General features: G+C 40.8%; 4 protein-coding genes and 1 long non-coding RNA gene across 8 annotated transcripts in view; 1 reads left to right on the top strand and 4 right to left on the bottom strand.

The window, feature by feature from the left end:
• LOC311616763 (uncharacterized protein) overlaps positions 1-12,574 on the bottom strand; it is a 59,035-nt gene extending 46,461 nt beyond the window's left edge. For 2 of the 3 annotated variants that reach the window (XR_014793988.1, XM_084872572.1), the window contains exon 1: positions 7,355-7,569. Coding sequence is in view for 1 of the 3 variants with exons in the window: in XM_084872572.1 (XP_084728698.1) it covers positions 7,355-7,510 (156 nt within the window). In the remaining 2 variants the exon portion in view is untranslated. Of the gene's footprint in view, positions 1-7,354; positions 7,570-12,468 lie in introns of those variants that run through there. The other variant, XR_014793987.1, reaches the window with a different exon arrangement.
• Positions 12,575-19,768: 7,194 nt separating this feature from the next.
• On the bottom strand, positions 19,769-96,575 carry PLPP3 (phospholipid phosphatase 3). Its single transcript, XM_084872571.1, has 6 exons — positions 95,815-96,575; positions 54,293-54,450; positions 39,807-40,087; positions 39,135-39,192; positions 31,798-31,974; positions 19,769-21,694 (listed from the first exon to the last, which is right to left on the bottom strand). Exons 1-6 carry the CDS (start codon positions 95,951-95,953, stop codon positions 21,572-21,574), a joined length of 936 nt encoding a protein of 311 aa, XP_084728697.1. The 5' UTR covers positions 95,954-96,575; the 3' UTR covers positions 19,769-21,571.
• Positions 96,576-126,177: 29,602 nt separating this feature from the next.
• Positions 126,178-142,438, bottom strand: LOC311618301. Its single transcript, XR_014794293.1, has 3 exons — positions 142,335-142,438; positions 138,332-138,426; positions 126,178-126,502 (listed from the first exon to the last, which is right to left on the bottom strand). It is a non-coding gene; the product is annotated as an uncharacterized lncRNA (long non-coding RNA).
• Positions 142,439-142,648: 210 nt separating this feature from the next.
• Positions 142,649-195,590, top strand: PRKAA2 (protein kinase AMP-activated catalytic subunit alpha 2). 2 transcript variants are annotated; one of them, XR_014793986.1, is made up of 10 exons: positions 142,649-142,880; positions 167,610-167,751; positions 172,258-172,351; positions 172,955-173,099; positions 174,679-174,766; positions 176,403-176,627; positions 180,231-180,735; positions 183,027-183,153; positions 187,453-191,060; positions 191,094-195,590. XR_014793986.1 is itself a non-coding variant. In XM_084872570.1 (9 exons), exons 1-9 carry the CDS (start codon positions 142,787-142,789, stop codon positions 187,689-187,691), a joined length of 1,659 nt encoding a protein of 552 aa, XP_084728696.1. In that variant the 5' UTR covers positions 142,649-142,786; the 3' UTR covers positions 187,692-195,590. The 2 variants fall into 2 exon arrangements, 1 of the variants encoding a protein (XP_084728696.1); XM_084872570.1 differs by having other exon boundaries at positions 187,453-195,590.
• Positions 195,591-196,628: 1,038 nt separating this feature from the next.
• On the bottom strand, positions 196,629-285,814 carry FYB2 (FYN binding protein 2; the record flags this gene model as incomplete). Its single annotated transcript, XM_084873815.1, has 20 exons — positions 196,629-198,019; positions 199,552-199,585; positions 199,682-199,838; positions 202,305-202,425; positions 205,495-205,581; positions 212,882-212,942; positions 214,180-214,208; positions 216,310-216,405; positions 217,318-217,381; positions 220,933-220,973; positions 221,064-221,178; positions 227,624-227,783; positions 230,667-230,769; positions 233,346-233,377; positions 236,012-236,046; positions 238,629-238,729; positions 249,718-249,751; positions 251,704-251,916; positions 254,991-255,735; positions 285,587-285,814. 20 exons carry the CDS (start codon positions 285,812-285,814, stop codon positions 197,998-198,000), a joined length of 2,478 nt encoding a protein of 825 aa, XP_084729941.1. The 3' UTR covers positions 196,629-197,997.
• Positions 285,815-288,358: the final 2,544 nt, after the last annotated feature.

Here is a 288,358-nt window from a genome sequence, read left to right as displayed (position 1 = left end):
GCAAACAAAAACAAACATGGATATTTTCCCTGCCTTTAGCATACAGCACTGATTGCTTTACTATTGTTAGTTTCTCTTGTTCTCTCCTCACCCAGCAAACCAGGTGCCCTGGAGGGCATGGTTGAGTGAGTGTAATAAAAAGTGCCTGGCCTTTGAAGACAGATAGAGACCAAACCCGAATTCTGTCACTGCTAACTAGATGATGTTGGGTAAGACTTCCATAAGTCTCAATTGCCTTATCTTTTTTTTTTTTTTTTTTTTTTTTTAAGGGGGAGGGGGATGTACATTACAGGGTTTGAGGATTCAATGCAGAAACCACCAAGTGCTGGACAGGAGAATCAGAAGCAGCCACTGGAATTGGCTGGAAGTTGACTTTCAGGAAACATTTCCAGGGTGTGGCACAAAGGAAGCAAGAAATAAAGTGACGGTGGGACAAACGCTGTGCATAGAGTTGCTTGGAATTCGAAATCCTGCAGCCACCAGGCCTCCCAGGGACTAAACTACCGCCAAAAGGGTTAATGTTCAACAACCCTTCTAGCATGAGTGGTGGTGGTGGTGGTGGGGAATAATGGGGGAATAAGGACACATATGTAACACTTTAATCAATAAAGAAATAAAAAATAGAAAGATAACCACATAACCAGACGTCCTGAAAAGAGAGACCATGGGCAGACAAAGAAATAGCCCGCACATGAAAGAAAAGCAGGCATCACCAGAAAAGGAAGTAAACGAGTTAGAGGCAAGCAACCTACCAGAGCAGGAATTCAGAGTAATGATTATAAATGGCTAAAAAGAATGGAAGAGAAATTTGACAATAACCAAGAAGAAATGAAGAAGAACCATGAGGAATTGAAGAAGAACCAAGAGAAATTGAAGAAGAACCAAGAGGAAATGAAGATGAAACAAGAAGAAATGAAAAATGACATCGCTACCATGAAGAACTCAATAGAAAGCATCAAGAGTAGACTAGATGAAGTGGAGGACCACATCAGTGAGCTAGAAGACAAGCTGGAAAAAAATACCCAATTAGAGCAGCTTCTAGGAAAAAAAAAAATTAAAAAACAGGAGGAGAGCCTACGGGAGCTTTGGGACAATACAAAACGAAACAATATTCGAATAATAGGGGTTCCAGAAGTAAAGGAAACTGAGGTAGACATGGAAAAAGTATTTCAAGAAATAATGACAGAAAACTTTCCTGAGATAGAGAAGGAAAAACCCACACAAATCCAAGATGCTCGCAGAGTCCCAAGCAAAATAAATCCCAGAAGACAGATGGCAAGGCACATTATAATTAAATTGGCAAACAACAACAACAAAGTAAGAATCTTAAAAGCAGCCAGAGAGAGACAGAAAGTTACATACAAAGGAACCCCCATCAGACTAGCAACTGATTTCTTAACAGAAACTTATCAGGCCAGAAGGGAATGGGATGAAATATACAAAGTCATGCAAAGAAAGGGTCTGAATCCAAGAATACTGTACCCAGCAAGGCTATCAATCAAAATTGAAGGGGAAATCAGGAGCTTCACAGACAAAAAAAGACTAAAGGAATTTATCTCCACCAAACCAGCAATGCAAGAAATGCTAACGGGTCTACTGTAAAAATAAAGAAATAGGAAGCGAAGAAGGAACACAGGGGTATAGAGTAAAAATGGTGTCAAATGAGTACCTATCAATAACTTTAAATGTAAATGGATTAAATGCTCCAATCAAAAGACATAGGGTAACAGATTGGATAAGAAAACAAAACCCATACATCTATTGTCTACAAGAAACCCACCTCAGAAAAAAAGACGCACACAGACTGTGGGTGAAGGGATGGAAAAAGGTTTTCCAGGCGAATGGAAATGAAAAAAAAAAGCTGGGGTGGCAATACTTATATCTGACAAATTAGATCTCAGAGTGAAGGACATAACAAGAGATAAGGAAGGCCACTTCATAATACTAAAGGGAGCAATCCAACAAGAAGAAATAACCCTGGTAAATATATATGCACCCAATACGGGAGCACCCAAATACCTAAAAAAACTGCTGGAGGACATGAAGGGAGAAAATAATAGCAATACAATCATAACAGGAGATTTTAATACCCCACTGTCACCCTTCTACAAATCATCTAAACAAAAAATCAGCAAAGAGACGGGACCGGTTTGGCTCAATGGATAGAGAGTCGGCTTGGGGACTGAAGGACCCCGGGTTCGATTCTGGTCAAGGGCATGTACCTTGGTTGCTGGCATATCCCCAGTAGGGGGTGTGCAAGAGGCAGCTGATCAATGACTCTCTATCATTGATGTTTCGAACTCTCTATCTCTCTCCCTTTCACTCTGTACAAAAATCAATAAAATATATTTTTTTTAAAATCATCAAAGAAATATCAATCCTAAATGACTCACTAGAACAGATGGAATTAATTGACATCTTCAGAACATTCCACCCCAAAGCCACAGAATATACATTCTTCTCAAGTGCACATGGGTCATTCTTAAAGATAGACCACATTTTGGGACATAGGCAAAGTCTCTTTAAATTCAAGAAGATAGAAATCATATCAAGCATCTTCTCAGATCATAGTGGCATAAAACTGAAAATTAATTACAATAAAAATAATCCAAAGAAATCAAACACATGGAGACTAAACAGCATGCTATTAAACAAGGACTGGGTTACCAGAGAAATCAAGGAAGAAATTAAAAACATCCTGGAAACAAATGACAATGAAAACACAACAATCCAAAATCTATGGGACACAGCAAAAGCAGTTTTGAAAGGGAAGTTCATATCCCTACAAGCCTATTGCAAAAAACAAGAAAAAATGGTAACAAATTATCTAACTCTACAACTCAAAGAGTTATAAAAACAGCAACAAGAAAAGTTCAGTGTAAGCAGAAGGAAGGAAATAACAAAAATCAGAGCAGAGATAAACAACATAGAGACCAAAGAAACAATACATAAGATCAACAAAATTAAGAGCTGGTTCTTTGAAAGGATAAACAAGATAGATGAACCTCTAGTCAGGCTAATGAAGAAACAAAGAGAGAGGACTCAAATAAACAAAATCAGAAATGAAAGAGGTGAAATAACAACAGACCCCGCCGAAATACAAAGGATTGTTACAAAATACTACAAACAACTCTATTCCAACAAACTGATCAACCTGGAGGAAATGGACATATTCCTAGAAAAATACAACCTTCCAAAACTCAATCAGGAAGAATCTAAAAATCTCAATAGAAAAATAACTTGGGAAGAAATTGAAACAGTCATCAAAAAGCTTCCAGCAAACAAAAGCACAGGGCCAGATGGCTTCACAGGAGAGTTTTACCAAACATTCAAGGAAGAACTAAAACCTATCCTCCTCAGACTATTCCAAAAAATCCAAGAGGAAGGAACACTTCCAAACTCCTTCTATGAAGCCAGCACCACCCTAATACCAAAACCATATAAAGACAACTCAATGCAAGAGAATTACAGGCCAATATCCCTCATGAACATAGATGCCAAAATCCTCAACAAAATTCTAGCAAATCGACTCCAGAAGAACATCACAAAGATCATACACCATGACCAAGTAGGATTTATTCTGGGAATTCAAGGATGGTATAATATCCGCAAATCAAAAAACATGATACATCACATAAACAAATTGAAAGATAAAAATCATATAGTCATATCAATTGATGCAGAAAAAGCATTTGATAAAATCCAACACCCTTTCCTCATAAAGACTTTCAACAAGGTGGGAGTACAAGGATTATACCTCAACATAATAAAAGCTATATATGATAAACTCACAGCCAACATCATACTCAATGGGCAAAAACTAAAACCATTCCCTCTAAGAACAGGAACAAGACAGGGATGCCCACTATCGCCACTCCTCTTTGACATAGTACTGGAAGTACTAGCCATTGCAATTAGACAAGAAGAGGAAATAAAAGGCATCCAAATTGGAAAAGAAGAAGTAAAATTATCCTTATTTGCAGATGACATGATATTGTACATAAAAAACCCAAAAGACTCCATTAAAAAACTAATTGACTTAATAAATGAATTTGGCAATATAGCAGGATACAAAATTAACGCCAAGAAATCCATGGCATTTCTATACACCAAGAGTGAGCTTATAGAAACAGAGACTAAAAAAGTAATTCCATTTACCATCACACCAAAAAAATTAAGATACCTAGGAATAAACTTAACTAAGGAAGTAAAGGACCTATATGTGGAAAACTACACGACACTGAAAAAAGAGATAGAGGAAGATGTAAACAGATGGAAGAGCATACCATGTTCATGGATTGGTAGAATTAACATCATCAAAATGTCCATACTTCCTAAAGCAATCTATAGGTTCAATGCACTCGCCATTAAAATACCAACAGCATATTTCACCGACCTAGAAAGAACTCTCCAAAAGTTCATTTGGAACAATAAAAGACCCTGAATAGCCACAGCAATCCTGAGAAAGAAGAGTAAAGTAGGAGGGATCTCAATATCAGACTTCAAGCTGTATTACAAAGCCACTGTTCTCAAAACAGCCTGGTACTGGCACAAGAACAGAAATATAGATCAATGGAATAGAATCGAGAACCCAGATATCAACCCAAATCACTATGCTCAGTTAATATTTGACAAAGGGGGCACAAATATACAATGGAGTCAAGACAGTCTCTTCAATAAATGGTGTTGGGAAAATTGGACAGATACATGCAAAAGAATGAAACTAGATCACCAACTTACACCATACACAAAAATAAACTCAAAATGGATACAGGACTTAAACATCAGACGGGAAACCATAAAAATACTAGAAGCATCCACAGGCAGCAAAATCTCAGACATATGCCAAAAGAACTTCTTCACTGATACTGCCCCTAGGGCAATAGAAGCTAAAGAGAAAATAAACAAATGGGACTACATCAAAATAAAAAGCTTTTTTACAGCAAAAGAAACCATCAACAAAACAACAAAAAAGCCCACTGTATGGGAGAACATATTTGCAAATGTTATCACTGATAAAGGTTTAATCTCCAACATCTATAGACAGCTTATACAACTAAGTAAAAGGAAAATGAACGATCCAATTAAAAAATGGGCAATGGACCTTAATAGAATATTTTCAAAAGAAGACAGAAGGAAGGCCAAGAGGCACATGAAAACATGCTCAAATTCACTAATTATCCAAGAGATGCAAATCAAAACAACAATGCGGTACCACCTCACACCTCTCAGAATAGCCAACATCAACAAATCAACAAACAACAAGTGTTGGCGAGGTTGCAGAGAAAAAGGAACCCTCATGCACTGCTGGTGGGAATGCAGACTGGTGCAACCACTGTGGAGGACAGTATGGAGTTTCCTCAAAAAACTGAAAATGGAACCCCCATTTGACCCAGTAATCCCACTCCTAGGAATATATCCCAAGAAACTAGAAACACCAGTCAGAAATGATATATGCACCCCTATGTTCATAGCAGCACAATCTACAATAGCTAGAATTTGGAAACAGCTAGGTGCCCGTCAGCAGAGGATTGGATCAAAAAACAATGGTACATCTACACAATGGAATACTATGCTGCCATAAAAAGGAAGGAATTCTCATCATTTGCAGCAACCTGGATAGAATTAGAGAACATCATGCTGAGTGAAATAAGCCAGTCAATGAAAGAGAAATACCACATGACCTTACTCATTTATGGATATTAAAGAACATTATAAACTGATGATCCAAAAGACAGATATAAAGACAGTAAAGCAACAAGCAGACTGTCAAATTACAGCAGGGAGGGTAGGGATATATGGGGGAGAGAAGAGATCAACCGAAGGACTTGTATACATGCATATAAGTAAAACCAATGGACACAAAACTCTGGGGAGGGAAGATATGTATGGGGGGGGGGGGCAATGTTAAAATATGTACACAGATAATAATTTAATAAAAATATTTTTTAAAATTTTGTATGAATGACAGAAGCAAAAATAAAGAAATAAAAATAAAGAAATAAAAAATAAACAAAAAACAACCCTTTTAACCTCTAACTTTTTTTTTTCCCCCCTAACTTTTAATAAAAGGACTGGCTGCAAGCCCTGGGTTGCTTCTTCTGGGCCAGAGCCTGCCCACCCTTCCATCCCATTTGGTTTGTCTCTGGTTGTGGGGGAAGGGGTGGGAGCGGGAGGTTGAAACCTGACAAAATCCTTTTGCTGTGATCTCACCGTGCTCTTCCAGACAAACCAAAGCATGCAGCACTCTCACACTAAAACATCCTGGCTGGAAATGAACACAGGGGATTTGGTGCCAGGCGTCCTGAGGAGCTCTGAATCTCCCCGCCCCCTTCCCTCAGTCCCAGGACCCCCATCTCACAGCCCCTCACACTCAGGAAGGCACTGAGTGACAGGAGGAGTCCTAGCCACCAAGAAGGGACCTAGCCTCCTCTGAGCCCTCCTCCCATGGTCCGTGATAGGCCCCGCCCACAAGCACGGGACTTCCAATCAGCGCTTCCTCCTCTCCTGCAACCGGATTGGACAACCGAGGCAGCAGAGGTGGGAGGAAAGCCAGGGACCAAAACAAATAGAACCTCCACTTCCCAGGAAACCTACCAAGCAGGCCCTGTGGTCCCCAAAAATATCCCTGGAAGAAACCGCAACTAACTTTCTCCAAAAAGTGAGACGGCAGTCCACCCGTGGAAACGACTGCAGAGGCTATTAAGACAGGGGAGAGCTGAAGAGCCAGAAAGTGTGTGTGTGTGTGAGTGTGTGTGTGTGTGTTTGTGTGTATATATATTTCCACCCACAGATATTTAATAACCCATCAAAACCCATCACCTAACCTCATGCCATCCCTTCTCTACTTCTGCAGCTTCAAGTCCAGGCTCCATTATATTTTTACTAGATCTCAACTTCCTAAACAGTGTCGCCTATTGGTGTTCACACCTGTCAAACCCCAAGCTGGTTGAATCCAGCTCTGCTGTCCGCCCTCACCTGCGCCCACCCGGAGCAGCACACTGCCTTGCTGACTAGTCACCCTGACACCAGTTAAATTTCCCGAGTTGACTCTCTCCCACTTTTATAAACATCTATTTTACATCCTCTTCTCTCTTGTTAGCCTCAACACCTCCTCCCCCATCCTTACTCACAGCTGCGAATCTTTGCTTTGGTTTTATTGAGGAAATAGAAGCAATCAGACCAGAACTTTTTGTGCCCTGGACCTCTGCATCTACATCCGCGTCTGCCCAGGGCCCACCCTCTCTGCCCTCCCTCCTGGGGATTGCAGAGTGCTCTGACCCTTCTTAGGTCTCAGCTCTGCTAGTACTCCATGCCCATGCCCCCCACCGCTCCAGCAACCCTCACTCCTCACCTGCACCATCACCTTCTTTCTCCTCTTGACTAAATCATTGTCTTCAGCACACAAGTATCTGTAATTTCTCTCTTTTTTAAGCAGCAGCAAACTAAAACCAAACCTAAACCAAAAATCAGTTAATTCCATATCTTCCTCCAACTCATTTCTCAGCATCTCTTTACAGCACAAGCCAGTGGTTTTCAAATGTGTTTGGTTAACCTACTTCCAAAGAATTTTGAAAAATATGTTCTCTAACACACATGTTTAAGCCGATATCTAAATTTGCTCATTAAATAATTGCAAGGAAGGTAATTTATGGCAATTTCTAAATATTACTACATTTTTAAAATAAAATTACTAAGTCACTCCTTTAAATGTATCTAGTTGAATTTAAGTATCATAGCATTCTTAATACTTAAAAATATATGAAAGAGCTCTTAATAATCAGAAATTTTACATAGTTACTTTTGTCCTCATATTTTCATTCCATTTACCTCATCTCCAGAATCTTAACCCAATGCAGATTATATTATTTAAATTATTTTATTGAGCCCTAGCTGGTTAGGCTCAGAGTTCCTCCTGCCTTCAGATTCCATAGGCCTGCAGACTGATTCCCATCAGTACAGGAGGCAGGCAATCAATGATTCTCTCTCATCATTGATGTTTCTATCTTTCTCTCCCTCTCCCTTCCTCTCTGAAATAAACAGAAATGTAAAATGTTTCCTGCAACCATATAGTTCTAAGTATTATAAAATTCCATCTGAGCTGACTTATTATTATTATTATCAATACTACACAATTGATCAAAATAAATATATTATAAATTTTAAAAATAAGTCTTAAACTTATAAAGTAAAATTTTATAGGAAATTAATTTCATAATGAGATATATGAAGATTTTAAAATAAGTTCATGCATCTATTGGCATATAATATTTATTGCTAGAATGACACAGGGATAAACATCAGATTTATTCCCTCTTTCAGATTTAACAGATGCCAACACTGAGAAATCTTACTCTCAAAAATAAGTATGTAAGGAAAGAGTTTTGTTATAGGGATGTGACTCATTCTTTGAACCCCATCTAAGCTGTATTCCAAAAACCACATAGTGAACTAACATCAAAAATTATTTTGAAGAGCATAGCATCTTATAGCTAATAAAGAAGGAGCTCGGTATAGGACATGCTAATTGTGAGGTGCCTCTCAGACATTCAAGCGGAGATACAAGGGACTTCTTCTTTTGTCTCTTATGGCAGGTGGTTCCTGGCAGGAGCAGGATGTGAGAGGTGGCTACAGAGGCTGACCCTGACCCGACTGCCAGTGGAACAGGAAGAATGACACTGGAGTCAAAAGACTTGAGTTCTAGTTACAAGACAACCCTGCTGGCAGTGTGACCTTGAAGCTCTCTGATTCTCACGTTTCCTCTTCTGCCTTCATGCAGACCTACAGAATCTGAAGGCAGGAGGAACTCTGACTGACTTTGAGTTCTTTAACTTCTCGGATAACAAAATTTCACAGGTCCAGATGTGGATGAATCACCAGTCATGCACTCTGGTTTTTATTATAATACACTAGTAGCTCTGTGCATGAATCCATGCGCCAGTAGCTTGCTGCTGCCCTCGTGTAGCTCCCCCGCCTCCTTCCCGCTGCAGGCCCTCCTCCCCTTCCCCCAGCTTGCTGCCCTGCCCCCTCCTGTAGCTCTCTGCCTGCTTGTAGCTCGCTGCCCCACCCTCCTGCTGATCCAAGATCAGGTCCTTTCCCAGTCCATCATTATCTTTCACAGTGTAACGACCATTTGCATATTATAACTTTATTATATAGGATTTATGCAGTAAAATACTATACTTATGTGGTAAAATATTACATAAGATGGTAACATAAGAATACCATTTTAACCATTTTTTAATGTACAATTCAGTACATAAGTATATTCACATTGTTGTACAACCAAGTGTCAGAACTTTGTCATCTTACAAAACTGAAACCTATACCCATTTATAACTTTCCATTCCCTCTTCCCCTCGGCCCTCAATCCCTGGCAACCACCATTCCACTTTCTGTTGATATTACTTTGACTACTCTAGATATCACATACAAGTGAAATTATACAGCATTTGTCTTTTTGTGACTAGCTTATTTCATTTAGCATAATGAAATAAGGTTCATCCATGTTGTAGCATGTGTCAGAATTTCTTTCATTTTCAGGCTGAGTGATGTTCCATTGTAAGTATATACCAACTCTATATTTTATCCCACTCAGATGAGGTTTTTGTTATTCAAAAACTGTTGATTGAGCATTTACTATGCTTGTGTATATCTTATGTATGATATACAACGTGTGCCAAACAGATATAAAGTTTAGAGTCTAGTATAGATTTAAAGTGGACTCATTCTCTTTCCTCATCTTTTCATCTATCAACCAAGGGTCTAGGTCATAATATCAAATTAGCACCACAATCTCAATATTCCAATTTGGAACCTGAGACTACCTAGTTACATTCTCCACAAAGCCAGTACATCTCCAGATTCTTCTTCACACCCACCTGAACCTCTGCCCCACCTGTATTCACTCTCCTTTAATAGCTGCCTGGGTGTCTGTATCTCTCAGGAGATTGTTCACCTATTGGCAAATAAGAAGAAAATAATATTTAATTCTGTATTCCTAGCATTTTGACAAGATATTGGGCTCATAGAAATCTTCAATAATTGTTTTCTTTAAATATATTTTTTATTGATTTTTTTTTACAGAGAGGAAGAGAGAAGGATAGAGAGTTAGAAACATCGATGAGAGAGAAACATCGATCGGCTGCCTCTTGCACACCCCCTACTGGAGATGTGCCTGCCATCAAGGTACATGCCCTTGAACGGAATCGAACCTGGGACCTTTCAGTCCGCAGACCGACGCTCTACCACTGAGCCAAACCGGTTTCGGCTGTTTTCTAATATTTACTCCTAAATCTGAAAAATCCTTTCTCTATTTACTCAAAATTATTCAAAATAATTTAAAAAATTATTGCCTGCCTACTTGTGCCAAGCTCTGATCTGGGACTATTATAAAGAACAAGACAGACTGACCCATACTCACATGACAAATTCTGGTTGGGAGGTAGGAGAATCAATGAGTAAAACACCAGACAGTGAGTAGATAAGGGAGCTAGAGTAGCAAAGGCCTGGCTTTATGCTGATTTCTCCTGGAGGGTTAGGGAAGTCCTCTCTGCAGAAGTGTTAGTTGAGCAGAGATCTGAAAGACAAGGAGCCAAGTGGGGGAAAGTTATAGAAAAGGACATTTGCGGAAGTAGGAACAGGGGGAGTGCAGAGGTCCTGAAGTAGGAAAGTTATACTGATGCAAGTTAAAACCATACTGTGCCTATTTTTAGAAATATAATAGGACAACCAACTCTAAGAGAGAGACAGTGATTTGCCTACTTCTCACAGAAGTGGTAACTACAATAGATTAGGAGTTGCATATAGTTAGAAAGTAATAATACTTGAGGGATTTGCAAACATTTGTCAAAGCAGTTCAATCCTCTAAGCTAGAGAAAAAAACTAGCCTGGCTGAACTTGATCCATTATACTCCCCCACTGGCCATCTATCTCATCCACTGCTCATGGCTTTCTTCACCTTCTCCATGTCCAGGTGGTTGATTCCTAAAAGTATATCTACGGCCCAGATGCCTATTCTGAGATTAGAGATCCTAGCCTGAATGAAAATACAAGTCCTACTTTATTTCTGTGTGTTCAAACCAAAGCATTGGCTCAAATAGTAGATACTCAATAAATATTTGTTAATGAATGAACTATTGGCCTATTTATCCAAGTACTTATCCAATTGGATCTGTTTATCTCAATATCCCACAAGCACCTGAAGTTCAACATATCCAAATTAGAACTCCTGGTCTCCACATCTCTCTCCTCCTAACTGTCCTTTCCCTGTTTTCTCTCTCTGGGATCAGTATGCACTCCACCTAATTGCCCAAGTCAGAAACCTGGGCATCACATCTGATTTCTTTCCTCTATTTTTATCTATATATAATAGATCATGAACTCTTCCCAATTCTCTTTATACTTCTAGAATCATCTCTGCATCTACATTCTTCTGGGTATGCCTTGTCTACAAATCTTATCATTTCTCTCCTAGATTATTACAATAATCCAATAATTGTCTCATTTCTTTCTGTATGCCTTAGTTAACCTCTATTCTGTACAATGTCTGTAAGAGTGATAATTATAAAACATTTTTTAAATGATAAAATCTACATATTCATTTTAAAGATATGGAAAGTGCAGAGAAGCTTAAAAAAGAGACAGAAATCATAATCCTACTATGCAGAAATAACTATAGTGTTTTGTTTTGTTTTGTTTGGGGTACAATTCATTTCAATAGTTTTGTTGCACTTTATTTATTTAATTACAGCCAAAATCAGAATCATTGTATTTTAGGTTTGAACTTAAAAAATGCAAATCTTATCACATTAGTCACAGTTCATTAATCCACAAGATCTTTGGATATGGTCATGTTCTTTGCCTAAAATACCCTTTTTTCCATCTAGCCAACTATTAGCTATTGCTTCAAAATATAGCATTAAATGCCATCTACATAAGATTAAGTAAAATATCTTCCATTTAAATGCTTGCAGTGAGTCAGACTCTATAATAAAAACTCATTTAATTTAATTATTGCAACCATTTTGCATAGGTATGTTATCTCCAATGCCCAACTGAAGAAATAGAGGCTCAATTAGTGAGTGGCTAATGTAGGTGAGTAGCAGAGTGGAGATTTAAACCCAGTCTGTCTGATTATAAGCCCATGTTCTTTATCAGTGTGTCTTTAACTTTCTTTCCCTCCAATCTCCCTATCATTTAGATTCCTCTGGGTTTCTGTAATATTCAGGGCTCACCTTCCTCTTTCTGTGTGTCCAAATATCAGTCTTCCTTGTTAGACTGTAAATTCCTTGAGGGCAGGAACTATGTCTGATTCAGTGTCAGAGCTCAGGGAATATTCATTGAATAGATGAGGAATGGATATACAAACAATGGTTGTAGTATTATAACTCTGACCTCGGTTTTCCTTAATTTCCTTTGCTTTCACCCATGATGACTTTATGAGCTTGTTGCCTGGGGAGGGCTCACCACTCATTTCCTCTGTCTTGATTCATGCTGGGGTCCTCCAACTGAGCTGTGGTGACATCATGGTCGGAGAACTCCTCTGCCAGTAAAGGTGGATCCCAGACAGCAGCCCCTGAATCAAGCAGAGGAAAAAGATGTCAAGAGGGAAAACCAGTAAAAAGTTTCTGTTTGCCCACAAGTGCCAGAGTAATGAGGGGAAAGGAAACAGAAATAGAAGGCAGAAGTTTAATGGGATGGAAAGAAGACCCTATATAAAGCAGGAACTGGTTTCAACAGATTAAAATGAAAAAAGTAAAAACTTGGCACATAAGCTTCAATTTAAATCAGAGAGATGGAGTCCATAGGAACCATTGTTGTCCATCAAACCTGTGCTGTTAATGTCAAAACTTTCTCACAACACCTTGAACCCAAGAGCAGTGTGCTGTTAACTTAGGTACAATGGATTCCACACCCTATGATAGGCACCTTCCAGAGGGACAGTTTCTGGGAGCTGCTTGGACCACATATTCCACAATTTGGTAACCAAAGTGGCAATTATCCTTTACTTCTCCTCTCCACTGTCACCGCAAACATCATAGCATCTCCACAAATGCTACCTAAGAGTTTGTGTCACCCACTCAGAAGAAGCAGTGTAAATATGCATATAACATGCCTATTACATGAACACACACACACACACTCACACACACACACACACACACACACAAACTTGTATGCATATCCAGAGATAAACAATTGTGCATTTGCAAATATATATATATATATATATATATATATATATATATATATATGTATGTGTATATATATATATATATATATATATATATATATATACTTGTACACACACACACACACACACACACACACTTCTACATATGTAAGCTAAAGAATGGACTGTCTAGGCATCTATTCAATAAAAAAAGTACCAAGTAATGCCATAGCTGGTTTGGTTCAGTGGATAGAGTGTCAGCCTGTGGACTGAAAGGTCCCAGGTTCTATTCCAGTCAAGAGCACATGCCCGGGTTGTGGGCTCAATCCCCAGTGTGGGGCGTGCAGGATGCAGTCAATCAATGATTCTCTCTCATCATTAATGTTTCTCTCTCTCTCTCCCTCTCCCTTCCTCTATGAAATAAACAAAAATATTTATTTTTTTTTAAAAAAAGAATCAATGTTATTTGCTATGCTCACAACTGTAAACCCACTTTTGCCTCACCCTGTGTGTTTATTTTCATTTGTATGTCCCTGATTTTTTTTAAAATGGTTTGTTTCTCTTTTTCTTATTCATTATTATTTACAACCTGTTGGGTATTTTTTTAAAAATTACCAAATCCTAGCAGATACTCTGAAATCTCGGGCCATTCATTCCATATCTTCCTTTAGAAGGAGTGGAGAATCAATCATGATTGGTGTACACAAGTTTTTCAAAATGGAAAATGGAAAGGGCTATTAAAGGCTAATTGTCAACATGGGAAGGATTCATGCACAATTGGCTTTTTTTTCTTCTTCCAGAATTGTATGTTCTAGAAGGTTGCACAAAGAATATAAAAGTTTTCTGGACTCATTCTATTTTTTTTTAAATATATTTTTTATTGATTTTTCACAGAGAGGAAGAGAGAGGGATAGAGAGTTAGAAACATCGATGAGAGAGAATCATCGATCAGCTGCCTCTTGCACAGCCCCCACTGGGGATGTGCCCGCAACCAAGGTACATGCCCTTGCCCAGAATCGAACCCAGGACCTTTCAGTCCACAGGCTGACGCTCTACCCACTGAGCCAAACCGGTCCATGCAGGACTCATTCTATTTTCATTCCCACAGCAGTTCATCTAGCCCCTCCTCCCCTTATTACACTTCCATAATTATTTACTTACTCATGTTTCTCTCCTTCAGCAGGGCTCTTTCCATTCATTCTGTTGGTTTAGAAGCCTGGTGTAAACAGACTTTGGGCTCTAGGTAGAACTCAGGGAAACCACCCTCAGATAGGGCAGGTCTTCCTGCTGAACTCTCTCATAGCTTCCTGTACTATCTATACTAATAATAGACTAGGGCCATCACGACCAGAGGATGACTGGTCCAGGCGGGAGCTCAATCCAGGTGCAAGTGTCTGTGGCCAGGCGGCCTACAGGGTTATGCAGATGGACAGACAACTTTGGACAGACCACCCTGTATGGCACCAGCAAGCTTCGCAAAGGGCCGCAGAGGTATGGAGCTGTTAGGGCAGTGGCCCACAAGGTCAGCGAGGCTGGGGTGCCAGGTAGGCCCCAAGTCCTCAGGTGCTGCCGAGGGGAGCTTGGCCATCCAGATTGGGAGAAAAAGCCCTTCTTTCTGGAAGAACATGGATGGTTTAAAAGTGCATAGAGAAACTGCGACGGTACCGACATGGCTATGTCAGTTCCCCGAGCTGCCTCTCGGTGCCGACCACAGGCTTCACTGTGGGGCATAGGCCCAGACCTGGACCAGGATTCAGCTTTGGCAGCCGGACTCACCCCTGGCATCGCCTCAGCATCATGACTTCACAACATCACCCACAAGTGGCCATCGCTGCTGGTCTGTGGGCCTGGGGAGCCAGCACCGTGCATGCTCAGGGCAGTGCTCTCTGTGTTTCTGTTGAAAGGACACCGTATGTGATGGGTGCTGTTGATTCCTTAAGGTTGAAATGGGGCAGCCTGAACTTGCTTACAATGCAATCTTTTCTCCATATTTTACAGCTCAGTATTCTCTTACACAGGGCCACTAGTTTCTTCATAACACTCATCTTAGTTCTTAATTACATATTTGTGTGCTCATTTAAATTTTTGCATTCTCTCCTAGCCTACATAAATAAGCCCCTGGAGTCAATATCCCATCTGTGCTATCCATTATCCTATCTCATGTGTCTACCAGTGCATGGTACATAGTAGCTAATAAATACTAGTTAACAAGTAATTCAAATGCTTTGGATCTGAATCCCAGAGCTAACCCATTGTCTGGCATGGTTTCATTGTTACTGAAGTCCCCATAAAATGGGGTTATTTCTTTTTAGACTAGTTTAGACGAAAAAGACAGAAAGAGCCCTAGCCAGTTTGGCTCAGCAGATAGAGCCCCGGCCTGTCGACTGAAGGGTCCTGGGTTTAATTCCTGTCAAGGGCATGTACCTTGGTTTCAGGCTCCTCCCTAGTCTGGGCCCTGGTGGGGGCTCATGCAGGAGGCAACTAACTAATCCATGTGTTTTCTCAAATTTTTATTTCTCTCTGTCTTTTCCTCTCTCTTCCACTGTCTCTAAAAATCAATGGAAACAAATATCCTAAGGTGAGGATTAAAAAAGACAAAAAGACTGGAAGACCAGTAGTAAGGAGAGTCTTGGGGTTGGTCTCACCAGTTTCTTCACTAACTTGCTGTGTTCCCCTCTTCTTGCACCAAAAAGTTATTTTGTCTATAGGGACCTAATTCTCCCCCTAGATTTCATGGAGGAATTTTGGACTCTAGCCTTCAGTGTCTCCCTAGCTGCTATCTTGAGGCCCAAAGTTCCATATCTACTTCCAGCAGAATGCTGAGCAAGTGTTGAGCTAGTGCAGGGGCCTACATGGGGCTGGTCTAGCAGCAGAAAGTAGGCTGAGCTTGGTGCCTGTAAGCAGGGGTCCTCAAACTTTTTTAAGTGGGGGCCAGATCACGGTCCCTCAGAGAGCTGGAGGGCCGGACTATATGAACTACTAATTCCTACTGTAACACCTTGGCTGCGCTCACTGCCCAAAAAACCTGGCGGGCAGGATCAGATTCCCCTGGGGGCTGCATGTGGCCCGTGGGCCGTAGTTTGAAGACCCCTGCTAAAGGAAGCCACAAGCCACATAGGTTTACAAGCCACAAGCCTGTAAAGGAAGCCACAAGCCCCAGGCCCTGAAACCAAACGGACTTTGCCTATGGATTTTGAAATTGCCTGAGACCAATGACTCTTTCTTTTCTTTCATTTTCTCTTTTGAACAAGAATATCTGTAACTTGTTATTCTATGCCTGACCCATCATTAAACTTTGAGAGCAGGTAACTTGTTCGTTGAGTTTCACAGGTTCATTGATGGATAACAATTGTGCCTCAGGGTGAATTAAATTCAGAACCTTATATTTACCTGATTTAGATAATGTAGTGTGGATGGTGAGATCTGGGACTTTGGAGTAGAATGAACATTTTGGATTTAGAGTTGATGCTGTAATGTGTTGAGATTTGGGGGAATGTTGCCATATTTTGAATGTGGGTCAGAAGCTGTACAATGGTAGGCAGAATAATGGCCCCCTCAAACAAGTTCATGTCCTCATCCCTGGCACCTGTTAATATATTATGTGACATGGCAAAGGAGAATTAAGACAGCAGATGGAATTCAGGCTGCTAATCAGTTTACTTTTCCATAGGTGGGTTATCCTGGATTATCTGAATGAGCTCCATGTAATCACCAGGGCCCTGAATGTGTAAGGGTGGCAGAAGGGGAACCAGAGAGAGGGTAGAGTGAGTACAGTCCCAGTGTTGCCTGGCTTTGAGAAGGAGGGAGAGGGCCAGAAACCAAGGGGTGCAGATGGCTTCTAGAAACTGGAAAATGCCAGGAAACAGCCTCTTCCCAGAGCCTTTAGATCAGCAAGATAATAAATTCGTGTCCGTTTAACCCACCAATCTTGTGGTAATTTGTTAGCACAGAAGAAGAAAATGAGTACAAGTCCTGGCTTGCAGTTTACTCTTCTATTATAGTATCTTAGACAAATTGTTTCACCTTTGCACTTTTTAGTATTCTTTATTTCTAAAAACAACAACAATAATACCTGCTATAATGATCTAAAGTGTCAAAGTGCCAGGCACATAGGTGGCTCCCGCTCCCCCAAATCCCTCACTCCTTCCATGTTGAGGAAAGAAATGAGGGGCCACAGACCATTCTCACCAATGCACCTCCTTTCTTTGATGTTGTCTGTGTGAAAGATGCCTGCCCTAGTGAGCTCCCAAATACACCTTATCCAGCAATGTTCCTTAGCTGCCTTTGGGCACCCACAGCTCCTCCTTTCCTGGTGAAACCCCGCTTAGAACACAACAGCCCTTTAGAGGATCCTGAGGTCTGACCTTTTCAGAGTGCAGTCAAGATGCGGAGTAGGTGGAAGCTGCTCTCACCTGCTCCCATGACCACATAACAATTACAACTGAATTATAGAATGATCAACCTCGATAACCATCTGAAGACTAGCTGAGCAAGACCTATAACTAAACATATAAAGAAACCACACAGACTGGTGAGAGGGGCATAGATGTGCACAGGCTGACCCTGCACCCATGTGTGGTGATTGAGAATTGGAAGGGATCTGAGCTTCAGCGGTCCCAAAGGAGCAAGGGGTCTCAGCTCCACACCAGAACACCCATGCTAGAAAAAGGGGCCCACATAACATCTGGCTATGAAAAAGCATGGATTCTGTCTGTCTGCATGAGAGGGAAGGCTGCTGGAAACTCAGGTACCCTCTTAAAGGGCCAACACACAAGCTCTCATCCCTAGCAATCACCTTGGGTTCCATATGAGGGTTAGAGGTTTGAGGGGCACCACAGACATACAGGGAGAAACTGAGTTGTTGGCTTTGAGGCTAGGTCCCGCAGGGCAGCCACAATTGTCCCTTGGTAAGCCCTCCCCACCACAGAATGGAACATTAACCTGCGTTAGTCTAGTGAACTTCACTAGCTACACCTAATGGCTCAGAGGCCCCGCTTTACCCAGCTCAACTTCTGATGCCCTACCAAGCTCAGGTGATCAGGGAGACTGGGCTTCTGGGCTCCACAGGCTACCTACCACAGAGGGCTACCCTCACAAGACTAGGAGTCATAGCAGATCTACCTAAAACATAGAAACAAACACAGAGAGGCAAAGAAACATGCCCCAAATTAGAGAACAGGAGAAATCTCAAAAAAAAAAAAAAAAAAAAATGAGCTAAATGTAATGGAGGCAAGCAATCTACCAGATACAGAGGTCAAAATAATGGTTTTAAGAATGCTCAGGGAACTTAGGGGAAGAATAGATCAACTCAGTGAGAAGTTCAACAAAGATAGTAAGCATAAAGTAGACATAAAACCATAAAAATAACCAGTCAGAAATGAAGAGAAGAGTAACTGAAATGAATGAATCAACAGCACATTAGATGAAACAGTGGATGGAATCAGTGATTTGGGAAACAGGGTTGCAGAAGATATCCAATCAGAAAAGCAAAAAGAAAAAATATTATCCCAAGGATCTCTGGGATAATAGCAAGCATAATATTGCATCATAGGGGTACCAGAAGGAGAAAAGAGCAAGGGTTATTTATAATAGCCAAGATATGGAAGCAACCCAAGTGCCTATCAATAGATGAGTGGATAAAGATGTAGTACATATATACAATGGAATATTACTTGGCCATAAAAAAGAATGAGATTTTTCCATTTGCAACAACATGGTTGGACTTAGAGGGTAGTATGCTGAGCTAAGTCAGACATAGAAAGACAAAAACTATATGATTTCATTTATGTGGGATCTAAAGAAAATAAAAAACAAACAAAACAGAAAGACTCACAGATATGGAGAACAGCTTGAGGTTGCCAGTTGGGGCACTGATGAAAAGGTGAGGTACTAAGTACAAATTGGTAGTTACAAAACAGTCATGGGGATGTAAAGTACAGCATAGGGAATATATTCAACAATATTTAATAACTACACACGGTGCCAGGTTGTACTTGAATTATTGCAGGGATCACTTTGTAAATTGTGTAATTGTCTATTTACTGTGCTGTACTCCTGAAACTAATCCTATATAATAAAAGCCTATGATGAATACTGACCACCAGGGGGCAGATGCTCAATGCAGGAGCTGCCCCCAGCCCTCAACCAGTGTGGGGGGGAAGGGGCATGCAAGGGGCGGGGCCATCAAGTGGACAGAGCCAGGCCTGCCAAGGCTGGTGCTGGGTGGGTGGGGAGGTGCCCCAGTTGCCCTGCTGGTGACCCCACAGATTGGCCCTGATCACAGGCCAGGCCAAGGGACCCCACCTTTGGACAAATTTCATGCACCAGGCCTCTAGTATAAAATACTGCATGACAACTGTAATTGGGGGAGGGGGAAAAAAAGAGTCTGAGATGAGAGCTTGGCAAACAGGCTTTCAGAGATAAAGAACAGCTTAAACATCTGTACCCATATGATGGCCACCATATTCCCCACTGAAAGAATCAGGAGGTGGTGCCTTGAGTTAAGGCAAGCCCATTCACAGAGGGGCCTGCTATTCCCCCTCCTCTTACCCACATACCCAAGGCAAACATCCCTCAAACATTCCAACTCCTTAATTAGTTGTGTTATGAGCTTTTATTTAAAAAGCACATTTAATACAAGTATAGTTTTGCAGATACAAGTTTTCACTTTGTATTCTACAAAAGTCTTTGAATATTATTCTCTTTACAAAATGGAACCTTACAAAAATACTGACAATTTAATGTTTTTATACAGTTTTTTCTAGTTGCAGTTATTTCTTTTATTGTAAAACAATGTCTACCACAGAACTACAATATTTTAGTTGATATTAAAAAATTAACTCAATGCTTTTTTAAGCAGCTAATGAAATAACACAGGTCGAGACACAGTTTATAATCATAGTGGATATATCTAAAATTGTTTCAGAAATAATATTTTACATAGTTAACTTTTAATGTTTTATACATTATTTATATAATATTTATATATAAAAATCATAGCTTGCTATATGTTGAAATGACAGGACGGCTTCTGTGATAAAGATGTGCTTGTGGTTGATCCGTGTAGTTACATTTAGCCCGGTGTGCATCCGAGATCTGAAAGCATTTCTTCCTTCCTCCTTTCCTCAAAGGTTCAGTAGAAGGGGTCCTGCCTACTGCCTAGAGTGGACCTCGCCTGGGAGGACGGATACAGGATGAAAACTCTCTATGGAGATTTAACCCTTATGTTCTGCCCAGCAGAACCTACCAAGATCTGCCCTAGAGATCAACCCCAAGACAATAGTGCTTTACACAACTTAGCAAGAGCGACTCCCTCAGAAACCCTCATCAGCTCCGTTATCTGGAAGGGCAACCTCTCAGGCATGAGACTGCCTGCTACTCTGGCTCATCATGACTTTGAGTAGCCAAAAGATTGATTCATTTTTCATTCTTGCCCCTTCACTCCCCCATCTTGTGTACAGAAGGCTGCTTTCCATCAGCCGGTGGCAGACCACGCCTTGGCTCATCTCCGGACCCTCACAGGAAATCCCGATGAGCACCGAGCAAGGATTTCAAGGGGGAAAGCGGTAACCAAAGCTAACCATGACTAAGAGCGTGCAAGTGCCCAGGTGGTTGATACACATCAGCATCCTGCAATCCATGTTTCAACATCACAGGATGATGTGTCCAAAGGAGACAAATAAGGGCCTGGACCCTCTATCTCTTCTGAAATTGTGCTATTTGTGAAATTCACTCATCCACAAAGAGTCTCCTAATCACTAACGTGAGGGATTGTGGTATTGGCCGATGGGCCAGGAAGTGAATGATAAGGCTTTAGGTGTAGGAATCTGAATTCAGGATCTGACCATTGGATGAAACATCTGCTCTTTCTCTGTATTAAACCACAACAAAACTTAAAAACAAGAACTTCCTGAACCCAAGTCACAGTAGAAGATAGAGTGGTGTGGACAGAGAGACGCAAGAGGGGAGCCTCCCCCTTCCTCCCCCGCATGGCTATTTTCTTTCTTCAGTGCTATTTCTGGCATCACGTGCTACAATGTGAATTTGAGCTTTTCTCACAAGCCTAGGACACATCTCAGGTCACAAAGGTGACCGGCAGACTCTACTCAAAACCTTTTAGTGTTTGTTCCAGAACAAGCCCGTGTTCACTAGAACATGAACACTTCAACCAATTGCACATCCAGGATTCTGGCACTTGGTGTTAGTTTGCTGTTGTCTCCACATAGGTGAACACTACCTATTTTGGAAGGCCACAAAATAAGACTTTTTTTTTTCCTTTTTAAAATCAGTCGGGTAAAAAGTTTTTCCCTACATTCTACTGTCTGATGAGATTGGAGAGCAGCAAGATCTTGCTGTCAGCAGTCATTTAGTAAGAACAGCTCAGGAGGCGGGCGGCGCCTACACCATGTTGTGGTGATTGTTCCTGTCGATAATGTCCACAGGTGAGAGGATCTCCTTCCTGATGGGGGGAGACAGGGAGAGTGCCGTCTTGGTCTTGAAGAGGTCAGACACGAAGAAAACCTGGAAGGACACATCAGAGATCCAAGTCAGAAAATGACATCCAAGTCAGAAAAGGACAACAAAGGGAAGGTGGTAAGAGCATGGACTTCATGAAAAAGGGGGTCACAACCCATAGATCTTTGGGTAGGGAAGGACCCTAAAGGGCATGCAGTCCAACTCTTACTGCACAGACAGGGAAACCGAGGCCCAGGGAAGGGCCATGGCGTGCCCCCAGGTTGCACAGCCACGGCAGGAATAGCACTCAGTTCTGTGGACTCCCAGCCCACTGCTGTGAGTCTTCAATCCCCACTCCCTTATTTCTCAAGGCAAATGAACAGCAATGAAAGATAAGTTCCTAAACAAAGGAAGCAGGTCCAAATGGGTCTGTCATTAATCCATGATCATTTCCCTTGCCTCACAAAGGACTCGAGGGTGTAACCAAAGAGATCGGCCCCTATGAATGCCTATCAGCAGGAGCTGGAGTAAGGAAGTCCTGTGACCACTTTTCCTGGAAGCCCAGTGATATCAGTCTAATGGGGGTCAAGGAGCTGGGGTTTGTTGCTGAGGGAGACAGCATCTAACCCAGAGGAAAGGTCAATGAAAACCCACCTATCGCCCTGCTCAGGTCCTTCCTCCCTCTGAGCACCAACCTCCCCGGGTCTCTGTGAATCGCTGAGAGACATTTACTGAACACCCACCAGCAAGGGGGTCAGGATGGTGCAGGTGTAGTTCCTGTCTCAATTAGCTTCCGATGAAAGATTCAAGAATTTGGTGAGTTACTGGGGTAAGAAAAATTTATGTTTTGTATTAGATGGCAAAGTAAACACAGACATCCATTTGAGCCATTTAGCAACAGGCGTTTGTATTAAGTCACCATAAGCCGCACCTATCGGTCATGCCATGTAATAGGAAACACATGGCTGGGCTTCAAAACGGGGAATGAAACACTTTCACAGTTCCTCTGTCTAATGGCTTTCTGGATGGAAAAGTCTTTGTCCTGCAGAGGGTAATGTTCTCACTATTAATGATGGCACTGTGACTCATTCCGGACACATTCTGGGCAAGAAAATAAAGTTCTTCATAAAACCTCACCAACGTCACGGCTCTCACAGCCAGCAACTGGCCACACGAAGGACTTGGGTCATTTGTGGATCCAATTGCCACAATGTCCCTTCTGTAGTAATGCGACAATTAGCAAAGTGCTACAAAAATCACAGCAAGAAACTGGTGACGCTGACTACTCCAGGAGGACTGGGTGACTAGAAGACAGACTTACCGGTTACCACAAAACCCTTTACCTCCTTTGAATTTTGGACCCATTACATGAGTTTTCCCCATATATTTGTGAAAAGAAAAAAGTCTGGGCTATTTCTATGCTACTAGAAGAAGGTAAAATAGCCTAAAAATGTAAGGTTTGAATAGATTCACAGCCTCAGTGCTCCTGAATGTACCACTGTGCAAAATAAAAAATTCAGCTTTGTGTCCCTGTCCTTTCTAAGGGACATGGAGAACTGTGGCCCAGAAAAGTTTGTCCCCCAGCCAGAGCCACACCTGGGAAGCAAGAATGAAAAGGTCAGCCCAGCCAGGAGGCTCTAGACTCCTGTTCAGGAACCTGCACAAGTGCTCAGACAGAGGAGCTTCACCTGCTCACATAAGGAAATACCAGTGAAAGTGATTTAAGTTAAATGTGGAAATACACTCTCTAGCTCTCCTCTGACAGGTACAAAGCCCATGTCCTCACCTCTGCCTGGAAACCACCTTCCCCTCCCTCCTTCATGGTGTCCCAGAGGAAGGTTTCCATCAATCTCTCCATTGCTAGCTTCCAACTCCACTTCTTCCAGCCTAGCAGCTAGGTCTACCAAATAAGGATCTGTCCACGCCCATTTCTGAGTGGTCTCTCCCCAGCCTCCATCCAGTCTGCTGAGGGCAAATACAGCAGGGGACAGTATCTCCACCCCCAAATATAACAGCCCTTCCCCCTTCAAGATCCTGACACCACTTTAAGCCACTGGCTTATTTCCCAATTTAATTTTCTGAGCACATATCCACCGCCTACTGGGGCTTCCGTTTCCTAACTGCAAGATAGGAATAATATGAAGGTTAAGGGCAACATTGTGCTGAGAAGGCCTAGACCTAGGCCTGGTACAGAGTTCAATCCAAGGTGCTCATTTCTGTAATTCCCAAAGTAACGACTGAGCCCAAACTTTGCTGCTCAGCCTTTCTTCCTAGATAGGAGGCTTCTTGAGGATCGAGCCTTGGGCCTACTCATTTTGTATCACCTACAGAGCTCAGCATTATGCCTAGCACACAGCAGGGGCTCAACAAATGTTTGTTGTTAAATTTCTAAACTCCTCTCCACTGGAGCAAACACTCTGGCCTTGGATCCTATCAGCACACAAAACGCCTACGGACTTGAGGGGAATCACAATCTCACACCACATGCACACAGCCAAGCGGCAAGATGAAGAGTGGAGTCTGGTCCAGCAGAATCCCTACCCCCCACCTCTCACTCCCCTGAAGCAGTATTTCACGTTCAGCCTGGCTTGAGGTTACACAAACACTTTTTTTGGGATCCTGAAACATGATCCTGTCAAGACTCAAATAGGGCTCAGTCTTCCTAATGCTTGGACAGCAGAACACAAAAAGGACCTGTAAGAGCGAAAGTGTCTCGGCTTGGAGCCGTTCCATTTCCTGCAGAAGACCATCTCCACCCAGAAAGAAAACCCAGAGGCCCAGGCTGGGGAGGGTCTATATAAAGTAGGTAGCTCTCTTAGGCTCCCAGCCCCAGTCCCACTCCACAGATCTCCCCTGGAAGAAAGAACACATCACACAATACACAGTCTCAGCAAACATAAAATCTATATCCGAAGCACCAAGAATAGTTCTACGTTAAACTGTTCCAATAGATGCTTTCAATTCTATCCCCCGCTTTGTTTGCATTTTATAAATTGCTTTCTTGCAAAATGCAATCGGTACTGGTAAACACTTATTGAACATTCACTCTGTGCCAAGTCCTGAGATTATAAGATTAAATATACATAACACAGTGTCCTTTGCCCTCCGAGAGCTCACAGGGCAATGAGGGAGAGATCTAGGTAAACAGACCCCTATGATTGTGCTGTTGTAAGGATTACGATAAGGGGAAGCCAGAGTGTTAGAGAAGCACAGAGAATGTGGCATCTAACCCGGGCTGAAGGGGAGGCAAGGGCCTTAGGAGGCTTTCCCCGGAGGAGGTATAGTTGAGCTTAGCTTTGAAGGATAAGTAGGAGTTAGCCAGGTGGTGACTGACAGGAATGTTGTTCTAGGCACAGGGAGCCGTGTGCGCAGAGGCTCGGCAGCAAGTACAGCACGTTCGGGAGCTGCGGGAAGCTCAGCATGGCCAGCGTCAAGCAGTCGATGAGGCTGGAGAGGAGACGGCCAAGTCTTCAGCAGACTTCTAGGACAGAGAGGGAACTCTGGCCTTACCCTCTTGGCCTTTGGAGCCATTGTCAAGGCTGAATCAGGAGAGCAGTGTGTTGGGACGACTTGCACTAATATTATGATGGTGAAATCTAAGATGGAGAAGGAGTTAGAAAGAGAGTGTGAAGGCAAGGGCACCAGTCTAGACATTATTGCAGAACCTAGGAGAGAATGAGTCCTGAACTACAACCATGCAGTGCAGACAAAGAGGAAGAGATGAGTGTGTGTGTGTGTGTTTAATATATTTTTAGTGATTTCAGAGAGGAAGGGAGAGAGAGATAGAAACATCAATGATAAGAATCATTGATCAGCTGCCTCCTGCACATCCCCCACATCAAGCCCACAACCCAGACATGTGTCCTGAACAGGAATCAAGCCATGACCTTTGGATTCAGTTTGATGCTCTATCCACTGAGCCTTACCGACTGGGCAAAAATGGTTTTTGAAATGCTGAGACACAGCTGCAGTGGGTGGAGGGGTGTGCTTGTGTGCAGGGGGAGCTAATTCTTTTCTCTCCATTTCTATTTCCACCTCTAGAAATCTTTGCACTTGCTCCTATCAAACTCTTAAAGGTTGGGTAACTATGCTAGTGAAAAAGATTCCAGCTCTGCTTCCCTCTGCATTTTAATATTTGGGCTCCTTTTGATACTGGCTTGGGGAAGTGGTTCCACCCTCCTTGTGGGTTGGAACAGCAGGCTGTTCTGAGATCAGATTTACTCAGGCAGCACAGGTAGTCTTTCCACCAAGAGCAAGACCACACAGACAAAGAGGGGTCCCGTTCACTGTGATGAGGAACTGGGAAATGGAGTGTCCTTGCCAATGATGCCTATCAGTATGATACCATCGGTCACTGCCTCCCACTTCCTACCCAACACGCACCGCCCTACTCAAAGCTTTGCCCTATGGAGTGGGACAGACTTGCCTTCCAATCTAGGTTCTGCCATATTCAGCAAAACGCCTAAATGAGGGATACATTCCCTACCTTAGAGGTTTACTCTAAGCATTACATGACATAAAAGGCACAAGTGTGGTACAGTGCCCGGTGCCTAGTAAAAAATTAATAAAAGGGAGCCATTTCATGAGGCCTTGTGTGTTCAGTACCTACCTGCACAAAGTCACTTCTCTTCACTTCTCCTAAGTGTGGAAAGAAGAGAAAGGACTAGAAAGGAGAAAATAGGAATGATTGAGAATATGAATGAACACATGAAAGCCTGTACAGATTCAAACTGGCCATGAAGATCACCTGCAGATGGGCATTTTCCATGGGACAGAAAGGACTCTCTCTCAAAGTCCTATCATTTCTGGGCCTATTCTGGAGAATGAGTCAGTACAGTCAAAAAGGAAGAAGCTCCGATGTCTTGTTGCCGCATTCACCCACTGTGGTGATGCCAGCCTTCCAGGTCCCTCACAGCCCAGCCCTGCCAGGGTGTTGCTGGCTGGGGCTCCCAAGGACCAAGCTGCCAGAAACAAGAAGTCCATAGTAACCAGGTTTCCATGCCCATTGCTGTGAATGGCCAGGTCAGCAATTTATGAGGGTCATTTTAAGGCCAGATTATGACAGCGAAATTGTCCTTGAGTTGTCTCTGGAGTCCCTGAGTGTCTCAATTCCTGAAAGTGTGTACATGAACCCCCCAAAGAAATCATGTCTTTATTCCTCAGGATGTTCACACACTCCTGTGTGGCTTAGGTGTCAGCACAGAGCAGAGAAGTAAAAAGCAGAAGTTTGGAATCTTAGAACCAGGAGAAAACGAAGAGTTGTCTATTCCAATGTTTCTCAAAGTGTCCTCAGACCATCTATTTCAGAACCAGCTGGTTGCTTCCTGGAAAGCCAGATTCCTAGGCCCACCCGGACCTACTGGAAGGTTGCCTGGAACCAGAATTTAATAAACACTACTGGTGTTCATTATACACACCAAAGTCAGGCAAACCGTTAGTGGACAGTTTACAAATTAGATTGGCTCAACTCCTAGATTTGCCATTTCATGGACGCATGTCTTAGATATATATCTTGTTATCTTTTTGAGAGCAGCTCCTTTATCTGTAGACTGAGCTTCATTAAACCTTCCCGGAGCCACCCCTATTTTCTCTCTTTGGCACCCATATGAACTGGTATTTCCATTGGGTTATAATGTAAAATGTATTTGTTGTGGATTGTGGTCAAGTCTTGGAAAGCTACTTTATTATAACTAAGCTCTTCAAGAAACAACTATTTTTAGTGAAAATCTTTAACCTAGTACTTAACATATGATACACATACTATCAATGTGTTGCCTGTGCCAAGCACGGTACAACTTTCATTCACTGAATTCTCAATCCAAAGATCATGTAAGGTTATTACCATCCGTATTTCATAGAATGGGAAAAGGTAGATGAGAGGAATTGACTTGCCCAACCAGCAAGTGGCAGGAATAACAGCACTCTCCTTTCTGAGTCTCTGCCTCATCACCCATCTCATCCATCTTGGCAGGGGAATGCAAAGGAGATTTTAAAAGGATGCTACCAACCATGGAATACTTCAAAGACACTTCATCCTCTACTGGGGGTCAAAGCTTATTTATGTCTTTGCTTCCTTCTCTCTCCCACATCCACATTCCTGGCAACCCTTCCCACCAGTGGGGCCTGGGGTGGCAAAGAACTGGGCTTTTGCAGGGCCAGAAAAGTTTTGGGAAGTCATTTCATCCACTCCCCTGTGCCGAGGCAGAATAGAATAAATCCAAGGGGAATAGGTGGTAACCTCTCCTGTTGGAGAAGAAAGAGATCTCACAAATTCATGGCATAGACCAAGCATGTTTTTGGAGCTTACTATTCTAGTCCTTTGAGATAGAAGCAAGACTCCTGGGATCTGGTTCCACTCTGCCACTGTGCAGCCCCGGGCATGCCACACACTCTCCTCCTGTACCCCAGCTTCCGCTTGAACTCTTCTTCACATTCACATCTCTACTTCACAGGGGCAAAGACAAAGAATGCCCTCGCCCTTCCCTACATCCTGGAGGAAGACAGCAGCACACAAAAGAGCGACCAGAGCAGAGCCCCACCCCCAGGGAGAGGAAAACCAGGAAAGACTCTGCTGGGTGTTTATGAAACTCACCAGCAGCTGCTTCCTCTGTTGAACCTGCAGCGACTATGGCCTAGCCCTTCCCCGACCCCTCCCAGGGCCCTATAATTTGCCATCTGTTAGGGGGTCAAAAGAGGGGGTGACCAGAAAGGAAATGAACTGATGTCTGTCCTCTCATCCCAGCCTCTTGAGTGGATATGGGTGAGTCCAGCTAAAGAGCTCACACCTTGACAGGAAGACTGTGTATGTGTGTGGGGGTGGGAGGGCGGGGGGAGAAGGGAGGACTGAGAATGTCAGCATGTGCCTATGTTTACATGGACCTGTCTGTGTGTGTCTGTGGTTCTAAGCGCAGGTGAGACATGGAGAGGATGGATGTCTGTGGGTCTAGGTATGACTGGATCTGCCCTCTGGGTCTCTCTGGGCACTGGCTAACATCATCCTGTGTACCTCTGCCCACACGTGTGAATGTGTACATAGTGTGTGGGCCCATCTGCCTCTATGTGCCCATGTCTTTGTATTGAGTCCATGACGCGGGGTAGGATTTCTGTCTGTGTTGGGTACCATTGTCTCCTCTCTCTGAAAAGGGTTCAACTAGTGATCACAGGGGAGGAAGCTGAACCCATTCCTGTCTGGCATGTGATTGCTGTCTAGACAAGACTGCTTGCTGTGACAGGACTTACTCCCCAGACCCGTGTAAAAGTGCTTGGCTGTCACTGCTTATTGCTGAGGCTCCACAGTGACTAAGCCAACATTCTAGGGTGATGCACTGCACTCTTGGGGGCTCAGAGACATGTCATGATCCCTGGTAGAGTCCATCTTCCTGGGCATTTCAGGGATTTGGTTACATCTGAGAGAGCAAGTCCAGCTTAGTTAGTAACAGAGTCAGGGGTGCCACAGACTGAGGGAGAAGGTCACAGAGGTACAGGGCCTCTAGGATCCATTCACAGTTGAGGAAACTTGGCTCAGAAAGGAAGTGTCTTGTTTGAGGTCACAAGCTAATTCATCACTCATTCTTTAACCAATGCTTACCAAGCACCTATTGTGTGTCAACAACTGTGCTAGATGCTGAAAATGAATAATCAGAAAGTTAAGCCATGGAGTCTGCTATTAAGGCATCTGCAATTATACTGGAGAGACAGACACTTGAGCAGACAATTATGATAGAACCAGGCTGAATACCACAGCAGGAAAAAACATGCAAAGGTCCATGGGGGCACAAGAGGTGGCAGACTAAACAATGGCCCCCAAAGATGCCCTGTCCTAATCCCCAGAACCTATGACTGTGCTATCTGAGGTGGCAAAGTAGACTTTGCAGATGTAATTAAGATAAAGATCTTGAGATGGGAGAGATTACCCTGGATTATCCAGGTCAGTTCAATAAAGTCCTCACAAGAGGGAGGCAGGAGTCCTCATAAGAGGGAGCAGGAAAGTCAGAATCACAGGAGATGTGCCGATAGGATGGAAGCAGAAGTTAGAGAGACTTGACGATGCTAGCTGCTAATTTTGAGGATGGAGGAAGAAACCACAGTCAAAGCATGCAGGCAGGCTCTAGATGCTGGAAAGGTCAAGAAAACGGATTCTCCCCAGTGCCTCCAAAAGGAACGCAGTCCTACCAACACCTTGATTTTAGCCCAGGGAGACCCGTTTTGCAATATCAAACTCGAGAACTCTAAGACAATGGATTTGTGTTGCTTTTTAGCACTATGTTGGTAGCAATTTGTTGAAGCAGTAACATGGGAAACTAACACAGAAGGTTTCATCAGAGATGAGGGAAAACTGGAACTGTGTGACACCAGTGGGGATCACTGTGTAAGAGCTCAGAAAGTTGGAGAGTATTGACAAGTTCCATGTGCCTGGAGAGGAGTAGGAGATGGGGCCCTAAGAAGAAGCCTGGATCTGACAGCACTGGCTCTGTGCGGATCCACCTTTTGGCTTCTCTACTTAGTGCACACACCCATCCCCCACTGTCACTTCACATGGAAGGACCGAGCACTGAGCACTGAGCACCGAGCACCAAGCATTGAGAACAAGCTGGTAGTGACAGCCATTCCCATCAACAGCTGCTCTCCCAATTTCCCTCTCTCCGGCCTTGACTAAAAAAAGGGAAGTAATGAATAAAACCACCGAAACAGCCAGTTCTGAGGTTAGGATTCCTGTGCCAGGCTGGCACACAGCTCAGAGGATACTTTTGTTGTGGTGTCCACTTGGATTGCCCCAACTCCCCGCCCCTGTTCTTGCACACTGCACTGAGTCTACCCCTCACCTTGCCCATTGAAGTGACCTGGTCCTATCTTTATTGCAGCTCCACACGGTACTGTAATTCCTATGCTTGGCCTAACTGTGGGAGTGACTAGACTGGGATTTCCTTGGGAACAAGGCCTGTGTCCTATCCATCTTCTGTCTTCAAGAGCATGTCCTTAGAGTATTCTCAGGAAAGGAAACATCCACTCATTGAGTCTAGCTTCTTGCTGTAAGGCATATATTTATTTACTCTGAGCTAGGATCCCTGAGAGGCCTTGGAAAGACAGAGGGAATGAGATATATATTATACATGGGCCTGCCCCGAGAAACACACATTCTAAAAGGAGGTACATTAACAATTTCAACACAAATAAATGCTCTCACAGGAGGGTGAGAGGTTATTGTAAGGGGACATGGGGCTACAGCCAGGCTTAGAAATTAGGAAAGGACAGGGGCTGGCCTATATCGCTCCACTGTTCATGATTGCTACTGTGAATGAGCAAGGGTTATACCAACAACAGCACAACCTACACACACACGGTGCTTAAACATCCAGCCATTACTGGATTCCTGGATTCCTGCTGGGCTAGGGGGAGCCCCCCTGAGAAGGGCCCAGAAGACACAATATCAGAATAGGTGCTCATTCATGTTTGCTGAATACACCACTCAAAACCTTTAGCAGGCAGGAAAAGCAGATCCCCAAAGAGAGCGAATCTCAGAGAGGAGGAATACCTTAACCCACCCTCACTAGGATCAGTATGTGGAAAGGGCAACACCCACTCATTTGGGGCAAATCAGAATGTGACCCATCCCAAGGCCATTCTCTAGGGAGCTCTGTGACAGGCTGGGTAAGGCCCTCAGGCTGCGGGAGGCCTTAGCCTTCACCAAACCCCCTCTTCTCCAGCCAACACTGAGGCTAAGGTCTGACCAAAGGTCACAGTGGGGCGGACAGAAGTTTCCCAAGAAGCTGAGTTCTCCTAAACAGTAAGTGTCCACCAAAGTAGCATTTGAATACCCTGAATCAGGACTTAGAGTTGGCATGTGACCTGGGGCAAGAGTCTTCCCCTCTCACCCCTAAATGTCCTCAGAGACAAAGTGAGTTGGACATATTCTGCAATCTCTTCTAGTTGCGACATTCTGCGAACCCCAAACCTGCCATTGTTTACGGAGCAGAGGATGTCAGACCCTGTTGGATGAAAGAGGCGGCCATGATTCTCATTTTGCTGGAGGGGTCCTGGGGCGGGTGACTCCTCAGATACCAAGCAGAGAAGAGGACTGAGAGCTCCCTGGCTGTGGGCCCTGAGCCGGAAACACTTACAAAGCAGCAGCCCAGGGCTTGCTTGCATACTGAGGAAGAGATGCTACTTACTATGCAGCAGGCGACCAGAGCTCCTTGAGCAAATCCTGCCAGGACGTCGCTGGGATGGTGCTTGTGGTCAGACACGCGGGACAGTCCTGTGTAAAAGGCCATCATGATCAGGGTGAATTGCAGGAGGGGCCGGAGCAGACGAGCCCCTCGCCAAGTGAAGCGGGCCTGAAGGTACAGCTGGAGGCGGGAAAGAAAAGGAACAGACAGTAAGTCACTCACTGTTCAGGGCATTATAGTGCCTGGCTGACACACACTGCATCTGGACCTTGGGGTTGGCATCTTGTAGAAAAAGCATTCAACTTGGAAATGATCTCAAGCCAGTTTTTAAACCTCAAGCCTTAGCTCTAATACTAAAAAGAAAGAAAGAAAGAAAGAAAGAAAGAAAGAAAGAAAGAAAGAAAGAAAGAAAGAAAGAAAGAAAGAAAGAAAGAAAGAAAATGGGAGTTTTCAGAGGGAGATCAGCTAGAGCGAGCTGAAGAAGATAATACATGACAGTGGCCTTAGCACATGACTGGCACAAAGTAGACCCCTAATAAACGTTTTGTTTCCTTTTCTTTACTTCTTGATTAAAACTAATTTAAAAATAGTAACCAGGGTTACCAGAGGTTACTTTTCAACAAATGACAACTTCTTGAGCACATCTGTGCCTTTTCCTGGAGCCTGTGGCTATGCAATCCCTGCAGGGCCTGCCTCTGGGAAACAGAAATGCATGGTGATAAGCAGGTTATCCTCATAGTCATAGATGCCTGAGCTTCAGGAGAAGCAACTTATGAGAGGACAGGTTCCTAAGTCATGGCTTGTGCCTATGGATGTTGAATTAGAATATGAGGAAACATAAATCATCCAGACAATACCAGAGGACTTTCAGGCAGAGGCTGACAGACACTGGGCTGGGTGGGGCAGGAAAATAACCTGAAGAAAATTTAAAGAAAAAAAAACCACCTCTGGCTGAAGCAAAAAAGCTGAAATGACGTCAACTGGGCATTGTCCCCCCTAGTTATCTTGCTGCAGTTTCCGTTCTAACCTCTGGGCACAACCCACTTTCCAGGTTCCTGTGGGAACTTGGGAAACGTCGGGGGGAAGAAGCAAGGGGACAAGGGGAACTTCCGTCGACAAATCAAAGCAAAGCCCTGGGAGAGGCCAGGAGAAAAGGGAAGAGGGCTGAGGGGAGGGGGCTGGCAGACTAAAGATAGGCCTCTGCCCTTCCTGAGACAAATGGATACTTTCCTCTTGGTGATCAGGAAAGACCACGCCAGCAGCCAGGCCTGAGAAGGCAGAGGGTGGGAGATTCTGGAGTCACTCTTGCCTGTGCAGGAAGAGGGCCTAGCACTGAATCCTCAACTACTTGGAAGACTATCTGTTTCAACAGCCCAGGCCTGGAAAACAGCAGGCAACTTTATGACCCTTATGAAATTATATGAACATAGTATTGGAAATCTAAGAATAACACATGAAAACATAATAAAGAGAATGCATTGATATTGTTGGTTGCTATACAAGGGATGAAAATCAATGTGTGTTTTTTCACATGTAAAAAATAAAAGAGATAAAATAATAATAGCAAATATAATTAAATAATTAGTACTTATTTTACAAAAACCTACATAGCTTTTGTGAAATAAGGAACATAAAGGACAATTTAAATGGAGAGCTAGAATTTTATTTCTAAGAACACTTGAACTTGCAAAATTGAGTAAGTTGGCATGTAAATTCAATCAGATTCCCATGGATATCCTGTAAAAATTTGGAGGGGAAAAAACTGGAAAAAATATTCTAAAACTAACCTACAGGGCCTAATCTATGGAACTAGGGAGAAATAAAATAAAAATTAAATTAAAAAAAAAACAAGCATTATGATACACGTGTTAAGGATACAAAATGAGAAGTTATAATTCCTGCCCTATGGATCATACAGCTAGGGACAGGGAAATCTACATGAAAACAAAAATAAGTATACTTAGGGATTTTATAGAAACTATGAAAAAAGTTGGGGTGAGTTACCAAGTGAAAGGGATATTTGACTTGAATCCTCAGGGTGAATAGGTGTTTGTTAGGAGTTAAGGGGACAGTAGTGAGGGGCATGTATTTCAGGCAGCTCAATCACTTAGAAGCCAACAATCAGAGCTTCATGGCACTATGAATTAAAGGCTCCCATCCTTTGGGAACTTGGAGTGGGGATGATGTTGGGTAACTACAGTTCAACCCAAGTCTTAAGGACAATGACAAGTTCAGGGAACAAGGAATCTGTATTGAGCCCATGATGAGCTGATCTCCCACCAGCAAGTCTTACCAGTGGATGGGGTGAGGTGGATAACAGAAAGAGAACAGGTTTTCATGAGAAAAACCTCACTGAGCCCGGCTGGTGTGGTTCAGTGGTTGAGCGTCAACCTATGAACTAAGGAGGCCATTATTCGACTCCCGGTCAGGCCACATGCCAGGTTGTGGGCTCCATCCCCAGTAGGGGGCATGTAGGAGGCAGCCAATCAATAATTCTCTCTCATCATTGATGTTTCTATCTCTCCCTCTCTCTTCCTTTCTGAAATCAATAAATAATAAATAATAATAATAAACACATTTTTTTTAATGTAAGAAAACCCTCCTGAACCTCAGTTTTCTCACATGTATGATAAGTGTAATAACCACTTTCTTACTGATTGCAGTCCAGATCGGTGGTAACACAGATCCAGCACCTGGCACCATATGCTGCTCAATCAACAGATGATCTTACTCTCTAACCATGTTCTTAACTTGGACCTAAGATTTTTCTAATTTCCCTCAACTGAAAAGTCAGCAGGTCTTCGGAAAAGGCTAATTCAAAATTCTCCAAAACCTCCTCCTGCCCCCTCCATGTAGACTTAAGGTCACAGGCCTTGGAAATCAGGGTGGGGCAGAGGAAGGGTGGGTTTCCTAACCGGACAAGGCACACATCTCCCCTTCCACTGACTCACATACTTAAGGCTGAAGCTTAATGAAAGAAAAAAATGACAGGAACTTGAGAGGGAGAGAGACCAGTCATCAGCAGCATAGCTTCAGGAAAAGAATGCTTAATGAATGAGCAAGGAGCAGGGGTCACGGGGAAAGACTCATCTTGGAACGCATTAAGACATGGAATTACAGCTGGGGGCGGGGGAAGGGTGGACACAGGGAAGCTTGTCCCCACCCCACACATTTATGGAGAAATGTCTTGAGATCTCAAAACTGATCCTGGTGTCTGCAGCTTGGAGCTTCAGGGGAAAGCGAGGTGGTGGTAAAGTGAGTTTTGGGGTGAACAGCCTTGATTCTAGTCCTGGCTCTACCATTCCCTGTATCACCACTTCTCTAAGCCTCCTCATCTTGGCAGAACAGCAAACATCTCCCTCTCAGGGTTGGCTGGACTCAATGAGACAACACGGGACCCTGCCTGGCATAGATGGGTAGGTGAAGCACTGTCCCAGAAATCCATACCGCCCTTTTGCCTTGGTAAATGAGATTTACTCAATGCCTGCGCTTGATTTCAGCAAAACAAGTCAATTGCTAAACAAAGATTACACAATGACCTTCTACCCAGTGGCTACTTCTGATTTGAGAACTAAGTAGGCAGCAACAGGCTGTGAGGTTGATCGAAGGACCTGACGACTCCTTCCATCCCACAGCAATCAAATTGCTAAATGAACTGAATTTTGCTGGTTCATAGCCCAGTTCGCAGGAACCATTCCAGGCCAGAGGCGTAGGCCTCAAGGCAACCAGTAAGAACTTTCTGGAGCGCCCTGCTTCCTTGGAAACTTGAGCCTGGGAAACTATGTGGGTCAGCAGGCTCCATTCACTCCCACTCCACAAGGGCAGGTACCCCTAAGACAGGAGAGGAAGTCAAACCTCCTGACCACGAGTATGTAAATGGACTGAACAGCAAGGAGACGTTCCCAGAATCAGAATTCCTGCAGGAGCTTCATCATAGTCTTAGGCACCCTGAACTGGGGAGAGCAGAGCTAGAGAAAACCAGAAAGCCTAAATCACCCTGACCTCTCATACTGCTCAGCAGCTCCCAGGGCCTGTCTGATCCACCTTCACATCTCCGTGTGTGGGAAGGTGTCTGGGCTGGAAGAATCCATTCCCAAACCATCAGTGTGATGTTGAAAAAGTAAAGTGTTCGACTTGCAATCAGAGCAGCTAGGTTTGAATCTTTGTTTCGTATTAGCTGTCTGACCATGGACAAGTCACAGGGCTTCTCTGAATTTCTGCTTTCTCATATGTAACATACAGAGATTTGTTCACTAAAAAGGAAACGCACCCACATGTTGTGAGCATCTGTTCTATTCAAAACTCTGCAAGAGACACAGGCATGAATAAAATAAGTTCCTTTATGAGAAAAGAATATAATTTTAAAGTCCTTTTCTTGTACCAACATTTTTCTGCTAATTGCTCACACTGCTATTGTAGATATGATGAAAATGGCATCATATTTACAATATGTGTCAGGTCGCCCCTCTCCCCCATCATGTGTGTGGAAGTCCCTGGCACAGAGATCTCACCCCGTGAATGGAGTTCTCTTCTTCCTGGCCCTAGCTTCAAAATCGGGGTCCTGTGGAATTCTAACAAAACCTCCTTAGAAAGCTCTGGCTGGACTCGATCTGGTTCCCCTGGTCTTTACCAGCAGAGTTAGATGTGGGGTTTTTGCTAAGTCATTTGTGTTTCATTATGTGATTTGCATACTGGTGAAACAGGTCTGCACTGTCTTCTCCCTTCATTTCCATCACTCCAGGGACAGCTCTGCTGAGAGTTGAAAAGGAGGCTTTTGTCCTTCCTTCTGTCCCTGCCTGCTCTCTTCCTGGAAGTTGGTCCAGATTGCTGACACCTGCAGGGTAAAACTTTCTCCCTTCTCTCATCTCCTCAAGTAGTTCACACTTGGCTCTAGCTAACGTGCCTGGTGACTCGTCTACATGGTACAGAACTGGGATTTCTCTTTAGGAAGTTACTCAACTACTTTCAGGACAAAAAATAAATTTTTAGTTGACTTTTCTTTTTCTTCAGAAGGGAGTCAGCCCTGCTAATGTGGCTCAGTGGTTGAGTGTCGACCTATGAACTAGGAGGTCAGGGTTTGATTCCAGGTCAGGGCACATGCCCAGGTTTCAGGATCAATCCCCAGTAGGGGATGTGCAGGAGGCAGCCGATCAATGATTCTTTCTCATCATTGATATTTCTATCTTTCTCTCCCTGTGTCTTTCTCTCTGAAATCAATGAAAATACATTTTAAAAAACTTCAAGAAAGGAGAGAATCAGATCTTTTTTTCTGTCATTATCAGGGGTAGAAAAAGAAACTACCATTTTGCTGAGCACTGTTTTAGATACTGTGCTAGGTGCTTTAAATGACATAACCAACATTGTTATAGCATTCTCTTAGGTTTGATAACATTGTGCCCATTTTGCAGATAAAGAGAACAAGTCCAAAAAAGGTCATTCCACTTGTTCAAGGTAACAAAGAGCCATGCTTTACATGGAGTAAGATTTGCTTCTTTCTAAGTCCATACTCCTAATCACAGAATCACCTGGCTTCCTTAGGTAATTAGTATTTCGCACACAAAGTATTGGGAGTTTATGTATTGGACTTCTGCCTTTGGAGAAAAGAGGGGACTACAAAGGTGCCCTGGAACTAAAGGACAATCTGCATGGGACATTTGGAACTTCAGGCTCCTCCCATTTCCCACTTTTGTAACACCCAGGTTGGAAGCACAAGTGCACAGCCTTTGTAAATGTTATATAGAATCTCTGACCCACTCATAAGCTAAAGGCATCTCACAGCAGTTAATGGCCCTTTCCACGGTGCTCTAACCCTTCCATCTACCCTAGATCAGAGAACTTAGCCAGTTGTTTTGTAGCCATGTAGTTTTCAGGCTTCCTGCACAAAATGGCGCTCTTTCAATGTCCCCAGGTGCTCACAAGGCCTAATTACAGGTCACTAACACTGGGAGGATGGAAGGATGGATGGAAGGAGGAAGGGAAAAAGGAAGGGAGGCGGTGAGGAAGGGAGAGAGCATGGGATGAAAGGATGGATGGATGGATGGATGGATGGACAGATGGATGATGTAGAGAATAAACATCTGGCATAGTGGTGGATTCAACTTGCAAACAGCAATCTTGTTCCTGCAAAGTTTCAGCAGACACCCTCAGGATCTGTGGGTATGCCTTGTGGGTACACCAGACCTCACTGCTCCAGGATTCTAAACATGTTGAACAAAACCTCAATGACTAACAACCACAGGCCGGAGAACACGACTGTCTAGCCACTTCCCTGTTTCCTTAGTACCCGGCATCCCCTCTGACACATAAACAGCTCTCACGAGTACCACAGGAAAGAGTCATTCATTTGGTAAACAGTTCAGTGAAGACACAGCAAAGGTCTCCTTTACACCACATAGGCCCCTTGTGATCTACTAAGTCAGCGATGAGGAGACAAAGCTCTGATTGCAACAGGAAGAAGCTTATAGTTTTTCTGGTGGATATACACAAAGAAGTGAATGGTGAGAAACTGGGACGAGAAACTTCTTTACACTCCCCAACTGGGGATCAAACCTGCAACCCAGGTATGTGCCCTGACTTGGAATAGAACCTGTAACAGTTTAGTGTACAGGAAAATGCTTAACCAACTGAGCCACTCTGGCTGGGCTGGTTTCTGTAAATTTTGAAAATTACTTGAATTTTCGGAGTCTGACTTGGTAATCCTTCCCCACAACAGAAATAATGTTTCTTATGAAATAAAGTTCCTGTAACGATCAACTGAGTTAATGGATTTTCGGAAAACAGTGCTTATTAATAAATGTTATACAAGTGTTTTCATCACTTTGTAATTTCCAAATGGGTATAAAATGCTTATCAAGCAGATATGCTAAATATTATTTTTATTTTAAAAATAAGAAAATCGCCGAGACCGGTTTGGCTCAATGGATAGAGCGTTGGCTTAGGGGCTGAACCCCGGGTTCCATTCCGGTCAAGGGCATGTACCTTGCTTGCGGGCATATCCCCAGTAGGGGGTGTGCAAGAGGCAGCCGATCGATGACTGTCTCATCGATGTTTCTAACTCTCTATCTCTCTCCCTTCCTCTCTGTACAAAATCAATAAAATATATTAAAAAAAAAAAAGAAGAAGAAGAAGCTTAAAAAAAAAAAAAAGAAAATTCTGGAAAGTAAAATAACTTCTGCCAAGGCAATGGCTGAGCTCAGAATAGAAGTTAATTTTTCTAGCTAATCTCTTTTTCAAGGATTTCACAGTAAATCTGTCCCTAATCAACCTGGGGGTTTTATGTACAGAAGGGATTTAAGCTGGGGCTGGATGCTAGACATTGGAATCAGAGGGCAGGTACTTACCACCAAATACAGCATAGTGTACATGGAGAAGGAGGCGTGGCCAGAGAAGAAGGACTTCCTGCAAGAGCAAGAGAGGGCCATGAGAGAGCCTTATTCACAGTTCCAGGCACATTTCACTCATGTCTTCTCTCCTAGATTGCCACCTTGAGAGCAGCACTATTTATTTTTGCAGCCCTGATGGTGCTTTGGATGAGTTGTCTGGAACCTTGCAGGTACCCATGAATGAATGAATAAACAAATGAATGAATGAGTAAATGAATGAATGTACCAATACTATATTATCCTTGTTTATTTGCATATCTATCTCAATTATTTGTGAGTTCCTCAAGAACAGGGGTCTTCAAACTACGGCCCGCGGGCCACATGCGGCCCGCAGAGGAGTCTGATCCTGCCCGCCAGGTTTTTTGGGCAGTGAGCGCAGCCGAGGTGTTACAGTAGGAATTAGTAGTTCATATAGTCCGGCCCTCCAGCTCTCTGAGGGACCGTGATCTGGCCCCCACTTTAAAAAGTTTGAGGACCCCTGCTCAAGAACAAGGACTCTATCGTACTCGCCCATCAAACCCAGAGCCTAGCACTGGGCCTGGCACCTAGGAGATGCTTTGTATTATATATGCTCACTGAACTGCCTGCATCAAACAGGTGCACATAGTGGTCATGGGAGCGGTGCCTCACCTGGCTTCCTGGACTCTGCTGTCATCGCCTCTGCATTTATAGTTTTGAATGTAGCCCTCGGAACAGTTGATGAGGCTGAAATCAGGGTTGCAGACGCTCAAGAAATGAGGACGCAGACGTCCTATGGAGACTTTGGCAATGTCTGTGAAGGACTGGCTGATGGCACAGCCAAAGAGGAAGCAACCCACTTGCTTGTAGAGGGCTGCTACGTAGGGATTTCGAATTGTGGACCGGGACTTCTCCTTCAGGTAATAGATCCGGTAGAATTCCCCTGTGATGATCTAAAAGGAAAAAAGCAAGAGGGGAATTAGGATCAAGACCCATCATCAAAACTAATGTTGCAAAGGATATTTAGCAATAGAAGAGAATGTTCAGTACATGACTGCAAGTTATAATCTAGGAAAATCCAAGTTCTATTTAGAGACCTAAAGATACAAATATGCATGGGAGGAAACATGGATGTTATTTCCCCTGTTCAAATAAGTCCTGCATAGCCATATAGTACCTTCATAATAAAAATGTACACCCAAATATTGTCATGTAAATATATATGTTAACGTAAGAAAGAGATAAATAAGAACTTAGCTATATAAAATACATTCAGATGAAGAAGCAAGAACAGTTAAGAGTGGTCAGGATATCAGAGGATTGAAGCAAATATGAGGACTCTGTGGTTGGGGTAAAGGATCACCAACAAAAATCTAACTCTACAAAGGGCCTCAGCCTTGTGCCAACACTGAGCCACAGGGGGGGGGGGGGGGGGGGGGGTTTCTGTAGTAAAGGGTGAATGCCCCAAGGCCAAGTCCTGAGTTTGAGTCTGAACTCTGCCACGTACCTGGTGTCCTTAACTTCTCCAAGCTTCAGTCCCCTCCTTCCAAAGAGGCTACACACCTTTGCAAAGTTTGGGGCTTACATGTGATAAATAAACTGGGTCATGGGAAGTGATTATTCCATCTTCCTTTTTATAGTACAGTAGGATGCAAGGAACACTCGTTTACAAGCCAAGAACTTTTCATATACTGCCCTTCAGCATTTGTGAATTTTCTCAAGTCCAGGTCTGCATTGTCCCTTTGATCCTGAAGGACAGCGAGTTTTGGTTTTCATACCCTTCCTTTATCCCTCAATGTCTACTTGACACTCAGGGGATATTTATCACTATTAAAAAAAAAAAAAAAAAAAAAAAAAAAAAAGGAAGAAGAAAAAGAAAGAAAAAAAGAACCACCAATCACTGAATCCCTACTTCATATCATGCATTGCTTTTATATACTTGATTTTGTGAGATCTTCACAACAACCATGATAGATACAATTGAAGCTCAGAGGGGGATGCACTTCAACGGGAGCTGCCTGGTTTTACAGTAAGAATGTGGGGTCATCGGATTCCCTGTACGATAAATGCCTATATTGCCTACACAGCAGAGGACCGCTTCTGCTCTCGTGATGAACCAAACCACACAGCCTGCTGCCCTTCTCTTAACTCCGCAGCACAGCCCTGGCCACTTCCTGGTTACAGCCAGTCCTGGGGTTGCGATATTCTACTCATCACTCACCACAAAGGCCCTTTTACTCTTCCACACAGGGCAGGAAGATGAGCCACACTTGCCCTTTCAGGGAGCAGAGAGCATGTTCACAACCACAAGGGAAGCAATAGGCTGACATGTCGGGCATTCCTTCCCAAAGTCTCCTGTTATTCTTCCACAGCGGGGGCAGGCGTCAAGGCCTGGGGTCTGATCCAAGTCCTCCAGGGCAGCGTTTTTCAACCGCTGTTCCGCGGCACACTAGTGTGCCGCGAGATGTTGCCTGGTGTGCCGTAGGTGCAGACAAGACAAGAATTTTATAATTTTTCACTATTTTGTTTACTTAATATTTCATAATAAAGTAATTATAAAATACTTTCTTTGTGTTTATTTGATTCCTATTCAAGAGAATTACTTTATATATAGTCAATATAGGCACAGAGTTAAATTTTTTAACATTTTCTAATGGTGGTGTGCCTCGTGATTTTTTTCATGAAACAAGTGTGCCTTTGCCCAAAAAAGGTTGAAAAACACTGCTCCAGGGCTCGGGAGGCTGGGAATAGGATGTCCATGAAAAAAGGGGCATGCTAGCTGGGCCAAGGGGCCAACAGGTACAATAGTGAGAAGATCTACTTCCACAGGTAGTGTTCAGACAGTGATTCTGTGTTTAAAAGTGCCTGCTATTTGTTTTTAATTGAATTCAGAGAGAGAAAGGGAGAGAGAGAAACATCGATGAGAGAAAAACATAGATTGATTGATTGGCAGCCTCCTTGCAAGTCCCCTACTGGGAATTTAGCCCACAACCTGGGCATGTGACCTGACTGGGAATTGAACCAGTGACCTCCTGGTGCATGGGATAATGCTCAACCAACTGAGCCACAGTGGCTGGGCACTACTTATATTTTTAAGTACTACCTTTTGGTTTCCCAGATGAGATTGAATGTAATCCTATATTAGAAGGAGACAGTCAAAGGCCAGGCCAGCCAGTGTCCTAGCTTAGCCAACCCCTGAGTGAGCAGGATAGTACTCTTCACAATTGCCTTATTGCAAAATTGGAAATATCCTCTAAACATTACCAAGAGTCCTTTGATAACACATTGCAAAGATTAAAATCTGAGAAACATAGCAAGTCAGAAATGAAAGGGTCCATTATATACAGAAGAAACGGAGGTCCAAGCTAACTCACATTTTAAAGATTAGACCCAGGTGTTCCAAATCCCCACCCAGCATTCTTTCCTACTATTCATGGTCTAATTCCCCTTTTGAACCTGTTTACACTTTTACCCTATGTAACCTTACAGGCTAACAAGTTCCAGATGTTTATAATGGCCATCATGTACTCGAACTCTTATTCTTCTGTATTTATAAGTCCTGCTCACGTGACTTTAGACGCAGGGGGAAGAACACCAAAGTAGGAATCAAGGAGCCAAGGTTCGAAAGTCCCTACTCATTGAGTGAATTTGGAATAAGTTAGGCTTTCCATTTGCAAAATGAGGGCACTGGGCTCCATGATTTATTACCTCCTAATTGCAATGACATGTATTCTCAACTCTCCTGTGCCACCTCAACCACTACCTACCTCCCAACCCAGCAAAGGTAATGAGCAGTAGGAAAACAAAGTACTTCCTAGGAGATGACCGCAGGCAAGGAGCAGATGCAAGGCCCTGTGCACGATCCCTGCCCTCGGATTGCTCCTGAGGTACCTGAACCATATCACTGTCACAGATTATGAAACTGTTTCTAATTGACTCAGCTTGAGTGTGATTTCCTGTTTGATGTTAAGAAAGAACATGTGGATTTCCACTGCAAATTAGTATCTTTTACGTGAATTTACTAATGCATCTCAGGTGGGTCACCTCTCTGCATCAGTCAGCTTGGAGAGAAAGGGCTTGATTACAACTCAAAGATTCCTTTCAGGTCTGGCATGCCTTCATTATAAAACTTCAGTTTTCCGTGCCCCAGTCTTGCAAACAGTAAATCGCTAAATTAGAATGCTTCCTCCAATCATTGGGAGATAAAGAGAACATTTTATGGTACCTCAAATTCCTAATAACAATGTTAATCATAGCAGCAATCATCCTCATTTCTTTTGCACTTTATAGTTTCATTTAATCTGCACTCGATGGAGAAGATATACTCATTTTACAGATGGTAATATTGAGACTCTGAGAACTATTGCTTTATCTGCAGGATTAAAAGGAGAGCTTGGGTATTCTGACTCTCAAGTTCTAAGACTCACGACTGACTACATTAAGAAAATTTTATTATTTCCATTGTTATGAAAAACAGTTCCCACTGTACTATAGCAATTGTATATTTCCAAGGATTGGGCCAGGCTGAAGCCATTTAGCAGACACATGACTCCAGGACCACATGGCTTCTGGGCCAGCCCTGACAGATCTTGGAGTTAATGAGCAACAAATTATGTATTTTCTCTCTCTCCTTGTACAGAAGGGTCGGGGAGTCGACAACACAGCCATAAATCATCATTATGAACCAGCCGGACTTGGCTTCTTGTAATCCTAACCCTTAAAAAACCATTTAATGAAATTCGGGCTGTGAATGACGGCCCCGCATACCTCACCTCTGCACAAGAGGCGAAGGCTTAAATTGTTCCCTGACACATTACACACCTAACTCCGGAGTCCCAGATTTACTGCTTTCGGACTTTATTCATTACTCACAATGTTTTTATTCCTGGTTAATAAAATAAGCTCTTCTCTTCCCCTCCCTCTCCCCCTACAAAGACTGTGTCTCCACCCCCAGACTCAGCCCCTGGAGCCCCCAATTCTGCTTTGGTCAGCAAGGTTGTGATAATGTAAATTTCACTGCTGAGACAAATGCCTTCAATGTTGATCCCTTTCTGAAGCAGCAAGCAACAGATTCTGGGAGGATGGCAGGCTGCCAGAGGAGCAGAGAACTCTCCCCTACCTGCCTCTTAAAGCCCTTGGCACAGAATCTGGAAACTAATAAACTGGAAAGCACTGCAATTAAGCTACGAGGGACAGAAAAGGATCAGTCCTTGCCTGAGAACGGCTGCAGTTTGCGGGGGAGGTTGTCTCCAGCTCTAAGAGGGCCACTCTTCCTGTCTTTCCTGGTGAAAAAGAGCTCAACTGCCCACCTAGTCACAAATATTGAACTGTTCTGGGGAGGAAATACATTGGGATAGACTTTATGGATAGGAGAGAGCCTAGGGTGGTGAGATAGCACTGACTCTGGAGCCACAGAACCTTGTTCTGAATCTCATCTCTTAACCTTAGGCAAGTGACTTCATTGCTCAGGGTTTGATAGTATCTACCTGGCAGGATGGCAAAGGGGACTCAAGTGGGAGATATGTCACATGGCCAGCATGTAGCTGAGGAGCCCTCTGAAAGCTAATTTTCTTCTTCCACTGAAGAAGGGGAAACAGAAAACTAACAAATACTCGCAGAGAATATCTTTTCCCAGATACTTCTAAGGGATTCTTGGAAGAGAATATTCCAGGAGGTAGTTTAGAAGTACCACCTCTCCAGACACATGTGTATAGATGACGTGGGTTTTGACCATTTGATCTAAGATGACTTTTTCAAGGGAACAAACTGGAAGGCAAGTCTAAACCCAAAGCAGAAAGGGCATACTGTGTCATCTGTTTTTTTTTTTTTAAACATTCCACTCTATTTTAAATTATATCAAGAAAAGATCTTTTCAGTGTCTCAAGGATCCCTCTTTTTAGAGATGCAGAACTCATCTGCTTTCCCTATTGAGTTTGAAGGACCAACTTCCATTTGTTCTGATCTGCTTGAATAATATTTGCATAGCACTTTACAGCTTACAAAACATTTTCACATCTACTGTGTTATTTGCTTTTCACAACAGCCTGTGGATTACTAAGTTATTACTGACCCTTTATAAGTGAGTATGGTGAAGGGCAGAGGGGCCAGTAAGTAAGGCCAGTGAATCATCTGGGTCAGAAATAAGGAGGTATGGACCTCCTTGTTCTAGTTTTTATGCTCTGTCTGATGGCATCAAGCTGGCTTTCTCTTAGATGTTCTAGCAGGCAACAGCATCTATGTCTCCAGTGAGACAGATATTACACCTGGTGAGGACACGTAATCACAGAGCAATGAGTTGTTCTTTCACATCTCAGCTGTGTGCATCAATGAACCTCTTTTAGTTCAGGAGAGATTCACTCAACAAGCATTTGATGATGGAGAATACTAAAGGGAGAATCACTTTTCTCAGGCCCAAAGGAAAGGAAACATAATGTATCCAAGTCCTGCTTTTAAGGATGGAGAGACAAGTGTAGCTGTATTTTCTCTGAAGCTGAAAGCTCAATCCACTGTAAGGAATCACAGTATCTTTCTGATTACAAACACTTAATGAAAATTTCCACTTTTTTATTTGTGCAGGAGATCAGCACTACACAGACTCTGAAAGACGATGAAGACAGATCTATCCAAGGCCAACAGTGGATTCTAAGGGTAAGTTAAAACTCCCAATATCTAGAACACGGACAGCAAAGAGGCCAGATAGAGGCCACAGAAGCAACTCATAGTTGAAATCAGCACTGGCCACCCTATACTCACTAGCCATATGAAGAAGGCAGTATGAAGCATAAAGAAAGCCTCATTCTTTTCCCAAAAGTCAAAGACTCGACGAAGCCATGGGTCTCCAAGATGCCTAGCTCTGCCTGTCGATGCAAGAGTCTCCTGGCTGCTCTTTCCCAGTATTGCCTACTGCCCATCTCATACCCTTTGTGACATTGACTTTTATAAGCTTCCTTGAGATACCAAAACTGTTCTTTTCTTCTTATTTCTCAAACACCTTTTTCCTTTTTTCAGTGGCTCCACTTCTGGGTTCTCCCAGATAAATGTGGATCTTCCCTAAGGTTGTCTTCTTACCAGTCTGCTGTGATCTCAGCTGTTTCAATTACACTTTTGTGAAGAAGACCTCCATTAGGGTAGTCTCCCTCTCTCTCTCTCTCTCTCTCTCTCTCTCTCTCTCTCTCTCTCCACCCACCTCTAGTTTCAGATTACACCTTATCCCTATCTGCCATAAAACATACAACTTCAAAGACATGAAGCCCTAAACCCTAGATGGAGATCTTCCTTATCCACTGTCACCCAATTCTGTTCATCCTGCTTTTGCAAGGCAACTCACACACTGTGTGTTTTTTTTTGTTTTGTTTTTTTCTTTCTCTCTTCTCCTTGCATTGCCTCTGGTTCAAGTTTCATGTTTATCTGGGTTGAAAAATAGACCAAACTAGCTTAAAATACTTTTCATCAATCTCTAGCCAATTAATTGCAGAAAAAAACTCCTCAGCATTCAAGGAATTTCACAATCTTGCAGTCATCTTTTCCTATCTTATCTTTGTCTACTCCCTTATAGGTTATTTCTCCAGCCAAGCAAGTCTATTGTTTAGTCTCTACCATCCTTGACGCAATCCTCTGCCTGGAATGTCAGGATCTCTGATGAAAGTTCTGACCATCTTTCAAAGTAGCTCAAGTGCCAACTGGTATACAAGGTTATAGTTCTGGCTCTTTTAGGTAAGGGTCTTGCACAACTGAGCTGAGAAGTCTCACTTTCCTTAAGTGTAAAAGCAGGCACGTTTCGGTACCAACAGCTCAAGGCTGTTGTGATAATTAAATGGGTGAAGTTACTCAATGAATCATGATGCTGATGAAGTCTTCGCCAATGAAAATAACCTTCAGCGATCTTCCTCTGAATCTTGTAGCGCCTCAGACCATTTATAGCATTTGGCCTATTTTGTCCTTGAAGCTGTCAATCCTCTGAGGCCTAGCACCCTGCACTGTCCTGAATCTCTTCTGATTCTCTGAACAATTCTTTATCTCCTTGGGAGTCTAACAATATAGTCAGTCTTGTACTTGCCCTGCTTCTCTTTTAGACCATAAGTTTTGAGGACAATATTGTTTTATACATCAGCTACTAGGCAAAACTGCCTATCACATGCCTGCTTATTCCAGGGGAGGTCTCGCCAAGTATGTACCTATCACCTCCTACACACACCACTTCCCACAGAACACTATCACACACTGTCAATCTTAGACAGCCACCTGCCTGGTGGTCTCAATGTTTTGTCTTCCTCTATACACTGGGCTCTCCAAGCCCCAGATCTAAAAGCTTCGGCAGCTCACTAAAGAAAGGGCACTCTGCAGAGCACTAAGCTGGCCTTCCATAAATGTCAGTGCAAGTGCTGGGCTTTGGAGTCAGACAGATCTGGGTTTTAATTCCCCCACTCACTAAGCAGAGAAACCTTACACTGGTCACGTCACCCTCGTAAGCGTCAGCACACTCCCTCCCTCATTGTAAGTAGGGTAAATAATACCTATCTCGGGCAGCTGTTGAAGAGGATTTAAGATAAGGCATCTTAGTTTCTGGCCCATTATATAGCTGGCCAATGTTATCCAACTCTCTACCCCACCCCCTAATACGCTCTGACTCACAGGAACAGACTTTTCAGCCTCTTTTCGGCATTATCACTTAGAATGAAGAAAACTGTCACCTTCATAGTAGATACCTTTTCAAACGGTCATTAACCCCTCAGACCTCTGCATAACCAAGGAAGAACTAACTGCACAGCTCTCCCTTCTTCCAATGCAGGAGTGGGGCGGTGGGGGAAGGGAACAAATTACAGTAAATCCTAATCTCCATGCCTGTGTTTTGTTAAATTGCAAATAGATGCCCCAACCCACCACCCTTCCAGGGATAAGAAGGCCTCAGAAGAACCCATAGCCATCCGATCAGGGGATGACACAGTTGAAGGATTAATGTGGCTGCTCTCTGTTGGTGGTCTTGGTAATTGTACTGATGAAGTGAATTGTAAACTGGGGGGTGGGGTCTCCCACTAAGGCAGCTCTGGGCCAGCACGACTTCACTTTTTTTTTTTTTTTTTTTTTTTTTTTCAGAGTTGAAAACACGACTAACCTTTAATGGGGAGGCAATCTTGGGGAACCTTGTTTTCTTGGCAGTGCTTTCTCAGATAAAGGGAGATGGGGGTGGGGAGGAAGTAATGAAGTCCAGATGTAGGCACACTGAAGCCTGATCCTGAATAAACAAGTCTTGGAGGAATTAAGCTCTTCTTCATGTCTCTCCAGCAAGAAATGCTCATGTGGCACAGAGCATGTTCTATGTGCATCGTGGACCATACAGGGAAGCAAATAGGCCACTTCTCCCTGCTCCAGACATCTTCTGACATCTCTTGACCCAATGGTTTTTTATTTTTCTGCCCCAAATGCATAGCCTCCTGTGATTTTTACATACATCTACTGATCATCAAAGTCCATGCCTGGTGCTAGCAATATACAATCCAACCAGACTGGTCCATATCCTGATGCAGATACCAGGGTACACAAGAAACAGATGTCAATAGATGTGACACTTAAACACCGTAACTGTAAAGATAGAGGTGGGCCCAAGGGTCTGGGGGACCTTTGGAAGGTGGGGGAAAACAGTCAAGGAATAGTTGCTGAAGAAGGAAATGTCTGCGTGGTGTTTGTTTAGTACCGACCATGTGCAAGAGGAAAAGGCCTGGTCTCCGCCTCCCAGGAACCTATTATCTAGCTGGGAGACAAGACATGGACACAAATCACATTACAAGGCAATGTGTATTGGAGAGGCTATTTATCGCTTGAGGTGGGGCAGCGTGTAGCAGTTTAGTGATGAGAGAAACCACCCAGCTGGTTGAGATAAGGTTCACCACTGTGTCCCTAGCACCTGCTACACCATGGGTGTTTGATAAGTAAGGTGGGCAGGTTTTAGGAGGCAGCCATGGTGCCGTTATTTCTACAAAAAGCCTTGGCCTTAGCATCAGAGGACTCCTGTTCTGACCCTCCCACTAACCAGTTATGGGAAAGCCACCTCCTATCCTTAGGCCTCAGTTGCCTAAGCCATAAGAATCAACCTCTGAAAAGGACTGCCAGATACACATGAGAGAATGTGCACATAAAGGCCACTTTGTACACTCCATGACAGACATGAAAAGAATGATTCTCAGTGAGGACACACATACTGCCACTTGTCTTGACCCCAAAAACAAGCCATGGAGTTGGTGAACTTCTGTCAATAACTTCCAGAAAAGGAAGGCATAGCTCTTTTCCAAGGAAGTCCATGGCTTTGCCTGAGGTTGAAGGATAAGTAAGCACAGAGGTTGGGACGTGGACCTAAGAGAGGTGATGACCAAGTCTGAGGTTTTTCTCCAGTTAGGAAGATTATCACAGAGGATTAGTGTCACTGGGATGTAAGAGGAAAGTAGCCGTTTTATGGCTGGGGAGACAAGGGAATTCACCCATGCATCAACTCCTAGCTATTAAGGATCTACATAAACCCCTTGACCAAGGCAATCTCTGACCCCATGTTTATTTTAAAAGAATACTGAGCATTTTTTCCATGTTAAAATCTTTGCCCATAATACTCTTCACAGCATAGGGCCAGCCAATAGGACAGGAGGCTGATAGGAGATGATGTTTTACTCTTTGCTCCTAATCTTACTGCTCTTAGAGCCATTAAGTCTTTATATGGCCAGGGATGGAATCCACTGCTTTGTGGATTTGGAAGGAATTCCCATCATGCTAATTCCAGAACCTGAGGTACATCTGAAAAAGAGGTTGATGTGACTCGATTTTTCCCGCTCTCCTGCCACAGAAGGGTATCTGCTTTCTCCATAACTTCTGCCGATTTCCACCACCACCAGTCCGTTGTTATGGGCACATTCAAACTGAAGCAAGGGAACCCCATTGGCCTAGGCTTCCCTTGTTATTTGACACAAACCTGACATTTGGCAGAGCAGGAGGATTAGGTTTTCAGCTCTGAGTGCCGCCCCTGACTGTCACCCGTGCCCTCTGACCAGAAGCAGATTCTGGATGGAGCCAGCTGGCCCGTTTAGGCCAGATCTAGGACTGGCCATAAAGGGAAAGTGGGAAACAGGTTATTGTTGTTGTTTAATTTAAGCTGTATAGCTTTTCCAGAAATGAGTCTATTAAAATGAATGATTCACTTTTCTTTATTTGTATTTATTTTTTCCCATCACCATTTATCCTCCATACCCTCTTCCACCTCCACCCACTCCCCCCTCCACCGCAAACACCACACTGTGGAATGTGTTGATTCACTTTTCCTCTGTGGTCTTTGCTTTGACTTTTTTCCATGAGGACTCTGGCACTTCATGGTAGGTAAACAGCCCCACTTAGGAGCTCACATCTCACACACCCCTCTCTCCCCACCCCCAGCTGACATGCAAGGGCAACTGGTTAGGAAGGACAGGTCCTTTTGCAAAGAGCAGAGGAGCAACAGTCATGAGACTTGAGTTCTAGTTCATTAACTACAAGGAAAGAGCAGGAAATCAGAATCTAGTATTTGGATTGGTATTTCTTTCCTGATTCTATTTCCACCAGATACAGGGTCTTGGCTAAGTTATTTCACCATTCTTTGAATCTATTTACTCATTCTATATAATAAAGATATAATATACAAATTGGCCATCACTCCAACACACAAGATGGCTTCCCCCATGTGGTCAAAGATGGCTGCCCCCAAATGGACACAAGATGGCCACCACAAGCTGGCCAGCAGATGAGGGCAGTTGTGGGTGATCAGGCCCATAGGAAAGGGCAGTTGGGGGCAACCAGGCTGGTAAGGGAGGCAGGGGTGACTGGACCAGTAAGGGAGGACAGTTAGGGGCAATCGGGCCAACAAGGGAGCAGGTAGGCGTTGATAAGACTGGCAGGGAGTGGTTAGGGGGTGATTAGGCTGGCAGGCAGAAACAGTTAGGGGCAATCAGGAAGGCAGGCAGGAGAGCGGTTTGGAGCCAGCAGTCCTGGATTGTGAAAGGAATGTCTGACTGCCCGTTTAGGCCAGATCTTGGTGGAATCGGGCCTAAACGGGCTATTGGACATCCCTCGAGGGGTCCCAGATTGGAGAGGGTGCTGGCTGGGCTGAGGGACACAACCCCCAACCCCTCTAGTTTATAATAAAAATAATTGACATTTATTGAATATATGGTAGGTGCTGGGCACTGAGTTACTTTACATACATTAACTCCTTTAATTCTGAAAACCTTAATAAGTAGGCATATAATCTCCATTTAAGAGATGAGCCTGCTGAGACTCAATGAGGCTCAACTTGCTACTGTTCCACAGCAGGGGATCTCAGATGTGCACCAGAGCTTATGCCTTTAACCACATCCTAAACTAAGAACCATAAGAATACCTAGCTCTTGGGGACCCTGAGGAGGATGAAATGCTTGAACATGGGTTACATGTTTTTATGGCAGACAGCAGGACCTGATGAAAGATCGTTTATTCCAGTACTAGTGTTTGCTTGCGTGGTCTTTCTCAGAACTACAGGAAAGCACTATCCAAACCTATTTTGCTCATGTTGCATGGGATGGGGCAGCAATGATATTGCTTATCCTACAACCAAGACCACAGCACATGACTATTTTAAGAAAACCGGGGAGGCCAGGGAACATTTATAATTTAAACATTGACATGACATGAAGAAACAGGCCAGTCACAATGAAGCTCTTAAAAACAGAATGTTCATGGAAATGCTAGGATCTGTAAGGTGGAAGGGACGGTCTTGGCAAACAGCAGGAAAGAGCTGCTGCCCAGGAGATTCACTGAAAGAAGCATGGAACTTGCTAAAGCTGCTTTAGCACCCTGGGTTCATCTAGCCTGCTGTTACAAAGCGCATTCCCACAAATGACAGCATTTGATTCTTAGGGAAATCCCCACCAGGGCATTCAAACACTACTCTCATTTTACAGATGAAGAAAAAGGAGGCTAGAGAAACCGGAGATTTGCCCCATTCACATAGTCAGTGGGTGCCAGGGCCTCTGAAAAGTGTCTCTTTCCACAGCGCTGTGTCCAGGAGCATCTCACTAGGCAAGCCAGTCATAATCACATGTGCTATTCTTATCATCACTTCCTGGTTATAGTCAGCCTCCCAAAAGCATTCAATTAACTGATCCTCCAACAGTCAAAAACACCTGTTCAAACCTTGATTCAATTATTTGCCTTCTATAACAAACATCTTTTCCAGGAAAAGCCATCCTTCCTTGAGAATTCAACCCCACACTGTCAATTATGAACAAATAGTAAAATCAGATTTTAAACTCTTCATTTTCTGAACACAAAGATCCTTAAGTCCACCTTTTGAGAAACTACTGCAGTTGCCAAATGGACTGTTTTTCTTTTAAAGGTTGGAAAGAATTCTACTAGCCTCCCTTCCCCCTCCCCAATTTCAAACTGTTGATTGTGTGCCTGGTTTATGATGTTATTAAAAAACAAAGAGGGGTCTCAAAGTTTACAACCAACCCCCAGAGTGGGGAAGTCAAAAGAAAAACTTTATGAAATGTGGTTCATATACCATCAGCAGCTTACATTGGATCCAAAATAGGCAAGATTAGCCAACTGCCTATCCCCTTGAGCAGTTCATTTGGAATAGAAAACCTCCATTCCAAAATCAAGTCTGCAAGATGGAAAGAGGGTTTTGAAATAAGCCAGGGATAGGAACGAACCCCAACTTGTATGAGCTGCAGACTTTGAGCTCATCATTTAACCCTTTAGACCTTCTGATTTTCCATTTGTATAATGGGGATAATGGCACTTATTTCACATGTAGTATTTTTAATATTAACTTCCTTTTTCTTGGCTTGCTCCAACAGGCCAAAGATAAGCTCCCAGGCTATGGCTAAGACACAGATGACTCAAGAATCTGTGAGAAAGAATTTATGATCTTGGCGGACATGTTTATTAATGGGTTTCATCCACATGGCTAAGGTTCAGGAGCAAAGAACAAACTTAGAGGAATACTGGAGATGTGGAATGGACAGCTGTGAAAAATGTATGACTCACAAATTATGAGACTTAATCACAATCAATTACTCTTTCCCTCCCATGCCCCAACTGGAGAGATCTAAAACTCAATGGTCATCTTCCAAGTAGAGCCTAGATAGGCCATACCCCAATTTGCATGAAGCTACCATTGCTCAAGATAATTGTTAAATCTTGTTCAAGAATGCACACCTCTGCATCCTCAATGAGGAATTTGTCCTCCATGGGACGATCCACATGTAAGTCTGAACTTTACACCTGCATACGAGTAACCTGTTCAGCAGTTAAGAGTTTGCAAAGTATTTCAATATTCCAAATTTCTTTTACCACTCCATGCTATGCTATAAAGCAAGATGATCATCCTTGGTTTTAAAGGTGTAGCTCGTTGGTAGAGGGCCATGTCTAACACTGAGGTCTCTAGATTCCAAGTCTCATCTTATTTTCACTCTGATACCACAGCCACTGGCTGAGAGAATTGAACAATATGTCAGAGAATGCCAGCAGCATTGTCCCTGTTACAGCAGCACAGCGATGACACAGAAGGAAATGCCTGTGGTATCTGACAAGGCATTCCCTCCTCCTCTGAGAATCAGAGCTCAGACTCTGGGTTAAGGGACAATTACATTAAAATCCCAACCCTACCACTTATTAACCAAGTGGTCTTGGGCAAATTATTTTTACTCTGTGGACCTCAGTTTCTTATTATGTAGGAGAAAGATAAGAACAATATTGAGACTTCATTGGATTGTTGTGAGGATGCTGTATTTTAGCAGGGTGTTTAGCATACTTTTATAATACGTTTAGTATACAGTAAGTTCTCACCATAGGCTCCGTGATTTTAAGCAAAATGACATAAATAAATTTTACCACAGGCTCATTGATGTAAACAAGAATTCATTCCTATGACATCGCACCAATGCTATAATGAAAAGACGCTGAATGAAATTGTTATTGGAAGAGCTGCTGCGTATGTATGTGTGTATGTATTTAGTATTTTAAAATACCTTTAATAATGGTATTAACTACATTAAAGAAATAGTGCTAATCAAATGAAATTGTGATTGATCTGCCAAGTCTCTGCTAACACAGGTATTCTATGGCGGAAGTGAGACAGTGAGCACAGTGGTCTGGACACTTACCGCAAGGATGGCGATGACGATCCCCACGGCGCAGAGCACAGCATCATTTATTGTCTCACCAGTTTTCAGAGGATACTTGATGCTGTCATCATTGCAGTAGAACCCTCGGTGGTAAGGCTTGATGGTGCTGGTCTCAATGATCAGGAAGGGCAGGCCCGCTGGTTAGGATGGAACCATCGCACATACCAGGAAAAACAAAACAAAGCGAGGGGAAAACATCAGTGCAATGTGGTTAAAGAATGACTACAGCAAAGACCACCCCAAATGACAACACTGACAGTGATATTAACTCCTTAAGAACTTTCTCTCCACACATCCTCTCTCCTCTTTCCCTCATCCCTCGTGTCTAAGGGCACAGGGGAAGGCAGTGGGAGAGCCAGAGCGGCGTGTCCCCACTGCTCTACAGCATCCTGCTAAAAGTTGACCCCAAATTTGTACTAATGACTAACAGAGCCCACATCTAATGATGTCTCATTATGCCTTCAAGTTCATTCTTAACCATTTCCCCTTTGAGAAAAGTGCATCCTAAGGCTGTGGAGCATGGAGCCGTGAAGGCCTGGGGTCAGATACCTTGAATTTGAACTGCAGATCCACCACTTCCCAGTAGTAGGACTTCTGGTTCTCATGCTACTTTCCTGGGCCTCCATTTGCCCATACTTCAAAGGCCTGTGGTGATGACTAAGGGAGGAAAAGGCACAGGGAATTGCTAGCACAGTGCCTGGAACACAGTAGCTGTTCAATGAATACCACTTTCTGTCCTTTTCTTTCACTGCTCAAAGAGTCATTGAGAACATGGAGCAGAGCTGAGCTGGCCCCACTGCACGCAGACCTGGAGCAGCGCCCAAGGGCACCTGAGAGCGCCAAGCTGCTAGTGCAGCTGCTGCCGGTTTAATCAGTGGCCAGCTCAGATGCCGTTCTCTTAAAGGTCATGGCAAATGGATGCCATCACCTGCCAGGAAAAAGTTCCTCATAGCCCTAAAGAAAAGGGTGAAAGGTCACAATATTTCTTGCCTCAACACAGCAACAGCCTCTAAATCAGTCCCCTGGCCTTCACTGCCTCGTACACATTGCCTCACTAAAGCCTCTTCAGACGTTCCTCGTTGCACAGGACGAGATAAAGGATGGCCTGCAGTTACCCATGACCTGAGCCTCCCCTCTTCATACTCAGGGTCTCCTGCCCCACTCCCAGAGACTTTTATCCTGCGGCAGACTCTTTTCTGAGACCAGAAGACCTATTTCTCCCCTAGCACCCAAGTTCCACACCAAGCCCCAATGCCACTCCACAATGCAATGTAAAAGGCGAGTCACTGAATGTCAGGACTAGGGAAGACCATGAAAAACAGTGGATTAATGGCCACAGACACTGCTGATGGGCACCTACAATGTGTAAGCTACTTTACATCCATTTTTTGCATCGAATCTTTCAGCAATCCTGAGAGGTCATTTTAAAGCATCATATAAGCATGACTATCGCTCATTTTCAAGTGGGAAAAAAGAAATTCAGAGAGACTGCTTAGCTCACTCAGAGCCTCTTAGTCCACCCCCAAATGCCTAAATCCCGAATTTTACTTGGCAAATTGGATTTATCCCAATGTGAATTTCATTAGCTAAAAAAAATCCCCAGATAAGCTGTTGTTGAAAAGATAAAATCCCATTGCATATTTTTCAAAAAGAAGAAAATTTGTATCACGTTGCTCAAGGGCCTGGACCACCTCTTTAAAAAAAAGAAAAAAGAAGAAAAAAAAAAATGTACCATGAACTCCACAATTTTTCAATTACTTCGGTCCAGACCGGCAGCGATAAAAATGTTCACTTTCTAAAAAGTGTATTTATGTATCACCGGGCATACACGCATGGATTTATTTGGTTTGATTCTTTGGATTTATTTGAATTCTACGGCTATTTATTTTGTGACCCCTAACTGCTTCCTGCTAGAACAACAATTTACTTTATCAAATTCATACTAGTGCTTTGAAAAGAAAGAACAGGGACACACCACAAGCATTGTGCCTGACCTTCTCAAAGTCAACACAGAGGGGCCCTGAAGGCAATAACCATCAGCCCTTGAAACTCTGTCTGCTCAAAGGAGTAAATGGGGTGAGGGAGGTGGCAGATAAACGTGCTGGCTTAGAAATGGCAACAGCAATTAGCTGATCTTTTGGGGCTGCAGAGCTGGGAGGGAAAGCTATCACCTGGGCGTGAGCCATCTGCATTCCACTGCCTAAACATTTTGAAACGTGACCAACTTGGCTGCGAAAAGTCGCTGAGAAGCTAGGAGTATGATATTAATAGTCCACTTTTAAGTTCCACCCATCGTGATAAAATCATTCAGCTCGGTGTCCGTGCATAGCCGCAGCCTCTGTGGTGCCTGGGAACCAAAACATGGCTAGTAAACTCAGGTAGGGAACAGACCTTGAGTTCCTTAAATGTGTGCTGCCCTCTCAGGCCCCCAACTTCTATTTTTAATGGCGTTCACATGATAGGCCTGTAAAACATATATTTCTAAGGACAATAAAACACATATAAAAGGGCTGTGGAGTGAGACAGAATTGGGTTAATGGTCTCAACTCTGCTCCCTTCTACTTCTATTTCACATCAACAAACTATTTCACATCTCCAAAAGCCTTGCTCATCTGTTCAATGGGAAGGATGAAATCAATCTAGCTTTGAGATAGCTGGGATGATGACTGAGGTAATGTAGTCATTCATTCATTCATTCATTTATACAAATATATACTGAGTCCTTACTATATATACTAACTACAGGGAATACAAAGATGACACAAGCCCTGCCCTCAGGAAGCTTATGATCCAGAAGGGGAAGGCACATCTGCTCAATTAAAATCGGAACGGGATGTTGCTATAGTTGGAAGGCACCAGGCCACAGCATGGGTAATGTGAGCACAGTCTGGCACATGCTATGGACCCTCAGTAAATGTTAAAAGGAAGAAGGGGAAATGTCCCACAGAGAAGGTTAGGAAAGAAAATGTCCGGTCAGTGCCTTTGCCCTCCAAACCGGGGAGAAATCCAAACCTTTTCTTCCTCCCTTGTTCAAGGCTTGGGGAGGGTTTCCGGTTCTGATTATGTAGAGGATGACCACAAACAGACAAGAAGTTGGATCTGAATATGTTCTGTTTGTATTCCTCAAAGGCATTGAAATAGCAGCTGAGGAAACCCAATGGCTTTTTTTTTTTTTTTTTGTCTCCCCAACCAACTGTGGTCTGAGTGGGGTGTGATGCCAGTCCAATCTTTGTTTCAGGAAGAGAATGCCCTCAGATTTCTTCAGTGGATGGAAAAGCATAAACACTTTCCCCAATGGGGCAGCTAGTTCTCAAGAAATATATCACCTGGCTTCCCTCTCCAGGACACAGAGAAGAGGCTAGTTTTTTTTTCTTTCTTTTTTTCCCCCCAAAGCAGGATCTCCATTTCCAACCCCCTTTACTACCAACCACTACAGTGCCTATTCATTTCATTTCAAGAAAATTCCCATTACTGGCCACTGGGAATCTAAAGGTGAATACATCACAGGACTTGTCCTCAAGAGATTCGTGGAATTGTGAGAAAGACACAAAAACAAGTGCACTAAAATATTCCTAACGTGTGACTGACATGTAGGCTATAGCGGGGACACAAAAGATTACCATGCTATGAGTACTAACGATGGCCCACGGCTGACACGGGAGGTTTGAGTTGACCTTATATGAGCAAGAGATTTCTGGGGTCCAGAGGCTAATAAGTACACTCATGAGAACTCAGTGTAATTTAGGGATTCCAACAAGGCAATCAACAGAACTGATGGCCATTATGAAAATATAATTTTAAATTTAGCTACAGAGCTGGAAAAGATACATAAATAAACACTGAAAGGAAGAAAGGGAAAATAGCATGAAGAACAGTAAAAATAACAGTTAATAAACAACAATTGTGTGCCCTCACTGTGCTGAGGACCGTCACATAAGCACTGCAGTCTGACAACCCTGGCTGCCTATAATGTTTTGGTACCAATGGGGCTGCTGAGATGAAGGAATTCACATCCCAGCTATTGGGAAGACCATGAGCTAATGGAAAAAACAGTTATGAAAACTAACACATTGGGGCCTTGACTGGGTAGTTCAGTTGGTTAGAGCATTGTCCCGATACACCAAGGTTGTGGGTTTGATCCCCAGTCAGGGCACATACAAGAATCAACCAATGAATGCATAAATAAGTGGTACAATAAATCTCTTTCTCTTTCTCTCTCTCTCAAAACAAATAAAAAACAAACAAACAAAAAACTAATATATTAGTGGTCATCTCTAAATGGTAAGTTAGATACTTTTGCTTTTTGTTGCTCCTATTGGATGTATTTTCTAAATGTTTTACAATAAATACACATTTACTTTAAAGTAAAAAAGTTATTTCTAAAGAAAAAAAACAACAAACTTACATGTTAAGTCACCGTAAGGTTCAAAGGGATTAAAGTGACTTACCAGCCACTGTGCAAATACATAGTGGAGTTGAACGGGGCTCAAATGATCTGACTCCTAAGTGCTTTCGAAAGCAAGTGAGTCACTTAAAAAAGTGAGAAGGAAGCACCTATGAGTTAAATAAAACTCAGCAAACCTCCTGACCTTTGAAGAAAAATAATGGTTTATTTGGAACAGTCAAGACAACAGCACTGGACACTGTCCACTGAACATTCACCATGTAACCCCAAATGCTTAAGATCTAATTTAATTGAAACTCTGGAGCCAATATCCCAGAACTTAGATTTATCTATAATGAAAGGTAGATTACAAGCGTTTTGCAAAACAGAACCAAAAGGGCGTACATACACACACACACACACACACACACACACACACACACACATCTGGTGACTCCAGACCCAGACTCAAGTATTTCTCCTTCTTTTAATCAAGGATCAATTAACTTCCTATACCTCCAGGGACCTCTTGGGATGTGTAAGTTGCAGAGGAGGCGAAATACGAACTCACTGACAAACACTTAATGGGCAGAAAATCAAAGCATGAAGAAAGGCCCCTGTGTTGGGTTCGGGCCTTTGAAACTTCTTGGGCTTTGAAAAACTAACACTCGGAAAGGTTGGGTGGTTGGGAGTGGAGTGTAAAAAAAACAGAGGGTAAGTTTTCGTGGCCCACCCATTGATAAAGTCATGTGGGAAGTGTTACCAAAGTGACCCAGCCCGTGAGCCCTGCTCCCCTCAGCCACAGCTTCGCATTTGCACAAAATTAAACACAGCCTACTGCTCCCAGTGCTTGTTAGAAAACCCTGGGTGTGGGTAGGGAAAGAGTGGGGGTCGGAGACAGAATGAGAAATCTTTGCACTTTAGCGTGACCCAAATCAAAGCACTAGGAAGGGGCTTCCCATGTCTCCGATATTTCCAGTCCTTCGAGTGCCTTTTCCAGAGTTGTCTAACTTTCCACTTCTCCCGATCTGATCTGTATTTACCTTAAAATAAGCAAAGGCCAGGATCTGTGATAGTAATAATTAAACTCACATCTGCAGAAAGCCCACACACTTACCCATAAAATACCTAATGCAGAATATGTGCATACTGGTAAGTATCAAGCAGAGTAAGTTGCTCTAATCAGGCAGCTATTAGGACTCTGTGACAGGAATTTACCCATCTTACTTACTCTATAGAGTTATGCTCATTTTACAAATGAAAAATTGAAGTTTAGAAAAGTTAAGCAGCTAATCAGTGCAAAGCTAGCAAATGGCATCAATTTGGACCAGATGTTAGAAATAGAGATGGAAGATGTTGGGCTTCTGATTTTAAGGAGTTTAGATTCTAGTTAAGAATTAATGTATGTATTCTAATCTTTACTGTCACTGAAGTTATAGGTCATTATTTTCATTTGTACCCAACAGAAAACTAAGGCCAGAAGTTTTATAACTTGTCCAAGAGTCCCAAGGAAGTCAATTGGTCATGGGATTGGAACCCAGGTCCCTCTTTCTTTTGGGTCATGTTTTCTTACTCCATGGTCTGACCCTCCCCTTCTTTATAAATGTATTCGCTGTTAAAATATGACCAACTGATTTTCTTTTTCAATCACTTAGGGCCAGAATGGTCAACCCAACTACTACTTAGAGGTTCAAAATACAAATATTTATGTTGCTTGTAGGTGACAGGGTTTCTATTTAAAGTAATTAATTGCTACTTGTCTTAGAAGTGTGCAAACTTTCTCTGGTTTACAATATTTGTCCAGATTTTCAGACTGGATACAATCCAGATGAGACAAAATTAATGTAGTATGAAGGTGTTTCCCACCTTTGAAAGGGGCTGCCATGAAAAACACTTGCTGTTGGCTGGGGTGAGCATGCAGTCCTCTGGGTCTAGAGGTTCTCTTTGATACATGCTCAGTTCTTCAGTACTGGAAAGTTTGGGGCCTTTCTTCACACAAAGAAGATTGGCAGAAAAGTACCTACATCAAGCATGTCAAACTGGCCCACAGGCCACATGCAGCCCACAACAAATATTTTTGTGGCCCAGGCAATGTAACAGTTGTAAGAAACGTTTTAATAAAAATTCTGAAACTAAATTTTTACAATATCCTGTCATACGTAATTATTAATCACAAACTACAGTGTTCGCTAATGACTGATTACTATAACGGTGTTGCATTCATTTCCTTATGTACCTTATGCACAGGCACACCATTTCTCTCCACTAACACTAGCAGCAAATGACTTGTTTGGTGTGTGCAACAGGAAATATTTCACTTTTGGAGAACAAGAAAGATAGGTTTACTTGTGTTACGCTTATTAATTTGTGAAGTTATTCAGGTAAGTTAATGTTCAAGAAAAATATTAATTTTAATTAAAATGTCCTATTATTTTATGTTAACGATTATTCATTCATCTCAGCCCTTTGTATTCAGCATGTCTATATTGAAATAAACCTACGTTTCCTTGCAAGTTGAAGCTTTTGGTTTTTTTGTGGCCCACATAAACATAAACCTTGCTTATTTGGCCCGTGTGAGCCTTTGAGTTTGACATATTTGACCTACATGGTAGACGTGAAGAAACTAACAGCAGGTCTAGTCCTGGTGCCTAGGTTTCCTGACCCCAGGTCCAAGGTGTTTAGACTAAACTTAGTACTGGGAACTGTGTTAGGTGCTGGGGCCATAATGATTAGCAAGAAACTGCACTATTTTTGTCTTTTTTATTTTCTTTCTTTCTTCATCACCCTCTGCACTATTTTTGAGTTCCTCAACTTAGGAAAGTTTCAGGTTCCATGACAAAGAAACAGCTGTCTTTAGTCTAATAGTGACTATGAGAAAGAACTGTGGATGGCCTTTCTTCTTTGAAAATACTTAAAGTAAAAAAAACTTTATTCCTTAAAATAAGTAATATCAGTTGCCTAAACACCCCAAGCTCTGGCTGTTTTGGCCTTTTTTAAAGGGCTGCCATATCCACCAGGAACTGAAAACAAACTAATCAACAACCATCGCTCATGCCTTTCACTGGGACAGATCCAGACAGCCTTTGTGGCTATTCCATATTTCCCAAATGGAATATTTTCTTTCTAGTGCAAATACACTGCTCCCAGAGCCAACAGGACTTGTGATTCCTGTATCCCAGGTAAACCTGGGTCATCTCCCAGACTTCCTTCCTTTCTGTTGATCCCGCTTTTAAATAAGGATGAAAATAAATTTACATTCATTGAGCACCTATTATGTGCCAGGAGTTTTGGATACATCAGCTGGCTTAACTCTCAAAATATCGATAATCCCCGAAATTAAGTAGCACACAGCCCAAAACCTGAGCATCAGAGAGTTTATAACTTGCCTCAGTGTCCACTCTGCTAAGGGCCATAACCAGAATATGTAATAGATACTCTAACTCTAAAGTTCACTCAGAGATGTGGCCAAATAATCTTTCTTGCTAGTACACATGAACTGTGTCCATGAAGATATTAGCAAAGCTACAAAGCTTGGGAAAGTATATGTTGACCTTGAACAAGGATAAAAAAAAAAAGTTCCTCCTAAGATGTAGAGATGGATTTATGCAGACCTAGCCATCTCCGCCTCAGTTTCCTTTATGACCCAATTGAGTTCATTTACAATAGGGTTGTGCATAGTGAAGGCACCACAAGAATCACGTGTGCACAGGGCTTTATAGCTCTTACATAAAGAATCACATTTGATCTTCCTACCAACCCTGTGAAGTAATGTTTTAACATCTGTTCTATAGTACCACTGACAAACTCCTATCCATCCTTCAAGACTAAATATCTTTGCTCAGAGTTACTGATTTCCAATTTACCCATGAACTTTGGAGTCAAACAGACAGGATTTCACTCCCCACTTCTATCAGCTGTCATACTTACTGTGTGACCATAGGCAAGTCCTTTTACCTCCTGATCTTCATTTTCATCACCCCACAATCAGACTTAGTACTAAGAATTTCCAACATACAGAATCCATTATGAAGACTAGCTGAGACACAGTTAGCATATCCAGTAATCACCTGGCTCCCTATATGGTTGTTCTTGCTCCCATCAATGACAGAAAGCTACTGAAAACTTTTAGAGCAGAAATAAGATGCAATCAAAGTTCTGTCAAAATCTCACTGAAGTGGCCACAGGCCTGCTAGTCACTCCCCCAAAGTAATGTGATCCCCAGGGAAAAGCATGCTCATAAAATCCTATAATTCCAGGGACTATGGGGGATTGTATAAACAGAAGGAGCTTCAACAGTGGTTAGCAAGACCTGGCACCCTGGCTCAGAGAAGAAATGTCACGGCAGGAACTCTGCCATCATTCTCAAAGATCACACGAGGCCGAAGGGGAGGTAAAGCTCTAATAAGGGTGGAAAGAAAAATTTCTTTTTATTTTTCCAACAGTTAAACATACGTTCGTCAGTATGCATGGCCCCATCCAAGCCAGGCTGCCCAGGTGTACACAAAGCACCAAGTTCACATGGCGGTAAAATAAACATCATGTGGACTGGCAGGACATCAGACATTGCCGGGGAAGGTCAAAGTTTGAGATAGTCAAAGGCAGAACTGAAGCCAGATGCAACGCCAAAAATGAAGAGTAGAAGCATTATTGGAGGCGCTGTGAGAACATCGGGCTGGTCTGCACTTCAAGGCTATTGGGGCCCTCCAAGTTCTACATCAAAGGTCACAAACTGGCAGCCCATGGACAAATCTGGCCTGCAGAGATGTTCTGATTGGCCCACCCAGGGTTTTAAATTCTTCAAATTAGTTGTTAATGTTTAATAACGGGAGGTCTCATATAACATCCAGCTTCTTCAACCAGTTCTCATGCCATGAGGCAATGCAGGCAGTGGTAATCCTGGCTGCACGCACTCCCCACCCCAGGGTGCCAACATTCCCTGTTGTCTTCATGATAGTAAAAGTATGGCGAGCTGACACAGCCATGGCATACTCAATCCCAGGACGCCTTATGTGCCACACCAGCTCAGCCAGGTTCGGTGAGCCTGAGTGGGGGTTGTGAAGGATTGAGAAAAGACAGATAAGAGAATGAAGAAAGCTGGGTTCTCAGAGAGATGCTGCCCTTCCTTATGGAGAATTAGCAACAGCACCATGGACTACAAGCCATGTCTTTATTTTATAGCCATATTTCATGAGGCAAAGGGCATGGTCAAGATGTTTACAACATTCTCATGTGTTTCGATCCTACTCAATTACATGCATCTGAACTCTATCAAGCCCACAGCACTCAGGCATATGGGACTACATGCTCAGACCATGGGTTCAAGCTTACAATTATAGCTATTGGCTATAATTGTGCTGGGAGGGCTCTGCCCTCCAAGCTGGGACTTGCACATGGCCATGAGAAGACTGGGACCTCTCATTAGTCCGAGGCTTGAACCTGTCCAAACATTACAGCCGCTCTCCACAAGTAAGGCTGCATGTGAGTTGCCATTCTTACTGAGTTTTCTGTACCTGGTCTACACCAATCGTTTGTTAAACTGCCTGGCCCCTGTAGACATTTGGCTTTTCCATCCCTGCTCTAAAGAATATGGAAATCCTTGCATAAACCCATAAAAATAGAAATAACATCCGGCCTGTGTGGCTCAGTGGTTGAGCGTCATCCTGTGAACCAGAATATCACAGTTCGATTACTGGTGAGGGCACATGCCCCAATTGCGGGCTCAATCCCCAATGAGGGGTATGGAGGAGGCTGCCAATCAATGATTCTCATCATTGATGTTTCTATCTCTCCCTCTCTCTCTCCCTTCCTCTCTGAAATCAATAAAAAATATATTTAAAATAAAATAAAAATAGAAATAATTAACTCTTGATTCAATGAGATCCTCCGTGGTAGATAATAGGCACATTGGAGATGTGTGTATATGTGAATAGATATGTGCATGTGTTTATGTATATGTCTTTTTTGGGGGGGTGCAGCCCCCCCAAAAAATACTTTTTTTATTTTTTAATTACAGTTGACATATAATATTATATTAGTCACAACATAGTGATTAGACATTTATATAACTTATAAAGTGATAAGTCTACTACCCAATATGTATATGTCTTAAATTTATCCTAAGACTGAGTTCCTCTATATTTTGCATTATAAATCTAAGGACTGTGTCAAGTCACCACTGTAAAGCAGTTAAGAATATTTGCATTTTAGATATGGGCAAACCTAATTCAGAAGTGAAGTGACTTGCCAAAGGTCTAAGTTAGTAAAAAGGATGAGGGTTAGAAGCCACAGCTTAACTACAAAGCCCATACCTTAGCAAGTTTACTCCATGTGGCTGGCGGTGGGTGGAGTTATCAGAGAGTTCTATTTTTAAGTCAACAGCTATTTAAAATAAAAACAAAACAGCCTTCTTCTGATAGAAGCTCATGAATTCTAAAGAGGAAAAGCCAAGCCCATCAGATATTTATTGGTATTACACTCTAAACAGAGGGAGGCAGTAATATGTATGCTGATCAAGTTTGGGAACTACAAGAGATCTTAGATGCCATTTACTCAATATAATAGATGGGAAAACTGAGATCCACCACACTCTGGCATTCTAATTATTCCTTCCCTGTATGTCTCCTTCACTAGCTGAGTGTCTTTTCAAAAAAGGGTCCATATATTTTATTTGTCTGTATCCCCAGCACAGAGAGTAATTCCTGGCACTTAGTGGAAGTTCAGCAAATGTGTTTTGAATAAAGGTATAGAAAATAAACTAAAATTTAGAATATCTGACTCCACCCATAATACACTCTATGACCTGTGGATTCTTTTTCTCCCTGCTAAATTCTGAACTCCTCCTTCACACCTCAAATCCTGTTTTTTAAGACAATCCCCCAAAGCAACACTGTGTCACATATTCTCATGAAGGAATAATTTATGGGGAACTTCATCAGCTTCAAATTCTCAAAAGGGTGGTGGAGTTGGATGATCTTAATTGTCAGCTTCCAGGACTTTTTCACAGAGTGAAACTACCAGACAATAGTTGGTAGGGCAGCTCCAGGTAAGCTGAGGAGGCTACTGGTCGGTGACTCAGCAATCACACTGGACCCTGCCCAGCTGCCCCAGGGTCAGATGGGATCCTTATCAGCCCACCCTCTAACCCATTTGTTGGGATCCCAGAGAATCTCTGCCCCTGAAGAAAGCGCTAAATCAAAGAGCACCAATCTCAACAAAGCAACTCAGAGCTGGGTTTGAAAACCAGTTTTGCCACTTGTGATCTATGCAATCTTCAGCAGTCTGCTTAACTTCTCTGTAGCCCAGTTGTAAAGAGGATGCCAATAGCCATTCACGTGGTAGGTATTAAGGCTAAGACATCTCTGCCCTCCCAATCCAGAAAATCTACCACGCAGCTGTTTACAGGATGCCAATCAACCGGCTTGACTGGTTTGCTAAAGAGGCTAAACCAACCTGGATAGGGCTGTGTCAGCTCAGCGGAGAAGACTGTCACTCAAGTGGAGCGAGACTGGAGCCGGTCCAGTGGGCTGCGAAGTAGACAACCCTCACCCCAGGAGCATGCCCCCCATTCCCAGCCCTATCAATGTTCCTTTTGTAAAAACACTGGAACCTTCTTCAACTATGACAGCTGCCACCTGCACAAATAATTCAGGGATGTAATTTTGTAACTGAATACAAGCCCTGAAAGCCGAAAAGTTTGAAGTCCAAAATAATCCCTTTGACCTTCTGCTTAAACACTCACTAATCACTTTTTAATTTGTAGTTTATTTCCTCTCTCTGTGCTGTCCTCATAGGCTCCATTTTCACTTTAGAAGTATCCAGGGAGTGAACGGTATTACAAAACACCTGATTAAAGTACAAGTCAAACTTCTTTCCCAGACATCTGAGGCTCCGTCTGTGCCCAGCAGAGTTTTACACATTACACTGGGTGGCAAGAAAGTGAAGGAGAAGAAGGCTGCTTTGAACCAGGGAACTCCTCCCTGAGAGAATTATGGGCTACAGAAACTAATAAGATGAGGTCCCCGCCCTGGAGGAATGCATACTCGGGGGACAACAATCCATGATGCAACATGACAGGAACTCCCATAGAGGCCTGTCTGAGACGTTCAGGGAATCAGAGGACGTGCTCGGCACATGACCTGCAGGCGGCAGGGATGCAATACCAGTTTATCAACTAGCCCGGTGAATGCATTTCAAGCATTCCATGTTATCTTTAAATGGCAATAATGCATTTAAAGCTACACTAAAAGAAAAAAAAAATCCAGAATGGGAAAGCACCCCCCCAAAAAAATTTTTTTTTAAATTGTTGTGTTCTACCCTCATGCCCTACTCAACTTAAAAAAAAAAATTTAATTGATTTCAAAAAAGGGAGAGTGAGAGAGAGATAGACACTTCAATGATGTGAGAAAATCATTGATCGGCTGCCTCCTGCACGCCCCACACTGGAGATCAAACCTGCATGTGCCCTCACAGGGAATCAAACCCTGACCTCTAGGTTCATAAGTTGATGCTCAACCACTGAGCCATGATGGCTGACCCCTTACCCAACTTTTAACCCTGAGGACAAAGGATAAAAGTAGTTTGAAGGATTCTGACAACATAGATACTGAAAGCATGCAAAAAAGAAAAACAAACAAACTGGTAGTTAAAAATATTGTTCAATCCAGAAGACAGTTCTTAATTGGGGGAAAAGGTTTCCGGTTTAATCATTACTAGGATTATTATAAATTGAAGTAAACTGATGCCAAATGAAGATATTGGGGTCATTCTACTCTGTGAGGCTGTCTAGCAAATTAGCCAGCCTCTCACCTCTGGAGTGGTAGCCTCATGTAGTCTGAGCTGGGTCAGCTTAGCCAGTATACTGGAGAGGAAAATCATTTCAACCTCAGTTTTTGGTTCAGGGAACACATGCCTGATATGGATAAGATAGCCCAGGTGACTTTTGGAATATTAGTTAAGTTTCTTTTGCCAAGGCAACCTTAAAAAACAAATACTAGGCAACAATGATTGATAACTTGAATTCCTCTGTGCTCATCCTGCTGTTAACTATAATCACACTGCGGCTCTCTCAGACTCCATGTCTTCATGTACAAGCGATAAGGGTGGTGTTACCGGTGTCTTGTGGACCTTCCTAAGTTCAGGAATTTTCCCCTTTATCCAAGAAGTGCTGGGCATTTTATAAACACACTGAAGGCTTCATTTCCACAGCATCGCTACAGAGCAGATGGGCATCATTCTGCCCACTATCCTGGCTGGGTAACTGAGAAGCACGCTATTTTACATTTGTAAAGGTCGACTGGCCAAGCAGAGTCCCCCAGAGTTCAAACATGCTCCCTTATAACGAACAATTCCAGAAAACATTCCCAAATCTGCAAACCTTCAGATACAAAGGAAATTAATGACAGGCAGCTCTTGGCTCTGTCAAAGGAGTGGCTATCAGCAAAAATGTGGCATGGGTTGGAAGCAGGTGGGAATCAGCATTAGCTATAGCTGCAAACAGGACACTACTATTCTAGGTGCTTTATATCCTGGCCTCATTTATTCATCCCCAGGAACCCTTTCCAGGTAAGCAGTTCCAGCTCAATTTGGGACACCTCAGAACTGAAGATCAGAAACAGGGTCTCAGAGCAGCATGGTGGGCATGGCACAACGGGCGTGGCGCTGGGTCAGGGGGGCTCTCCACAGCTCTGCGTAGCCATCCCTTTCCTGTGCTTAGGTGCTGTGATTGGACCCGAGAAGGGGTGCATCTCAAACTGACTGGCCCCCTGTAGACAGAAACCCATGACTTGGGCCACCCTCAGTTGCTTAGGCAGCCCTGTCCCTTCCCCTACCGGGGTTTGGACAACAAAGTGTGGGGGTATCCAGATCCTCGTGGGAGAACCAGCTGCAGTAAAAACTCCTAGGTGGTTGGCTACAGGAACCCTATTGTTCCAGAGGGAAGTTCTTTTGCCAAAACTCTCCAGGAAGCCACTGCTCTGTGATGCATTTTTCAGCTGTTAAGAGAAAAGAGTAGCTCCTGGGATGTTTCTTCAATGGATCTGAAAGCCAGGCCCTTAATCCCTGCAAGGCAGCGAGGAGCCAGCTTCTCGCAGAGGGACAGAATGTCTAGTGTCCTTCCTCCAAATAAAATTACAAAAACTGACCAACTCCCCCTTTACAAAGGCCCCAAATGTGTGCATCAGGCTGAGAGGGAGAGGAGGGTCTGGAAGCCCAAGTGGGGTATAGGCCTTCTCTGCACCCTGCCTCCCTCCCATCATGACCTTGCCCACCTGACCTCTCTATTACAGTAGATTACAAAGCCCCCACTGTTCTCTCTGCCCGTCCTGTCCCCCACCCACCTACCCCCTACCATCACCACATACACTTTTTTATAGAGCAAAATGCCAAATAACAGTATTCCACTTCAACATGGGATTGCCATAGTCTGTTTGCCTGAAAAACGGAAGGTTTTCATGAAAATCTTGGCCTCCCCTCTAGCTCCCTCTTTGTGTGAAATAGACTTGGAAAGAAATGGAAGGATCCCCAACTTGAACCTAATGAGTGGGGAAGAGCAGAGAGCAGGGCCCCTGGAATTGCTCAAAAACCCGAGGAATAGTGCTGCCTCCTGGAACAGACCTCTGTGCATCCTCACAAAGCCACTGTCTCCAGCCCCTCTCTCATGCCTCTGTGCTTCTGTAAGAGGTGGCTCTCTGGAATGGGTGGCCTCCCCCGGCATAGGGGACCCTACAATATAGATTGGGGAGGGAGGGGAGCATTGACAGTCCCTAGATTACACACAATGCAAACAGTATTCCTGTGTGCCATGTAAATTGCAGGAAAGTGTTTCACCGCCTGTATGAATCAACTGAGCAGCCAGAAAAATCAAGAAGGGTTTTCTGAGTTTGGTTTGGTGTGGTGACAGTTTGTAATTAGCAGACCTAGGAGAGACACTCCCTCTCTGCCAGGTTGTGGCAGCCTGACCCTGGATTAGTGAATTCTCAGGACCTCTGCGTCCTCCTTGGCGAAACAGGTCACGCAGTCTGGAAGGGCTACTGGGAGGATTTCCTGAGATGGGGTGTTCAACCGTCGGGCACGGAGCAGAATCATGCTAACGCTCTAATGCCTCTTTCTCCCCACCAAAGGCACAGAGGGAAGGGGGCCGGATCCAGGAAAATCCAACAAGATCGTGAGAAATAATCTCTCCTATCATGCTCCAAGTACCGCAGAGAGCAGAACCGCCGTGCGGGCTCCGCATGTCCATCAAGCTGACAGAATGGGTTTGGGGGAATTAATTATTCAACAAGCTAGCCCTTCACAAATCCCATCCAAAGGAATGGTTCGGTGCCTTTCAGCACGCCGGCTATAGAAAATACTGAAAGACCAGTGCACTTCAAAAGCCTCACAAAAACCCAGGCCTGGGTTTGGCAGGCGTTCCTCAGCCACTGGGTTTTTCTGTGTGTGGTTTGTAATAACATGCAAACCCCATGCCAAGTCCTAATCTATTAAGGGACTGCCAATTAGCAGGAGGCTTAGAGCTGCAGGTTTGAGAACCAGGCGCAGGTCTAATTAAGCTTGCAAATCATTTCTCTCTCTCTCGCCCTCCTCATCCTGACCCTGGTACACTGGCCGCTTGTTCCGCATATACCCTGTCTGTATTCCTATGCACACGTTGGTTTGTTTGTTGTTGGTTTGAAGCCTAGAGCCTATTTTCACATCCGTCTTTAAGGGTAAAATTGGGGATTGAACCAATCAGAACAATTGAATAATCTGAAGAGGAATTCTCAGATTTGGCCAATCGTCAAAATCATTAGGGTCACTTATGACAAAACACATTCTAGGCTCTAGCCAGCCCTACTCAATTATTAATCGGAATTTCTGGGGCAAGGGCCTGAGAATTCTCGTTTTTAACAAGACTTTTTGAGATGATTCTGTCCCAAGGTGATTTGGTAGTCACTGCTCAAAAAGGAAAAAGAATTTCATTTCTCACTTTCAGGGTTTAAAAAATATTGATGCAATTTTATGTATGCATATACCAAATGTGAAACACTGATTGAATGTCAGTGTTTACTCAGCCTATTGTGTGCTAGGGATGAAAACACTGAGATGGTAAGGCAGGGTTTCTGCCCTCAAAGAACTCCCTGCCTAGGAGCCCAGTAACATCCCAACTGAAAAACCTTTCTTGCCTTCGTAGGCATCCTGTAAGAATTCAAATCTGCAATCCTCCTCCCACCTCTTTTCTGACTCCTGTGAATCTAGCCTTTCCAATATCTTTGCCAGGCTGACTTCAAAAAAGAAACAGAATGATTTCAGACACCAAACAGCAGAGGCCAATTTTAGAAGGGGAGAAAGGGCCTGAGAAGCATATGGTTTAAAGATATGGGAGGGGGGAAAAATGTGCCTTCGTCTGAAGACAGAAACAGAGTGAGGAGTAAAATGACGAGGCCCTGGGCAGCTGGAAAAGCCCTGGGCTGGGTCTTGGAGCCCAGGTTGGAGTCTTTTGAGATTTAAGTCCCTTTTCCTCACTGAGCCTCCTTATCTACTAGAGAGGTTGGATCCCTTGGTCATATCCCAAAGTATATCTGACATGAACCTTTCTTCCTGGATCCTTCATCCAATTTCACTGTGAGCTTCAACAGTAGATATCCCACCTAGAAGAGCTAGGTTTCCAGAATACTCCCTGAGAAAATGTGGCCTAAACAGTAGCCTTTGGACATCTAGCCAGCTCTGAAAGTATGTTTTGTGTGCATGGCTTTCAAACAGGACTGATTTTCTAGCCATCAGGGACAACATTTTTATGTATCCTCTACACTGTGGAGTATACAGTGATATATACACAGCAGAAGCTCAAAGCAAGCACTACGCCTGGGGTCAACAGTGGTGTGGCCAGGCTGTGACAGAAAACTCACTCTGGTGGCATGTGGAAGATGGACGGGAGCAGGGAACCTTTGTAACTAAAGCTCCCTGCTCAGTGAGGTGTGACCAACCACCTTCCCAAGAAAAGCCTTCTGCACTCTTCAGACACATCCCCACCAACTCTGAATAAGCCTTCTCCCCATCGTGTTGAAAGCCAGGCCCTAGACAGCACAGCTCAAACGCCGACATCCCTCCAGGGGCACTGGGGCTGCTTCCCTCTTTGATTCCAACACCTCCCTGAACAGATGGCTAATCTCCCTCTTCAGACTTGCCCAGAGTATCTTCACACAGCACTCTTTAGGAGCACACTTGGGTGCAGATTAGAACTAAACAGGTAAAAAGGGCAATCCACCTGTGGGAAACTGAAGAGCAATGGCAAAGAGTAACATGGTGTAGCCCTAAGCATATGGATTTTGGTAATAAATACTCCTGGGTCTTATCTCCACCTTAAATAAGTCAGTGAACCTCTCAAAGTGATAAGATAGGAAAAATATATTTAAATTTTTTTTACTGATTGATTGACTTTAGAGAGAGAGAGGAAAGGGGGGAGAGAGACAGAGACAGAGACTCAGAGAGACAAAGACAAAGATAGAGACAGAAAGAAGCATCAATTTGTTGTGCCACCTATTTATGCACTCATTGGTTGCTTCTTTTATTTTTATTTATTATTTTTTAATATGTTTTATTGATTTTCTACAGAGAGGAAGAAAGAGAGATAGAGTTAGAAAGATCGATGAGTGCCCTGGCTGGTTTGGCTCAGTGGATAGAGCATCAGCCTGTGGACTCAAGAAACATCGATGAGAGAGATTCATTGATCAGCTGCCTCCTGCACACCCCCCACTGGGGATGTGCCCGAAACCAAGGTACATGCCCTTGACCAGAATCGAACCCGAGACCCCTCAGTCCACAGGCTGATGCTCTATCCACTGAGCCAAACTGGTTTTGGCCATTGGTTGCTTCTTGTGTGTGCCCTGACCAAGATCAAACCTGGAACCTTGGCATATCAAGATGATTCTAACCAACTTAACTACCCAGCCATGGGAGAGGAATAACATATTGTGTGCAAAAATGCTTCATGTAATGCCTGGCACAAAAAATGCTAAAAAAAAAAAAAAAAAAAAAAAAAATGTTAGCATATGAATATGGGATGTTGTGTCTCCTGTAAGGAGAGGCCAGTGTTATTTTGGCCCATTAAAAAAATCCATTATTCACTTCACACAGAGTGACAAAATATGTACTCCAAAAGCTACAGTGTTTGTCTTTGGGTGAGTGACAATACAAATGTTCAGAAAAAGCACAGGTTTGGGGTCAAAAAGATTTGCATCTGGAGCTTGGGATCTGCTCATTTTACTCCTGTGACATTGGGCAAGCTGTAAGCACTATAGGCCATCTGTAGAATAGGGCTAATATAGCTGGCCTTGAGGGCTAATGTGAAGTGTCGAGGTAAAGTACCACATGTGCTGCACTCAGTTCATGGAAGTTATTGTTACTGTTCATGGTCCTTCCTCCAAAGACATTGGAATGAAGAAAGACGCCTCTGGAGTCCTTTGTCTCCTCATGGGAGCTTCTCCTTTCCTTTAAAGGAAGCAAGGGCATCGGGGTATGTAGAGTGTGTAAAATATAAATGTCTTTTCGATGTCTGGTTATTCCCAGCTAAAGGAAATAACTAGGGATTTTCTTAGTACTTCATGCTGGTTTGAATGGTATGTCTCTGTCTTCCTTCAAACTTTCAAATAAGAATGGAACAATCTATGCAATAGGCTTAACAAATGCTTTAGAACAGTGCAAAGGTTTTAACTTAAGCACAGTGTGTTGTACTTAAACATGTTTGCAAATAGCATGACTACAAGGTTTTGATTGGCCAAACTCAGTTAAATTTAGGAGTTAATAACCATCAAACATAGTCTCACCCTAATCAAATTCAGATCAAGGAAGACTTTTTCTTTGTTCAAGGTATTTTTTTTTTTACTTCGTGTGTAGAAAACAGGATGTGATGAAAGCATACCATTTCAGCCACATAGGCCTAAATTCAACTCTCAGACTACTTGGCTCGGGCCTCAATTTCCTCACATACACTCGGGGGGGGGGGGGGGGGGGCAGGCAGTTATAGGTCTAACCATGTTCCCCTCTCTAAAACAATTTCTTATGTTGAAGTTCTAACCAGAGGACCTCAGAGTGTGACCTTATTTGGAGACAGGACCTTTACAGAGGCAATCAAGCTACAATGATGTCATTAGGGTGGGTCCTTATCCAAAAGGATGGATGACCTGATAAAAAGGAGATATTTGGACAGAGATGTGCATATGGGAAGAGTGACATGAAGACAGACACCTGCAAGCCAAGAAGAGAGGCCTGGAACAGATCCTTCTCTCATTTCCCTCAGAAGGAATCACCTTCATTTCGGACTTCTAGGCTCCAGAGAATACTTCTCTGAGGTTTAAGCCATCCAGTTTGTGGCATTTGCTACAGCAGCCCTAGAAAATAGGGAGCAACTATACCTACCCCAGAGAGTTATGGTCTGGGGGAGTGAGGCAAAGCAAAGCAAAAAAGAATAAACGATGCTTAATTCTGAATGATATAGTCAGGGGTCATTTGGTCAAATAAAAATAAAGTAACTATTAGCAACACAGAAAATCATAAGAAGATGTACATAAATAACCAACAGGAAATCAAATAAAAATTACTAAAAGGAAATATGCCTGAATGGTGTTTGCATCAGGCAGTGGATTATGGGTGATTTTCCCCTTTTCTCAAATTTGTGTTGATGTAGTTTGAGACAGCAATAATAGAAAGCAAATTTGCCTTTTAGAAAAAAGGCTAAAAGTCTTATGCTAGTGTCAAAAATGACCTGGATCTTTCTATTTTGTTCAATTTTCACTAAACAACTTAGATACACTGGGCCCCAAGTAAGGCACTAGGAATATAGAAGAAAAAAGATGAGGTCCTTGTTTCAGATTTCACTGCCAGCGTTTTCATAAACTTATACTTATTATCTATACCTCTCCATATATGCATAGAAATACAGTATTTTCACTGGATTTTAATCTACCACACAAACACACTAAAGAGAAAAGTTGTGTATCTTATCAGGAAAGTCCGTCTCCTTCACTTCAAATCTTCAAGTTTTGGTCAACTAGATTTTGAGTTCCTTGAACTGTTTTTTTTTTTTGTTTGTTTGTTTGTTTGTTTTTTACTTCATAGCCCATCAACATAGCCTAGCATACAGGGGTGATGAATAAATATTGTGTGATTAAGTGGGCAAATGAATGAATTCATGAAGGTAGTTGCTTTAGGTCTTGAAAGAAAAGCATTGGTCTTCCAGTCCGACATCCTTACTGGAATGGTAAACATCTACACGTACCTTTGCAGATAATTTTCCTTTTGTGCTCAAAGACAAAATGTGGTTAAGTCCACCTTTTATAGGCACGCTGATTAAGCTGACAGGGGAAAGATAACGCAACTGAAACCAACTTTCGAGGGTTTAGAAATAAACTCTCAGTGTATGGAGAAACTTTATACTTCCTCCATCCATCGATCTCCTAGTCCCTCTTCAACTCAGCAAGTCCCAGGGCACATTTCCAACCCCACATTGCTCTGTGCTGAAGCCAAAGCCCTGTTTCCTGCCTCAAAGGCCCTTTGTTTGGGGCTCTCTTTCCAAATCAGCGTATCCTGAGCTTGAACCCTCTTGCTTTTGAGAACTCTGATGCCTTGGCAGCAGAAGATTTTGCCAGAAGGTTTGTGGTCCTAACAGCTTTCAAAAACCTCAATGTGAGGGCATGTCTCTAGCTAAGAAACTCTTTTCACTTGGGGGGCGAGGGGGGGAAGGAGTATTATTTTAAGAGTTGCAAAAACAACTTCAAATTGACTCTTTAGTCGTTAATTGCTACCAGAAGACTGAGAACTTCTTGTTCACTTGTATTTAATTAAGATGATAGTTTTAATCAACTTTAAATGATATTGGTTAATATGCTCTGCTCAATCTCTGGCAAGTTTTGCCTCAGAACACTGGAATGCATTAAAGACAAATATTCAACGTGTTCTTTCCCAATTGGAAAACACCTTCCTAAAGCAAGTGCAGATGGGAAGGCGGCTATCGTGCAGGTGCCATATGGTGCTCTGGAAAGATTCCAAAGCTACTTTTCAAAGATAAGATAAACTGCACCTAATCCACACTGTATATTACAGATGCTATAAATGCAGGCAGCACTCTTTTATAGACTTGTTTGTTCTGAAGCTTGCTAATTATCTATGACAGATAACAGTTCCCAAACAAAAAGTTTTTAGGATGCAGGAGAGATTAACGTGGAAGAACCTGCTCCCTGCCACACATCTTCTAATCTTGGGATGGACCAGTAAGACAGGAATCATTGTCCCCATTTCACAGATGAGGAAACTGAAGGTCAGGGAAGTAAGCTAGCCAACAGAGGGGCCAAGATCTGAGCCCGGAACTGCCTAACCCCAAGACGAAAATCCTCTTTCCATTGAGCACACTGCCTCTTAAATAAGTTTAACACTTTACAACTCCCAGTTTAAAATTGTGAAGCCCTGTGGTGGTGAATTTCTTCCAATCGCCTCTCAAGTCATAACCCTGCGACAGGACTCAACAAAAAATTCAACGTGGGTAAGACCTCCCACTATGCTGTCTTTTTCATTTGATGACCTCAGCAGACCGTAAAGACCATCTAATTCTGCCCCATTCTTGATGACCTCAGCAGACCGTAAAGACCATCTAATTCTGCCCCATTCTTTAAAGAAAAGTTGGGCCAGCAGAGTGTAAGTGATTTGTTTAAGGTCACTAACTAGTGCCAGAACTGGCAATGACTTTGAAATGAGGGGGAAGTACCCCAAAGGTGGAGTAGTGAGGAAGTGGGGTCAGCAGAAACCAGCCTTAAGCATGAACACCCTTTCCCATACATAGGCTGAGAAGAAGGGGAGGGTGCTTTGAAGGAAGTAGACATGATCAAAGGCCAGAAGGCAGACACCTGTGGGGTGGGTCTAGGAAACAATGAGGCCAGCAAGGATGAAGGTGGATGTCAATGAGAACACCTGTGTGCTCAAAATAAGGCTGGCAGGAACTTGGAGGGATGCTGAGAGGGTTGTTCCCTTCTAAAGTAATCCTATTTCTGGAATATTGTCACAAAATGAATATATAGGGGTGAGGAAAAGTAGGTTTACAGTTGCAAGAACGTGAGATACAGTTTATGCTGGTATTATTATTATTGTATTATGTTCCATATGCCCAACTATAAGCCTACTTTTGCCCACCCATGAATTGCTGTGCTTTGGGATGTTATGTTAAGGTTTAAGATGCTTGTAGATTACTGACACGTGGGGCCAACATCTGATTTGCAGAATAACCAAATCCAGAGTTTAAAGGGATACTTTAAAATATGGTATTTAGTGGATTTAAACTTTAATCTGTACAAGGTAAGAATTTTGTTTCCTCTGGATTTTACCCATTTCCAAAGCAGTTAACTTCTCTGAGTCTAGTTTTCCCATCTATAAAATGGGAGTGGGTAGGTGCCACATCTCATCATCATTAGGTACCAGCTACACTCAAGGTGCTCATGAATGTTTGTGAAAATGACGCATCATTACCATTTATTTAGGGGCCTTTAATTATAAGACTGATTAATATTATTAGTGCTAGTAATTACTTATCAACATGAAGCCAAACATAGTTGATGCTGGGCTAAAATTATAGGAAGGTAGATTGTATATTAAGATAACCTTTTGAACAATTAGAACTGCCTCCAAGGAATAAACTCGCCATCACTGGAAGTATTAAGCAGAGGCTTCATACTAACCAAGAAAAGATGATTTAGAGAGGTTGTGTGCCCTGGATGGGAGGTGAGAGTAGGAGGATGGATTATAGTCTTTAAGCCTGAATTTTGAAATAAGATACACAGTTCTGGGGTTAATCCCTAATACCTAACCTCTCTGTGCCCCACTTTTATCATCTGTAAAACTGGAGTAATATACCCATTCCACAAGGATACTGAAGGGACTGAATAAAACACATGAAGTATGAGGAACACATTAGGTGCGCTATACTGTTAGGTCCTTTCTCTTCTGAATCAGACACTTTGGTATTTCAATGTCAGCCCTCTCAGAATGGAGAAGCAAAAGAAACCCAAATAAATATCTAGCAAGGCAAACATACAAACATGCAGTGTGCTGGTACATTAGAGGATTGTTTTAAAGTTTTTCCATAGATAAAAGCAATGATCCAAATACTTTTAAAGTGATAGAATTAAGAACAACTATGGAAATATGATCAAACAGAAAAATAGTTAAAGGAGAAAATCGTTACCTTCCTCCCTTGAAGTGAAAACTTCACCATATTTTAAGAAATAGAGCAGAAACCGGTTTGACTCAGTGGATAGAGTGTCGGCCTATGTACGGACTGAAGGGTCCCAGGTTCGGTTCCAGCCAAGGGCATGTACCTTGGTTGGGGGCACATCCCAGTGGGGGGTGTGCGGGAGGCAGCTGATCAATGTTTCTCTCTCATGGATGTTTCTGACTCTCTATCCCTCCCCCTTTCTCTCCGTGAAAAAATCAATAAAGTATATTTTAAAAAGAAAGAAAGAAAGAAATAGGGATTTCAGCAGAAGTACCCAGTTGGGCAAAAGAATTAGGAAATTCTTCAAGCTGGAAGATTTCATTGTCCTATGTCACAGATGAGGCAACAGAGCTACAGAGAGGGAAAGTTAGTTGGCCAAGGTGACCCAGGAAGTTAGCAACAAAGCCAGGATGTAAACCCAGATTTCTTTGACTCCCAGCTTGGGCATCTTGTCTCCATAGGAGGAGGTCTCTACTCTCCCATTCAGAGGCCCTCCTTAAGGCAAGGCAAGGATGAGAAGAATCATCCATTCTAAATACAGTCCTTTTAAGGTAAGTTAAACTTTTTTTTTTTTTAATAGAAGCAATCATGGTTAGTACAAATTCAGTCTGTTGACCAAGTTCAAAACACTGTATGAATACAAAACTGAACTTAAAATACCTAGGTGCTCTTAGGTTACATACTCCCAATCCTCCCATGTTAGCTAATACTTCATTATGGGCTGTTACAAACTCTAGCAAGCAAAGGTTTTTTTTCCATTTCATCACACTGACTTGCAGGAGGTACGAATTAAGCACCCAGTGTTTAGCTTTATAATTATACTTAATAATAATTCAGCTATTTATAGAAAGAGATACGGTGCCTGTGGCTACTTTAGGGTTTCGGTAGTATAGGTAACAAAAATTTTCTTTTTGCTTCTTGTCTGCATTTTCTAAAATAACTTTTTATTGACATTTTCATCATATACAAGGAAGTTATAATCTACTAAGATGGAACCCCACAAAATTGTGAAACAAGTAAAAAATTTACATCAGAAAGGTCAACACAAAGTGCTATAGAAGCCCAAAGAAGGCTTAAATCTGGCCCTGGCAAGTGTGACTCACTTGGTTGAGCATCATCCCATGCACTGAAAGGTCACCAGCAGATTCTCTCTTTCTCTCTCTCCCTCCCGATCAATCTCTCTCTCTCTCTCTCTCTCTCTCTCTCTCTCTCTCTCTCTCTCTCTCTTTTTCTCTCTCCCTCTCTCTCCCTACCTTCCTCCCTCCCTCCTTCCCTCCTTTCTCTCTCAAGGAAGAAAGGAAAGAAGAAAGAAAGGAAGGGAGGAAGGAAGGAAGGATAGAAGGAAGGAAGGAAGGAAGGAAGGAAGGAAAGAAGGAAGGACGGACTTAATAAAGACATATTTTAAATAAAGACTTAATTCTACTCAGAGAAAATCAGGAAATCAGGAAAGGCAGGGGTGGACTTGAATTGAGTAACAGAGTAGCACATACCAAGCAAAAAGAATGACATGGCAGGAAAGTGCCTGGGCTAGCCACAGACTGGAGCTGTCTGGAACAAGGTATGGAGAGGGGCGTAGAGGGGATGGGAAACAGTGAATAAATAGGGAGTAGAATGGGTTGGTGATAGCCAGATTCTCAAGGATCTCAAACATGCTAAGACATTTATTCTGTAGTAAACAAGGGCATCATAAAAGTCCTGTTTTGGAGGGAAGAACCTATATGACCAGAACTGTCATTTTGATAAATGACTCCTGAAAACTCACTGCATAAAGGATATACAGAGAATCCCCAGCCTGTGTGGCCCAGTGGTTGAGCATCAACCTATGAACCCGGAGGTCATGGTTCAATTCCCAGTCAGGGCACATGCCCCGGTTTTGGTCTCGATTCCACATGGGGGATTTGCAAGAGGCAGCCGATCAAGGATTCTCTCTCATCATTGATATTTCTCTCTCTCTCTCCCTCTCCCTTCATCTCTGAAATCAATAAAATAAAATTAAAAAATTTTTTAAAGGATATACACAGGAGAAACCTTCACCCTATGGAAAAACCTGTAAAGAAATGTTTTCAGCTCTTGATGTATACAGGCAGCCCTTGGCTTATGTTGGAAATCCGTTCCTATTGGCGCTACAAAACTCAATTTTTTTAAGTCGGAACCCACCTACATAGCACCTACATCACTCACATGGAGCACATATACAGCAGTAATGAAGTGAAAGAGAAAAAAAAAAACAAAAACAGATAACAATTCCTGACCTTTACTTGTGGTAAATAAATAATAAAAAACATAAAGCACATATGTATATACGTCAAAATGATGGAACTTTTTAAAAAATATAAATACTGTAAATCGGAGATGGCGAAGTAACAACGAAACGACATGAGTCCAGCATAACCAAGGACTGCCTGTAATAGCATGTGCCTAAAATAGGTTAGAAATAGACTGGAAAAAGAGACGATTCAGAAGACAAAATAAAATTATTGATATATTCATTGCACAAATAGGACTTCACAGTCATATGCTTCAGAACATGTTCCTGTATATTCCTGATGGGATACCCTTTGGTCTCCACAGCTCTATGAGGCAGGCAGGAAGTGAATCATCGACCTCATTTTATCATGCCTACAGTGGCAGTGATTTGCCAAGGGTCACCCAGCAAACGTAACAAAGCTGGAAACAGAGCCCAGCTCAGCAATTAGCTAATTTTTTTTAAATTTAAAAAAAATATCACTCAATGACCAGGTCAAGACATTCGGCCAAGTTTTCTCCATGTGCTGGTGGTGTGTCTATTTTCTCATCCTCTCACCTACTCCTTGAATACAGGAGCCACCTCATGTGTTTCTTGTGTCTCCCTCAGGGCTTTGTATTTCTCTCAATAAATACTAAGGGATAGGTAATTTAGACAACTGAGTCCCAGGAATATTCTCATCTGTAGTTTCTGACAACAGAGAATAGTCAAGAGCCCAGGGTACACTTCCCCATTGGTCTTGTATTTCTCATTCATCACCGGTCCACAGTGGAGGAACAGCCCCCGCTATGACTCCTGTGATCTGAGGTGTCTCTTGCCAGCTGCTCTGCTGCTCTGCATTCTAAGTGGGAAGGCTCTGTACAAACGGGCCTTCTCGGGATCCTGTTTAAGTTTTCCATTGGTCTGTGTTTGTCAAAGCATCATGCCAACTCTGTCAGAAAAAGAAATGCCACAAAACTTCTTTTAGAAAAGGGGAAAAAAGACCCACATTATACACTTGCTCTCATGCTAATCACACCACCACCATTCAAATCCCAGCTGAATAGCAGCCCTACAATAGCCTGGGAAGTACACAGAGCCTTTAACCAAAGTGTGGGCTACTCTGCTCCAAATGCTGCATTTCCCTGGCTTTTACACTCTCCTTCGGAGAAGCCTGATAAGAAGAAGAATTAACAATAAATCTGCAGTTCTATCCCTCGGCAGAAAAGTCATTCCATTTCCGTATGAAATTGGCAGAGCGTTTTCCTGCCTTGGCGTCTGCCCTTTGCTTCTTTCTGAAGTTCCCCAGAATTGGAGCTGAGCTTGTCACTGATACACTTACAATAAAAGTGGATGCATGGACTGAGTGACCAGCACAAAGCAGATTCTAGCAAAGCACTTCCCCTGGAATCTTAACAAGCCATCTCTGCCAGTGACTAACTAGTTGAATTATTAATACAGCGTGTCAACATCCAACTACTCAGAAGAGGAGAGATGGGCATTGCTGACCAGGTTGTGGAAAACTGAAATGAACTCCAACCTCCTCCTCCTTAGAGTTGTTGTAAAATCCAAGCAAGTGAAAAAGCCCCCTACACTATTGCCTACCAGGAAATTATTCAGTCAAGTTCACACACCCATCCCCCTTCCTACCCAGAGGTTTTAAGCCAAATGTCTATCCTCTAGGAATCTATAATGAAATAGGCAACACTAGCAAATGGCTTTAAAACCCAAATCACAGTTGAACACTTAACAAGACTGGATAATTTCATTTGAAAACTTCCTGCAGAAACCGGTTTGGTTCAGTGGATAGAGCGTAGGCCTGTGGACTGAAGGGTCCCAGGTTCGATTCCAGTCAAGGGCATGTACCTTGGTTGCGGGCATGTTCCCAGTGGGGGGTGTGCAAGAGGCAGCTGATCGATGTTTCTAACTCTCTATCCCTCTCTCTTCCTCTCTGTAAAAAAATCAATAAAATATATTTTTTTAAAAACTTCCTGGTTTGCCTGCTTTCTTCATATGCTTATTATGGAAAATAGTTGTCAGTGCAAATTCCAATGCCAGTCTTCCTTGTTGGAAGAAAGCCCATAGATGTTGGTTGGTTCTTATCACAGATGTTCTTCCATTTTCCAGTTGCAGGTCCCAGCAAGTCCCTCAAACTCTGCAAATGCCTCATCTGCAGAATCAATCAGAGCAGTATCTCCCCTTCAGGATTGTCCAATTTGATGAGATATGTGAATATGGCTAACTATAAAGGTTCAAAAATGTTTATTTTCCAGTTGACATTTGGAAATAATGATACCCTGGGTGTGATGGTTTTGATGTTTTGTTTGTGTTAGCTTTTCAGGGCTGGAGAGCTGGAGATCTAGAATGAGAAACATCAATGGAGGCAGGAAAAGGATATTTCCATTCAAATCTCAGGTGCATCCATCATCATTTGGTAGAACTGTTCCAGTGAAAGAGATTATTCATTAATAATAAATGTTTTAATTTCTCAGCTGAGGCCAGCACAACCTTAAATAACCCATTGAAGGAAAAATTATAATTATAGGTTTTCAACCCCATCAATGACTTTAGGGGAATGTTTTAAAGCCCCTGGGAATTCTGCATCTACACGATGCCTGAGATATAGAACCTCCAAAGCAATGATTCACAAGGGTGAGAGCAGCCGATAGCATTGGTACCTGGCTTTCCAAACAGATTTAAATGAGAAGCCCACTAAACCAAAGACTCAAGAAAACTAGTAACACCTTGGAAATATGTTTAAAACCTCAAGCTGCCAGAAGTTCCTCCCTATGATCATGGCATATGCAGTTGCATCAAAAGGAGACACTATGCATTGAATAAAAATATCTACAAGATGACAGCAAGACAAGTGCAATGATGAGAAATAGTATATTAGGCCACACAAGCTGAATTGACTGAAGCAGCTCTATGGGCAAGTGTCTAATGCAATGCACTGTGTGGATGAGAAGCATTCCTGTACTTCCTGCTGTGGTTGCTAACTTGACAACAATGTGGGTCATTTGTGGCAAAGAGGCTACTGGTGGAAGGTCTATTTACTGCATTTAATGAAGGTGCAGCATCCGCAGCCGCTAACCAGAGAAGCTCAAAATTTCTCAATGTGACCCAAAGGTTACACCAAACCACAAGGACAACAGATCGGTCCCACGGTGGCGACCCATTGCTGCTGCCTGCAAAGAGGGACAAAGGCCTAGTTCAAACCCGTCCTCCCTTCTGGGAACCTTCCCATGCTCTTTCTCTCTTCTACATTCACAGAGCTGCTTATCCATTCTGGGATGTTCCACCTTTTCACTTCCAAAGACCCCTCACAGATCCTTTTGAGCCTCTGTCATGTCTGGAAGATGTCTTTATCTACCAAGTAAACTGTTTAAAACCATTTCTCCACTTAGGTTAATCAAAGTATACAAAGTGCCAGTCCCATCTCTGGGTTCATGAAAACGACCAGCAAACCCAGAGAGAACTGGAATGTGTCATTCCAAATTCAACTGCCAAGCAGAATGCAGATGCTCTGAGTTAGTCAGAGCAAGCCAATCGTTGAGACCCCTACAATCCCCATCAGATATCATTAAAGCACTGAAAAGAGCCTAAGATGCCTCATGATTGCCCTAATTGGTCTTTATTAGTTCCACAGTGAAGATCACAGGTCTCACTCATTTTGGACAATGCATCTTGTGTTGCTAGCACGGGGTTGGGAAAAAATTGGGGCTTTAGAGACAGCTGGAAAACATACACAAAAGCGGAGTGGTTAAGATTGGTCTCACAAGACGGACTTCTCAGGCCCCACTCTCCAGCCTTTTGTAGGTTATTTATAACCACTCTGAACCTCAGTTCTGTAAAATGAAGATAGCAGTATTAAGGACTCATAGGAGGATTAAATAAGAGAATGCACACACATTGCTTAAGCCAGTGGGAGGTACAAAGCTAGCACTAGATAAATGTTAGCAACTGTCATTATTTAGTCAGGCTTGAGTCCAAACACCAGCCCCAACACAATATTAGCAGTGAACCTGGGCAAATCATTTACCTCTCTGAGTTGCAAAACCAGGTTATTGACATCTTCCTTCTTCTGTTATTGAAAAGATTAAGAAAGATGTTATCTAAAGCTCCTAGTAATAAAGGTGAATGCCCTTTCCTCACCTCTTGTGATATCTGTGGTTTAATTTTATGTACTTGTAAGTGCAATTTTTAACCTGATGCTCCAATGTATCCCTAAAAGTTTGTATTTGTGCCTTATATTCTTTAACATCTCCAAGTTTCCAATGCATGAGTCTAAAAGATGTGTTGTGATTTAATTTCTGAGATGATAATTATGTATCCAGATGGGAAAGTGTGAATTACCATCCTTATCAGAAACTACAGTTCTAGTACATGGTCTTAAAAACCTTGTAAAGTTGCCCTGGCTGGGTGGCGCAGTTGGTTGGAGTCTTCTCCCTACACCAAAAGGTGGAGGGTTTGATTCTGGTCAGGGCACATATCTCGGTTGTGGGTTAGATCCCCAGACAAGGGGTGTAAGGAGGCAAGTGATCAATGTTTCCCTCTCTTTCCCTCCATCCTTCCCTTCCCTCCTTTCCTTTCTTTCTAAATTTAATGGAACATATCAGATGAGGGGGGAGGGAGGGGAAACTCTTGTAAAGCAGATCCTAAGAATATGTGGGTTTACCAATATTTGTACTTTTAACTGTTTTCAAGGAACTCTGAAGTTCCAACGCTTTTTTCATTTGCTGAGGCAGGAATCTGCTTGTCACAGCCTGGTTTGTGGAAGCATTTTGCTCAGTGGGTGAGCAGGTCTGGCTGACCACCCAGCTCTCATTTCCCAGTCATCTTTATTGTCCTCTGCTCACGCATCTTAAATTAGTAACATTATTAAGTTGATTAAAAACTTTGTTTCTTTGTGAAAAATGCCCTTAAGAACAAAGCAACACTATGGTGGTTTCATGAATATGTTAATTCCAGTCTTTGGTAAAACTTTTGTATTTTTTCCTTACATATTTTAATTAATCCTAATATGTTTCTGAGATGGTACAGCCACTATGGAAAATAATTTGGCAGTTTCACAGAAAGTTAAACATCAAGTTACCATATGATCCAGCAATTCTACTCCTGAGTATATACACCCAAGAGAATTGAAAACACATGTCCACACAAACATCTGTACGTGAATATTCCTAGCAGCACGATGCATAATAGTAAAAAAAAAAAAAAATGGAGATAACCCAGATGTCCACTGACTGATAAGTGTATAAATTAAATGTGGTATGTCCGTCCAATGGAATATTATTTGGCAATAAAAGTAAATGTAGTACTGAGACATGCTAAATGCACACAATACAAGATGGAAAAACCTTAACACATAATGCTAAGTGCAAGAAGCCAATCATATAAAGCCAAAACATATGATTCCACTGATACAAGAAATGTTCAGAATAGGCAAATCTATAGAAAAGAAGGTTGATTAGTGGTTGCCACGAGATGGAGGGATGAAGAGGGTAGTTAAGCAGTGATTAACATGAGTATAGGTTTCTTATTGGAATGATGAAAATGTTCTAAAATTGATAGTGGTAATGATGGCCCAACTCTGAATATACTAAAATCTGGCAAACTGTAAACTTTAAATGGATGAATTGTACAGTATGATGAAAAAAAAAAAAAAAAATATATATATATATATATATATATATACATATATACACACACACACACACACACACACACACACACACACACATATATATATATATATATATATATATATATATATATATATATATATATAAAACTAATATGCAAATTTTCCCCTCAGGAGTTCAACCAGGACCAGAAGTTCAATCATTTGCTATGACTATGATGTGCACTGACCACCAGGTGGTGGTGCGGAATGAAGGAAGGCCCTGACTGGTAGCTGGAAGGCCTTGATTGGTCCTGATTGGTCCTGATCGCCAGCCAGGCCTAGGAGCCCTACCCATGCACGAATTTCATGCAAAGGGCCTCTAGTATCTCAATAAAACCTTCTAATATGCCATTTCTACCCAAGAAAAACCATCTCCATCTCTGTAAATCAAGAGCATTTCTAACAGTCCATTTATTTTAAGGGGCATGTGAGACATTTAAAAAGATAACTACAGCCTCCCTTTTCTAACTAGACTATGATTGTAAAGATGCACTGACTAATCCTAGCACATGGGCTTTGAAAGTCTTCCATAAACACTGCATTGGAGGTGTCTATGGAAGGAGCGGCAAGGCCACAGTTCAGGAGTTCCCAGCCAGGAGTCAGGAACCACCTGTAATCTCTCTCTTGCCCATCCCCATCCCCTCTCTCTCCAATGCCTAGGGTCAGCTCTCACCTGCTTCCCAGCTGGTCTCCCCTCTTAAATTTTTTTTTCACAAATATGTTCATCTAAACGTTGTCTGTAAAACCTTTATACTTTGCTCTACATATTTTAACTAACTTTGTTATTTCTAAAATGGTGCAGCCACTATGGAAAAACAGTTTGGCAGTTCCTCAAAATTTAAACATGGAGTTAACCCTGTGACCCAGCAATTCCACTCTCCGCTTTATATTGTGTTTCATTTCTATATGAAATTTTCCATAATAAAAGAAAAACGAAAACAAAAATAAAACTTTATTTGCTCTGCTGGTGCTCCTAAATAAAGTTCAAGTTCCTTTGCTGCCTGCCATTTGCAGCCTGCCTTTCTAATAAGTTTGCTTCAACCTCTTCCTTCAGCCCCACTCAATGCAAATACACCACCCTTACCTGCCCAGTACTCACCCTTCCCAAGTGTATCACCTCATCTCAGCATCTGCTGTTCCTTGGCTACAATACCCTCTCCCCCTTCATGGCTTATGAGCTATTTTCTCTCTTGCAGGACCCAGGTCCATGCCCTTAAGCAAACTTCATCCTTCTTCACCAAACTGTTATACTCCTTCCTTACCACAACAAAGTCAGCATCTCTGTGAGTGTGTGTGTGTGTGTGTGTGTGTGTGTGTGTGTGTGTGAAAATCATGCAAATGTTTCCCATTCACCTGCCTTGTATTCTTAAAGGGCAAGGAACCCCCTGGATCTAGCATACAGTAGGTGCTCAAGAAATATTTGCAAAGGATGTACACTTGAAAAGACAGACACAAACATAGACTTCATTAAATAGACTCTAGAAATTATATGAGTGATACAGCAAACTAATTTGGGAGCCAGATATAAAGAAAGCATCAATGAGAAGGCTTCCTTCTTGTCAATGTAATCATGTATATTATGTTTTAGGGATACATAAACAGGAACCAAACCATACTGCTTATTATGACAAGGTGCCTATACTGATTTGCATTTCTCTACAGAACTCTCTAGGCATATAATTTTGTTAATTTGTAACAAACCTCAAAAACACACTTCCCACCAATACTCTGATTGCAATATATACTTTCAAAGCGCACAGAAATCACCAAGTTCCTTTCAAAAGCTTCCAACTGGGTCTTATGTGTGTTATTTAGCTTGGTTTGTTTTAAATTTGGGAATTTTAATGCAGATCATAATTTATAATTTAATCGGGACCTGAGGGAAAAATAGTTTCACAAGGATGTTCAAGAACCTGACATGGACTTCTTTTGAATGACCACCAATTAATGCATGACCTTGAGAAAATTATTTAATCTGAGACTCAGTTTCCCCCTCAGTCAAATTAAGAATAATTTCTTCCTCAAGAAGTCGTGAAGCTTTTAAAAAAGCAAAAACTTCAAAAACATGGGTTCTCTTTCTCCTTGGATACATCACTTGAAAAAGATGGTGCCTGTTTGAGCTCAGATCAGTCAGCAGCTATCTTTGGTAACAAGCACTTTCTAGAACATGCACCAGTTTGAAGAAAAGTAACATATCAAAAACAGCCTAGTTCTTCAAATGTGTCCCATGCATCTCTGGCCTCACTCAACTATCACCCACTGATTAAATCAAAAGTTAAACCTGTTTGTCTTGTTCCTCCTTTAATTGACCCAGGCAAGAGAAAGAAGAGACTATAGCTCTCAGGACAGTGCTGCCTCCTAAATGGTATCAAATTTCAAACTGACAGAGTAAACACCAGAAAAGCAACACCTTGGAAAGCCAACACCTTGATTCTAGGCCTTGCTCTTCCAGGATCACTGGATGATTGATTACTCACCAACCATTCCAGGCCTCAGGTTCACTATACCTGAACGCACTGAGTAGGACTCCAGGGCAGATGACAGCAGCTGCCACCTGGTGAGTATGTGTGCATCGTGCCCTATACCAGGCACATCCTCACACCCACATATGCACACATTACCCCATCTTACAGATGAGGAAACTGAGACCTCAGAGAAATTCAGTAACTTGCCTACATTTATGTAGCTAATAATACTAAGTAAACTCGCATCTATCTGGCTCTATATAGCCTGTGCTTTACCCCTCAGACCTCCCATCCCAACCTTCCCGTGTTCAAAGACTGAGATTTAAAAAATGACTTTGGAATTGTTGATAATGAGATTGATAGCTCCAAGGTGCTTTCAAATTCCATGAATCTGGGCAATGAAGAACTGCTCTGATGATACTTTCTTTATTATGTCCAGAGAGACTCATTCAGCACACTCTAAGCTATTTTGTAATTATTTATGAGAATCGTCTCCTCCACTACTCAAAATGATCCTCAAGGTAAGACTCATATCTGTGTCCTCTATTGAGCCTCATAGAACATAGTGTACATATTCGGACTCAATAACATTGAAATAAATTAAATGGATTGAAATAGAAAAGAGTCTTCCTTGCATTATTTAAATCAAGAAGTGGGAAACAAACTAAGCTGACAAGTGCTGTGGTGAGTACCTAGTAGCTGGGTGCCCTTGTGCAAGTTACTTAACCTCTCTGAGCTGCAGCTGCCTCATCTGTACTATAAAGGATCCAATATCTGTACTATATGGTTAGCAGGAATAATAAATATGAACAGTTACTTCTTCCTTCAACAAATGTGTGAAGTACCCTGGATAACAAAAATTTGATCATTTTCAGTCACAGCTGTTTTATTTAGTTGGGTTTTTCCCTGGGCTGCCAAAAGATACAGGGAAGAGTTGATGCTAAAACAGACCATTTGTCCAAATCCCCTCCCACTCTTCTAAGATGTATTTGTCTTTCTCTAAAGATGATATGGCCCTCTTCTTTTCAAGGGTGAGGAGGCAGCCACCGAAGGCCATTAAGGTTTCTACACTGGAACTTTCCTAGATCAGAAAGCCTGCTCCTGCATTTCTTCAGCTAATGGGAAACATTTGTGTTCCCCTGCCTCTTTGCTTTGCTTAGGAATCTCCTCACAATTTTTTCTCCTCATATATTTCAGGCTACTCTGTTGCCAAAAAAATGAAAGAGGACTTCACAGAACCATGGAGGAAGGAAAGGAAATCACTACTATTACTATGAATAATATCAGCAACACAATACCTGATAATGATATCAACTCTTCAAAGTGCTTTCAGATCCATGATCTCATCTGAGAGTCCTCACCCAAGGGTGTCACTAGGTTTGCTTGTTTCTTTCACAGATCAGGAAACTGAAGCATGGGAAGGTTAAATAATTTTTGCCCACATCACATCTATCTTAGCTTTAAGTCAAGATGCTAAAATTCATCTGTGTGTGAATCCAAAGCTTGCATTGTTTCCACAATATTTGCCAAGCTAACTGCAATCTTTTAAAGGCTCTACTGGGAGATCTAATGTATTCCATTCACGTTTTACTCATACACAAACTTCAGTATCTCAAAAGAAAATATTTATAGAGTTAACACCTCATTCATCCAAAGTGGTCAGTTAGCTGGCAACTTCAACTACCTAGAACTCAGTGCAGAACCCGGAAATAAAAACAAATCTCAGCCTCTCAGCAATTAGGAGACACCACCAAGTCCTTGCACTAAAATCACAGGAGACCTCAGGGTGGCACACACAGGTAGTTTTTTTGTTTTGTTTTGTTTTGTTTTGTTTTGTTTTGTTTTGTTTTGAAAGAACTGTAACAAGCTCAATTGTCTTTACTGAGAAATGGGGGGGAAAGTACAGTATGGACAATCTAACAATGTGGAAAGTGCCAGAACATTCAGTGCAGGGACAAAATGCCTTCTACCTAAGTCCACTGCCCTTAAGAGATCAGCTGTTAAACAGCATAGTGATCCTCAAAGTGGCTTTAAAAGAATCACCAGAAGCTTTGATAAAATACAGAATCCCAGTCACTGGCCCAAGGCCTACTGAATCTGACTCTCCCAGGAAGGGGTCTGTGAATCTATATTTCACACCAGATGGGTCGCTCATCTATAAAAGGGAACCAATATCTATACTAGCAGGTATTCCCAAATAGATTATTACTCCTCAAATAATGTGTACTGAATGGAGTTGACACACAGGGTAGGGTTTCTCCATAAATATAACTGCCTACACAGGGAAGGACTCTGACTACGGTCTTGTTAGCATCATCCTCTGACCAACGGGGCTTGCTCAAAGAACTGCACAGGACGGGGAAAGAAAGAATCCGAAATGGACAGGAAGTCCAAAGGGCTAAAAGTGGAAAAGGCCACCAACTCTGACTTTAGCAGTCTCTCTTAAAGGCAGCTACACCCCCATGGTATATCTCTTAAGTATGTGAGAAAGTTAGGGAAGAAGCAGCAAAGAAAAATACTAGCCATTCTGGACAATGAGGAAATGGGAAGTCAGCTGGAGTTACCTACTAAATGGAGGTTCCTTTGTGATTTCAATCCATGCAGGGTGCTCAGCTAGGTGGTTCACCAGTTGACTAATGAAAATCTGTTTCTATATTCTGTGGTTCTATATTAAGTTATCAAAACCAAACTGAGTTATTAAAAACCCATAGTGAATATCATAACTGAGCAACAGAAAGAAGGAAAGTCACATTGACTTACTTGTTTGCTGTGATTACTATAAACTTCAGGGGGCAGGTGAAAGGGCACATCCAGCCAAGGAAAAATCTGGCCTGTTTCTCAGCATGTTGGTTAACCAAGAAAAGTGCTTACTCTCTCTCCAGAATGAACACCAATGTAAGCACATTGTAGGCATTAGTTCTTTGGTTAAAAAAAAAAATAATAAGAGAAGCAATTACCGGGTTTCTACATCACAATATCTACCAGCACAGACCCATACTTGTAACCACTAACGTGGATCTGAGAGATTATCTAGTACCTCCACTTTGTTGCAACGGTAAAGAACTTTTGTTTTCTGGTAGGGAATGAACAGGAGTCAAGACCTTCAGACCAAGCTGACTATCACCTGCTTCCTTAAACATCTCCCATCCCTACCATAAGCTCAGCTAACCTACCTCCTGATATCAAAAGCCAAATGAAGAACAGTTTTTCTGAACAAAAGAACTTTTTCTAAAGTGGATTAGATGGTGCCCTAGCTGGGTAGCTAAGTTGGTTAAAGCTTCTTCTCTACTAGTAAACACTGAAGTTGAGGATTTGATCCCTTATCAGGGCACATTCAAGAGTCAACCAATGATTGCATAAAGAAGTGGAAAAAATTTCTCTCTCTCTCTCTCTCTCTCTCTCTCTCTCTCTCTCTCTCTCTCTCTCATTTCCAATAAATAATTACATACATATATACATATTTCAAGAAGCTACCTTAAAATCTAGGGCTTTAAGAATTCTGCTACCATTTAGATCAACAATGAATGGAAAGCATCTGTCCTCAACTTACTGGGCATATGTGCCATTCTGCTATTTCAAGAGAATAGTTTATGGTCTTCACTATAATATCATTACTGAGAATTTACTTCATGGTCTCATTTACCAATAAGACACAATATATGAAGACAATCACAAAACCTTCATCTAGGGCTCCAGATTATAAATCTCTTGCAACTGTCCAAGTCTCTAGATACCACAAAATACATTTCACATCCAGCATTTCTTCTGATCCTCACAGTAACGTCGTTAATGGCCATTCTGATCCCGTTTTGCAGATGAGCTAAGTGGACTCAGACAACGAAGGGCCTTGAACAAGGTCTGCAGGACAAAAAGCTGAAACTGTCTACAATTGCCTACCCAGCAAAGTGCATGGGTTAGAAGGAGGAACTCAATACATAACTAGGAAGGGAGACAGAAGAGGGAAGGCATGACACAGAAACAGAAGCTCAACATCGATTTACCAAATCTCTGCATTGCACTACAGCCATGTACTTCTTTGTGTTCTTTCTTTGGAACCATTGTCTCATGGGGGTAAAAGGTGGCCTCAAAATCTGGGAATCACTTAGTACTAGACCTAGCTCTGAATCACAATAATGCCATGAAGCAACAAGGCCACACCACTGACCAGAAGAGTTGAACTGCCTTTATCCATCTGCTTAGGTACAGATGGGTAACTAGAAAATGTGGAGAGGCAGGATTTTCTGCAAACTGAGCTTCAGGATTTTCTGATGATAATCTGAGTTTGGGGATTTTTCAGATAGGACAGGAGAGGGGGATGGCCCCCAGTCATGCTCCTGAGAATTAGGGATCAACCCATATCAACTTCAGTATGAGTCTCAGTCTTTCTCTTCTCCGACATTTGGTTTACTCATCTATGAAATGGAAATAATCTCTTCAGTGAAGAGTATATAAAGTTATTTATATAAAAGTTATTTATATAAAAAAGAGGTAAACAATAGTAAATGTACCTCCCTTCTTGCCTGAGAATATTCTCTGCTGTTCTCATGTAACTTCATACACCAGAACCAAGGCACAGAAAACAGGAGGCATATATATTACTTAGTAGCAGGGATAACAAAATCAATTTCAGGACAACTTCCATGCAAAGATTCATAAGTGTATTTAGAAAAGCAATTAGTCAGTGAAGGTGAAAATAGCTGTTCGATGGGAAGTAAATTCCCTTTGGTGTTCACTGACACCAGACCATTTGGGCCTTCAAATAAGAGAGGACTTTTGTGGGTTTTTCTTCACCAAGAATTTTATGTGGAACAAGTTAAACTGCTTGTGTATTTCCACTTGCATAACACTTTTAGAGCACATGAGCTTTTATGTTTTTTCCAGATACAAGAAGATGAAGCTTGGTATATATTCCTGTGAGAAAATAAACAGAAAACTATGTCTCTTTTTAATATATTAGTGCTCTATAATCCAGACCATATGATCAAAACCATATTAAAAATTAAATCATACTGACAGTCTAGGGCAAAAAGTGAAGCAAGTAGAAACAATTTTTTTTTAGGACTGTGTTATGTAGAATATTAAAATCACATGTTGTGTTATTAATTTTCTTTTGGAAGCCAAATAGAGTTCTCTCACATAAATTTCTCAAGTCAATATTTACCTTACAGTTTCCCCCATGAAAGTTGTTAGAAGCATTTAATTAGTGGTATTGTCATTAGGCCAATCTATAGGTTTGATATTGATAACAAGCCACTTTGAAATGACTTAATTGACATGGCTTTAATGGCAATGTACATATATTAAGCGGATAGCTACGTGTGTCTTACAATAAAATACAAGGTCCTGTCATCATTCCTTTTTTTAAGGTAAACAAAAATCACTTATTCAAACAGGCCAACAGTGAGTAAACATAATAAGCAACGAGGCTTAGGATATCAGCTTTTGGGAGTGACACAGGGAGCCCAGGCAGATGAAACATACCCCTTCCTCATACCTTCCATGCACAACAGAGCAGCGTGGGGTTTCTGTGCCCTTGCCTACAAGAGAGCTGATAGGTGTGTCTTTTCACAAATTCCTTCACACTCTTGCTCTTTTAATAATAATACACCATCTCTTGGGACTGGAGGAGGAGAGCAACCAGGCTGCACAAAGGCTGTCCAGCGTGTTCTTGCTGGGCTTTCATAATCACAAAGTAAGAGGTAGGGAAGGACATGGCACCAGCTGGCAAGAAAGAGTTCACTCCACCACCAACCAAACTTGCCAGTAAACACTGGAAGCTCCAGGCAAGTTTACAGCAAACAGCTTCAATGTGTTTAGTGCTTCCTGAGTCTCCCCCAGGCCCAGGGAGGGTCTTTTAAAAATTCAATAGCTTGGCAAAGAAAGTTCTAGCCTTCCCACTGTGCATGATAATAAGCCAGCCGCCTCAGGAAGGTGGGCCCCCCAGTGACAGTTCCTTTACATAGCATCTTAATGTTGAGTTTCCATGAAGAGGTGGGAATGGGATTTGCAGTCAGCTTCCTAGCTCTGCACAGAGCACCGTTTTAACCCTAAACCCTCCCTCCACGTAGCTACAGGGGGCCAATCTTATGTTTAAACTCTCTTTTAAGAGTCGTCTCTTTCTTTGACTCTCAAAATCTACCATGGACTGGCAAGCCAAGGAGGGATGGACTTCAGGAAGGGCTGTGCTACAGAAAGTCCTAAGAGAGGGAATGTGCACAATCTGCCCGGACAAATGCATTTCAAAGGGGACTGAAGCCTCGGTGCAGGAGTTCTATTTGGAAGGGACTGAATCGGGAACACAGATGTTACTCAGTTAGCAGAGTTGGCAGAACAGCTCCTGGACCAAATCCGAGTTCTTAATGCAGGAAGAGGCCTTGGAAAGCAGCAAGTTGAACCCACTCACTGACATGAGGAGGAAACTGAGGCCCATGAGGCTGCTAGGTGGCACACCCAACAAGTGGCAGAGAGGCAGCGCTCTGATGGCAAGTCCTAGGCGCTTTCCATTACACCATGATTCGCTTTTTTTTTTTTAATTAAAAAATAAATAAAAATTCTACACTGACTTCAACCTTGGAACTCCTGTAGATTCGTGTCAATAGCTTTTCCCCTCCCCTCACGGAGTTCATAAATCCTTCCCCTCCCACTCCCATTCCTTTCACTCCCACAGTCCTTCCAACTATTTGGATAAACAGACGTGGACTATCGCCCGACTGTTTTGGGGGTGCGTTCAATTTATGGTCCCAAAACTTGAACGTGACTTGCTTTCTCCCCCAGTGCCTCAGTTTCCTCGTCGGTGAAATGGGGCTTCTCCCCCGAACTGCAGAGTCAGGGAAGAGAGCTGGTTAAAATGACCACCTTGCACACAGTAGGCGCTTAAGAAGTGATGGCAGCATAGGGACCCCCCACCAAGACCCTAGAGACCGCCTTCCAAACCCCTGGGGGGCGTTGAGGAGAGGAGCAAATGGAAAGGCCAGCTTGCAGGTCTGGCGGGGCCAGGGCAGCGGCGGCGGAAGGGGCTGGATGTTTACATCCAGTCAAGGGAAGGCAGCTCGCGGCTCCAGGCGGGAGCCCAGAGCTCGGGCAAATCTATTTTACTTGGGCGGAGGGCTACCACCTAGGCGCTGATTCTAGATCATGGTTCAACCCACTGCCCCTATTCTGAAAGGCGGAATCCACATCTTCCGTGGGAACTCCAAGTGGGACGGTTTTTAAGGAGCGGGTTTACAGGAGCCCGCGAAACCCTAAGCACGCCCAAGCATTCATGTGCAGGCCGGAAAGTCGGTGGGATCGGGGAGGGAGCGGGCCAGGGGGCCAGAAGGGGAGCGAAGGATTCCCCCAGAGACGCAGCGCGGGCCTCCCGGGGCTGACAGCCCGGCGGCGGTGCCCGGAGACGCGGCTCCACGCCAGCGAGGAAGCGCCGAGCCCCGCGCGCAGGCACCCCGCCGGGCTGGGATCCGCGCCGAAGGGGCCGCGGGGCAAAGGGGCCAAGGGAACAGCGGGGCTGCGCTCACCCATAAAGAGGCAAAAGAGGTCGAGGCAGATGAGCAGCGCCCGCTTACTGCCGCCCTTCCTCGGGTTGTTGTTGAGCGCCGGGCTGCCGCCGTTCTTGCTCTCCGGGACGATCGCCTTGTCGTACTTGTAGTTTTGCATGGCGCTGGCTGCGGCGCGATCCTCCCGCCCCGCGAAAGACGCTCCGCAACAGCGGCCACACACACACCCGGACGCGGGGATCGCTTCCCGGCCGAGGCTGCTCCGGAGAGTCGGCGGGTCGGCCCGGGTGTGGGGAGCGGAGGGAGGCGAGAGGGCGGCTTCGCTGCCTGCTTCCAACGCAGACTGTGGTGTGTTCTGCTCCCCGTTGGGTGCCTCTGCTTTCTTCCTCTCTCAACCCCAAATCGCTGGAAAGTCCAAGGGGAAGAGAGCCAGATCCCGAGCAGAAAGTTTTGCAGAGCTGCGCTGCTCGGGGCGCGCGGGGCTGGCGTGTGCCCGGGGGAGTGCGCGAGCGAGTGGGCAGCGCGGGCGCGCGGCCACTGTCCTCCGCAGCTGGCGACTTAATGAATGGGAGCTGCAAGGAGCCCGGCCACTCCGGAGCGCCAGCCCCAGCTCCAACTTTTCCTCCTCCTGCTGCTGTCGCCGCCGCCGCGGCTGCTGTTGTGATCGCCTTAGGTTTGTTTTCTGCACTTTTATTTCACGAGGTCCTTTAAAAAAAAGAGAGAGAGGGAACGAGAGGGACCTCCTCACTTGGCTCTGAAGGGACTCAGAAAGCACAGCCCCTTCCTTAAGCTGCCTAAGACGTAAGATAATTAAGGCCACATTTTCCCCCACCCCCTTCAAAAAAAAAAAAAAAAAATCCTAAAAGGAAAAGTTACTCTCAAAGTAGAGAATCAGGGAGCCCCTAGCGTTCAGAAACATCAGGTTGTCACACACACAAAATAAAAATAAAAATAAAATAATAATAATATATATGTATAAAGAAACATTTTCTTGCTGGGCTTGGATCAGGCAAAAGTTAAGGCTGTACAGCTAAAATGTACTTCTCACAAGTTTGGGGCTTTCAAATCTTTTTTTTTTTTATAATCTCCAAGTCTTTATTTTTATTTAAATCGCATTTTCCTGAAAATATTCAAGGAAAACTGTGTGGTTGGTTTGTTTTGTGTATTTTTGTTTGTTTGTTTGTTTTCAGAAGCTCTTAACACCCAGCACGAATTCCCACTCCATTCTGAGGATAGTAACATGAAAAAGATTACAGGACTCTGGAGCTAGACTCAGTGAATTTGAATCCTGGCTGTGGCTCTGTGCCTCAGTTTCCCCACATGTAACTGCAGATGGTAACTCTCATATATAGTGTAATTGTGGAGATTTAATTAGTAATCTACCTAGAAAACTGCCAGGGGTATAGGAAGTGGTCTAATATGGATTCCATGAGTTTGACTCCTGTTGCTGGGGTGAGGGAGGCTCAAGCCTCCAGCCCCTGTGCCAGGGGTGCCTGTAGCACAGTGGGGTGGGGAGAAGCCAGGCCAGCAGGAGTACTCCCTGGAGATACTATCTTTAACTTGCATTTGGGGGCAATCTAAGCTTTGCCTTAGGTTGTTATATTGCTTTTAAATTATTTTATGTGACTTAATCACTTCCAGATAAACATTCACAAGGCAAGGGCCTTCCCTTATATTTTCTGTAGTGCCTAGCAGAGAGTTAAGTACACAGTAGACAATAAATGAATATTTCTTCCAGATTTCTCTTTTTATACATCCTGTAGCTTTTTAATACTTGATATGGGGTTCCATAACCCTATCAGCCACTTGCCCTTTCCTTCTCTCTCTCTCTCTCTCTCTCTCTCTCTCTCTCTCTCTCTCTCTCAATTGCTTTTTTAGAAAGTGAGGAAGGGAGGGAGAAAAACAGAAACATTAATGTGAGAGTGAAACATTGATCAGCTGCTTCCTGCCTGCCCCCTACTGGGGACTGAGCCTACAACCAGGGCATGTGCCCTGACCAGGAATTGAACCAGTAACCTCTCAGTGGATGGGAGTACACCCAACCAACTGAGCCACACACCTGCCAGGGCCACTTGCCCTTTCTCAAACAGGCTTTTCACAGTGCAGCCCTTGCCCCTGTACTCCCTTGTCCTATAATGCACATCTGTTGCTTCTCTAGCTCCCACAATGCTCTCTTGCTTTAAGGTCCTCTGAAATGTTACCTTCTCTGGGACCCTTTCTTGACCCCTGGACAGAATTAACTTCACCTTCCACACTTTGTCCTAACACTCTGGTAGCACTTGTCTGATTCGGGTTTACAGGAATCAATTCGGTGTCATAAGACTAGTCCACTCTATAAATTACCCGCTTCACGGCATCTCCTCAGTACCTGGCACACGGCTTAGTGGCTGCTGAATTAAGCTCAAGTCCAGACTGGATAACAATACGACAAAGAAAGGCCAACTCGCTGTTTTTCTGGAATCTGAGAGTAAATGAATCTTCAAGACAATGCTGAAGCAAGGACACAGTACCAAAGAGGGGAAAAAAAATATATATATATATATAGCAGCGAGTAAAAGCCAGGGTAACTAACAGAATAGATTCCTTAGGTAGCTTTTCAGTGAGAAATGTCTTCTTTTGAACTGTCAAAGTAGCAGAAACAATACAAGGTTGATTTCACCATTATTGACAATGTAAAAGGAATGCAAGGATCCCAGTGTCTCACCCTTGCCCATCCAGCCTTCTTTGCAAAAAAAAAAACAATCTAAGTCGCCAAACCATATATATGAAATTTCAACTTAAAAGTGCTTACCTTCCTAAAACTACACCTTACTGTGATCTTTTCTTTCTTGGAATTCGAAAAGTCCTTGGGCATGTGTGCTGTCAAGAAGGCCACTTATGCCCTGGCAGTTTGGCTCAATGGACAGAGAATCAGCCTGTGGACTAAAGGGTCCCAGGTTTGATCCTGGGCACATACCCAGGTTGTGGGCTCCAGTCCCAATAGGGGGCATGCAGGAGGCAGCCAGTCAGTGATTCTCTCCCATCATTGATGTTTCTATCTCTCTCTCCCTCTCCCTTTCTCTCTGAAATCAATAAAAGTACATTAAAAAAAAGAAAAGAAAAGAAAAATGAAGGCCACTTATATACCACTGTATACTACTCTGTTCTGTTATTGGAATTGTATAGTTATGTCTCTTCACCTTATCTGTGAAATGACTTTTATTAATTTAAGAACAAACATTTTTAAAAGCCAGGTTTTTACTGTAGTTGAATAATATCATAACTCACCAATCATTGTTGTTATAGTGTAAGATTGTTAACTTTATAGGCACTAGATTGAATACTAGTTTTTGCTTTAATTAAATACTATCATTTTGCAATGGATGCTCAAATGATAGTTTTACATTTCCATTTACAAGAGTCTGTGGGCTATTTTTTTTTTTTTCATAACAAAACGACCCTAGTGTTAATTGATGCATGAAGTTGTATGCAAACAAGTATACTTGGATAACTCTTCAAGGGAACAGAAACTATAGAGGTTCATTAAAATTGACTTGAGCAAGTCATAAATATTGTGTCAGTATCATTCTTCAGATAATAGAAAATAAAATAGCCTTCCAAATACATAAATCTGATGGCCTTTTTGATTTAAACCCCAAATTGAACAATCTACCTAGCAAGTAATGCCACAGAACAGACTTGATAGTTTAGAATGGTGTTATTTAAAAGTAATTAAAATTCCTGGTAAATGTAGCTTACCAAAATTCACACCTAAAATGACAGCCAGATCACTAAACTAGTCTGTATAAAAACTATAACATCAGGCAGGATAGATGCCTTTTTAAGATTAACTTATTATGTGTGGCAATGACAGCACATCATTCTTAATAACTGGCACCTCCCAAGAGACAGAAATAGCCTTCATTCCTAAAATCTCTTGTTACCTCATAATTTTATTTCTCTCTTTTTAACCCCTAATGTTCAATCATTCTATAATTAATCATTTAAATTTTTTTTTTTCAAAGAGGCATGAATTGGCTCTGGAAATGTTTAAGGGAGAGATAACTGAGTTCCCTTCACATAAAGGTATATATAGTCCAAAGGTCAGAGCCCAAATTTCCAAAGCCATTGAAATTCAATTAAGAAGACAGATTAGTCCAAGCCAGTTTGCCTTGTGGATAAAGCATTGACTGGCAGACTGAAGAATCCCAGAGTTTGATTCCTGTCACCAGCACGTACCTCGGTTGCAGGCTCCATCACCCACCGTGGTCTAAGTGCTTGTGGGAGGAAACCAATCAATTTGTCTCTCTCACATCAACGACTCTCTCTCTCTCTCTCTCTCTCTCTCAAAATCAATGGAGAAAAGTGTGTGGGGGGTTGTTAATTAATCCTCACAAAAAAAAAAAAGAGAGAGAGAGAGAGAGAGAGAGAGAGAGAGAGAAGGAGAAGGGGGAGGAAGAGAAGGAAGAGGAGGAGGAGGAGGAGGAGGGGGAGGAGGAGGAGGAGGAGAAAACAACAGATGAGTTTGGGCTAACTAGTACCCATTTATCCAGCTTCAGGTTTTCAATTTACATTCCACCTTACATTTTTACTAAATGAAAGTTGCTACTTGGTGCTGGTTGGGTGAGGGGAGCCCACACAGGACTGAATAGAGGCCTCCAAAGAAACAGTCCTGATAAATACAGGAGAAGCAGAGGATTTGAGGTCTGACTATTTTGTCTTAGATCTGCTGTTTGACCCAAGGCAAAATGAGCAGCTCCTCAGTTTCAGCTTCCTTGTCTTTGAAATGGGGCTGACGTTTTTCTCTGATTCTGGGGAATAAATATTAAAAATGAAATAATGAGTTTGAAAATAGCTGGTATGCAACAAGCAGTTGACAAATGTTAGTTGATGGTTAATATTTTAAATGAACACATTGTTCCTCAATACACCTAAGTTAGTATATGTACTGCAGAAGCACACAATACACCTGACCATTTGATTTTATTCATCCTTCCCTAAATGTCATAATACCTTCAGCGGCTCTCTCTAAAACACCTTCAGCGTCTCTTTCCCTATCTTCCTTTAAATGCACAATTTCTAGCAATTTCTGAAGGTAGTAAATTAAATATGTTCTTTTTTTTGCAACTTAGTTACATACTGTTTTTTTCAGGATTGTTTGTGAAACTTAAGAAAAGCCATTTGCTTAAGCTAGTAATCTTGGGCCAGTGAGAGCACTTTCATTTTAAAGACACTTTCATTCCTATTATCTCATTTTATCCTTACAACTCATTGAAGTAGGTGGGGTTGCTATCATTAGCCTATTTTATAGATGAGAAAACTGAGGCAAGCCCATGTAACTGGCTAGAACTGGGTTTTCCCATAGGCAAAGTGGAAATGATTCTAACCCTAGTTCACTCAATATAATAAACACCTTTACATTTTATAAAGGATTTGCTTTCAGTAAACTGATTTCAAGTAGGTAAGGCAGAGATTATAATTTAGAAATATAGGTACTGAATATTGAAAAGAGAGGAGACGTGTTTAAAGCGGGGGTCAGGAGATTCCTGAAGCAACACCAGGATTCCTGGTCTCTCAATTTCCAAACCAAGATTCTTCATACCACAAGGTCTCACCCTGGAAGGTTCTCAGTAATTTCTGCTTCTCCGCAGAGGTTTCCCAGGGTAATCCAGAGGGATTGCAGAATCAGCCTCACGTCTATTTAAAAGATGAAGGAAAAGGAGTTTTATTTTGTTTTGTCTTTTCTTACAGACTTGGAAAAGAACAACTTTGTTGCATCTTGTGTCACTGAAAGGGGAGATTTGGGTTTATTATTTGCCAAGCAGTTATTTGTTATCAAAACGGAGCTTTGAGAACACAAAACAGTGGTGTTAGTGTAAAGCAGCCTTGATTCGTGTGAATATTTTTACTTTTCTATAAGTGGTAATCTTTTCATTAGCTAAAAGTTGGGGTAATTAAGAGATAACCTTATGATAATTAAAACAGTTAACATTGTTCATTTAAATAAAAAACAGGATCTAGAAAGGATGAATCTGCACATAGAGAAGTTGCAAAGTTTGTCTCTAGAACAGGTCGAACTAGAGCGATGCTGGTAACTCAAAAGGAGACTGATGCTGCCACCTTGTGTCATTGTAGAAAGATGCCAGGACTCCCAAAGTGAAAACTTGTAGTTGTGGCATGGGGAATGGTTGGAATAAGAATTCAGAATCTAGAGGTGTGTGGTGTGTGTGTGTGTGTGTGTGTGGGGGGGGGGGGGGGTAGCAGGGGGGGAGGAGACATATGTAAAACTTTCAACAATAAAAATTTTTTAAAAAGAATTCAAAACTTTAAAAAAGTATATTTTATTGATTTTTTACAGAGAGGAAGGGAGAGGGATAGAGAGCTAGAAACATCAATGAGAGAGAAACTATCATCAGCTACCTTCTGCACACTCCCCACTGAGGATGTGCCTGCAACCAAGGTACATGCCCTTGACTGAAATCGAACCTGGAACCCTTCAGTCCACAGGCTGAAGCTCTATACACTGAGCCAAACCAGCTAAGGCAGAATTCAGAACTTTTGTATCATACATAAAAAATAATAGCCAAATGCCATTGCTATTTTCCTGATCCAGGTATCTGTCCTTTATGCAACAGATATTTACTGAGCACCTACTATGTACCAAGTGCTCTTCTAGGGACTAGTGAGACAGGATAGCAAGAATTTGGGAAAATTCCTTGGCAACTGGAACGGGGAAACTGGCCCAGCAATTTACAGCCAGCAAAACTGACATAGGACCTTGCCCCCAGGTTGGACTTTTTTCCCCTGGCATATCCCTGACCATGCAATTTAGACTCCCATTACCTTTCCTCCTAGAGATAACATCTAGGCCTCAGTTGTACTATTTCAGTTCCAGGCCCAGAAAAGCAGCAAAACCAGGTGGGTGATGCCAGGACCAGCTGCAATGCTAATGACTGCCTACCCTGGTGCTGACCAGTCAACGGAGACCAAGACACTGAAATGGCACACCTGAAAAACCTAATGAATATTTCACTGAAATATCCCCTGTGACCTCCCCTAAACTCCTAGCTTTAAAAAACCTCAAAACAAAGGTCCCAGCCTGTGCTCCCTCTCCCAGGAGCAGGCCCACACCTCTCCCTTCCTCTCTTCTTCACCCACAGGCATGCATCTCTTAACTTCTAAGGGTCCCCACGAGACTAGCAACCAGCAGAGCAACAAGCAGTGACAGCTTGTCCCAGACCAACCCCCTAGGCTTGTCTCCAAGGCACCCTTTTCTCTGATTCTCCAGTGAGCTGACAATAGCCCTATCTCGGCTCACTTAATTTCCCATAATGTTTTTGGAGAGCCAAAGCAGCCCCACCTAGTCTCTCTCCTATTGCTTCTTTTCTCCTAGGCCTTTCCTGTTTCACTGTCCCCAGATTTAATAAACATACTCTCAAAATCACCTGAACTCCTGTTGTGAAATCTACAAAGTCCAGAACTTACATCATACAGACTGGTCAGAAGCAGATCTGCTCCAGGCCATATCCCTGGCTGGTAACACTAGGAATATGGCAATGAACAAAGCAGACAAAAACTCTTGTCCTCACTGAGCCTTTAGAACTCTATTTTATTTGTATGAATCCATGTAATAGTCTAAACAACTCTATAAGGAAGGCTTTGCATTTTATACTAGTAAATTAGGTTACTGGGACACGGGGAGGTTACGTAACTGGTCTAAGATTATGCGGTTACTGAGTGATAGAGTCTTTATTTGAATATGACATAAGAGCAGCCAAGACTTTAATCATCTATCTAGAAAAGCGATTTTCAACCGGTGTGCCACAAGAATTTTTAAACATGCAATAGCTGACTATTTAATCAGAGGTACTGACCTCTTTTCCCTTAGGTTGTCAAATTAAAAAATGACAACAGCCAACACAGCAATAGCTGTCTGATGCCCATGAATCAAAATTATACCTATTTTTATGTCGGATAGGCAAAAAATAGAATATTTTTTTATGTACCAAAGAAATTTAGTAATTAGCTTGTGTTTGCTATGAGATGAAAAAGGTTGAAAATCACTGATCTAGACTGAATAAACTTTGTCCTCTGTCTAAGGTACACAGAGAAAGATTAGTGGTTTCCCCAGGTGAAACTAGCTGTGTGTGTCTGGGAGGAAGGGTAGAAGTTGCATGTGTATTATTCACTGAATTCATATGTAAACATATTCTGTTTACATATCCACTGTATATGAATGTGTTTATTCACTGAATGTGTATGGGTATTTATCATCAAATTTCCATGAGCTCCTATTCCATGCCAGAATTCATGCTAGGTGCTTGAGATAATCTAATTAGAGCTTATTATCGCTCTTTCTCCAAATGACTCATTTTTAATAGGAGAAAAACTTAACAAATTACTTGCCACATTACCATGGCACGTATCACATCTATAATAATAAACGCATAATATGCAAATGGACCGAACGATCGAAAAGCAAAATGACCATCTGATGACCACACTATGACTCACGACTCACACTGGGGCCAGGCCAGCCAAGGCAGGTGCGATGTAATTGGTCGGGGTGGGGGGGTGGGGGGGTGGGGGGGGTTTGGAAGGGGAGGTGGGAAGAGTGCCATCGCGCATCACTATCACCCCACAGAGGGAGGTCCAGGCCACCCTCTGCGGGGTGATCAATTGGGTTGGGGGCGGAGGGAGGGGGAGCTCTGTGGAGCCGAGGAATCGAAGGGGGTGTGGCTGTGGACATGGGCAGCACCAGACCAATGTGGGTGCAGGTGAGGGAGGGGGGTTGGGAGGGGGACCAGGACTGTGAAGCTGAAGCGGGCAGCAGGGGGAAGGAAGGCCTACCCTTGCACAAATTTCATACAGCGGGTCTCTTGTTTTACTATAAAGACTTAATTGTTTTCCTCAGAAGACTCTAACCCCCTCCAGACAACAGGCAAACCTTAGTGCCTAGCATGGTACATAATAAGCCTTCCCAAAGTCATTGTTGAATGAATGACTAGCAGACAGTTATGCTGTCAGGGAAAGTTTTACAGAGCACAGAAGTCATAGCTGCATCATACATTTGCAACAGGTATATAATAACTGGCCTATCTACATACAAACAAAAGTGTAAGACCTCTACTTCACACCGTACACTAAACTTAATACCAGAAGAGCAGTCATGCACACACTTAAGAGAAGACCATGTGGGGATGGAGGCAGAGGTTGCAGGGAGGAAGCCAGCAGTGCTGGGGCCGCCACCAGGAGGGGGCAGAGGCAAGGAAAGGATTCTCTCCCAAAGGGACAGAGGGAGTATGCTCTCTGGATTTTGGACCCCTGGCCTCTAGAACTGTGAGAGAACCTATTTTTGTTGTTTTAAGCCATCCAGTTTGTACTAATTTGTTAAAGCAGCCCTCAGAAACATGGAGTTACTGAGTGCATTATCTTCTTCAATTCAGACACTTTTTCTTTCTTTAAATGTTAGGGGATGGGGAAATGGGATATAGAAGGGCAGGGACAGGAAGATGCAGGTCTTTGCACTAATGTTCCCTCCATCTGGAATGTTCTTTAGGCCTTTGCTTTATTCACCATGCCTACATCTCTCCTGTCACCCTGGCTTTATTTTTCTTCATAGAATATATATTTTTAACTTGTGTTTCTTTCCTGTCTTCCTCAACAGACTTCAGACTCCATTAGGATAAGAACTTTTGTCTTTTTACCCTTTAGTTTACTATGTGTCTGGCACTTAGCAAATATCCTATATAATAAAGAGGTAATATTCAAATTAACCCTCACAAGATGGCTGCCTACGACCAGGCTGGCAAGGGGGTTAGTGAGGGATGACCAAAGGACTGAATAGCAGGCTACATGGGGTCACCAGACTGGCGGGGGGGAAGGGTGTTGTGAGGGATGACCAGGCGAGCAGGAGTGGGGGGCAGTTAGGGGTGACCAGGCCAGCAGAGAAAGGTAGTTAGGGGTAACCGAGTTGGTGGGGGGCAGGAGGAGGGCAGTGAGGGGCAGATAGGCTGGTGGGGAGGGCAGTTGGGGCAACCGGGCTAGTAGGGGAGAGAAGTTGGAGGCAATCAGGCTAGCAGGGGAGGGCAGTTGAGGGCAATTGGGCCTGCAGGGGAGGGGGTAAGGACAATCAGGCTGGCAGGTAGAAGTGGTTAGTGGCAATCAGGCAGGCAGGCAGGTGAGTATTTAGGAGATAGCAGTCCTGGATGAGGCCTAAACTGGCAGTTGGACATCCCCTGAGGGGTCCCAAATTGGAGAGGGTGCAGACTGGGCTGAGGGATACCCCCCTTCCCCTAGTACACAAATTGCATGCATTGGATCTCTAGTAACATAATAAAATACATCCATTTAAAGTGTTTTTATTATATCCACCAAAATGAACAACCAGAAGCAAAATCAATTTTAGAATACTTTTGTCATTCCCAAAATGAACCTGTACCCATTAGCAATCACTACGATTTCCTCCAATCCCTCCAGCCCTAGGTAGTCACTAATCTATTATCTGCCTCTGTGGACTTTCTTATTCTTGACCTTTCATATAAATGCAGTCATATAATATGCTGTCTTTTGTGTCTGGTTTCTTTCACTTAGGATAATGTTTTCAAGGTTAATCCAAGTTGTAGCATATATAAGTACTTAACTTTTTTTTTTTTCTCTTACCAAGTATTACTCCATTGCAAGGCTATACTACCTTTTTCTCTATACATCCATTTGGTGATATTTGGTTTGTTTCTACCTCTTGATTATCTATAATAATAAAAGGGTAATATGCTAGTTATATTGCACATCTTCCGGATGTCATTCTGGATGTCCTTCCTGATGAAGCCAGGCTGGAGGGAAGCCAGCCGGGTTCCTGGGTCTCTAGTCCATACTATGAAAAGCCTAATTATGCTAATTAGGCCAGACAGCCAAACGACCTTCTGGATGTCATTCCAAAAGTCCTTCCAGATAAAGCCATGGTGGCATTGGCTGAGGCCGAGACAGTTAGGGGCAATCAGGCCAGCAGGGGAGAATTTAGGGTGATCAGGCTGGCAGGGGAGCAGTTAGGGCAATCAAGCTGGCAAGGAAGCAGTTAGCGGCAATGAGGCTGGCAGGCGAACAGTTAGAGGAGATCAGGATGGCAGGGAGAGGCTAAAGGGTTAGGTTTAGGTTTAGGGTTTAGGATAAGGTTTAGGGTTAGAGTTGGGGTTAGGGTTAATATTTAGGGTTTAGGATTAGGGTTAGGGTTACGTTAGGGTTTGGGTTAGGTTTAGGGTTTGGGTTAGGGGTTAGGGTTAGGGTTAGGGTTAGGGTTAGAGTTAGAGTTAGAGTTAGAGTTAGGGTTAGGGTTGAGGTTTAGGGTTAGGGTTTAGGGTTAGGATTTAGGGTTAAGGTTAAAGTCATATTGTTAGAGATAGGGTCAAAAGTAGGGTTAGTATTGGGTTAGGGATTTTGGTTAGGGTTAGGGTTGATGGTTAGGGTTAGCATTATGTTTCAGGGTTTAGTGTTAGGGTTAAGGTTAGGGTTTAAGGTTAGGATTAGGGTTAGGGTTAGAGTTATGTTAGGGTTTTGTCTAGAGTTACGTTTAGGGTTAAGGTTGAGGGTTATTGTTAGGGTTTAGGATTAGGGTTAGTGTATTAGGGTTAGGGTTATGGTTTGGGTTAAATTAGGGTTTGACTTAGGGTTACATTTAGGTTTGAGAGTTTGGGTTAGGGTTGAGTCTTAGGGTTTAATATTAGGGTTAGTATTTAGGGTTAGGGTTAGGTTAGGTTTGGGTTAAGGTTAAGGGTTAAGGTTAGGGTTAGGTTTAGTGTTTAGGTAAAGGTTAGGGTTATGGTTAAGGTTAGGATTTATTGTGCCAAAACCAATTTGGTTCAGTGGATAGAGTGTCAGCCTGCAGACTGAAAGGTTCGATTCTGGTCCAGGGCATGTACTTTGGTTGTGGGCACATCCCCAGTAGTGGGTGTGCAAGAGGCAGCTGATTGATGATTCTCTCTCATCAATGTTTCCAACTCTCTATCCCTCTCTCTTCCTCTCTGTAAAAAAAAATCAATAAAATATATTTTTAAAAAAGTTAGGATTTATTCTTAGGGTTGTAGTTAGAGTTAAGGATTAGGGTAAGGGTTAGGGTTAGTTTTGAGGGTTAAGGCTAGGGATAAGATTTAGGATTTATTAAAAGTTTAATGTTAAGGTTTGGGTTAGGACTGATGGTTTGGGTTAGGGTTTAGTGTTAATTTTAGGGTTGTAGTTAAGATTTAGGTTTAGAGTTAGAGTTAGGGTTGAGGTTTAGGTTTAAATTCTTACCCTAACCTTAACCCTAACCTAAAACTTACCCAAACCCTAACTCTAACTCTCAACCCTAAGCCTAACACTAAACATAACCATAAACCCTAACCCTAAACCCCAAGTCTAATCCTAACCTAACCCTAAATCTAACCCTAACCCAAACCCAAACCTAACCTTCAACCATAACCCTAACCCTCAACACTCACCCTAACCCTCAAGCCTAAATCTTACCCTAACCCTGAACCCTAACCTAACCCTAAACCCTAACCATAACCCAAACATTAAATGCTAATCCTAACGCTAATTCTAAACCCTATCCCTAACCCTCAACCCTAACCCTCACCCTAATCCTAAACCCATGATCAGTTCATTGTTGGACCTGTAAAATTTGAAATATCTATTCGTTATTTTCATGGTCCAGTAGACAGATATATAGTACTAGATGCCTGGTGCATGAATTTCATACATGGGGGGTTAGGAAGGAGGTCAGCCCAGCCTCCAACCTCTCCAATCCAGGACCCCTCAGATTTAGGCCTGATCCTGGGGATTGGACCTAAACCAGCAGTTGGACATCTCTTTCACAATCCAGTACCACTGGCTCCTAACTGCTTACCTGACTGCCTGCCTGATCACCCCTAACTGCCGCCCCACCAGCCTGATCACCTCCAACTGGCGCCCCTGCCTACCCAGTCACCTCCAATTGCTCCCCCCGCCCCGCTTGTTCAGTTATTTGGTTGTCCCTCACTGCCCCCCTCTGCTGGCCTGGTTGCCCCACATAGCCTGATGTTCAGTTGTTTGGTTGTCCCTCACTACCCCCCTGCCAGTCTGGTCACCCCACAAAGCCTGTTCAGTCATCCATTTGGTTGTTTTGGATGTGGTGGCCCCTGGCGCGCTCGCTCTCTCTCGCTCTCTCTCTCTCTCTCTCTCTCTCTCTCTATATATATATATATATATATATATATATATATATATATAATTTTCATTATAATATCAAATAACTTGTATACCAATTTAATTCTTTAATCACTCAGTAAAGAATTAGTGTATGCTCATTATGTATAAGGCATAACTGTACCTGATAAAGATAATTTAATTCTGATTATCCCTCAGACAGTATTCTACATCTTGCCAGTAATCGGTGAATACAGTGTGTGGTCAGGAGACATAAATATTAGTTATATCTCTGTTTTAACTGCTTTTGTGATCTTGGGCAAGTATTTTCACTTATATGTGCCTCAGTTTCTTCTACTTTAAAATGGGATTGCTGTGCATGATGACAGCAATGATCCCTGTTCTCCCTCCCCACCCCACCCCCCACAAAAAACAACAACAACAAAAACACAGCCTTAAAAATTCTTCTACTTGTTTATCTTTATTGAAAACTAGTTTTCCCCAGGTAACATCATTTCCTTGAAACTTTGCTGGAGAAGGCAGCTACTTTTCCTTCTCCAGCCCATTCACTGGTCAAAGAAAAAGAAGTTGGACTATGTATTCCTGACTCTCCAAACAAACTCTGCCTTTGTTTCTCTTCCATGAACTTAGCAATCTCTATTCTTTAAAAAAAATAAACAATTTTTGTATTATTACTATTACAAGAGTAATTACCATTTCTATGTAGATAAGCATAAAAAGTTATGTTGCCTCCCCATTTTATATGCCAATTTTCGTAACACAGTACTCACACATCTGGTATGACATTTATAACATTCTACCTGCTATTGTAGTTATCTGTGTGCTTGGAGATTATATCTTTCATGAGATCAGGGACTATGTCATACTCATTTTTATAGTTCCCCGAGTGTTCAGCTTAGTGCCTTGTCAATCACAGACACCCCAAAAATGTACTGAATTTATAAGTGAGTCAATAAACTATCTATAATAAAATATATATTAAAAATATAATATATAATAAAATAAAATTTTTCAGAAGAACGCTTCTAGTGTCTGTGGGTGGTTTCTTGGCCCTTTTGAGCTTTTCTGTAATATCATTGTACCTCCTTTGATTTTATATCCACCTATGAGGTCATGGAATTCTCTCTGGCACATGCAAGGTATTTCTGATTTTTATAAAAGTAGCACAGTGAAAATATTATTGCAAATAAAATCAGTAATTTGAACCCCAAGTCTATCACTAAGTAGCTGTGTGACTTTGGGTAAGTTGATGTCTCTCCCTAAACCCAAGTTCCCAGTTTGATAGTGAGAAACAGACCTTATACAATGTTGATATAGGAATACAATGAGGTCATGAATCTGGAAATTCTTGGTAGACTGAAATGATACTGTTAAAAATTATCCTTTAAATTTTTTTTCTGAACAGATATAATATTACATTAATTTTACTGTTTGAATGATCAAAATTCTTCAGTGGAATATTTTAGTAGGCTCCTAGCTTAATGCTAAGATTTGGCAGGCATCTGCCTTGAGAGATATGGTCTATAATTTTCAAGTAATCATATGATCATATATATTAGTAATATGATCATATACATTATATATAATTATTTATCATTTATGGGCAGAATTATATTCATAAAAATTTTGAAATTTATGTAATCTAGGGCCACCACATGTGGCTACACAATTCTAGGATTTTCATTCACAGATGTAACCCCCTTGAAGCCTCCAGCCTGTGCAGTAGAGTGGTCCTGGTAGTCAGCCATGCAGTTACAAAAAGAACGGAGAGATTCAGTACAAGTATCTAATACATTCTGTGAGTATTTTAGGAGACTCTTAGTACTAAAAGCATAAAGAAAAAGTATTGAGACAAATATTAAAAGAGATTAAGGTGAAAGAATATCACTAACTAGAGATATAGGTATAGATATAAATTCATCTTTGGCCTAAGTGCCATTTTATTAACGTAAGCCAGGATATCGTTCTCCAATAGGAAGTGTTTCCATACAAAGGTACAGTTGTACTTTGTTAAAACTTACATATCTTAGTAAATAAATCATAAGGACTAAAAAATATATGAAATTACATAGTACATTTAAATACATACATATTATGCTATATGTTTCTTATCCTATCTAAAAAAGAGCGATATGCAAATTAACCATCACCCCATCACAAATATGGCAGCACCAATAGCCACAAGATGGCGGCGCCCAGTCCTGTCAGCCCCTCTGGAGTCCCCCAGTCCCAGGGGGGTGGTCACTGAGAGTGGGCAGAGTGAGCCGCCTGGCAGAAAGCTTGGTTTGTTGCTGTGGTGATGAGGCAAGTGTTGCACCCTGGTGGCGGAGGGCCTCTGGGCAGGGAGCACAGAGCAGCTGGGGGAAGGAGGAACACTTGCGTTGTTGCCCTGGCAATGAGGCAAGCATTCTGACCCAGCCACAGATGGGCCTCTGGCCAGGCCAGGGTGTGGATGGGCCTCTGGGCTTTGGAGAGCCTCTGGGCAGTGGCTGCAGAGCAGCCAGGTCCCACAGAGAGTTATTGGTGCACAGATTCATGTGCAGGGCTACTAGTATAATGATATAACTGTTATGCTTACTTAACTATGTTTCATCAACTTATCCATTTATTCAATAAATATAATTGGACATTGACTTTGTAAAGTCCTAGGAATAAAAAATTGTCCTCAAGATGCTCACAGATACTCATTGTAGTTCCTAGTAATCCTGAAAAACCATAAAATAAATGATTTGTGTGGAATCCAGCAGGGGGTTAAGCCTAAAAAAACAAAAGAGAGAGAGAGAGAGAGAGAGAGAGAGAGAGAGAGAGAGAGAGAGAGAGAGAGAGAGAGGGCATTGGGAGTTGGGGAGAATAAAGATCATCCCTAATTACCATGAGGTAAAATCATCTTGATAGAAAACAATTGAGACATGTGAGTCAGCTCGGAGCCCAAATTGATCTTTTTGACAAAGAACTGTATTAAGCAGAACATTGATTCACTATCAAATGTGTCATTGCAGCCAACAGGGAAAAATTTATAAAGCTCTTGTGAACCAAGTGCAAATGCTGAAAGGGGAAGACCTTCTTCCATTCCCAGGCATGACGAGTGATATCAGTGAGGGCAGAAGAGCAGTGTTGGAATGAGCCCAGCAAGTGCCAAAACAGCAGTAGACCCCAGAGAAAAGGGAGACACTTGCGGGCTTGGGATCCTAGTGACTTTACTGGGAAAGTTTCATAATATTAAAGGTAGTCCCATGGTAACAAGAAGAAAGAGTCTCACAAAGGGACATTTTTGTCCCTCAGCATCTTACAAGAATGATAAGCCTATTTAGCCTTAAAAATATAAAAGACAGGTCCTCTTTTTCCACAATATTATTGAAACTAATTTTCCTCATTTTTTAACCTATTTTGTGTTATGTGATAAAGAAGACATTTTACAGATGAATCTGTGCAAAGTATTTTGTCTAACTGTGGATTAGAGTAGAAATCAAAGAAACTATCCCAAGGCAATCAATCTTATGTATGTCCTTGAGCATTCTTTCTAGGTCATTCTCCTGAGATAATCAGGAGTTACTCAGGTTCCAGGATTTGATACAGGTACTCTCTTTTGGAACAGAAAACACAGGAGAAAATATTAGGACTAATGTTTAAGGAAGTTTCTCCATGTTCGATTTCGTTGAAAAATGATGTCTTTTTAAAATTACCTAAATGGCCGAAACCGGTTTGGCTCAGTTGTAGAGTGTCAGTCGGCGGACTGAAAGGTCCCAGGTTCGATTCCGGTCAAGGGCATGTACATTGGTTGTGGGTACATCCCCAGTAGGGGGTGTGCAAGAGGCAGCTGGTCGATGTTTCTCTCTCATCGACGTTTCTAGCTCTCTATCTCTCTCCCTTCCTCCTCTCTGTAAAATATCAATAATATATATATATATATTTTTAAAAAAGTAAAATTATCTAAATGATTCAGTTGATTAATCTTGATATTATGATAGTGTGGCATCAGATAGGCTGTACTACTTACAAGCATGTGTGGCCATGAACAAGCTCCTTCCTGAAGTTTTCTGATCTGTAAAATGAGCTATATCTGCATTATAGTGCTCCCATGCAGGTAAAGTAAAGAATGTACATAAAGTGTTTAATAAATGCTCAACTCATGGTAATTTTGTATAATTAAGCAACATAATGAGACTACTCCTTAGAAATGACAATCTTTTACAACTGGAGGATTAGCATTTCAGGTCTGGTAACTAATTGAAATGCACAATTTTCTGAAGTGTACAGACAAATGAGGAAACAAGTTTAATAATCTATTAAACTTGAAGGCAAAGAGGTGCATCCAAACAGAAATAGTTAAAGACAAAAACACAAGACTGAGAGCTCACACTCAGGTAGGCCAATAAAAAGCTTGATCTGAAAAAGTTTGGGAGGTTGTGTACATTCTTCCTAGGCTGTGTTACCTGACCTCTAGATTACTTGATTGCATCTAAATTGAATTTAAACCCATGCCCTCTGTAATTTACAAAGTTGCAAAACTGGTCTAGGTGTTCAATCTTTTCTACAGAGAGAAAGCACCTCAGCAGAATTATTTTTTGAACATGTTAAAATCTTTAAACCTTAGACCCCAAAAAAAAACTCTGAATTATAGCTTTGTAACTAGACAACCAAGGGTTCCCAGCTGCCTGTCACTACAATTAAAGAGAGATAGAGTTAAAACATATATGAGCAGCCTAAACTGGTTTGGCTTAGTGGATAGAGCGTTGGCCTGCGGACTAAAAGATCCCGGGTTCGATTCCGGTCAAGGGCATGTACCTTGGTTGCGGGCACATCCCCTGTAGGGGGTGTGCAGGAGGCGGCTGGTTGATGGCTCTCTCTCATCAATGTTTCTAGCTCTCTATCTCTCTCCCTTCCTCTCTGTAAAAAAACAATAAAATGTATTTAAAAAAAAAAAAAAAGAACAACAGTTACTCTGAATATTAAAAAAACAACAAACAAAAAACATATATGAGCATTTATTCCAATAATGCTGGCAGCATGGGAGAGCAGCAGGTCATTCACAAAAATCTGCTCTGCAACTCCCCCGTAGCCAGCACTCCCCCGTAGCCAGCTGCTTACATTGGGTAGGACAAAGATTACATGGAGAAGTAGGAATTACAGGCATGGTGAAGTAGGCTATGTGGATTGGGGCAGGACTCCACTGTTTAGGCATCAAGGTTGTTCATCTTTCCATATAATAGGCAGTTCTAGAATGAGAATGGACCGAATTCCAAGGTTGACTCCAAGATCCAAGGATGACTGCCAGATCCAAGATTGACTTTCAGGTCCCAGGAGCATACAACTCCCAGCCAGGTTAGAAAGTCCTTTCTTTAATCAGAACAAGGCAATCACAGTTAACAAAGCATGATTAATATTTCTTATAACTATAGCTAGTTCCCAATATTCTATTTTTGCCCCTAACGGCTTGGACCTCATTTTATACTAAAAATTATCTAGAGAGACTAAAGGGCTTGCTTAAAACAGGAAAACAAGACAAAACAAGATTCCAGATCTTTTCAGCCCTCATCCTGTGTACTACTGCACCACATTGCTTCTATTTTTGTTTTGTGCTTTTTATTTTCAAGTGAAGGATTACATTTCAGCAAAGAATTAGAGGAAAGAAAGAGCCATTATGCTCATATAATAGTTGGCAGTTAGACAGGCATGAGCAGAGCAAGAACAATAGGCCAGGTGTAGAAGGTCACCAGTACTAAAAGCAAGTAACAATCATAGGGTGGGACCTCACCCCCATGGGGACCTCTCCTCCCCTATCATGTTGCTGGTCAAGCGGTTTAGACCCCTGACCTTTCATAATGCTAGTTATGTGGTAGGCCCCCTTAGAGGGGGAAAAAGGGGGAAGGGGGCAAAGAATATAACCCTTGTACATCTACTCCTTTAAGCATTAAGCCTTAGGGCTAACATCTAGGCCTCACCTGTGTTTCAGCTCCAGCCCAGAAAAGCAGCAAGCAAGGCCTGGTGACGTGATGCGATGGCTGAGGAACAGCTTCCATGACCAATGAACCCCTGCCCTCATGTAAACCAATCAGTAGAGATCAAGACCGTGAAAGCACACGCCTGGAAACCTAATGAATATTCTATTCAGATCCTCCCCTGAGACCTCCAGATAAAACCCTTATAACAAAGGACCCAGTACACTCTCTTTCTAGCTCTGGAGCATGCCTGCCCTTTACCCCTCTCCATCCCCCAACTACATTCTCTCCGTCTTTCTTTTTCCTAAGCTCCAAGAGACTTTCTTTTGCCTCTGTATCTTATTTTTTTTTTGAGCCCATGCAGAGCAGCTGGCTCATCTTTTCTACCTCTGTGACTTTCTAAATAAACTTTATCTTATAATTTGAGTTCTTTGGTTCTGAATTCTATTTGCCAAACTCAAGTACTAAGGTTGCTGAGCCAAGGTACAGTAACAATTTGGTGTATTTTCACCGTTAATATGTCTATTCTTGTGCCTCCTTATCCATAATTCATAAGCATGATATTCAACCAGATATATTTGGAAACATGGGATGATTTTTTTTAGTAGTCGTTAATGACTTGGTTGCAACACACACATATGTATAGTGTGTGGGACTCAAAAGTGCTATAGAATTCAACATAATAAATGGCATGCACAAATGCAATAGAGGTCCTGTTGGGGGGAATGATGCATTGACCATGTTCCAGGCATTGTGCTGTTAAATGCTTAAATATATTATATCCCATTTAATTTAAACAATAAATCAGTAAGATAAGTACTATCAAAATTTTCATTTTAAGGAGTAGAAAACCAAGGCACTGAGGGTAAGACCTGTCTGTCTGTATGTAATGTGTGTATATACATATATGTATGAATATACATATATATACATATATGTATGAATATATATATTATGAATATATATATAAAATTTACTAGAAGCCTGCTGCATGAAGATTCATTCAATAGGCCTTCCTTCCCCTGGCTGCTGGCACCAGTTTTTCTTTGGCACCTGGGACCCAAGCCAAGCCTTCAGCCTCCACGCTTGACTCTAGCCACAGCAAAGCCTTCAGTCTTCAATCTTCAGTCTTCAATCTTCACTCCATACCTGCATATACAAATTAACCCAGATTTTGTTAATTTGAATACTCACTCCTGATTGGCTGGTGGGTGTCTTGGAGGTACAGTCAATTTGCATATTTCTCTTTTATTAATGTGTGTGTGTATGTATGTATTTGTATATATAGATATGGATATATGGGCAGACTTATTATTCAGGAAAGAAATAATTTTTAAATTATTATTTTAACATAGCAGAAGAGTGTCATGAATTTTGAATGCTCACTTTTTTGGTCTTCATTATGAATCACACATGTCCTGACATCTAGCATTCACTAGCTTATAAGAGGGCAGTGTGTAAGAAGTTGATTTATCTGTTTCTCAATGGTGGCACCACCAACATTTTGTGAAAGGGCAATTTCTAGTTATGAGGGACTGCCTCAGGCATTTTAGGATATTTATGTCCCACCCTACCTCATTACATAGCAATAGCTACTTCCAGTCATTGTGAGGATGGAAAATACTGCCACACATTTTCAAATGTGCCCCAGCACCCCAACCATTGAGAACCACTGCAGGAGGGGTTGATGATGAGCCCCACCTTTGCAGATGAGGAAACTAGGGCTTATAGAAGATAAGGAACAAGGTCACATTAGAGATATGCAGTGAGTAGGTACTCAGTAAACAAGTCATTTTCTAATTTCTGTTTCTCTACAGACGGCTTTTTTTTTTTTTTTTTTTTTTTTTTTACTAACTTCAGCACTCTATATTTGTCATATGACCCAATTTATTTTTAAAATTCTGTTTTTACATAACTGTATTTCATAATGTTAGGTTCAAAGATAGACTCGATGATAAATCAGAGAAAAGGCATAAAATACAGTCTAGCTGGTGTGGCTTAGTGGTTGAGTGTTGACCTATGAACCATGAAGTCCTGGTCAGGGTTCATGCTTGGATTGCAGGCTTGATCCCCAGTAGAGGGTGTGCAGGAAGCAGCCAACCAATAATTATTTTTCATCAGTGATGTTTTTATCTCTCCCTCACCCTCCATCTCTGAAATTAATAAAAAATATATTAATATAAACTAAAATTTTTAAAAGTCACAAAAATACAAAGATCATTAAGAGTTTGAGAAAGATTACAGGAGGAAATTTTAAACAAAGTAGACTATTTAGCCTAGAAATTAGAATGGGAATTTGATGTTAGTCTTCTAGCATGTGAAGGGTTTTCAAAGAGAATGATATGTATAGATGACATGTGGTATAGTCTGAGATGATGTGAGTTCATGGTGATTGCATTGTGATGTCTGTACAGTGTTTGAAAGCTTACCAAGCACTTTCATATACATTATCTAATTTTAATAATTTTATGTAAAAGACTAGGAAAAATACAGACATTACTAATAAAAATGAGAAAAATGTCTATCCTTTCTAATAAAAGAATAATATGCAAATTAACCATCACTCTAATACACCCACAAGAAATGCTCACCAGCCAATCAGGAGAGAGTATGCAAATTAACCTAACAAGATGGCTGTGGCTGCGTAGCAAGCATGAGCCTTAGGTTTCCCTGGCAATGGAGGAAGCCAAGCTTCCACACACCCTGGTAGGCCCAGGCCTCCGCTCAAGGCTATAAAATTTCATTTATAGAAGATAAATAAATCCCAACAAAAATGGCAGCAGCCACAGAGCTGGAGAGAGCAGAAGGCTTGAGCTTCCCCTAGCGATGGAGGAAGCCAAGCTTCCAAAGTCCTGGCCTTCCTTGGCCTTTGCTTAAGGCTACAAAGTTGCAATTATAGAAGATAAATAAATCCCAGATCCCAGTGTCTCCACTTGGGTTGCAGGGGGGCATGGCCAGCCTGCAAACCACCACAGGCCCCTCACCCAGGCTTCCCCATGCCCCAAGGGAACACCCACCCTGATCCAGAACACCCTTCAGGGCAAACCAGCCGGCACCCACCTGTGTACCAGGCCTCTATCCTATCTAATAAAAGAGTAATATGCAAATTGACCATCACTCCAACACACAAGATGGCTGCCCCTATGTGGTCAAAGATTCTTCCGTATGTGGACACAAGATGACCGCCACAAGATGGCCAGAAAGGGAGGGCAGTTGGGAGGTACCAGGCCTGCAAAGGAGGGAAGTTGGGGGTGACCAAACCTGCAGGAAAGGGCAGTTGGGGGGACCCAGGCCTGCAGGGGAGGGCAGTTGGGGGGGCATCCAGGCTTGCAGGGAGGGCAGTTGGGGGAGACCAGGCCTGTAGGGGAGGGCATTTAGGGGCAATCAGGCTGGCAAGGTAGTAGTTAGGCATCAATCAGGCTGGCATGGGAGCAGTTAGTCATCAATCAGGCTGGCAGGGGAGTGGTTAGGGGGTGATCAGGCTGGCAGGCAGAAGCAGTTAGGGGCAATCAGGCAGGCAGGCAGGTGAGCAGTTGGGAGCCAGCAGTCCTGGATTGTGAGAGGGATGTCTGACTGCCCATTTAAGCCTGATCATGGTAGGATTGAACCTAAACGGGCAGTCGGATATCCCTTGATGGGTCCCAGATTGGAGAGGGTGCAGGCTGGGCTAAGGGACACCGCCCCTCCCCCCCATGCACGAATTTCATGCACTGGGTCTCTAGTTGAATATAAACATATCCAATGATCCAGGTTTTAATTAGATAGGAAGGTGGCAGTTTTTGCCTGACCATATAACATCTGGGTAATATAGAAAGCTGATTAATTGAAGATACTGGTTTGTATTAAAAGACATGACTGACTGAACAAACCAACAAAACATCAATCAAAGTGAAATCAAGTTCAAAGAAAGAGCACATATGCATGACAAATTGCAGACTTTCAATGAAAACAAGACCCAAATTTTATAAAACAGTGAAGTTAGGAACTCAGAATCATAGCAAATGCTTGAGACACAATGAAAAGACAAGACAAAGATGATATAAGAGGAAAGCCTGGAGAGAAGAGAGTTGGGGGAGAAGTCCTTACTAGAACAAAACTGCATGCAGCCCTAACTGGTTTGGCTCAGTGGATAGAGCTTCGGCCAGTGGACTCAAGGGTCCCAGGTTCTATTCCAGTCAAGGGCATATACCTTGGTTGCAGGCATATCCCCAGTGAGGGGTGTGCAGGAGGCAGCTGATCAATGTTTCTAACTATTCCTCTCTCTTCCTTTCTGTAAAAGATCAATAAAAAAAATTTTTTTTTTAATTAAAAAAAATTGTATGCAAATTTCAACCATGTAAATAATTATTCATGGGACTCATTCATTCCTTTGTTTATATGTGTTAGCCCAAATAAGTAGAAATGAGTGCCTGGTATAAAGGGTACGAATGATTAACCAAGTAATGTGTGAGGATATGTGTTTTGGGCAGTATATTATTTATCAACTTTTAAGTCAAAAAACTATTTCCAGGGATGGTGCTTTATATCTTCCTCTTTGACATTATTCATTCAACAAATAGAGTACCCACTAGGTGCCAGAAACTCTAGTAGGCACTGGGGTTACAATAGAAAACAGAATAAATATATGTATTTTTGCCTCCATAAAGATTATTGTGTGTGTGTGTGTGTGTGTGTGTGTGTAGGGGGTATAAGAAATAGAAAAAAAATACAGTATGTAAATGGTGATAAGCGGTACAAAGATAATAAAGCAGGGAAGGAGAATGGGGACTGTTGGGACATCAGTGAAAAAAATAATATTTGTTACTAAGATAAAGTATTAAGTGGAAAGAGCAAGACTGAAAACTGTATAATTACATTGCTATTATTACATTGTAATAGATTTAATGCAATATACATAGGATATAGGATCAAAAGAAATACTGCTAGAGTTTTTTTTTTTTTTTGGTTGATGAAATCAGGAATGATTTTAAAGGTGTTTTTCTTAAAATTTGCTGTTTTTTTAGTGTTTCTATGATTAGAATGCATAACTTTTACAAATTAGAAACAACAAAAATTTAAATTATATTTATAAATATCTGTTTTCCATCTTCACTAAATAGAATGGTTTATATTCCAGCTTAGTATACTTGTATTTGATGTAAAGATAAATCACTTTCTACAGAGATAAAATGAAACCTTTCTGAAATGCCCTATATCTCTCTTCATCATCTTTCACATTTCTAGTCAAACTAGAGGCCTGGTGCAGAAAATTCATGCACTGGGGGATGGGGAGGGGAAATCCCTCAGCCCTGCCTGCATCCTCTTGCAGTCTGGGACCCCTCAGGGGATGTCTGCTTATTGGTTTAGGCCTGACTCCCCCAGAGGGATTGGGTCTAAGTCAGCAGTAAGACATTCCTCTCACAGTCCAGGGCTCTTGCAGTCTGGGACCCCTTGCTCCTTATGGCTCATCTGCACTCACCAGCCATGAGCCAGGCTTCTGACTGAGCATCGCTCCCCCTGTGGGAGTGCACTGACCACCAGGAGGCAGCTCTTGCATTGAGCGTCTGCCCTCCTGGTGATCAGTGCACATCATAGAGACCAGTCGTTCTGGTTCCACCGTAATGATTGCTTGGGCTTTTATTATATAGATGCTATGAAATTTTAAAATTTCACATCAAAAGCCCCTGAGTTCTCTCCTCTCATTTATCTAACTGCTTAAGCCACTCAAACAATAGTTATGATCAATTTTCTTGCATTATTTGCCTCCCCTGAGAGGCAATGCAGGATAGTGGTTAAGAACCTGGACTCCAGAGATAGTCTGGGTTTGAATGCTACCTTGTTGCTCACTACCCTGTTTCCCCTGAAAATAAGACAGTGTCTTGTATTAATTTTTTCTCCCAAAGTTGCGATAGGTCTTATTTTCAGGGGATGTCTTATCTTTTCATGCGCTAGGTCTTATTTTCGGAGGATGTCTTATTTTCGGAGAAACACGGTAGCTATGTGACTGGCCAAGTTACCTAATTTTTCTGTGCCTCGGTTTTCTTACTCAGAAAACAGGATGCATGTAATTTCTATCTCAGATTATTGTGAGGAAAAGTAAATTCCTTCATGTAGATTGTTTAGAATAAAGCTTATAAGTTGCATATGTTAAATGCTATTCATCAGTATTCTAAATTTAATCTGTCAGACGGAAGGGCCACATTGAATGTTTCTCTGTATTCTCAGCTATAATTAAACACAGTACTAGGAAAATCATCCATCCATCCATTATATACACCTGGGACCTAATATTTGGGGAACAGGTGAGATTTGATGTGGATGAGAGGAGAATAAAATATCAAGCCTTCTTCTTGGTTATGTTTGTAATCTACCCTATCATTGTTTGAGGTAGAAACAGATATGAAAGCTGAGACTCTGAGAACTTACACAACTGGGCCAAGATCACACAGCTGTTAAGTGCAAATGAAACCCATGTTTGACTCTTTTCATTGCACTATGCATTGGAGGCGAACGTGAATCAATGGATGAGTGAATTTGAGAAGGATCTGGAACTGTCTTCTGAGCTCCTCCTGTTTATTTATTTACCATTGTATTCCCAGACCTTGGCACAGGGCTGGCTTCACAGGAAGAGTTCAATAAATATTTATTGTTGAACGAATAAATAAATGAGTGAAGTAAAGGCCAAAGGAACAAAGCAAGAAATGAGTGGGCAAAATGACTTTTCAGCCTTAATATCTAGTCTCCTGCATTCAGTGTATGGCAGATTCATGATAAATGCTTCTATTCAATACCAATACATGCAGGAAGTAGTTCACCTCCTATTTGCTGCATGTACACATTCAGTCCCACTGGTACACAACCACCTACAGTTTTATTTTTATAAAATGAAGCGTTAGTAAGTCTCCAACTATACAATGATAAGCTTCATTTGCTTGGCAGTAAGCTCATAGGAATAGGAAAGGGAATTCAAAGAAATCCGTCTGGTAGAGCCCAAACATATTATTTCTTTCTTTCTGATTTAAGGAATTTTAGGGAAACACTTTTGTTTATATTTTAGGTGATTGTATCACTCACCCTACCGCCCAAACAATAGCCTCAAGCTGGCAAAGGGCTACAGGAACTGTTGGAAGGAAGACTGCACATACTTATTTTGAGTCCCCATTTCCTCTTAATGTAAATATGAAAGTAATACCATAAGTTTAACAAAAAATGGAATTGTTTATAATCAGATGTCACCATGATAAAAACACATTAATGCATCTGCAGGGCAGTGTGAAAAACTGCTGCAAAAATCAGCTGTAAAAATAATTTTCATTTAGATGAAAAATACCAGAGTTCAGGAATGAGCCCATATGCGTCTTTGTGAAGGAAGTTTATGTCCCATGGGTGCTTATGAAACATTTTTCAATTTCCAAAAATATGCTTTCTTGCATGATTTGGTGTATATAAAAGTACTCATATTGGAAATAGCATAATATCATTATGTTTTATATGGCTCCAATCTTTGTACTCACACATTATAATTACTTTTTTAACATGGTCGTTGCTTTGTAATAGCCAGTTAGCTATAATATGCAAATACTGTGTAGTGCAAATAGACATATAAACAAGATGAGTATTAGTCATAGATGATTTAAAAAGTTTGTGATGTAATGCACAATATTGAGCAAGAAATCTTTTTTAGTGTTAGAACTAGAACCTTGCTATAAATAAGAAATTACTCTTTGGTATTATTATCTATCTATATATATATATATATAAAGCCAGCAACCATAACGCTGTAATGACTGTAATGACCAGTCGCTATGATGCCCACTGTGGCCAGTGAACTGGCCCAATCAGGGAATGGGGCTGGCCATCCAAACTCCTCCAGCCCCTCTGCCTGGCCAGCCCATCCCTGATCAGATTCTCCCACCCCGATCAAGGGTAAGTCCAGCTAGCAAAACACCCCTCTTCTTCCCCCCAGCCAGCCCTGCCCCCAATCAGCCAGCCCTCCCACGATAGCCCCACAGCTCTGCAGCCCCTCCCCCTCACCTGCCCTGCCTCTGATCACACCACCCACCCAATAGGGGGCAGGGCTGGATGGCTAATCTCCTGCAGCTTCTTCCTCCACCTGTCCCCACCCCAAATTGCCCCCACCCCACCCCAATCAGGGGCAAGGATAGCCAGCCAACCACCTATGGTCCCTCCCTCAGGCTGCTGGCCCCTGATTGGCATCCCCCACCCTATTCAAGGGTGGGGCCAACCAGCCCACTGCCTACAGCCCGTACCCATGGCAGGTCCCATCCCCAATAAGCCCCTTAACCCCAATTGGGGGCAGGCCTGCCAGCCAATTGCTCACAGCCCCTTCCCCCAGCAGGCTCAGCCTGACTAGCCCTGATTGGGGGCTGGGAGGTCAGCTGGCCAACCTCTTGCCATCTCTTCCTTCCAACAGGCCCAGCCCCAATCTACTCCAATTGGGACTGGGCTGGCATGAATTTGTGTACTGGGCCTCTACTTATCTTATATTAATTTATATAATTATATACATACTAGAGGCCCAATGCATGAAAATTGTGCAAGAGTAAGACCTCGTAGCCCTGACTGCCTCAGCCTTTGTGGCCCCAGCAGCTGCTTTGTGGCCCCACCTCTCACCCACTGCTCATTCTGGAAGGTCATCCTGGAAGGTCATTCTGCCATCTGATCTAATTAGCATATTAACTCTTTATTATATAGAATAATTAAATGCATTAGTTCTATATCTAGGTGTGTAGCTATATATCATTGTAGTCATAGAACATGGTTTTCTTTATTTTGTTTCCTGTGATCATGGGTGGATAGTAAAAATTGAAATCGTTAATAAGCCTGAAGTTCTAATTTATTAGGATGAATTTTCTTCATGTAGCTTTCTGCATTGAGTTAGATTAATGGCAATAAATTTTATTGTAAAAAAGTCCCTCTAACTTGTGTAATATAAAGGGAATCAGAACATATACATAACTATTAATTATTAATATAAACATACAGATACATAGGCATACTGTAGGTTATTGCCTGGCTTCTAGATACTTGTGTTCCATACATATACTTGGTACTACAAGGCAGATCGTGTTAAGGCTGATACAAACTGAGCATATTTCACACTCTGCATATAACATTTCATCTTTTTCATTTTTAAAGTCATTTTGAATATCTTGCCTTTCACTGCATTGCTTATGGTTTTCACACAAATGTGCTTCTAAGGTTGACTCTTGTATTAATCATTTTTTTTTTTTGCTGTAATAACAACCTCCAAATTTCAGTGACTTATACTAAAAAAGATCTATTTCATGCTGTGAATTGCCTACAGTTTTGATGAGCTTTGTGAGTTTTTTGTTTTTTTCCTCCTATGGGACTATTTGAGAAAAGCTCTTCTTTTGGCAGAGATCAGAAATTCAAGAGGCTAAACCCATGTAAGCTTATTTAACAGCTCTGTCAGGATGGGTGTATGTCACATCTGCTCACATTCCATTGGCCAGAGCAAGTCACATGGCCACTTCCCTTATCCAAGCAGTGGGAAAATATATTCCTCCCACTGAAAGGAGGGAAAAATAGGACAGTAAAAAATAGTTGAAAAAAAATGTAGTTTATCATGGCTTTACAGATTTAAAGCCCAAGTCATTTCCCTGAGTTGCAAAAAGAGTTAAATACTAAAATACCATTGCAAATTTATTAAAATTTTAATACATCTTTGGACAACTACTTACAAAGGACTTGATTGTAGGGGAGCCAGAGTGAAAGTTTAGAGAAGGAAATCTGATACAGTAACTAATCTAAGAAAATGCAAAAGAAAACATAGTCATCCCTCTTTGGGGCTTCTGTAGCACCATACTTAACTGAGCATGCTTCTTATTACTGTGCTTTCTGATTGCTTATTTCCGGAGACAGGACCAGCATTGGTTATCTTTGTATAATCGAGGCCTAATAAATCCCCTAGCCTAGCACATATTGATAACTCAGTGAGTGTGTGTTGAAATGTTGAAGGAATCCATGAATACATAACTCAGAATACAATAGTTCCTTTTATCTGCGGTTTTACTTTCCATGGTTACAGTTACCTGGTCAACCTCATTCCAAAAATATTAAATGGAACATTTCAGAAATAATTAATTTTTAAGTTTTAAATTATGTGCTGTTGTGAGTAGCATGATGAAATCTCCCACTGTCCCATGCGATCCTGCCTGGATGTGAATCATCTCTTTCCCCAGAGAATTCACACAGTATATGGCAGTCATTTAGCAGCCATCAGGATTATCAGATTGACTGACTCAATTTCCCAGTGCTGGCCAAAGTAACCCTTATTTTATAGTTAGTGACCTGGTGCATGGATTCCTGCACATTGAAAGGAAATTAATTAGAAGGTGGCCAGCAGGGTGGGCCTGGGTGAGATTGGCCAGACACGCCCTGGAGCCAACCTCCCACAGTACCTCCCTGGCATCTGCAGAGTGAGCAGGGTCCCTCTGGCAGGTGGCGTCCCTTGGCCTGACCTGCAGGGATTGGGCTGAAACCAGCTCTTTGACACCTCCCAAGGGGGTCCCAGAGTGTGAGAGGGCACCCTGCAGAGTTGCTATCATACAGGGTACAGAATGCAAATACAAGTGTGCAGTAAACCAGATTCAGTGCCAACAGTGCCCAGCAACAACATAACCCAGAGCCAAGGGTGGAATCGCATGGCCCTGTGAGGAATTCAGCTCCCTCCTCTCTGGTTTTGGGGAGCATCACCTGAGAACTGCTGCTGCGAAGTCACTGCAGCTCAGCAGCCGTGTTGAGTGTCTGCCCCCTGGTGGTCAGTGTGCATCATAGCGACCAGTCGGACAGGCGGAGGGACACTTAGCATATCAGTCTTTTATATATTAAATAGTCCAAGACCACTTGCATGACTTTTATTACAGTATATTTCTATAATTGTTCTGTTTTATTATTGTTGTCATTAATCTCTTCCTGTGCCAAATTTATAAATTAAACCTTATCATTGTTCTGAATGTATAGGAAAAAACCTAATATATGTAAGGTTCAATGCTATTTGTGGTTTCAGGTGTCCCTGGGGAGTGTTGGAATGGATTCTCTGCAGATAAACAGGGAACACTGTATGTTGTTCTTACTGTTTCTTCTTTTATGAAGTTATTTATAGTTTTTAACATGGGTAAACTGACATTTTCTTTTCTACTTTACTGTGTTGTTGTTGTTTTTTTCCTATCTGGGCCTTTTCACTTTTCCTTTCCCTGATGAGTTTATTTTTTTTTTAATTTTATTATTTATTTATTTATTTATTTATTTATTTATTTATTTTAATAAATCTTTATTGTTCATATTATTACAAATGTTCCTCTTTTTTTCCTCCCCTCCATTGCGAGTCTCCATACTTTAGGCTTTTACAGCTCCTCTGATTTTCCTTCTGGTCTTCTCTTTCCTTCTTGTTGTAGAATTCCCAGTCAGTCAACTTTCCTGTAGTTCTGGATGATGTCCACTTTATATTTTAGTTGTATTTTTTGAAATTGTTGTGTGCGGCTGCAGTTAGGTGTTTACCTGTGCAGCCATCTTGGATCCTCTTCCACTCTCGAGTTTATTTTATTTTAAATAAAATAAGATGAACATGCTTGATTTGATATACCTAGCTGAGAGAAAGAGAGATCTGAGCAAAGTTTTTATGCATTTTGGAAATAGCTATATAGGGTTTTCATTATACAATACTACTGATGAAAATCAGTTCTTAAATCGATTTTTTTTTTTGGTTTTTTTTTTTTTTATTTGCTTACTAGGGACACCTTCTGAGATTCAAATTATGTAGTTACGAGCCTGTCAAGAGGACTATTACCATACCAGCACAGCCACAAAAATTTCAAATAGATTGTACAATACAGTGCATTCATAGTAAATAGTAGATAAAAAGGAATGAGAAAGTTGATGATAATATTTTAAAAATGGAAATAAGTATAATGCAAACTGGTTTCTATTAACATTCCACATATAATAAACCTTTTGATTTCTATAAAATTATAGTTAAACTCACTTGGCTCAACTGCATATTTTTCATGATTCAAACTTCACACTGAAGTAATGAAATATTTTTTAAAAAGTTCACATAAAATTGCATTCAGAAATAATATAGAGATATCATCTGTACAATCCCCCCCCACCTTGTGTTTCCAAACCACACTTTCCAATTCTGTAGCTGGTTTTAGATAGTCTAAGTATGTAACAAGAGTAGAAAATGTAATTTTAATGTAGCTACACAAAAGGAAATAACATTTGGTTATGATTTTTGCATACGCATATTTTCCTGCTATGGGAACTTAATCATTCATGACAAAACTTTTGAGGACTCAAATGAATATGATATCTTACTTAAAGTGAACTTATTTTTTTAATATAGATTAAATGTTTAAGCAGTTAAGAGACTAGACGAATTATCCAAATCACACAGCAAACCCATCCAGCTTCATAAAGTATTAGATTTGTAATAAATATTTACAAGATTTTAATTGATGAAGTTAGGCATATAATCCTATATAATAACAGGCTAATAAGCAAATCGAGCAAATGGCAAAATGACCGGTTGCTGTAACATGCACTGACCACCAGGGGGCAGACACTCAACATAGGAGCTGCCTCCTGGTGGTCAGTACACTCCCACAGGGGGAGCACTGCTCAGCCAGAAGCTGGGCTTACAGCTGGCTAGCATAGCAGTGGTGGTGGGAGCCTTTCCTGCCTCCATGGCAGCACTAAGGATATTGGACTGATGGCAAAGCCATGAGTCTGACACCCCCTGAGGGTTTCCAGACTATGAGAGGCACATGCTGGGCTGAGGGACACCCCTGAGTGTATGAATTTTGTGCACTGGGCCTCTAGTGGCAGAAATAATAAAAATTGATAATGTTTGAAATCTCAAAATTATTTGCTTAAATGCTGAGAAATATTTTCCAGACAATGAGATAAAAACATTTTATCACTCCCAAGGAGTGAGGATACTTTTCCCATTGATTTCTAGAAAGAATGGAAGGGAGTAGGGAGGAGAAGAGAAAGAGAAACATGGATGTAAGAGAGACACTTAGACTGGTTGCCTCCTGCACACTCTGGGACCAAATCTACAACCCAGGGAGGTGACCTTGGCTTGGAGTCGAACCTACAACCCTCCAGGGTACACGCTGGTTCTGTAACCACTGAGAATACCAGCCATGGCAAGATCAAGTTGTTTTTATCTGGTGTTTGACTCCATTCTAGGGATTCTATCAGATGCAAACTCACTAAGACTCATTACATAAAGCTGTGATGTAGAGCTCCAAAGAGCAAAGGAGTGAGAACATACAAATTCTTGTAGGAATTTATTTTTTTATTTATATTTTTAAAAAAAGTGTTCCTAACTCATGGGAAAAAAAGTAAGAAGCTATTCATAAAACTTTTGGCTTATTGCCATGAAAACACTCCATTTATTGAACTGGAAATAGGTGTAGAATGTGCTTTTAACTCAACTTTGAATTAATTTCTCCAAATTATAAAAGCTGCTTATTCCTTCTACCAATCCAAAGATTTCCTCACTTGATACTTCTCAAAAGTCTAGACTCCTTAAAGAAAGCTCAATACAGAGTGTTTACGGCACCCTTTTTAGTGAAGAAGAGGAAAAAAGCAATACCTTTTCAAAGTTGATAAATTCCAGTGAGGTACAAGGTTAGGCATTACATGATGTGATAAGAAACTTGCCAGATTGGCATACTCCTGGTTTAATTGATACTATGGAAACCTTTTTTCTATTGAAATCTTGGATTTTGTTAGGGTATGTCCAGATTTTGTAGAATTAACTTTTGGACTGGTATCAAAACCTTTAGTCTTTGGAGAAGGAATAGAAAACAGTGGTAAATATCAATAATGTAGAACAGACTTAATCAGCAAACTAAGCAGTAAAGTAAGAAACAGGTGAGAGTTCACAAGAGAAATCTGTACAACCAATGCAGAAAGCACTTCTAGCAGTGATTCTGAGTTGAAGCTGAATTTTGGATTCAAGGAACATAGTCAATGTTGGGACTTAGAAACTTGGGATTTATTTAAAATAAGTATGATTAATTCTGTCTCAAAAAATTTTTTTTCTCCTTTCTTTGCAGATTGTTTTTGTTTGTTTGTTTGTTTGTTTGTTTTTTAATTCTCACCTGAGGATATTTTTCTATTGATTTTTAGAGAGCAGAAGAGAGAGGGAAAGACAGAGAGAAATATCTACGAGAAAGAAACACATTGATTGGTTGCCTCCTGCATGCTTCCTGATCAGGGCCTCGGCTGGGGAGAAGCCTGTAACTAAGGTATGTGTCCTTGACCAGAATCAAACTCAGGACCCTTCAGTTCATAGGCTGATGCTCTATCCACTGAGCAAAACTGGCTAGAGCACAGTTTGTTTTTTATTAAACAGCTAGAGGCCCAGTGCACGAATTCATGGGGTCCCTCTAGGTGGCCCACAGCAATCAGGCTGAAACCTGCAGTTCAATGCTGTCTGCAGCTCCTACCTGCCACTCCCACTCATCCTGACCCCTCTGTACCTGCTGCGGGCTCAAGCCCAATCAGTCTCAATTGCCGCAGCAGTGCTCACCAGCCATGAGCCCTGCATCTGGTGCCCTCCCAAAGTTAATAGCCAGTGGGATCATGCTGAAACCAGCTCTCTGACATCCCACAAGGGGACCTTGATTTCGAGAGGGCACAGGCCAACCTGAGGGACCTCACTGGTGCACGATCAGTTTGGGGAGGGACTGCTGGAAGGCTCCAGGGTGTGTCTGGCCCATCTCACTCAGTCCTGATCAGCCAGACCTCAGCAGCAAGCTAACCTACCAGTTGGAGCATTTACCTCCTGGTGGTCAGTGCATGTCATAGTGAGAGGTTGAGCAGCCTTAGCATATTACACTTTGGTTGGTTGTTCAGTTCTGCCTTTTGGTCTATTTGCATTTTACCCTTTTATTATATAGAACTAAAGGTCCAGTGCATGCAATTCATCCACAGGTAAGGTCCCTAGGTCTGGCCAGCTATCAGGGCTGATCAGGACCTTCCTTCCCCTGACTGCTGGCTGCCAGCCAGAGCCTTCCTTCATTCTGCGCTACCCCCTGGTGGTCAAGCTCCTGAGGGGACAATTTGCATATTTGTCTTTTATTATATAGGATCACCACACAAGTTAGCTTTTGCCCTATAGGCATCATAAAGATTCTACTAGATTTTAGAATGGGGGAAATAAAAAGAAGTGTAGAAAAGATATGTAACCACACTCCTTTTTTTTCACAAGCCTATGTTTCTGAGGGTATCCTACATAATAAGAGTAATATGCAAATTAACCATCACTCAGCTACACCCACAAGCTATGTCCACCAGCCACCACGTCCACCATCCAATCAGTGTGAGTATGAAAATAAACCCAACCAAGATGGCTACAGCCACAGAGAGCAGGAGGGAGGCTTGGGTTTCCCAGGCAATGGAGGAACCCAAGTTTTCCACCTGCCCTTGCTGGCCTAAGACTTCACTCAAGGCTACAAAGTTTCAATTATACAAGGTAACAAATCCAAACAGAAATTGCGGCAGCCAAGGAGCTGGAAAGAGCAAGAGGCTAGGGTTGCCCCTGGCAATGGAGAAAACAAAGCTTTCCACACACCCTGGCTGGCCCAGGCCTCTGTTTAAGGCTACAAAGTTTCAATTATAGAAGATACATAAATTCCAACAGAAATGGCTGTCAGCCATGAGCGAGCAGAAGGCTTGGCTCTGCTCCAGGCTATAAAGTTTCAACTGTAGAAGATAAATAAATTCCAGATACCAGGGCCTCTGCATGGGTTGCTGGGGGGCATAGCTGGCTTGAAAACCACCACAGGCTCCTTGCTCAGGCTGCCCCAAGCCCCAAGGGAACCCCCATACTGATCCAGGACACCCTTCAGGGCAAACCAGCTGGCCCCCACCCGTGCACTAGGCCTCTATCCTATCTAATAAAAGAGTAATATGCAGATTGACCATCACTCAAACACACAAGATGGCTGCCCCCATGTGGTCAAAAATCCTGCCCCTATGTGGACATAAAATGGCCACCACAAGATGGCCAGCAGGGGAGGTCAGTTGGGAGGCACCAGGCCTGCAAGGAAGGGCAGTTGAGAAAAACCAGGCTTGCAAGGGAAGGCAATTGGAGGCAATCAACCCTCCAGGGGAGGGCAATTAGTGGTGACTAGGCTGGCAGAGGAGGGAAGTTGTGGGCAAACAGGCTGGTAGGGGAGCAGTTAGACATCAATCAGGCTGGCATGGGAATGGTTAGGGGTTGATCAGGCTGGCAGGCAGAAGCAGTTAGGGGCAATCAGGAAGGCAAGCAGGTGAGCAGTTGGGAGCCAGCAGTCCTGGATTGTGAGAGGGATGTCTGACTGCCCATTTAGGCCCGATTGCAGTGGGACATCCCTCGAAGGGTCCCAGATTGGAGAGGGTGCAGGCTGGGCTGAGGGACCTCCCCCTCGCTCCCCCCCCCCCCCCCGGTGCATGAATTTCGTGCACTGGGCCTCTAGTCCTATATAATAAAGAAATAATATGCTAATTAGACTGAACAGCAGATTGACCATCCAGATGACTGTCTGGACAACCTTCTGGATGAAACTGGGTCTGTGAGGACCAGCCAAGGCTCGAGGGGCTGCAAGAGCCAGCTGAGTCTGCGAGGGCTGGCTGAGGCTATGAGGGTTGTGACCCTTGCACAAATTTTGTGCATCGGGCCTCTAGTTTATATCATAAGCAATGAATATTAGAAACTAAAAATTAAGTAACTTCTTTCTTGAGAGTATGGTAACAGAAATATATAATGAGGTGCCATTTTAATCCGTGAGTTAAAGAGTAATTTGTTTTTAAATTGTTTCATAGCTACAAGTCTTCTCCTTAAGGAGTCCACAGCCTTAAGGGCATTATTCACGAGATATTTGTATCTTTGTATCTCATATGGTAGGCATTAAAAATACTTGAAACTTGGATTGCATTCTGAAAAATTAGCATTTAACTCACCAAAACAATTTCTCTAAATGATGAACTTTATAATAAACCAAACAATAATTACCTGAAAAAAAAACTATATTAAAAGTAGTTGTAAATTTTATAAAAAGTGAATTAGAATCAGTTAATAAAAAAAGGAATGCCTTTACATTTATTTTTCTTTATTGTCCTGAAAACATTTGAAATAGATTTTAAAAGGCTTGGAATATACATTTTAAAAAAATAAAGGAAGAAACTTAAAGTGACTTCTTTTTATTTCTCATGAGGAACATTATAAAGCCCCATTTCTGAGAACACTAGTACAGTTGAAGATAGTTTTGACCTATTTTTTTTCCTGGAAAAAAACTCATGGGAGATGTTGTGATAAATTTTTCATTATACATTATAATTTTGAGCATTTCCCTAGTCTATGACTGGAGCCAAGTAAGCCTGAAATTCTACACAACTTATGACATAACCTATGTGAGATAGCAGGTGGATCAAATAATGAAAGAGTATAAGAGCAGGCTCATAGTGGGGATGCCAACCACATGCTCACTTTCCAAATTCTGGCAAGGGCCCCAAAGTGTCAAATTTGCATGGAGACTTCCTTCCAACATTCTTTGTTCTCCTTTCTCCCCTTCCCTCCAGTAATAGGAGAAGCTTTCTGTGGCACTAGGATGATGACACAAGGAAGAAAAACAAACTGGGGGAAATAAGAGCTGCCTTCAATCTTTGGGAAAGTGGAAGATGTGCCCAGAGAAGGTAAGAATTGCCCAAAATGTAGAAGAAAGAAGCAAGACAGGTGCTCTCGAGTTAAGCTACCCAGTGATGGTTTGCAGGGATAACTGATTTTGGATAATATCCTTTGCATGTCGCTCAGTCCTTTTCCTAAGAATTTGATTTCAAGTTCTACTTTGTAAGGGGGCTGTAAACTAAAAGAACACAATCACCTTTTTTATTATTAAAGAGTAGTTGTCACTAGGAGATGAAAATAAGCCAACAATCCCTCCTCCTCAATTTTGAGGGTCATGATGGCTATAGAGCAGTGTTTCCCAACCTTCTCTCATGATGAGAATCACCTGGTGGAGTTGTTAAAACACAGATTCCTGAATCCCAACTAAGAAGTGCTAAACTAGAATTTTTGAGAACATATAGGTAAAATTGCATACCTAACTTAGTGCTCTGTATATAACATCTGTCTTAGAGCACTAGTTAAGTATACAATTTTACCTATATGTTCCCAAAAATTCTAGTTTAGCACTTCTTAGTTGGGATTCAGGAATCTGTGTTTTAACAACTCCACCAGGTGATTCTCATCATGAGAGAAGGTTGGGAAACACTGCTATAGAGGGTGTCACATAGATAAGCAGTGCTGGGGAACCCTGGGAAATGGAAATGAGTATGGGTCACTTTGGTTCCACAGAGAGCAGAGAAGTCAGAACTTAGTAAAACCTCAGGGAAAACTCAGTTCCTGTAACATTTATATTTGTTTCCAAGGTTAGGATGGCTTGAGAAAAGAAGCCTACTATATATATATGTTGACTTCAGAGAGGAAGGGAGAGGGAGAGAGAGATAAAAACATCAAATGATGAGAATCATCCTGTATGCCCCACATGCAGGAGTCTGGAACCCTGGCATATATCCTTATCAGGAATGAAATCATGACCTCCTGGTTGATGCTCAACTGCTGAGCCATGCTGGTTGGGCTAGAAGCCTAATTATTAAAAAAAAATAATAATAATAACACTATTATTTTATTTAGAATTAAGTTTGTGAAGGACATTTATTTTCCTCTAGCTCATCCAAATAAACTAATTCTGGCTCTAAAGAGTAATCGATGAAATGAGTGGATTAATTTTGTACAAAAGGCAAAGCCTGAATTTCCTGTGAACTTGGTAGTGGAAATAGTATTCCTTCCTTTTTTAAGTCATTCATCAAGTATTTAAAGAATGCCTACAATGTATAAGGCTCAATGGAGCAAAAGATTACTAGAAAAAGTTACTATCAGACCAGCTGGTAGTTATGGCGTGCACTGACCACCAGGGGGAAGACACTCAACAAAGGAGAGGAAACCACAGGCATGGAAACATGGAACAGACTGATGAATCTCAGAGGGAAGGGGGGTTAGGGGAGGGTGGAAAGAGATTAACCAAAGATCATATATGCATCCTAGAGCAAGGTGCATGGATTTGTGCATTGGTGAAGTCTGTCGATCTGGCCTGTGGGGATCGGGATGAAACCAGCTCTCCAACATCCCCCCAGGAGTCCTGGATTACAAAACAGTGCAGGCCAGGCCTACAGACCCCACCAGTGCACAACTCTGTGCACTAGACCTCTGGTAACAATATATTGTAAATGCAGTAGTTTTTGACAAAATAAGTCATATGCGATTCTAGAGTGTTGCTTTTATGGCTCTCTCTAATAGAAAAGGGTAGAATTATGCCAAGTGCTCTAGGAATTGGTAGAGATATGCACTACTCAAGTATAGCAGTACACACAAAAAGAAGAGTTGAAAATCATACAGCAAGGGAATATAATGAAGAATAAAAGTTTTTTTTTCTTCTTAGGCTTTTATAGTCACTCTATATCAATAACTGTCTTAGACAGTGGTAATTGCACAATAGCTCCAGCTTAATAGAATATCAGAACGAAAGAGGAATTCGAGCCATGGTGATTAGGGAATACTTTGTGAAGGTGGAAAAAGATGGGCATGATTACATGATCTAAGACTTTAAAAGGTAAGATAGCAGCTTAATTATTAAACAATACATTCTTTAAACATTTATCAGGAATGTAAGCACTTGGGATGCAAAGATAAACAGGATAAAATCCATGCCCTTGAATATTTCAGGTAGGGGGCATATACACCAAAAAAAGGAGACAAAACAATGTCATAGAACAAATGCAATGTTATGGTACAATATGGTGCTAGAACAGAAAAGATATAGATAGGTAAATTAAGATAAAATTATGTTTGAACTGAGATTTCATTCACTTGTTACTCATTCATTCAACTAACATGTATTGAGTGCCTACTATGTTCACAGTACTTGCTCTGAAAGGATTAATAGTCAAATGGGAGGCCAGACATGCAAATAGAAAAGTATAATGATGAATTTAATTAAGTATAATGTTCACAGCATTATTAAAGACAGGATGAAAGGTTGAGGAAAGACTGCATAGAGGAGGTGAATTTTGAAACATGTGTGGGTACTTGTTTGGCACCCTGATTGAAAGTACCAAGGAATAAAGTAGTTCCAGACAGTTAGAACAATGGGAGAAAAGACACAGTCACTTAGTATCTGTCTGGGATATCAGATATTTTGAGAGAGAGTGACCACATTCACATAACTTTTATTACAGTATATTGTTATCATTGTTCTATTTTGTTATTGTTGTTAATCTCTTACTGTGCATAAATTATAGATTAAACTTTGTCAAAGGTATGTGTGTATAGAGGAAAACATAGTATATGTAGGGTTTGGTACTATCTATGATTTCAGACATCTACTGGGGGTTTTGAAATGTACCCCCCATAGATAAAGGGGGACTACTGTATATTCATCTGATTGTTTACTGTCTGGCTCATCCACTAAAACGTGACAAAGACCCTCTGCTTGACCTACTCCTGTCAGTCTCCTCTAATCTAGCCCCATCTTTGTGCATGTCCTCAAGATCCCAGTCTTAACAAGGATCCTGCTAAGTTGGTGTAGCCAGAATAATCATCCTCAATATCCTGCAGAATTCTTTATTGTGAACACTTCAGCCTGTCTTCAACCTGGATCCTATTAGGTCAGTTTAGCAAAGAATTGCCCTATCCCCTTAGTCATTTTCTATCCACGGACTACCCCCACACTCCCCACTCCTTGTCTATAAATCTCCACTTCTCTTTGTTGATTCAGAGTTAAAACCAATCTCTTACCCCTACTGCAAAACTTGATTGCAGTAGTTCCTATACCTATTGCAAATCTTTCATAAATATGTCTTACCTTCTTTAACAAGTGTCATGATTAATTTTTTTAAATTAATGTTAACATCAGTGGTAAACAAAACCCATGACTACCTTAATCATGCTGTATCTCAGAGCCTAGACTAGTGCCTAGCACTCAGCAGGCAGTCCATACTTTGTTCAAGGGGTGAATATATTTAGAAGAAATAATGTACTAAAAACATAATCTGTGAACCTTTAATTAGTGGAATAGCTATTTTTATATACCATTTTTAGAAAACATGTCAATATTTTTAAATTCAAGGGTGAAAAGTTTATTAACCAATATTTAAAAAAATATTAACACATTTAATTTCATAGAATCAGAACCTCAGAGTTATGAACCCTTAAAGGGCATATAGTGTAAGCCAACATTCTAACTTATTTTGAAATTAGCTAATTGATTCATAAGTTTGCACTAATTAATTACATCAAAACTTTGTTGTTAATGTTAACGGGATTGAGCCAACAGCCAAAATATTAACACCCACTTGAGGTCATTCAAAGTGTATCAGAGAAGACTTCAAGTAACATGTATACTGTATAGTTTTGTCAAGGGTTGTTTTAACTCCAAAGCACAACCGTAACAAAGCACAATCAATTCAAGGTGACATTAGTATCTCCTCAGTCAAACCTCCCCAGTTTACAATGCTCAGTATAGATAGGCACTGAATCCATGCCAGGGGAAAGGATTGATTTAACTGATCTAAAAGTGTGTTTGAGCTTTTTTCAGACAAGCTGTCAACACACACATAAAAGCCAGATTTTAAAAAATGCTGTCGATCCATAATGTTTATACAGGAAAGCAAACAACCATTGTTATTCCAGTTAATGTATCTGCTCAAGGAGGAAATATGATCCAAAATGTTGTATTTTTTTCTCAGCTACACTGAAAATTACAATGTTGACTCATATTGAAGCAATTTTAGAAATGTACTCAGCCACAAAATGAAAATGGGTTACATTAAGTTTAATATTTGTTACTAAGAAACCTGCTAAAAATAATATTTCAAAATTATATATTCCATTTTTTAAAGGGTTTTAGTATTGCATCTATTTATCTATTTTAAGGGTTTAGGCCAAGTAATATTAATCTCTCAAACTTACAAACTATTAATAATAAATGTGTGTAAGTTTGCACTAATTAAACTTACATACTGTAGGTAGTTGAGCATCGAGCTATGAACCAGGAGGTCATGGTTTGATTCCTGGTCAGGGCACATGCCTGGGTTGTGGGCTCGATCCCCAAAGTGGGACGTGCAAGAGGCAACCAATCAATGATTCTCTCTTACATTGATGTTTCTATATCTCTCTCCCTCTCCCTTCCTGTCTGAAATCAATAAAAAAAATATATTTTTAAAATGTAATATTGCACCTGTAAAAGTAAAAAAGTAAAAATATAAAAATGTGTGTAGTGAAAATACTGTACCAAGATCAGTTTGTGAGATACCTTGGACTATAGGTTACAGCACTTGATAGTAAGTACCCTGTCTTTTTCCTCTGATAGTTTCATTCTAAAATGGGGAGTTGGATTTGGAGGTTGAATTTCCTAACAAAGTAAAATAACTTTAGATATAATCCAGGTCAACACTCCTAGTTTTACCAGTAAGATGTGAAATGACCTGTTAAGGACACTGATCAGGTGGGATATGAATGAACTCAGGAGTTTTGTGTTTAAATAGTGTGCTTTGTCTACAATATCATACTACCTCTTGTAATCAAGAACAATTTTGAGCTAAATCCAACAGAGTTTGGGATATTCAGCAGATGAAATAATGCAATTTTTCAACAAATAAATGAGATTTTTCAAAAAGAGGGGGAGGAGAAACCATTATAGATTAAAAGAGACATCAGAGCTATATTAACAAAATGATAACTATAGACTTTTTTTTTAATCTTGTTGAGAATAAACCAAAAATAAAATTGCATTTTTAAGATAATCAGGGGAAACTGAACATAGTGGGTATTCCATAATAGTAAGGAATTATTGTTAAGTTTGGTAGCTGTGATGGTGGTAGTACAGTTATGTTAAAAAGAAGTTCTTATCTGTTGGAGCTATATACCAGTACTTACCAATGAAATAATATATTTGGTTATTTGCTTTAAAACATCACAGGAAACAAACTAATTTTTAAAATACAAAGGTAGATTGGTAAATGTTGACAATTATTGAGGGTGTAGGTTATTTATACTACTTTAGTGTTATGTTTAAAAATTTTCATAATAAAAATGAAAAAAGTAATTATTTAGTTTGTATTGCTTATGCTATTATCAACACACTTCATTAATTACTGAGTATCCAACTTACTTTATATTTTATGTTGGAGAACAATACAGGAACACCTCATCATAAATTTCAGTATGTTCTGGCTCATGCCTATAAATCCATAAGGTCCAGTATGTTCTGGCCTATGTCTAGCTCCAATCTCACTTCTACAGCAAAATGTAAAATTATGCTTTGTATTTAATATGGATATAAGTAAAATGAATCTGCTATTACCTTTGACGTCTTTCTAGAGCGTTCCTTCGTATATTCTTGCTCTTTGATTCCATAGTTTAGTAACCATCTTCTTTATTTTAATTCAACACATATTTCTGGAGAGATGAACCAAGTTGCATTAGGCCCTCAGAATAGCATATGGGGTATGTTGTTTTCATACATAAATATATGAAATATTCATTGATAGATATGAAATATATATAAGTGTATGATATATAAAGTATATGTATATGTAATAACAGAATTGATAGATGCTAAATTAGCTATATGAAAAAAGTGCTTTGGGAATTCTGAAGAGAAACATGTGATAAAATACTTGTTCAATCAAGATAGAGGAGGAGCATGGCTAGTGTGGCTCAGTGATTGAGCATTGACCTATGAACCAGGAGATGAACATTTGGGAATGTTTCTGTTGTCATATATTTCTAGATAGTTCTTTTTATTTCAAATATATATTCACTTTCATACCCAATTTTGCAATCTCCCCCCCGCCCCACATCAAGAAGTCCCCCACATTGTATAAACTTCAAAGGTCACACAACCTGAATCTACTTCGGTGTTTGTAAATTCATAAGGCACTGCTCTGGGAACTAAGGGTACATCAATGAACCAAATTAAAAAACACACACACACACAAAAAAAAAAAAAACCAAAAAAACTCTCTTCTGAAGCTTACACTCTAGTTGGGAGAGACAGGCAAACAAAAAACATAATAAACAAATTAGTATGTTAGCAGTAAATTGAGGGAGTTAAAGAGGACAGGTGAGATAAAACTGCAGTTAAAAAGGGTTGGTAAGAGGAAGCAGGCCTCGTGGGATAACTTTGAGCAAAAACTTGAAGGAACTGGTTACCAATGATCCCAGTGGAATCTAGTGTAGTGTGTCATTATTTGCCTATTCAGGCCCTACTATAGAATATTTTAAGTGAAATAATCCTGAAGACACAGTAAGGGAGGGTAAGGCAGTAACAGTTGGACCAGGATTAAGAACTGAAACATCATTGGGAATAATAAAGTGGGGGATATTGCATTTACCAGAATGTGTTTGGGGAGTGAAACCCCCAAAGAACATGGCTGTTAAAAGAGATTTGGTCTGATTAACTGAGAGGTTTGTATTGCTGGGTAGAGAGAGGCAGAGTTGGAACCACATCTAAAATGTTCAGGGGAACAGAAAGGCTGAGGCTGCTGCCAGAGTTTCCCTTTCCCACCCTTCTCATCCTGTTAACATTCAACCTTCTCTCTAAATCAATGTCAAGAAAAGAGCTAAAAATATAAGCTTAAACGGTTATTATTGTTCTGTCCTAGAAATAATAAAAATATGAGAGTAGAACTGTAAGTGTGAGAATGTTAAGCTTTCATAGAGCACCTTATGTTTTTATTAGGCAGCCGTGTTATAGTAGAAAGATAAAGGACACATCAGAACTAGATATGGGTTCTGACTCTACCATTTAGCTGATTAGCCTTGCGCAATTCAGAAAAGGAAAAACTTTTATCATCTATAGAATGGAAATGATAATGTTTCCTTTATGACAATTAAATGAGATAACTGTGTTTAAGTTAACTTTTTAATCAACAAGTTATCATACACTTGTTTGACATAAAAATAAAGCTACAAGGTAGTTTATAGTAGCTAGGTAAGAGTCACAGTTATGAAATATATAATAACTTAAGTTGTAATTATCAACAAACTAGAGGCCAAGTGCATGAAATTCGTGCACTGGTAAGGTCCCTAGCAGCTGATAGCTGCTGGCTGGGTACTCCCTCCCTTCCCCTGGCTGCCTGCTCCCCTGCTGCTGCTACTGATGGTGGCTGCCTGTAGAGCCCAAATCATCCCGCCAATAGCCCCACCACCACTTGGCTCTCAGGTGTTGAATTAATTGATGACTATCATATATATAGAGGTGGATGATTGAAGAGAGCTCTGTGATCAGATGGGCCGGGCATCTGGCCCCCGCCTGGCTCCCTCAGTGCCTAGGAGCTGGATGGCAGTGGGTGATGGGATCAGCAGGGTGATCAGATCAGTAGGGTGATTTGCCCCCTCCCCACAATTGCAAATCAGTGGGTTGCACGGGCCTTGGCCTGGCACTGCCCACACCTGCTCTACTACCCTACCCCGATCCTGTTCTCATCAGAGTTCATCAAAGCCTGTAGTGCCTCCACTGCCTCCCACTGCCAGGACCCCATCACCAACACCCGCCATGTTTCACGTAGCCCAGGTTGTCAGAGCATATCACAGCAAGCAGTGGAACTCCCACCAGAACTCCTGATAGAGGGGGTAATTTGCATATTAGGCTTTTATTATATAAGGATAGTTAAGACAGTGAAGAATGTATTAAAATATTTATTTATAGTCTCTCTTTGCATAGTATCAAGAAAGCAATCTAACAGACTTTTTAACATCTTTTAATGGGATCTTAGAACAAGACATAGACACACATCTTATATCTCAAAAGCTGAATAGGTATTTTGTTTTCTCACTCACTTAGATGAATACTGAAGGAGTGACCTTTAACCAAATGAAGGTTCAGTATCAAAAATAACTGGCTATTTTCTCCTAAATTGCCAGCTAGGTAGAGTGATTCTTAAATGATACTTGTCAGCAAGTAAGATGATCTCAAGAATGAACAAAAATAGCCTCTGTTCAACAGCTGTGATATCTATAATTTATAAGCTGTGATCAGCTCTCAGATTGTTTTGGTGTCTAAATGAGAATGGATGTATGTTTGCCATTTTATCATTTATCACTTCTCAGAAAATAAACTTTTGTTACATCTTATCCTTTTTTTATCAATATATTTCTATCTTCACATATAAACAGTGTGATAAAAGACCTTTTTAAAAATATTTTTTATTGATTTTTTTTACAGAGAGGAAGAGAGAGGGATAGAGAGTTAGAAACATTGATGAGAATCATCGATCAGCTGCCTCTTGCACACCCCCTACCAACTGGGGATGTGCCCGCAGCCAAGGTACATGCCCTTGACTGGAATCTAACCTGGGACCTTTATGTCCACAGGCCAATGCTCTATCCAATGAGCCAAACCGGTTTCAGTGTGATAAAAGATCTTTTGCTGGAGGAATGTGACCTTGAAATTCTGTCATACATTAATATTAAAAATTTTCAACTAATCCTTAAACATTTATTACCAAACAGCCAATAACTTTTAAGCACTGAAAGGCAACAAACTAGGACAATATGGAAGGAAGGATGGAAGGAAAGGAGAGAGGAAGAAAGAAGGGGTACCAAATTACTAAATTAGTGTCAGTCTTTAATGCTGTGGCTGGGCATCATGCTTCTAGTAGCCAAGCCCCCCCTTTTTTTTAACCCCACTTCTATCTTTGTCACATTTATTCTTTAATTTGTGCTCTTATATTGATTTGCTCTTGCTCTTCACAATTTCTTTGTCCATATATATTTGACCATGTTCTCTACACTCAGTTTCCCTTTTCCTTTGTCACTGTCTCTGCACAGTTCTATCCCAAAGTATGTCTACACACTGTGTATTTATATAAGCATGTGTTCCAATGCCATTAGCAAATATGGTGGCTGTGAGTCATTGGAGAACTTCCTGTAAATGAGAACTGAGAGCTCGAGAGGACAAGGTTCTTACATCTTTAGGACAAAGTGATTGATGACTATAATATACGTGGAGGCGGAGGACTGAAGAGAGCAAAGAATTTCCCCACAGACCATGGTCTGTTTCAAACACACTCAGCCTGAGGTCCCAGAAGCTTCCTGGCATTCCACTCGACTGCCCTTGGACAGAGACTCCCCACCGCTTCCCTTAGACCAGTGGTAGGCAAACTCATTAGTCAACAGAGCCAAATACCAACAGCACAACGATTTAAATTTCTTTTGCGAGCCAATTTTTTTAAAACTTAAACTTCTCATGCCACTTCTTCAACATAGACTCGCCCAGGTATTTTGTGGAAGAGCCACACTCAAAGGGCCAAAGAGCTGCAGTTTGCCGACCACAGCCTTAGACTCACACCCGCTCTCCTCACTTGGGGCCTGCTTCTCTTCTTCCAGCTCGACTTCCACCGCTTTCCATTCCCTGGGATCCGGTCCAGATCTCACCCTCACATTCCCAGTCCCTTTGGGGTTCCTCAAAATAGGTCCCTACAGCCTGCGCTCCCCGGCCCCTCCCCCAGGGAAAGGGGCGCCGTTCCCCGCACCCCGCCCCCCGCCCTGCACACCTGTCCGCGCAGACCCACCCCGCCCCTCGCTCGGGCCCCGCCCCCGCCCCGCCCCCGCCCCGCCCTCACTCCCCCACCCGCGACTGGTGGCCTTTGCCACCTGGCCCCGCCCCGCCCTCTCCGGCGCTGCAGGCGGCCTCCGAGTCTCCGCGGCCCACCTCGCTCTCCCCCGCTGCCCCGCCCGCTGCACTGTGGGTAGTGGCGCCGCTCGGGGAGCCCTCGGTGGCGGCGGCGGTGGAGCGAGGCTGCGCGCGCCGAAGATGGCTGAGAAGCAGAAGCACGACGGGCGGGTGAAAATCGGCCACTACGTGCTGGGCGACACGCTGGGCGTCGGCACCTTCGGCAAAGTGAAGAGTTGAGTACTATTCCGAGGCCGCGCCGAGGGGCGCTTCCTCGCGGGGCGTTCTCCTGGCGGGAGCCGGGGAGCGTGGAGCCGGGCGGCGCGGGCCTGGCGGCAGGTGGAGCGTCCGGAGGGCTGCGGCTGCGGCCGGGCCGGGGCGCGGGGACGAGGGCGCGGGAGGGGTCGGCGTCGTGGGGTCCGGGACGGCGCCCCGCCGCCTGTCGGGGTTCGGGAGCCGCCTTCTCCCCGGACCTGTATCTGGTCTCCGAAGCCGAAACCGGGCGGGAGCTGCCCTGTTCGGGCTGTGCCCGCCGGCTCTGCGGCCATGGGGTCGGGCTGGCCAGTAACAACCCTGAGGCAGGATTTCGAGTTCCATTTCGTGCCCGGCGCCCTGCTAGGTGCTTCACATGTGATTTCATTGAATCCCCACGGTAGCTTGCTGCAGGTGCTATCCGTGCCTCGAAGGTGACCAAACGCCGGGGACCCCTGGTGGTTTAGGAACACGCCCAAGGTCACACTGAAAGGGGCAGAACCAGGATGAAGTGCAAAATGTCTTCCAATTCTGGCCAGGCTGGAGGTCCCTGCCACCCCTTTCTTTCTTGCTGCGTGACTCTGGCTGGTGGGCTGACTGTGGAGGGGCTGGGAGGTGGGGAGGGCTGGCTGGTGGCTGACTGTGGAGGGGATTTGGAGGTGCTGATTGGGGCTGCCTGAGGAAGGGATGGGAAATGGGGAGGTCTGGTTGGTGGGCTGACTGTGGAGGGGATGTGGAGGGGCTGGGAGGTGGGGAGGGCATGTTGGTGGCCTGACTGTGGAGGGGGTGTGGAGGGGCTGGGCGTGGGAGAGGCTGGGATGCTGCTGCCTTGGGTCAGGGGGGGCGTTGATTAGAACTGCGGAGTCTGAAGGTTGGTTGGCGTGTGTGAAATGGTCTGGGATGTGTGTGTGTGTGGTGGTGGTGGGGGAGGTACGGGGATGGAGGGAGAAAAAAGGTTCCTTGGTGTTCTGTCTCAGAGGATGTGGGGCCTTGGAGGCCAGAGCTGCTAAAGCAGATTCTACTGAGGTCTATTTTTGTTGGTGATGGAATCCCATTTTGAGTGGAGGAAAACAGGCCGCCTTAGAAATATTTTACTTCTTACTGGTTAAGTATTAAACTTCCCTTTTTGTGTTGTTAACAAAAGTCACATAAGATTTAATTAATTTGCCTTCTCCCCAGAACTCGAGCCAGCTTATTAAAAGTACTCTCCATATGATTGTTGCAAATCCAGAATTACAAGTAAAACGTTGTTCTCTCCCCCTACACCCCCCCCCTCCTTCCTTCTTTTTGTTTTTTGCTATAGAAATGTTGGCTAGGCAGTCTGGAGACTATTCCGAGGCTTCTATTTTATTTAAAATTCATATTTTAATCTTAAGTTTGTCAAATAGAATGAACTCATTGCATATTTCTGTGGCAAGGATCAGCTTTTATTTCATATTCAGTGTTTCCCAAACTTCTCTCATGATAAGAATCACCTGGTGGAGTTGTTAAACTACAGATTTCTGAATCCCAACTAAGAAGTGCTAAACTAGAATTTTTGGGAACATATAGGTAAAATTTACAATTTGTTCCCCAAAATTCTAGTTTAGCACTTCTTAGTTGGGATTCAGAAATCTGTAGTTTAACAACTCCACCAGGTGATTTTCATCATGAGAGAAGTTTGGGAAACACTGATATATTTGATACCCTTTCATTTGTTCAGAAAACACTTACTGAACACCTATAATATGTTAGGCACTGTTGTAGGCAATGGAGATACAGCAAGGAACAAAACCAGATTTAAAACAACACCACCAACAACAAAACCCTTTTACCCTAACTAGTTTGGCTCAATGGATAGAGCGTTGGCCTGCAGAGTGAGGGTCCCAGGTTCCTTTCCAGTCAATGGCAAGTTCTTGGTTGTGGGCATATCCCCAATAGGGGGTGTGGTGTGCAGGAGGCAGCTGATCGATGTTTCTCTCTCATCGATGTTTCTAACTCTCTATCACTCTCTCTTCCTCTCTGTAAAAAATCAATAAAATATATTTAAAAAAACAAAACACAAACAAACTAAAAACCCTTTTGGGGAATTTATACTCCCAGTAAGGGAAGAGAAACAGTTCTCACTATATGTATCAGAGGAAAATGCACCAGGGAAGGGAGGCTAGGGAGTTTTGTGAGACTGGCAGTTTTCAATAAGGTGTCAGGCAAGGCCTCACAGACAAGGCTGTATTTGTGTAAAGACCTAAAAAGTTTGTAAAATTCTTTGAAGTCCCATGAGGGCTATGAAGTTCTGAGTTATTTTTGAAAGACCTCATAAATAGGGTGGATAGTGAAGAGAATATATTTAGAATGAATGCAGGAAGATCTGTGGGATTGCATTAATGCTTGAAATGTCATTAAAGTTCATTGAGGACTATTGTGTTTCAACATTATGAAGTTGTTACTCAAGCAAGTGGTGCCTTTGATATCTGGACATGTACAGGGTATATAACTTACCCTAAGTTCTTCCAAGTCGTGTTAAAATTTTTGTTTATTTTAAAACATTCCTTAACTAATCTGAATATAGACTAAAATACCCATCTAATCAATTGGCCCATTGCCAAAGCACAACTTAAATCCCTTGTATATAATACTTGAGCTGCTTCCAGGCACTGGCTTCTTAAAATGTAAACCAACATAAGGTACTTTGATTTATGAAAAATCCTCTTCCTGGAGGGCCTGTGGCCAATGAGCAACCATTCGGAATGATGTTCCTAATAATGTGTTAGAGCCTCTGTATCGGGTTTTCCCAGCCGAGGTTAGAATTAGTACAGTTTAATAAAAATTATAGAAGTTGCTACAATTTAAAGTCATTTATTTAATTCAAGGGTCAAGAAACAATAGCACATACATTTTTAAAAACAACTTTATTGAGGTATATTTTACATATTATAAAATTCACTCATTCCAAGTGTACAGTTCAGTAATTTTTAGTAACTTTACCAAGTGGTTTAACTTTCATAGATTAATTTTAGAAGATTTTCATCACCACAGTAAGATCCCTCATGCCCATTTATAGTTAAGTAGAGGCAGGAAGCATGAAATTTGTGCAAGAGTAGGCCTTCCTTCCCTCTGGCATCCGGAATCTGGGCTTCCCTGGAAGCCCTGGTTTGGTCCGGAAGGACATCTGGGAGGATGTTCAGTTTAATTAGTATATTATACTTTTATTATTATAGATTATTATAGGCTAGTAGCCCTGTACACGAATCTGTGTGTGAGTAGCTTGCTGCCACTTGCCTCAGCTGGCCACCCGCTCACTGTAGCTGGTAGCTCTCTACTGCTCCTAGCTTGCTGCCCTGCCCCCCTGGAGCTTCTCTTCACTCCCCCTGCCTCCCCCGCCGCCCCCGTGCCCCAATAGCTTGCTACCCTGCCCCCTCCTGCAGCTCTCCTGCCCCTGCTTGTAGTTCAGGGTGTAACGAATAATTAGCATATTCTTCTCTTATTAATAGGATTCTCATTCCTATTCTCAGCCCTAGAAAACCAATAATATATTTTCTGTCTGTATAAACTTTCTTTCTCTGGACACTTACAGAATCTCTCATGTCTGGCTTCTTTAATATTTTTGAGACTCATGCCTGGCATAGCATGTGTCAATAGTTTGTTACTTTTTATTGCTGAACAATATCCCAATGTAGGTATGTCAGTGTATCTATACCTTCACCAGATGATGGACATTGTTTTCAGTTTCAGGTTATTACAAATAATGCCACTATAACATGCAAGTCTTTGGACATATGTTTTTATGTTATCTTTGGTAGATAACTAGGAATAGAATTGTTGGGTCATATCATAGTTTTTTGTTGAGCTTTTTGAGATACTGCAAACTGTTTTTCCAAAGTAGTCATACTATTTTACAGTCCCTTCAACAATGTATGAGGGTTCTCATTTTGCCACATCCATATTTGTTATTTTCTGTCTTACAGCCATTCCAACTGGTGTGAAACGGTATCTCATCGTGGCTTTAATTTACATTTCCCCAGTGATGATTAATGTTGAACACTTTTCATGCCCTTGACCGGAATCGAACCTGGGACCTTTTAGTCCACAGGCCAAAGCTCTTTCCACTGAGCCAAGCCAATTTCGGCTCATGCATTTTTTTTATTGTCATAGATTTAGACTTTGTATGGTTAATTTCTACTAAAAAATAATAGGTTATTTAGTTTTATATGGCTATAGAAACATGGAAATTGAGGAGTGAGGATTATCTTATGTGCCTTCTCTTCTTTATTGTCATGCTAATTATAGATTTTGGAAATGGCAAAGTTTTTATTTAATAGCGCTAGTTTCAAGTTATTTTTTAAAAGTATATGGATTTTTTTTCTATTTGTTGATAAATAATTAAAGCCTTATTTAAAATATTCTTAGTTGAATTTTCTACTTCATTATTCTGTTGTAAGATTACTTATGGAAACATTATATGGGCTGACAGAGTTAAAAAGTAATACTTTTTAAATTAAATTTGTTTTCTATATTGATCATTTCAGTTCTTGATTCTTCCCGGTATAGGGTAGAACTGATGTTTGAGAGCTCTTGCATTTAGTCTTGTTCAGTTTTTTTTTTTTTTTTTTTTTTAAATATATTTTATTGATTTTTTACAGAGAGGATGGGAGAGGGATAGAGAGCCAGAAACATCAATAAGAGAGAAATATCAATCAACTGCCTCCTGCTCACCCCCTACTGGGGGTGTGCCTGCAACCAAGGTACATGCTCTTGACCAGAATTGAACATGGGACCCCTCAGTCCACAGGTTGAAACTCCATCCACTGAGCCAAGTCGGCTAGGGCGACTTATTCAGTTCTTATCTTAATTACTAGTAAAGGTGATAGAAATTTTAAATCTGTTATTTTTGTTATACAAAGAGTACTTGAAGAAAAAAATATGTTTGCAATGTAAAAATACTGTTTATTTAAAAAGAAGCCTGCGTTTTCAAAGTGAGGATTTATTTAGTTTTTGAAATAATTACTCTTTAATTAGACACCAAGGGATACTTTGCAAGCACACTAAGATTCTTTCTAGCCAGCAAAGTCACATCCAGGATTACTTTCTCATTACTTGAATGGCCCACAAAATTGGCTTTCAAGAATTTAAGTAAATGTTTTACTAATTCCCCACCTATTTTTGAGGTAACTGGAAAGATGAGCAAATGGAACTTTTATTGAAATTTTTTAAACAAGCAATGCTACTTAAAAAAAAAAAAAAAGAATAGTTTATTGATGTGTAGAGAAAGAGGGAAAGGGAGGGAGGTAGAGAAAAATCAATGTGAGAGCTCAACATTGATCTGCTGCTTCATGCATCCAGGCATGTACCCTGACCAGGAATCGAACCAGCAGCTTCCGACACCCAACCCACAAAGCCACACCAGCCAGGGTGCAATGTTACCTTTTAAAAAATGTGAATACATATATCAAATGTAAATTGAATTCCAGACAGCTACATGGTCAGTTGTTGGACCTGAATGTTGTGCCTGTGATATTTTGGGCCCTTGATGGGATTGTTTTTGACTCCCATGTAGTGTCAAGGCCTGCACAATACATTTAACTTCTTTGGACCTTGATTTCTTTTCCTAAAAGAGAATACTATAACATGCAGCCAATCTGTCAGGGCCTTTACAACTTTATCATTAAACTGATTTTTTTAAAAAAATATATTTTATTGATTTTTCTTACAGAGAGGAAGGGAGACAGATAGAGAGCTAGAAACATCGTTGAGAGAGAAACATCGACCAGCTGCCTCTTGCACACCCCCTACCGGGGATGTGCCCGCATCCAATGTACATGCCCTTGACCGAAATCGAACCTGGGACCTTTCAGTCCGCAGACCGACGCTCTACCACTGAGCCAAACCGGTTTTGGCTAAACTGAGTTTTTTAAAGATTTAATTTAAAAAATGGTTGTGTTTAATTTTTTCCTTTCTGGTTTAATGGAAATTTGAATTATTGAAGTCCAGAGCTGAAATATACATGTAATGTAGAACAAAAGAAAAAGACACTTTAGCGATAAAAGTTACAACTTAATTTAGTTTTTACTATATTCTAAGTACTATATATGGACTTGATTTTATTTATTCCCCAAAGTAATTCTGAGTTTGGTATTATCTCCATTTTACACATGAAGAATTGAGGGTCAGATACTTAAGTAAGTTGTCCAAGGTTACATTGCTAGTAGGTGGCAGAATGGGCATTAAATTCAGGGCTCTTTGACTCCAGAGTCTGTGCTATATGGAATGCACAGTAAAAATTCATACATAATATGTTATCTCGTGAGTTTCAAACCTACAAGGCTATAATTTTACATGTTCTTACATATTTATCAAAGATCGAGAAAATAAGATTTAAATGACTATTTTAGTCCATACTTAGGGAGAATGAAAGATCTTTTGAAACTTCATATGTCTACTTAAAATGTATATTTTTATATTCTCAACTTTTCTTTTATACCTCAATTCATTTTATTTCTTATATGATGAATATGCTGAATTCTATCCTAAATTTGTTAGAAAGACTAGGTATTTCAGGTTTTTTACTTATAAAAGTAACCTTGACTAAGATTACTAATAACCTTTAATAATCATACTAAAGAGAACTTGTAAAAATGATTAGATATCCTAGGAAGAACATTGATTTTGGAAAACATTAATTAGCCCTGGATTTTAATTCATTGCATTACTACCGTAGTGTAGTTGCATGGCTTTGGGAAAACCACTCAATTACTTTGAGCCTGTTTCCTCCTTTGTAAAATGGCCATAACAACACTTGGCCTACCTACTTTCTTAAGTTTTTATGAGGATTAAATTAGTTGAGGTACATAAAATGGCTTTTAAAAAAGATAAATTGCCATACAAATGGCTCTTGTGAATAAATTTCACACTCTCTGTGAAGTGTTAAGTGTTCGCTGTGTTTAGAAATGCTGCTTTCATTTCTGATTTTAACTTTGAGATAGAGCTGTAATAACCTGCCCCTAGTTTTTGGTTCTAAATGAATAATTTATTTGTGCTATATGATACTTAATTATTAGCACTTATATTAAATTGAAGTGTTCATTTTGGGTAAGTCATGCAATTTGTTTTCTCATGGATATGGGACATGAATAAAATAAGAATAAAATGGGAATAATGGTGAGCGTTCATATAAATTATTAGCTGAACTGATTTTAGTTTTGAAATATTTCATATAATGAAGCCAAATTTTTCTCAAATACTGGAAGATTAGTTTTTTTACTCAAAATCAATTTAGTCATATCCCTTAAATAATTAGGTAAATGATGTGCTATTTAGATTTTTTTTTTTTTTTTTTTTTGCTGTTATGGCATTTATATTGTTTTGACATAGGTAAGTTTGTTATTAAGTTCTTAATGAACTTGGTTCATTTTGTGAGATCAGTTGACTGACTCTCAAAAGGTTTTCCCATAGTAAACAATGTTATAAATGTGAATAGATTCAGAGTAAGTCCACAAAGGCAGCAGATGCTAGAAAGCATAGAAAATACTGGATTTGGAGGACCTGGTGTGGAACTTTAGCTATGTTGTAAACCAGCAGTGTGGCCTTAAGCCCAAATCACTTGATATATAAGAAAGAGAATCCTATATAATAAAAGGCTAATATGCAAGTTGACCAAACTACGGAATGACTGGTTGCTATGACATGCATTGATCACTAGGGGGCAGACACTCAATGCTCTGCAGCAGTGCTAAGGATGTCTGACTGACAGTTTAGGCCCTCTCTCTGCAGGAAGTGGGCCTTAGCCATCAGTTGGACACTCACCGAGGGCTCCCGGAATACAAGAGGGCACAGACCAGGCTGAGGTATCCCTCCTACCCCAGTGCACGAATCTCGTGAACTGGGCCTCTAGTAATACCATATGTCCCCTTACACTGTTGTCTGAAGTACATGAGAAAATGTAGAAAATAATTCAAAAATACTTAACTCTGAGGTACTTTTATGTACTTTAGGGTCTGTTGTGTACTTAAACTCATTATTGGCTGAACGCTGAGAATAATCTATTATCTGATTCTGAGATCAAGAATTTGATAAGGGGGAAGAAGAGTTTACCATCTCCTGGTTCTTTTTTCCCAAGTCTTCTTTCCTATTTCATTCAAATATGTACAGAAAACTCTAATTCTCTAGGTGCTTCTCACTCATCACCCTCGCCTGTTCACCACCTGCAGTGCATATGTACAACACTATAACATACACATTCCAGATTTCGTAGTGGCAGTCATAGAACTCACTCACTAAAGGAGGAAAATGTGAGCAGCAGTGGGCAGTTTTCATTTTTAAGGCTTTATCTCCTTAAAGTACAACCAAAGTAATGAATAAAATTCATTTTTAAAAACTACAGAAAATTCAGACTGAGCTAAAAATGCCTTCCTACAAACTTTGTCCTAACAGATCTATGTAAATTAGAAAGGATTTTTTGTAGTTTAATCATATACTGAGGTAATTACCTCACTTCCTTGGACTTTCTCCCTTTTCCATGCTAACACAGCACTGCTTTATCTATTTTTTTGTTTGTTTGTTTTTTAGAACACACCAAAATATTTACCTATCATGTGAGCCTGTTAGCTTTCCTTAAAATATTTGGTAATACTGTTTTGTAACGATAAAACTATCCCATTTATTTTTCTGAGATTCCTGTTGTTTTCTTGATAGAAAAATACTTGTAGAGAAAGTGGTTAATTTTTTAAAGGGAAGCAGATAATTTAATTTGATTTAGCAGAAGATCTGATCTTTTCTTTTTAGTTGTTCCTAATGTTTTTTATTATTTTATCTACATATTACTTTAGAACGTTTCAAATAAATACAAAAGCAAAAAGAATAATAGAACTTCACCTATCCATCACAAGCTTTCAGTTACCAACGCTCTGACATTATCATTCCATATTATCTCCCACCACTTTTTTTCTGAATTATTTTCATGCAAATCCCAGATATCATAAAACTTTCTACTTAAAAGTGATGAAAGTAACTTTTATCACTAAAAATTAGGCATGTATATCTAATATGTCAGTTACACATTCAGTACAATTAAAAGTAATTCAATTTATTCACAGTTTTCAGTTCTCTTGTTTCAAAAATACCTTTTAACAAATGGTTTGTTCAAACCAAAATCCAAACAAAGTTATCTTTATTTTTTAAATATTTATTGTATATACAGTTATTTCCCCTTTTTCATTCTATTTTTGTTTTTGTATCTTTTCTTCTTTTACTTGATTGATCTTGCCAAATGTCTACCGGTTTTGCTCTTTTTTTTTTTCCTCTTTTTTTTTCCATTTTTTTAAATTAAGGTATTATTTGTGTGCATGTCTTACAGAAGATCTGATCTTAAATCCTTCAAGAGCTAATGAGTAACTGGGTGGTACCAGACCTCAAAATTATTGAATGTGTTATAAAATTGAGAGCAAATCTTCCTAGAATATTTCTTAGATGCAAATATAAGAGAAAGCACCTTAAATCTGGTTGAATATATTTTTACCTATTATTTAAGTGATAGAAATGCATATACAAAGCAATGTGTTTATTTTAAAATGTTGTGAACCACTTTATTTTTAGTATGGTGTTATTCAAGAAAGAATTTCAGGCAGCTCTTATCTCTGCTAATAATAGAAACCTTCTTCACCTCTTCACAGGAACAGTATTTTTGCTTAAGTGGTGTCTTATGTTTAACAGTGTTTGCCTCTGATGCATTTTACTGTATTTCTTTTGGTGATGCCTTTGTTTTTAAAATATTAATAATTATTTGCCCGTAGAGTTTTAAAACAACGTTTTGTATAGTTAAAAATAATGATCAGGTCTTGCTATAAGTTGACTTATCCTGATATCATTTTATTGAAATACTTTTTCTCATAATCGTTTTTCTCCATACTATTAATAACACCATGAGAAATATGTTCTCATTTTACATCTCTGCATTTCTTTCTTTCTTTCTTTCTTTCTTTCTTTCTTTCTTTCTTTCTTTCTTTCTTTCTTTCTTTCTTTTGAGGGATTATGAATTTTTTTTATTAAATTATTATCTGTGTACATATTTTACCATTACCTCCCTCCCCCCCGGTCCCATACATACCCTCCCTCCCCAGAGTTTTGTGTCCATTGGTTGTACTTATATGCATGTATACAAGTCCTTCAGTTGATCTCTTATCTCCCCCAGATCTCCCTCCCCTCCCCGCTGTAATTTGACAGTCTGCTTGTTGCTTTACTCTGCATCTCTGCATTTCTAACTTTCAAATGAATTATAAGATAGTTATCTAGCTATCCATAATTGAAATTAGTGCAATTTTATTTATTTTATTTTTTAAATATATTTTATTGATTTTTTTACAGAGAGGAAGGGAGTGAGATAGAGAGCTAGAAACGTTGATGAGAGAGAAACATCGACCAGCTGCCTCTTGCACACCCCCTACCGGGGATGTGCCTGCAACCAATGTACATGCCCTTGACCGGAATCGAACCTGGGACCTTTCAGTCCGCAGACCGACGCTCTACCACTAAGCCAAACCGGCTTCAGCAAAATTAGTGCAATTTTAAATATACCATACAATTTTTCTAGTTTCCTACTTTATTTGATAAATACCTTATTAATTAATTTTATTTTCTTTCTTAATATGTTTGAGTATAACTTGATATTGTATGGTATTCTATAATTGACTTCAGTTCCCAGACTCAGTTAATGAAATAATAGCATATATATTAAGCATTTACTGTGTTTAGTCATATGGATTTTAAACATACATTTCCACAAGTGATAAAAATGATATTACAAAAGATGATTTACTAGTTGAAAACAGTGGGAACTAATCATCACAGAATTTACTTAAGTTATTCTTGCCTGACATTTTTCTGAGTCAATTATGATATGGTTACTCCACCTTTTACTCAGGTGTACACCAGGTCCCTTTAGTGCTCTACTAGTTCACAGTTAGATAGTATGACAGTTATATGCTATGAACTTGATTTCAGCAAGAAATTAGGCTTGTATTATAGTAGCTTTGTGGATAGGATGAAGAAATATGCTCTGAATGGCTTATTCCTGCTGAACAACTGGTCCCAAAGAAGTTAGGTGCCATCTTGAAAGGAATCTCAGTCATTGACTGTATTTAAAAAGTATAGAAAATTTCCCATTATGGTGCATACATTTTTTCCTAGTGTAATTGACTTTCATACCTGGCTATGACTTCTAACTTGTATGAAATTAACATTAATCATGAACATTTAGAAAATCTGGAGAAAAGTATTTAGACTGAGGCATACATAGCAAGGCTGATGGAAGAAAGTATAAGAGACATATGGGAATACCTCTAGAGAAAAAGTTAATTGCAGGCTTAATTCCCCCTTCTCCAGTGGAAAGATGACTTCAGGTTTAAATACGGTTTCTCACAACATCTACTAAGATAAATGTGATTTTTTTTTTTTTTTTTACTTCTGTTATCAAACACTAGTAAATAGTAGTGTTGTGAAAATGACTGGGAGGTTATAAAGAGACATGTTAATACTTCAAGGGACTACATTACCAGTACTTCTTTATTTTTTTTATCAGTATAAAATTTGTAGGGAAAGAGACCTCCAGCTTCCCTTATGAGTCTCTTCTAACTCAGTGCACCCCTGGTGAAGGGCTTAGAAGTTGTATGAATGGCCAAAACCGGTTTGGCTCAGTGGATAGAGTGTCAGCCTGTGGACTGAAAGGTCCCGGGTTCGATTCTGTCAAGGGCACGTACTTGGTTGCAAGCACACCCCCAGTAGGGGGTGTGCAAGAGGCAGTTGATCGATGATTCTCTCATCAATGTTTCTAACTCTCTATCCCTCTCTGTAAAAAAATCAATAAAATATATTAAAAAAAAAACACACACAAAAAAAAACATAACCAAAAAACAAAAAAAAAACCAAAAAGCTTCTCAAAAAAAAAAAAAAAGGTTACTGGAGTACATTTTATTCATGCATATGGGTTTTAGTCCCTACAACCTGGTCTGCCCTGTGTGATGAAAGGTCCAGGAAGCAGTAACTGGATATTTTAAGGACTCCTGATAAAGATGTATTTGATTCTACCATATTGATATGCTGTGTTTACATTTCCAAATTCTTCTAAAAAGCTAAGTAAAATTGGTGTTAGATTACTACCTATTGAGTCCTATGAATGTGAAAGTCATTTTGATCCCAAGACATTGATAATCATACAAAGTAGTTACTATACAGTTCCAGAAGGGGAGGAGAGACTGAATGGGACAGAAGAATGTTTTAAGAGGTAAAGGCAGAATATTTTCCAAAACTAAACAAATCAAGCCACAGATTCTGAAGGTCTATGAATTCCAAGCAGAATAAACATGAGAAACCCATTTCTAGGTACATAATTGGAAAACTGCTGAAAACCAGTTCTGTTTGCTTGAGGCTTTCCGATACTGGAGTGGACTGCATCGTTCTCTGCAGAGATGGGAGAAATTGTTAAAAGAAAATCTTACCGTAGCCAGAGGATTAAAGATATATATTAGCTTCAAAGGAATAGCAATAAACTGACTTTCTGAATAAGAACAGTGAAAGTGAGGGAATAATGTTATCTTTATTTTTATTTTATTTTTTTGTTAATCCTCGCTTGAGGATATTTTTCCATTGATTTTTAGGGTGAGTGGAAGAGAGAGGGAAAGATAGAAACATCTATGTGAGAGAAACACATCAATTGGTTGCCTCCTGCATGAACTCCAACCAGGGCCCCTGGCCAGGGAGGAGCCTACAGTCAAGGTATGTGCCCTTGATCAAATTCGAACTTGGGACTGTTTGGTCCCCTGGCCGATGCTCTATCCATTGAACTAAACTGGCTAGGGCTGTAATGGTTTCTTTAGAGGTGAAATAATTGAACTGCCAATCTATAATTTTGTATCTAACAAAAATGTACTTTAAAAATGGAGGCAACCCCTATGTTCATAGCAGCACAATCTACAATAGCCAGAATTTGGAAACAGCCTAAGTGTCCGTCAGCAGATGATTGGATCCAAAAACTTTGGTACATCTACACAATGGAATACTATGCGGCCATAAAAAATAAGGAATTCTCATCATTTGCAGCAAACTGGATGGAACTAGAGAACATCATGCTGAGTGAAATAAGCCAATCAATGAAAGAGAAACACCACATGACCTCACTCATTTGTGGATAACAAAGAGCATTATAAACTGATGAACCAAAAGATAGATATAGAGACAGTAAATCAACAAGTAGACTGTCAAATTACAGCGGGGAGGGGAGGAAGATCTGGGGGAGATAATAGATCAACCGAAGGACTTTTATACATGCATATAAGTATAACCAATGGACACAAAACTCTGGGGAGGGAGGGGATGTGTGGGAGGGAGGGTGGGGGGCAAAAAAAAAAAAAATCAATAAAATATATTAAAAAAAAAAAAAAAAAAAAAAAGAAAGTTAGTAATATCATGCTTAAAAATATTTGAAAATATTTACTTATTTGTTATCTTCCAACCACATAATTAATTCATTATACCTAATTTTAAATGATTATTGGACTTACAATAATTTTTATTAACAATAAATTTCTTAGATTTAAAAAAAAAAAAAAAATGGAGGCAAAATACATTTTCAGGTAAGCATCCTATTTAATAAAGAGGGAGTATGATAATTGACTATCACTCCATCACAAAGATGGCTGCACCCCAGCTGAGGCCAAATTCCCATAAGGAGCCTTAACAAGCAATCAGCAGGGACCTGGGGCTACAACCTCCCCCACCCCCGTGGGGCTTGACAGGGACCTCAGGCCATGTCCCCCACCCAGCAGGGCTTGACAGGAGACCTCAAGGTGCAGTTCCCTTCCTAGTGCTGGGCTATGGGACCTCAGGCTGCTTCCCCCACCCTGGCACCAGGCTGGGGACCTCAGACCACAACCCCCACCTGGCAGGGCTTGACAGGGGACCTCAGGCCATGCCCCCCACCTATCTATCTAAAGCCTAAGTGACCAAACGACCGAATGACTGGAATGACCAGTCGCTATGACACACACTGACCACCAGGGGGTAGATGCTCAATACAGGAGCTGCCCCCTGGTGGTCAGTGCACTCCCACAGTGGAAGTACTGCTCAGCTGACAGACCTGTCCTGGCAGCCCATCAGCCCAGCAGCAGCCATTCTCTCAGTAGTCCTGCAGGTCCAATCTTTAGAGAATGGGCCAGGCAGTGATGGTCCAGTGCCACTGGCATGATCCCTACAGTGCCACCAGCCTCCTGGAACTCAGCCTTGGGCACCATGGCTGCTTCCTGTCCCTAGATGCTTCGCAAGGAAGAAAGGATATAAAAGTGGCCTTCAGGTGGCTCCCGACAACTAGTGCGGACATCAGTGGGACAGATCCAGATCCCAGGTTGGCAAGGGCATTCCACCACATGCCTGGAGGGCCAATAGTGTCCCAGCCCCCGTACCCCCTTATAACCCTACCTGTGCATGAATTTGTGCAGTGGACCTCTAATACCAAATAATGATCTTATGAGATTTAAAATATATATAGCCCTGGCTGGAGAGACTCAGCTAGTTGGGACATCATCTTGTACATCAAAAGGTGGTCGGTTCAATTCCCAGTCAGGTCATATACCCAGTTTGCAAGTTCTTTCCCACCCACGTCAGGGTGCATGAGGGAGGCAGCCTATTGATGCTTCTCTCTCACATTGATCCAACAACAACAACAAAAAGAAAATAATAAAGTACTTATATATGTAGAAATAAAATACAACAGAAAAAGTGGGAGAGAAAAGATTAAAGAGTGATAACATCCTTATAATGTTTAGGAAATTATAAAAATATTAATTTATATTAGATTTTAATAAGTCTGTGATGCATGTTGTAATCTCTAGGGAAACTAAAATGAAAACCTAAAGGCCGTACAGATAGGAAACTTCCTCATTTTGTTTTAGAGTCATTTCACAGTTCTTTAGAAGTTATATGGAATGTAAAGTGATATTCAGTATATATATTTATTTATTTATTTATTTTTTAAAAATATATTTTATTGATTTTATACAGAGAGGAAGGGAGAGAGATAGAGAGTTAGAAACATCGATGAGAGAGAGTCATCGATCAGCTGCCTCTTGCACACCCCCTACTGGGGATATGCCCGCAACCAAGGTACATGCCCTTGACCGGAATCGAACCCAGGACCCTTCAGTCCCCAAGCCGACGCTCTATCCATTGAGCCAAACCGGTCCCGGCTCAGTATATATATTTAATAAGGGATAATTAATGAGGATGAAAAAGGAGATGTTTAAAGACAGGAAAAGAAAGAAGTTTGAGGACCGACACAAAGCATGTAGAATAAGATAAACACAAAAAGAAAATAGACACATAAGGACCAGAGTTGGAAAGAGATCAGAGGGGCATAGTTTAAGATGCTTTGGGAGTGTTTCTGGCAGATTCTGCTGTTCATCTGGAGTGAGGATATCTGGGAACATTTTTTTTTTTTCCAAATCTTTTATCTTTGGTATCAATGCTAATGCTTTCACTAGCAGTTTTAAATAATGACTTCTATACTGGAAAACTTTTTCTGACTCCATGTAAATGATTCATCTTATATGATTGACTTAGATTGAAAGAAATTCTTTAAAGTTAGCCTATTACAGATGGACTCCATCTCTTCACTATACCCTAATTTCCCAACTCAAGTGCTAGAGGTACAAGGATAAATATGCAAGTATGCATTCCCAATATGTTATATTCAAGAGAGCCTGGTTATTGGGAGGTAAAGTGGTGTGACTTTTGAGCTTGGGCTTTGGAGGCAAATATGTCATCTTGCCAGTCATTGCTCAATAGTTCCTAGTTTCCTCATCTGTGGGAAGCAGCCCATTGTCTTCTCTAGCAGAGAGGTTTGGACAAGGAACCCGGAAGGCTGGTCACCCTTGAGCTATGGCAAAGGTCAGGGCTGTACACCCACTGTTTAGTCCAGACAATACTAGCTGAAGCAACTTTCCCACCAGACAGTCATGTAAATCCTTACTGATAAGATAGTCTGCCTGTTACTGGAAATTGACTGCCTAAGGACTATAGGTGTGTCCCAAATTGAATAAAAGGATGGTGAGGCTGGTGCCCAGGTTGAGTCCTTCTTGAGCTGGGCTCCCTGCTTGGTCCCCAATATTTTCAAATTATTTCTTGTCTCATCTCTTCCATTTGTGTGTGGCCCCTCTTTCAGAGCTCGAACTCTGAACCACACAGGATTTGGGTTCTCACACTCATCTGTGAACTAGGGTGTAATATTTACCTCCTAGAATTCTGGTAGAATTTATTTAATTGGTACCTCATTGTAAGGAATAAAGTCTTGCTTCCTGTTTAGAGAAATTTAAAATTGAAAGGACTTCTAGGAAAAGGAAATTTGGAGAACAGCCATTAGACTGAGTTTTATTTGGTCATGGGTGAAGAAGAAAGGAGTCTGTGTTATTTTGACACATGTATGTGTCAGCAAGGAGGGCCTTGTCAGGTGTTAGTCAGCCTTACTCATTTAGATCAAAGAGCCTTCACTTGGGAATCAGGTGAGTCATCTGACCCACACAAGTTCTGACCCTACCATCACCAGTCTCCTGCCAGAAGAACACAAGGCGATTATGGAGTTGACTGAGAATTGATAAATGTATCTCCCCTCAGGACCTAAAACTTATCTAGGCTCATTCCTCACTTCACTCAATTCTGCTTACTAACTTTTCCCTTCTCCTACTCCGTAAACCAGTATTAAGGTCTCAGATTAAGATTGTTCCAATCATAACAGGAGGCTTTCAACTAGGGTAGTTAAAAATTCCACTGTAACTGAAGAGCAGTGTTTCTAGCATTTCAACACGGAATTCTGAGTCCGTTCCTCCCAACCTCAAATCTGTATTACATATGGTGTTTAGATTCCATAGTACTTATAATATGTGTTATTTTAGATGTTTTGTTGGAAAATCATAGGATACTGTATCATTTTAGTCATCAAGAAACTAAGCTTTAGATCAGACAGCCTTGGATTTAAATACTGATTTTTATCCTTTACTAGTCATTTTTAATTTCTGTAAGCCTCAGTTTCTTCATCTATAAAATTTCCTCTCAGAGTTGTTTTAGGGTTAAAATGAAAATGTATACAAAATATTTAGCATGTTTGTGTACACATAGACATACGCCTGCTAGTTGTTCTTCCTAGATTTGTAGGAAAGAATTGTTAACTATCCTTAAATAACCCCTACTACAAATAACAAGACCCTGGAGCTTGTTACTGAAGTGTGTGCATGCCTCTGAAAAAGATCTGGATTACAGAATAAATCTTTAACTATTGAAGGATGATGCCCATCTCTGTGGTCTCTCCTATGTTTTCAGTTGGAGAGCCTCCTGAGGGATTTAGTGTACATTTTTGTAACCTAAATTTTAAGTCATATTATCTCAAATATACCCTGAAGTTTTTAAGACACTTCTTCCAGCTATGTTTGTTAATAAGGTGATAGACTTGATTTTACTTACATATGCTAATAATTTCCTGGTAGCATAGCACTATGAATGCCATATCCCAATGAGATAACTTTTCAACTGCCAACAAATTTGCTTACAAACAAATTTTGTACCTAGGTCAAGGTCTTTTGTATAGGCAAAAGAAATACCACATGTAATGACTAGTCTTGTGGAGCATATGAAAGTGAACAGATTTGTGTGTATGTACATGTCGACTGAAGCTTTCTCTTTCCTGACACAGTTCATATTATTATACAGTATGTCTGTAACTTTGATAGCAGAAGGACATTTTGTTAACTCTTTGAGCTTAGAAGATAAACCTATTATAATTCAGTCCTAAAGTAATCAATACTTTATTTTTAATTGTTTATTTTCTTTATTTTATTACTAGTGACCCAGTGCACAGATTTGTGTACATTGAAAGGAAATTAATTAGAAGGTGGTCAGCGGTGCCGGACTCTAGGGCCAGACATGCCCTGGAGCCAACTTCCCGCGGTCCCTCCCTGGCTGGTTGCACTTGGAGTGGTGCCATTCCTTGGCCTGGGGATGAGGCCGAAACAGGCTCCCCAACAGCCCCTGAAGGGTCCTGGAGTGCTAGAGGGCACTCTGCAAAGTTGCTGTTGTACAGAGTGTGGAATGCAAATGTAAATGTGCAGTAAACCAGATTCAGGGACAACAGTGCCCAGCAAAAACATAGCCCACTGCCAAAGGTGGAATCTTGGCCCCTCAAGGAATTGGACTCACTCATTTCTGGTTCCAGGGTGCATCACCTGAGAACCGCCGCTGCCAAGTCATTGCAGCTTGGCAGCTCCTGCATTGAACGGCTGTCCCCTGGTGGTCAGTGTGCGTCATAGCTACTGGTCAGACAGTATATTAGATTTAGCATATTAGCCTTTTATATATATAGATAGATATACACTAGAGACCTGGTGCATGTATTCGTGCACTGGTGGGGTCCTTCAGCCTGGCCTGTGCCCTCTCGCAGTCCGGGAACCCTCAGGGGATGTCGGATAGCCGGTTTTGGCCCAATCCCCACAGGCCTGATCCAGACAGGAGGGAGCCCGATCCTGTTTGTTGAGCGTCTGTCTCCTGGTGGTCAGTGCAAGTCATGGTGACTGGTTGACTGGTCATAGGAATAGAAGTGTTCTTTATGTATGTAGAACTACATAATACAGCTATATGAAGTCCTGCTTCTTGCGCATCAAGATAATGTGTCAGAGCTGGAAAGCATCCAGAAAAATGGCAACTAAAATCATCCAGAGGCTAGAGTTGCTTAAAAGACTTATACCTGTCAGTGTGGAATGATCCTGGGGGATGTAACTAGAAAAATCTTAAGAGTCGGAAGGAGAGTTAGGCTTGATCTATTACCACCTGTTACTTAATACAGGAATTTATCTTATTGTAATCCTGACAAATGGCTGAGCTTCTAGCTTCTGTTTAAATATTGGATGGTGCTTGCTGCTGGGTTTAAATCCCAGCCCTGCCACTTCATAGCTGAATGATTTGAGCAAGTTCTTAACCTCTCTGTGCTCCATTTTCCTGGCTGGAACCTGATCTCAGCCCTCTACCTTCTAGTATTGAGAGATGAATGGAGAATCAAGTAAATGCTGGTGTTACAATCCTATGAAAAACTATACTGAATTTACATTAGAAAGGACATTTTCAGCATCAGCTGAAGTGGTGGAAAAGGAGGTGAGTAGAGGCTTCATAGGACAGATGACTCTTGAGTTTCTATTATTCCCAGTTCTGCCTCTAGAACAATATAAATCAATTTCATTCTTTCTTTGATATGACAGTTCTTTACCTTATCAAATGTGAAACTCTAAAAAGGCATAGATTAAGTGGGAATATTCCCCCAATCCATAAAAGTCCATAGGTTTAGAGTGTTGTTTATAATTTGTCTATAATTTAGGAGAAACAGATGAACCACTAATGGTGATAAGTTTGTAGAACTCTTTAAGCCAAGAAATTGTATAATTTATTTTCATTAGTGCATGGATGGTTCAGCAAAATGGGAAATTTTAAGAAGTAAGTTCAAGCCTTTTACGACTTAAAGTATTGTAATTGTGTGTTATTTAGATTTAGCTGTGAATGACAGGAATTTTCAAAATAAAATTGGCTTAAATAAAATAGTATTTTATAATCTTGTAGTAGTCTGAGCAGGTCATTCAGACTGTTGTCATGCTTGATGGTGTCAGAAGCATGGCCTTCTTTTTCCTGTTGTTCCCACATTTTTAATCTTGTCTTCTAGGTCTAAGATGGTGGCTATGGAATTCTAGGCTTCAGAATGGAGGAAGGATGAAGAAGCTGTTAGGGTCATTTCTGCTTTCAAAGTCACATGGCCACATCTAGTTACAAGAGATGCTTTGATGCAGTCTTTACTCTGGATAACCGTGAGGTGTGCTCAGGTGTGATTTGGAATTCTCATGTCTTGAAAAGAAGGATGGAATAGATAATGGGACAGCTAGCAGTCTAACAGAAATGCTTTGTTCACTACTTAATCCCAGGTGCCTAATAGTGCTTATCATAGTAGGCATTCATGCAATAGTTGTTTCGTGGGTGTATGTTCCTTAGTGCTCCTGTCAGAATAGATATCAATCTGAATATTAACTTACATACATGATATATTATGGAAAAATTAGTCCATCTTGGTGTATCTTTTAAGATAATTAAAAAAATATTATTGTTAAAAGTATTATAGATGTTGTCCCCTCCCATTGTCCCATTGACTCCCTCCTCCTAACTCCTCCCCAGGCCATCACCACACTATTGTTTGTGTCCACGGGCTATGCATATAAGTTTTTTGGTTATTCTCTTCTTGCTCTCCCCTACTCCACCCTTCCCTCTGAGATTTATTAGTTTGTTGCATGCTTCCATGCCTCTGGATCGATTTTGTTTGTCAGGTTATTTTGTTCATTAGATCCCACATATGAGTGAGATTATATGTTATTTGTCTTTTTCTGATTGGTTTATTTTGCTTAGCACAATAATTTCCAGTCCCTCCATGTTATCTCAAAGGGTATATCCTAAGAAGCCTGAAATACCAGTTAGACTATGCACCCTGATGTTCATACAAGAGATGTTAGGATACAGTCTTTACTTATAATATAAACAAGTTTCATTATTTACAGTAGCTAAATTTTGGGAATAGCCAGCCTAAGTGGCCATGAGGATAGATGAAGGGATAAAAAAACCTGTGGTACATTTACACCATGGAATACTATCCTATATAATAAAAGGCTAATATGCAAATAGACCTAACTGTGAAACGACTAGTCACTATATGTGCACTGATCACCAGGGGACAGATACTCAACACAGGAGCTGCCCCTTGGTGGTCAGTGCACTTCCACAGGGAGAACACTGCTCAGTCAGAAGCCAGGCTCATGGCTGGCAAGCGCAGCAGCAGTGGTGGGAGTATCTCCCACTTCCACAGCATTCGTATATCCTCCAACGGCTCCTAGACTGCTGAGGCTCCCCCCAACCCCAAGTGCATGAAATTTGTGCATTGGGCCTCTAGTGCAGCTATAAAAAAGAAGGATGCATTTTGGTGTTTTTTAATGTTCGTTCTGATCTGTGTGCTTCCTTCACAAATAAGGTATCACTGACAGTCTTCAGCCAGATATAACACCATACAAAACTTATTTTAGCTTCTGTATTGCTTATGTTCCCCTCACCAAACACACACACACAGTAAACCTCTCTTTTAATGTCTTTGATCAACACAGTCCAAGTGCTCAGTAAAATGTTTTTAGATTGAATAAATAAATGGGAATAAAACTTTGATAAATGAAAGCTTTTTATTTAATATCCTAGAAAAGTTAATGGCTGTAATACACATAGAAGAAAGTCTTAGTTTTATTACGTCTATATTACAAGATTTTTAGGAATATTCGTTGGGTGTCAGGTGGAATATGATTATGAGATGAGACAACTATATGGATTTAATTATATCTATGTACTAAGTCACTTAAGTTATAAAGCAATAGAGGCTAGTATAGTTCAGCAAAATGAGGTAATAGTCTTAATCCACTTGATATTTGACATTAGATATCCAGTTAGCTGAAACCGGTTTGGCTCAATGGATAGAGCGTCGGCTTGGGGACGATTCCGGTCAAGGGCATGTACCTTGGTTGCGGGCATATCCCCAGTAGGGGGTGTGCAAGAGGCAGCTGATCGATGACTCTCTCTCATCGATGTTTCTAACTCTCTATCTCTCTCCCTTCCTCTCTGTACAAAATCAATTAAAAAAAATAAAAAATAGAAAATAGATATCCAGTTAGCTTATCAGTGTACTTAACTGTTTCTTTTACATGGTGTCATGGGGAAAAATTTCTTTAGGTATGAAGGTAAGTGAATCACTTATTTCCTCAAGTGCCATACACAAAGTAATACCTTAATATATTTTTTTTAATTTTAGTGTTTTTTTTTTTTTTAGGTATAATTGATAAAATAATAAGATATTTAAAATGTACATTATGATTAGTTGATATATGTATACATCGTGAAAGGATCCTTCCAACTAGTTAATTAACACACCCATCACCTCACATATTTATATACATATTTTTGTGAGAACATTTTAGTTCCCTCTTAGCAAATTTTAATTATATAATACAGTGTTATCAATTGTATTCACCATGTTTTACATTAGATCTACAGATCTTATTTATCTTATAGCTGACAGTTTTTGTGTTTTTACCAAATTTTCCCTATTTCCCCACCCCAGATCCCTTGGCAACCACTTTTGACTCTTTAAGTTCAACTTTTTTTTTTAGATTCCACATATAAGTGATAACATGTGGTATTTGTCTGTTTCTGGCTTATCTCACTTAGTATAATGCCCTCAAGGTCCATTCATATTGTTGCAAACAGGATTTCCTTCTTTTTTATGACTAAATAATTATCCATTGTATATGTACATACCTCATCATTTTTATTCATTTATTCCTGATGGACAGAACACTTGGATAGTACCCATATTTTGGGCATTGTGAATAATGCTGCAATGAATATGGGAGTGCACATTTTTTTTTTTTTTTTTTTTTAATATATCCTGTTTTCGTTTCTTTTCAATAGCCACCCAGAAGTAGGATTGTTGGATCATATGTTAGTTACATCTGTTTTTAATTTTTTAGGAACTTCCGTTCTATTTTTTTCACAGTGGCTCTACCAGTTTACACCCCCACCAATAGTGTATGGGGCTTCCCTTTTTACCACATCCTTTAAATGTCTTTTTGATGATAGCTATTTGAACAGATCTGAGATAATATCACTGTGGTTTTTAGTTGCATTTCCATAATGGTTAGTGATGTTGAGCACCTTTTCTGTATATGTTGACCATTTGTATGTCTTCTAAGGAAAAATGTTTATTCAGTTTCTTTGCTCATTTTTAATGGAATTTGTATTTTTTGCTATTGACCTGTGTGAATTTGTAGCCCCTTATCAGATATGTGATTTGCAGACACTTTCTCACATTCGTTAGGTGGGTTGTCTTTTTATTGTATGGTTCATTTGCTGTGTGGTTCTGTAATTTATTCCCACTTGTTTATTTTTGCTTTTGTTGCCTTTGCTTTTGTTATCAAATTAAAAAAACAACAACACAAAACATTGCTAAGACTAATGTCAAGAAGTTTATCCCCTCTATTTTCTTCTAGTCCTTTTAGAGTTTTGGGTCTTAAATTTAAGTTTTTAATCTATTTTGAGTTGGTTTTTGTGTAATGTGTTTGATGAGGTTTTAATTCTTTTGTGTGTAGCTGTCCAGTTTTCACAGCACAATGTGTTGAAAAGACTGTCCTTTCCCTACGGTATTGTTTTTACTCCTTTGTCATAAATTAAATACTATATATGCATGGGTTTACTTCTGGGGTTTCTATTTCATTGATTTATGTGGCTATTTTTATGCAGTACCAAACTGTTTTGATTACTATATTTATAATATTGTTTGAAATCAGGAAGTAAAATTCTTCCAATCTTGTTCTTCTTTCTCAAGATTGCTTTGACTATTCAGGGTCTTTTGTGGTTCCATACAAATTTTAGGCTTTTTCCCCCCTTCTATTTTTGTGAAAAATGCCACTGATAAGGATTGCATTAAATCTGCAGGTTCCATTGGGTATTTTCACAATATTAATCTTTCCATTTATTTGTTGTTTTCATTTTTTACCAATGTTTTGTAACTTTCAATGTATAGCTCTTTCTTCTCCTTGATTAAATTTATTCTTAAGTATTTTATTTTTGATGCAGTTGTGAATGGGATATTTTTCCTAATTTCTCCTTCTGATAGTTTATTATTAGCATCTAGAAATGCAACTGTAAATTGATTTTGTGTCCTGCAACTTTATCAAATTTGTTGACAAAGTACTAAGTCTTTAGTATTTTATTATTTTTTGAGTGCAGTCATTCACTTTTTGGTTTTCTCGTTTTTCGGTTTAAGCACATGGCCTTAAAAAACAAAACACCTATACATTTGGTTGTTAAGAGTCCTTGGTCTTACTTCTTTGATCTGGAAAGACCACATATATTCTCAAGTAAACAGTAATTTTAATTATCAAATAGGAATGGAATAATTAAACTCTTCTTCCCTGTTGTACAGATGAGGAGATTGAAGCACTGGTTACTTTTACTGATGCTATCAAGATTTGAGGAGACAGCTATTTGTTAAGCCACCCAGGCAAATATTTGCATATTATAAAGTTTCCAAAGGTTAAGAATAAACAACCCAGGCAACCTCAAACCATCTATAAATATAAAAGCCTAAGTGACCACCTGACCGTCTGACCAGTAGCCATGACGTGCAGTGAACACTAGGGGGCAGATGCTTCTATCGGTAGCTATGACATGCACTGACCACCAGGGGGAAGATGCTCAACACAGGAGCTGCTGAGCTGCAGTGATTTGGCAACTGCAGTTCTTGGATGATGCACCTGGAACCAGAGAGGAGGGAGCCTGATTCTGGGGTGCGTCACTCAAGAACTGCCCTCTTCCAATCCGGGACCCCTCGGGGGATGTTGGAGAGCCGGTTTTGGCCCTATCCCCACAGGTCAGGCCCAGGGACCCTGCTGGTGCACAAATCCATGCACTGGGCCTCTAGTTTTGGTTATCTTAGTTGAATAGAGTAGAAAGTCCCTGAAATTGACATGTCTAGTAGAAGGAATGAAAGTGAAAAAGGAGAACATCTGTTCTTTGCAGTACATGATATAAAATGGTATACTATATGACTGTATGATCAGCAGGTTTTTTTCTTTATTTTTAGTTGGAGAACATCAGTTGACAGGTCATAAAGTGGCAGTTAAAATCCTAAATAGACAGAAGATTCGCAGTTTAGATGTTGTTGGAAAAATAAAGCGGGAAATTCAAAATCTAAAACTTTTTCGTCATCCTCATATTATCAAACTGTAAGTACTTTTTAAACTAAGTATTTTTGTACCCAATTAAACAAAAGAGAAACTGTCTTGAGATACTATGAATTTATAAATAGTTGTCTTTAATCTTTTATAAAAGCACTTCATATTTATATTGAGCAAGTATTAATTTATTTAAGCTCTATTATTTTTTTTTGTTTTTTTGCATACTTTGGTTTAGAATTAAAAATTATTGTTTCAAAATTGGTAATGTTTTCAAGAATTGAGTGTAGCCTTGTAAATTGACTCATTTCTAGTATTCATTTTGAAATTCTTTTTAGGACTTTGGTATTTCTAGATTCATTGTGTAATTTTTACTAATCAATTTTCATGAATGTATCTGGGTATTTTCTTTTTGGAAAAGGTAGAAAGTAACTGTTAAAGGATATCCACCCATATATTATTTGCAAAACAACAATACTATTTTAATTATTGATAGTAAAGCTCTTCGGGGAAGCACATGAATTTTTTTGGGGGGGCATAAGACACATTACAAACTTAAAAAATAATCATATATTACAGATTAATAAATAAGCTAATTAATTACATTGAAAGATAAATAATTGAAAAATTAACTAGACCCATCTTAAAATCTCTCTGACACTACATGCATTTAGTCTTTACTATCACGAGCTATATTCAGTGATGGGGGCTCATTCAGTGCATCTCACCAACAGTATGAGCATGCTGCTGACTGTTCAGAGAAGGCTTTTCTTGGGTTTGGAGTGCCATTGGGTAACTTGTGTTGACTCAGTTCCCAACCACTACCATGGAAACTTCAGTTCAACAGTAAGCTTCAGTGTTATTTGATCTTCACTTGGCGCTCACTCGATCATAAATATAAACAAGAAATGAGGCCCCTGAAATTGCATGACAGTACTTGATTATAAGGTTATCCTCCAGGACCTATATTCTAGGTGATCCAGAATGTGTATATACAGGATTTTAAAGATTATCCTAAGAATTAAAATACAACCTGTGAGCCCAGTGACTCAGCTCTCCCACTATTAGTTTTCTTAACTTTAAAATAGGATACCTCATGGTGTTATTTGAGGATTAAATGGTATAATGCTTAGTGTTTAATGTGCACTGGCCCAAAGCAGGAGTTGGCAACCTATGAGCTGATTCCAGTTCTCTTTCATGATTCTGAGTGGTTTTCAGCTAACTGAAGTAGTTCATTTGTACTTTTGACTCTATGTTAATAATGACTTTATTCTAGTTACTGATATCTCTTCGTTCTTCCTTGCTGAGTAGCTACTTTCTATTAGAGGAAAGAGCTAGGAAGCCAGACTAAAAGTATCACTTGCCAAAGTGAGAGTGGAGAAAGGAGAGCAATCTCTGTATTTGTCTTATTTCTTGACCGTGTGACTTAGAATGCCAACAGCCCTGAAAGATCCCCAGGAAATTTTGCCTTTTTAGGGTATGAGTGCTAGTTTCTGTCCTAAAATCAGATTTTGTTAGTAAGCAGTTGCAATGGTCACGAGGATTTATTTTTGCTGGCATATCTTCCAGTGTTTTCTTATCTCAGTTTCTGTAATTATTTATAAGTATTTAATATTGGTTTGACTATCTTATTCTAATTTAGAGTTATTTAATTGTTTGGTATTTTGTTTGTTGCAGGAGTTATAGATTGTTCTCAGAATTGGCAGAGTTGAATTTGAAATTTAAAGCTTCTGGCTTCTTGCCTTGAGCTTATTAATCCATTCAGCTATATTGCCTCTTAATTATGGATATGAATTAAAAAAGAAAAAAAGCACACTCATATATTCTTGCTACAGAACATGTTATTGAGTTAACCTCTAATAATGTTAGTGATGTAAACAAGGAGAGAGACCTGATCCTTTTAGTAGTTTTGTTTGTTTTGTGTAGTTTTGGACTAGCTGCCAAGAATAGTTTCCTTGTTACCGAAGGGGCCTCTAGAATTAGGAAGAAAATTTGAAAACTAAATGCCAAGAATAAAGTTTCTCCATTAACTCAATTGGGGGTAAGGGGAATAATCACTTGGAGAAAATTCAGAGGAGTAAACAGGATTGAAAGGAAACTTCAAACATTTCCATGAACTAGAATTTGTTGGATTAATTTTTGTCCGTGTTTTTCTTTCCTCCATAGTTGTTAGAGAAACTTTAACTGATTGAAAGATCAATACTTTCTAATTTAGTAGAGATGCTTTTGCCTGTCTGCTTCTTTTAGTCTTTATTTTATTCAACTTATGGTAGGTACTCAGTAAACTTTAAGTGTGGCCATTAGTCTGGCACACAGTAAGTGCTCAATAATGATAGCTGTGGTTTCTGTTGCTCTAGATTGGCCTTTGATGTGGAAAGTGACTGCTGTAGAGTTAGAGGTTTCATAAAATAGTTAAATCCAAAAGTATCTATTAAAGATCTTGTGATATAGTTGGATGAATTAGCAGTTAAATTTGTTAGAATTATATGCCTTCTTTTCTTTTATGCCCCAAAGATTTACAGAACAGTGATTGAGAATTCTGTTAATAAATCAGATTAGCCACAGTGTTTCCCAAACTTTTGACATATGTGTACCCCTTCTATAATTTTTGTAACGCTGAGTACCCCTGTACTCATGAGAACATAGAATTAGGCACAGCTGAGCACTGTGCAGTGCATATCCCCACCAAACTCCGGTGCAACGCGTACCCCCACCAAACTCTTCCTGTACCCCTGGGGGTACGCTTACCACACTTTGGGAAACACTGGCCTACAGCAAAGTGATATAGTAGATGCTTCTGCTCTGTATTATTTGTTTTATTCAACTAGAGTTTGGTGCTTGCTAGGATGACTTTCATAAGTTGGCTTTTACTGCTATAGGATGGCTTCTAGAATTCTTGGTGAAATTTCCTTTCCATAGCTCATTTGAAATAGTCTCAACATCATTCCTCAGGCATACTAGTTTATTTTATATAAAGTGGGATACTTTGTAATTTTTTTATCCCAAAGATGAAATATTTATTGTAAAAACCTGTCATTTTTAATACTATAGCTTTAATATTTTACTTTTTCCAAGTGTTTATATATGATGTGACCTTTCTTAAAATGTATAGTATGTAGTTAGATCATCAACTTCCAGGCCATTTCCCCTTCCTCTTTAACAGGGAATAGTAACCAGAACCACTTTAATAAAAGGTGCTCCATTTGGGTGGACTAATTACTAGAAGGTTTCCCTGCTACCGCCACATCCTGTGTCAAGGTGTCCTGCTTAAAGGGTGGCATCTGAGCCTCTTTGCAGCTCCTGCTTATGCTTTCCACTGGGGGGCCTTTAAGCCTTGCAAAAACTATACCACTATACTTAGTAGCCTTAAATAGTAACTCATTGTAAATTAGATGTTGCTCATGATTAACCAGATTATAGATAATCCTTCACAAACAAAGCAAACCTCTTTAAAAAGTAGAACAATTGTTTCTTTATATTAAATGTGTTAAATGTACCATCAGTTAAAACGTCAATGTTATATTTTACTTGCTTTCACTTTTGTAAAATTGTGTGGGTGGTGGGTATTGGGAATTGTAGTTTTCAGGAAAAAATTTTATTTTGTCAAATAGAGCTAAGGTTTTTTACTATTTTTTAAAATGTGCTCAGCTTTGAGTGCCAATAAATAAATAATAAAGTTTCATGCACAAATGCATACATCTATTTAAATTTTATTACGGAAAAATTTTAAAGTATAAGAAGGAAAGTGTTGAAGCCTCATGTATCTCTTATTCAGCTTCAGCAGTTGTTAGTGTAATGTTTTATCTGCTTCTTCCCACTTCTCCCATCCTAAATTATTTTGAGCAAATCCCAAATATTATGTTTTTAACCTTCAGTTTCTTTAGTATTTATTTACTCTGGGACATAAAGCCTTTTTTACTTTTATAACTTAAACACAATTTATTATAATACCTAAAAAGCTAATATCAACAACCATTCAGCTAGTGTTCAGACTTTATTGATTGTTTCATAAATGACTTTTAAAGTTGGTTTGTTTGAATCAGAATCAAAAGAAGTGTATACCAGGGTAATTAGTCAATATGTCTCTTGAGTTATTTTTAATCTATAGCTTTATCTTTCTCTTTTAATGTTGAATAAAGGGTCATTTGTCCATTTTCTGGATTTTGTTGATTTTATCCCTATGGTGTCATTTAACCTTTCCAAGAATATTTTTTGCTTATGATACCTGATTTCTATAGACTATAAATATATTTTTGTTTAAGTGGAAAAATTAATGCTTAACTCAGTTGTTGCAGATGAAAGGATTTTAAATATTTTGTAAACATGAAAGGGAGGACCTGGAAGAAAGTCCATAGGCCTTGAAAGTTAGTTGAATTTTGTTAAGCTCTATGTTTATAGTTCTTTGATTATTTTGATAACATTGTAAATCTGTTGCCATCTTAAAATATTATAAAACATTGGAATATAAAATTGTAGCAAGAATAGATGTACAGGTTGATTTTTGGTTAAAGTAATAATTTTTATTAACTTCTTTTTTTTTTTTTAATTTACAAAAAGATACCAGGTAATCAGCACTCCAACAGATTTTTTTATGGTAATGGAATATGTGTCCGGTGGTGAATTATTTGACTACATCTGTAAACATGGACGGGTGAGTAACACTATGCAGTGCAATAAATTCCTAAGTTAAAAAAGAGGGCAATAGTGGGAAATAGCAAACCACAAAGATATTTTTTAAAGTTGGGTTACTTTTGTAATAATGCTCAACTAAACATAGAGACTATTAGACATATCTTCTTTCTTAAAAAGTACACCTTTTGAAATATGGATTTTAGGAAATAAGTACCATTTAATTGCCAACATGATGCCTATGCTTTTCAAAATGAAAAATCTCTTCCATACATCATGTTGAAGCGTCAGTTATTTTCTACCTTAGCACTTTCACATAAGTTCAGTTTAGATTGTTTTACTTGCTGATTCCCCATAACTTGTGCAGATTGAGTAATATTACTTGAAAATGAAATATTACTGCATAGCTTGAAAATGAAATATTACTCCATAGTAGCAAAGAAAAACCTGTTGATTGACATGTTGAGAGTTAATGCAAGTTTTTGGTTTCTGTGTCTGATTTGTTGAATATTCCAACAGAACCTAATGAGCTTAACTCAGTTATATTTAGGCTAAGTATGAAACTGAAACTCTTGCTGTGTAGATGTCCCAGATATTTCTAGTGCAGCTTCTTTAACATTGATAGGTTGAAGAAATGGAAGCCAGGCGGCTCTTTCAGCAGATCCTGTCTGCGGTGGATTACTGTCATAGGCATATGGTTGTGCACCGAGACCTGAAACCAGAGAATGTGCTGTTGGATGCACACATGAATGCCAAGATAGCTGATTTTGGTATGTGACTCCAGGGTTGTTCAGAAATGTCAGTAACAATTCTTAAAGACCTAGGAACTTTCAATTTCAACATTGTAAAGCCCTGTGCTATGAAAAGGGATTATTTGTACAGCCTCCACAGTAGCTTGTTTGGTCTGTTTATTTAAACATGCTTTTAAAAAAATGCAGAAAAAAACACAACCTCATAGACACAGACAACAATATGGTGATTACCAGAAGGAAAGAAGAGTGGGGGGAAGTAGAAGAGGGTAAAGAGGGGAGAAATGGTGAAAGAAAGACTTGGGGTGGTGAACACACCATACAATATACAGATGATTTATAGAATTGTATACCTGAAACCTATATAATTTTATTAACCATTGTCACCCCCAATAAATTCAATATGTAAAAATAAATAAAAATTTAAAAATGCAGCAGACACTTTAAAAAAATTTATTTATTTTACTAAAAACCTTTTTTTACTTTATTGATTAATGTATTACATATGTGTCCTTATTCCCCCATTGCCCCTCACCACCCCACTCATGCACTCACCCTCCTGATTTCTGTGCAGCAGATACTTTTAGAGACGTTAGAAGGGTAGGATCAAGGTGAAACATTCAATCTGCATTTCATCCTAAGGAACCTGAAGTATTTTTATGTGTGTGTGTGGGTAGCGGGGGGGGGGGGGGGGGGGGGCGGGTGTGTGTGTGTCACAAGCTCCTTTGAAAATAGTGACACTTTGATGAGTACACTTACCTGGAGGCACATGGAAGTTTGCATGCAGTTCCGGAGCTTTATAGTCCTATGAATCAAGGAGGGCGGTGCCAGTGGGCCTCCGTAACATCTACCACTTGACAAAACAAGAGGAGTTTTTGTCAGGAGCAAGGAAAAGCTAAAGTGCAGGATGTTTTGGGAAAAGGGTTAGGAAGTAAGAGATTATAGAAAGAGAGATGGAAGGGTGCCAGAGGTCAGCACTGCTTGTTTTAAAAATGTTGTCAGTAGCTTGTCTTTAATCTAAAACCCAGGAAACTAGTCTCCTTATTTCCCTTCCTTCTCTAAATCACAAAATTCATTTAGTACTATAGTTCAACTAGATGTTTGGTTCAATTGATTATTTTTTTTCTATTTTTAATTGAAAATTTTCCAGATTGAAAACTTTTGGAACATTAATCTTTATTCAACTGAGATGGTCTGATTTCTACCTAGAGATTAAAAAAAAAAAAAAAAAAAAGGCTTTTGAAAGCATAGTCTCTATTTTATTCTTTCAACTGTAGAAGTGGGTAAATAATATGATGGTAATTTTATGTTTGGAAAAGTCCATACAGTTTTAGAATAACCTTATATTTATAAAGTGAATCAATATTTTTATTTACAAAAGGAATTTTATTCCAATCATATGTGTGATGTTTTAGCTTTTTTGTAATAGTGTAACAGCACTCTGAAATGGTCTCCATAACAAATGCTTTCCACTCCTTTTTATAATAATTAAAAAAAAAAAAAAAGATGTATGGGCATTAAAGACTTGACATTTTCCTCATGCACCTATCTCTACTTTTAGAAATATCTAGCACCAGGTAAACATTACTCTTACTTTCAGGATTATCTAATATGATGTCAGATGGTGAATTTCTGCGAACTAGTTGTGGATCTCCAAATTATGCAGCACCTGAAGTAATCTCAGGCAGGTAATGATATATCAGCGAAGAATAAGCTTTTTATAATCTTTTGTTTATTCTGATAACGTTTAATTATAGTACATTCTCTTCACAAGATTAGATTTTTAACACAGTAGAAACAAATTGTCCCTTTAATTTTTTCATTGTTGAAGATAGAACAGTTATACTAAGCAATATTTTAAACATTAAATTTTGATATGAATATCTTTAAAGAGGTTTTCCATTAAAAATGACTGAAATAAATGTTGATTTCTTTTTTTCATTTTAGAAAAGTGCAAATAGAGTAAGCATTTGCTAAATTTAAGCTAGTGTATTATTTACTTATCAGACATGATCCTTTAATGATATTTTACATATCCTTTTTTAAAAGTATATAGAGTATTTTATATTTTATTTTTGGAAGAATGAGGTTTTGGGTGGGCAGTATGCAATTTTATGAATTCAAGTGCACAAGTGGAGATTTTGTAATTACATAATTTTCTCATTGGTACATTTTTAAATGTTTATATAGATTGCAGTTGTAAACTTAAGTCTTCTACAGAGACCATCTGATTGTAAGAGTTAACAGAATTCTATGAGAGAAAAACTAGAAAAGGTATATTACAAAGATAGTAGGTATAGGATTTTGGACAGTACAGCCAACAGTGATAATGATAGATAGCAATTTTTATTGAAACCAATTATCCTCACCCAAGGATATTTTTCCATTGATTTTTTAGAGAGAGTGGAATAGAGAGGAAAAAGAGAAGTATCGATGTGAGAGAAACACATTGATTGGTTGCCTCCTGCACCTGCCTTGACCAGGGCCTGGGCCAGGGAGGAGCCAATCAAGGTATGTGCCCTTGACCAGAATCAAACCCGGTACCCTTTGGTCTGCAAGCTGACATTCTACCCAGATAGGGCAGATTATATTCCTTTTTAAATTGGAATTGTAGAGATTTACTTTGTTACCTCAGACCCAGGTTTGAGTTTGGTAATGTGCTAGCAGGGGAATTTTAATACTATATACAGGTGAGAGGGAAAATCTTCTAGGTATAGTTTTTCTGGAGCAAAGCTAATCTTAGTCCCATAAGCTGGCAAGTGGTTAGAAAGAAAGACATTGGGTACTCAAGATAATGTGATGCAGGACAAATACTGTCAGAGACATTGCCACAGAACTAGTTAGGCACTTTACTGTGTCACATATTCTTTAAAATAGGTGTGCCAGGAATGAGATTCTGTTACATACACATTTTCTTTCTTGTAATAGATTCATGGTAAAAAGATTTAGCCTATACATTATACAGTTTTGTGGGTTTTTTTTCTCCCCAAGTTTATAGTCATCTTCTTTGTTGTTTCTATTAAAAAGGAAAACATAGAAAGTTTTATATTTTTTAATGAGTCGATTAATAAGTTCAGTGAAATAAGTTTGTGCCAAAAAAAAAAAATACTATTTTCTTTTGGGAAACTTGAATAGTAATTGGTTAGACTAATTAATTATTTTCCATGGGTGGTGAGTGTTGAAGAGTGGCCAAGGACTTCAGTAAAGACCTTGAAAGCAATATTTACCGAGTCCATATTATGTGTAGGGCTATAGAGGCAGGGTACCTATAGGTGAGAAAGCGACACTTATACTTCAGGTTTGTGTTGTCATCTCTTTTCTTAGATTGTATGCAGGTCCTGAGGTTGACATCTGGAGCTGTGGTGTTATTCTGTATGCTCTTCTCTGTGGCACCCTTCCATTTGATGATGAGCATGTGCCTACATTATTTAAGAAGATCCGAGGGGGTGTTTTTTATATCCCAGAATACCTCAAACGTTCTGTCGCCACACTCCTGATGCATATGCTGCAGGTTGATCCCCTGAAACGAGCAACTATCAAAGACATAAGGTGAATCTATTTTTGCTATTGTTATGTATATATTCTAGTATTGTAGAACACTCGTACTAATAATTGAATGCCTTCTTTATCCTGAGCTCTATAACACTTCATATAAATTTTACTTCCCTTAATTCACAAATCTGATCATGGCACTCATCTTTTAAATATTTGGGATTGTTTCCCAAGCTTTTTAGCTTAGATAGCATAGTAAGGCTCTACTCACTTCTTCTAAAGTCTCATTTCCTGCACTCACTATTACACTTCTTGTACCAGGGCTTTAGCCACGTTGAAAGTCCACTTGTCCCGCAAATATATTTTATGCTTTCATGTCTTTGTTTATATGACCCCTTCTGTCTCTGATGTCTTTTCTGCCTTTTTTGACCTGATAGATTTTTGTTTATCCTTTAAAATGTTGCTCACATATCACCTCCCTTGAAACCACTGCTGATTTCTCCAGGCAATGTCAGTGCTTCCACTTCTGTGCTTTCTTCATTTTATTTTGTTCATGCTTTTATTCTTTCTCATTTTTTTTAAAAAAAATTACTTTATTGATTTTTTACAGAGAGGAAGAGAGATGGATAGAGAGTTAGAAACATCGATGAGAGAGAGACATCGATCAGCTGCCTCTTGCACACCCCCTACTGGGGATGTGTCCACACCCAACGTACATGCCCTTGACCAGAATTGAACCCGGGACCTTTCAGTCTGCAAGCTGACGCTCTATCCACTGCGCCAAACTGGTTTCGGCTCTTTCTCATTTTGTATGGAACTTTTTTCAGTGTATCTTTCTCTCTCTTAAATTGTAACTAAGTGATGGTATAGAGAGTGTCTTCCTCATCTTTGTATATGCTAGGATGCCTGGGATATTATATCTCTATATATAAAAGCCAAGTGACCAGAACGCTGGAATGACCGGAATGACTGGAATAACCAGTCACTATGATGCACACTGTGGCCAGCCAACAATTGGAGGGCAGCCCCTGCCCCCAGCCATGGCCCAATCACCCCCCATGGGGAATGGCAATGTCAGACCCTACCTGTGCACGAATTTGTGCACCGGGCCTTTAGTATGCTAAGAAAGTATTTAAATACATTTCTAATGGAAAAACAGGGTTAGACATATATTTTACATGTGGTTGATGAAATAAAGAAAAAAAGTTTTGCTAAGATTTTGAATTTAAAAAATAGCTGCTAGTGGTTTGCTATGAAGGATTTCTTGTGTGAGAAACTTTGGAAAGTGTGGTTGCTGGTGTTACTGCAAATGGGACCTTTCCTGGTATATAGTGCACACCAGCCAGGATAACTCATTGCCTCCACTTTTACCTCTCTGTCACGTTTCTTAGAGGTATTTTGTTCTCACCTAACATTTTTTCAGGTATTTTCTTAAGAATATGTTCTTTTAACATCTTTCCAGAATCCTTCTCCTCTTCACGAGCCGGAATGACTGTTAGAGGTATTTTGTTCTCACCTAACATTTTTTCAGGTATTTTCTTAAGAATATGTTCTTTTAACATCTTTCCAGAATCCTTCTCCTCTTCACGAGACCCATGACTCTTGGAACATTTAAATGATAGCTGAAGTAGTTGTTTCCCTGACTAAAAACAAGAACTGATTCTTTTGTTTTCCTGTACTATTTTCTTTCCTAGCCTTTCTTCAGTGTTCCAGGCCTCATGCATAAACATGTAAAACTAAATTAGACAGGATTTAGTTATGGAAATGAACTTAGTGGGGAAAAAACCTTTTGGGTTCATAATTCTTTAGAATATATAATTCATTTAATTGGTTTTTCCTTAGAAAGAAAATTAGAGAATAAAATATTGATTCTGTTATTTTAAAACAGAGGCTTTAGGAGAAAAATGTGAGTAAAAATATACTTGGATGTAGGTGGTATAAAATAGTGGCATTCATTTCTATACTTAAAATAATATAAAAAATAAAATAATATAGCAACTTGAATTGGTAGTTTTCATCATTTTCTTATTTACCCAAATTCAGTTTCAGTTTTGTAATATTTAGGAATTCTTTTTTTTTCTTTTTTTTTTTTTTAAGAGGGAGAGAAAAAGAGAGAGAAGGAGAGAAAGAGAGAAAGACAATATGATTGTTCCACTTAGGCATTTATTGGTTGATTTATTTTTAAAGTACAAACAAGCTCATTGAAAACTTGCCTTTATTAAAAACTAGAGGCCCAGTGCACGAAATTTGTGCACGGAAAGGGGGTGTCCCTCAGCCCGGACTGCACCCTCTCTAATACGGGGCCCCTTGGGGGATGTCCAACTGCCGGTTTCTGGCCTAAACTGGCAGTCAGACATCCCTCTCGAAATCTGGGACTGCTGGCTCCTAACCGCTCACCTGCCTGCCAGCCTGATCTCCCTAACTGCTCTCCCCCGCCAGCCTGATCCCCCTAACTGCTCTCCCCTACCAGCCTGATCTCCCTAACTGCTCTCCCCTGCCAGCCTGATCACCCTAACTGCCCTTCCCCATGGGCCTGATCCCCCTAACTGCTCTCCCCTGCCTGCCAGATCCCTCTAACTGCTCTCCCCTGTCATCCTGATCAACCCTAACTGCCTCTGCCTTGGCCCCCCCACCATGGCTTTGCCCAGAAGGATGTCCGGTTTAATTAGCATTTACCCTTTGAGCTGCCTGGCCTGTCCCGAAGGTGGTCCCAGATCAGGGTGGGGGGGGTCCCGTTGGGAAGGTGGGACCAACTTGGGAGAGGGGCTGGGGTGGTTTGCAGGCCAGCCACACCCCCATCGGGGTGAGGTGGGGTGGGGGTCTCTGTTAGGAGTGGGGCCAGCCTGGGTGAGGAGCTGAGGGCTGTTTGCAGGCTTGCCACACCCCCATTGGGGTGAGGGTCCCCACTGGGGGGTGTGCAAGCCTGGGTGAGGTGCTGAAGGCCATTTGGGGGCAGTTTGCTGGCTGGCCAAGCCCCAACTTTGTCTGGAAGGATGTCTGGAAGGTCTCCTGGCCTAATTAGCATATTACTCTTTTGTTAGTATAGTCACATGTGTCAAACACAAGGCCCGCGGGCCAAATCCAGCCCGCCAGGCCTTGCAATGTGGCCCGCACCGCGCTGTCATCACTGCACTCCGCTGTCAGTTTATGACATTGTCAGTTTATGACTGTTCAGTAAACCATTCGGCCCGCGATTTAGGCTGGATTTTAGATTTTGGCCCCTTCTCTGATTGAGTTCGACACCCCTAGTATAGATCATCATCATCATCATCATCATCCTCATCATCACTACTAAGTTATCAGAAAAGTGACAGGTCTTTAAGTATTGGGAAGTTTTCAAACTCGTGGACACAGATGCAAATGACACAAAATTCTAAAATTTTGCTTAAGAGCTTGAATTTTATCATTGACATCAAATACTTCCAGTTGTCTCCTTCACAGTGACAGGTTCATTTTGTTTATTTTTGAGAAAATGTCAAATACCAAGTCTGAAAAAACCATAGTTTTTCAAGGGTAAAGGTTATTTAACTCACCCAGGGTCACATAGGTAGTAAGTGACTAGGTATTTCTGATTCTGTTATATTGTGTTACCCAAGTATAAATTATTTGGGACTTGCCAAAGCATGTTCTTATAATAGTGTATTGTGGTGTTTTTCCTAGAGAGCATGAATGGTTTAAACAAGATTTGCCCAGTTACTTATTTCCTGAAGACCCCTCCTATGATGCTAACGTCATTGATGATGAGGCTGTGAAAGAAGTGTGTGAAAAATTTGAGTGTACAGAATCAGAAGTAATGAACAGTCTATATAGTGGTGACCCTCAAGACCAGCTTGCAGTGGCCTATCATCTTATTATTGACAATCGGAGAATAATGAACCAAGCCAGTGAGTTCTACCTCGCCTCTAGTCCCCCAACGGGTTCCTTTATGGATGATAGTGCCATGCATATTCCTCCAGGCCTGAAACCTCATCCAGAAAGGATGCCACCTCTAATAGCAGACAGCCCTAAAGCAAGATGTCCATTGGATGCCCTGAATACAACTAAGCCCAAATCTTTGGCTGTAAAGAAAGCCAAGTGGCATCTTGGAATCCGAAGTCAAAGCAAACCATATGACATTATGGCTGAAGTTTACCGAGCTATGAAGCAGCTGGATTTTGAATGGAAGGTAGGAAATTGTATAAAAAGATCATTTGTAGAAGCCATTTTTTTGGTATAGTAAACTGCTGTCAACTGCTGAGTTAAAGCATTGCTTTTTATTTAGATAGAAATTTAGTGATCTTGATGCTTCTGGCTATAACTGCTATCCTTTGCAATTATATACCATGTACATTCAAAACAAGACAAATCTCTGTAAGGAAGAAATATGTTGATGTATTTTTGAATTTCAATATAGTATTTTTGGCAAAGAAACAAAAAGTAATCAACTTGAAATCACTTGAGAAAATAGACCACCTGTTTCATCATTCATTATAGCAATAAAAATTCATATGTCTTCAAAGATACTATGTTTTATATTTCTCTCTCCCCTTTTAGGCAGGGTTTCTCTTTTTGTCGTATCAGTAGCAGCTAGTGGTCAATGCATAGGGTATATTTATTCAGTCAACAAACACTTTTCTCTAAGTTGAGAAAACCTCTTACTTGATTGGTGCTTTCAATCCTTAATTATGAAATATATTTTTACTCTCAGCCCACATTTTCTCTTTAAAAATATAAGTGCTCAAATTCATTTCAATTCTATTTATTTGTTGGGAAGAAAAGCATTTTTTTTTTTTTTTTTTTTTTTTTAAATTCCAGGTATGCCTTTAACTCTTGTTCCTTTTTTGAGGACTGTGAATGTATTTTTAAAGGTGGAAGAAAAACATTCAAACATACCATGTAAATATTCACTTAACATATTTTAATATATCAGTCATTTTGATTTCATTATTTGTATGTGAAAGATATAGATAAAATATTTCCTTAAACCCATTTAAAATTCAGACCTCTCTTTTCTGAAGCAGTTATAATTTAGTCAGTTTTTAAAAAAAGAGATGTTAATATCTTTAAATTCTTTACCAAAAAAATTTTGTAACTTATTTGATAGATGTTTTTGCAAAGCCAGAATCTTCTTTATCTGAGTTGCAGTTTTCTTATCTTCAGAGACAGATAATATCTTTCTTTTTCACAGGATTTTTTGTGATATTTAAATTTTATGACAATATCTGTTACAATGCCTAATACAAACCTTAACACATTAGTTTCCCTTTATTTCTTCTATTCCATATTTATAGGTAAAAGTATTTAAGTTGAGGCTGGGCAGCCAAAATTATTTGAGTGAGGCATATAGAATGAAAGCTAGACTATAATCTCTGAGTTTCCTTGACTTTTAATTGCTGTAAACAGTATTGTTAGTGAGGATTAATAATACTAAATTACCATCCTATCTAATAAAGAGGTGATATGCAAATTGACCATCACTCCAACACACAAGATGGCTGCCCCCATGTGGTCAAAGATGGCCGGCAGGGGAGAGCAATTGGGAGGGACCAGGCCTGCAAGGAAGAGTAGTTGGGGGCGATCAGGCCTGCAGGGGAGGGCAGTTGAGGGTGACCAGGCTTGCAGGGGAGGGCAGTTGGGGGCGACCTAGGCCTGCAGGGTAGGTAGGGCACTTAGGGGGGAGGATCAGACATGCAGGGAAGGGCAGGTGGGGGCAACCAGGCTGGTTGGGGAGGGCAGTTAGGGGAAATTGGGCCAGCAGGGGAACAGGCATCAATCAGGCTGGCAGGGAAGTGGTTAGGGGGTGATTAGGCTGGCAGGCTGAAGCAGCTTAGGGACAGTGAGGCAGGCAGGCAGGCGAGGGGTTGGGAGCCAGCAGTCCTGGATTGTGAGAGGGATGTCTGACTGCCTGGTGTGATTGGGCCTAAATGGGCAATCAGACATCCCTTGAGCGGTCCCAGGTTGGAGAAGATGCAGGCTGGGCTGAGGGACACCCTCTCTCCCGTGCACAAGTTTTGTGCACTGGGCCCCTAATCTTATATAATAAAGTTATAATATGCAAATGGTCATTCTGTGAAACCTAATGACTGACCATGTAACAATCAGATCATGGATCAGCAGGAGGGTGGAGCAGCAAGCTATAAGCAGGCAGTGGAGAGCAACAGGAGGGGGCAGGGGAGCAGGCTATGGGGGGGGGCGGGAAGGGGGGAGAGAGTTATCGAAGGGTGGCAGCGAGATACTGGCTACAAGCTACTGGCACATGGATTCCTGCTAGGGCTACTAGTGTAATGTACAAAAGGATCATCTGGTAATTTCTTCTCTATCTCACTTCTACACTTGATCTTAGCCAAAAGGCCGAGAAGCGATTCTCTCTCACTTCTATCAGTGATTCATTTTTATATTCTTTGCAATAAGAATAGGGAGATATTTTATAGTTTGTTAATTTTAACATTTTTCCTTCACAAAGATTTCTTGTTTTAGGTAGTGAACGCATACCACCTTCGTGTAAGGAGAAAAAACCCGGTGACTGGCAATTATGTGAAAATGAGCTTACAGCTTTACCTGGTTGACAATAGAAGTTATCTTTTGGACTTCAAAAGCATTGATGGTAAGGAAGCTATGCAGGCATGAGCTCTGAGAAGATAAAACTTGGCACTAGTTGACAAGATGTTAAAATCATCTCAAAGGCAGGTCTTTTATACTGGTTTTTAAGTAATCTAGATTTAGCTAAAAATGTCAGTGATATGAAGAGGATCAAAGACACATGGAATATCTCTAACCCAGCAACTCTCCAATAGAAGTACTTCCTTGCCATAAAAAAGTCATTCAACGTATTGGTTGTGGAGCAAAAATCAGGAAAGCAATTTTTACCTAAAGTTAGCTGATGTTGTCAGGTTCTTTATCTCATTTCCTTATTCATAATTCATTACTGTTAGCATTACAATATCTAAACTTGCCTTCATTAGCTTCTCTCATCCTGATTGGCCAAGGTGACCAAATAGGCCTCTACTGGGATTTAGGTTAGATTTCAGTGCCCCTGGCGATCCAGGAGCCAAAGGAGCCAGGGAAGGAGGCTCTTTCCAGATATTCAGTGTGCATCAAGAGTCAACCTGGGTGGACCAAATGTGCTTATTTCATTCATAGGCCAAAGTAGGATAACAACAGAGAAAAACAACAGTCAAGAGCCAAATGGAACAGGAGAGTTTAGATATAGAAAGTTGATTTAATCAGAGCTTTCACATTTTGTTTTTGAAATACCATCAACTATAGCAGTGTTTATATGTCCCTAGACCACCTTTATAAAAATTACCCAGAACTCTTATTAAAATGCAGATTCTTGGGAACTGTCCCCAGACCTACTAATCCAGAATCTCTGGAGATGGGAAACTAGGAATCTGTTTTTTTTTTGTTGTTGTTGTTAATCCTTACCCAAGGATATTTTCCCTTATTTTATTTTTTTTAGAGAGAGTGAAAGGGAGGGGGAAAGACAGAGAACCATCCATGTGAGAGAGACACATCAATTGGTTGCCTCCTGCACACACCCTGACTGGGTCAGGGATTGAGCCTGCATTAGATTGACTGGAATCTAAACCAGGACCTTTCAGTCTGAGAGCCAATGAATGCTCTATCCACTGAGCCAAACTGACTAGGATGGGAATCTGAATTTTTAAAAAGATTTTTAAAAATCTTTATTGTTGAAAATATTACATATGTCTCCTTTTTTATCCCATTGACCTCTTATAGCCCACCCTCCACCCTGTACTCCAGGCCTTCAACACCCTATTGCCTATGTCCAAGGGTTATGCATATATGCATCAATTTCTTTGGTTGATCTCTTACCAATCCCCCACCACCCACCCAGCCTCTTCCTTCTGAGATTTGACAGTGTGTTTCATGCTTCTATGTCTCTAGATCTATTTTGTTCAACAGTTTATTTTGTTTATTAGATTCCACATATGAGTGAGATTATGTGATACTGTCTTTCTCTGACTGGCTTAGTTTGCTTAGCATAATACTCTCAAGGTCCCTCCATGTGTCTCAATGGGTTAGAGATCCTTCTTTTTACTGCTGCATAGTATTCCATAGTTTAAATGTACCACAGCTTTTTTATCCACTTATCTATTGATGGGCACTTGGACTATTTCCAGATCTTAGTTATTCTAAATCGTGCTGCTATGAACATAGGAGTGCATACATTTTTTTCTGATTGGTGTTTTCAGTTTCTTAGGATATATTCCTAGAAGTGTGATCATTGGGTCAAATGGCAATTCCATATTTAATTTTTTGAGGGAATGCCATACTCTTTTCCATAATGACTGTACCAGTCTGGATTCCCACCAGCAGTGTACTAGGCTTCCCTCTTCTCCACATCCTTGCCAGCACTTGTCATTTGTTGATGATAGCCATTCTGACAGGTGTGAGATGATACATCATTGTCGTTTTAATAGACAATGGGAATATTTGGTCCACCGAGGTTTGTGTGTGTTTTTTATATGTCTCTTGGCCATCTGTATGTCCCAGTTGGAGAAGGGTCTGTTTAGGTTCTGTGCTCTTTGAGTGTGTGTGTGTGTGTGTGTGTGTGTGTGTGTGTGTGTGTGTGTGAGAGACCATCTTCGAAACTAATGAAATAATGGAAAATAAAACACTGGATATTTTTGGTCTTTCAAATTAGGAAATATTTTAAAAACCAATATTGATGACTGCTTTGAGAAAACAATATAGTATTATTTTTTCATCCCCTTGTTGAAAGTATTACCTATGTCCCCTTTTTCCCCCCATTGACCTCTCCCACCCTGCCTCCACACCCCACCCCAGGCCTTCACCACCCTATTGTCTGTGTCCATGGATTATGCATATATAGATATGAGTTCATTGGTTTATATCTTCCCACCCCCTCCCCCTCCCCTGCCTTCCTTTTGAGGTTTGACAGTCTGTTCAATACTTCTGTCTTAGGGTCTATTTTTGTAAATTGCAATAGCTATTGCAAATTGTGCTACTACCTTTGCCCATTTTTTAATTGGTTTGTTTGTCTTCCTTTTGTTAAGTTTTATGAGTTCCTTTTATATTTTGGATATTAACCCTTTATTAAATGTCTGCCAAATATGTTCTCCCTTTTCATTTTGTTGATGGTTTATTTTGCTGTGCAGAAGCTGTTTATTTTGATGTAGTCCCATTTGTTTATTTTCTCCTTAGTTTCCTTTGACCTAGGAGATGTATCTGCAAACATATTGCTACAAGAGATATCTGAGATTTTGCTGCCTATGCTTTCTTCTAGGATTTTTATGGTTTCATATCTTATATTTAAGTCTTTTATTTATTTTGAGTTTATTCTTGTGTATGGTATAAGTTGATGATCTAGTTTCATTTTTTTGCATGTGACTGTTCAATATTCCCAACACCATTTATTGAAGAGACTTTCTTAACTCCATTGTATGCTCTTGCCTCCTTTATCAAATATTGAGCTCAATGTCTTGGGTTGATTTCCGAGGTCGCTGTTTTGTTCCATTGGTTTATATTTCTGTTCTTGTACCAATACTAGGATGTTTTGAGTACAGTGGATTTGTAGTATAATTTGATATTTAGTATTGGGATCCCTCCAATTTGGTTCTTCTTAAGATTGCTGTGTCTATTCAGGGTCTTTTTTGGTTCCATATAAATTTTTGAAGTACTTGTTTTAGATCTGTGAAATATGCCATTGGTAATTTAATAGGGATTACATTGAATCTATAGATTGCTTTGGATAATATGGACATTTTTTAATGTTTATTCTGCCAATCCATGAACATGGTATATTCTTCCACTTGTTTATATCTTCCTCTATCTCTTTTTATAACATCCTGTAGTTTTCGGAGTATAAGTTTTTTACCTCCTTGGTAAAGTTTATTCCTAAGCATCTTAAATTTTTGTTGGTATGGTAAATGGATTGTTTGTTTAGATTCTCTTTATGAGAATTCGTTATTGGTGTATAAAAATGCCATTGATTTTTGGGTGTTAATTTTGTATCCTGCTACATTGTTGAATTCCTTTATTAAATCTAGTAGTTTTTTGGAGGAGTCTTTAGGGTTTTCTATGTACAATATCATGTCATCCTTTCCAACTTGGATGCCTTTTGTGTTTTCTTCTTGTCTGATAACTGTGGCTAGCACTTCCAGTATTATGTTAAATAAGAGTGATGAAAGTGAGCATCCCTATTTTGTTTCTATTCTTAGGGGAAATGGATTTAGTTTTTGCCCATTAAGTATGATGTTGGCTGTAGGTTTGTCATATATGGCCTTTATTTTGTTGAGGTATGATCCCCTCTTTTCCCACTTTGCTGAGAGTATTTTTTTTTAAAATCAGAAATTGTGTTGCATTTTGTCAAATGCTTTTTCTGCATCTATTGATTATGACTATGTGATTTTTGTCTTTCAGTTTGTTTATGTGATGTTTCGCATTTATTGATTTGCAAATATTGTACCTGCTTTGCATCCCTGGAATAAATTCCACTTAGTCATGGTGTATGATCTTCATTTTAAAAAAGATTTTCCTTGCCCCTAACCCCAAGCAATTTAATTGTGTACGAAAGGTTCAGAACCACTGTGTAATGGTTACTTTTATTTTTATCTTAATGACTTTTTGTTGATACACCACAAGAAAATAACCCTTCAGGATGTGCTTTCTTTACATGCAAGGATATAGGGGTCCCATTTTGACTGTATGGAAGTGTTGTGATCAATTAGTGATGTCTGTTATGCTTGTTGGTAAGGGAAGAGGTCACTTGTTCCTGAAACACTGAAATATGATATTTATTATTTAGTCACCTTTTCCTAGATGTGTTTACTTACTTAATTCTTTGATAGCATCTTCATAAGAAGGGCTGGGGCAAGTATACCTTTCTGATAAATTGCTCTGCTTTGGTCCATTTCAGATGAAGTGCTGGAGCAGAGGTCTGGTTCCTCAACACCTCAGCGTTCCTGTTCTACTGCTGGCTTACATAGACCCAGATCAAGTTTTGATTCTGTGACTGCTGAGAGCCATTCATTGTCGGGCTCCCTCACTGGCTCCTTGACTGGAAGCACACTGTCCTCAGTTACACCTCGCCTGGGCAGCCACACCATGGATTTTTTTGAAATGTGTGCCAGTCTGATCACTACTTTAGCTCGTTGATGATTTTTCCCTAGTTTATATCTTTCTGTTGTTGCACTGTGAAAATCACATGTATTCTTTAAATTATTATTTTACTTATGTGTACACATACTCTAAAATGCTGATTGGCAGACATGAATATTGCCAGGGGACACTCAATGCCATTGAAATTATGAAAACAAAAGTCTGACATTTTATTTATCTGTAGAAATCTGTAATTCTATTTTGTCTATGGTAAATTCATATAGGCAGTATCATTAGTAGGTGAACACTGATGAAGATCGTTAATTAAAATTGTGAATTCACTACGGATGATTAATACACCTTCACTGGTGAACCATCTCAGTCAGAGGGTGGTTTGGCAGCACCTCCTTGCTTTACCCTTTAGTGTAGGTAAATCCAGTTAACTACCTAAAAATTTCAGCAAGCTTGAAGATATGTTTATGCTACCAGTTCTTTTCTTTTTTAAATCCTCATCCAAGTAGTGAGGATATTTTTTCCATTGATCCCATAGAGAGTAGAATGGAGAAGGGGAGAGAGAGAAACATAGATGTGAGAGAGACACATCCATTGGTTGCCTCCTACACATGCTGTAAGGAACAAACCAGGATCCCAAGTATCTGTCCTTGATCTGGAATCAAGTTCCCAACCCTATGTTGCACAGGTTGATTCTCTAACTACTGAGCACACTGGCCAGGGCTGCACCATTCTTTTTGCACATGATTGATAAATAAAACAACCATTTGTAAAATAGTATTTAAATATTGAAATCTTAAAAGGGTGCCCCCAAAATTTCAGAAGTCAAGTACTAGGAATTTTTGCCTAGTATTTGACAGAAAGGCTGTGGTCCTGAAACAGTAACCATGATTTCCTGGTTTCTTAAAAATAACTGTAACCAATTAGATGTTTTATATTAAGACCAGAAATTCAGGCCCAGTGCATGAATTTTGTGCACTGGTAGGGTCCCTAGTAGCTGCCGGTTGCTGGCCAGGGCCTCCCTTCCTTCCCCCAGCCCGCTCTGCCCCCTGGTTGAACTCCCAGATGACCACCTGGTCATGAGGACATTTTGCATACTACACTTTTATAATAGAATGTCCACGAATAATATACTTATTTTAAGAGCCTTCAAGGTTCTACTCAATATCGGAACATCTGGAATTGCAACAACTTTTGTCATAAACATATCATTTAAAACATGCCTTTAAAACCTACCCTTCTGAATTCTTTTTGGTTTTATTTATTTTTGTACTTTACTGAGCATGATAAAACTGACAGTTACATGAAACAAAGGAGAATATCTTCAGTTCCTTAAAAGAGAACTCTGATCTCTTATTATGTGTGGTGGTAAGGTGTGTGTGTGTGTTGCATCCCACATGTTAATTCTTCAGGGGAAGTTTGTCATTGCAACCACCCACTTCTTCACTTTTCCTGGTCACCATTGTCTTTGTTTATTGTATGATCCTTAGTGGCTGATTGGTTTAGACTTTAAAACCTATTTGAAAACACTGTTCTGGGCTTAAGGGCTTTTATGTAACTCCAGAGTTTGATAGGCTGTAACCTTCATTGTTGAACTTTTTAGGGCAGGGAAGCTGTAAACATTAAAAAAAAAAAAAAATCTCTTGTATAAATATATATGTTGTTCACTCACCAAAGCTTTTTAAACGAACCCAAAAAGGCTGTTGTTTGTTTTGTCCAGATTATTTAAAAAAAAAAAAAAGCCACACACACACCTATATATGGTAGGATAGATAATAGCTTATTAATTATATTTTGTTTTAGTAAAAGTAATTAATTTTAAAATTATGTATAATTTACCTAATTTGTATTTATTCATTTGTTTTCTACAGCATGTTGTGATTCACCTGACTTAACCTAGAAAAGATTAAGCTCTTGAAAACAAAAAGTGATTAAACCTTGACAGGTTTCTCTGCCAAAAATAATGCTTCCTACCAGAAGCAAATGAGAATGCTAGACCAAATTTCTTCCATGTCTATGGAAGACAAGTATGTCTACCTTTAAAGAGTTTTGAGTCAGGAGTGTGCAGTGCTACATCATATTGTTTTGTAGAACTTTTAAAAAATCTTGTTAAGTAACTTTTTAAGTCTGACTTAATATCAAATAAAAGGAACCCTTGCTGGAAAGAGGGTGGGGTTGCAGTCAAGAAGTTTTAAGTTTAAGCCCTTGTAAGGTTGCCACCTAGTGGCACAAAAGGGTGCTTTCTGTGATTATTTTTATAGGGATAAGCAGTATTCCTATTGTTAGTCTGATGTGCATTGTAGATACAACATAATTTTGGCCTTTCCAAGTGTGTAAATACCTCTTTTTGGAAAAGCAAGGCCACCCCATAACCTGTGCCAGACTAATTAATGGGATGACCTCAGAAATAAGGAACTAATCTGATTCCTTATCCTCACTGACAAAATCCCTAATAATTTTGAAGGTGGAAAAACAGTAGGAAGGAACCCAGTGGTATTTTAGCTTTGTTAGTCTTAATAAATCATATATTAGAAACCTATTCATATTAAAAACTACTTTATATGGATTATATTTTTTATTTACTATTTTCTCATTCTTGCCAGTATTCATGAATATCAATAATTTGGTAGTTACCTGTTGAATTTAGGAGAACTAAGGGTCACAGTTTTGGTTTAGTATGCTTAAGTTTTTAAAGCACAGCTCTTCTGTGAATCTAGAATTGTTTTGTGGAGAGAAGATTCCAGGAGGCTTAGTCCAGGATAACCGGAGCTAGGACATTGTCAAAGGAGGCTTTCTGTTGCTAATGAACAGAAAAGTACTAAATCCCCACAATCAGTACTAATTCCTGACATTTCAGTCTTATATACTGGTTAATTGTGGATGTGCTTTGTGGTAGGCAGATCTGCGGTAGGAACAACTGTTTCCAGTTAAAATTCTAGAAGAGAGTTTCTATAGTTAGGTTATAAAGGCTTAGATATGTCATGGAAATTGACTCTATTGGATTCTAGAGTAACATTTCCCAAATTGTATCCTGCGAGATACTCTGCAGAAATATTCCACTCGAACAAGTTTGGAAAATGTGATGTGCTACTCTCCCGCTTGAAGATGACAGTCGATGTGAGCTTTAAAGGCTTTGATGCCCTGTGGGAAAAAGGCAACCCTTAAACTTGTTTACCCTCTTCGCCAGGATTAATTTAACCATGTTTTTTCAACTTACTAACTCTGTGGTCGTCAAACTGTGGCTTGTGAGCCACATGCGGCTCTTTGGCCCCTTGAGTGTGTCTCTTCCACAAATACCACTGCCTGGCTGAATCTATTTTTGAAGAAGTTAGAAGAAGTTTAAGTTTAAAAAATTTGGCTCTCACTGAAACCGGTTTGGCTCAATGGATAGAGTGCCCGCCTGCAGACTGAAAGGTCCCAGGTTCGATTCTGGTCAAGGGCATGTAGTACCTTGGTTGTGGGCACATCCCCAGTAGGGTGTGTGCAAGGGGCTGCTGATCAATGATTCTCTCACATCGATGTTTCTAGCTCTCTCTCTCTCTCTTCCTCTCTGTAAAAAATAAATTAAAAAAAATTTGGCTCTCAAATTTCAATCATTGTACTGTTGATATTTGGCTCTGTTGACTAATGAGTTTGCTGACCACTTTACTAACCCATGGGTAAAAACAAACTTGGAAAATACTATTTTAGGAAAATTATTGTCCCCAATTGTCATAATTTGGGTGGTTAAGAATAAAATTAAGATCCATTTTTTTCTTATGCATTGTTGGAGAGAATCTTGTTCACAATCAGAATAATTTTATTTTAACCTGTGGACATAGTCACCTTGAGCTGCATTGAATAGCACCTTGATTTTCTTAAACAAGTTGTTGTATTGTTTGGGAGAAAAGTATTTTTTCTGTGTCCTGAATGGGTAACTGAAAAATCTTGAACCAGGTTACTTGTAAAAAAGTACTAAGACTAGGGACTAATGCTATGGCTCTATGGATAATGAGCCAATATCATTGATTCTTACTTTCAAAATAAGTGAACATTTTCTAAATATTTAGATGTAATTCCTATTATCCCTTAATGTAGGAATAAACATCTCGAATTTATAGGGAGGGAGGATGGGAGGCAAACTGTTGGATTTTTCAATTGACAAGTTTAAAAAATGTTTTAAAAATTATTTTTAGAGAAAGAAACATTGATTTATTCCACTTATGGCTGATTCTTGTATGTGCCCTCACCTGGGATTGAACCCACAACTTTGGTGTATCAGGATGATGCCTAACCCAGTGGTTGGCAAACTCATTAGTCAACAGAGCCAAATATCAACAGTACAATTATTGAAATTTCTTTTGAGAGCCAAATTTTTAAAACTTAAACTATATAGGTAGGTACATTGTTATTAACTTAATTAGGGTACTCCTAAGCTGGCTTTTGCCAGCTCTCAAGCCGGTTTGCCTACCACTGCCCTACCAACTGATTTACCAGCCAGGGCTCAGTCAACAAGTTTTTAAGAGAGTTTTGTAAACTAGCATTTCCATTCCTTGATACTAGCTGTTATAAAGAGAATCCAGGGGCCTAAGTTAAATAAAAAATGATCATATTTTTATGTCAGGGAATTGTCTATGTTGCTGCTTTCTCTTATTCCCTAGCCAGTTGGTACTCAGGGAATAGAAACTGATTTTTAGTATTTGATGAGACATAAGTGAGGAAATAATCATAGACAACTGTTACAGGTTTTTTTGACTGTGGAGTTATCTGTAGCCTTTATTATTGTTCAGCATACTGAGTTAATATAAGAATACACCTTCTGTTTGTAAAATATAAAAGTTTGGAATGTGTCTACCACAGACACTGTCTCTTGTTTGTTCACTGGTTAATAATTGAAATCCTATTAATGGTTGTGAAATCTCAATATCTAAATGCTAGACATGTTCACAGTTTTGGCTGTTTTTGTTTTTTCAAAGACCCCTAACTTTTCAATCTGGTATTTCTTTACTTGTGGCTTTACTCTTATCCTGTTACTTTATGGATTTTTTAAATAAGGAATGTAATTTATTTTAATAATAGTTCTTAGAGATTCTACTTTGTTAGAAATTCTAGATGAGGGATATGTGCAATCTGTTGGTAAGACACATCCTATGTTGGGATTCATTTTTGTAACCTAAAGATAACAAAAGGTAACCTGAGCTTTAAAGTTCTGTCTTCTCATATGATTTGCATTAGTGTCCACGTTTTATATATTTGGAGTTTTTATACTAGTGAGAATATTCTGTATATGTTTGGTGAGGCATTTTGATTTAATGTATTGGATTTTTATTTTTTTTTCTAAATGCAGCTACCCTCTGGAATACAAATGGCAGAAAACCAAACATGTTAAAACATCATGTGCACTTGACAGAAGCAAACCATGCCTGATTTGAGGCGATGGGAGTGTTTTATAGTGATTTTTAGATCCATATCTATTAACTTAGTTAGCATGCCAGTAACCTTGCCAGGTGCCCACTTTCCAGGTGAGGAAGCAGGATCAGAAAGCTCTTCATAAAGATCCCTGCCATACAAGTATCAGCAATGATCACTGCCCTTTATATGCCTCCTTCCTGGCAGGGTTTGGGGGTGGAGGGGGGGAGGCGGGAGGATGGAGAGAACAGTCACTGAAACATCAGAGTAGTTGATAATAAAAATAAACACAGGTGTATTGCTTTCAAGTTTTACAGTGACATACATAGTCTTAACTGTTTCTTAGTTTAATTATTTGAACCAGTTGATTGCACTAACTAGATGTAATTATATAAAGTATTTAGATGAGCATATTGATTTTTACAAGTAAGTCTGAGTTATTGAGGGTACTTAAAAATACTGAAGGAACTTTTAAGGATATACTACTTTAATTTGCAAGGTTTTTATCGTACAGTCTTTTTAAAAAGTAAAAAAGCTCCAGCCCCTATCCTAAGTATTATCTGATTTAGGCGTACCTAAATTTTATTTACAGATAGATAATTTTTCATTTTGTATGCATATTAGATGAGAAAACACTTTTCATAGAGTATATTTCTATTCATGAATACCTATTACCAGCTTGATATTCTCCCAAACCTTATGGAACAACTTTGAGATGTAATTTTTGTTTGATGAGCTTTAAAAATTATATAAATTTATTTAAACTGGTTGCTGGTATCCTTACTAGTTTTTTGCATGTGTAAATATGATACATTTGATGGCACTGAACAGTAATTGAAAGGAGAGAGCAGGACCCACAGTGCAGACTGGATTGAGTTTTAGTTAAACCTTTTCAACCACAACCTGATAAGAATCAGGCTGGTCTAGAAGTTCTCAGACTGTGGGCCTGTATTAATTTTGTGAGCCAGTGTTAATGTTTACTGCCAGCCTCACATAGCAATGCCAGTTTGCTGCCGCAACACTATATGTGACTTTTGGTAACTATATCTAAAGCAGTTTAGATTTTATGGATGTAACTTGTGATTATTGGGACAAGCAGGGTAGGTAAATTTCAGTTACATTTAAAGTGCAATTAAAAAAATTCTAGAGCAGAGCTCTTTACCAGAAAAAGTACAGTATTTATAGAATATCCTAGCATGAAAACTTTCGTGAGCATTTGTAGAATTTTGACAAAGTTCATACAGTTTTTTTATTTGTTTATTCAAAGTTTGCTACTTTGTTTTGATTTAACATTTCAAAGAGAAATAGGAATGGCCAACAAGAATTGCATAATTAATTTTTGCTGCTAATTTACACATGTATTTTTCATAGTTAATCCCTTTTTAAGTAAGTTTCATTATAAAGACCATATTTTCTAGACAAAATAACATTTTCTAAAATGAAAAATAGGTCTACTGATCTAAAAAACAAAAACACCTTAATTGTGCCTTATGTTATAGGAAAAGTAAAAATTAGTCAAAAACTTGTTTAAACTGTATTTTCCTTTGTTCTAATTCCTCTCCCTGTTCCTTATATCTGCCTCCATGAATGGTCATGTTGCTGTGTGCCCTGTTTTCAGGTTACTTTGGCCAGACCTCACCCTGTCATCATCACAAGTTGGTCATTAGATTATTCTTCTATTCCTTTTGTGTTGCTTCACTTTTTAAGTCACCTTGATAAAAGTTTGGCTTTCTTCTCTTGAGTGCAATGAATAGCAATCTTTATATTTCATCCCTTTAAAAAGTTTGTAAAGGAAATACTGAAGAACAAAGAACATAATCTAATTTGGAATCTTTAGTCTGTTTGGCTGCTGTGTCAGCAGCAAGTCACATAACCTCATTTTATTTTCTCATCTATCAAATGTGGTTATAACCTACCTCACAGGTGTGTGTGAGAAACTGTTTCAAGGTCCTTGTTTAAATACAGGGTTTATCGTGCTCATATTTAATGTAAACCCTCCCCCTTTTTTATAGATATCTTTGATACTGATAGAATGAGTATCTTGATTTTAGGTAAGTCTTATGTGGTAAGAATATACAGTTGCACAAATTATGATATTTTTATTTTAAATGACTTTTAAAATTTATTGAAAATAGTGAATATTCAATTATAAAATTTGTCATTTGTTGCAACAAATATTCAGAACTTCTTAAAATGTTGGCTAAAGCTGCCTTAATGTATGGAAATAGAACTTTCTCAATACTGTTCACAAATCTATGTTTGTATAATGTTTTAAGTATTTAATGTAAAATTGTAATAGAACTGTAAATTCTAAGCATAGTAAATTTAATATTGTTTTAGGAAGAATGCTTGAATTCTTTATCATGAATACTTAAATATTATATAGTGAGTTTCAAGTGCAAAAAATAAAACTTAAGGTATATCCATTAGGTTATATCCTTTACAATCATAAGAAAATGTAAGATTGGATATTAAGTTTTTCCCCAAGAACACACCTCACTCATTCTTTCTTACCCCATCTTTGAAAAAGAAAGAAAACACACACACACACACACACACACACACACAAAAAAAAAAAAAAAACAATACACACACACACACACACACACACACACACACAACACAAAACACAAAACACTCCATAGGCTAATACATTAAATGTTTGAAGCACTTGATTACATATCTATTAAAAAAAATTTTAGCTGTTCAAATTACTTTTTGTAATTTGTTTCAGGAAGAAAAAAAAAAGAGACCAGATTCCCAGTGCTTTTGTATTTTAATAACCATAGATTCAAATTTCATTTTTGTTATGAAATTTTGTGAGTATTCAGTGACCAGTGGGAAGGATGTGTCTTCCAGTAGCCATGTGGTAAAGATGTCTTCTTGAATTACACAGCATTTCATAGTTACAGGCTTACCCTAGTTAATATGTGCACTGTACAAACTAATAAGAGAAAAGCAGCATATCTGATTGCTTTAAAAGTTTTTTTTTCACAAAATCAAATTAAACTCTGGTTAAATTTGAAAGCTCTTTTTGTTTCTGTTATTAAAAGATATTTTGCATGTTAGGTAATGGTTACAGAGAAAGCTATTGTAGAAAAAGATTGTGACGCCTTGGAGACTTAATACCATCTTTGTCTTTGTTATATGTGGTAGTTCCTAATCTTAGCCATTGTATTAATTTTCTGTTGCTGCCAAAACAGATTACTTCAAACTTAGTGGCTTAATGTATTTTTTAAATTATTGAGGTAACATTGGTTAATAACAATTTTCAGGTGTACAATTCGATGTGTACACTATAGTATGCTCACCACCAGAAGTCTTGTTAGTCTTTTTGTCACCATATATTTGATACTCTTTTTTGCCCTCACTGCACCTTACTTTCCTCTTTGGTAACCACCAACTTGTTATCTGTATTTATGAGTTTGTTTTTTTGTTTTGTTGGTTCATTCATCTTTTGTTTTATATTTCTAACTTTATTTTATATTTTATAAGTGAAATCATATGGTTTTTGTCCTTTTCTGTTTGAATAGTACATTTAGCATAGTGCACTCAAGATCCACCCATGTTGTTTCAAATAGCAATATTTTATGTTTTTTTTATGGCTGAATAGTATTCTATTGTGTGTGTGTGTGTGTGTGTGTGTGTGTGTGTGTGTGTGTGTTTAATCTTTTACAATTATACTAGAGGCCAGTTGCATGAAAATTTGTGCACTTGGGGAAGGGGTGGGGGTTTCAGTGCAGTCGGAACTGGAGTTAAGCGCATCAAGGAGCTTTTGTCTCCTTCCGGCTAGAGAAAGTCAGAGGCACTCAGCCGCATGTGTGCTTGTCTCTCAGCAGCCAGTCCTCCCTTTGCACACTCGCATACGCGCACATCCAGACCTCCGCCTTTCGTGGCTCCCCTGAGTTTCTGCTTGACAATCCAGATCTCTTCTCTCTCCCCCCCCCCTCCCCCATATAATCCTGGGTACCCAAGGTCTCACCCAGAACTGGGGTTCCGTGCAGTCAGGAGCTTTTGCCTCCTTCCCGCTAGATAAAGCCAGCCAGGCACTCAGCTGCCTGCATGCGTGTCTCCATACCTCAGTCTTTTGCAGCTCCTCTGATTCTTCATGTGCTTTCCTTTTTCCTTCTAGTTGTAGAATTTTCACTCAGCCAGCTTTCTTGTGGTTCTGGATGATGTTCGTTTTATCTTTTAGTTGTAGTTTTGAAATTGTTGTGTGAGGCAGCAGTTTAAGTGTTTTCCTATGCCGCCATCTTGGTTTCTCTCCTAGCCATTTTTTTCAAGTCTTAAGATTTGAATTTCAAAACACATTTTTTGTTTTCAACATCTTTCAACCTCAGAAAAGGCTAGCTACTGAAATAACATCACTTATACAGTATTCTGTATTAAAGATTTTAGGACACTTTTATTTATATTATTACAGTGTAGCCTGACAACAACCCCTGTGAAGTAGACAAGGTGAGTGTTATTAGCTGTTTTAATAATGAGAAAATTGTGACAAAGCAGAACACTTATACCTTGAGCTGTACTGGTAATTGTACTTTGAGTATAAAACGGTTGCACTATGTATTTTGGAATTAAATTACAGTTTAAATGTACAGCATCTTTTAGAAGTTATAAACACTTGTGTACTCATATTAGAGGCACACTAAAATCTGTACAACTGACTAACTAGTGCCATAGGCATGATTGCTAACTTCAGATGTGGCTAATTGAATAAGTGCTCAAATGCTAACACACACTTTCCCATTCTCTGAACCAGCAGTGAAATAGACATGGAAAGATAACCTTTTGGGAGCAAGATCAACTAAATGTGGAGTATTTGTTTGTTTTCTCTTCTGAGTTCCTAATGAATGTTTCCACCATCTCATGTTTCCACCATTGACATGCTAACTGATGGGAGCAGGACCAGTATCCCAGAACTGGTTCTCACTTGTGCACAGTACATTGGATGTGGATCTTTCTAAGGTGAACAACCTTGAGGCCTAAGAAAAAATAGGAAAATATTTTGAAATGTAGACAGTGGAGTAATTGAGCAGGAGATTTCTGGGGCATTTCTTACCCCATTTAATATTTGTATGTGCCTTTAAAATGTTTCTAAATATGCTCTGTAGAGCTGGATAACATACTCAGGAGACAATAATCCTACCTAATAAAAGAGTAATATGCAAATTAACTATCACTCCACTACACCCACCAGCCACGCCCACCAGCCAATCAGAGCAAGTATGCAAAGACCCAACCAAGATGGCTACAGCCACAGAGAGTAGGAGAGAGGCTTGGGTTTCCCAAGCAACAGAGGAAGGCAACCTTTCTGCCTGCCCTTGCCAGCCTAAGCCTCCACTCAAGGCTACAAAGTTTCAATTATAAAAGGTAAACAAATCCAAACAGAAATGGTGGCAGCCATGGAGCTGGAGAGAGCAGGAGGCTAGGGTTGCCCCTGGCAATGGAAGAAGCAAAGCTTTCTGTACTCCCTGGCCGGCCTAAGCCTCCAATCCAGGCTACAAAGTTTCAATTATAAAAGATACATAAAACCCAACAGAAATGGCTGCTGGCCATGGAGGGAGCAGGATACTTGGCTCCACTCCAGGTTGCAAAGTTTCAATTGTAGAAGGTAAATAAATTTCAGATACCAGGGCCTCTGCTTGGGGTGCCAGGGGACGTGGCTGGCCTGCAAACCACCACAGGCCCTTCGCTCAGGCTGCCCCACACCCCAAGGGAACCCCCACTCTGATCCGGGACACTTTTCAGGGCAAACCAGCTGGCCCCCACCCGTGCACCAGGCCTCTATCCTATCTAATAAAAGAGTAATATGCAGATTGACCATCACTCCAACACACAAGATGGCTGCCCCCAGGTATTCAAAGATCCTGCCATCATGTGGACACAAGATAGCCACCACAAGATGTCCAGCAGGGAAGGGCAGTTGGGAGGGATCAGGCCTGCAAGGGAGGGCAGTTGAGAGGGACCAGGCCTGCAAGGGAGGGCTGTTGGAGGCAATCAACCCTGCAGGGGAGGGCAGTTAAGGGTGACCAGGCCGGCAGAGGAGGGAAATTTGGGGCAAACAGGATGGCAGGGAAGCAGTTAGGCATCAATCAGTCTGGTAGCATAGTGGTTGGGGGTGATCAGGCTGGCAGGCAGAAGCAATTAGGGGCAATCAGACAAGCAGTTGGGAGCCAGCAGTCATGGATTGTGAGAAGGATGTCCAACTGCCCGTTTAGGCCTGATCCCACTAGACAGTTGGACATCCCTCAAGGTGTCCCAGATTGGAGCAGGTGCAGGCTGGGCTGAGGGACACCCCCACTCCATGCACAAATTTCATGCACTGGGCCTTTAGTAGATAATAATAAAGTCTCTTCCAAAGTAATCCTTATAGAATAGGGTGTCACATATCTATTTTTCAGATGTTTTCCTGAATTGTAAATAAATTCAGTAGTGTTTCCTTGAAACAAATGTATATAACAATGTGTTAAGTGTTTAGAATTCATTATTTGAAGTATAAAATCAGACAACTTACTTGAAATTTAGATGTTCAATTAGCACATATCCATCTATAGAAACAAAAGTCGCTTGTAAGTTATAGAGATATGCTTTGAGATTTTTTTTAAAAACATTGACATTTTGGGGGCAATAAGCCAATAACTTACATTTGCCTTTAGAATTTCGGCATATCACTAGATTTTTTTCAGTAACATCAATGACTTCCAGCTCTTCTCCAGGGGCTATTGGCAAATCGAAGATCCCATTTCTTGAATTCCTGGAACATGCCACTGCTGTGTTGATGACAGTAATATCTTTATCATACTGGAATGAGAAATCACTAATCAGACTGTGCTTGCATCGTTTTCCTTTCATTATAATAAAATCAATGGAGGAAATAATATAGTAGTAACGGCAAAATAAACTCAAGATTCTAGATATTAATTTGTTAAGGGAATAGAAAATAATAGCAAGACAATCACTAAAAGAAAAGTTATTTAAGGAAATATTGGTAAAATGTCACAATCTTATATTTACTTGTTGTGATCGAATTTTCATTGTTTTCCTTAACATCCATTATCTAATTGTGCTAGAATGCATTCTGGTGAATGAGAATGCTGTAACAGTTATACATTAAATACTGTGGATAGTAATGTTAATCGTTCCAAACCCAGGAAAGGAGAAGTTTACAAAAAATGGTGGAAGTTGGGGAAAACCCTCTTAGAATTTATAATGTTCTTATGTACCCTCCACTCTTCCTCTCTTGGTGGATTTATATATTTCTATATATAGCTTAAATAGTAAGAATAGGTGTGGCGGCAATTCCCACTCTCCTTCTGTGGTCAAAGACAGGCATTTGTGGGAAAAGAAATACCTCTCAAATCTGATTGATATTGATTGAGCAATTCAGTATTTGACATTAGGGGTCACTAGCTGGCCTATACATTTATAGGTGCATCACCTTCTAAGTATTGAGATCCCTTGACTGAAAAAAAAAAAAATGTTCCAGAATATATAGTTTATATTGACAGGTGTCACTTTACCAAATTTGGGTGGCTAAACTTCTCCCTTTGCTCAGGACAGTGTTTATTTACAGATACTTATTGCTTAAGATGAGGTATGCCTCCTTCCACTCTCAAATTCTTAATTTGGATGATGAATTGTAAGATTACACCAAGTGGAATCTGATCCACAAGATTTGTCTTACAGAGTAATGGCTTCTTAAGTGATATCTTACCCTTTCTAGGCCATTGTTCACTGTGAGTACACAGTGATTTCCTCAAATGAAAATCAGATTAGGTCACCACTCTTCAGTGCTTTCAGGATGAGATTAACATGTTTTAGCTTGATATTCAAGGTCCTTTGCACATTGTCATTCCCATGCCCCAATTTCTATCCCTTTTATTGAAGCCACATCAAGCTATATGATAATCCTGAATATACTATATACTTTTCATATTTCCATGCTGTTTTCTCTACCTGGAATACCTTCCCCCCCCCTCTTAACCTCCCTTCACAAAGACTTTCATCATTTACTGTTCTAATTGCATTTTGAATATATACTCCTGTTACAGCATTATAATAAACATTTGTCCTATAAAATGAGAGTGTATGGTAGTTTTATTCATCTTGTACCTTCAGTGTCTGGCACAAATAGTTTATTAATTGAGCTGAATAAAAGTTATTGAAATGGCATATTTTTTTTTCTAATGGGATATCAAGGAAGACTACCATAGGCAATGAGGAGGGATGAAATTATACACATATGGAAAATGGAATTTCTGTCCCATCTGAGTCCAAATACTGTGTGTGTGTGTGTGTGTGTGTGTGTGTGTGTGTGTGTGTGTGTCACGGGGGGTTGGGGATGGGGGTGTAGGAAGATCATTAGATGGGATGTCTGGGGTTTTGTCAACAAGAAGTTTTACTGGTTTTTCAACTATGACAATTTGCAGGAGACAGTTTCATGCCACAGTTTAATAGTATGAAACTGTGTACAGCAAATTCATGTGTCGTCATGACATGAAGAGGTGAATATGCCACTTTACAGAGCCTTAAACTTTACCCACCTGGTAATGGGGAACTTTTGAAAGTTTTAGGCAGAGACATAACTTATACAAATTTTATGAGCAGAATGCACACTCTGTCTCTTGCAGTCCAGCGACTGGCACATGGGAAGTGTTCAGTAAGTACCTAAGTTAATAAATTCTTACTGTGGCCATACATAAAGCCAGAAGGTAGGATCGCTCGATTTGTTTGGAATTATGGGATAATGCCACGGACTCAATGGCAGGGTAAGAGGCCAAGAGCTGCAGAGACTTCACCCACTTCTTCACTGTTTATGTATTTGTCCAGTGTCTCACTCATTCACTGAACAGTATGTGACCAGTTTATGTTGGGAGCTGGGGAGCAAATCTGTGATAAAAATCTCTCCTTCCAAAGGGACTCAGAGTTTTAGTTCCCAATGGGCGTGTGCGCATAGGTTGTAACACCATTGATCTGTGTAACAGGTGTGTGTGTGTAATGTATGTGCTGAGGGAGTGACTTCACCTGGAGGAATTAGGTAAGAGTGGGTGACATCTGGACTGAGCACCTTAGCAGTTTTTCCAGGCAGAGGAACTAGCATATACAAAGGCATGATAATCCAACAATGCATCAGGAAATCATAAAAATACCAGCTTTTTAGTCAGAAATCATGTCTTAGGCAGGGGTGCAACATCCTTTCAGAATCTTTATAAACAGAAGTTTCTAGCCTGTAATGTTATTGTTTTTTACCTTCAGAGGAGAACATACCTCAAATCTTTCTCTAAAAAGTTTTTCTCTTTCCATTCTCTTTTCTAAGTTTTGCTTCTTGGTTCTGAAGAAATTTCTAGGCGATAAACAGGCAAGAAAAATGCAGGTAGGGTTGAATGTACTATCCTATATAATAAAAGGGTAATTAATATGCAAATAGACTGAACGGGACCCATTGCTATGACATGCACTGCCCACCAGGGGGGCAGACAACAGAGCAGCTGCCCCCTGGTGGTCAGCTAACTCCCACAGGGAAGCGCTGCTCAGCCACAAGCAAGGCTGATGGCTGGCATGCGCAGTGGCTTGTCTCTACAGCAGTGCTAAGGATGTCCGACTGTGGCTTAGGCAGGGAGCGGACCTAAGCTGCAGTCAGACATCCCCCGAAGGCAGCCAGACTGTGAAAGGGTGCAGGCTGGGCTGAGCAACCCCCACAACGAATGTCATGCACCAAGCCTCTAGTATAAAACTCTTTAAGTTTCTAAATTTGTAGAGTTGTCCTATTTCAGTAAAAATTTAGTAATTTTTTTGTTTATAATTTTATATACATTTTACACACAAACCACAGCACATTGTCAAAACAACTGAACCAAACAATATCAGTTCTTTCCCCCTTCAATTAACCATTTTTTTTTTAACAGCAAGATAACCTTGAATAACATCTAATTGGTTATAAACAATTTGCCCTAGCCGGTTTGGCTCAGTGGATAGAGCGTCAGCCTGAAGACTGAAGGGTCCCAGGTTCAAGTCCAGTCAAGGGCACATGCCTGGGTTGCAGGCTTGATTCCCAGTAGGGGGCGTGCAGGAGGCAGCCAATGAATTATTCTCTCTCATCATTGATGTTTATATCTCTTTCTCCCTCTCCCTTTTCTCTGAAATCAATAAAAATATATTAAAACAATAAAAGAAAAACAATTAAGTTACATGAGAAATTTCTCTGAATCAAATTCTCTGAAAGAAGAAATCTACAGAACATTATAAATATTCTCACTCATCCTCAGATTAGTGGAAACCAGTTAGAATAAATGGCTCACATATTGTGGTTTTTCAAGTTTTTAAAACCTAATTGGGGAATCAATCAGAGATCTATCCAGTTTGCTGAATTATTACGGAGAAGAGAGAATTACGAAAATAAAGCAAGATGCCACAAAATATATGCAACAATTTCAGGACATAAAAGTGGATAACCCTACAGTAGAGGCTGACTATACTTTTACTTCCTTTTCCTCCCTCCTGCTCTTCATTTGTGGGTTGGAGCTGGATTTCAGTTGTTTAATGTACTGACAGAGGCAAACAGTTTCTATCGGTTTTATTCAGAGGCATTACTTATATGTTTCATTCCACATTCACTGCCATGTTTTAGGCAATGGCAGTTCTCATCTCATATTCAAGGTCCTTTGCACATTGTCATTTCCATGCCCCCTCTGGTCTTTCCTTCTGTGAATCTACCTGCAGACTTGTCTTCAGTCATCTTTCTAAAATTTAATTGACTGCCTCTCTCTTGTTTCAACCTTTGAATCTGTCTCTACTGCCTCAGAGATGAAGTCCTAGTCCCATGGTACATGAAGCACTTCAGAATCTGGCCACAGTCTACCTTCCAGGTGCCCTGTCCCTGCTACATGCAAAGTCCACATGGGGTGTCTTACAGGTGGGCTATCCTACCCAGGACTTTAGACCTGCCACATCCTTCTCAGCTTCATTGGAAAATGTGCCGACTTACATTAATAAAGGGCTAGTGAAAGGACTGTACTTATATGGAAAGCATTTTTTATTGGTAGAATAAATTGGTAGAAATTATTCAAAAACAGAATCAAGAGCACATCCATCTACAGGAATAATGATAACCTCAACATATCACATTTTAAAATTTACCATATTTTCAAATTTACTAAGTTGAGAATAAAAGTAAACTATTATATCAGTGTGTTGTAAGAACTAGAAAATAGTTTCCTAAAAAGACTTACATGCAGTCATAGATATAGAGACAGTAAAGCAACACGCAGACTGTCAAATTACAGCGGGGAGGTTGGGGAGATCTGGGGGAGATAAGAGATCAACCGAAGGACTTGTATACATGCATATAAGTACAACCAATGGACACAAAACTCTGGGGAGGGAGGGTATGTATGGGAGGGGGGAGCATTGGTATATGTACAAAAATAATAATTTAATAAAAAAAATATTATAAAAAAACAAAAAAAAACCAATAATGATAAAATAAAATAAAATAAAATACTAAGAAGCTTTCTGTGGGGGATGGGCAGTAAGAAATTCTATTTCCTCTCTTGGAATTCTGTCTTGTTATGCTATGAAGTTGAAGGTGGGAAGTGCTTTCTAGTCTGTGAATACATCTTTCCTACTTGGGAAAAATAAATTATATCAAGTCTAAACCCAAAGAAAATAAATTTAAAGGAAGGGTCATTGTATGTTGTCCTTCGAGTTTAAATTTAGTATAGACTAATGTCTTATTTCTTTTGGGGTGGCCCTTGGTAGGACTTTTCTAGACAGCTTTCCCAATGCAAACAGACCATACTGTGTTCCCAACATAATGACTATTTAGACAAGGATTTCCCGGAAACATTGGTTAAGAAGTGGACCTCAGATCTGCCCCATCTAGTAACTGAGGTGAAGGCTGGGGCACTGAGCACCAAGACAGTGAAAAACATTGCCTCCCCCTATTCCCCCACATCCAACTGAATCACATGAGTGAAGGTTAGATTTTGAGTTGATAAAACAGTTTTTTTTTTGTTTGTTTGTTTTTGGTAAATTAACACTAATGTAGACATAACTAGAATTATATTGTATTTTAGGGAAGTCAGTCTTATGATATGATGCCAGTTTCATATATGTTCAGACTGGTATATTACATAAGGTTTGTCTTATAGGGGAAGATCTTTTTGGCCATAAAGAAGACTGGAAGGTTTTTGCTGTTTGATAAGGGCTGGTTTGAAATCTTTCCTCACTCCCCATTCACCAAAAGCAGAGATGATAAAGATAAATGTGTGCTGCTCTTTACATGTTCATATTCTGTGTCTCTTCTAATCCCCTCAACTGTACCCTAATTTAGGTGTTATAATTCTCATTGTGCAGATGAAGAACCTGAAAATCAAATGTCCTGATGGCCTAAGTGTATGCAGCTGGTGAGAGGTATAGCATGTAGAGAAGCTGTAAAGAGGCACACCTGTGTACTTACCTTTCTGATCCTTGAGCATCTGTCTTCTCTTTTTTCCCCTTTGGTTTAAATAATTTGGGCTTCCAAGTTTTTACTTTATCTTCATCCCTAAAGAGAAAAATATTTTTGAGCAAGTCAATTAAGATGGAACTAAAACAGTTGTGGAACCATCTGTACTTTCTGGGTAATTGTTTTACAAAAAATATTTAAAAGTTATCTAGAAGTATATTTTGATTCTATGGCAACCTCAGATAGCAAATATTTTAGGTTTTGCAAGGCCTAACATCTCTGGGGTAACCACTTAACTTGGCCAGTGTGACTGTATTATCCAAAAATCAAGTGGCTGGCTAAATTTAGCCCACAGACCACAGAAAGCTGACCCCCTGATCTGTGGCAATCCACTTTGGAAACAAGCAGCAAGCGATCAACCTGCTTGTAATTATACTTTCTCTCCTTTCTGAGCCTCAGTTTCTGTGCCTCTAAAATATGAATAATAACATTAACCTCCACGATGAAAAAAACCGAATCCAACTTGTGCTTAGCATGAGCAGTGAAGGAATCAGGGAGGGAGAGGGTATTGTAGAAAGAACTGACACTTTCTGAGAACCTATGTGCCAAGCCTTATGCTTTTACATGTTAACTGTCTTGTCACAGTAAGCATCCATTAAAGTAATCATTCATAAAGGGTTACAAAGGAGGAAATAGTGAACAGAGAATATCATAGTCACAGAAATAGTGGATTTTAACCCAGGTGCCTTTGCCTCAAATCTATGGCATACCTACTTCAAAACATGTTTTTTTGTTTGTTTTGTTTTGTTTTTTTCCTTTCTTTCTGGTATGACAAAATTACCAGCATCTCCATCATTACTATGAGAAAAACAGGATCCTGTTCCGTCAACCATCTGGTGTCTGCACCTCTGAACCTTAAATAACTCTTCGTTGGGTAAATTAGAACCACAGGCTATTATGTCACAGGGATTTTTGAGATTTTCAGAGACCTTGTGTCACCTTTCCCTTCGGATTATGGTCACAGGTGTCCAACATCATGTCAAGGACTCAGCATTTGACTGGCTAGGAAGATGAAGCTTAGAAAGTCTTTTAAGAAGCCTTCCAGGACTTGTGGAGGGAGCTCCAAGCCCTCTCTCCTTTCTGTTGCCTTTGAAGTCTACAATATGGAGCTCAGTAATCACTGTTTTTCTGTCTACCAGCCAATTGTTTCATCTCTCCACTTCAGATTCCCAGAAAATGGGATCCAATCATATATTTCAGTGTGTCTATGCCAGGCATACAGCATTGCTTGGTAAGAATGGGCATGGCTGTTTGGAAGGGGCTATAGCTGTGGGGTCAGGGAAGGGACAAGGCAAGTGCCTACTTAAAAGCTTATCTTCTTTACTGATAATAAAGCAATATATTCTGAGTATTTAAATAATGAAGCAGAAGTAGAAAAGAGAACATAAGCATGATCTGACCTTTCAAGAACATTTTAGTTTCCTTCCAAACATTTTCCAAACCCTTTCATTCCGATACATACAATTTTTCATTCTGCTATTTTTTTAGTTGTCACAGTGAAAGCATTTCTCCATGTCATTCAAAACTATTTAGTATATATTTATCACATATGTTAACGTTTATGTACAGTACTATACTATAATCTATATATATAAAAGCCTAAGTGACTGGCTAACCAGCTGGTAGCTATGATGTACAGTGACCATCAGGGGGCACTCAATGCAGGAGTATAAACCACAGGCATGGAAACATGGTACATACAGACTGATGAATCTTAGAGAGAGGGGGGGAGAGTGGGAAGAGATTAACCAAAGATCTTATATGCATACTAGAGGCCCAGTGCACAGATTAGTGCACTGGTGAGGTCCCTCAGCCTGGCCTGCAGGGATTGGACTGAAATTGGCTCTTTGACATTTCCCAAAGGGTCCCAGATTGTGAGAGGGCACAGCACAAGCTGAGGGACCCCACTGGTGCATGAATCCATGCACTAGGCCTCTACTATACTTATAAAATCATTGTCTATTTGGGTGGTTTTAAACATCTAATTTTTATAAATAACCATGACACAGACTTTTTTTGCATAATTTGTTCTTTATGTGTTTTTTTTTTTTTCTCTTTTCTTTTTTTTTCTTTTTAGTAGAGCTTGTTGCTTGCAATAAAATTACTGGGTTAAGTCGAGTCTGGGCATTTCAGATACACACTGCCAAATTATCTTCCAGAAAGATCACATCATTTTATACCCATGCTAACCATGTGAATGTTATGGTCAAATTTTTGCCTCCTTGTCAACTTATTTTTGCTTTCCTAGGGATCAAGTTAGAAATCTTAATGAACTTGGCAGGATAAGGACTGCTATTGCCACATAACAGGTTAGGAAATTCAGGTTCAGAGAAGATGACATGCCCAGGTTCCACTGGTGCCAGCCTCCTTTTCAATTCCCCCTGTCCCTTCTTTTGATGACTCCTAGGGCCTAGGAGATATTCTGATGAACAAAAGGTAGTGAGACATAAAGCAGAGGTCCAGATTACCTAGCTAGTGACAATCTAATCCAGAGTGCTTTTGGGTACTCCTCAACAGAATACCCACCAGGACATGACATGCAAATCAGCCAAGCTTACAAGAGCTCAAATACCATCTTTGCTTGCTCTTTTTCCAAATTCTGCTACTCTCCATCAGTGTCCTGACTGGAACAGATGTCTTTCATAATTGGTTTCTCTGAGGCCACACAGAAGATTTACTGTGACATGAAAATCAGTCAGACTCTGTTGGGTCTAAGCGGTTTGATCAATATCATTTGTTCATAAAATATTCCTCATGTACCTACCATGTCTTACGTGCTATATCAGGAGCTGGGTAATGGAGATAAAGATGATATGGTTTCCACTAGAGGAATTAACTATTTAATAAATTCCACTTAAATTCTCTGAAATAATTTCTTCTTCATTCTTTTCACCACCCTAAGGTACATTTTGATCATCTTTCAGCTGAGTGATTCTAATGATACATTTTTTTTTAATTTGGGAAACATTTATTTTCCCACATCACCAGTCATTGTTATGAGTAGCACAGCACTATAGAGTGTCTCTCACATCCTGTGGAGAACGTCGAGCAGGTCACAGCATTATGAGCTCCTGGCTTTGGTCCCAAAGCTTTCCCTGAAATGACCTCAGTAATAACATGCTAACATATATTCTAATCTGATTTCTTCTGCAGTGTTCCATGGAAGGCTGGGTTACTCCCAAAAGGCAGCTCTGATTGTATTGCCCTCCTGCTCAGAATTCTGCCCATCCTCATTTGGCAGCAGAGAGTAAGGAGAACATTCTGAAGGGCTCTCCAAATTCAAAATGCTGGATAATGTTTTTTTTCTTTCTTTTTTTTTTTCCTTCCTCCTTTTGTCTTAAATCACTAAGGACAATACCTAGTATATTAATAGCCCCACAAATCAGCTGAAACCAGACAGAGAGCAGTAAGCTATATGCAAGCATAGAAGGCAAGTCTGTCCTGAGGAAAATGCTAGTATCAGCTCCACTGCATTCCAGAAGACTGAAATTTAGGTCAAGGACAAGGTAAGAAATAAGACATGATGATATTGGATTTTTAAAAAGATTTTATTTTATAGAGGAAGGGATAGGGATAGAGACATAGAAACATGAGAGAGACACATTGATCAGCTGCCTCCTGCACACCAGCCCACAACTTGGGCATGTGCCCTGACCAGGAATTGAACTGGGGACCTCTTGATTCATGGGTGAACACTCAACCACTGGGCAACACCACCAGCTGGGCCATACTAGATTAAAAAAAAAAGCCAAATTCAGTTCTATGTTATTTATATGAGAGACAATGAATGTAAATATGCAGAAAACAATTAAAAGATCCAACATGTATACTAGGGAAATACTAATGAAAATATCAGGAGGCATATAATATTGGGCACATAACTTCAAGAAAGAGAATCTCCAGGAGACACTAGTGAAGAACACTAGCAGTGTGAGCCTGGGCAGGTGGCTTAACCTGTGCCTCAATCTCTCTTCTATAAAATTTGTATAATAGTGTCTACCTCAGAGGATTGTTGTGAGATTGAATGAGTTAATGTATATTAAATATATGAAACAGTGACTAAACCACAGTAAAAGCTATATACATATTTTTGTTAATAGTATTAGGGATAGAAATGGTTACAACATAATGAAGAAACATTTAATTTACTAGAATAAATTTCAAATTTTATATGCAATTAATAAAATAGAATATAGAAAGCAATAAATGCTAGAACTTTTGGAAGAAAATGAAAAATTTGCCATCTTTGTGTAATATTTCAACAAATTTCAAATGTTGAATCAAGGATCTAAAAAGCCATATTTATGGAAGATTTTTAATAAAAAAATTAACACATACTTGATTTAAAGTACATAAATTGATCCCTGTATAAAAAAATCAGAGAACTCAAAAAAAGAGAGAAAAGTAATATATTTATAGCGTTCACATAGAACATTTATAAAAATTGACCATATACTTGGCATAAGTCATGTCTCAGAACATGTTAAGATACTGATATCAATTACTGTCTCAGACCACGATATGCTGAAGATAGATGTGACAATGGAAGGATCAGAGAACATGGAAACAGGTCTCCAGATATTGGACATTTGGTGCGACAAAGGCCGTGTTGTAGGTCAATGGGAAAATAGAGACACTCAATCCGGCCAGGACATTTATTCACATGGAAGAAAATTTAATTAGATCTCTACATCCCTATAAATACAAAAATCCATTCCAGACAGATCTAAGGTTTAAGTGTAAAAAGGTAGAACTGACAGTTTTAGAAGATAAGGGAGAATATCATATAACCTTGGGACAAATACTTCTTTAAGAGATAAAGCAACAATCATAAAGGGTAAATTGATAAATTCAAACACATTAAAATTAAGCACTTGTGTTCATCAGAAGCAATAAGCTTGCCAAAAACCTGTTTTTTAGTTACATAGTGCCCCCTCCTGTCAGTGTTACATATCCTTCTACTTCACCTTGGCACAGAGACTTTCCTGATCCCCCAAATAATGGAAGTGGTACCTATTCTGAGCTTCCAGATCATTTTGCTCATTTTTATTAAAGCAGGTCCCTTGTTACATAAATCAATTGTTTTGGTATAAGGGCACATGATATAGATTGGAAAGCCGCAGTCCTTTCCTTAGGGATCGTTCATTTAGAGGAGGGGACAAGCAAGAAATAAGACCACTACTTATTTCTTCGAGGATAATGTTCTGGTTAAGGAGGAGTTTCTAACCCAAATAGACAAGGTCAGAGAGGCTTCCTGGGAAAATCTAATTCCGTTGCAGTAAATAATGATGGGTAAAGTAGATAACCAGGCAAAAAGCATGGCAAAGTATTATAGGTAGACCAGTCTTCTTTTCTTAAATTCTCACCCCCTGCTAGAGGTCTCTTCAATGATCTACTCTAAAATGACTATCAGTCTTCTCTCAACACAAACACACCTTATGTTCACTCTCTTTCAAAATTTCCAAACAACCAAATTCCAATTTGAAATTATGAATTTATTTTTATTAATTTATCTGTCTCTGATCAGACAGGAATATAAATTATATCTATTTTCACTACTGTGTATCCTGACACATAGTACATACTCACTACATACCTGTTGAATGAACTGGAACAAATGAAGTTGGAACAAATGTGAAGCTTTAGGAATGCTAGACAACTGATTGAGTTCAAGGAGCTCCAGGTAGTATTGTATGGATGGAACACTGGAATGCAGTTGAGGAGGAAGTCTGGGTGAGGCAGGGGCTGGATTACTAAAAAACTGTATGTCTTTTTAAGCAGTTTGGATTTCAATCTAAAGAGTAATTGATAACCACTCAACGTTTCAAGCTGCTGGGTGGTTGGTTTTGTGACATGATCACATTTGCATATCAGAAAATTTGGAGAATAAACTGCAGTGAAGGTGGGAGGGTCATTCAGAAAGTTGTTGAAATCCAACAGAACTACTAAGGGCCTGCGTTGTGGCTGGGCAGAGGGGATGGAGATTGGAAGTGTTTGGAGAATTATTGGAAAGAGAAGAGGGTGTGGGGCAGAAGAGGAGTTAAGGACAATGCTTAGAATATTGGTTTGGGCAATTGAAACAGGCACCAACATAGAGATTAGGAGAAAATGACCATATTTGGATGGGAGGGTTGAGGTTATGATTTATTAGGGAATTCTGAGTTTCAAATAGAGTTCGCAGGCCTATTAGAGTGGAGGAAAGAAATCCAACCTCCACATATAAATTTTGGTATCATTATCATAGTGATTGCTATCAAAGCCCTAATGTGGATGAGATCATTCCAGAACATACAAAGGAAGAATAGAAGTGAAATAGAAGTGAGGGACACATGATTTTGGAAGAGTTGAACAGTAGAATTAGAACTCACACAGCACCCACACAAAACAAAAAAACAAAACAAAAACAAACAAACAAACAAACAAACACAAACAAACAAAAACCAAGCAGGAGGAGCCACAGCCAAAGATGAGAAATAAGAAATAATGATAATATGGAAACCTGGGGAAAAGTTAGTATTTTTTTTAGTCAACAGTTTAAGATATAGTGAAATCAAGAAAGCTAAGGACTTAATGGTCTGTGCTAACTGTAACAAAGAATTATTATTGGCCTTACCAAAAATAAGTGCATCCGTGTGACCAGTACAGAGGTCATTGCCATGAGCTTGGTGGGATGAGCAGAGAAGACATAAGTTTAAAGGGAAAGGATGGATATGTATTATAGCTAGAAGGGGAGTCAAGTTTTGGGAAGTTTTCTTTTCGATAGGTTATAACTATTTAGTCTTAGAGAACTGAGGTTTTGTCAGATGGTACCTCCTATTTCCCCTGTTGCCTTGTCCACAGATGATTAAACAAATGTTTGTTGCATTAAAATAAGTTCAAGTCCCTAGATTCAAGGGTAAGAAACAGGTTCTAAAGCTCCAGTGACATTTGAGTCACCTTCCACTGTTAGAACATCTATGTTAGTTATTGTTTTCCCTTCTCATTGGGGGGATGTAACAAGTTGCTTTAAAATATATATATATATATAAAATTGATTTTTTTTACAGAGAGGAAGAGAAAGGGATAGAGTCAGAAACATCGGTGAGAGAGAAACATCGATCAGCTGACTCTTGCATACTCCCCACTGGGGATGTACCTGCAACCAAGGTACATGGCCTTGACCGGAATAGAATGAGGGGCCTTTCAGTCTGCAGGCTGACACTCTATCCACTGAGCAAAACTGGTTTCGGCAACAAGTTGCTTTTTATCCAAGATCCAAAGATGGCCGTCTGACCATATGCAACAAGACACCAGGACATGGGTTAAATACTAGGGATGAACAGAAGGTAAATGGACTTACTTTGACTCTTTTTCATTGATGTTCACATCAGGATGGATAATAATTTCCTGGGATCTAAGTTCTAGAATCAAGATAGGATCAAAACAGTCCATTATCAGTATGGTCTATACAAATCCTGACTATTCAAATTGCACACAATTACCTAATTATCCAGGCACATCCCAAAGCCACTTTTATCAAAACCTAATCACAGAATACAGATAGTTTGAAAGGATCAAAGAATGAGGAAGTTCTCATTTGGGAAGAAATTCAACTAAAGATTAAAAAAAACACAGATGTCCTCATATCTCAAATGTGCACACACACATATTTAGATTAATGTCTGTCTGTCTCTCCTCTCCAACCCTTCCATCCTCTTTTAAATCAATTTAAAAAAAAAGATGTTATAACTATTGGAATATTGAGAGGCTTTTACTTAATTCCTAAGGAAAAATATGAGTTTAATAGAATATTAATGTTGATTTTTCCTCCCATAATTTTTATTTCAAACCATTGGCAACTGAATAATTCATATTCAATTACTCATAAATTTGGATGGGATACAATGCATGTCTATTCTAAGGTGGCCCTTTTTTTAACATAGATATTTTGGGAGACCTATAGTTTGACCAGGTGTATATAATCTTTTTAAATTTTGTTCAGCAAACTCATATATATGGACTATAATATATACTTGAATTGCCAAGTCACAGTGAAATTAAAGCAGCCACCATGGCTAGAGCCCACAAAATCCAACAGAAGACATGGCCCTCTTTTAATAACATTCAACTTGTGTTGAGAGCCTACTGGGTGCAAGGCACCATGCTAATTTGTGCACTATTGTTTTTTACAGCAAAGCAAACAAATTGCAACGACCCATACTTGATTCAGCTAGTGTGTGTGCTACAATATGATCATGCTCAATTTACTGCATTGTAATTAGGGAGATCTGGCTACCAAAACTTCAGGTGGCTGTGTGGTATAATTTGGATGCAAGAGCTTTGTAATCCAAGAGACCTGAGTTCAAATCCCAGAACATTAGAGTAGGTATGTGGATCCTAGAGCCTCTCTAGAAAGGGATGGTAATGACTTCTTTCTTTCTGGGATTTTAAGAGGCCTGGAATATAGTAGGCGCTTGAGAAATGATGCACATCTTCCCCAAAGTCAGTACTACTGTTGTGGAAAATTTGTTCTTTGATTTGGATGTATCAATTTTTCATTAAATGTAGAATGCAGGCAGAATGACTGCTTCTTTTTGCCAGCCCCTGACTATGCCAATCTGTGAGGTTTTGTGCCAGAAATAAGCAAATGTCACTTACCTAAATCCGGCAGCGAAATGGAAAACTCACTGTTAGTGGACAAAAGGCACAGAGGATTAGGAAAGAAAGCCATGGTCAGAAAAGCACAGTGAGGCCTAGGTTTCTTGATACTGATATTTCTAGTCAAAGATGCGGGTAGAGCTTACCTTCCCTGCATCTGTGTTCTGACCCTTCTCCCCTCTTTTAAATGACCTTATTTATCCCAAGTGACCACTTATACCCTTTCCTACCATACAGCTTCAGGCTGCCCCACAGCCCTGCCCTACTCCATCCAGGATTCTATTTCTGCCTCCTAAACTTCCAAGATGCCCATCAGATACACACAACCCTCTAGAGACACTGGCTATGCCTATGGATAAACTAAAAGGATGAGGACAGGATTCCAGGCCAGGTGGAGCTGGAAGATGGTAAACTGCTAAGTGAGTCAGGACATTTGGCCTAGACAGATGATTGGCTTCTTCTTAAATCTCCCAGTTAAGATCACTTGAAAGGAAATATGATGTAGTAGAAAAAAATCCATGTATTTTAAGCAATTATTTAAGTTCAGCCCTACAGGCCCAGGTCCTGGGTATACAAAGTGATTAGGCACAGTTTCTGTCCTGAAGTAGCTTGGAATTTAGTGAGAGAGAGGAAAAGTTAATTAATGTGACACTGAAAAAAAAAACAGAAAAAAAAAACACACACAAAAAAACCACATAATAAAGAAATGTCCAAAGGAACAGCACTTTGGGGAAAATCAGTTCACCTTCATGTAAGCCTCAGTTTCTTCATTTTAAAAGTGAATCCCAATGCCTACCTTATCTTACCGAGTTACTTCTAGCGGTTGTGCCCAGGACACATGGACGCTCAGTGATTCTGCTGGCATGTCTATAAGACCAGACTGGGTGTGTCAGCACTGTGATGTGCAGGTTGGAGTAGAAGTCAGAGGCCATTCTCACTGGATCTTATTTATAAGGGACTGTGGGTGTCATGCTAATCATCTCTGTTGGAAGCATCTAACCGGCTAGTGCCAGAGTCTGCCTCTAGGTCACATTGACTACAGGAGCCAAATACCCTCTTTCTCCACAGCCAGGACTATGATTCATAAACTCTATATTCTATTGGATCTCTTGGTCAATCTATATCCAACAGACAATTAGATTTAAAGCTGCGCAACTTGGAGGCTTTATCACTGAAAAGAACTTCAAGATAGAATAACATAATTCCATGTTAGTATTTGTAATGACCTTGGCAAATTACTTTACCATTTCCTGTCCTCATACAATACAGAGCTGCATGTATATCTATACACCTATATCTCCAGACGAGGGACAGAAGTGCCTCCAGAGATTACGCGGTCTCCCTTTCACTGTATACAATAGGAAACAGGCTGTACAGGGGCAAACACAAAGTGAATTTTCCCAGTTACACATTGAATAAATGGGAGAGCTGAAACCAGAATCCAGACTCTAGGTCTCAATCTCTTCTTATTACCAGTGAAAATGTATTCCTCCCAAACATTGGTCATTAGCAGGGAGACCCTGGAGAGTTCTTTCCAGGCCTAAGACTTGGAGATAGATGGACCAATCAGCTGAAAAGTTCATCTTCCCTCTCCACACATTGCCTTTCTCAAGAGAGGCAAATAAGATTACAAATTGCAGACAAAAAAACAAACACAAAAATAAACATACAAAAAACCAAAAACACACACACAAAAAAGACAAAAACCAAAAAAAACCCCAAACACACCAAAAAACAAGACACTGGAACTTGATGGAATAAGAATGCATAAAGGCCTTAATTAACAACATAATGCTTACAGAAACCAGGAGCATATGCCTAGGGTGATGCTGTCAGCTTCCTTTCCGGATTTTGCTTGAGACTTCCCTCTACCCTTGAGTACTACGTATAACCTTTTCGCATCAATTTTCTAAAAAGGGTCTTTGTCATTTTTCATTAACATCTGTGAGTGTGGTGCACCCAAAGATGGGCAAGAAGGAGGTAAATGATAGCCAGGGTCTTTGGCTTTACTTTCTGGTATGCTCCCCACTGTGTCTGAGAGCAGGATGGAGAGCACCCGGCTATGTGACTATGAGGCAGGCACTGCCAACTCTCCCCTGGAAAGAGAAATAAAAGAGGACTTTTTTTTACCTTACATTTTCTTTCAACTTGGTTGTCTTCATCTTAAATCTATCCTTTTCTTTCTTGAAGAATCTCTGTAGTCTCTTAAGAGCTTTGCCATCTAAACTAAGAGGAATCAGAGGGTAGAAACACAGCGTTTGAGAGAGTACTAGAAATGGAAGGATGCTATAGGAAAAGGGCCAGAGGCTTGGAACACCCACCCAAGGAAGAGCAGGAAAATGTCTCACCAACTTCTCTGTTCTTTGTTTTGATGTCAATATGAAATAGCACAAGCCAGTCAGCCATGAAGGGAATTATTATATTTCAATACAAACATTTGTTTACCCTAAATGGTCTCTATTTTGCAGTTTATGGAACAAAGTCTTCCTTTTAGTGAAGATGCCTCAGGAAGCATGGTTTACAAACTATACTAAAAATAACTTATAGAAATTCCTGCTCCTAAAATTCATGTCACTGATTTTTAATTTACCAACAATGATTCATACAATAATGTTGGAACACTGACTACCTAGCTGATGAATCAAGTTTTTCTAAATATGTTCTTGGGTTGTTTTTGGGGTAGAAAGAGGGAGTGATACATACAGGTTATTCCAACCAGCATGGATCCCCTTTTTTTCCTTAAACCCTCAAACTTCTTGCTTTTGACTATTGCTGTTTTCCTTTCCACAACATGGCCCTCATAACTAAACTTGACAAACAATGTCCACTTTTATTCTTGAAAACCATGGAATGGAGGCAAATTTTTGTTGACATTTACTTATTTCTCATTTATTTTCTAACATAATACCAAAGTCCCTACTTTGGGAGATGAACATTTTCTCAGAAGAGAAAGCAATGTAATTTGAAATTTATACCATGTGATTGTGTACAATTACCGGTGTTCTATTTACCTCCATTCTCTGTGCAAATCCTCCCTAAAGATGGTGGGGACAGGGAAGAAAGTTACTTCTTCAACTCATCATCCTAAACTAGTAGGACATGCCATTAGGTAGGAAGCCAAAAAAGAGAGAAACTCACTCGTTCTTTGTGGAGTTGCTCTTTGTTTTGTATACATCTTCATACGTTTCGTTACTATTTTCTTCTGAAATTAAAAAAAAATCCATTCGTTATAATGACAATAGTTCAGATTCATATTTAATAAAACATTATTGGATACTTACCAGGTGCTTAGGAACTTTGATCTTTCTTTTGTTTGAATAGTTGCTATTGAAACATATGTGCATATTTTTATAAGCACATGGTAAAAATAATTAAACCTTTATAAAAATAGTATATATAAATGAAAATTAATATTTGCTTCTACCTCTGCATCCAAATCAATAAAAGTTGGTTTATCAACAGATTCCTTTCTTCTGCCTTTCCCCCTCCCCCCCATGGCATATTTAACATACAGCAATCAGAGCCTACTAAATATCAGACATTGTGTTGAATTCTGGGGAAATAATGGAGAAATAATTCATCTTGGATATTCTTTCCCTTCACAGCATGGCGTTAGCCTAGCCCAACACAAATGCTTAATATACATAGATATTCTTTGAATTCACCTTGACAGTGGAGGATGTTCACATTCAGAACAGTGAGTTTAGGGGAGCTATTGAATGTCTCTGTTTAATGATCTCTAAGATGATTTCTCCATCTAAAATTCTGGCATTCTAAGAAGGATAAAATACGCAGAGTAGCATCTGCTGATCCTTCCTCCATTTTTTTGTTCATTTATTCAACAAATATTTTTAAAATGTTATATAAAAAGTATCTGGTATTGTGCTAGGGGTTAAGGGAAGAGAATTATTAATCAAAGAAATAATATAAATATAAAATTATAACTGACAAGTGCTATGAAAAAAAGAGACTTGTTACTCTGAGATTGTACACCAACAAGAGTGTTCACCAGGGGAGTAATGATTGAGCTGAAATCAGAAGAAAGGTCAAGAGTCATTAGGTGAAGGGTACAGGAAAGGAAAGAAAATTCCAGAAAGAGAGAGAAACCAAGATGGCAGCATAGGTAAACACCTAAACTGCTACCTCATACAACAATTTCAAAACTACAACTAAAAGACAAAATGAACATCATCCAGAACCACAGGAAAGCTGGCTGAGTGGAAATTCTACAACTAGAAGGAAAGAGGAAAGCACACAAAGAATCAGAGGAGCTGCAAAAGGCTGAGGTATGGAGTCACACCTGTGCATGGCTGAGTGCCTGGCTGGCTTTCTAAGGAGACAAAAGCTCCTGACTGTGCTGAACCTTAGTTCCGGGCAAGACCTTGGGGACCCACGCTCTTATGGGAAGAATCTGGACTATCAGACAGAGACTCAAAGGAACCGTGAAAGGCAGAGATCTAGAGGTGCATGCATGAGTAAGAGAAGAGAGGACTGTCTGCTGAGTGCACCACTGGCTTTCCCTAGCAGATGGGAAACGAAAGCTCCCTCACTACACTGAACTCCAGTACAGGCGAGAATCTGGAAATCCTTCTTCATTGGGGGAGAAACTGGACTGTCTGGCAGTGGGCAAAACTCAAGGGCAGCTTACTTTTAGAGTGCTTGCAGCAATTACTGAGGGACACTGAGACCCAGGGGCATCATAGGGAAGGGCTGATGGGAAGCCTAGACTGTCTGCTCAGCCCTAAGACTCTGCTCCATCCAGCACAGAGGCTTTTGCAATTTTGCAAGTCTTGTCTCATAGGCTGTCTCCAACATAGAAATTCTCCCAGTGTAGCCACAGCTGATCCTTACAACCAATTGGTCTGGAGGTCAATTCCTCCCAGTGATACCAACAATAATCAAGGCTTAACTACACCAAGGCTGTACACACAGACCACAAAGGGGTACACCAAGAGTGTCCACCTCAGGTAATTGGGGAAGCTGAGCCAATGGGCCATATATCTAGGACAAATAGCATACAAAGCTATCCTACCAACTCAGGGAAGCAGTGAAAATGCAGAGACAAAGAAACAGATCACAAACTAAAGAAATGGAGGGAAACAAATGACTGGATATAGAGTTCAAAACCATGGTTATAAGGTTTTTAAAAAATTTCCTAGAAAAGGCCCATAAATTTAGTGAGACCCTTGAGGACATGAATAAGGACCAACTAGAAATTAAACATGCACTTATTGAAATAAAAAATATTATACAGAGACACAACAGCAGAATAGAGGACCACAAGAATCAAGTCAAAGATTTGAAATACAAAGAAGCAAAATATACTCAACCAGAAGAGCAAAAAGAAAAAAAGAATCCAAAAATTTGAAGATAGTGTAAGAAGCCTCTGGGACAACTTCAAGTGTAGCAGCATCAGAATTATGGGGGTCCTAGAAGGAGAGAGAGAGCAAGATACTGAAAGCCTATTGGAAGAAATAATGACAGAAAACTTCCCCCACCTGGTGAAAGAAATAGACTTACAAGTAAAGGAAGCACACAGAATCCCAAACAAAAGGAATCCAAAGAGGACCACACCAAGACACATCATAATTAAAATGCCAAGAGCAAAAGACAAAGAGAGAATATTTAAAGCAGCAAGAGAAAAACAGTTAATTACCTAATGGGAGCACCCATACAATTGTCAGCTGATTTCTCAACAGAAACTATGCAGGCCATATGTAAGTGGCAAAAAATATTCAAAGTGATGAATAGCAAGAACCTACAACCAAGATTACTCTACCCAGCAAAGCTGTCATTCAGAATTGAAGGTCAGATAAAGAGCTTCACAGGCAAGAAAAACCTAAAGGAGTTCATCACCGCCAAACTAGTATTACACGAAATGCTGAAAGGTATTCTTTAAGATGAGGAAGAAGAAAAAGGTAAACATAAAAATTATGAAGAACAAATACATATCTATCAACAAGTGAATCTAAAAATCAAGTGAATTAAAAATCTAATGAACAAAATAAACTGGTGAATAAAATAGAATCAGGGGCATAGAAAGGAATTGGACTGACAACTCTCAGGGGGAAAGAGGGGAGGAGGGTGAGGGAGAGACTGGACAAAAATTGTACACCTATGGATGAGTACAGTGGGCCGGGAGGTAACGGCAGAGGGTGGGGTGGGAACTGGGTAGAGGGGAGCTATGGGGGTAAAGGAGAGGAACATTGTAATAATCTGAACAATAAAGATTTATTAAATTTTAAAAAAATTCCAGAAAAAGGGAGTAGTATATGCAAACACCCTGGAGCAGGAGCTTGGTGGGTGCTTAAGAGCCTGGCAAGTCAGAGGAGCTAAAAACGTCAGCATGGTTAGATCTCAGAGATGAAGACAGTACAAAGGGAGAGAACAGGCTGCAGAGGGAGGTAGAGACAACCTACTCAAGGCCTTCAGATCATGTTAAGGTTGACTTGTGAAAGTGTTTTATGTAAAAGCATTCCTATAATCAGACTTCCTTTGTGAAGAGATCTGGAAGAAAACCATTTTACAACAATGTTTCTTCTTTGCCACAGGAGTTCCATTACCAGCATCTTCACCTTCACAGTTCTCAGTGTATTTATGACACATACCCTAGCCCACTGCACTGCCATGAGCTCCCTGTTACCCACCCAACCGGTATTATTAAAATATAAACAAAAGGTGAGTTATCATTAATCAGCCACTGAGAACCCAGCAGTTGCTACTGGCAGTTTCAGAAATGTCTTCCTCACTTACCACTATCTGAGGCAAATGAGTTGGAGAAGTCTAACTTTGATCTGTGGGGAGAAAAGAAACAAAAACCATTCATATGTCTTGCAAAGCCTTTAAATTCTCATCACACTGCTGAAGGGCTGAGGTGCACTTACTCTTTTCTCCCAGGGTACTCAACATCATCGTAGGTCTCTTCTGAGATGGAATGTGGCCAAAAGGCCCCTTGACTGGGTGCTTCTTTTGTCAACCCCAAGGCCTCCACATACCCACCTGTAAGGAAAAGAGAGAAACCCCTGAAGAACGAGCACTACAATAAATGCACTCACACCCCCCACTGGCAATGGAGGCAAGAATAGGAGAAGGCAGACTGCATGAACTAAAACTGGTTTACCATCTTGGTGTCTATGACCCTTAGCAAACCACTTCTCCTTGCAGAAGCTCAGCTATGCATCTCTAAAGTTGGGATAATGATCAATAGCACCTACTCTTACATGATTGTGGCAAAGATTGATGCTAGTTCCCTAGTGAACCAGCAACTCCTTCCTCTTACTTGATGGTTCTTGCTCTAATCTCTGACCTCAAAGGCGGAAATCCTCTAGAGTATGTCCCTGGGGCTCCTTCCTTCACCTAAATGAGCTTATCCACTTTTGTGCATTATTGTCCCCTTAAAGTAAAATTTCTTAAACAAGTTGACTAAACGTATGTCAACATTTAATATTCATTAATGTTGGAATCAGCCAGAAGATGGTCTGCCAGATGGAACAATGTACTGGAGTGTTTGCAGAAGTAGCTGGCCTGTTAAATGCAGGTGGTTTATTTCATAGTGCTGTAATTTTGTCATAACCATAAAACTTTCTCCTTTTTATCAGCTGGCATAGGTTAATATTTAGAGTATGGGTGATTTAGAACCATTTTCAAATATTAATTAGAAATAAGTGGTAACATATCTTCCAAATAAACAATAAGCAAATTGAGTTGTGTCTATTAATTAAATGAACCCAGTAACAAGATTTTATCCTCTGACAAGAAGTCAGTTAGCACACAGGCCACAAACTATTTCAATGAAGTCAGCTCTCTGAGGCATAAGGTCTTGCTTTTTCTTAAGGAGTTAGCAATGAATTTCTCCAAAACAAAACAAAGATGCTGAACACAAAGTTGCTTAATTCTTAGTTTGGACATTTTTTCTTTCTTCTTTCTTTTAATTGTTCCTTTTGGCAGAGGCAAATGTAAATGTTTGTGATTTCATTTTCAGACATAGACAACTCCCAAAGTTACAGCTCTAACTTAGACATCTCTGATTAATGCTAGATACTCCATCTAGATACACCATTTCCATTTGCTTGTCTAAACATATAGCGTTCCAAAACCAAACTCATGACTTCTCTCTGCAAATCTGCTCTGCCTGCAATCTGCCCCAACTCAATAAAAAGTGGCAATTCCATCCTTCCAGTTGCTCTGGTCCAAACCCTTGCAGATAGCCTCACCTCCTTTCTCTCTCATATCCCACTTCCAACCCACAGCTCTACTTTCACGTTACATCCTGAATCTAAACACATCTCAATGATTCTGCTATGACATCCTCCTCCAAGTTACTGTCATTTCTCAGCTTACTTATTGCAACAAATTCCTGACGGGTCCCCTGATTTATCTCACCTTTTGTTTTCAAGACAGAAGCCAGGATGGTTCTTTAAGACACAAGTATGATAACTCCATTTGTGTGCTCTAAACTTTCCATTCTTTAAAAAAAAAAATCCCATTTAGAGTGAATGCCAAGGTTCTTGCAATAGTCTAGAAAAGTTGCTTGTTATCTATGAGCTCATCTCCAACTCTACATTCCTTCAGTCACTCTGCTGTGCACAATGGCCTCTTGCCACCAACACAGCTAATGGCTTCTGCCTCAGAGCAGAATCGCTACTTTCCCTCTCTCACCAGAACATTTTTACCCTATGGCTCACTTTCTCATCTGCTTAAAGTCTTTGAGGTTGCATGAGTGCTTTAAAAATTACTACTTCTAATAATTCTACCAGTCTCCCTAATTCTCTTTCCTTGCTTTATTCCTCTCCTCCCCATTACATTTACTGCCATTCCACACAGTGGCTATTTTATGTTTATATATTATTTGTCCCCTCTGCTAAGTATGTAACCTCCATGAAGATGGGAATATTTGTCTGTTTTGTGTACTGTTATACCCTCAGCTCCTTGAATAGTGCTGGCACATAAAAGGTGCTCTAATTAAAAAAAAAAAAAAAAAAAAAAAATAGCCGAAACCGGTTTGGCTCAGTGGTAGATCATCAGTCTGCGGACTGAAAGGTCCCGGGTTTGATTCTGGTCAAGGGCATGTACCTTGGTTGCAGGCATATCCCCGGTAGGGAGTGTGCAAGAGGCAACTGGTCGATGTTTCTCTCTCATCGATGTTTCTAGCTCTCTATCTCTCTTCCTTCCTCTCTGTAGGATATATTTAAAAAATAAATAAATATATTTAAAAAATAAATAAATAAAAAACAAAAAATATCTTCAATTCATATATCTTCTAACAAGAGGCTTTTGTGTATTAAATTTATAGTGTCTGCCAATATTTTAAACTAGAGGCTCAGTGGACGAATTTGTGCCTGGGCCAAGGATTGATTGGAGTGATTGGGGCCTGCAGGATGTGGGGAGGCACTGTGGGAGGTTGGCCAGTCGCGGGAGGGTGGCTGTGGGAGTGCACTGACCACCAGGGGACAGCTTCAGCATTGAAAATCATCTGCCCCCTGGTGGTCAGTGCATGTCACAGCACCTGGTCAACTGGTTGTTCAGGCCAGTTGACCAGTTGCTGTGACATGCACTGACCAGTCATAATGGCATGCACGACCAGTCATAATGGTCACTTAGGCTTTTATATATATAGATTTATATATATTATCTTATTACATACCTTATATTTGTTCCCTTCCCCCCTCATTTTCCTCTTTTTTTGATTGAGATTTCTTTTTTCTTCATTTTGTTCTTTCCTTTTTTTTGTTTTTTTTGTTTTGTTTAAAAGGTATGTGTGTTATGCCTGTCTTTTAACAGTTACCCTACCATGTTTTAAAATTCAATTAGAGTACAATATATAGGAAAGGGCACACATCATAAGCTCAACAAATTGTCCCAAATTGAATTTATTAATGTATTCCACATACATAAAACAAATAAAAAAGCCATAGTGCCAGTGACCTACAGTGCCTTCTTGTGCTTTTAGTCACTATTACCTTCCACAAGGGAACCACTCTCCTTATTTCTAATACCAGAGGTGAATACTGCATATTTTGAACTTTATATTAACAGAATAATTTCAAATGTCCTTTTTGGTGTGTCAAATTTCATTAAATATTAATTGTGTGAGAGTCATCTATATTGTTGGGTATAGTTCTAATTTGTTCAATCCTATAACTATTCCATTGTGTGAATATATTGTAATTTATTTTTCTATTCTATAATATTTTTGGTGGACATATGAACAGTTTCCAGTGTAAGGATATGATTAAAAAAAGTTCTATGAATATGTTATATATGTCTTGGTAACCATATGTCTATTGGATATAAGAATAGGTATGGAATTGCTAGATCATAGGATATATATATATATATATATATATATATATATATATGATTTTAACAGAAACCGCTGAACAGTTTTCCAATGTGATTATTCCAGTTTATAATCTCAGCAGCAGAGGAGAGTTCAGGTTGTTCCATAACTTTACGAATACTTGATATAGTCTTTTTAAATTTTAACTATTTTGCTCAGCATGTAGTGTTATATTGTAGGTTTCATCTGCATTTCCCTGAGACGTGAACAGCTGTATATAGTGTACTTGCCTTTTGGATAACCTCTTTGGTAAAGCGTCTCTTTACCAGAGATATTTAGAGAATTTTCCCAATTTTTTTTCCTGATTGATTTCAATTTTATATATTCTGGATACAGGATGTTTATGGAAATATACAATATTTCCATTTTATATTTTCTGGATACAAAGATATTTAGTCCTTTGTTCTAAATCAATTATCTTCTACTCTGTATGCCTTTTATTTTTTGTTATCTTTTGATAACTATATCCTGGCTATTCTAACACTTTTAAGGCTAAAGTGAATATTGTTACTCTCAATCAAAAACCTTAGAAGGTTTCAAATTTGATCACCTTCCCAATGTATGTGCTATTAATGTCAATGTTGGCACTAATATTGCTTTATTTTGTGAATACTTTTGCTCAGCTTTCTTTCTTGCAATCAGAATTTTCTATGTGGGATTATTTTCCTTCTGCCTAGAAATTTTTTTATTTATTTTTTCAATCAAAGGAGAAATAGATGTTTTCAAAATAGGCTTATTGAATAGGAATATTAAAAAACACTTGTATTTTTTCCAAACTTTTCTGTTTCATACCTACTCTCCTCAACTAAGCCTTTTGTGCTGCTCATCATGAGAATTGCATAAACTTATTAATGGGTTCAGCAGCCCCCTTTGTGCTTTAGCAGAATGTTTGGATTACTCAGAAAAATCTTCTTCAGCTGTTTTCATCATGGCATAATCCCTGAATTTATAGGGACTCTCCATGGACATCATATTCAGGGCTCTCATTTAACTCTTTCATTCACTTCAACTTACTTTCCTCTCTTCCACTTTCCTCCTATACTCTAAATAATTCCATCATTTCACACCTTAAGGCATGATTTTAAAATAATGCTACCTCTGTTCTTTTGCATTCATTTCATTAGCTATGTCTCCCCTACCATATATTTTTTAAAAGAAAAATTCTTTCATTGTGGTAAGAATACATTAAAACTACCATTGTAACATATTTATAAGTACACAACACAGTACTTGCTATAGGCACAGTCTTGCTTATTCTAAAGGGTGGATGTAATCCTTTGGGGTCCCAAATTTATACAGAATTCTCCTATTATAAACTCACTCTGGGCAGGCCCTGGGGTGCAGCCCCTGTACTCTGCATGCAGTGCAGTCAGAACAGGAGCTCAAGGGACTCAGAGCTCAGTAAAAACCCTCAGGGCAAAAGAGTAGCTTGGCACTCACTCACTTCCCAGGAGTCCTGTAGCTGCAGGTGTGTAGATGCTTTCTTTTTATATCAGTTCTGTGATACTTCCATAAATTTAAAAAGAAATCTTGTTTCTGTCAGGACAGTCAGATTATCTCATCTACTATATTGTCAGAAACTAAAGTTTGATTTATTTTCCTTTACTTACCAAAGTTTTGTTAGGCAGCTGATGGCCATGTTATAGAGATACAGAGAAAAATACCCAATGATCTCTGATTTTCAATGTGCTCACAGAACACCATGGCAGGGATACATGTACGCAATGAATTATAATGTAAGCATAATATGGTTTTCCAGAAATGAGAATAAATGAAGAGAACTAACAATTATTTAGCATAGGAACCAGCCACTTTAGATGCAGTGACAAAACAGCACTGGGAAATAAGCAGTAGCCGCCTCATTTGTACAGGCGAGTAAGTAAATTTTCCAAGGTTACAGGATTTGTATATAGTGGTCCTGAGTCCAGAAATTCTCAACTCTAAAGCCTAACATGGAAATGTGGTCATTCAGTTGTGAAATGTCATGGAAACAGGTGAGAGGAATTGTGGTCCCCGGAGCGTGGGAAAGCAGAGATAGACTGAGGCGAGTGAGGCCTCAGAAGAAGTGACTTTTGACACAGACCTGAAAGGATTCGCAGCACACCAGCAGGCAGAGAATCAGCAGAAAGGCATTTCAAACAGAGGAAAGAGATTGAGCAAAGTTACAGGAACACTTAGCCAGTAAGCTGAGCATAGAGCAAAGGGTGTACAGGGAAGGTGTGTGACAGGGATGAGACTCACTAGCCTGGGGTCCTTAAGTCCATCTCATGATCACTACAAGTTTATTCTGCTTACAACTCTGATTCTCACACTTTTTGAAATATCAGTGGTTTGCTATGGCTTATTGGGCTGGAGTGGACACCTGTTTTCTTTGTCTATCCAGTGTCTCCTTTTATGTTTTCTTTTCTGATTAATGGCCCTCTTATTTTCCTTGGGAAATCTAGCAACCTGGCATTAGGTAGTTTTATTAGATCTGATTCTACCCCCAGCTCCAGGGGTGAGTTTATGACCCAGCTGGATCAACCAGGGCATCAGATTCCCCATTTATAAGGACTGGTTCAGGGATGGCATGTGGCCTAAACAGAGCCTGTAAAATTCGGAGCTGGGCTTTTTCTTAAAACTGTTGAGAATATGACAATTTCCATTTTTCCTCTGGGTTCCTAAGAGGAAAGGGTTTGAACCTGACACTGCTAGATGCCATCTTGCCTCCACAGGGGTAGGATTTGTCCCAAAGTGAAGTGACCCAGAGAGAACAGAGCCAGGAGCAATACTGAGCTCTTATAGTATTGCTTGTGTCCCTGGATCCAGCTCTTCCCAGACTTTCTGCTAGGTGAGCCTCCCTCCTTTCCTTCCTTTCCTTCCCTTCCTTCCCTTCCTTCCCTTCCTTCCCTTCCTTCCCTTCCTTCCCTTCCTTCCCTTCCTTCCCTTCCTTGCCAGTGGACGTAATGCCGTAATACCATAATGACCAAACTACTGGACACCAGGAGGTGCATTGATGGGTCACGCGGTGGCAGTGGGTGGGACTCTGGGTCTCACGTGATTTTGCATACTGGGCCTCTAGTAATATTATAATGGTGAAGAGAACCAGGAAGAAATGCAACTTACATTGGCCTTGGGAGTGCCTGGCCAGCTTTGGGTCCTGGGGGTAGGCCTTTCTCTGGATACTGTCAATCACAGCATCCTGCTCTCTGGCCAGCGGGCTCTTCATATGTCTCTGAACTTTCATCATTGGGACTTTTCCAGGTGTCTCTTCATAGGAACCCACCTAAAAACATGCAACAGGGAAAGTACTGAAGGGCTTTGACTTACCTGTTTAGTTCTCTGGTTGCTCATGCTATTTATTAATTCCTCACAGATAGCACTTATTATTTTATTTAATTCTGTCTTACTAGACTCTAAATTTCATGAGGACTCATACTTTGTCTTTTGTTCATCTCTGAATGCCCAACAAATGCTGGTCACAGAAGGACAGCAGGACAAAATGGAGCACTGACCAGAGGCAGGTTCTTATAGATTTAATCTCACTTAATCTTCATGACACCTCATTGGGGAAATGTCCTTAGTGCTTTGGATAAAGAGTTTGAAATGTTAAATAACTGACATCTGGTCACACAGCTAGTAATATACAGAGGCAGGACTTGACTTTATTCCCCTGTGCTTTTGATCACTAAGGAATACTTGGCTCATTTCACCTGAAATTTTACCTTTTTACCCACCATCCTTCCATCCCTACTTAACTCTTTCCAGCATTTGTTGAACACTTATTGAAGTTGAGAAAATATGCTATCCTTTGGAAATGGAGAGGTGCTACCTACACAGTAGTTTGTATGCATAGAAACAATACATACAAATAATTAAGGTATAATGTGGCAAGCTTTTCACAACAATATTGCTCACTGAGATGAAACAGAGATTAGGAGGAGGTAAAATCTTTTGGTTTTAAGAGATAGTGTTTGGAAGTCTTCAAAGGCAGGCTTTTATTAAACTGTGTTTTAAAATATAAGTAAGAGATTGATTGAGGGGCTAAAGGATCCACTGAAAGATAAATTAGCATGAGTAAAGGCAAGTGGTATTTAGTGTCCCTTGAGGATTGTATGGAAGCTACTGATAAGGGATGCCTTGAAGGGCCAGGGGGAAAGAATAGGGGAAGACAGGAAATGAGACTAAAAAGACAAGATAGAATGGGGCTGAGTTGGGAAGGGTTTTGCATTGGAGGCAGCTTGTGGGCTTCACCTCACAGTGACAGGGAACCAGGTAGGAAATAAACCTGTTCAGATTTGCACTCCAGAAAGATCTGGATAGACTAAGGGAAGAAACACTGGAGACAGAGGAAAATCCAAACATTTCTGACCATCTAAGTGTTTTCTAATGATCACATGACACAGGAGAAGGGATTACTGCCCTTCTGATCACAAGTGGACATGAGGGTTGCCTATGATGACATATTTGAAAATTCTTGAAAAAAGCTAAAATAACCAACAGATAAAATGCATGGAATTTCCTGAGGTCTTGGTGGGATCTGAGCAAACTAAGAGGACAGTGTTAGGAGGGGCATTCCTTTTAGTCATATAGCCAAGAATGAGTTTTTAAATGGGAAAAGTGAAAGAAGTAGGAAAGTCAATGTTTCACATGGGTATGGTGGCTGCCTGCTCACAGTGTAGCCCATATAAAGTAGTGCATATTGATCCTCATGGGGCCTGTCCTTGGGATTGTGCCCTAGAGTCAGTTTGTATCACAGTAGATTATGTATCTACTGACTTACAGTTTGTATTTGACTCCAAAGAGCACTGCCCAGTAGACTGCCCACCACATTTGTCTAACACATTCCAAATAACTTCTAATAATATCCAAAACTTAAATCTACTCAATGAATGTAGGAATATGTCCAATCACATACCTGGCTTCTGTCACATGCCCAGCACTGAGAACACATCCCGCTTTTGCTCGTTAATGGTCAATAAACCTTAAGCAGGCTCCTCTACTGCCTTTCTCATAAGCTTCTGATTAATGCTTTACTGACCTCTGACATCACCCCCCATTTATGGCCATGGCCCTGGCCCTGCCCCTGCCCTTTACCTCTGGCCTTAACACACAGTGCTGCTTCTTTGGCTTTGATTCCTGTCTTTCTCTTTTTAAAAGATATGTTTTTATTGATTTCAGAGAGGAAGGGAGAGGAAGAGAGAGATAGAAACATCAGTAATGAGATAGAATCATTGATTGGCTGCCTCCTGCACACCTCCTACTAGGGATTGAGCCCACAACCCAAACATGTACCCACGACCCAAGCATGTGTTCAACCACTGAACCATACTGGCCAGGCTGGTTCCTGTCTTTCATAATTCTCTGCATTATAGTGCTTTGTGATACTCTGTAAACACCCAACCTGATCCAGCCCTATCCTAGGCTAACACATTAGCTCAGGCTAACACCACCAACAAGCTGATATATCTAATCCCTGCAGAAGAACCTGAGACAATTTGATATTATAAGGTTTCTATACAGGTAGATATTATACAGATATCTAGAATTTTTTAAGCACTAGCAGTAGCCCTGGTGGAATCTATTATTTAAGCCTCCAATCACACTGCTTTAAAGGGAGTACTGTCAACTGGATATCCGTACACACACATATAAAGTATTTAGTATTAATAAACTATCAACTAACCAGTCAATCAATAGACAATAATAATACATTTCATTTTTATGGTAAGTTATGGCTTACAAAACACTTCCATGTACATTATTTTATCTTATCATCATGACTGAGGTAGGAATGGGGATGATAGTCTCATTTTACAGATGAGATGACAGAACTTAAGAGACAAAGAGCACAGAATCCTCCCTCCGGGCATGTGCAAGTGCACTGTTGGCACCTGAGCATCTGTGTCTTGCCCACTGGTAGCCTTGCTGGACTCACACCAGCCCCACCCTACTGCAAAGGCCTGCGAGGGGCTACTCAGTGGAAAATCCCAGGCTAGAACTCAGTGTTGTTGTCACGTTCTTATCTTTGTTAAAATGCCTCCAAAACCTCCTGCATCTTCTGCCCTTGTCTGAGAACCGCATGCCTCACTCTCTAAGTCACCCCGTGAATGGATCATGTGACACAGCTGTAGTGGACTGTTGGGCTAGAGCCCTGGAATATAAATACCTTGCAAATTAGGTCTAGATGTAGATCCTTTTCTGTTTTCTGAGGTTCCACTTCATGTGGCTCTTTTTCCTTTATTTCTTTATCTTGATCTTCACATTGAGGTCTGAAATGTGAAGAGATATCCAGGAAAAAAAAGGGAAGTTTAGAGTATTTAGGTGTACCATTCAACCCTTAAAAAAAAATGAATGGGAAAAATGAATTTAAACACATCAATTTCTCTCTCTCTCTCTCTCTCTCTCTCTCTCTCTCTCTCTCTCTCTCTCTCCCTCCCTCTCTCTCTCTCTCTCTCTCTCTCTCTCTCTCTCTCTCTCTCTCTCTCTCTTTTTAAGGTGAAGGGGACCAGGAGCAGGCCAACCATAGACAGTTTCTCTGAGTTTCTGTCTGCTCCAATCAATGCCAGAGTAAATTTCTACTCAAAATTGCCTAATAACTCCCCTTTGCCTGAAGGATAAAACTTAAGTCCCATAATGGTCTGGCCCATACTTTTCTTTCCACCCCATCTCCCTCTGTGCCATCCAGCACTTTTGTTCTAGTCTAGACTCTGACAATCCCCCCAACCTATGCTACTTTGAGCAACTTTCCCTTTTTACTTCCATTACTTTGTCAGACACGCCTTCCACATCTTCTATTGCTGAAACACACAGCACCCTTCTCAATTTGTCCAAGTCATATTACCTCTGGAATCTACCTCTGGTTCTCTCCAGCAGTCATGCCTTATCTGTAATACCCTGTCTTTCCATCTTGTATTATAATGTAGTGCCTATGCATCTGTCTCCAATTCCTCTGCTTTGTCTTGACAACTACCTAAAAATCAAGTTACAAAGAGGCAGGACTCTCTTAATCACTCCCTACTGGTGCTGGTTGATCCAGGGTAGCAAGAGCAGGGCACGATGTTCCCAATGACATGAAGGACTGCTGTGCACCAGTATGTGGACAGCAGCTGCCCTGGAAAAGGATAGAGTCAAGGCAGAGAGTGAATGAGAAAACAGGACCAAGGACAAAATGCTGGAGAGCATCAGCATTTACATGAGAAGTTCTGTTTCTGGCCTTATCATGAACTAGATGGTTCTACAACCATGTTTTGATGGAAGGCAGAAAAAGAAGGGCCCTTCAGTGAAAGAAGAGGTGAGCAGGAAGAAGGGAGAAACATTAGAAAAGAGTGCTGTTCTGAAAGACGAGGGAGGGAAAGAGTTTTAAGGAGTTTCATTCATTCATCTAATTCCTGAGCACTCTGGTCCACCATTGAAGCATTTACTGGTTTTCCTGTGATGAACATGGGCTGTGAAATGAGGACTGGGTCCTAATGCCCACTGTCCCTCTTTCTAAAAGTCTAAGATTAACCTTCCTAAAAATCAAATTTTCTCATGTATAAATGAAAGGTCACAATGCCAGTTTCCATGGTTGCCATAAGAATGAAATGTGATGAAAGTGTTGAAAGCCTGCCCTCTTCTTCATCACAGCATATGCTGAGTTAGAATCACCCAATTCTTTTGTTCCCATTGCAATTACTGATATTTCCTCTAAAGCAGGGGTGGGGAACCTTTTTTTCTGCCAAGGGCCATTTAGATATTTATAACATCATTCATGGGCCATACAAAATTATCAATTTAAAAATTAGCCTGTCATATTTGGTCAACCACTTAAGTAAGTTACTCCTAATGTCTTGGCAGGGCCAGACCAAATGATTTTGGGGGCCTCATACGGCCCTTGGGCCAAACATTCCCTACCCCTACTCTAAAGCATTTACCTGCCTTATTGACGTATTATGTGTTTTGTAGTTCATCTTCCTACCCCCCAGTCCTTGCCCAAGAGTTTCCACACATATAATATTGTGATTTACAGGAATAATATTGTGGGGGAGAGGGTGCATTATCTCTGCTTTGAAACTCTTTCATGGTTCTCCCTGACCTATCAGATAAAGCCTACATTTGCACCATCCAATACAGTGGCCACAGTCCACATGTGGCTACTGAAAACTTGAAATGTGTCTTGTTCAAACTGACTGGGCCAGGAACACCAAGAACAAGAAAACATGGGCCTTGCCCACAAGGAGCTCACAGCAAGAGGGTGGGCAGGAGGGTAAGAATCAACAGGCATGCTAACAAACAAAATGCACAGTGACACTAGTGCGAACTCATGTGCACCTTACAGTGGTGCCACAGGGAAGGGACTGTTATCTCTCCCTAGAGGAGGGGAATCAAGGAAGGTTTCTTGTAGGAGGGACATTTGATGGTTAGTAGGGAGTTTCCAGATCATTAAGTTGGTGTGAGGTAATTAAATGGGCAAAGGCAAAGGGACTTGAGACAGCATGGTGTGCTTGGGAAATGTTAAGTTCTTGGGGATTCCCATGATAGTTCCATCCCTGCTGGATTGTGTGACACTTCCTCTACTCCAGGAGTCTCTGAGGAGAGTGGCGTGGCCTCCGTAACTGGTGAAGTCCCAGTGGCTTGAAAATGGCTCCCATGTGCTGGAACTCAGTACGTGCTTGCTGAATGAGAGCATTGTGGTTGGAGCAAGATGATAGGGATGGGTCCCTGAGCTCCTTCTCTGCATCAGGTGCCTGGCCAGGACTGGAGTGCTGAGCCAGGTCAGGCTTGGAATCAGAGCTATGCCATAGGGGACACTAGTTTGGTTGTCAGGGGCTGGATTACTCCCTTTCCTTCTGAAGATAAAACTCACCTATGTTCTTGGTGGAGAAAACTCTTCCAAGGCTGAAAGTGAAGAGGAAAATGGTCATTTTCATAAACCTACCCTCACCAACTAGGTCTCTGCTTGGTTACAGATAATTAGAGACCATACTGCAAAGAGAGGTGGGTGAGATATCAGCACAAGCAAATGTAGACACTGACAACAGAAGCTTCCATGAACTGTTCCCAGTGGAGCTGAAGGTCAACCCGAAAAGAAAACAAGCATTTCTGAAGTGACAGTGTATGCCAGTGGGAATGTTTGATTTCACTTAGAAAAATAAACAGTTTACTGCATGCATACCTTTCCAGGAATGCATCTGTAGAATAGAAAGCTTTTAAGTCATATGAAGAAGTACAAATTTGTAATATTTGCGCAATACAGTATTTCAGTGGACAAATTGGTGAGTGTGCAGGTTATGCTGGGGATTCTCCCGTGCTGATCATGCATCCAGTTACCCAAATTCAGCTCTCTTGTGGTCTGGGTTTGACTCCATTAAAACTGTGTCCCACTGATGACAACACAGCCCCTCATGTATTTACTCATCACAGCGCTGGAGAAAACAGAGACTAACTCAGCATCCAAAATTCTGTCACATAGTCGAGGCCCAGCAGCTCAGCATGCCGGGCCTCCATTCAGGGCCCACTGGTTTCTCTTTCCTGTATCATTTAGCCACTCGGATGGCAGCACTGGTAGGACCAGGGATATGGACCTCATCTCAGGTCTCTGCCCTTCCAGGCCCTGAGTTCTCACTGGTATAGTGGAAGCAGTGTACCCACTCACCAGTGATGCTGTGGATGAAGTTCCTACCATGTACGCACCAGTGCCTGGCACACACAGACCTGGTCCATACCCGCTTGAGCACACGAGGGACTCACTGATATACACGAAGATAGTGAGAGTAAAAAGAAATGACAATTGTCAGAAAACAATGACATCACAGACTTGTGGTTTGTGTGACGGCAACCAGTCGGTGCACCTGCAGGGGACCAAGAGTGTCTCTCGAGGAGGAGCATGGACTGTGCCCACTCAGCCCCCTGCGCTCTGTCACCAGGAAAGGGTGACTGAAGTTTCCAGCCACCAGGAGAGAAAATTCTAAGAGGACCTTAAACATGTTTGAAGGCTGAAAGTTTTAGTTTAAAATGAAGAATACGTTCACGCTGCTTTGTTTTGCGAGGGGAACAATTTGGTCCTTCAGAGAGCGCACTGCACAGAGAAGCTGATTATTTGCCCACGTTGCCAGGTAAGGGAAGCATTTTACTAGAATGCTTCTGTACTCGCTAGTAGGAATAATAATCACCTATAGTTTTCTAGCCACTGATGAGCAGTCTTTTCTAGTAAGCAAGAAAACTGGAGCAGAAAGTTAAAGGCTCTGGACCAGTGGTTGGCAAACTCATTGGTCAACAGAGTCAAATATCAATAGTACAACAATTGAAATTTCTTTTGAGAGCCAAATTTTTTAAACTTAAACTTTTTCTAATGCCACTTCTTCAAAATAGACTTGCCTAGGCCGTGGTATTTTGTGGAAGAGCCACACTCAAGGGGACAAAGAGCTGCATGTGGCTCAAGAGCTGCAGTTTGTTGACCACGCTCTAGCCTAATGGTACCTAGTGAGAAAAATAGAACCCTAACGGGCCCAGTCATAGCGTTAGGTGAGTGCCTACTGTGTGCTAGCTGCAGTGCTGGGTGCTTATCTCCTCTGTCTCACTTAGTTCTCATAGCATTTCAGTGAGATATATACTGGGCCCCTTCTGCACTGACTGCCACTACAGGTGTGGTAACCACAGGCACACACTCCCTTGCCCTCTTGGAGAACACACCAGAAGATACAATGGGAGCTGGGAGAGATCATATGCATGGACCAGATTCCAGGCACTGGCTCTTATAGTTATTCTCATAGCAATCCCAGAGGTGGGTATTTCTGTTACCTCTCTTCTACAGGTGAGGAAATGGCTCAAGCTGCATAGCCAGCAGCTGGGATTGATGCCAGGGATGGTACTTGGGCCCTAATCAAGTTGCTACACTGCCTCCAAAGAGTCATCTGGCGCCGTGCCTGCCAGGAGGCCAGAGGATGTGCCTTGGAGGTTTGGACAGCTTGTGAAAGCCTGGGATGTGCAAATTTGTCTTGTGCCAAAGATATCTTCCCCCCGAAGAGACAGTTAGTAAAAGCCAATGGTGCTGGGTACCGAAAATGAGGGGCTAGGAGTGGATGAGGATCAGTGTTTCCCATTCCATCACACATCTGCCTCTGATACTGGGACTCAGGCTTCAGAACCTTATTAGCTGGAATCTAAGCCTCAGACATCAGGGGAAAACTGACAACAAGGACCTTTTCTACCTCCTAATAGAAACTACTTCAGAATCACCTCTTCACACTGTTTTAATTCGAAAGTTGTAAGAAGAAAGGAAGTGCCGGGTTGGCATGACTGAGTGCTTGAGTGTCAACCTATGAATTGATTCCTGGTCAGAGCACATGCTCGGGTTTTGGGCTCGATCCCCAGTGGGGCTGTACAGGAGTAGCCCATCAGCAATTCTCTCTCATCATTGATGTCTCTCTCTCTCTCTCTCTCTCTCTCTCTCTCTCTCTCTCTCTCTTTCTTCTTTTCTGAAATAAATAAAAAATACATATATTTAAAAATAAAGAAGAGAGGAAACAATACCTTTTGGCGTTCTTCAATTCCAACTTCATAAGTTGCTAAAATAAAGATGAAAAATAATTAGAGCAGTTCCTTATAATACTGGTTTGTACAGTACCAGTGTGAAATCAACTATGCAAGACCACAGAGTTCAGTGTTCTCCACCTTCACATGGATCTCTGTGAGGCTTTGTCAAGGTGGTTTGGGAAGTTCTGGGTCAGTGACCACGGTTTTAATTTTGTGGGGATTTCCAGGAAGGAATGTATAGTCAATGAAAACATTTGAAATAATTTTGAGTTTCCTGTTTGGGTAAATACATTCCTTCCCTATGATTAAGCGAAATCACTGAGATTGAGTGTTACCACTCAGAAGACAAACTTGAAAGGAAAAGGAAAGGGGGAAAAAGAATCAGAAACAGTTTACATCCCATTCCAACAAAATGATTGCTAAAGAGGAGCCAGACCACCAACTCAGACCTTTTGATTTTTTTCAATAGTTCTGTGGATATTATTTAATGACATGATGCCAACCTAACAAACATGAGTAGTGGCAAGAATTTGAGTTCAAAACCCAGTCCTGATAATACCTGTGGATGCAAACACATTACTTCATTTCTTTGAACCTCATCTTACTCATCTGTGAAATGGGGTCAGTTGGTACCTGCCATACAGAGATAATGGGAAGATTAAAGGAGTTGATGTAAGAAACTTAATATACCTAGCAGGTCACCATTGTATAGAAAGTGACATTTTTTGACAAAGTTGCTAGTTTGATGTTTCTTTGCTTAAAGTTATCTATAAAAGTTTTCCCTTACTGTTAATGAGTGCATAATGAGAGGGACCTCCCTCCTCATTTCTTTTTTTTCTCTTCTTTCTCTGATAGAGTCCTGAGGCTTTAGTTTAGAAAAACTGACCAAACATCATGTTGTATTCCTAAGCTATAATTATTCTAAACATACAACCCATTCTTAAAGGAAAGGAAACCCTAGGTTTTCTGTAGGAACTACCCATGTGGAATTGTTGACACACAGACCTAAAATTCTGGGTGGGTGATCAGTAATATGTAAGTCAACTTGGGTAATTGTACACTGTTATTTTTACTGGTTTTTGAGTCAAACATTCTGCTAATACTCGCTTTAAAAACTTTGTTTAGCTATTGATATATTTAAAACGACCGATTATGACACAGATGGCCTCATCCAAAGTATAGATTTTTTTTCCCAATTTAAAAAATATCTTCTTTCTTCCTCCAGTTTATTGACCATATATATTTATTTAGAGAATTAACAAATCATGGTCTCTTTGCTTCTCCTTGGCATTGGGTGAGGGGAGATATTATAATTCTGTCTTAGATATGGGGGAACCAAGGCTCAGAGACACCTTACATGACAAGGCCAATAAAAATGGGTGATACAGTCCCTTTCATAGCCTGGCTGGTGGAGCAGAGGACTGTAGTTAACTCCAAAAAAAAGGGTAATGCATGCACAGTTAAAAATATATTCATAATTTAATGCTGCTTTTTAAACAAAGTTTAATAGTAGTATGTCTTGCCATCAAAACTTTCTCCCAGAATAGGAATGTGAAGTTCTAAGGGCTGTACCACAGAGGGTCAGAAAGAGACTAGAAATGCACAGCACTGGAGTCCTTGCTCACATTTCATGCCAAGTTAGATAACCCTCTCCCCTGAACAGCAGCATCCCAGCCAGGAGAAGAGAACAACTATCAGAGGGGAGAATGAAAACCTTCTTGAAGGAGAAGCAACATAAAGTGGTGGGAAGATCATGGACCTCAGAGGCAGTCTGAGCCCATTTCATATTATAGCTCTGCCACATAGCCCTTATGTGACTTTGGTTACTCAATCTCTGACCTTGAGTTTCCCGTCTCTCAAAGTGGATTAAAATCACCCTATCAGTAGGATATACACAGAAGACCTAACGCAGAACTGGGACCCATCACACAAGGTCAGTAAATGCTAGTGTTTATTCTGGCACCAATATGTACACCTTTTGTAGAAAATTGACTGATCCTACAGGCAGAACAGAGACATAGAAACTTGTGGAAATGATATAAGTCCCTGTTTTTTCATCTTCTTTCCTGAAAGGGTCTCTTTTTTTTCACATAAAGTTCTGAGCTTTTTCAGCATACCAGAGGCAGGAAGATGTAACTCTGAATGATTGGTCAGAGCCATTAAATGAATCCTATGCTCCTATCCAGGCTAACCATAAGGACCTAATTCCCATGGTCTGTTATCTCCTTCTCCATACACGGGGCTTCCAGGGACTTCAAGAAATACATTGCAAGAAGAGAGATGAAGTTTGTATAGGAGGACAAGGAAAAAAAATTAATCACCATATCTTGATCTTTCCCTCCCACATAGCGACAAAAGGCAAAGCATCTAAGCAGATCAGTGAAGGAAAGACCAGAGGAGGGCAGAGAGAAGGCAGCGCTGAGTCCTGAGATAGCACGCATGCTCAACTGGATGTATTTATAGTTATAAGAGACTAGACAAAGGAGGGGGAATTAGATGGTAAAGCAGCATGGCTGTGGATGTTTAACTTCATAGTCAGCTGGGGGAAAATACCATTTTTGACACATTTTCATTCCACATGGGGTTATAATATTAAATGGCTTAGCAGACTTACAATCAGCAATTTCTTTTGCAGTGCACAGGTTAATGGAGTTGCCAGAATATCTCAGATATGAAATTGTTGCCTCATAATTATGTGGTTCTTCAAATTCAGCACTGAGAAGCATGGAGAAAAGAAGGTTAGTTAAAATAAAATGTTTCTTTAAACATATTGTAAAACTTTTTTGTTCTTTTTCCTCATTAGAGAGGTAATATAAGTATGTCTGGCCAATATGGTAACCTGAGCAGACATGGAAGGCAACACCATTCCTGTTCCAAAGACATAGGAATTCTGGATAAAATATTACAATACTAAGATTTATACAAAGAACACCTAACTTATCTAGAAATCAGTAAGGTAAAAATCTCCAGGCTCCAGACATCGAGAGGAAACACGCAATTAAACATGTAAATGAGAACTGTAACCAAGGGACTCAGAGGCAAATGGGAACCAAATAAAGATCTTAGCGACTGGTCCACTGGTGACCTAAGGTCTGAGTTGGAAGTTACGTCTGAGCCTCAGGCCTCATCTGAATGGGAAGCTGAAACTGAGCCATCAGCATGAAGTCCAGAGTCACAAAATGCCACTCCATCTGCAAAAGAAGTTCTAGAACTATTGGTTCACTCTCCTAGATTCTGAGCAGGAAGACTGCTGCCTGACAATGGCCATTAGAACTAAGAGACAGTCCCCATGAGATATCAGAACCTTGCACAGGCATGGGTTCCAGATGTAGACTGTGTAGTTCCAAGATGCAAAGCCAAAACGGTGCTTGAAACCCAACTCTCCCCTCTGCTAAAGCAACTCGGAAATTACTCTGTAAACATACGTCCATACCTTGGATACCTATGGTTTCTAAAGAAATAGTCCTCACTATAAATAAATTTATAGTCACAACTGCACACCTCATAGGAAAGGAGCCACCATAGACAGTTGGAAGTTATAACTCGGGAGAATTAAATAACAGAATGACATGAATGTGATTTTAAAATAAATACATTTTACGTGTTCAAAGAAATAAAATGAGGAACAAAATCCACTAGAGGGTGTGAAAAAACATGTAGAGTAGGAGACAGGAGAAAGAAATTATAGAAATAATAAATATAGTTCTTAAAAGAAAAATTTTAATGTATAGGTTGAAAAGTAGATTGGGTTCAGCAAAAGAGAATTGGTGAATTAGTTAAATCTGAGGAAGTTACCCATAAGGTAGCACAGAGAGATTAAGAGATGAAAAATATTAAAAAGAAAAGTTAACAGTAGGGAGGAAAGAATGAGAAGGTTCAACATACACACACACACACACAAACACACACAGTATCCCCTAAAATATATACACATACTTTGAATAATTATAAAGGCAATGCTTATTAATAATAAAATGGCCCAGCCAGTGTGAATAGTTGAGCATTGACTCATGTACCCAGAGGTCGCTGGTTCGATTCCTGATCAGGGCACAAGCCCAGGTTGTAGCCTTGAATCTCTGGTGGGAGCCATGCAGGAGGCAGCGACCAATGTTTCTCTCTCTCTAAAATTCAATAAAAACATATTTTAAAAAGAATAAAATGGAATTAAAATATTAAATAATAATATGATGGTGAGAGAAGGCTATGGGAATTATTCTCAGGTCTTTATATTGTTTAAGAGCAGGGTATAGATTTCAACTAACATCAGACTTAATTGTAGATGTCTAAATTTAACTATAATCACTAAAAAAGACTGAAATAGCATAACTTCTCAACTGGTAGAAGGAAAATATGCCATAAAAAGCTTAAATGTTTAAGAAGGCAGAAAAGGAAGAAAAAATACAAGTAAAGAAATTTCATAGTAAATTTAAAACATGAAATATAATGGGAAACAGTCAAAATAGATCAAGAATCATAGAAATGCAGAGATAAAACTACTCTAATAAAATATAGATTATCTGACTTGATGTCTTAAAAACCCAGTTAATCCTGCTACAAAGCAACAGACAAGCCAAAGCGTTGGCATTGATGAATGGGAAAGAAAGCCAAACTAAATGCTAACCAAAAAGAAAGCTTAGGTAGGTATATTAATAGTAGATCATACTTTAGCATGACTGTTCAAGAAAATGAGAGAAGGTATACACACACAATCACAGAGTAGAGGTAAAAGAAGAGGACAAAACTGGGAATAGCTTCAGGTTTTCAGAAATCTATGAAGAAGTTGTGATCAGTTCTCTGCCAATAAGTTTGAAAGTCTAGAGAAAATCAGCAAATTTAGTGAGAAATATAAAATTATCTAAAGAAAAAAATAGAAAGAAGGACAGGCCAATAAATCATAAAAGGGCTTGAATAAACATGCACACACCCACATTCCCCCCTACCCACCTCCACATTCTGCCCACCTGTGGTGAGGTTTAATGACTAGTTTCAGAGAGAGAAAAAAACAGGAAAAGCTATGCTACTCATTTTAAGATGAAAGAATAATTTTGATATGAAAACCACAAAATGACCAATGAAAGAAAAATATAGCCCACTCTCACATAGACATTTTAGCCCAAATAAAATAGTAGAATAATGAATTAATCAGTAATAAAAACAACTAAAATTTCCCCAAAACTTCAAGGATGATTCAACATCAGAAAATCTGTCATTGCAGGTAATCATACTGGAACAATGAAAGTGAAAAAAAGAACAAAACACCTACTCAGATTATTTTAATAGATGCAAGAAAGCATTCCAGGTAGATAAACTTTCTTAACTAGATTAACCTCCAAAAATGTCACAATAGCAAAGTGGAACAAAAAGAGTTAGTATGTAAACTCTATTAGGAACTACTGCAATAGAAAGACAAAGAAACCATTAGAAAATTGGACAAAAGCATATGGTAGATATCACAGAAGCAAACAACTAAAAAGTTTATAAGCAAATTCACAACCTCACAGTAAATAGGGGAAAATAGAAGTTAAGACAATGAAAATTTGATTCCACACCCTTCAATTTAGCAAGAATCTTAAAGTTTGAGAAAACATCTCATTTAGCAAGAATATGGAAAATGGGAATTCTTCATACAGGCTTGAGAATATGAATTGGAACATCTATTTTGGAGAATAATTTTTCAATACCTTGTAAAACTAAAATTATTTACTCTTGTTTAGCCCTTTTAACTCTAAGTAAAAAAAAAAAAACACACCACAACAACCTAGAGCAGTGGTCAGCAAACTGCGGCTTGTGAGCCACATGCAGCTCTTTGGCCCCTTGTGTTTTTAGCAAAGGCCAGCTTAGGAGTACCATAATTAAGTTAATAACAACACACCTACCTATATAGTTTAAGTTTTAAAAATTTGGCTTTCAAAAGAAATTTCAATCATTGAACTGTTGATATTTGGCTCTGTTGACTAATGAGTTTGCTGACCACTGACCTAGAAAAACTTGCTCATATTTACCTGTTATTATATGAGAATTACTGTTGCAGCATCATTTGAAAGGTTGAAAATTTAAAACAACCTTCATGTTCCTCATTAAAGGAATACATGAACATACTGTGATATATTATTTATATAAAGAATATAGGCAATGTGTAAACAGAATGGATAAACTAGTCTTACACGCATTAACATATAATATGAAAACACAGCTTTGGAAAAAAATCAAGTTGTAGAAGAATAAAATAAGATGCCATTTATACAAAAATGTAAAATACTATACCTTTAACAGATATGTGAGTTTGTAGCTAAAGTGTAAGAAACATACTAAATGAATCTACTCTCGTATTCTCAGCTGAAGTTGCCTTTGGGAAGGGAGAAAGAGAAACAGGACTGGGGAGTGAAATGAAAGGAACTTCAACTGTGCCTGTAGCAAATGTAAAATACCAATTTCACATTGGATGTGGACAGTAGAGGGGAGAAAAAGTACCCATAATTCTCCCACCTTAACACAAGTGAGGTCTCAGTACTTTGGTATTCTTCCTGGTTTTATTTTCCATTTGGAGCTATATCTGCATAGTTGTTATACACAAAAAGATGGGAGCACTCTCTTTTCCTTTTTTCTTTTCATTTATTATTATACTAGAGGCCCAGGGCATGGATTAATACTTGTGGGAAGTGAGGCCAGCGGGGATCAACCCTCTGTGGGAACGCCACTCATCCTGGTCAACTGAGTGGCATGCCCACTGTGGAATAGCACTGTCCACCAGATGGCAGCTCCTGCATTGAGCATCTGCCCCCTTGTGGTCAGTGCACATCATAGCGACTGGTCGACTGGACATTCTGCCATTCAGTCACTGGGCTTTTATATATATAGATATTAAGTACATTTCACCCAATTATTTTTTCTTTTTTGTTTGGCCACTTTGGGTATTTTCAGGTTCTGCCCTCTCCCCCTGCCATGGTTTCTTTGAAACTTTAAATATGTATGAACAGAAAACATAAAAAACTCTAAGGCATCATAATTTCTCCCCTCACTCTTTGGCTCCCCTCCCCCTGCATGAAACAATCAAGAGAAATTTTCTTAAAATATAAACTATCCTATGTACTTCATGCTCCAGGGGCCTAACAATCTCATTGGGTTTACTATAAATTAACTTTATTAATAAGAAACAATTTGTGAAAAAACTGAAAGATGTTTAATCAATGTCTTGCACTACTTTTTTCAGAAATGGATATACACACGACTTCAGATGATCAGAAAGAATTTCACTCAAATGTAAAAAAAAGGCATCTTCAGATCCACTGTCTTAGAAAGGCAGAGTCAGGAGGGAGGGAGAAAAAAGATAATATAGATACATTTAAGCCACCCTTTTGCTCCCTGACAATGTCTTTTATCTTTTTTTCTGGTCCATTAAAACCAGACCTGAGATCTGCCTTGATTTAATGCAGTGTGGGTGGATAGAACTTGGGTTGCAGGGAAGAAATAACTCGATGAATTAAATATATCTCTGCTTCAATTTCTGATCTTACATGCACACAGGCACAAGGAAGTCCAGCGTTTGCTTAGTTAAGTAGAAACCAATCCAAAATAGCTTTTAGGAAGGATGTGTCTGGTACTGAGCTCTAGTGATGTGCCAAGCACTCCACAGGTATTCATATCAACAATGACAAAAACAGCAAATTTCCTAGTTTTCCTAGATTCCTCTTCCCCTCTCATCTCACTCCCACAGCTGATCCAACAATTGCTGGCTTCCACCCATCCCCCAAACATAACTTGAATCCTTTGATTTCTTTATCTCCATTTCTTTTTTTAATTAATTAACTTATTGGTTTCTACCAGGAGAGGTAGGGAAAGGGAGAAGGAGAAAAGGAGAAAGAGAAATGCACATTGATTTGTTGTTCCACATATTTATGCATTCAGTGGTTGATCTTTGTACATTCCCTGACTGGAGATTGAACCCACAACCTTGATGTATTAGAATGCTTATCTAACTAATTGAGCTACCACCCAGAGCTCTTTATCTTCATTTCTACTATATTGTGCATGCCAACTTATTTCACCAATCTGTGACTCAGTTTCCTTATCTGTAAAATGGATGGTTCATCCACTTTTTAGATTGTCAAATATAGACTCATATATGAACTTAGAACAGAGACTATCTAAGGGTTGATTGCTATTTTTACTGTTATAATCACTATTTTATTATTGTTACAGTGGTTTCCTAGGCCATCTTCTTCTTTTTCCATTTCCCCATTAATTTTTTTTATACAAAACACAGAGTGACTGGTACAAACTAAATGTCAGTACATGTCACTGCCTAGCTTGTCATTTTCCATGGCTTCCCAATGCATTTAGAGAGAAATCCACTTTCATTCCAGGCTCACAAGAGTGGCCCATCATCCCCCAGTGCACTGTGTTTAGCTACACACTCTCCTTTCTGGCTCTGTAGACATGGTGGGGGGAGGTGTTCTTCTTTGAGGGGCTGAATCAGTGGTGCTCTCTCCTGGAATATTCTCCTAGACCTTCCATGACTGGGGCCCCTGAATTCGGGTCTTAATCCCTAAATCACCACCTCTGAGAGGCCTTCCTTGACCATTCTACACTTTCTTTACGTTGCTCTCAATCCCCTTAATACTTAAAAATTTCTTTATAGCACTTACTACTAGTCAAGTAAGGAGAACAAATGTGTTTTGTTGGGCCACAATGTCATTCTGCTTGCATCATTATTCTGCTTAGATGCCCCAAGGAAGGCAGCTATCCCCCTGTACAGCTTATGCTCTCCTGGACATCACACAGGACCTAGACCATCATGGATCTGCAGCCCCAGGTGCATTAGTGTCTCCCACTCACCATGGGCTAGACACACCAAAACACAAATACAAATGCATGTTCCAAAGTACTGGCTTGAGAGAGGTCACCCAGGAGATTCATCATAGGTTTATAGTATTTTTTAAAGGCTGCCATCAAAACAAAAACACAAAATTAAAAAGTTGAGGAGAGAAAACGGTGGACTCCCGAGATCCACCCAGAGACCCGCATTTGAGAAACACCGCCCTGTGTGAATCTTTTCTGCTCGGGAAATAAACAGTCTCTCCCTTCCTTAGTATTTAGCTGAGATTCTCAGAGTCAGGAATGGGAGAAAAACTGTATTTATAGTTAATGAATGAAATACTAGCCAACTCTGCTAAGTACTGACAGAGATCCTGCTGACTGTGCCCTGGGACTCCCCTGCTTTGTTCACACTAATAAGGGCTGCTGTCATACAGGGTGCCAGTGAGCTTGGTTCCCATGAAAAAGTGATGGCAAAGAATAATCTTCAAAAAGTCATTTCACTGTTGGGAGCTAATGAGATATTAATATTCCAGAGACAACCAGAGATGGAGAGGCCCAGGGTAGAAGAAACAGACTCATCAAGCATCTTCTCTATTCACTGTGCTTTAGAATTTATCTCATCTAGTCTTCATGGCTATCAGTGAAGTAAGTATTATTGTGTCCACTTTACAGATGGGTGTGCTAAAGCTCTGAGCTGGTAAGTGACTGGTCTTAGGTGCAGGGGATGGATTTGAATCTGTGTTACTCTGACTCATGGAAAAATGTGTTTTTCTATTATGCTATGCGACTTCTCATATTTGATAATATGAAGCTCAGAAATGAAAATGGTTACTGTGAATTCACTGAGTTCCTAACAAGATGATTAACATGTATGTGTGTGTGTGTGTGTGTGTGTGTTTGTAGTATCTATTGAAATACAGCTAAAACACAAAGATATCTGTTTTGTGAATAGTTGAAAAAATTTATCTTTAATTCAAAGAAAAATGTTATCCTTAGATGTTTTAAGAACTGTTATGTAAAGACAGTGTCCACTGTACTAATAAGATCTTGATCAAGTGGTTTTGAGTTTGAGGTAGGAAGGTTATATATTCCCCTCCCAGTTCAACTTGAAGGACTTTTGAGTAAACAAACAAACAAATGTGTGTAGGCACATGTGTGTGATTACATGTAGGGTATTTTTGTCTACTTTATACATTGCTGTAGTCTCAATGCATTTAGAGGAATTGGCATATAGTAGATGCTCAATAAGTATGTGTTAAATGGATAAAATCTACCTCAGCAAAGAAAAACACTGGACTCTCCAGGTAATGAGCTCCCCATTCAAAGGACTTTTGAAGAGAATTCTTGCCTTTGGTAGAAGGTTATATAATAGCTAAGTATGCTTTATTGAACACTAGATGCTAGGCACTGTGCTAAACACTTTACACTCCTGATTTCACTTATCCTCACTATAACTGTATGAGTTAAGTACTACCAATATCCTACTTTACATAAGTAGAAATTGAGGTTTACAGAGGTTAAGGCATTTGTCCAAGGCTACATAGGTGATAAGTGGTAAAGCATGTGTCAAGAACCCAGATTTTGTTCACATTATGCTCTGTGGCTTGGCTCATCAGGTCATTGCCGAGTCCCTTCCAGTAATGAGATCCTGCATACTCTATTCTAACACAACATCTTTAATAGCAAGAACATGGAAATGTTCTTCCCAAACAGGCACCAGTTCCCATGGAAATTGTATCTAAGGCTGCTCAGCATTCTGGCATTTACTTGTTCAAAGTAATTTCTTTCTTTCTTTCTTTCTTTCTTTCTTTCTTTCTTTCTTTCTTTCTTTCTTTCTTTCTTTTTTCCTTCTTCTTCTTCTTCTTTTTTTTTTTTAAAGAATATGACAGTAATTTATTTTGGACTATAGGACTTACATAGCAACCACTGGACTTTTTTTTTATGCACAACTCATTGCAGTGAATATGGAAAGCTAGGTGATATGGAAGATTTCCAGCAAAATACACTTTTTAAATAGTGACTTTTTCTCCAATCTCCAGGAGGGACAGGAAGTCTAAAGGTAACACATAGGAAGACAGATATACATAGATATGTCTCACACATTTAAGAGCAATGGAATCATATGGATAAATAGGTTAATTTTACAACTGCTTATCTATCAGTTATGTCAATGTTACTTCTTCAAATCAAGAGACAGTAGAGGGAGAGTGGGAGTCAAATGTCTGACTGATCCTTGTTCATTGCTCAAAGTAGGATGAGTCATGAGTGGCCAAAATATGTTGTTACCTGGGCTCAGTAAAAGAAATAGATAAAGGATTCAGAAATCTGAGAAGGAGCAACACCCTTGTCTCTACCCTGTCCTCATCCCTTTCTCAAAGATGCCTAAGGGTGAGGCCACTGTCTGCAGGTGCCTGCAAGGGACCAATAGCCTTATGCTCCCTGCAGGTAGAGGGGAAGATGCATGGTCACAGACATTTATGGAATTCGAACTAATTTTTTATCAGTGACAAAATGAAGTTCAAAGTCCTTAGCATGGCACTTTAGGATCCAACCATATCTCGTATTTTCTCATATTAGAATACGTTTTGTCTGTCTATATGCTATTTATTACTATCACCTTGCTTTCAATCATGTTCTAGCTCTATACTAAATATTCATTGATCCATCCATTTATCCATCCACTAACCAACTATAAGTTAGCAATGTGGTTATTTCCAGTAACAATACCCTATTATCACCTAACTTACATTCTCACAAAAGGGAACAAATGAGTGAATCTATCTAATTCCAGCCCACCGTGCAGGGGACATCACAAGATGTTCCTTCTTCCATGAAGTTGCCCCTAAGAATTCTGGTCCCCCTTCATCTCGTCTGTCTTTCACTCTTATAGTGCTATGGGCCATATCATAATTGAGATGCAATGAATCTCATTTCAGATGAGGGTAGGTTCAGTTTTAAAGTCAATATGAAAGAACAGCACCAATTGCCCTTGTAAATCTCTTAGGAAGAAGGTGTCACAGACTACTGTTTCTCAGTAATTGCCCATCACAGCCAGTTTGTGCCCAGTGTTGAAATGGATTGTCGATTCCTTGATGAAAGTGTGAGGGAAGAAGTCAGCTTAGTTTAGAGCCTAGCTGCAGGAAAATGGTGTATCTATCTATACACTCTGATCATGACACACTCAATCACACTGAAATGCTCCCAGTATGTGAGGCACAGGGAACCGAGATTGACTCGGGGTACATCAGAATGCCATTGTCCCCTCAAAATGCCTTACCAGGACCAATGCTCATCCAGTAACTAATGCAAATCATTTCCTGAGATGTCTAAATTGTTCCCCCTCACTCAAATAAATGTACATGGAATGCAAGTCCACCAACCTACCTTGTGCCATCATTCAACTCTAACCACTAAACTAGGAGTTCCCCCTTATTGAATACAACTGTCTATTCCTTGGTGTACTCACCCCTCTAGGATTTGGTTTCTGTCTACCTTAACCATCCCATTTCTTTCCCTTCCTTATTTCACTTTCTATACTCTAACTCCACTTAACTACTTCTAATTTCCAAAATAACATGTTATTTCATACCTTCTATCTCTGCCTATAGTGTTCCTCCCCGTGTTACCCAGTGAATGTTGACCTTCAGCATTCATTTCAGATACTTCCCTTCTGTGCTAGTTTGATTTGACTGAGGCTACTATTCTTAAAACCTCCCTTGGACCCTGCACTTTGCAAATTTCAGTGCCTCCCACTGTGATGCTGGGTTTGGTCAAGTCACTTGCTTTGACCAATAGGAGGTCAGCAAATGTGATACCTCAGAAGCATGGAAAGTGTTTGTGCTATTGGCATTGTCTGCTGCCACTGCTGGGAGAACATTCCTCAGTTAGCTCACCAGAGGATGTGATGAGGGTACTAAATTGAGTTGCACCAAGGTCATCCTCACCAAGGTCATCCTACATCAACCAGATGCAAGCTGAACCCCAGACAATAGGAGCAATCCAGTCAACTTGCACCTAGTATGTAAGTTCTGGAGATCTAATGCACAACCTAGTCATTAGAGTAAAAAAAAAATACTTATTATAAACTTCAACATTGCTAAGAGACTAGATCTTAACTGTTTTCAACACATACAAAAATAAATAATTATATGAGGTGATAAAGATGTTAGCTAAGCTGCTGTAGTGGTTACTAGTATATTGAGATGCATAAATGTATTAATCCAACAGGCTGTGCACCTCAAACTTAGACATTATACATCAATTATATCACAATAAAAAATAGTTTGTGCACAACTGAGTTAGAATCACAGCTCAGCAAGTGGCAAACTTTCTGAGCCCAAGTGTTTTTAGCTATAAAATGGAGACAGTGTCAGCAACGTGGATGCCTTCTTGAGAAGATGAAATGATAAAATCTGTATTAAGTAGCCAGGTGAATGCATTAAAAGGGCTCAACAGTATTTGGTTGAGTGAATTAATGACCTAGCATTTCCATGGAAAAATTCTTAGAATGAATGCAGCAAAAATAAAAGGTCTTTGTCCCATTACCAGTTCCAAACATCCTGCCAGCTGCCCTCAACTTTCTGTGGCCTCTAACTCAATTTATTACTATGGAAGCTAATGTTTCAATTTACTGAACCCAACTGTACAATAAATAAAAGTACCTCAGAGGACCATCTTTGCAACTTAATGTCAGCATTGTTGTTAAATGTGGTTTATTTAATCTCTCGTCTAAAACAAGAATTGGTTTGTCGCGTCTGCATCTGCTCTTCCTGCACCCCTTTGGGGAAATACTGATTCCTGGCCTGTGCTTACGTCCTGCTTGTGGGCAGGCTCAGTGGCCTCATTGGCAAGCTATACTCCTGCACAATTAAGAAACAGGTACTTACCTCTCTGGAGGCAGATAGCCCTTCTTCACAGCTGCTGCAAGAGCAAAAGGGAGAGTGAAAAAGAGACTGTAGCGACAGCCTGATTAAAGCAAATTGTGTTTGTGCAATGACCTGACTTTAGAGACACAATGTGTTTGGCAACTCATCTGTGCCCCAAGCCTCCCTTCCCAGGCATCCAGGGGATCATTGCCTACATTGCAGTCCCCACCCACACTTTATGGTACTCAATCATGAGTACACTCTCTTGTATTAGACTTTGACTTCCTGGAGTACCAGGATGTCTGTTGGGTTTCTCTCTTAATCTCACTTCTGTCACAGGGCCTGGCAAAGAAAATGCATGCTTGAAATGATACATTGCACTTGTTGAGCTCTTACTGGTGTGACAATAACTATGAAGTCTTTCCATGCCTCATCTCATTCATTTATCCTCACAATAATCTATATGGTGAGTGTTGTTATCATCCCCATGTACAGGCAAGGACAATGAGGCTCAGGGGGTAACACACCCAAACTTAAACAGCTATTGTGTGTGTGTGTGTGTGTGTGTGTGTGTGTGTGTGGAGGGGAGGCTGCAATTTACAAAGCCCATTTTATTATAAAAGACTTAGTACTTTATCTCCTTTCACAACCTTCTTCCCTTTCAGAGAGATGGTTTGAGCCCTAAATTATTTAACATTTATAAACTTCCCTGATATAGAGGTGGCCATATTCTTTTTTTTTTTTTTTTTAATATATTTTATTGATTTTACACAGAGAGGAATTGAGAGGGACAGAGAGTTAGAAACGTCGATGAGAGAGAAACATCGACCAGCTGCCTCTTGCACCCCCCCAACTGGGGATGTGCCCACAGCCAAGGTACATGCCCTTGACCGGAATCGAACCCGGGACCTTTCAGTCCGCAGGCCGACGCTCTATCCACTGAGCCAAACCGGTCCCGGCGCCATATTCTTAATGTATAATGCTAAGAGCCCTGTTTCTCTATATTGAATTTTCTTGTATTGTAAGATGAAACCTAAGATGACTTATAGCAGTGGTTCTCTAAACGTGGTCCCTGGAGCAGCAGCATCAGCAACCGCAGAGAACTTGTTAAAAAGGTAAATCTTCAGGCCTCCAACCCAGACCAACTGAGTAAGAAACTCTTTGTAGTGTGTTTTAACAGGTCTCCTAGGTGATTCTGATGCACACGAAAATTTGAGAACCACCGAGTTAAAGAAATTTAACCATGAAGTTGCTCAGAGCAGTCAAACGAACAACCAATGAGTTAGAAGTAGCTCATTTAGTGCTCTGTCTGCCAGCACTCATGGTCACAGTAAAGCATGTTAGCCAGTCCTCCCTACATTCCCCTCCCTTGTTTCATTAGAGCAGACAGAACAAAGGTATTTGAAATGTCAACAGGATGAGTCTGGAGTGGGGGTGTGGATGAGCAGGGCACCTTCATGTGTCAGAGTTCGACACATCACAGCACAGAGAAATGGCTTCCAAGGTGTCTCAGTCCTGGAAGGGACCAGTGGGGGTGGGTGGGAGCCCTTGAGTGAATTACTGCAGGCAGATCGCAGAGGCCTGAGGGACCGCCATCATGACTGCAGGTCAAGTTCACACTGACTGCTGCCCTTTCACTGTCTCCCCCTCCTCTACTGCTCAGGCTGTGTTGACAACACAGACTTTGTGGGAAACACAGAGGTGCTCCGCCTCCCCGCCCTGTTCCTTTTCATTTTCTTCCTCTTGGACAGATTCCCAGTGATCAAATGTGAGGCTCTTAGGGAAGCAGGCTGGCTCAGGAGCGATAAGGGACCAATTCCCGCAGGCTTGTCATTTCCCGGGCAAGCTGCCACAGCCTCTACGTGAGAATAAGCAGTGATGGATGTCCCACCCTGGAGAAGCAGTTCAGCATTGTCACCAGGAGCTCATGCAGAAAGGGAGGTGGCTGGGGAATACTGGCTGACTATGTGGTGGTGGTGGGGTTGTGAGGGCTGTGCATTTTCTTACCTTCCCTGGGGGTCTTGGGCACTGCAGCTGTCCGCCTCAGAAAGGCCTGGAGGCTCACTCCTGGAGGCTTCGGGGGCTTCACGGGAGGAGGACCCAGGAACTCCACAGAAGGCAGTGGTTTCGTTTTGAGAAGCTGGTGATGCTTGACATCTGGCTCTTTTTCTGAGCACAAAAAGCCACAATATAGGTTGTTAATTGTTTCCATTTTATAGCCTGTCGGGAGAAATTGATGAGTTGCCTTGCCTCATTCCCATTCCCCCCAAATCTATACTGCACCCAGTAGCCAGAGTGTCCAGATCGAAGCACGGCCCTGATCTTGTCACCATCCTGCTGCCCAGAGGATAAAGTGCCATTTCCTCAGCATGCCCTTTGTTGGCTCCCTCGTCTGGCATTTAAACAGTACAAGCCCCAATCAACATTTCCAAATTATTTTCTTACCAGATTTTATTATCCTACTTCCCTGACCTGAAGCCCAAACATCCTTCACTCCCATCATTGGCTTCTCAGCTCCCAGATTGGATTTTAAAAGCCTTCAAAAGCTTTTGTATATCCAAGATATTGTGCATGCTGTTCCTGGTTCCTAGAATGCTGTTCCCTTATTTCTCTCATGCCAAACTTCAACTCTTCTTTTAAAGCCCTGCTGCAATGACACCTCCTCTAAGAAGCTTTTCTTGCATGCTCCCAGAAATCAAGGAATCTGTTTTATATTCCCATAGCACACTGTTAACACCTCTCTAGCAGTGTTGTGACTTATTAAAGGGGCTGATTTAATTTCTCACTGAGTGTAGGCTCCTGTGGGCAGGGGCTAAGCCACATTGACCTTTCCCCAGCACCAAGAACAGGGACCAATTCAGAGGAAATGCACAATAACTGAAGGGATTCTTCAGGCACTTATGATGGGCAATAACATGGGTGCTATAAAGAGAAATCAGAATTGATCTCTGATTTCCAGGGCTCATAGCCTAACACAGGCTTCAAGGCTGACTTTGGCAGTACCTAGGCAGCTGTGGATTTTGTGTCCTAAAATTAGGCAGGATAATCCCACTTTTGCATATTTTATCCTTCTGCACTAATAAGCCAACTCAACAGAAATTCCAATACTACAGATGAAAATCATATCTGCTTCTCCAGAAAATAATGCAAACTCTTATATTAACCAAAGCGCTTTGATTTTTGATTTACATAAAGTAGGGGTTAATTACATGGTACAATGATGTAAGAGTCGGCTAGTGTTTCCCAAATATACCAGTGAGACTCTCAAAGCTCTGCTGTCCTCTGCAAGCAGGAAGGGCTTTGTGCTTGCCCTCCCAGCAGGGCCAAAGTTTCTCTCTTCTGAGGCTATAACTCCCAATGTCAGTAATTCTAGTCTTTATCAAATTAAGGACATGATAGTGAAAGCAAATAATCACTTGCTTTTTGGGCCCCTAATTATTCCCAGGCAGTGTGCTCAGTGGTTTGCATGGGTTATCTTTTTTAATCCTCATAACAGTTCTACCAGGTATGTAATCAATCCATCCTTCCTCCTTCCCTCCCACATAACCCTCCTCGCATTCATCCCCTCTTCATTTCCATCTTTTCATCAGTAATTACTTGACTACTATATTCCAGGTATGGTTCTAGGTGCTGCAGGTAGAGCTGAACAAGAATAAGAGCAGACAGAACTCTGCCCTCAGGAATTTTCCTTCTAACGGGACGAGACTGATGATAAACATGTAAACAAACAAATAAGATAATTTTATTCTAATAAGATGAGAGTGATGACAAACATGTAAACAAACAAGATCTGTTAGTTCTATAAAGGAAATAAAAAGAGGATGATATAAAAGAATGCAAATCTTGGGGTAAGCAAGTGGTCTTTTTAGATAGGCGGCTAAAAAAGATTTATCCAGAAGAGTTACTTGACTGTGACCTCCATGAACCTAGTATATAAAAAAAAAAATAGTTTTTTTTTTGTTGTTGTTTTTTTTGGAAGAGGGAATAGCAATAGTAAAGTTCCCGAGTCACAACAAAGTCTATTGAAGGAACAGCAAGAAATCCAGTATGTTGACTATGGGCTAGTGAGCCAGGGGAAGAGGTAGGAGGTAAGTCAGAGACATAAACAGGGATCAAAAGAAGCAGGGCCATGAGATGAGTAGTAATTTATATGCTATTTTAAGTTCAAAGAGATTAGAAGCAGGCAATTCATCCATCCATCTCCTGAGTCCATTTTAGTCATTCAATAAATATGCTTTGAGAACCACTGACCCTGGCACCCTGTCCTTCTAGATTCTGGGGATATGGTGGTAAACACAGTTCTTATTCTTATGTAACTTGTATTTTACTAGGATAAACCAATACATAATATACTAAGTAGGGAGAAGTGATATAACTAAAATCAAATCAATGTAAAAAGATAGTGATGGATATTTTAGATAGAATGATCCTCAGGATCCACTCACAGCAGGTGACACTGAACAGAGACCTTGATGAAATGTTTGAGTCAGGTATCAGAGACCTGGGAGAAGAGTGTTCCTCAGCTAGTGCAAAGGCCCTGGGGTATAACCTGCTTGATATATCTAAGGGACAGCAAGAAGGCCAATGTAATGAGAGAGGAGAAGGTAAGAAAGGTAGTCAAGGACCAGATCACATGAACACTGTAAGATAGATGGAGTTGAATTTGAGCAGGAGCCTGATGTATTACAGCTTATGTTGTGAAGGATCACTGTGCCTGCTAGGAAGAGAGCAGAATATAAGAGCAAAGTGTGAAAGCAGGAAGATGAGTTGGACCATTCCAGTGGTCCAGGTGAGAGATGACTGTAGTGTGGGCAGAGGGCAAAAGTTGAGGGATATAGAACATATTTTAGTAATAGAACCAAGAACTTACTGATGGATTAGATGCAAAGAATGAAGAGAGAGAGGAACAGAGCATAACTCCTACATTTGGGCATGAGCGACCAGGAGGACATTGTCCTGTTTACTAAGACAGGAAAGACTGGTGATGAATATGATTTGTAGGAGAGCAGATCAGGCTCTATGAAGTTAAGCAGATTGCCCAAGTTCATTCATCTTGTAAGAAGCAGAACTAGGTTTCAAATCCAAGTTTGCTCAAACTGTCTCTCTATATAATTCCAAAAGATTAATCACTTTTTCCAAACCTGAAATTACAATGTAGCAGATGCTCTTGTAATACCTGTGTTCAGAGAAAAGATTGCTGAGGTCACACATGTGACCTTCTCAAGTTCCCCAGTTTTAAGTTGGAAGACTGCAGTGAGCTCTCCCCAAACACCTGTGGATATTAGATTTCTCACCTGGGGCCTGGCTGGCAAGCTCACTCTCATAGATAGGCTGGCAGGTGCTCCCCATTGGGCTCCTCTCAGGACTGCCCTTTTCTAGGCTCTTCCTTCCATGTCCAGAAAGTAGAAATGTGGGATCTTCTGAGGTGACATGTGATTTTCGTTGGGCTATCAAGTGCCTCTGGGAAGGAAGTGTCTGGGAGCCTTTTATTTCCAGCTTTGTCCTGGGCTCCTCTGGAGTAGTGAGCCCCATGGTTTTCTGATCTTCTGGATGGAGAGCCCCACTTCCACAATCGGCAAGGCAAAGGGCTGATGACATGTCACTTTTCTGAGATGAAAACTTCTCCCAGGTCCGGAGCTTGTCTCTGAAGGTACTGGCCACCTCTTTCTTCTTACCAGCTACTTTAGCATTTGACCAATTCACATCTAAAGGCAGAGAAGCCTTCTGTGAATTTTCTGCAGAATGAGTAGACCTTCTTGGAGGTCCCGGGGAATTAGAACATTTCTGAATATCACTTCTTGGTGCCAACTTCATTTTCTGGGGTTCAAGAGACTGGGGTTCACCACTGGAACAATATGGTGGGGGCTGATTGTGGTTGGATGAGAGGTGTTTCCCATTGGCCCAAATCCTTGTTGACTGTGTGCTTCCAATGTCACCCTTTGGAGAAACACCTGTTAGGGATTTAATAGGTCCTGGAAGGGATGGTACATCAAGTTTTTGAAATTTAGCTTGGAGCTCTTTGAAGTTTCTTAATCTTTCCTAAAGCATAAAAGAAAATAGAAGTCTCATTATTTTAGGAAACAAGCAGCACAATTAGCTGACTACACTGTGCGTGCCAAGGGCTGTGAGTGCCAATGTAATGCCATTGCTCACCTATTGAGCAAGATCATCCTCCTATTGTGAATGTAGGATGGAACAAAAACAACTGTATCCTCTTTGAAACCCTTTGGATATGTTTGATTTCTTCACAACATATAAAAACCACTTATAATGGAGACAGTATTAACAATTGCTGATAAATCTCTTGATACAAATTTTTGATCACATTGTTGTGAATGACTAGAACTCTCTTCATCTTTCAAAATTAGAGGTCTACACTCACTGAATAACAATTTCCTATCTTCTCACACAGCTCCCCAGCCCCTGGCAACAATCCTTCTGCTTTCTGACTGTAAATTTAACCACAATTAGATATCACCTCACATCTGTTAGAATAGCTATTATGAAAAAAATAAGAAATAACAAGTGTTGGAGAGAATGTAGAGAAAAGGGAACTCTTGTTGACTGTTGGTGGGAACCTAAATTGGTACAACCACTATGGAAAACAGTAATGAGGTTCCTAAAAAATTAATAGAACTACCATATGATCTAGCAATTCTACTTATGAGTATTTATTTAAAGAAAACAAACACTAACTCAGAAAGATAGATGCACCACTATGTTCACTGCAGCATATATATATATATATATATATATATATATATATATATATATATATGAAAGCCTAAGCAACTAACTGGCCGACTAGGCAGGTAGCTATGACCACCAGGGGGCCAGATGCTTAACACAGGCGCTGCCGAGTGATAACTTTGAGTGCCCTCTCACATTCCAGGACCCCTTGGGGGATGTTGCACTGCTGATTTTGGCCTGATCCCTACAGACCAGGCTGAGAGATCTCACCATGCACAAATCCATGTACCAGGCCTCTAGTTATTTATAATTGCCAAGATATGGAAACAGCTGCACTTATTGGACTGTGTCTATTTCCTTCACCAGATTAGGAAAGTTTTCTATTATTTTGTCAAATAGATTTTCAATTTTTTGCTTTCTCTTCTCCTCCCAGCATCCCCATGATGTGAATGTTGGCACGCTTGAAGTTGTCTCAAAGGCTCCTTACACCATCTTCATTTTTTTAGATTTTTTTTCTGTTTACTGTTATGTTTTTTGCTTTCATATATTCCAAATTGCTGATTTGATTCCTGGCTTTACTTTCTATAGATTATTCATCATTTGATTCTCTGTAAATTATTAAAATTTTAGTTAGTGTAGCATTCCTTTCTTACTGGTTTTATTTTATGATTTTATGCCCTTTTTAAAATGTTAAAGTTCTTACTAAGTTCATACAGCATTCATAGAACCACTGTTTTGAACTCTGATCTAGTAAATTGCTTGTCTCCATTTTGTTTAGTTCTTTTTCTGGAGTTTCTTTCTGTTCTTTAATTTGGGACATACTTCTTTGTCTCCACATTTTTGGCAGCCTCCCTTTGTTTGTTTCTATGTACTAGGTAGAGCTGCTATGTCTCCTGTATCCTGAACTTTGTACAATGGCCTTATATAGTAGGTGTTGTGTAAGGTCTAGTTGCACAGCCTCCCTGATCACCCAATATGGACACTCTAGGTGTGCCTCCTCACCCCCCCCCCTGGCCTGTGTTCACCCAAAGAAGCATGCACCAAGGCATATCACAATTAAAATCCCAAAAGTTAAAGACAAAGACCAGAATCTTTAAAACAGCAAAAGAAAAATTTTTGTTTGCTATTGAGTTGTATGATTTTTTATATATTTTGGATATTAACCCCTTATCAGATATATGATCTATGACTATTTTCTCCCATTCTGTAGGTTGCCTTTTCATTTTGTTGATATTTTCATTTGATGTTCAGAAATAGTTTTAGCTTGATGTAGTTTATTCTTTATTTTGTTGCCTTTGTTTTTGGAGTCAGTTAATTACCTATAAGGGAGCTCCTATAAGACTATTAGCTGATTTCTCAACAGAAACTTTGCAAAGCAGAAGGGAGTGGCAAGAAATATTCAAAGCAATGAAAATCAAGGACTTACAACCAAGAGTATTCTACCCAGAAATGCTATCATTTAGAATTGAAGGACATATAAAGAGTTTCCAGATAAGAAAAAATCAAAGGAATTCATCATCACCAAACCACTATTGGGGTCTACATCAAGAAGGAATAATCATGGAGATGTAAAGTACAGCATAGGGAATATAGTCAATAATATTCTAATAACTATGTATAGTGTCAAATGGGTACAAGACTTAGCTAAATGATCACTTAGTAAGTTATATAATGTCTAATCACTAGGGTGTACACATGAAACTAATATAATACTGTATATTAACTGTAATTGAAAAATAAAAATTAATTTAAAAAAAAGGCAGTCTCCTGTCTTCTCCTGTCTTAGAATGTCCCAATTATGTTTCCTGCTTTCTTTTTATTGTACATGAAAAGCAAAGAGATGCTTTAGGCTTGCCTTCTCAAAAACATGGTGATCAATTTAAACCTGAAGGCCAACAGCTGGACTCTGTGGCAAAGGGACCCCTCCCTGAGTGCAGCTACAGTTATGCTAATGCAGATATTAAAAAATTAGTTCCAGGTTTTGACTGTATTTGTACCTCATGTTGTAAAAGCTTTGTGGAAATAACATCATACCCAACATTTGTCTCTGTGTAGATTAGATTAATTTACAAAATTTTAATATTGTCTCCACCTAATGTTACTATTTCTAAATGTAACATTTTGAATCTGGCAACTTTGCATTCCCTGAACTGATAAGTTTGATCTTGATTGTATTTAACTCACAGACCAAGTATTAATCCTGAGTTGACTCAAAGGAAAATCCTTTGGAAACACTGAAATAATCTGGTTTTCAAATGGTTCATATCTTAATTCTTTAGAAGGATATTATCAAGTTGGATACCAATCCCTCTGAGGTTAAGGTCTTTGAAGCTAAGCCACTCCTACAGGCTAAATCTGCTAAAACAAATTGAATTATTCATTCTGACCATACCTGGTATATTATCAAAGCTCAAAACAGCCAATATTGATACAAACAGCAGATACGCCTTTGGACTTGCTCATGAATGTGGAATGCTGAAGAAACAGAAGTATTTTTAACCTCATCAGAAAACCAATAAAACATAGCACTTATGTAAAAAGCCCATTAGATGCGATTTGATTCCCAAAAGCTTTAGTTATTATAAAGATTCCTGGACACATGAAAGATGATTCAAAATTAGCCAAAGGAAATGCAATGGCAGATCAAGTTGTAAAATTGCTGTGACGCAAAAGCCAAAGCCACAATTATTAGCTTCAGTGTCTTCCAAACTGACCTTAAAGAAATTAGTATAAAAAAGACAGCAGTGAGCTTCCTTAACTGAAATGCAAAAAAAAAAAAAAAAAAAAAAGGCTGGGAGTTGGCTGTAAATACCACTAAGGATTGGGTCTCTGATGTGGACTACATAAGAGACAGTTTTATCAGAAGCAATTTGAGAAACAGTTGACTTTTCCTTTTCATGAGTTAACTCATTAGGACACTAATAAATTCTTCAAAACGGCCATCAGTATTTCTGGAACCCCCTCTTCAAAAACTGCCTAAAACATGTACAAGAAATGTCTTGTTTGTCACAAACATAATCCTAGAAAACTTTTACATAGCTTCATAGGACATTTTACCATACCTACTGGGTCTTGGGAAATACTGTATAGCAACTTAATTTTATTCAATGACCTAGATGCAGAAATGTGTTAGCAACAATGTGCATGTTTTTTCATTGCACTGAAGCTTTCCCATGTAGAAAAACAACTACTCAAGCCATAGCAAAAATACTTTTAGGACCCTCCTTGGGGTCTTCCCCTAGAACTGCACTGTGACGCAGAACTCATTTCACAGGACAAATACTAAAACATGTTTGTGTGAAATTTGGCTATTACAGCATTTTTATTGTACCTGCTACCCCTCATCTTCTGGGCTGGTATAAGGGACAAATGGAATAATCAAAACTCACTGGCAATATTTACTGAGTGTCTTAACATATCCTGGCTAAGCACTCTACCGATTACACTAATGAATTTACATTCCGCTCCTTTTGGACAACTTGTCTCCATTTGAGATAATTACTGGCAGACCTATGAAATTGATTTCCTGTTAGAAGGATTCAATATTAGTAAAAGGAAATATAATGCCATACTGTAAAATTCTTATCTAGAATAATGAAACATAACACCAAGTTGGTAGAGGAATTCCTCAATAACAATAAAATAGACAGACTAATGAACTTAAACATGATCTCTAACCCTCTGACCTGGAGGCTTTGTGTACTGGGAGACACATCTACACAGAGACTCTGCAGCTCAGAAGAAAAGGGTGATATTGGGTTTTGTTGACAGATCCTTGGCTGCTAAAAGGTGTTGAATCATAGAATCAAATTTCTCATTTAAAAAGGGTGGATTACCTTAAACAAAGAGCCCAAGACAACCCTAGAATGTTAAGTAAATGATTTTATATTTCTGCTTATTCCTTTTTGTTATTCTTTTAATGGAAATGTTTTTATTCAATGGGCTTCTACTTTTGCTTAACATAAAAGCCAAAGTAATTGTTGAGTTTATGGCCAAATACCAATGTCTAATACTTCAGGTTTAGTTTAGTGGATCCTCCCTTCCCCTACCAAAGGGACTAATCAAAAAACCTTATAAAATTTATTATAGCCCAGCTGGTGTGGCTCAGTAGTTGAGTGTCCATCCATGAACCAAGAGGTCACTGGTTTGATTTTGGTCAGGGCACATGCCTGCATTTTGGGTTCCAGCCCCAGTAGGAAGTCTGTGGGAGGTAGTTGTCAACGATTCTCTTATCATTGATCTCTCTCTCTTTCTCTTTTTCTTTCTGAAATCAATTTTTAAAAATTTAAAAATCTTTAGAATTATTTGATTACAGAACAATAAAATCAAAGTTCAACTTCAAGTTCAGCTGATATTACATAAAAAACACCTGACAAATGCTAGGCCAGTATGGCTCAGTTGGATGAAGAGTTATCCCGAACTCCAGGTCGTGGATTTGATTCCCAGTTAGGACACATACCTATGTTGCAGGTTCATTCCCCAGTTGGAGCACGTATTGGAGGCAACCACTCAATGTATTTCTCTTACATCAATGTTCTTTCTCTCTCTCTCCACACAAATACTCTCTAGAAGACAAAAATAACTGACAAATGGTCTATTAACAATACCATGAAAACTGCTCATGGTTTCTTTTCCTATAATGCTCCTGTTCACACGGCCTTAAGGACAACAAATAGTGAGACCCTGGCAAAACCACCAGACAACTGGACAATATACACAAATTTGGAATGGATTTGTATGGTTAACTCCTGGATAGTGACATTTAAGCTCTTCAGCTTCTTTATGTTGCAAACAGCCATCCATGTAATTCTGTTATAACCTTAAAAAGTTCTCATTGGTTGGAGACAGACTGAAAAAGAAGATTGGGTAATCCTGGTGAAACACAAAAGGTATATGGTATAGACCTCTGGCCTTGGTCACCCCCAGGTTGAATAGGGAGACACACTATTTGATATCCATGGGTTTAAGGAAGCATTCACCCTTTAGTCTCCTCTACTGTTTGATCTATGATGTTTTTTGAAGAAAAATCCTGATCATAAGGGGGAAATGAGGAAAGAGGAAAGACAGGGAATATATGAAATGGACTCACTTCAACCAAGCTGCTAAAAGTATCAACATGAAGGGTGAGACAGGAGGACAGACTCCATTCTTTTGCTAACTAGCCTGGAAGCTGGAACTTTTTGAACTTTCCATTCTTTTGTCAATGCCTGGATATACATCTGGATGTCCAAGTATCTTTCTGATTACTCCCTGAAGGACTCTTATGTGTAGGCCATGTGATTACCTCCTGAAGGTAATCAGGACTACTTTTGCATGATATCCATTATCCAGATGATCACGACATGACAAGACCTCCTGGCACACATCATCCTTCCAGTCATCTAATTAGTAACCTTCTGGACCAAACCTAGAGCTAAGATGGCATTGTGGTAATTCTCAAGAACACTTTTGCTGAAAGAACTTTTAACTTTTCTTTCTTCTTTGAAACACTTCTGGTTTTTTGCCTAGCTGTGTTCCCAGTCTGCAAACTCTAAGACCCTTAAATAAATCTCTATTGTTTATTTATAGCAAAGCTTCCAGACTCTTATTGAGTTCATTTGACAAGTTGTTCAGGGGATTAAATTAATATGTACAGATAAAGTACTTAGGAGACATAATAAGTACTTATTACATTTTAGCTCTTATTATTATTGGTGTTTGTTGAGATCATAGGACTGGATGGGTTCACACAGGGGAATGTGTGGTGAAATCAGAGCCATGAGACAATATCAGAGGCCAATAAGAAAAGTCTGGGAAGAAACAAAGAAGTATGAGGTTAATCAGGTGAGAAAGAAAAGCGATGGGTGGTACTAATGAGGAAAAAGTGCCTGGCAGTGGCAAGTCCAGCTAAGAAGTTCTGTAAGATAATATAGAATTGGTCAAGATGGAAACCTTTTCATGAACATTGCAAAAGAATGTCATGGCAGACACAAAACTGCAGTGGGCTCCAGAGTGAATGAAAGGTGAGGGAATAAAAAAAGTGAATAAAATTTTTCTTTTAGGAAGCAGTCGTGACAAAGGAAGGCGAGACGAGTAATTAGAAGAAAATTTAGGATCAACCAGAATTTTTTTTTTCCAGGTAGCAGAGATTTGAGCATGTTTATAGGTTGATGGAAAAGAACCTATGGAGAGACTAAAAGGTGAAAAATGATTAATGCAGCCAAGTCCCACAGGGGATGAGGAAGAGAGGTTGGGGATAATGAATAAAAGTGGAAGCACTGGCCTTGAACAAGGGGATGGGTTTGTTGTCCAGGAAACCCATCACACAGTCATGTGTGGTGGCCTTCAGTGTGTTCCTGTGTTACTTTGTTATTTCTATGACTGTTTATTTAATCACTGTCTATTGGTCTATTTTGTGACAAAGCCTGTTATTTCTTGGACAGTCTTCCTACAGACCTTCACGAGGCTGTTTTCTTACCTACGCCAAGTTTATGTTTGGTATCCTTACCAGAGATTCTAGTTGCCTATCCAAATTCCATTTCCTTCCCTTGTTTAGTCACAAACTCTTATAATGTTTGGGGCAGCCATGTGTCTAGATGCCAATTAAATTTCCCAGCCTCACTTCCAGAGAACAGTGACCATTAATACATCAGCAGAAGTCACTAGGTTAATTTGCTAGAAAAGCTCAGCGGGATATACCCCAGAATATAAAGGAAAGAGCTGGAGTTCTATAATAGTTTCCTAGTGTTTCTGTAGCAAGTTACTGCAAATTCAGAAAAGCCTAAAAGCTAAAATAGAGATATTAATTAAATTACATTTCTGGAGGTCAGAATCCCCAATGGGTCTCATGGGAGCATTTGAGATGTTGCTTCCTGGCATGTGTCATCAGTTTGGCTCAAATAAACTCATGGGGGAAAAGAAGGGGTTCTCACTAGTCTAAAATCAAGGTGACAGTAGGGCTATGATCCTTCTGAAAGTTCTAGAGGAGAATCCTTTTCCTTCCCTGTCCAGCTTCTGGAGGCTACTTCATTTTTTGGCTTGTAGTCACACATACTCCAGCTTCTGCTTCCACTGTCACATCTCCTCTGCTTTTCCCCTACCACACCTCCCTCTTTCCTTTCCTTGTAAGGACCCTTGTAATCCTATTGGACTCCCCTAGATAATCTGGGGCATTCTCTGCACCTCAAGACCTTAACTTAATCACATCTGCACAGTCCCTTCTGCTTTGTAAGGCAACATATGCACAAGTTCCAGGCACATCTTCGGGGCCATTATTCTGCTTACCAATAAGTCCAATAGGTAAAGGCACATCCTAAGGATGGTGGATGGTGGAGAGGAGAGTGGAAAAAAACTGGGCTCCTGATAGACTCATCTATTGCCCTACTTCCAGAGTTCTTATGTAGGAAAATAGAACTTTTTAACTTAAGCTATTATTTTGGGAGTTGGAGGTGGGAATCTATTTCTAGAAGCTACATGCCATTTCTAAAGGAAACATCTTTCATGACCACTCTGTGTATAACAGCAATTCCCCTGTTCTCTTCCTACCTCACTTTGGGAGCAGACTGGCTCCTTTCACACTTTCTAGTGAAGCTTCCTCAACACAGGCTGGGAACATCACAACTGCAATCTTTCATCTAGAATTCTGCCATGCAGAGGTAGCCGTGGGAGACATGGGAAATGAGCACAGAAGGGTGTGGCCAATACGGGGAGGAGCCAATCCTCTGTGGAGCAGCTGAGGCAGACATTCCCATGCTGTGAACTGGGCAAATCAGTGGGTTCCCACCGGGGCAATACCATGTGGATGCTGGATTTTCCCCTGAGCTATAGCATAAGAGCTAATCCCCAGCCCCTCTGGAAATTCTTGAAATAACCTATTATAAATCCCTTTTTTTCTTTTTCTCCAAGTGGCAACAAGAGGTTTGTTTGTCTACAACACAAAACACTGAACAATACATCCTGGTTTGCTTTCCCTCATAGCACCTATCAGCACTGATCACACTATCTATCTCCCTCCCAGAGAATGTAAGCTCCTTCAGGACAGGTACCTGAGTCAGGATGTGCTCACTGATGCAGCACAGCACTTAGGAGTATATTTTGCCCATAGTGGGTGCTCAATAAAAAGTTGATAAATGGATGAACCCTTTCTTTATAAGTCTTTCAGCATCCTTTTAAGAGAGGTACAACATTTTACTTGTGCTACTTTCAGTACTATCCTCTGTTTGATGAATGAATCAGTATGCCAAATATTTAGAAAAAGGAGCAGGTTCACGTTTGTGAACTGTAACTACATAATTAACACCCCTCCCCCTCTTCCAAGGGTATCTTAGAATACACACAGAAACAAATTATCTAATGTTATAATGACAGATGATAACCCCAAAATAGACTTCTGACCTGGGCTGGGCAAGCTGCAAATACCTCACAGGGGAAGCAAAGATCAGAATGATTCCAAAGATATTGTGGAAACAGCCTAAGATAAAAGAGAGTGGTGTCCTCTAAACAGAAGAGGGTTATCTCTTTGATATGGAAATTAACCAAGAAGGTAGCAACTGGCCAAAAGAAACAAAAGACATTGCTATTTCAGAAGAATGGGGACCTCAGGCCACCCCCAACCCCCATCCCAATGGTGCACCAGGGGACCTGTGGCAATGCCCCCAAGTCTAAATTCCAGTTCTTTAAATGCAGTAGTATTATATATACAATAGTGACCTGTGCACAAAATTCATGCACATTAAAAGGGAATTAATCAGAGGAAATATTTTAATATCGCTAGTTGCCCTTTCTCAATAATAGAAATGTCAGAGATGAAAGAAAATTAGTTAAATGTATATGAAAATCTTCCTCCTGCCAGAGTCTGGGGCACACCTTGGGACCCAGAGTCAAGTCTCCACCCACCTGCACATGTATCAAAATCATGTGAGACCCAGACCAGGCCAGTCCCACCCACATTGGGTGAGATCCAGACCCAGACTGCTCCAACCCATCAAGCCCTGCTGGGCAGGGGGTGCAGCCTCCGGTCCCCTGGACTGGCACCAGGTGGGGGGGTGCAGCTTCAGGTCCCCTGTCAAGCCCCACCAGGTGGGGGGTGCGGCCTGAGGACCCCAGCCCTGGTCTAGTGCTATGCAGCCTCAGATCCCTGCTGATTGCTCCTTAAGGCTCGTAATAGGAACTTGGCCTCCACTCTGGGTGTAGCCATCTTGTATTAAGGAAACCCCCACCTCCACTGTGGGCTCTGCCATATTTGTAAAGGTCAATTTGCATATTCCCTCTATATTAGATAGGATGGATGTATTTAGTCAAACTAAGAGGGAAAGACTTCATCAAACAGAGGCCTCTCATTTAATATTTATTTTTCAGGGACCTAAAGAATAATAATAATTAATACCAATAAAAGAGGAATATGCAAATTGACAGTACCTCCACTACACCCACAAGCCATGCTCCACCAGCCAATCAGGAGCGAGTATGCAAATTAACCCAACCAAGATGGCTTTGGCCACAGAGAAAGCAGAAGGCTTGGGTTTCTCCGGCAATGGAGGAAGCCAAGCTTCCCACCCGCCCTGGCCGACCCTGGTCTCCACTCAAGGCTACAAAGTTTTAATTATAGAAGATAAATAAATCTCAACAAAAATGGCAGCAGCCATGGAGCTGGAGAGAGCAGGAAGCTTGGGTTTCCCCTGGCAATGGGGGAAGCCAAGCTTCCTGGCTGGCCTAGACCTCTGCTCAAGGCAACAAAGTTTCAATTATAGAAAATAAATAAATCCCAGATACCAGGACCTCCTCTTGGGTTGTCAGGGGCTGTGGCCAGTCTGCAAACCACCACAGGCCCCTTGCCAGGCTGCCCCACGCCCTAAGGGAACCCCCGCCCTGATATGGGACACCCTTTAGGGCAAACCAGCTGGCACCCACCCATGCACCAGGCCTCTATCCTATCTAATAAAAGTAATATGCAAATTGACTGTCACTCCAACGCACAAGATGGTTGCCCCATGTGGTCAAAAATGGCTGCCCCCATGTGGACACAAGATGGCCACCACAAAATGGCCAGCAGGGGAGGGCAACTGGGAGGGACCAGGCCTGCAAATGAGGGCAGTTGGGGGCCATCAGGCCAAGAGGGGAGGGCAGTTGGGAGAGACAAGGTCTGCAAGGGAGGGCAGTTGGAGGTGATCAAGCCTACAGGAGAGGGCAGTTAAGGGTGACCAGACAGGCAGGGGAGGGCAGTTAGGGGAGACCAGGCCTGCAGAGGAGGGCATTTGGAGGTGACCAGGCCTGTAGGGGAGGGCAGTTAAGGCTGGTCAAGTTAACAGGGGAGGGCAGTTAGGGGAGACTAGGCTGGGAGGGGAGGGCAATTGGAGGTTACCAGGCCAGCAGGGGGGCAGTTAGGCATCAATCAGGCTGGCAGGAGAGTGGTTAGGGGGTGATAAGGCAGGCAGGCAGGTGAGCAGTTTGGGAGCCAGCAGTCCTAGATTATGAGAGGGATCAGGCCTAAACCAGCTGTCAAGCATCCCCCACGGGGTCCCAGATTGGAGAGGGTGTAGGCTGGGCTGAGGCACACTCCTTTCCCCAGTGCACAAATTTCATGCACTGGGCCTCTAGTAGGCCTTATATGACATTGCCGTGTGCCAGGCACTATTCTAAATACTTACTTTATTTAAGACTTATGTTTAACCCCATGTTTTTCTAAGATATAAACCCAGATATGTGGTGAGGCACCTAGAGCTTAAGTAACTTGTCCAAGGTCACAGTAGGGAAGGGTCAATCCTGGGTTTCAAATTCATACTAAGGATCTGGAACCCATGCTCTATCTTGGACTCCTTAAACTTCAGAATCTGTTGGTGGGTCTAGAAATTTGCAGGGGGTTGGGGGGGCAGGGAGAGAGGCTACTATTTTTTTTAGAATTAACGCTAATACTTGATGAAAGGAGCACAAATTCTGTAATACTAGTTTCTTGGGAAGTCTATTTTCCCTTTGCAAGTTTCAGAGAATTAATCATGTTCTGTTTTTCCTATCTTCATCATCCTTAGCAGCAACTATTATGTGCATGTTAGTCTCCACAATAACCATGTAAAGTAGGTATTGTTATTGCCCCAGAATTTATTAACTTTCCCAGTTTACACAGTTTGAAAATGGTATGGAAATTTGAATCCAAGTCTCTTTGTCTCTAGGACTGGTCTTAACTATTCTGCCAGTATACCTTACAAATTTAACTCTACCTCATAGACATTTCATAATCAATTTTGTACATGTCACACTTACTTTAGAAATTATGTAGAAAATGTAGCTCTAACCACATCTTTTAAACAAACAAATAGACAAATAAAAATCCCAGGAAAGCAATTTACATTTGCTTTGAAAATACTCTCTCGGGCTTTGGTTATTTATTCTGAGATGAGAAAAACATTGGCTCTAATATAATTGGGATAGTTTTATATTTTTTAATACATTATATTGCTACTGCGACCATACACCTTGGATTTTCAAGGTAGTCCTGATTTCATGCAATTTAAAAGGTGATAAGAAAATACAGAATTAGATAAAATACAATTTGGTGTTAAACCCTTTCAAAATGAATCTACAAATGAGCATAAAATCACCTGTCCTGATTTCTAGTTTATAACATACTAGAGGCCCAGTGCATGATTAGTGCACTAGTGGGGTTCCTTGGCTTGGCTTGTACCCTTCTGCAATCTGGGACACCTCAGGAGATGTTAGAGAGCTGGTTTGGACCCAATCCCTGCAGGCCAGGCTGAAGGCCTCTAGTATGCATATAAGATCTTTGGTTAATCTCTTCCTGCCCTTCCCTTCGAGATTCATCAATCTGTTCCATATTTCCAAGCCTGTGGTTTCTGCTCCTGCATTGAGCATCTGCTCCCTGGTGGTCAGTACACATTGTAGCTATTGGCCAGTCACTATAGGCTTTTACATATATAGACTAGAGGCCCGGTGCATGAAATTCGTGCACTATTTAGGCAGTCAAACATCCCTTTCACAATCCAGGACTGCTGGCTCCCAACTGCTCACCTGCCTGCCTGATTGCCCCTAACCACTTCTGCCTGCCAGCCTGATAACCCCCTAACTACTCACTTGCCAGTCTGATTGATGCCTAACTGTTTCCCTGCTGGCCCGATAGTTTCCAACTGCCCTCCCCTGACAGCCTGATATTCCTTCCTTATTACATACAGTTTTTTCTTTGACACATTGGACAGTGTACCTGCCGTGGTCTTGACAAACCAGTAAAACTTTAAACCCAAACTAAAAGTGTCATAAAATAAACTTGTTAAACAGGAATTTCATGAGACCTTGGAAAGGTGAGATCATGTGGTTATTTCTTCCTTCTTTTCCTTCTCTTTCCTTTTCTTGATGTTTCACCTTTTGTCCTTTCTTTCTTTTCTCCTTTTATTCCTTTTCCGTCTCTAATCACTCTACTGGGGGCAAGGGAAATTCCAAGGCTTTTTATAGGTGTGTGTGTGGGGGATCATTCCATGGGGGCACAGGCCCTTTGGAGGCTGACACCCCAGGCTGCCCCAGGGAAGGGATAGCTCTTAGGGGCACAGCTGCCTCCCAATCCTATATCCCCTGCCTCAGGCTGTGGATGGGAGCTAATCACTGGAGGGTAGGGAGGGTGGGGATAGGCAGCTGCAGGCACTTCCCAGGCCCACAGCCCAGGCCAAGGCTAGGAGCAAATTGCACATGGGGGTGGGGTGTTAAGAGGGTAAGAGGGATGGGGGGAGGGCACAGCAGCCTCTCAGGCCTATGGCCAGGTTGTAGCTGGGTGCTGATCTCACGGGGGTTGCAGAGGTGCGCTGCCTTGCAGTCCACTGCATGGGCTCCACACCTGGGAGCTGATTGTGCTTGGGTGTGTAGCGGCCTCCCAGGCCACTGCCCAGGTCATGCCTGGAAGCTGATCGTACCTGGGGTGCGTAGCTGCCTCCCAGGCTACTGCCCATGTCTCAGCTGGGAGCTGATTGTGCCTGGGGTGCGCATCTGCCTCCAGGCCACTGCCTGGGTCAAGGCTGGGTGCGGATGGCGCGCTGAAGGTGCGAAGGCACGTCCCAGGCCAACAGCTGGGGCCTCGTGCTGCCTGCTCTCAGCAGCAGCCCTCTCTGGGCCTGAGAGGACTGGGCACCACCATCTTGTGTCTATGGGTGCCGCCATTTTTGTTGCAGAGTGATGGTTAATTTGCATATTACTCTTTTATTAGGATGGTACAGACAGCTGCTCCACCCTCTTGCATTTTGCCTGTTGTGGCAGGCTGCTGGGTGACCCTCTCCCATGTTATAGTTCCCTAGGTTTACTCACACCTATAGCAGCACACATCACACAACAACACAAGCTGCAGTTAGTAAGGCCCACACATGCTCAATAAATTAGTAGTGATTCAAAAAGTGAAAACATAAGTACCAAAAGGGGAACACACTGTTTTGATGCAGATTTCTTGATTTAAAAAGAAAAGAAAACCAACTTGCTTTTGATTCTCTGCAAGTTGCTGAATATTTCCTTATGTATGGCAACATAAATGGCAGCGGTTTGCCACACACTGACCATTCTCCTTCTGGTACATGAGTGCAGGAGCCTTAAGGAAAATGTAAGCTTAAAGTCCAAAGCACAGAGAAGGCAATAGAAAACAAAAAATTATGAGCCTAATAAGAGAGGCAGTAATACCTGTCAAGTCCTACCTAAGATGGAGAGAAATAAAAGGCCATTAAAAACAGCATCCTTCAGGAATAAAAGGGCTTCGATCCAAATTTCACTCCTCCAAGGGCCATAGTAATGTCAAAACAGTCATGTTCCAGGTACCAGTGATTCATTCTGAAGCCCCCAGGAAGGGGCAGGAACAACAGAGCATAGAAGTGCTATTTGAAAGCCTCCCATCTGACCTCTGAGCAGACACAGGATGGAAAGGTTAGAAGCTTACATCACAAAGGTGTGAGAATAGCTGCATACCCCATTTCCCATCAAGTCAAATCAGAACTCTTTTTCATCCTTCATGTTCGGTATGGGCAAGAGCTGTGACCTTGAGCAAGCTACTAAAGTTCTCTGCACCTGTAAAATGGGGCAAAGAATGCCCACCACACGGGACTGTCATAGGTTGCAGGTAAGTGTATACAAAGCCTGGAAAGTGTCTGACCCAGGTCTGTGCTCTTGGTAAGATTGCTCCTCATATGCAGTATACTAAAAGGCAGGTGCCCCAAGTTCAGCATGCTACCAAACACCTCCCCCACAGCCATGGAACTGCTCACTGCTGATTTCAAGCCACCCACACAGTCCTGCATGGTCCTAATAAGAGCACCATACCTCCCTCACAACACATCAATGATTCTCTCTCCTCATTATGTTTTTCTCTCTCTCTCTCTCTCACTCTTCCTTCCACTTTGAAATAAATTTATATATTTAAAAGAAAGCCAAGCTGGCCCACTAACACAGGTCCTTATGTCCCACAGATCTCTCTCATATGCCCAATTGAACCATATTTTTTACCCCTCCCTCACCTCCCCATCCCTTCCACTGTCTGGAACTCACAGCCAGTAGTTAGCAAAATTCTTCATGTCCTCAATCTCTTCTATGAACATGACCTTCACCTTCTTGCTCTGATTCAAACTGGTATCTTCATAAAGACACTGCTTCCTCAGATGCTTTCTCAAGTGTGGATATTTCTTATACACTCCTCACTCCTGGGCCAGGAGGTGGGTAAAACGTTCTCTTAGCTCCTCATTGCCACTTCCACAAAATTTCTCCTTTCTAGGAAACACCAACTCCTTCTAATAGCATTCTAAACCAAACCCCCTCCTTCCTCCTGCTGCCATAAACATCCATGGTCATTCTTCTTTATTTATTGAAGATTTTAGCACCTGCCTCACTCCTCTCTCCCCCCCTTCCCTTCCTTGACAATGAGCAATTTAGAATCCATTTAGATAATCCTTCTAACACCCTGGGATTTTGTCCACCCACCTCAGCCACAATGTCCACAGACACACCTTAGACTTTGTCAATCCCAGTAGCTGGACCTTTTTCAGCAGATAGGTGTCAAAGATCCTGCTCTTGGATTACTACCTCCCATCTCACCCACTTCACTTGCCTATTCTGTCACCCCACTCCAGCAAACCGTTTGAGTAGTTTGATAGGATTAACCCCTGGGCTTCAACAGTCTTTTCTGTTTACTACCCCTTGCCATCTTTATTTCTCCACACACACAGATTAGGTCCCACCACTCTCTGGAATACATCAACTCTCCTGCCTCCTTCCCACTTCCTATGAATTTGTGCCAAGGTAAGAATACATGTGCCTAGAATTCCAACCCTGGTTAAGCTTTCCTCCTCTTCTTTATTTGTCCCTGGAGTGCACCCATGATAGCTCCCACTGTGCAGTGTGTAAGAGCTGGAATAATCTATTAGAGCAGGAGCATGTAGGACTCATGGTCCAGGTAAGGAATTGTGGTTTTGTCCAGTAATCGTTAGGAAGTCTGGAAAGGCTATGAGCAGGAGAGTGACACTCTAGGTAACCTGGACTCATTCAAAGCGCTGTGGCTGACAAATCTCTTTTGGTGTATGCTACTTACCACTTTCCATGCTCTACTGTAATCACACAAGTAGATGCCTCATCTTCCCTAAATCTGTGAGCTTCCTGACAACAGGTAGAAGAGCATACCTTTGGAGAGCCCATGGACTCAAGCACTATGCTTTAGTCCTAGCAAGCACTCAATAAATATCTGCCAAGTATTGGATGAAATGAACAGCTAAATTTCTGGGGTAATGCCCTAGAGGAGATGTCCTACAAACTTCGCTTCTGTCAACGAGACATCTAAAGAGCAGTTCTTACATCACTTCATTATTAAACCCTTTAATGATCCCCCATTGCCCTGATGAGAAATTATTCATTCCTTCAGCCCTCTGATTATTTCCTGCTTTTATAATATCTTCAGCTTCTTTTCCACCACTTCCTGCCTCTAACTCACCCCTCCAGTGAAACTGACCTTGCCTCTGTGCATTTGTTCATGCTATTCCCTCTACCTGGAATGCCTTTCGGTTCTTATTCACCTGCCTAAACTTAGTCAATCTTTGTGATTTCGCTGAATTATCAATCCCTCCCAGAAGCCTCTTTCAGGTGGGGCTAAGAGTACATGTTCCATGTGTTATAGCAACTTTTGCTTACTTCTAATTTTCCATTTATTTAATTTTATTAAAAATATCTATGTGTCTGTTTAACCCACCTTCCATTTACACTTGAGGCCCTCAGGGGCATAAACAAATCTGTATTTGTTTTTTTACTTATGCTTCTGTCACTATGCCTAGGCACATGGCATAGATCAACAATACTGGTATGTGTTCTTCTGAATTGCAATGAGCTGATTAGAAAGTATTTGGATGTATTTATGCATGGAGGGAGCTGAGGAAAAATTAGAAGTAATTCCAGACCAAAAAATCTGAAAGGTGCCTTAAATTATTAGGTTCCATCTCAATCTCTTACTCTGTCTGCAGGCACTGTGCCCAGCAGCATGCACACTTTGCTTCCGTTACTGTGACCCTGGGCTTCTGAGTTGTGCCCTTGAAGATAGGGACAAACTCGAGGATCAGAGCTTCTGAAGCTTGTTCAGGTCACACAACTAATGCATATCAGATCTGAGTTGGGAACCCAGCCCCGACACAAGAAGCCCGTGATGTTTTCAGACGAACTCTATTTGATCGCATGCCTTTTCTCTAATCTTCATTTGTCTTTACCCAAATGCATCCAACAATTATTTATTGCATGCCTGAGAGAAACATAAATGAATAAACAGACCCGGGTTTTCCAGTGGAAAAGATGGAAAAGGAAATACAGTGATAACACCCCATGATTACTGCTGGAATCGGGCAGCCCTAGGGCAGGTGGAGGGAAAGACTAACCAGATTAGAGGAGTGCAGAAAGCCAGACGTGAGAACAAATAGGAGCTTGGCTGTTGACAAAATGGGTGCATGACAGGTGGAGGGGCATGTAGAAGACCTGAAGCCTGAAAGAGCAAGCAGGTTGGGTTTGCCAGGTGGGATTATGGCTGAAGTGGGAGAAAGGGAAGGTGAGAAAGGGGGTGAAGCTGCATCCAGAAAGTACCTGTAATCCATTGAAGACAAACTTAGCAATACACATTTGCATTTTTATGGTTCAAAATACCTTCCTGACTCTATAGGGAGATAGTGCATTATTATTTATTTTTTTAATTAATTTAAGAGAGGGAGACAGAAACATCAGTGATGAGAGAGAACCATTGACTGGCTGCCTCCTGCACGTCACCTACTAGGGGTCGAGCCCACAACTCGGGCATGTGCCCTGACTGGGAAATGAACCGTGACCTCCTAGTTTATAGGTCGACACTCAACTACTTGCCACGCGAGATGGTGCACTAGAAATCGGTATTTTGCAACTTCCCTATCCCCTCACTCAAGGCATGGGCCTGCTCAGAAATGCCCAAGCACAGAGAAAAACAAAGGTGGATAGCTGTTCATGTCAAACAAGTGAGGTTTATGATGTCTTCTGGAAAATCAAAAAACCAAAAATAAAAAACAATAACAACCTACCCAAAACCACAATGGGTTCAAGAGCACTTCAAGAAATTAAAATGCTGCCAGTTAGCTGCATTTTATGGTGGGGGTGGGGGCCTCCAAGAGAAAATTGTGCCACACCTTCTCAGAGGCCAAGTTCAAAATGCAGGTCCCCAGTTTGACTTAGTGAACAGCCTGGGGCTAAGGGCCTGTAGCCAGACTTTATGGTCTCTGCACAGGGCCAGCCCTCAGCCTACCCCAGACTGGCCTCCCCGACACACTTCCCCTGCTGGGCGCTCCTTGGCACTGAATCTCCGGGCCAAGAAGCTGGAAAGCTCACAGGACACTGGCTGCCAGCATGTTGGAAAATTCGACCACAGAGCGTCCTTATTTTCAGGGCTTCCTGCTCTCCAGGCTGCCCTCTCGCACCCCAGACGGAACAGTCACTCAGTGTCCTTTGGGTTTATGACAGTTTTATTTAAGGTGCAATTTACTGAACACTGAAAATAGAAGGCCTGAATACCTTCTTTGAGCCACTTTATTGCTTTCACCCTACACCGTATGATGTAAATGCTGTAGCCAACGTGGCCATTTCGATTTCTTAGATTTGTTTTTTATACGAGAGTTCCAGCTGCATGCAGAAACAGTCAGAGAAATCAAAGACACCATTCTAAATGCAACGGAGACAGGTTTCACAGGTGTTAGATGATTTTGTTGTGTTTTTGAAAGAAGAGAAAGCAGCTTCTGTCTGGCTTTCTGTCTATGCAGGACCTTCCTTCTCCAACAATAGCAATGGAAGTCACCTTTCATCACTGCCATCACCGTCTCCGCCTCTACGACCACTGACCACCATGGGTGCCACCACCACACGGCACCATTCACACAGCCTGCAGCACTGTATCGGTGCTTTTCAGAAACAGCCTCAGAGTCTCCCCACAGCCTGGCAGGGCAGACTTTATTAAACCCATTTGGTAGATAAGGAGGCCAGGAGAGAGAGCAGGTTAGCTAAGAGATTAGCAACCACATGGTGACTTTGTAATCAGACCAGCTGTGTTGGAATCTGGACCCTTTCCCTTTCAAATAGTGTTTGAACTTGACCTCCATTACCTCAGTTTTCTTATCAATAAAACAGCAAAAATAATATTATTTACTCTATTGTTGCCTGTTAATTTAGATAATCCATGTGTTCAGCATAGGGCCTTGAGCCTATTTTCTATGATGCTAGTTATTATTGTTATTATTATAATTAGTGTCGTCAAAGTTTGCATGATTATTCAGAGGTAAATTTAGATATAACAATCAAATCTCATTCTAGAACTCAAGCTCTTTTCCTTCCCCCACACTGGGTTGGACCCTTTCATGCATTTTCTCGCTTGGACTTCCACGGTGCTAGGAGAAGCAATGAATTCCCTTTCACAGATGAAGAAACTGAAGCTGGAGGGGCCACAGTGCTGACCTAAGATTCAAGAGCTCATAAATGGCCAACCTTGACCTTTAGACCTCCGTCCCCCAGTTCCTTCTAACACACTACACACAACCTCAACTTGGACCTCCAAACAGTCCATAAATGCAACTAACGAGTATTTGCAATGCCCTTCATCTGGGACAAAATATCTTTAGTCAAAGCTGATGTGCAGCAGTTTTGCACTTTCTGAATATGTATTCTGCTAATCCACTCGCCACACCTCAGGATCTTCTCCACTCAAAGAGCTGGTGAAGCCAGAGCCTCGTATGAAAGAGGTTTGCAGCAGCCATCCATTACACAGCAATCCCTGACAAGGACTCTCAGCAGCAGCTCCCAATTTCCTCCACCTGGGAGGGTGCCAGCTGTGAGGCCAGCAGCACAGTTTTCAGCCCAGCTGTTTCCTAGGGAAAAAGCATCTATGACTCTTGGAGGTATCCATAAACTGATGGATTTACAGGGAAACTGTGTGCTGTAGCAGAAAAGCACTGATAGGAGAGGCCTGGGTTCCACATCTGCCTCTTCCGCTCCCTAAATGTGTGAGTTGAGACAGCCACTTTATATCTCTTCCCTACCTGTGAAATGGATATGCTTAATTATAGGTGAGAGTCAACCAATGCTTTTTGCATAAGAGGGTGAATTGACAGCAATCTCTGTCTAGCCTTCCTACTTGCCTTTTCAGTCAGTAGTTTATTCAGTCAACAAATGTCAACCCTCTGTATCAAATGGGAACCCCATCAACAACGTTGCACACCTGTAGGGTCATGGGGATCACATAGACCATTCGTGTATACTACTGTGTAAACTGTGTACCCTGATTGGACAACTCAGTGGCCCCACTGCCGAAGTAAGTGGTGATGGTGGTGAACAAGTGCTCCCTGTCCTCATGGAAATCACAAGAAAATAGGCTGTTTTAAAGGACAACAGAGATTACTCATTCAGTCATTCACTCAATAGCTAGCCGAGTACCTGATAGGTACAAGGCATGTGGAACTGCACTGTAAAACACCATACAGGTGTAGGATTAACAGCTTCTTTCCCTCTCATATCCCCTCTAAATACTTACTGTTCTTAAAGCTTCTTGTCTTATGTCCTCTGGTTCATTCACTGTACAGGAAGCATTCATTTCTCTCTCTCTGATTCACCCCTGGGTTTCTGACCTATTGCTTGGGGCAGAGAGGACAGTAACTATTTGTGGAAGTAATGAGGGCCTCTATGCTTTTGCACACATTTCATCCTCTGCCTGGAATGCTCATTTCCCGTATTTTCTGAAAAATAGCTGTCTTGCTTGACTCAGCTCAACTGCAGAGGACACCTTCTGTCAGAAATGCGGTGAGAGGTGGTGGTCCCTGCACTTCTCTCTGCGGTGTTTACTCCACTGTTAGTGTCCTTTCAATCTTTCTCTTCTTGCCCAGTCTACATTAAGTGCAGCAGTAGGGCAAAGAACATGGGCTTTAGGGTTGAAAAGTCTTCAGTTGGACTCCTCTCTCTCTCTAGGTTCTGGTTAGGCTAGTATTTCCATTCTCTGTCCCCTATTTCCCAACGAGTAAAATGGAGATAAAACTATTCACATCATAGGACTGCCATGGACATCAACCCTGCTGGGTGCCTGGTACAAAGAAGGCCCACATAATGATACTTTGATAAAAGTAGTTGTGATGTGGATAAAGAGATTGAGGAGGAAAAGGAGGAAGAAGAGGGGAGGAACAATGATGTTCATGATGATCTTGATCATCATAGTGGTTTTGGCAATGATTAAATGATTACCTGTGACAAGAATACTTGTTTCGGAAATAAGTACAGAATAAACTGGCTGATGGTTTCAGATGGGAAAATGTTATCTGTTCTGATAGGGTGGCACTTTAACTTTCCAACAATCAAAGTGCTTCCATTTTGGCCGCCCTCTCCTTCACTGACTTCAAGCATCCATAGGGTTTCTTGCGGCTTTCACTCTACTTGACCCCATTGGTTCTACTCATGTTTTGTTGAACAAAACTTCCCTCTTTCTCCCCTCCCCTTCCCATTTCCCACCTTGCACCCAGTCCAGCCACCAAAGCTAGTTCAGAACAATGGACAGCAGCATAAAACCTGGTCAAATTCAATCCATACAGCCATTTCACACTCTGTCCTGAAATTTTCCCTTATCTTAATCTGCAACCTAATAAAGGGGACCCTAGTAAAGAAATAATAAATTTACTTGTTTGTTAGCTTATTTATTTATTTATTTATTTATTACAATCTGTGATATATGCTCTGAAAACAACAACCCAACAAATTTGTGGTGAATAATAGTCAGGAGAGGCTAGGACTATGATAGGCTGAATAACAACCCCTCCCAAAGATGCTCACACCCTAATTCTCAGAAACTGTGAATATGTTACCTGACATGGTAAAGGGGATTTGGAAATGTGATTGAGTTAATTGTCTTGAGAAAGGAAAATTATTCTGGATTATCCAAGTGGGTGCAAAATAATTAAGGCTCTTTGTAAGAAGAAGAGAAGAAAATCAGAGTTTGGAAGATGTAAGGATGGAAGCAGAGGTCAGAGAGAAAGAAGATGCTGTGCTGCTGCTTTTGAAACTGAAGGAAGGGGCCATGGACCTAGGACTGTAGGTGGCTTTTAAGCTGAAAAAAAGGTAAGGAAATGGGGTCTTCCCTAGAGCCTCAGAAGGAACTAGCTTTGTAGACCCATTTTATACTTTTGATATTGAGAGCTGCCAGAGAGTGAATTTGTGTGCACTAAGTCACTACATTTGTAATAATTTGTTTTAGCAGCAATAGGAAAATAAGATGCAGGCTCTGAAAAGAAAACTTCAGGGTATATAATGGTTAGGAAAGGTTAGGATTTGTTGTAACCAAGCAACTCTTAAATCTTAGTGGCTTACCCTAAAGCTCGCTCTTGCTCTCTTTAACTTTAAGATATTTGAATATCAGAATTCAGGGTGGTATTTGAAGACCATTATTCTATGTATCATTTTGCAAGTGAAGATTCTAAAGTCACGTGGACTCACCACCAGGGCCAAGGTCAGTTCTAAACAACACTATCCCTACCTGTATGGGTGGGAGAACTGACCCAGGGAAACACAACTCATGTCAAAGGGGGAACCATTTTAATAAGATGTAAACCAAGTTATTATGATTCCAACTTTTAAGATAGGAGAGCTAAGGTTCAGGGAATTTATGTCCCAAGGGGTGGGGTTTGAACTTGAACTTCTGGTACTCTTGCCCATGCTTCTAACCAGTATTACACAGCCCCCTTTGGGTATGCATGGCCCTCTCTCACCTAGTGCTGGTGATGAGGAAAGACAATGCCTGGAAAACCCTCCCACCCTTTGTAGCTTCCAGCTCCACTGCACTCCTGGGCTGGAGCAGAACACAGAAGACATTCCCAACAGCAAGTCTAGAGATTGAATATTCTTTACTGAGTCAGTCTTATGAAGCTAAAAGTCAGTATCTCTTTAGCAATGCTGAAGATAGCGAGGATTTACACCCAGGAGGTAGGGATGAACACCTTCACCTGTTGATAGCGTTCATTGGAAGCATTCAAGCAGTTGCAGCTATATGCTGAAACAACTTTGTAGATGAGGGCATTGACAGGCTGTGTTTCAGCTGGGAGATTTATAGCCTTTTTTCACTGTGAATGCACTGCTTACTATGAAAGGATATCTTTTCTGAGGGAGAAACTTGAGGGACAGAATGTTTTGACTCTACCATTTACCCTGGGGTTGTATATGGTCAAAACTGTTTTTGTCCTTCCAAGCAGAGACTAAGAGGCAAGTTGAGTCCTTGGGTTTCATGGTGCAGGTGTGGTGGGTGCCTGTCTATTTACAGCTAGCTCTGTGCTTTCCACGGGCTGAGTCTGTTCTTCTAGAGCAGTGGTTGGCAAACTCATTAGTCAACAGAGCCAAATAGCAGCAGTTCAATGATTGAAATTTCTTTTGAGAGAGAAATTTTTTAAACTTAAACTTCTTCAAAGGCTACCTCTTCAAAATAGACTCGCCTAGACCGTGGTATTTTGTGGAAGAGGCACACTCAAGGGGCCAAAGAGCCGCATGTTTGCCGACCACAGTTCTAGAGTTTCTGGGAGAGAAGACCTCTTGTGGAATGTAGCTTCTGGGTTTGAATCTCAGGGCCACCACCTGCTGGTTGTGTGACCTTCAGCAAGTTATTCAACCTTCTGGGTCTCTCAAGGAAAGAGCCCACCTGCCTAATGGCGGTGCCCACCCTACAGCTGCTGTTGTGAGTTAACACATACAGAGGTGGGCACAAGTAGGTTAATAATAACAATACATAACACAATAATTAATAAATAAGTGATAATATAAGAATAAACTTTGTGTTTTGTGTACTCACGACTGTAAACCTACTTTCGCCCAACCCTCTATAAAGCACTTAGAATTAGGCCTGGTCTGCATTATAGATGAAATTATCAAATAGGTTTCATTAGGCACACTAAGATAAGAAAATGAATCTTAGGGAAGAAGACTGACTTGTACAAGGCCTCATAAGTGAATGACAGACCTAGATTCAGATTCTGGTCTTCTGATTTAGAACATTTGTAAAAACATTTGAACAACCGGTTACTATGACATGTACTAACCACCATGGGCACACATGGAATATGGCAGGCATCAGCAGCACCGTGGCAGAGCATGATACATGACAGTTGTCAGTCCTGGCAAGATGGTAGAGCAGGTGAGTGGGGGTGCCAGACTAAGATGAGGTGCTGGTCGCTACCATCAGGGCAAGCCTCTGGTGGTTACTGAAAATTCTTTTTCCCATGCACCATGGTCTCACCTGGAGCTTGCACCTGCTGCTGGCGCTGGCTCTGCTTGCACCTGCAGCAGGCACTTGGCACAGGTCCCAATTGTTCAGCACCATCAGTGGGTGTGAGTGATGGCTGCTGGCCCTGATCACCCCTCAGGGCTTCTCTACCTCCCTCTCCTCTTGAGGGGTGATCAGGGAAGCAGCCGCCACTCCCACTCACACTCAATGCTGGCACCGACCCTGCTTGCACCTGCTGCTGGTGTGGGCCTCAATTACTCTGCGCTGTCAGTGGGTGTGAGTAGGGCGGTGCCATCAGTGCATGAGAGCAGAGGAGGTGGCAGGAGCAGGGTTGCTGGCTGACAGGGGACCAGGGCTGTGGCAGAAGAGGCTGAACAGGGGCTAAGACCCGCCCCAGTGCCCACTGCAGCCTAGTGGCCCACAGTTCCTTTCAAGGTGCACAAATTTGTGCACTGGGCCCCTAGTTATGATCATAAAGAGGAACCCAACTAAGAGTTAAGAATGGGGACTCGTGAGTCAGAGATGTCTGTGTTTGCATCCTGACTATACCTCATCCACAAAATGCAGTAATAATCAGTAATAATATTGTAGGGTAAGAAGTAAACTTTAAATATTTCCCGTATTGTGATCCAAAATTGCTTATTATTTATGAAACATATTATCTGTAACTCCTCTGTTTTTTAACATGTCCTAACCAAAGGTTTGAACTAATCTTTAAAAATAAAGAATTTGCTATTTTAGATTTTTACAGATGAGAAAAACCCAATCCAAGAGTCTGCGATCAGGGAGGAATGAATACTGACCGCGATCCTAAGATTATTTCCATCCCTAAATGTTTTCCACACTAACTGGTAATCAACACCTCTCCGATTTCTTCTCTAAAGAGCTAAACACACCTGCCATTCGTGTTGAGGTCAAAACAACAACATGGTACAAACACCTCCCAGGTTGATGGGGGAAGGGCACTGCCCTGAGTATTTGCATTAATTCTCTTAATTAATTTGCTGATAAAGTCCAACCCTGAGCTTGCCAGGCCTGCCATACAAGGTACCCTGACTCAGTGGCTTAAACAACAGATATTTTTAGTCTCACAGTTCTATAGAGGCTGGAAGTCCAAGATCAATGTGCCAGCAAGATTGGTTCCTCCTTAGGGCTGAGGGAGCCTCTGCTCCAGGCCTCTTTCCCTGGGTGTGGATGACTGTCTTCATGTTCACAGGGGCTCTCCCTGCATTTTACATGTCCCCTCTGTGTGTATCCCTATGTCCTCCTTTGCACAAGGACACTGTCATATTAGGTTAGGTTGGCCCTAATGACTTCACTCTAACTCGGGTACCTCTGTAAAGACACAATCTGCAAAGAAGGCCACCTTCTGAGTAATAGAGGGTAGAACTACAACATATGTATTTGGTGGGAGGGGACCCAGTTCAACCCATAACAGTTCATTTATTATTACTATAACATTGTGATTTTAGTGTGTAGTCTACCTTTCAAGTTCATTGTGCTATTTTAAGCTCTTTGGTAAAAATTCAGTTGATGGCTAAGAGGTGAATATTATGATCTCCCTTTCCAAATGAGGTAACTGTGGCATAAAGATATGAAGTAACTTTCTCAAAGCTGAACAGCTAGTAAATGATAGATTTAGAAAATGAGACCAGTCCAGCTACCTCAGTCCATGCATTTAAGCATCAGTCTGTCCTTCCTGTGTGAGCAAAGCTGAGTCCTTTCTCTCCGGGATCTCACAGTCCAGTCCTTGGTCTTTCAAATGGCTGGGTTCATGCAAGATGAAGGAGATCCACTGTGAACAAGGGGCTAGGGAAGGCTTCCCAGGGAGGCAATATCTTAGCTGAGTCTTAAATGAAAAACTAAGCGTTCTGGAGAAAGAATGTGTGTGTGCGCAGCAATAACACATTGGAACACAAGTGATGTGAGGCCAGGAGGCTGGAGTGGGAGCATATAGGGCAGGTACCAGAGCACCTTAGCCTTGTCAGCCAGGCAAAAGGTCTGGGCTCCACCCCACAGGCAATGGGGAACAACCAAAGAGGGTACAGCAGGGGAGTGATGTGGCCAATTTCACAGGTTAGAACTAGCGCTCCTGTGGGAGATGGTGGGTACACAGTTTGGAGGAGAAGAGCTTGACTCCATGGGAAGCTAACAATGGGTCAGTGCTGCGGGGTAGGACTGGCCTGGTGACAGCCCTGTAGGTGTACGGGTCACTTAATGTTTCACCATCAAGGACTAAACAACACAGTCCAGTCACGTTTACCTACCAGTCTCTGTGCACAAATGAAATGGAGGTGGCCAGTCCTTTAAAATTGTGACTGATGATCTTTCCTTTCCCCCTTCTCAGAAATGCCTTGGAACTCACAAGAAGCCTTACCCCTAACACTCTGATCTTAATCCCAGGGCCCTCTACTCTCCCATATACTAAATACTAGGGTGCACCAAACGTCATGCTAGATGATGATAATCTAGTATCTTAATCATACCTCTTGCCTGAGCCTCTCCCTTGAACTATAAACCCAAATATCCAACTGCCTACCTGGACCCTCACCTTCCAATTTACTGTGAATACAGCTGACTCCTGATCTTTTGGCAAATCTGTTCCATCTTTTTCTTTTTTTAAATATATTTTTATTGATTTCAAAGAGGAAGAAATTATCTAATAAAAGAAAGCATTTGAGAATTAAAAAAAAAAAGAGAGAGAGAGAAAGGAAGAGGGGGAGAGGGAGAGAGAGAGAAACATCAATGATGAGAATCATTGACTGGCTGCCTCCTACACACTCCCCTTTGGGGATCTGGGAATTGAACCTGCAACCCAAGCATATGCCCTGACCAGGAATCAAACCATGACCACCTTGTTCATAGGAGGTGGATGTTCAACCACTGAGCCATGCTGTCTGAGCAAACCTATTCTATCTTTAATCATCTAATTAAATGTCAATTCTTCCAGGTGCCCAGGCTTCACATCTGCACATCCCTTCTATCACATTATTTTTGTCCCATGCATTAGTAAGTCCTGTTGACTACCTTTTCTGACCAGAATCTAACCATTTCTAACCACCCTCACTGCCAAGACTCTGTTCTGAGCCACTGTGCCCACCTGCTTAGATTTTGTCAACAGCCTCCTACCTGGTCAGACAGCTTCTAACCTTGCTCTCTTATCATTTGTTTTCACAACAACAGCCAGATGATCCCTTTAAAATATAAATGGGATATCCACTGTGCTACTCACAAACTCAGGTGCTCTCCATCTCACTCAGGGAGGAATGTGAAGTTCCTGCATTGGTCTGCAGGGCCCTACCAGGCTGACACTGCCTCCCACACTATCTCCATTGCCTCCTCTGTGCTGGCCTTTCTGGCCATTTTATTGCTCTTTGAACACAGGAGACAAGCTTCTGCTCTGAGCCTTCACATGTGCTTAAATTTCTCTGTAGAAAGTAATTTCCTAAGATACCCACATGATCAACTTTCTCACTCCTTCAAGTGTCTGCTCTAAAGTCAACTCACAGCCATGCCTTTCTCGAAATGGTCCCATTGAAAACAGCAGCCTCTCTTACTAGAGGCCTCTTGCTCCTTCACCCCTTCCCTGTCGACTTAAAAAATAAATAAAACAAAATCCTCCTTTTAAAATGTAATACTCATATTTCTCTTTTGATATATTTCCCTCTCTCTGAGCAGAAATAGTTGCAGAACCACATTAGCTTAACCTTAGCCCATAAAAATGTTATTAGCTAACATGCCCTTTTGTACATTTTCCTCTAAATTGCCTAACATTCTACCTGTTTTGTTATTGTAATCCTTGCTAACAATGGCTGGCTTATAACTGACACTCAGTATTTGTTATTGACAGATCTAAGGTCACACTCCAGCCCTGCTACTGGTCAGCTGTGTGATATTGAGAGCATGATAACCTTCTGACCGCCAGTTTCCTTCTCTCTGGCTCAAAACAACAACAAAACAAGCAAATTAAACAGGGCAAATGGTATTGCTCTCGCTGTGTTGCCATGCAGATGAACTGAAATAGTAGATGCCAGTGCACATCCTGGAACATCAGAAAGTGCAAACTATATGTCCCTTATTTTTCCTACAACCACACCAACCTATTTATTCAGCCTCACATTTTTCCATGAAGGAGGAGCTTTACAAAGGTTGCTAAAACGCAAGGTGTGTGTTGGAAGGGGATAAGGTGAATAGGGGAGAAGGGGATTTGGAGGAGGGAAGATGAAAGCAGATTGCCCTGGCTCACTCTTTTCCAAAGCTCGCTGGTTGCACTGGAGCTTAGAGCACTAGTTAAGTATACAATTTTACCTATATGTTCCCAAAAATTCTAGTTTAGCACTTCTTAGTTGGGATTCAGGAATCTGTATTTTTAACAACTCTAGCAGGTGATTCCCATCATGAGAGAAGTTTGGGAAACACTGCACCAGAGTGATGGGCCACAGAGAGAAGGAGCCCCAAGCCCTGGGACACAGGGGCAGCACTGAAAGGGTCCTGTCTCCATTTGAAGCCAAGCCTCTGAGGGAAGATGCATGATTCACAGCAGAAAACAGCTTCATTCCAAATGCATGATAAAGAGGATATGGAAGCAAAACACATCTCAGCACTACCCACCCCCATCCCGGAAAGAAACTGATTTATTGAAGAGAGGAATAGAATAGTTGGAAAACTGAAGAAAGAAAAAGCAAGATGTGGCCTATCAGGCGGAGAAAGAATTCTCCAACTATGCAAGCTGCTCACCGCAGGGAAGAAGTGATTTCCACCTGGCTTTGTGCTGGGGGCACTTTCCCATAGAAAGCACCTTGGATGATCTCACGAACTATAACATGCTAGTCCTACTCAAAGTCCTCACTTAACTTTATTAACTCACTTAACTTTAAACCAAACAACCTACTTGTAAACAACACATTTCATTGTAGGCTAATGGATAGAAACCAGGGATTAGTTATATGAAAAGACCTTGAATGAAAACTGCCCACATTCCTACTTGAGCAACAGGAGGATCCACTCCCTTGCCTGAGGCCACACAGCGAATAAGGAGCAAAGTGCACTGAAAAGCCACAGGCAGGGCAGCCCTGCCTCCAGCTCTCTCCCCTCTGCCCAGGGCGCCCATTCACCACCAGGAGAAGACACAGACCACAAGGGCAAACACAGAGAAGCCAGCAGGCTCCTAGACCAGCTGGGGGACTAGTTAGAAACCTCTCTAGCGGGATGCGCGCTGGGGTCCCTCACGCCACCGTCCTGGAGAACTCTTGTCCCCTTACCCTCCACCCTCCGAGGGGCCACAGGACACAGTACAACCTGCCTCCACCCCACTTTCCCGGGAACTAGATGAGCAGGGGCGGCGCTGCACTAAACCAGGAGGTGTCAGCTTCTAGGACCGCCTTTCCCCGCGGCTAGCTCCGTTGGGAGTGACTAGACCCGGTGAGACTGACTTAGAGAAGCCAACAACCGAGCCCCAAGCCTTACCGCGTCCATGGCTTTCCTCCGAGGCAGAGTCTGGGACACAAACCCAACTTCCCAGAGCTGGATTCTGGGGCCGAGGGAACCTTTTGTGGCGCCTGCGCCCGCCAGGGAGCAATCGCTTTCCCGGGACACACCTGAGCCCAGGCTGCGCACCTGCCCCACCTGGGCGGCGGCTCCTCCCTCGCCCGGGGCTGGGGCCGGAGCAATCCCTTCACTGGCTGGGCAATCCATGGCCCAGCTTCCCAAGAACAGGCGCCTACAGGGGGAAGAGGGAGAGAGGGAGACCCTCCTGTCCTGCCCTGGTGGGCAAGAGGCTCTCTCACCACTGTTCCCCAGCAGGCACTCTCCAGGGGAGTTTACTGAGCCGAGGCGGGGGAGTCAGTGCGGAAGGGGGGCTGCAGGCTCTTGTTAGTACATAACACTCAGCTGGACAATGTAATCTCCATCAGTGACAGCCTTGGCCTATCCCCGCCCATTGGGAGGACTATAAAGGGGGACATAGCGTGCCTAAACCCTAGGGCGGTTTCGTGGATGCCAGAGGGGGAGTGGCTATCATGGAGCATCTGTTTTAGGCCAGGTGCTGTCTAAGCATTGGGGTACATTGTCATACTTCCATCTGACTGTTGTCATACTTCGATGTGACTAGCCCTGGGAAGACAAGGGAACTGAGCCTCAGAGAGACCTTATAACCCGCCTCTGGTCACACAGGTAAAAGATAGAAGCTTCAGGATTTGAACCCAGGTCTGGCTAACTCTAAAGTGCTTTTGCTTTTGTTTGTTCTGACAGAGCTGGTGCTGGAAACCCAACCCTCAGCTCCCAGTCCTCCCAGAGCTCACCCTGGTCCTGGGGTTTGGGAGCTGGTGCAGCGGGGAACCAGTGCTGTGCCTACTGCCTGCCAAGGGCTGCCGTTCCCCTCACTGTGGGACTTTTCATACTTTGTTAGGGCTACGCTGCTGCCAAAGCTTCTCCTGCCTTGTGCAGGGGCGAGGAGGTGGTGGCAAGCGAGGACAGCCCACTTGTGTGCCTGTTTCCTCTAACAGCTGCTCCCCATACCTGCTCATCACCACAGCTGCCAGGGAATCTATTAAGAATACAGGCTTCAACACGAGTTCTGGTCTAGGGTCTGGGAATCTGGGGATTTAGCTTTTTAGGTCAGTGCGTTTGAATGATTAATGACTCAGAGCAAGATGGAGCCTTTACATCATGACTCAGGACAGGCACACATATACACATACGAAAATAAAAATTTCTCAAAATGTAATCTAACTTTGGGTGTGGCCACACTGATGGGTCTCTCTCCTTTTCTGAGCCATGATGTGACATTTCACTTAAAAAAAATCCATGGCCAGCGCACGGACTTCATGACTCACAATTGGATTCACGCCGCCTTGTGGGCTCTATTCATAATCAGAGTGGAGTCCACTTCTCCAAGCTAAATGAGGGGCAGGCCAAAGGCCCCTGTCACTTTCCGCACACCCCGTCCTCACTCCAGTCAAAAGTAAGGATGACTTGTATACATTAGCAAGCAATATGATGAGGAATCCTCCGCAGAAGCTCTGGTGAGAACACAGAGCCCTGCTCCCAGCCCCAGATGATAATTGGCTGTCAAATCCCCTTTGCTCTTAATGCAAGGGCTCCCCCTGGTGGCTCCAGATCAGCCTACAAATGCAGAGGGAGCTGGACCAGGGGGCACTGGGAGCTCTGCTTTTCAGTTTGGTTCAGGAAAGCTTACAATGGTAGGTCATAGGATGGAGCAGGCACTACTTATTGGTTAGCTCTTAGGCGGGGAGTTGCAGAGTAGCCTTAAAAACAGTGACTCTTGGAACTCTATAAGAGTCCTTGTTATGACCTTATGATCCTCTAGGTGCTACTAAACTCAGTTTCCTCACTAGCCGTTTGCCTTGGGAATGCCAGCAACCACCTCTGAGTGTATATGTTCCTCATCTGTAAAACTAGGTAAGAGGGTTTGCATTGTTGGCTTAGGGATTAATGTATGTGAAAAAATCTCCAGTTTTTAGCACTAAATAGGCACCAAAAATTCAGTTCCTATCTCCCTTTGCCTCTCCTCTTCCGTTAACAGTGGCTGTGTAGAAGTCAAAACCCACATGCTCCCCTTGGATGTACAAATGAAGAAGTGGTGTTTTACTTCCCCATAATGATCCCCATCGCTGTAAGCCCCGGTCTCATAGTAGCAGGTCCTTGCATCTAGTTTCATATAAGGAGAACTCATGCATCTTCCATGGGGAGTGGGCAGGGCAGATGGAACTGAATTTTTGATGCCTGTTTAGTGCTGAAAACTATAGAAATTTTCATGTACATTAATCCCTGAGACATGGTGGGGAGGGTTTAGGATGTGAAATTTGGGGTTTGACCTCAGTGTAGAGAGAGCTCATTATACTTAGGAATAAGTAATTCATCTGATTAAAGAAGTATGAGATCTTATACATCCTTAAGGTGCTTTGGTGGCTGGCTGCTAGTTCAGGCCAGGCCAGGATGCCTCTCTGTGATCGGCACTTAATCATAGACCCAGAAATGCCCTGCCAGGAACAGAGCCTCATACCTTACAAAGATAATCTTAGTTAGTTCTTATTTTGATCCTCATTTTCCAGGTGAGGAAACTGAGGCACACACGAGGTAGGTCATGGATTCTGGGTGACACAATTAGCAGGTGGAAGACCAGACATGCCAGAGTCAACCCTCACAACCCCTCTGGTTGCTTCCATTTAAATTATAGAGGAATGCACTATAATCAACTCATAAACTTGGAGAGCATGA

The sequence above is a fragment of the Pipistrellus hanaki genome (genome assembly GCF_964339955.1).
Source record: "Pipistrellus hanaki genome assembly, chromosome: 2".
Lineage (NCBI taxonomy): Eukaryota > Metazoa > Chordata > Mammalia > Chiroptera > Vespertilionidae > Pipistrellus > Pipistrellus hanaki.
The sequence above is the reverse complement of the archived record's forward strand: the minus strand, read 5'-3'. Positions and strand labels throughout refer to the sequence as shown.

Coding starts and splice junctions, on each gene's coding strand:
- PLPP3 (XM_084872571.1), bottom strand. CDS start 95,953: ATGCAAAACTACAAGTACGACAAGGCGATCGTCCCGGAGAGCAAGAAC. Junction 31,975..39,134: donor ACACTATGCTGTATTTGGTG/GTAAGTACCTGC, acceptor TCCCGCCTCCAG/CTGTACCTTCAGGCCCGCTT. Junction 21,695..31,797: donor CTCTGGTCGCCTGCTGCATA/GTAAGTAGCATC, acceptor GTGTCCTTCCAG/GTTTTCTTCGTGTCTGACCT.
- PRKAA2 (XM_084872570.1), top strand. CDS start 142,787: ATGGCTGAGAAGCAGAAGCACGACGGGCGGGTGAAAATCGGCCACTAC. Junction 167,752..172,257: donor CATCCTCATATTATCAAACT/GTAAGTACTTTT, acceptor ATTTACAAAAAG/ATACCAGGTAATCAGCACTC. Junction 172,352..172,954: donor ACATCTGTAAACATGGACGG/GTGAGTAACACT, acceptor TAACATTGATAG/GTTGAAGAAATGGAAGCCAG.